The following is a 288,358-nucleotide window of genomic DNA, read 5'->3' on the forward strand; positions in this document are numbered from 1 at the left end:
ATCAGAAGAAGAGGGTTAAATGCATAACAAGAAAATTGTGTCTTACAAGTAATGAATCTTACTCAAGCATAGCGCACAGATAGAAGGACTGCCCATGTCTGACAGATTAGATTGGTTGCGTAAATGAAACTGCTCTTCCCTAATAATATATGCTCTCAAAGGGAAGAATTGAGAAAGGGGTAAGAGAGGGGAGCAAAGGGGAAGGAAAAAAGAAATTCAACATTTGTCCCACGACATAGTGAACATACAAAAGCTGAAACAGGAAGCTGGAAAGTCTCCTGTGTCCCACACAGGCTGTAAGAGTCTCCTGGACGCTCAAACCTACCTGTGAATGACTCTGGCAAACGCAGAGGGGCAAAAAGCATACCCTTCCACCACTACTGACTGCTGTATGGCTGATGGTTGGGCACAAGTTCTAGCTTAGCAGAGTTAATTTCTCATTTGGACTCACACACTTTGTTTAGAATTGGGAGGAACGTGATGGCCTCCAGATGCATCCCCAGAAGCAATTCATGTTCGAGGACATGGGCAGTTCAGGATTTTATTTCAAGTCAAATCAAAGTTAGGCTTCTCCTGTAAATTTAAAAGTGATTCCCTGGAGATTTGGGCCTGTAGAGCCTTCTATGATCCATGGCATTTCTGGGAAATATTGTGTACTCTTGGGCCTAATTATTGACAGATTCGAGCACACAAATAGATCTCTAGTCTTCAAATAAGTTTAAATAAAAATTCTTGGTTTATTGGCCAAAATCATCTTAAAAACTGAGTCTGCAGTGGCTGCAGTATGTGGTTGAAAGCATTTCTTTAACTGCTGCTCTTCCCTTTCAGTGTCGGTCACTCTGCCTCCCCTTGCCAGCACTGAATACAGGTCATTACTAAAGAGAAAGAAAATCTAGTGCTGAGCTTTCTTATATGGAAAGCCAGTATCCTCAAATCCCCTGAGCTGGACCACAGGACACACCAACTACATGACGAGCTCCCCATTGAAAAAGGAGCTTTCCTGAGCCCAGCACACACCATGTGTGGACACTCAGCTTGGGAACAAGAGAGACCTCCCAATTCTCCCCCACCCCTGGGAAACTCTTAAGTTATATACAGAGTTTCTCTGCCTGAGGGAAAGACAGTAAGCACACAGGAACCAGCAGGCCTGAAACCAGCACTAAAGTGGTTTCATGCAGCTGGCATAGTCCTCAGTGAAAGTCACCTCCTACACGACCTTATTTGTCTGTACATCCTCCCGTTGCTACTACGAGGGTAACCATATTCCCTACCTCACATGGGTGTTGCAACAAATGCATCAAAGCTTCAAAGTGCTGTGGTAATCAAGTAAACAAGTCTTAACTACCTTAAAAAGACAGTAACAATTTGTTTTGAAAGATACAAAGCAACCAAAATAATAACACAAATTTTTAGGATTTGGACTGGGAGGGGGTAACTAGTCTTTTTGCAAATATAAGAAAGACAAGCAAGCTGTATTTTTAGCCTGATTAATCAAAACTAACGAGCCCCTAAAACCTTATGTTTCTCTCAATCAGCATACTATCAGCAGTGACACTACACTAGCCTTTCTCCACCAAAGAGCAGCCCAGGGGCCATCTAACAACACTCCAGTGTGGCAGAGCTTCTCCATAAAGTAAGGCTTGCCTGAATTTCCAGACCAGATGGTTGAACTGTGAGACAATCCGTCAGATGGCTCTGAAGTGTTTAATACAATTAAGGATACGCAATCCGGAAATGCCCTGGGCTCAGACAATTTGTCCGCAGATTTCTGTAAAGCACTGTCTCCTTCTGGACAAGCTTAATGATTTCTTGGCCAACAACAAGGGAATCAAGTGCAAGCTGGAGCATAGGAGGTTCCACATTAACATAAGGAAAAACTTTTTCACTGTGAGGGTGACAGAGCACTGGAACAGGCTGCCCACGGAGGCTGTGGAGTCTCCTTCTCTGGAGACATTCAAAACCCACCTGGACACATTCCTGTGTGACCTACTCTAGGTGGTCCTGCTCTGGCAGGGGGTTGGACTAGATGATCTTTTGAGGTCCCTTCCAATCCCTAACATTCTGTGAATCAGCCATTAAGGGAAGCAAACAGAATCCCTTGCTAATGCCTTCTCACCCCTGTAATGGGCAAGACAGGAAAGGAACAGAACATCAACTGTTGACAAACATCATGAAATAGGATCAGTTTCTCAATAGCAAACACTGTGTGCATAGTGCTTTTAATCCAAGCAATGGAAACACTAATTCTCTCTACGCCCCTTAAAGACTTCCAATCATACCTACTGTGAAGATAGGAACACTGAGGCCCATTGATACATAGCTTGTCTCCACCCAGGAGACAGTGGGAGAACAGCACATACTGGGCCTGCCTGCCTTTTCCTCTTTACTCACCCTCTTCTCCCTTTCTTTGCTTTCCACCCTCTTCTCCCTTTCTTTGCTTTCCATCTGCACCACCATCAGCCTAAGGAAGCAGCTCCCAAACTCCTAACAATTTCCCAAGCTCAGGAAGACAGCTTGCCTTTGACACCAGCAGAGACAGAGGACTCCCACTGGAGGGGACAGGCTCACACTTCCCACTTCAGTGAGTGAAGGGAGAGACTTACTGCCTAAAACATACACCCACAGAGACAGGAGGAGAAAAAGAAATGGAAGGAGGAGAGTCAAACCAAGAGGCTGAGCTGCTGCAGCACAAAGATAAAAACTTTGGGTTTACTAATCCATGGGTGAGTTCAAGGTCTCTTGCTTCAAATCCACTCCAGGCAGGAATTTGTCCTCTTCAATCCCCAAATAGTACATGAAGAGCTTGAGAGTGCTTACCAATAATTTGAGGTAAACTGTACATAAAGCATATTACACGTGTTCCAAAGGAAAAAAAAAAAAAAAAAAAAAGGCAGTGAAAATCCAGGATATTCAATTTAAAGAAATCTAACTGTGTTAGATCTGGAAAAAAACAGATAATTGCGTGGCTACAACTAAGACCTGTGAGTGCCTAGAGTCATGAGCTGTGGTTCCATGACTACTTTAAACCAACATAACCACCAGCTGCTGTCAAAAAACAACCCTCTCTCTTCCCCCTTCTGTCACTCCTTCCCATTCACCCCAGCAACTGGGGCTGCATTGAGCTGTATTGGTTTACAAATGCTTGTGCCACCACTGGTAGCAGGACCATAAAAGAAGGGAGAGTGAAAGGCTGGAAGTGATTGTGGTATTGTCATCCCAAATTAAATTAATTTGGCTTTAAAAGATACGTGTGACTTCTTTTCCTACCCCTCACACAGACCTTGCAGCCCACAGGTCTGACTCTTCCTGACAAAAGGGTGCCTGCCACACTTCTTCTGTCAAGCTCCATGGCCTCCTCTCTCATTTGAGCTTCACAGCACATTACATTTCATTTTGACCCTGCAGCTCATGAAAGAGGCTGTTGTGTGGCTGCACAAGTACCATACTTACCACTGCTCAACAACCAGAGGGGAAAAAAACATGTGACTGTGCAGTTGAGAATTGTATTAAGAACCATATTTGTTCCACATGCTCAGATGGACAAATGAAGGCATTACATCTAGCTTCAGCTCCTGCACCACCAAACTCCTGCATGTTTGTTTTCATACATTTCTTTTCTGCTTCAGGTTTTCCTTTGTGATATAACTATGTGTACACAGAATATCCTTTTCCATTGTGCAAGACTCCTGATGTAGCTATTCCTGGTTAAGTGGTTGTGTGCTACACTTGACAGCACATCTAAAATCAAGTGAAAACCTCCTACTAGGTATTCTATTATGTATAATAAATGGAAATTGTACCTGTAAGAATAGAGTGGGGAATCTGTTGCTTGAGTACAAAGAACAAACCGGCTGTACAACGTATTTCAGGGTGGAAGACCCCCATCTGCCTAATGTCTCAGAAGGCCACATCTCAGTTCAGTAAATATATCTTCAACAAAATAGGATTGCCATGCCTGAAAATGTTAGTCAAGGGTACCTTAACAGCCTTTAAACCCAGGGGTTTGTGGCAGATTAAAACTAAAAAGATCACATGCATTACTGCCTTAAATATCATGTTTTATATCTCTCTGCGAATGCTGGGAGGATACAACTCAACTTTCAGTGTCTGGGGTGTTAGGCTTGCTGCTGAATGGTCCCATGCTTCTTGAATCATTGTTGTACTAGGCTGGCAGGCTTAAAGGGGTGAAAAGTGACCTGCTATGACCTTAAACATGAGCAAATTACTCCATTCTTTAGAGCTCTCAAGCAGCGTTAAATTTATAGAGTTTCCATGCAGATGATTTGCAAATGCATTCAATATACCAGAACTTTCTTTAGTGTTACATAGGCAGTTGCACAAAGCTTGGCAGAGCTTGAGGTAAATTTTCCAGTTTCTGCAATACACACTTGCAATCTTCTCACATGACCTGTCTCGCACATTGCTCACAAGTTCCCTGTGCTCCACATTCTCACCTCCCAAGATCTCACCCTGCATGTAATGTCTGCCAAAAAAAAAAACCCTACACACAGCTCCAGGTCCACTCTCAACCTGCTATATTCCCTCTCTCCCCAAGCTCACGAAAAACACCTTCCCTAGGCAGCTGCTTCAAAGAAATTCTTGTCTACAGATGCTTTGATAAACAGCCTGTATTACCAGAAGGATGTATCTATTAGGTAGCGTAACTGGCAATTCCAAGATAGGGTCCCCTGGTACACTCTCATAAAGTTTTCTTACGGCTGTTACTCAGCAAAACTACTGATGAAAGTCAGTGGGACGATGAAGATAAATAGTAAAAGGCAAATAGAGTCTTCATGCATTGTGCCATGGTCTTTCTTTCAAAGACAGATAGCAACCTGCAAAATGCTGAGCTTCATACTATATGTGACCCATATGTGTGACGCTATACATTACCAGCTGCCTGGCCCTGGCTGGAGTGTCAGAAAAAGGCAAGTGGGATTATACAAGGAAAAGACTTATTTGGTCCCTGTGAGTAGTACGGAGGTCTGCAAATGACTTTATCCTGCTCTAAATCTGCAAGGTGTGACACTTTGTCTGACAATGACATCTTCCTTATTTTCTTTTTGATAGCAGCTTTGGACAAATTATCATATGTGCAGTTTTATGTATTCCAGCTCCGATGGTTTCAGATTATGTCCTTTCCTGCACAAGGTCATTTTCAACCCCAGCATGTAATTCAAGTCTCATAATTTCATTGGATAATTGCAGATTAGAACTCCGAAAAGGTCTCACTTTCTTCCCCCTGCTTCTGAGGCGAAAATGAAAACCAGAGGGGAGCACTTGAAGATTTTTCTGATGGGATCACCTACAGTTTTCTCTATTGGTACTGATCATGACTTACAAATTCAGACATAAAGAATTCTTTTTATTGAACAGCATCCCACAAGCCAAATGATTTTTCCATCCAGGACCAGCTCTGAGAGACAGAAAGGATGCTAAACACAAGCAGTCTGGTTTGAAATGTAAGCACCACAAAAGAATGTCCAGATCCTGAATTACACAGCTCAAATAATTTTAAATCATTGGCTCAGATTGCCATAGGCTCAGATTGCATCTAGCATAGATTAGAACAGCATAGTACAAGGCAGGATCTGGTCTTCACAGTGTAAACATGGTACATGACTTGTTCCAATTCACTCCTAGAAGAAAGAAACTCTATGTCCTTCTACTCTGTAGAAGTTGCTACACAACTTACATAAATTGCTCATCCTCCACAAAGTACACCAATTGGATGTACCACAGCGCTCTCTCTAAAACAGGGACTAGTTGAACTCTTGATCGGCGGGAAGAGCTTTGCAAAGCTCAACCTGTCATGTTAATTGAGTAAGAGATTCCACATTTACAATGTAGCATAATTCATGCTGCCAAGAGTACGAAGTGCCTTTGCCTGTCACAGGAGCACCTAGAATTTAGGGTACACCCACAGGGACAAGCAAGGCAGCCACTGTCAGATAAGTTGATCATCTAAAGTCTGACAGCTACATCCACATGTAAGGAGCACTTATGGAAGAAGCTTCCTCAAGGACAAAGCGCGGTGGCCTTCCACAGGTGAGGACTGATACCGTGAATCTGGGACTCCTTGCACAAGGCAGTGCTCACCAGCATGTGTAAAACCAACGATAAGACATTCAAAACGGATGGGAGGGCATACACGCTTGCAAAAACTGTTCCAGCTTCTGAGGCTGTATTAGGGTACTACGTACCAGAACAACACCTGCAGGTCAATCCAGCCTGGGTCACAACACACTGATCTACAGAAAGATATCAGTCTCACCAATACTTCTTTTCCAAGCAATGCTTAAAGAGAACATGAGCTTGGAGCTTCCTTCTGTTGCACCACAAGAAAGCTGCTAAGATGGGAACTGGGAGAATGAGCCTGAAGAAAGCATTTAAGGGAATAATCCTAGGTCAGAGGGATGAGAGAAGGGTTTTCAGGATCTGCCAATTAATCCAAACAATGCTGTGGTCAGGGCCCAAGGGCTTTGGGATTTTCATCTACATAATCTTCACATTTATTAGACTGGTGATTTTCAGGTTTTTTTCTCTTGGCAAAGGTATATTTGTAAAAGAAGAAGTATTCCAACTGAGGTGGAAAAAGTATTCCCTCCCTGCTTCCCCCAAACACACACAGAGGACACTAAATGCACACTGCAGTAGCCAATAACTGGTGTTATCAATATTTTCTAACCTGTCCTCCAGCAGGTCAGGTGGAAAGGGTCACTGGGGTTTCTTTAGCTGAAGTTTGATTGATCAGCTCTTGCTGAACCAAATTGTTTCTGTAAGTGCTTCTGTAAACAAACTAATTAACAAACCCCCTACCAGATTGTATTTAGTTTACGCATTTAGTAGTGGCATCTGCACTAACTAAATCAGACTGGAGCAAGCACATCTACCTCTGGCACATATCTAGCGGAGAAAGCATATCAGACTTCCTTTTGTTCAGTTTTTTTCCCTTTCCCTCAAACCCGGTGACTCTCTATGACAAAGATTTATAGAACTAGCAGTCTAAAGGGGGTCATTGCAGAGCAAGCAAGCGTAAAATGAAAATCTAAGAGGTAACTGGAGATTAGCTTAAACCTAGATTAATGTTATACAATTAGCACTGTAAATTCAGGAGTTCAGAGGAGACAGGAATGTCTCCTATGAACGTCGGAGTGATTTAGAACAAGTGACCATCGGTTCAGCTAGAAACAACAACTTAGACTTGAAATTACCTTGACTTGCTAGTTGCTGCTTTAAACATGAGCTGCAACAATCCACCTTCCGGTCTGCAATTCTCAATTCTCATGAGGAAAGACAGCAGATCTGAGATTTTCAGCAAGATATTTGTAAAAACATCCCTATGCTGGGATTGCTGAGGAACATTCACTGAGGGGAGAAATGAACACCAAAGAACAGAAAGTCTCTTTGCATTGATTTATTCTCCAGTTCACATTCTTAAGCACCGAATTATCCATCTTCCATATAAAATGCTGTATTTATTACTATCTATTTTCCAGACATCCCACAATATATACCAAGAATTCTCTTTATAGAGAACTCTCAGCCCAAGGACAAGTCTAAGGGGATGGGTACAGGCAAAGCCATGCTTCTTTGCCTTTCCTTCTCAGCTTAGTACACAAAGGAAAACTTGGGTCTTTCTACTCTTGCTTCATAGACAGGTTCAAGAACTCCAAATGTTAAATGTGTCTGTGAGGCATAAGAACGATTTAGGACCAACCATGTGCACTCCACACTAATGCAAAAGTATCGTGGACTGGAGATTAAACTAGTGCGTCCGCATTACTTCTGATTCTTTCTCTATTCTCAGAGGACTTTAAAAGTGTATATATTTATTCTGGGAAGACACCAATTTTCATTCACTTGTCCTATAAAACACAATAGCTGAGTCAGTCTTTAAAAACATTTATCTTTTTAGTGTTGTTTCCTTCATACAGTACTTATTTACCATAAATAGGAATAGATCAATTTTTATTTACTTTAAGATGTGATCATTTTTTTTCCAGAACTGTTTGAAAGAGGAATTTCCCAACTGTAATCTCTTGTTCCATATTAATGGGCACCAGTGCCTTCAACCTTGAAGCAATTCTGCTTCAACTGTAGAACTAAACTAAAGGTTAATTAATATTTTTTACAGGAAAACAACAGTCCACCACTGGCCAGACTTATCCCACTGCCAAAATTGCTTCCACCAGAAGAACAGTCAATTAAGCCAAAGGTAAGTGTAATTTTCAGTAAATTTTCACCAAGGGTGGCAGTGGTGGAAAGATCACCAGAACTGGGTCCTCTGTAGGTAAGACACATCTCTTCCTTCCTTTCTGTGATTTTTCTGGAACGCTGATACAGAGCTTTTCCACTGTGCAGAGGAAATGCTAGCAGGAAAAGAGGAACGCCTCAAACACACTCACAACACAATCTCACAATCCAGTAATGTCTTTACTGAAGGACTAAGGACATTTCATAGATAAACTGCTAAATTATTCCCTACTTTTAAGGTAAGGTGTGCTTGATAGCCCAGAAAGTATAAAGCCCCTGTAAGACCTAACAAATATCAGGCAAAAGATAGTCCATGTAATCTATATTTCAATTGTGCTGCTGATAAGGAATGTGGTCTTAACACACTGGATTTCGTGCTTTGGGTCACAGCGGATGACCCAACTCTGTTTCACAGCCTGTAATCTCAGTGAATGGAACAATTCCCTCTTCCTCTCCTCATTCTCAATGGGAATGACTGTAGAGATTTAAAAAAGGAAAACAACCAGTACAACAACAAACAAGGCTTCCTGAAGAGCAGCAAGACATTGACACCTCTTAAACGAAGACATACTAGAAGGCACAGAAAAGGACCATGGACTGCTACAAGCCAGACATTTCAGCACTTCTGAACACCACCGAAAGTGACACCACTTAAATATTTTGCTGATCTGAGATCTAAACAGACTCAGATTCACATATACAAACTCCTCATTGCCTCCTTTCAATCCCACTGGACATTTAAGTCCTGTATTTACCGATATAACTTCCAGACTGATTTGATTATCATTTATTTGGTGCAAGTGCCTCTGCATCCTGACCCTGATCACTTCCTACTTCTGACTACACAGAAATATTGACCCAGTCTTTCCATGGAAGTTGAATCAGTTCCACTCCACATTGCAGAAATTGTGGGCTTGATAATTCCACTGCCCTTCAGCCAGTCCTGGCTGGAGGTTACAAAGGAGTCACTTCGAAATTTACTCACATAATAGCAAAGTAAATTGGGACAAGCATTTCATAACACACTAAATGCACCAGTTACCTAAGTGAATTAAGATGCTTAAGATATCTTCTCTATGCTGCATCTGACTGAGGCATTCTTCAAATGAGTTTTGGTCAGGAGAAGAATTAATAGGCATGCATAAGCTTTGAAAGAGATCTGTCATGTATGAAGAGCAGCTGCTGATATTTATGCCCCACAGAGAGGCACACTTGGAGTTTGGTTACAATAGTCTAACGTTCTGATTTGTGAATTACACTCCAGAACAATTAATCCCCTCATGCAGATGTGATCTAACCTCATCAGTCCCGTTTGAAACTCTCAGTGGTGCTTTTAAAGCTTTTGGGCACATTTGATCATGGAATCAGCTTGACAATTCTGCTTGAGGGGTTTTGTCAAAGCCATTAGAGTGCCGACTGGATACCAGTGTCTGAAGGATGTGGCATCGCCTGCGTTAGCCTTCATTGACTAGCCAAGACTTCAGTGGTAGATGTATCTGCACTACTATAGAGCGAGTTAATTTAAAAGAGACAAGCCTCAAACCAATGCTTTACACAAAGTTTAATCCAAATCCTCAAGATTCAAAACATTTTCATTCATTCTCTTCCCATTCGTTTTCAGCTCTGCATGGTGTGCTACACTTGAGAAAGCCAAAGAAAACAGACAGTATCCTGAGGAAAGCTGTACTCTGTATTTGCACCCCAATCAAAAGCAGGAAAAACAACAAAGGAGACAAACCCAACCACAAAGATGAACTGTGGGCCCAAGCTTACTCAAAAGAAGGGAGGTTCAAGGGTCTGCAGACAGTTTGGTTCTTCAGAAGCAAAGGAGGGACTTGCAAACAGCCAATTACTTACCAGTTTGAAAACCTGGTAATATTTTGTCAGCAAAAGCATACTCTGAAACAGTAGCACCTGCCTAAAAACTGAAGGTGAGATTTCCCAAGCCCAGTGGGCAGGCTTATGGAAACAGCATTGGAAGAGGAGCCGATCACTCAAAACCTGGCCTTCAAACCTTTCCAAAATATGGTTCAGGAAAGCTTTAGAGCAGCAACTTTGGGAGGAGGGCTTCTACCAATCACTAGCATGAGGCTGGGAGCAGAATTGCAGCTTCCCAGCATTCAGGACCGGCCACTTGTGAGATTCTTTTCTGGCTCATTTCTAACAGAAACCAGATCTGAGGAAACGATACTTATCTGGTTTACTATCCTAAAACAAAGCAGTTGTTAGATTTTACCCAGTGAGGCTGCAGCGTACCTATGTACGAGTTGCTATTTTTGTTCACCTCATAAACTGTGACATTCATAACTTGGTCAGAGTGTACACAGGACCTTCAGCAGTTTGGCAGCTGAAGACAACAAAACCAGAGTACACAGAACTGCAATCGCCTGCGCAATCTGTGTTCAGAGTCTTGACCAGCAATGGGAACCAAGGGACTGGATTGCAGAGAAGGGCTTCAATATGACACGTATTCACAAGTGGGGAAGTATACAGAAACCTTCCATCTGAAGATTTTTCATTTCAGTTTGTTCTGTGACATATGGCGGTCCAGTCCAGTAACTGGGAAGATGAATGTATTCTCCTGGGAGAGAAGAGCAGAGCTGCTGAGACACACATCTCATCCACAGAGCAACTGATAAGCCTATATGTAAACAGGACTGTGCAAGTATGTCCATCCAGCCTAACCCTAGAAACAGAGAAGGGAATCAGTAAACTCCCATTCTCATTTGGTGTCCAGGGGCCACCAACCCTACCTGTGGGATGAAACAGCTGGTCCCAGTCACTCCTCCAGAGCAGAAATGTGCTGGGCTGCCCATCCCAGGGTGGTGAGGACAGGCCTCCAAACGCCTGGAGCTCGGAGACAACTCTCCTCAGGCACACAAGGAAATGGGGGCACGATATTCTGAACTAACTGCACAGAAGTAAAATATACATCTGCTGCTGTGACTCTAACCCACAAACCATTGTCTCTAGCAGCAAACATGGCAAAATCAGAAACAGAGCTGGCAACAAAACTGTATTTTCAGTTAATTTACCTTTTCCCAGAAGGAAAAAAAAAAAACCCCACAAAACAAAACATCACCTCACTCCAGTTATCACGTCCAGCACTTAAGCAACAGTTGGCTTTTCACAGTTTATGTACTATTTATTATACATGCATCTTTCCTCCATCTACCTTAAGAGAGCTCCAGAACAAAGATCAATTTATTCCTTGATTAGCACAGAGACTGTCTGCCTTTGGGACTCAGGTGTGTTTCACAGGAAAGAGAGTGTGAGCACTTGAGGCAGGTGCCTAATAGTTGTGACATCTTTCATTTTGCCTTCCCCAGTAACTGAACCCCAGAGCAGACCCACACACTTGTGTCTCGCTTGGGTAGCTGCATCCTCAGTTGAGCCAAGTACTCAAACCTTTGCAAACACACTGTGGCTGAGACAACAGCTTCCCATCCACAGCAGTGCTGACCACACTGGGACACATTCCCACTTCCCTACCTCCCACTGAGTTGCAAAAGGAACTTAGTACCTGTAGCTTTACATCTCCTTGGAAGAAACCATCACAAAAAGTTTATTTAAAACAAGGACTCTGATGTCTATTAAGCAGCTTTGTTCCCTGGGTCTAAAAACAGCAACAGAAAAATGAACCTGTTCCTGTTTTTTTTCAGAGGCAGGGAGTTTTGAGACATCATGTTGCTACATTTTTATTCCATTATAGCCCATTGAAATCTTCTGAGTCTATTTTTACACTGATAATAATAAGACTTTGCATTTGTAGAGCACGCTACAAACAAACACATCCGCCATCCCTTTGGGAGGCTGGGAGGGAAGTGCTGGACAGCTATGGAAACAGGGTTAAGCAGCAGAGTCCGTATCGGAATAAGGATGGGGACCCTGCCTCACACTCATTCCTGAATTGTCTGTTTTCTGAACAATTTTAAAAGCTTGCTTGGAAAAATGTGATCAGTACATTTTTAGCTTGGTTTTCCTTGGAAAGAGGTTCATGTAACCACACTGGTTGCCAACCTGCTCCCAAGTAACTTTCAACTCTGCTAACCGGTTTCAGCCAAATTTGAGAGGATTAACAGCCTCGAAGAAGGTCCTACACTCCTGTACTTTTTGGAAACCAACAACTGAGCAGAGGCCTTCAGGTTAGTGTCTCCAGAGAGGGAGAATGCAGCTGCTCTACACTCTGCTTGGCAGCACATACATGTACATGTATATACATCCACAGACACAAACATACATGTTTAGTGACAGACCATCCAGCACACGCACAGCTATAGGCCAGCTATTTCCTGCCTTGGGGACTTCTACAGAAGACATGTGAGGACAAGAAGCTGGGCGATGGCAGCACACAGCTTTCAACGTGCTGTCCCTACTGGGCAGCTGGCACAGCTGACACGCAGACCAGGGCTGAGGGGCACCGTGCAGCCATGCTGCATCTGCAGGGAGCTCTGCGTAGGTTCAGCATGGTTCAGGGGGGGAAATGCATACCCAGCCAGAGGACAGTGCACGCAGCTTTAATGTCAGAGCACGGTGAGACATGTGCTACAGCTCTCCCAGAGAGGTGAAGCGCTGGGTGATCTCTCTCTGTCCCTCCCCAGCTGGGCTCCAGGAGTGTCTCAGTCTTCAAGGCAAAGGCCAGGCATGGTCAAGTCCTTTTCTGCACTTTGAAGAACACTACATCCTTCGGCTGAGACGCAGGCCTCCTAAATGTTTTTGACAAGGAGGAGATCTTTTTGATAATAACATAAACAGACACAACTTCTTTTTAATCCAGGGCAAGAAAAAAAGACACATTCTAGCTCTTTCTCAAACTCCTTTTACAAACTACATAACTGTCATGGAAACATCCTTCACTTGCAGCTAGGTTAGCTTGGAGCAGGTAACATCTTCGTTTTTCAAAGATGCTAAGGATCACCAGCTACCTTATTATCACAATCAGAAACACTTTATTATAACAAATAGCTACAAATCTGATCTGGATTGGAGAAATAACTCTGAAGCAAACAAATTAACTACTCCTTTCTTGTTTTGGAAAGAAAATCATCAAGCGTTTGAAGACCATGTCTTCTGTTTGGATCCCCTGCATTAAGAAAAGCGCCTAAGATGCACGTTAGCTTCAACAACAACAACAAAAATTAACTGTATAGTGTTCCACAACAGCAGAGCACAATGAGGCAGAGACAGAACCATTAGTCTGGAGTATGACTTGAGAATCGTGAAGGCTTCTCCACAGAAAAGAGCTGATGCTCAAATATGAGTGATGAGCACCACAACATCCATTACACAAGCTAGCCTATGAGCGAATAGAGATGCATGGAATACGATTGCCTTTACATTTCCCTTGAGTGCTATGTCACCTTTCTGAAGAAAAAAAGCCAACTGAATTTTCATAAACACGTCAGTCCCTGACTCCTCTTTAGAGCTGCACAAAATGCTGGTAAAAAGGCAAGAAAGTTTTTTTGCATGTGATAACGGATGTTTGTCCAAAAGAAGAGTATTGAGACTACCACAGTAATTTTGAAAGGTCACCGTATCTGTTGCATGTTTAGACCTCCTTCCTATGGAAAGCAGAGTATCAGAGAAGAGGAAGGGTACACACCAGTATCTCATGCTAGGATGGAGTGGGGATGCAAGCAGTGCACAAGCTCAAATCTGGATACAGCTTTCACAACGCCTTCTCCAGCCTCTGTTACAAATGGTAATTGTTAGTGGAAAAAATCATAGAAGGTTATTTTTGCTGATTTTTATCTAGTTGTAGCTCATGTTGTGTATCCAGTGCTTCAAGGACAAGTGGATCATTCCTGTGTAATTTGAAGAACAATGTCTTTTAAAAGGATTGATTTGGTCAAAACTGCAGAATAACAGGACATTTCCTCAGGCATATCTCAATTAGACAGGACTTAAAACTTCACATGCAGGCCTCAACCACAGGTTGAGATCCTTCAATGCCTAAAATACCCCAAGGACCAGCTCTAAAGACAGCCAAACTCAGCAGGAAGCATTCCCCTCATTTTAATAACATTTTACTCAAAAATCCCTTGCGTTTGTACAAGACAAAGTAATCCATCAGCACTTGTCAATTAAAATGAATACATTAAACTCAGACACCTTTAGGTTACTACAGAGTTTCTTTAAGAAACAAAACTAATGGTACTGAACTTGACAAACAACAAAAAAACCCAGAATGCTCCATTTCATAAAAAGACTGGAGCTGTGCTGCAACTCTTTTCTCACAGAGGTTGACACAGAAAGGCAAGCACGCCAGTTTTGCTGATCTGTACTTCTGCTGAGATAATCCCAGGTGCACTAGGCTGCCCCTGGGACACAGAAAATCAGATGTGAAGAGGACAAAGGCAGGCAAGCCACGACAACCTGTTAAGAGACACACCACATCGGCAGAGAAAACTGTCGCTGCTATTTATTTCATACCACTGCAGCCCAAAGCTGGTAGCTGGTTTGTGCAACAAAGAACTGAATGCTGCAAAACACCATTAAAACTGAATTCAGCAGGGAACTGGATGGCAAGCCAGGCAGAGTTTAGAGAAAGAGAATACTACAGCGTAAGAGAATTTCTACTGATAATTCATGAACCAGCTGTCTGAAGAGTCATTCCTTTGGTTCACTTCTCCTGTTAGCATCTGAATGCAAGATATGGCAATAAGATTATAGGGAATATGCATGAGATTAGCTCACTGCTCTTAACAGGGCGGATGTAAATTCACAGCAACACGGTTGACATCTGCAGACTGACACCAGCTTTACACAAGTTAAACAGATATTTGTTCAGTGGGGCTGTTAAGGCCCATCAGGGAGCTAATCAAGAACAACTAAGTCATTTTTTAATAACAGCTTGGTCCAGACCGAGGGCAAAACTACATCTATTCTTACACCAGCCACTCTGTTTTCTAGCTTGGTGCCTGTCCGGTGTGTAGAGAAAGTCTAGGATGTATTTTTCAAATACTGTTCCTTCTTAACAGCTTTCCTCAGGAAGGGGAAACTTTTCTGCATGCTGCTCCCAATAACCTTCAGCATTCCTCACTACCTTGGGAAAGTCCGTCTTCCAAAACCCTTCTATATGAAAGAAAAACCTAAATGTTACAGCAGCAAAGCAGCTTTTGCAAAGGGCCTGCTGCTTGCTTTCATAGGGCCTTTACTAAACAGCTGCTATCAGCCCTCCACTCTTCTCAGGACTAATTCACTGAACCAGGTGAAAAGAATGCATGCTTGGGAAAATCCTCATTTAGGAAGGGGAGCACACAAGTTTAATCTTACTGCAAATCAGCAGAAATTTTACAGAGCATATACCAACGTGGATCTTCACATGTTTGGCAAACCTTTAAAGGTAAATTGTCCTACCGATTTTTTTTAAAACTTGTGTGGTAAAAATTCACTTTTTCCAGCATTCGAAGTCTGTTAAAACATTTTCCTCATCCTTTCACGCAGTACTTAGGTTCCACCTAGTGGCTTTCAACAGCAATAAACAGAAGACTAGACAGGCATTTTTGCTGCTTAATAAATGCTTATTTTCAAAATCTGCGTGTCTGGTTGCAGAAATATTCACAGAGACTTCTTTAGACATATAATAGACAAAAATTATCTTGCCACCTCCCTAAAAATTCTCTTGGTCCTCGATGGGAATTTTCCAGCTACAGTGATTCTACTTGAAACATCTAAAGAAAAGAGTATTAAATTAAACGAAGCTTATTCCTGTGCAAATGAGACTGAGCGGATGGGCTCGCTAAGAGCGTCAACAGCTCGCAGACAGCAGCTATGTAGTGCTGCTGTGCCTGTTGAATCAAGCAGCTGCTGTGTCCCTCCCCAGCCAGGTCTCAGCCGGGTATCTGCTCACTAGCAGAACTCGGTTGCTACAAACCTGTCATGCCCGGTGAGTTGTGTCTGGCTTAACTGCTGGCATTTCCAGCACCGACTCCCTTCACAGTCAATTGAGAAACAAGCACTTCTAGACCACGATTCAGATGACTTCAGAGGTTTACCTTTCAGGTGAGATGAACTGCATCCTAGAAGTGTCTTATTTGCATTACAAAGAGAAGCTCTTAGAGGGCTCACTGATAGCATGGTACTTCCATCAGGGTGCCTGACTAAGACTCTGTCAGCTACACAGCATTTGAAGCGTAGCCCACCTTGCAGTGAGCTCTAAGCAGGCAGCAAAAGGAATCTGGAAGCAGGGCAACCACAGCAGTTACAGAGTTTGCACTTAAGTTAAAACCCAATAGTGACAGGTAGCCATGCGACCACAGAAAACTTGATTTCAACACTCTCCTGTTCTCAGAGTATGTCTCACCCTCTGTTAGACTGATGAAGGTAGGTTTGTCTTACAGCAGGAAAAGCGTAAGACAGTTCTGCTTCTACCTACTTTAAGGTTATAAAACAAGCTATGCTTATACTTCAGTTCCCTGAGGCATTAGCAGAGATTTACCAACTCTAAAGAGTCCCTATCTTCAAAGGGAAGGGAAAAAAAGGGACCATCAAAGAAATGTGAAACTTCACAAATTTATCAGCTGCCACATTAGAGGTCAAAAGCAGATATTTTAAAGTAATTTTAGTGTCTTACATAAACAACAAGACAGAGTTCACCAGAACTGGTCTAGTTTGTCCACAGAGATCATATCCATTTAAAGAGAAGGTGAAATTTAAAAAAAAAAAAAAAAAAACAAGGAAGTTGACCTAGTTGATGATTTGTAGAGTGTGGCATAGATGAAAGGTCTTTAACTCCTTAATGCAGCTTTTTCTGTCTATTCTCATTTCAATGAGCTTTACTTTCGGTCACACACAGTTTGAGGCTTGCACCCAGCAAATCATGTCTGCTTTTCTAGAATATGACTCCAGCATGCAGCAGAACTGCTCAGATTTATTACTCCATAGCGGTGTCTCTCAATTTCCTCTCCACAGCTTACCTTTTCACCTTCACCTAAACTTTCATGGAGGAGGGCTGCATGTGACAGACTTGCTCTTTTATGCAAAGAAAAGGAGATTATCTTCAGTGGTTTCATAACTTCTCACTCTGTAAAAATTAAAAGAGACATGAAGGCTACACAATACCTGTCTTGCCATTGAGTTCACATCCTAGTCAATCTAGACTTGTGGTTTATTTGCAAGATAATTAAACATGTTTTTCTGTCGCAGTTCTTTCACAAAACCTGAGAAGATTTTGAACACCAAGTTGATTATAATCTCTCCATTTAAACTGACTTTTTTTCCGCCTCCACTTTGCACAAAACCATATGCTGTCCAGCCTTACCTCCCAAAATCTTGACTCGGCTCCCACCACGGGGAGCAACCGCTCCCTCCCTCACAGCCTGGAGGACACTGCTACGCGGCCTGGGGCCCAAAGAACACCGAAGCAAGCCTTGAAGCAACCCTCTAGCAGCCCTCAACTCACTGCAGTGGCAGTTTTACTCTAAATCTGGAGCAGGTGCACCCGCCCTTCGATAAAGCGGGGAAGGGCACCCATGTCTACCCTCAGGCCGAGCCATAGGGGTGAGCGTGCTCGGCGGGGGCGAGGGTTTGGATTCTCACACACAGACACTTGCACCACGGGCAGCTTTTGCTTTGCAAACGGGTGTGGGGGCAATTCCGGGGGCCTGGCTCCGCGCCGGGGGTGTCGCAGGTGAATGGCCCCCAGAGAGCCCCAAGGGGCAGGGGGCCCGCTGGGGCTGTGAGGGGGCCCGCTGGGGCTGTGAGGGGGCCCGGGTGGAGCTCCCGGCACCTCCGCCTCTGCTTGCGCTACCGCGGGCGAACGCCCAGGCGGGAAGGCGGGACGGAGGGGCGAGCAGCAGGAGGCCGGTGCCCGCCTGGGGCCTAGCGGGCTGCCGCGCAGCGCCCTCCCGGGCCTGCCCCGGGGCCACCCGCCGCCCTGCCTGCCTGCCGCGTCGCGTTCGTACGGCAAGAGGGGTGCGGAACCCCGCGGGCGGCGGCAGGCAGCGAGGGCGGGCGGCCCGTGGCGAGGGACAGGAGGCGTCGGCAGGAGTGGAATTGATAGGTGGCTCCATAGCTCAGTGGTTAGAGCACTGGTCTTGTAAACCAGGGGTCGCGAGTTCGATCCTCGCTGGGGCCTTGCGAAGTGAAAGTGTTTTTCAAAACCCTTCACGTTTTGCCTTTTTCCGCGACCTTCGCTCCGCACCCGCGGAGCCGCCTCCGCGGGGGCAGAGGGGAGGGGACGGCGGTCAGGCACGCGGGGTGGAGCGATGCTGCTTTTGCATCCCGAAGGTGGCGGCAAACATCGCGTTGAAACTGCAAAATGATGTCATGCGCTTTAGCTCCCTTTTAGGCCAAGAGTAGGAGCCTTAAGCCAAGCCCCGGCTCCACTACGCACATAAATACACTTCTCTGGAAAAGAACATTAGAGGTTTGGCGCTGCCCCACCTCTGGGCACTGCAGCCCCACGGTTCTCTCCCCATTCTCCTTTCAGCACCCCGCTGCACCTCAGTTTCATAGGGCACCCTACGTACGATGGAGCACCCCTCCAGTTTGGCTCTAAACCCGCGCTGCTCCCAGGCAAGAGAAGAGGCTCAGCCAGGGAGAGCTACAGCCAGTGACCCCATGCCCAGCCCTTACCTTGAGCCAGGAGATCCTCTCCAGCAGCACAGGATGCGCTTGCTCAGCTGTAACTAGGGTTTTTGAGGGTTGCTTGGCTTCTGTTGCTTTGATTTTGTTTGTTTCTTTGTTTTTCAGATTTGCTGAACACTTCCAGCCCTTACTGAATCCTTTGGAACCTGCAGGTGATCCATACCTTGAAAAAATACTGCTTAAAAAAAATGTAATTGTCTGAAAGACAACTAGTCTTAAAATACACTTTTCACTGCATTTCAGTTAAACGACAAAAAATAAGAGAAAGGTGAGGTTATTGACATGTCAATTTCATATTCTTAGATAAAAGATACAAGTCCTGAAAGTTGGAGGCACTTGGATTTATTAGACAGTCATACACAGCCAAATCTTACCAGTGAATGTCCATCAGAGACTCTCATAACTACGTATGTCAGAAAAAGACATCACAGCAGGATTTGCTAAGCAAGTTAATACCAGGAGGCTGGTGCTGTTAAGGTTTAATAGAACATATACAGAGACTGCTAACACTGACATTAACGGAGGCACACCTGGGAGCACCGGCATTACAAGTCAGCTGATTCTCTTTTATTTGGTCTCTAATTAAAACATTTGTTTCACCGTCTTATAAGAAGTGACTTGTTTTTTCTGAGACATCACTGAGCTTCAAAAGCGGTTTCTTAATTTACTCCCCTTCCTCCTCTTCTCCAGTTTTTCCTTAGCTAGCACTGCTTTCTTTGGAAGAAGCTTCTTGGTTCTGCTCAGGTGGGAGCTCTGATTTTTTTGCAAAGGTGGTGCTGGTGTAGTTCTGGAAATGTGTGCAACCTTCTTATCCTGCTTTGGCTTGTGAGATTTAGCCTCAGCTTTGATTTTCTGTCTCTTTTTACCAGATGGAGCTGGTTTCACTGTTGATGCTTTTATTTTGGTGGATGGGTTCTTTTTAGCTTTCTTAGAAAAAACTGTTGGGATAGCTGCAGTAGGGATAGAAGATTTTTTCGGAGGCTTGGTTGTTGAAGGTTCATTGAGCAGCTCAAGGACAGTCTCTGAGGAAAGTAATTAACATGGTTCAGCATCCCTGCTTTCAGGCAAAAGGCTAATTCAGAGATATGACCGATATAAATGCTTATTAGAGCTACAGTTAAAGAACAATAGCTGACATGCTGAAAGAATACACACTACATAAACCTCCTTTCTTCCATCAAAAGAGCTTTGGGTTGCTTGGAAATAAAATTTGTTTAATTTTAGAAATGATGAATGTTTATTTAAGGAAAGTAAGTCCAAACAGAATATGATGAAACCTTTCACCATTCTTTGGCAGGCTTAATATGAATTTTTCACGTTGCACTAGTACCTGGAAATCCCGGACAAGATAACCTCGACTTGCTAAATACTGTTTCTAACTCAGTGAGATGTAACCCCTGCCATAGTTGCAGAGGACATCAGATAGAAAAAGGCCAGGAGAAAGGAAGATGGACTCCCCTAGATTTACAGAGGAAGATTATTTGACTCAAGGAGCTTGTCATGGTGCTCAGAGCTTTCCGGATCAAATCCAATACCTGAATCAAAGCCATCAGTTCCCTTACACTATTTACATTATTTACATTGTCCATTTACAATGGCAACACTTAGAAAAAAAAAAAATCAGATACTGGGATTAAGAAAAGGCATGGCATCTAGTAGGTAACAGAAGTACACATTAAATGTGATAAGCTAACTTCAAGATTGCTCCTGCTCAGTGCTTTAGTTTTTAAGACTGCTAGAGACATGCCTCTAAGATGGTTATATGTTTTGCTTCTCAGTAAAATTAAAGCCTAACAACTTACTTGCATGTGGAACAAATGGTATCCGTTTACTCTTTGTTTTCACTGGAACAGGCTTGTATTTACACTTCCCTGGTGGAGCTCTCCTTGAAAAACAGAAAGCCATATGCAGATATCTCACAGATTGTTAAGGAAGTTTGCCTCTGCTGGAAGAGGCATGAAAGCACTTTAGGCACCTGGAGTGCAATGTAGGTGGAATTTAAGAGCCTAACTCAGGACTGCAAGCCATAAAATCCCCGTCTGAATAGCAATAGCAGCTGGAAGGCTGCAGCTTCTCTTCTACCACCCTTCTGGTCAACCTTCTGCCATCAAGCAATCTGGACTGTCTTCATCCAGCATCGATAGCTGGTTTGTGTGTGAGATGCTGGCCTGCCCCACTGATGAATTCAAGGGTGCTGATTAGGTGTGTTCGGCTGCATGTCTGTGCTGCTGGAGGCACAGCTCAACGCTGCTTCTAGAAGCCTGGCGGATGCATGGGCCGAGCTTTAGACAATCAGTCACTTTGGGCTGCCCTCACCCATACTGGCTCATGCCTCCCCCCTTGAAGTGGAAGAGTCTCATTCCCGCACATAAGGCTTGTCAGCGACAGTGCTTTCCACTCGCTCATGGTGCAGTGTAAGGATCTCTGTACATGCAGCACAATATTCCCACACTGCCCCGTGAAAGTTAGTGTGACCTTCAAAGGGTTCCACTTCTGGCACAACACAGTGCTGCGGCAAGAGGGGTGAGAATGGGAAGGAATGGGTAAGCAAGGAGGAAGAAACAACTGCAAACAAAACGCGTCCACGTTCCTCTCCTGCTGTTCCCTGACAACCTCCCACAGTACAAAAGCACCCATTAAAAAAAAAAGCATATTTTCCCCGAAGTAAAGTTGTCACATGTTAAACGACAGGAAGAGGGGTAACAAGGAAGAGCAGACCTGTGTTCTGTTACCCACCAAGGGAACTGCTGTAGGACAAATAAGAACAGGCTCTTCCAATTTGGCATGCTTGACAGCACAGAGCAAAGCAAAGCATGACCTAAAGCATCACATTTTCTTGTGAGCAGCGTTCTCCTTCAGACAGGGGCAACAGCCAAGTGCTCCCTCCATACCATTTAAATTAAAAAAAAAAATACTAAAGCAGGGCTGTTATATTGCTCCTGGGGCTTTTTGGGTGGTGGTGGTATGGTTCACCCCCCCTCACTCCTCTCTAACTTTTAAAGCATCTTCTAACATCTCTTCTCTCCACACCTGACTGAGGGGATTTGGTGCCAATCCAGGCAGAGGCACACCAGCCACTCCGCTGTCTCCGAGAGCGCTGCCGGAGGGGCAAGCTGAGGTGGACACACAGGGTACTGCTGCCATCAGTTTTCCTGGGAGGTTCCTAGGGAAGGTTAGAGTTGCCATCAGGTAGATGGCAGTGGCCCAGCCAAGGTTTTGAAGCAGGCATTTGTGTGGATTGCTGCCCTGGCCAGCGTGCTTGCCAAAGCGCAGGCAGGAAGCAGCGAGTGTCTGGGCTGGACAGACTGGGACTGCGCCCGTCAGAGGAGCCAGTTATCCCAGCCACTGCTCACAGTGAGATGGAAACAGAAAAATCCTATAAACAGCATTAAAATGCAAATAAGGAAAAAAAAAAAAAAAATCTCTGCTCGTGACACAATCAGGAGGCCAGAATATAACCCAGGATCTGGAGGTGTCAGGACTCTGCTCCAGGGCCAAGCAAGCTTAGCCTCCGGAGGAGCAGTCAGTGCTTTGCACACCCTGGACAAGCTTGCAAAGTGCTTAAGCAAACAGAGAAGGGCAAAGCTGAGCAGAGCAGCATCCAGGCTAAGGTCAAGGGGAACCAGAAAATACAAGAATAAATTCCAAAGAGCCAAGGGAAGTGCCTTGTCCTGCTCTGGAAGTGATGGATATGCAGCTCCAAAAGCACAGGGAAGAGCTGGCTTCTTCCTAGTAAGCCCTTCTGAGCAGTGAAACCACCGCACCTCTGGCAGGGGCTTGCTGCCCCCCGTGGAGTCATGATGGCATGGTGCATTACTGCACACCAGTCTGCAGGCAGGCAGCCTCCTGGAAGGGCTCCCGCAGGCTGCTTGTGGCACAGAAAGCTGCATTTCTCCCTCTACAGTGGGAGAGGAGAGGATTTATCATCCTGATAGTCTTCATGGCATATTAAGGAGCAGCATAGGGACTGCAGGGCTTTTTTTTCTTTTGTGAAATACAGCACGCTCAAACTCCTGATGTTTATGCTAGCTCACAAATTTTAATTTTTATTTTAGTTGAAAATGTTACATTTTGGTCAGCCGCAGTGAATGCAGTTCAAAAGCTTCCTGGCAGACAATAAGCTGTTAAAAGCAGGAATGTCCTCAAGTAGTTACAGCAAGTAAAAGACTCAAGTTCCTATTCCCATCACCTTGGTACAGAGCTTGAGTTAATGCTCTACTTCTGGATTTAACTTCCAAAGAAAACATAACTTGTTTTCTTCATTTTGTTAAGTTTCTGAGATTTCGACAACAGCACAGACACATTAGTACTGTATCTACTTTACAGGGTGATTTGAAATTCATTTAATGCTTTTTAGCATGATCCACAAGCTTGGCAAGGGAAAAAATTATATAAGCGTGCTTATTATTGTAAAAACAGACTTCAGTAGGAATAACTGCTTAATGGGGAAAAAAAACATTTTGCTTGGAAAAACTCAGGTTCAGGCTGCAATTAGGATTTGAACACTGCATGAATCACCAGGTTTCACTCTTCTTCATGAAGAAAACTAAACTGTGGAGTGCAATTTATTTATATGAAAGTGCGTCATGGATATTTGATGTCATGACCCTGAAGGACATGGACTGTCACTTTTAGAACACCACTGGGCTATACTTCAGATATGCAACCAAGGAGACATTATTTTGATCCTTACTGTCCCAGACCTTTAAGGGATCTGAACTCTGTCTATTTCTGGGTGCACAGATATGATGAGTGAGGAATAAATTCACTAAAATGATTAAAGTTGCACCAGATGTACAGTGGGTGAACAAAACTCAAGGACTGGATGTGGAGGTCAGTGAGATTATATATCAGTAGTACTTAGCGTTCTTTCTACTGTGATAGCTGGAGAATGCATGGTGATTATAGAAGAATTTGGCATGGAAAAACATCTTTAATTACTAACCTTGCAGGATCAATAAACTTGTAGAGTGATCCATGTGGTACATACGCACTGGGATAAGAAGTAGACATAAAATACAGCTCACCTAAATGGAAGGGAAAAAAAGAAAACCAGTCTCAGACTTAAGTGCCCAAGCTGAATCCCAGTTCTCCATTTCCCTCTCTTTCCTGGCTCTTCACTAATTCACGTGGTCAGAAAAGAAAACCCCTTCAGTCACTCCCTCAGTCGTGTTTACTTCCAAGAAGTGGGCTTTGGTCTCACCCTGGCCTGTGCAGGTGGACTCCCAGGGACACCAAATGATCTCTTGGTTGCAGCAGGGTTCCACGCGGAACCAGCAGCTCTTGATCAAGCACGGTGCCCGAGCAAGACCTTCATTACCTCATGTCAGTGGTCCTCCAAAAGGTAACTTTCCTCTGTACAAATACATGTTTTTTTAAACTTTTTGTACCAAAGAAGCAGCCAGAAGCTACAAATAGAGGGGAAGACCACACAACAAATATTTAACTGTCTCACAGTTGTACCAAAAAAATCCAACAAGAGCTAAATTGGCTAATCCATGGAAGACAGAAGCTTCTTGTTCCTGTGTGGTTGCTGAGGAGAGCAACTACTCTTCATGCCTCTTCATCAGCACCCACTAGGACAATATTCAGGCAAATTATAGCAGCTTGCAAAAGAGGTAAAACTGTTGTTTCTCAGGTTACATGACACCATCATATTGGTTTCTGAAAGAACCACCAGTAGAAGAGACATTTAACATCCACTCACTCCACATGTTGTTAGAAGAGTTAAAAATTGTACGTATTTCACAACAAAGCCTGCATCTCCCTGCATCTTTGACAGAATATGCTAGCCAGACAATCTAGGATCTTTTCATTACAAGCAAATCTCCTTTCTACTGAATTGTGAAGCATCACAGCTCACTAGAGCACATCTGTGTTCTCAAAAAATTTGCAGCCACTTCTTGTATTACATAGCTCTCTGGCAGGAGGCTGTACAAAAGTGAAGAAAGTATGCACTGGTACTTTCACCTTGGTGAGCGATCTGGTCATCATTAGCATGGCAATAAACCTACGCACCAAGACATTTCCACTAAACTTTAAAATGAGTGGTTTTCCTCATCCCCAGATAAAGCCTTAGTCTATAATCCAAAGTGTGAAGTGTTGCTGTTGTGAGTAAGACTGATGAATTTATACTAATGAAGCGGAGGAAATTCAGATAAACTGTAAGAACTCAAGCGAGTTACAACGAAAGAACAAACTGCAATGATATAGTTTTTTCATTAATGAAACAGCATAAGCGAACAACAATAAAAGGACAGGGAAAGGCTGAAACAAACAGGAGTTCAAACTCCTTAGAGAACCTGGAGCATACGGACTGCACTGTCTCCAGAGCTCTCCATCCAGCTGACCTGTGTTAGCCTCACAGGGCAAGAGACCTCTCCGGATCACATACCAACCCTACCTGCTGTGCTGAGATAGCGACAAACCTGTTTTGCAGTGCCTGCTCTCTAGTAACATGTGAGGAGCAACATAACTTTACATGTTTGCCCTACAGCTGACAGTACAGTTTCCAATAACGGTGTGGTTACCTGCTTCATCCTCAGCAAATGAGATGATGAATTTGCTGTAAGAACTGATCATTCCAGGGAAAGCACAAGTTCTTGTGCTGCCAATGCAGATATTTTGCTTCTTCCACTTACGTGTCTTCTCATCTTCCTGTAAAGCCATAAGTCGACTAGATGAAAAATAAAACCCTGTGTTTTACGTTCCCATTATCAAGATTAGTTCCTGTCAAAATCATGCGTTACTGAAAAAAAAAAAGTCAGTGAGGACCCTGACTGTTGACTTGCTTTAATGGTTGTCTTTTGGAAAAAGACCTGGAGAAAAGCAAACCTATCCTAAGGACTTTAAATTGGAGGAAGTTTAGATTCCAACCAAAATGTTATTATAATAGTCAAACAGACAACTTAATCTAATGCACTGACATCTGAGGTTCTCATTTGCTTCAGCTCAAAAGATTTCAGGATGGTCCAGTATGCTTATTTGCCCAGATAAGGCAAATGTGGATACAGAATGGGAGCTGCAGAGAAAATAATTAGTCTCACCCGTTCATGAAATCCCCAAAAATATAAAGGCCGTTCAAATTAGGCGATTCACATCCTCTGTATACATAACCTCCAGTGACTGACTTCCCCACATTGCGGCCATATGCAAATATTGGAAGAATGTCATCTGTTAAACACAGAAGAACAAAAAAATGAGGAAATTTACATCCAGAGAGCATCAAAAAGCAACGGCTCAATGACACCAATGGGCACAAAAACCACTAGACGGACCAGTACAGTTGAACAAACAGCATAGTTAAATTTCAGTGGGAATTCAGTGATTTGCTCCAGGACAGAACAGAGCCAAGGGCTTTAAGGAGCTCTGTGTGTAGTTGCTTATCAAGGCTTAGTCATGATGAGCTTCCATAACACATAGGACCAAGGTTCCCTACATCAAGCGAGCAATGCAGAAAGGTATCAGCCTGCAGGAAGTATTATCTTACAGGTTTGTGACTGCACCAATCCTTTTTGCAGGGTTTACAAGTTTGAGTATAGTTAGAGAAGGTAGTAAGATCAAATAATTGCAAGTTAACTCAACACCTTCAGAGGTTTGCTGACATTCTCAGCACAGAACATGCATAAGTGTGGTACCTCCATTTTACGTCATGAGACTTTCAAAAGAAAGGCTTTGCCTCTGGAAATGTTAAAATTGAACTCAGTCCTTTCTCAGGTTGAATATCAGGTCACACAAAATTTTAGTTTTGTCCTCACTTTTTTCCCCCTGGATCAAGTAGCTTGTCTTTAATCTTTAATGATGAGAATAAAGATCACAAATGGAATTAATTAGAAATTGTAGATTAACAGCAAAATCTAATTCAGTTTTGTTGTCAATTGTGGATTGGGTCATTAAAAAAACAACCAAACAAAAAAACTTGAGAGCCATATGGGTACCAGCAGCAGAGAAGAAATGTTGATAACACATGCTCTACGCTTGCCTGTTCACACAAATGTTTCAGAAACATCTACACGAGCTTGAGACCAGGTGTTTTCCTCCCACAGCTTAAGGAACATGGTAACGATACCCAGTTCTTCTACCATGCTTTCCAAAGATCTTTACAAAGATCACTATTATCTGCTATTTTTTAAAAGCAGCAAGTGAGTTTGTCCATCACACCTACAGTCAGACCCACAGCACAGCTTTTGGATGTTCTGCTGAAGCCCCCTACTTGCTAGGACACACTGCCTCTTCCAGAAATTCCAGAATTTGTTTCAGGGTCTCAGCATCAGCCTGGTTCACTCTCCTTAGCCATAGCCATGGCTCAGAGCTTCTGAAGAAAACACAATATTGCTTTTCTACTTAAACCCAATCTATTGCCTTCCTGACTTCCCTGGGAAAACTCTGGCTGCAAAAGGCGCAGGCTTTGACCCTAAACACCTTGTCAAATGCAGCATGTGGCAGGGAATTCCCTGAATAAGCAGGGCATCATTTCGTACCAACACTGCAGGGCTGGGGAGAAGGGATTTCTGCTCTTCGGAAGTAAATAATCTCCATTTAACACACAACACAGGATTATTTAGCTTCACTGAAAAAATGGTGCTATAGTCCACTAAATACACAGGTATAATAAAGGAAACTTCTATAAGAAACTTCTTCCTTACCCAAAGAGGAATTGTGGCAAAGCTTTTTGTCGTAGCATTCAAATCCCTCCTTTGCTCTCCAGCCATAGTTCCCCCCTTTAACAATGATGTCGATTTCTTCAAACCTGTTCTGCCCAACATCCCCACAGAATATCCTCCCTCTTCCCTTTTTCGTGACAGGGTCCCCTCGGTCAACCGCACAGCGCCACATATTCCTGACCCCATAAGCGTAAACCTCAGGGCAGGCCTTGGGATCAGACACAAAGGGATTATCAGGAGGGATGCAATAAGGCTTTCCATCAGGGCTTTTTCCATCCACATCAATCCTCAAGACTTTTCCCAACAAAGTACTCCTAAAGAGAACGACAGGAAGAGAGATCAGCATGAGATCCAACTGAAAACACAAAGAAATCTCTTCATCTTCCCCCTTGCCAAAGTTACCTGTCCAAAAGAAATAAACCAGTGGCTGGTATGTCTTGCACCCTGCTCAAGTCACAGAAGACACACTCCCCTCTCTAAACAACTTGAGGTCCCTCAGCTTTCCAAACGTAAAATTGTAATTTTCTAAATACTGCATTGGACAGACTTGCAGATGCACAAGCACTTTCAGGGAGCACTCTTACTGTATTCTTCCACATTGTCTGATTTCCAAACCTTGTATCCTGGTGAACAAGCACAAAGCTTTCACCTGTCCTCCTACTTACTTATTCTGAGCATTCCCAAATTTTCCAAAAGGGTCTCCAGCTTTCCCTCCATCCCCTGTGAATATATACATATAGCCGTCCACACCGAAGAGCAGCTGCCCACCGTTATGATTTGCAGCTGGTTCCTCAAGCTCCAGAAGATTCCTAGAAAAAAAAAAAAAAAATCCAGATGTAGCTACTGGGAAGGACTGAACATTCAGGTAGGCTGCAGAAATACTTCATCACTTCTTTTACAGAAGAAAGCAAGATTTCCCAGCTGTACAGACCTGTCAGCTTTGTCAAATGCGGTGCTGCATTGCATCCTGTTTCCCATGCGCCTGCAGCATAAAACTGCCTGCCTGCTTTCCACCAGAGCTCCTTTTGGTACAGCAGCCCTTGAGGAAACATGTTTCCCATGAGCCATACAGCACTTTGGCTGCTCCATGCGCTACAGTTTGACCTGCACTGCACTAATACCGCTTGTGCTACAGAGCTTCCCCACCACCACGAGCACAGGGGTGTCACAGCTCATCTGAAAACACAACTACAAATATACCATATGTTCATCTGCAGGGAACACGCGCTGCCCTTTAAATTTTGATTGTGGCAGGTGGGTTCTGCTTTCTTATATGAGAAGCAGTTGGTGAATTTGAGGTCTTCAGAAGCATCTTACGGTGATTGTGAAACTCTAGAGAAAATGTCTGCTATTAACAAATTCTTCTCCATAACTAAGAATTAGCTTTTTTTCTTAGCAGGGGGACAGGGCAGGTGCACACATGTCAGATCAAATGAATGTACAGTACTGTAGTGAAGCATCCCTGTTCCCCTACAGTACAAAACACTTCTAGTGCAGATGTTAATGCCACAATAGGCTTAAGGTTATTACTGCTTTTTAGAAGACATGAGCACAAGATGGAGAGAGAAGACAACCTAGAAGCCTAGATCCTCGGTCCTATTTTCAGTTTCATTTCTAATTTGCTGTACGAGCTTGAGCCAGCCTGTCTCTGGTAGCTTCAGAGCAGGCCAGTCACACACCTGGACCAGGGTGACTGGGAATGTACAGGTTGTCCAAGGAGGAAGGACAGGGACAAAGAAAAATAATTTCTCATTGTGGCATACAATAGCATTCAACATGAACTTTACCTTTCCGAGAGTGGATCAGCTTTGTTGACATCAGATGCTGAAACCTTCAATTCACTGATCCTGATCTTTTCCACTCGGTTCTTGTCCACGTATGAGTAATAGATATAAAACTTACCATTATACTTGTACTTGGGGTGGAAAGCCATCCCCAAAAAGCCTCTCTCATCCCCTATCCACGGTGTAGCCAGCACTATACTTTTAATATCCAGAAAGGGCTCCTCCAGCCGGCTGCCATCAGGTAGGTAGACCCAGATCACGCCCACCTGCTCAGCTATGAACATGCGGTGGGTACGGTCATTCGCGTGCACCATGAGCACCGGGTTCCTCAGGCCGTTGGCAACCTCTGTGAGACAGAGCTGGAGGCAGCCTTTGCGGTCCTCCACCACCGAGCCCAGGTGGCGGTTGAGGGCTGTGTTCTTCAGCACATTGGGGAAGCAGTAGTCTTCGTCGTGTAGGTGAAGGAGGTTGCAAAAGTATGTCTTGTTTGTCTCGCAGCATTCTTGGATGTGCTTATCACTCATCAGCAGGCTGATGGCAGAGTGGCAGTTGAAATGAAACTCAGAGCAGTAGTCAAAACAAAGTCCTGGGAGGCTTCTTAGAGGTGTCCGAGGGTTTTCTGCGTCATAGAGATGTGCAGCATATGGAGAACATTCCTACAAAGTAAAAGAAACTAAATATGTGGCTATGTACACACATTCAGGAGAAGCCAAGACACCTTCATGGAAGCAAACTGGTTAATAAAATGAAAAATGAGTAAGGCAGAGAACATAATGAGTCATCTTTGAAGTAGATTAGTAGAAAGTCACTCAGAACATCGCTAAAGGGGATTTAGAGGTCAGCAGTTGTTTCCTTTACCAAAGCAATCAGCTGCACCTAAATTATTCCCAACAGAAGTATGCCTAAGGATGATATGGATTCTCAATTACTAGATGTTTTTAAGGAAGTGGAAGGCAATTTCTTTGTGTGGTCTCTTATCATCTTTGCTTTTAGAAATCCCCTTTAGCTTCCCCTGCTAGATTTTGAACTAGGTACTTTCTAACATGTTCTTAACAGATTCAGAGAAGAATTTGTTAACTGCCTCACTGCAGCAACCCTTTGCACTACAGAGAACGTTAGCCTTTGTACTTCAGACTTCTCCAGACCAGCAGTCCCAAATCTGGACACACCTTTCACATCAGCCAGCATCACTGCCTTTTCCAGATACATTTAAGATTTTACTTTAAGCTACTTAAGCCCATACCTAGGTCTAATCAAGTGTTAGGAAAGAAAGAAAGAAAGAAAAACAGGCACAGGTTCACCCTCATCTTTGACACAGCTCTGGTCCCTCTTTCCAAAGAGAGAGCAAATCTACAACGACAGTCAAAGATACAGAACAGCTAATTAGGATGGAACTAAGCAGTTTTGCAGAGTGGTGATCAGAGTAGGGTAGCAGCCTGACAGAGGTCTGTAAATGTCACGGGTGACATTAAGAAGATGCACAGGGATTACTTCTTCACCCTTTCCCCCAGAAGAAAAATGAGGGAGCATTAGATAAAGCTGGCAGGAGACACATCAAAAAAAAAAAAAAAAAGGAGGTGAAACTCTGCCAGAAGACATTGTAGGTGCTAAAGAGGTACATTGGTTAAACGTACAGGCTAAGTTAAATCTCCGGTCTGACGCTGTACAGCTTCAATCATGTTCTTGCGTGCATAGTATCACTGAAGCAGACTGTAGTTGAGATTTAAAACCATTTCAAGTAAGTAAATATCATCTTATGCAATTCATGTAGCTACTATTGACTTTATGTGTGATCTTCAGCAAAAAAAATAAATACTGCAGGCAAAATTTTCCAAGTGCTATGCATCTAAAAAATCATGTCCCTTCAAATATCATTAAGTTTTTAGCTGTGCAAAATATAGGTTAAATACTGAAAATCAGGCATTGTGTTTGAATTTGTACCTAAATTTAAATTCCTCATCTTGCAAAAATTCTGAGCCAGAATTTCTATAAAATATTTCCATTAAGATCTCACCTCTATTTTAATCAGCATTAACATTGCAGAAGTTAAAACAGAAGGAGCTAAATACTGCAGAAAGATTATTTTACTGGTTCTCATGCCAGCAGCCTGAAACAGTCTATCCAGAGTTTTTATTGGGCACATATGTAGGAAGGTAAGTACATAGACAATCAAAGAATGAAGAACTCCTACATTAGTATTTTTTTTCACCTCATTAAACAAGGCTGCTTCATTAAACGAAATTTATTAAACAAATCTGGGGCAGTTATACAAGCACTGACTTCTTTTTTTTGGTGCAAGTAGCAGCCTTTCCAGGATATTTAATGTGAAGGCTACAGACCCTCATTCCAAACTTTGCTTAGCAAACTGTTTCCTTTGCTCACGTAGGAGCCTGAGGGCTTTGGTCCCTACTGAGAACAGATCTGACTTCTAAGTAGCAGAGCCCCTTCAACTCTTGGGTGGTATAGTGAGTTTCGCACTTTTCATTGCTGCCATTTGATTATAAAGCTGCATGGAACAAGTTGGTTTCTGTTGCTTTCACATCCCCTCCTCTTCCCAGATCAGAAATCACCAGCCTGCAAAGGGGAGCCAAGTGCCCCAGGCCTCTCCTCGCAGCCTGAGCCCAGCCCCAGATGACAGAACCACACCATTTTTCCCATGTTTAAGGTCTTCCCAGAACAAGGAATGAACCATTAGGCCCCATGTGCCATCCCCAAAAGCCAAAGGTTCATGTAAGTGCCTTTCTGTTCTCACCTTCTTGAAGGAGAGCAGCTTTGGTGGAGGCATTCAACAAGACTTGTCTGGCCTGTTCCTCCCTTGACACATACCGAGCCCACTCACCGCTGCTCACCCTCTCTGCTTTCACACTCACACCCCCCTGAATATGTTCAGTTTCTAGTTATATCGTAGTTTTCACAAAATACCATGCTGATCTCAAGTGACTAGGAGACAAGGTGACAGCCTGATAAGGTGTCACCAAGGAAAGGTGGGGGAGAGCAGACAGAGCCTAACCTGTGCTGCGTTTGGAGTCCTGGGAAGCTCCCTCATTCCTGCTAACGTGTGGCTGCAGCTGGCTCACCACTCCGCTGGGCACAAGTCACTTGCAGTCCAAAGCTCCTCTAAAGCAATTGCTTTATTAATACCTTTGAAAACATTTTTCTCTCAATAAGTGAGAACAGAGTCAGCCCCCAGACCAGCAATCTGAGAAGAGAAAACCACCTTCCTCTGAAACAAGGGATATTCTCACCACCTCCGTGCTCCATCAACTCTGTTCTGCCAACAGCCTCCAATATAAGGGTCTTCTACAGTTCATCCTCCTAAATAAGCATAGCCTCTGAGCAGCTGCCATGCTTTTCCAGCCGTTGGGCTTCCCACGCAGTGTTTGCCTGACACTGTAACAACTCCTGAACCACACAGGCCCAGCAAGACACATAAGATGGAGGCCACTCCACAGGATCTACATGAACTCTCAGGATTAGGTGGCCTTGCAAACACTGTTGGTTGTCTGCTTTTATTTCACTCAAGTATGCATGAAACAATACAATTAATCCCACTACTTTATAGAGCAGAAGCTGACAAGATCAAGTTGATACTTTGCTGTTTTCTAATAGTTTCCCTGCAAAAAGAGTGTGCATTCAGAAATCAAGTCAGCTTTCAAATTAAAACTGGCTTAAAAAGTATGTTACTTTCCCTGCACTAGCTCTTATGCGGTGCTAATATCATGGCTTTCAGTCAGCTTGAACAAGGCTTAATTGGCCTTTTTGGTTTTTTAAGCCTCTCCTATAGCAGTTTTCTGAATAAACATCCCCTCAGGCATCAGCCAAACAGCTGTTGTAGCGCATGGAGCAAGGTTCGCATCCAGGGAATTTTTATAGCCATGCGACTTGCACAACGTTACAACGTTCTCCTTAAGACTATTACAGGCAGTTTTCAGAGTTTCATATTTAGTTTTTAAGCTAGAACAACTCAGCTGAGGGTCAGGCTCTAAACCCACAAATGCTTAGAACAAGCACAGCTAGCAAAACCAAACACAGATCTTGCCAGATGCAAACCAAAGCAGCTCTACTAGCAGAGCCAGATCGCTTTAGATGCCTCTTCTAGCCTTTTAGTTTCCAAGAGAAACATGTCTGGTTTAGAGTGACAGCAGGAAACCCATCCCCATCTAATCATCTATCTGTTAAGAAACACACAGCCCTGCTGCCAAGGTAAGGTGCACTCCACGGCATCCTTCCTGGGCTCTGCGGGACCAGCGAGACTGCTGCAGTTGCCAAAACTGGCTTCCTCTGTGTAACGCTCAGCACACCACTCATTACCACACCAGGAAGGCTGAGGGGGAAAAAAAGAAAAAAGTTTGGTTTTTACTGTCTGATGGTTTTGGCAGCAAAGAAGCACCTGACTGAACGAGCTGCTTTGTTATGACCCATCACTACTACTCTGATCACCCCCAAAGATGTGAAGTAATGTTTTGCTAAATTAGATCAGCTACTGATAATTCAGGTTTGTCAATAAGCACCTACACCTCTTTTTTGAAATTTGTTTTGTTCAAAAGACAAAAGCTAATAAATCTATGTTATGTTTTGTCTACCATTGCTTCTGAGACTAATCTTTGTGTCCCAAGTTCCGCAAGAATAATATCAATAAAGGCACTTGTTACAGCAGCAGTTTACCTGAAGTCCTGCCACACACAGCAGAAATAAGCATTTGGGCACAATTACATCCCGATGATATATATGCATCAGTCTTTTTGTGTTTGATATGGCACTAAGAACATGTCATTTCACAGGTAGTGACTACAAACTGTCAGGATCCTGTGGAGCTGGTAGAATGGAGAGGTCATCGTTTTCCATCCCTTCCACATGAGATCATCAGTAACAATTTGATCCAGCAAACTGACATCACTAAAGCAAAACTATTTGGTAGATCTTTTCTCCTCCACTAATTCAACAGCCAAATAATATTTGCCAGAGAACCCAACCTCATTTTCATGGTTGTCACCAACTTGAACAGGAAGAGCAACGCTAACACCATCACAAGCTCCTCCCCAAAGATTTAACAGCAATCTTACTCTAAAAGATGAAAAGAGTAACAGCTTATTACTTGGAAAATCTGTAACAATACTTAAGGATGGTGTGGGGTTGGTTTTTTTTTTTTTCCTACAACAAATGCAAAATTAAATTATGCCCTGCAGAATGAGCAGTCAAAGAAGCAACAGTAATTTTTATAGTGTTTTTTCTACTGCAACATATAAAAAAAAAATCTTCACAACACCAACACTAGTTGTTCTGCTAGGACCTGTAACACTTTTTTTCTGGTTTACCAACTGCAAAATGACAAACAACCCTGATGCTACTTTTTTTCAGCCCTGGTGCTGAAAGGGCGTGTGTCGCCCCCCACTGCAAGGAGATGCCGGAATCTTGCCAACATCCAAAAAGAGTGGAAACATTTTGGTACACAGATAGTATTTTAGAGCTAAGGAAACATTAACTAGAAGATTCTTAGTAAGATCAAGTGTGTCTTTTGGCTGCTTTGTGTTTTGGCATGAAGTAAGTCCAGCTTTGCATGACTAATAGTTATTAAAAAGGCAGGTCAGTTCTGCCCTCTAATTGCAGGGAGGCAGGGGAGCTCAGGAAGAATAGTGCCTTTGGTCTTTTCTCACTGCACAATGCCTGTTTCCGTGACCCAGGTGGACAGTGGGGAGACAGCACTGATGAAAATGCAGTGAATGAAGCCTCAGGACCTTGCAGCAGCTGTGGGAAACTGCTGCCTATTAAATTTTGTTCTACTTTAACAACCACACCATTTGGTGTATCCTCAGCAGGAACACAAAACACATCCTTCATGCAGTCCAGGGATCCAAACGCTTTGCCTGATAATTCCCATATCATTAGATCCTGCAGAATTTGTAACCCAGCACCTAGTAGCTGCAAGCAGAAAACAAACATCGATCTGGAACTCTCTCCTTCGTTATGAGAAAATAATGAAGAGCAGCAGGATTCCCATCACCACCCACGTTAGGCAATGCTTTCATGAATCATTATTGCTAGCAAACGTCACTATATATTGCCAGATACCACAAAGTGATGCCACTTACACAAAGCGCTTTGCAAAATGTATGCTGAGGATTAGGTATCATCACCCTGTCAGCCCACTTTTCCCCTGCTCCCTTGCCTTTTTTCACAGCAACGCAGCTAGCTGTAAGAGGCTATCAGAACCACAACTGACCCCCAAGCCAGCCCAAAGCATAGGATACAGATACTGTTTTTCTGCCCTACCTGACACAGGATATCTTTGATATACTTTCCACACAGCTTATGCCCCCGGGGATCAATATAATCCATGATGTCCCAGTATTTTGCTGCAATGCTGTTGTCTCTCTCCTGGTCACAGCAGCCAAAGGTATCATAGGCAGAGCAGAACTCCAAGTGAAAAGGGGGCTGGAAAGGTGGCCCATAATCCAGACACTGTGGATGTCCCAGCAGACTGCCTATCAGGCACAACAAAGAGAGGCAAAGAAAGACACGTGGGAAAAAAAAAGAGACTGCAGAGCTGCTGCTGGTCCTTCCAGTGCATGGCCAAACATTCGCTTCTTTCAGTGTAGGTTTCTTGAGGTCAGATGTATAGAAATCCTGGACTACTTCGTAGTATGGTTCATTCATCCTCTCTGTTTTATTAATTACCAGGCACAGAGCTCAGCATTCACTTAGGTTTGCTTACATTCTCTCTCCCTTTTTCTCTCTGAAGTTTATTACTTGGCAGGAGAGAAACCCTCCGGGCTGCCTCTTTGGTATTTCACACGTCACATAGCTGAACCCTCCCCTCTGGACATTTCTCATGCCCCTAGAAGCACTCACAAATCTAATCCCTACATTTTAGTTTAAATTGGCTGAGAAATCCTTCACCAAGAAATATGAATAACAAAAATATGAAATGATACCTATATACAGAACCTGATAATCTCTCCCCATTTACAAAACACAAGTGATAATTTTCAATTGCTAACTACCATTTTACTCAGTTTTTAAAATGCACCAAACGCAGGTCTGGTTTCATAAAGACTGAATAGAGGTCATAAAATACAAGCAAATTGAGGCAGCACTTAACCATATGTACAAGTAATTTCAGGACAAAAAGTTTTACAGATACTGCTGTTACCCCCCAACTCCAGGTATACATTCAGGGTTAAAATGAGAAGAAATTCAGAAAGAATAAAAGGAGAAAACACACATTTAAGGCACCAGCACAACCTGAAATCAACCATGTTATTCTGTGGTAACCCTGTACTTGAGCTAATTGATTTTAGTAGGTTTGATCCCAGCTGATATTAAACTGATTTAATGATGCATGAGATTTTTTTGCCCACTTTCCCCCTGTGGTGAAGAATGCATGAGCAAGCCCCCAGTTAATGAAGTACAGCATCAGCTGGGCACACAGGTGCACCACGCTTGTGCACGTTGTACTCAAGGCTGTGTTTCTGGGAACAACCCTTCCCTAACACCACCCTTCCCTAACACCACCCTTCCACAAGCGGACCAAGAGCATTTTGACAATTAAGCTCCTTCATCACTTCACCAAAAATGTTTGCATGTACACACTGCTTCTCACAACGTGCACCCAGAGCGCTCATCACCGCTGCGCTGCATCACCAGGCATGAATCCAAGACCAGCGGCACAGCCGGAGCCTCAGTGATCCAATGAAGAGGAGTAAAGTCACACTTCGCCTTCCAGCTGCAGGAGCAATCAGCCAGCCTGATGCTGTTAGGAAGAGGCTTTAGCATGCACCCGCTCACACTAGACATTTCCATACAACAAAGCTTGTTAGAGAGCAAGGCTTTGTGATCTGTTCTTTGTGATCTATTACTTCTGAAACAGTGAGGAACAAAGAAATTTAAAAAAAAAAAAAAAAGAAGGCAATTATCTCTCTCTCCTCCCCACAAATCCTAGGAGAACCTATTATGGCCAATGCACAGACGTCCTTTGTGCTGTTTCTAGCAGCCTCCTACTTACTGCTTTACCTCTGTGGGACACAGGCAGAGTGGGAAACAGGAAGCTGCAGGGAGAATCTCATGTATAGAGACACTTGCACTCATCCAAAACTCTTCCCCCTCTCCCCATACATCACCACTTACATACAGATAGGTCCTGGGAGTATCTCATGGAGAAGTCAAGGCTCCCAGTCCTAGCTTCTCAATACAACAATTAGTGTAACATGACTGAGAATACTCCATAATTATGGATCTCCTGAATCTTTATTGGGAAAAGGTTGTTTTAAAATACCTCTGGGATTTTAACTTTCACCTGTTTTGCTGTGGCCCTAACTTGTGGCACCATGACTGTCCAGCAGATTGCCAATAATCCTGTCTCTGCTTAGACTTCAATGAACTGGAAACATGCCAATCACAAGATTCAGCACTGTTGTGAGATAAAGCATTTTAAATCCAAGTATTTAAATCTGCTGAAGTATCAGCTTATCTCAGTCACTACTCTCATACATCGCAGACAATCACTGAAATTAAGGCATTACTTTGGTGTCCCCTAGCAATTGTCCGATTTTGAAACCACAACAAAGAGCAAGGATAAGTGAGGATATTTACATACTCTTTATTTGTAACTACAGCCTACGAGTTTCCTACACTTTTAAATTCCTTTAGCATTACTGAGCTCTTTGGGGTAACCAACATTATCCACCCCTTAAGCCCCTCTCTCCCTTTCCTAGGGCCATGCCACTTGCAGAGAGAAACTCAGAATATTTACCTGTGTGCAGAACTGCACTTCCTAGTTACTGGCTATTTCAGATCAGGAGGCAAGAACACTCCTTGCTGCCCCCTGATGATGGCAGAAAAGCTAGGACAGCTTTACTCACAAAAAAAAAAAAAAGACAAAAAAAAAACAACCCAAAACCAAACAAACCCAGAGCACACAATTCAGAGCCAAAGCAGAATATTCCAATCCACTAGGAGTTACCATAGTCAAAAGTAGAACACACAGGCCTGAAAACAGAGTATGTACCGAATAATTGGCACAGGAAATTTCACTCAGAACTTGCGATCCGCAGGTTTGTCTCAGGTTTAATTACTATGGTGTCAGGAAACAGCAAGTTTCTTGCAGGACATGAAAGAGCAGTGCTTGAGATAGTAACATTACAGCTAGGACTGTGCTGCTCTTCTGACTGCAGCACGGTAGTTCTAGCACCAGGTTAAGAACATGAACCCTGGCAGCAGTCCTGCTTCCAGAGGTCATAGGAGAAAGCTGTGAGCACAATGGGTTAACAGATTTTTCAACACATCAAGCTCCTCTTTGGCCTCTCATTCTCCTTACTGCATTCTTCTTACCTCCACCTCAATCTCTGCTGCTTTGTTTCACATTTCTTCCTCAATAAAGAGACAGTTTCTCAGTTACTGCAAGACATACACATCTCCCACAGGCATCCAAGGGGACAGAAGGGAAATCACGTGAGCTCTTGACAAGCAGCAGGGGCTCTAGCATTCAATTTTTATACTATTTGTGTTAGGTCATGTCATAAAATCTCTGAATGCTCACAAAGCAGCACAGAGACAACGGAAGGGGGAAGCCCAAATAATGCCCTGCTGGGATGATGCTCCCAGGCCGATCACAGGAGAGTCACCAGCCCATCAGAGGTCTTTGCAAGTCCAGAGGAGCAGAGGGCTGCAGTGGCAGGCAGGAAGCCAAATTAAGGACTCCAGGGAAGGGACCCCCTGCCTAGTTGCCTCCCATGGCTGTCTCAGGACAGCTTTAGCCCCACTCTCCAGGCATGAAACCCATCAAGATGAATCACTGGGAGCAACAACCTGGATCACCTTTCGGACTAAGGGGGGTTGCTTCCCCAGGGTGTGGGGCACCTCACAGGATGCTGGGGAAGAGCATTTTGAAACTTCACAATCTAAATTAATATAGTCGAAACTCAGCTGAAATCTCCAACAAAATAACTATTACAGGACGAGCCAGCAACATTCTTAGGGAGTCAGAACTAAGCCAGCACACGCATGAGGAACGACAAATAACTGTTTGGTTTGGTTGGTTTTTGATAAAACATACAGTTATGGCAAGTAGCTCACTTAATGTTTAAGACACATTGTCTTAAGGCACATTTCACAAGACTTACATTAACCCACACCAAAATCCCAGATAACACTCAGCTTGTAAAAGCGTAGTTGTACTTATCCATATACTACTATGCTATTAAAGATGTCTTTATTTCATTCCCAGAGGTAGTCCAAGCAGTTCATACACCAGAGTTCTACAGACCTGTCATTAAAACAGAAGTAGTATTTGGAAACCTTTTTGTTGTTGTTTTCAAGCAAACTGGAATGCTGACAACACATTAACATTTGCTTTCCAAACACGGCAACACTGCTTATTTCAACTCATAGGCATGACAAAATCTCTTCCACCATGTAGAGAAGTTTAGTGGTTTTGTGCCTTCGCTCTTTCAAAGCAACACTAGCTTCCCTCTGTAGCCATGCAGCTGCAGCGACCTTTCACTCACTCCTACCAGTGATGTGAAAACAATCCCTGAACTGGACACACAACCCATATGGATGACACGTGGAAAAACTGCCTTTGGATGTGTCTTCCATTTTCCATATATTTCAGGAAATGATCAGTTATAAGCAGCAAGCTATGCAGCCTTCACAGGCTGTGAGTGTGCTTTCAGAGTGCATCGTGTACTGTTTGTTCCTAGGTTAAGACACTGCACCTATTATGAATGCCACTGCTAGTCCTGAATGGATTTTGAACTACATGCCAGCAGTGATTTAAATCACTATCTACACATCTAAACATCAGGAGGATCAACCCTACAATATTGATGCAGAAATTCCACACCATAATACTAAATATTTTTCAAGACTTATTTGAAACCAGTGCTGTTTGCATTTCACACAGAAATACAGGACTAATATTAAAGAAATTCCTCAACCTTATCAGTTGATTTATAGTCATTTTATTATAAAATAAATACAAACCAAAGCATTTTTACAGAAATACATAAAAAAGACTAGTACTGGGTCAATATGGTCTGCCTAGAAGTTTTAGAATAGCACCAAAACAGAAGTGTGTTTCACAGACAGGAAGAGGTACAGCAAGAACCTTAAGGACATCTTCTAATCAAGGTTGTACAGAGGAATCTGAAAGACCTGATATTCTCAGGTAGACAGGACTGTGCTTATTCACAAATTTCTTCAGTATCCGAAACCTTTTCACCTGAGCTTTGCAGCCTTGGTGTGATACATATTTAAAGTACTTGCAATCTAAGCAAAAAAAAAAAAAAAAAAAGTATTGTAAGTTATACCATGATACAAGCAAATACAAAATGGTTTCACTGTTCAAATGACATTCAAACATCTAAGAAAGTTTTCAGTAATGAAAGGTAATAAAAGAATTCAAGACATGCACATTAGACGTAACTGCAGCATTAAATAATCTATCCTCATTTGGTCCAGAAAGCATTCTACATGTATTTAATGTATGCTGTGTCTTGCAAAATATTTTTTCTCTTTTGTTTTTACTTTTCAAATAGAAGGTAAAATTTCCAGAGTGTAAAGCGGCATTGATTTCATATATTAACTTAGTGGGTTGGATAAGGAACACAGAGGCTCCTACTGACACCAATAGGCACAGAAACTTCATCAAAGAAAATTAGAGCTGGAACAATTCTATTAGCCATCTGGAAATAAAAGCTGGGAGACATTTGATAACATAATACTGAGAGCAAAAAAAAAAAACCACAAACACTTTCAATATGAAAACTTGTTTTGGTAGCATTTCAAAGAATGCTATTAAAGAAGTCATGATCTTCACCTTCTTACTAAACTACTGATGGTTTTCACTCAAGACACACCCCCCACCCCAGCTCTTTCCTGCATTACAACACCCCCATGGTCCTTAACTACCAGCTGCTCCCCAGTATTTGCCAAGACACTGCCTAGGCTGGCATCCAGCAAGCGAATTCTCCACAGTCCTCACAATATTCACTCAGGAGAATGTTGTGCATTTTTAAAATTGTGGTTTGAACATTAAACAATAAGATAAATAGTGTTGTGACTGCTCAACAGGGCCAGATAAAACAGAACTGTAAACCAGGATAAGACACATTACACAAAATATGCGCCACTGTCAATTATCAAACCAATTTAAACATTTTTCTCATGTTCAACTTCAAAGACAACTATGTTTCCTAGAAGAAAGAAACTACATTTTTTTCAAGGAGTAGATCAGCTGCATCCCACCTCATTAGGGCTAGAACTAGACATTATTTCTGCTCTAGGTAGTGAAAAGGAAAGAACATTTAGTATTACCCTTTCCCAGTAAGATTCCAGCCACCAGAGCTTTTTCATAGGAAAGGCTTTCATTCTCCTGCCAATTCCTTTTTGCCAAGTAACGGCTAAAATGGAAGGCTGGCCACCAGTCCTTTCTGGAGTTCCACTCTTGCTTGATCCAGTCTAGATGCTTCTCTGAGCTGGAAAAAGGTAAAACAAGTTACAGAAAAGCTTAAATTGGGATGAAGAGATGATTAGGAGGCACTGAATTTTGTAATCAACTTGCTACAAGTCTCATAAATTGCTAGCATAGACACACTGACCTTACACTGCAGACTGAAACACTAATCTAAACAGAAATAACCTTTTTTTTTTATATAATCCCTGGCAACATCAGTGAGGCAGGAGGTGAACTCTAGCAGTGTTATTTAGACTTGGCAATAACACACATTATGGTGTGAAATGAAGCGAGCCTTTGACTTGTGTGCCAGTTTTTGCAATAGTAATAAAGTTTCTCCAAGTTTGTCAACAAATTAGCAGTAAGAAGGGATTGGTTTGGTTTTAGAAAAGGTTTGTGTTTCTCTACGCATACTCAAAGGCTAACTTATCCCAAATACTTATCCCAATAGCTGTTATGCAATAAAGACCTTAAGCCAAGAATTTCAGAAACAGAAACTACCTACAACAGGGAAGTAGTATTCCCATAAATGACCAAGAGCCCAGAGTATAGAAGACAAAGGCTACAAAGGGTCACTCTGTCAATCGCCCAGAGGTGGAGACTCGATACATTTGGGTTTAGCAGGTTGTAGCAGAGATACTTACGTTACAATTTGTTTCACCTGTCTTGCCAAACAGCTCCATGCTTTTGCATTTTGCTTCCAGCCAGCATAATCCAAGGCTGCAAAAATAACTTCTAGCCCCAGTCGACGTTTTCTTCTTTTCTCTTGAAAAAGATGAATGAATTATTTAGATCAGGCTGAACTCATTTGTAAGCAACAAGTGAGATACAGTTCTCCACCCTGCTTCCCCAAATGCTGCTGCTGATCCTGTTACTGGGGGTTCCCCCCACTGCCTTTTGCCTCTTCCAAGAGATAAAGTTAAGGAATACTTCTTGGCTCTAGAGCACAACTCATACTAGAGACACTCTGTCCCTACTTCCATCCTGCTCAAAAACTGCTGGCTCGAGGCACACACAGGACGCTCACGTAGCCCACGCTACCTTGCTTACAATAGTTGCTGTTTCCAAAGCTCACTAACCAGTGCTTCCTATTGGCACTGCTGTTCATGTTCTTCCCATGGGAAGGGAACATAGTGCCTCTGGAACATTTCAAATACTGAGATGCCAGCAAAGAAAATCAAACCTGGGACTGGTATGAATGAAACAGACATTTCACATCAGCAGTTCCGTATCAGCAGAGTTCATAACACAACTTGACCAATCAAGGCAGGTAAGTGTGGGAAAAGTTATGTTTATCAGTATAAATTTCTTCAAAAATCAGATTGTCCTCATTAGCTACGAAAAGTTAGCAAATGTGCTATGCATGAAAAGAAAAAGGGAAGTTTCAGCCAGGAGGTTGGTTTTTTCCCCCTCCCAAAGAAGAAAAGCAGAAGAGAGGAATATCTTGATTGAAGGACATTTCACTAATCTGCTGACTTGCTGCGACACACCGGGTCACAAGAAGACAGATAGCTTGGAATGCAATTGATCAGCATGGAAAAACAGTTTCCAAATTAGAAAACTCTTCTAACAGCTTGATGATAACACTCCCTTGAAGAGGAGGATTTTGTTCTTTGATCAATAACAATGAACTAAAGCATAGATCATCTCAATTCCTCCAAAAGAGACCCCAAAAATGGAATGGAGACCCTGACATTCAGAGCAGAGTACCTCAAAAAACTTAAGTTATTTTTGAGATCCTTGCTGTGCCTTACCACAGTTTGCTTTGATCAGCCTTTAAAATGAGAAAGGCATCTGTTCACAGAAGTTTGTAAATGCCTACTCGCACATCCAACTTAAAGGTTCCTGTGATTGGAAAGTTGGGGTTTGGGTTGTTCTGGGGTTTTTTCTTAATAAACAAAACTACTTCGAAAAGCAGAAAAGAAGGCTGCAGAATAATTTCAGAATACTGTTCTAGATTAATTTAAAGGAAAAGAGCAAAGATATTTGAAGACTTACTTGATTTTTGAAGCATGGTATTAAAATCTATCATTAGTTCATGAGAAGGAACAATATCATGCAAGATCTGAAAAACAGAAATAAAACCACAAAACCCAGATACATTATTTTAATGTGAAAACTTTTGAAGACTTCTACCTGATCAAGAGAAGCACAGGCTTAGAGTTTCGGGTGTTTCAGTCAGGAAAATCAAGCAATCTGGTACCTTAGTGCCTTGATATAAACAATAAATATCTAGGTCCATTTTGCACATCTGTGACACGGATGAAATACCTTGATGGCTGCTGAAAAACACTGCATGTGACAAATACAACACTCTCAAGGAACAGCCCAAATCCATATCCAGTGCCCCCTTTTTAGAGGGCAACGTCATTTCCTTCCTAGGCCTGTTGTAGCTCCCCATCTACTGCTCTGTGCATCGCATCACAGTTTCTGAATCCACCAGACCAGTTCTTTGATTTGTCACTATCTTGTAAGAGACTGTCTAAAGCCACTGCTAAAAAGCACGGAGAAGGTGGAACTTTATACATATGCGCTGCAGTTTAAAAGTCTAAACTTTATGAAGACGTTTTAAAACATCTGCCCTAAAGAAAGCACGTTAGTGCCATCAAGTGGCAAAACAGATTTCAAAACATTGCCTGCAGGAAGCTACCCAGATCAATGAGCAAGGGCAAGGAAAGCAGGTATTTAAAAGCAACTACACAAAAGCTCGAGACAGCAAGGCCTTATCTGCCAACAGCCAGCAGAAATTAACTTCTATTTTAGCTTAAATGCACAGCTCATTGAAAACAAGCAGAGAAACTAATTGCTAGACAGGATCAACATGTGAAAGAGCAATCATCTAATAATTTCTTCAATATTGTAAAGATCAAACTGTAACAGAAATCAATGCATGTTATTTACAAGACCACTGACGCAGACTTCTGGAATGCTGTACACACATTCTCTGAGTTTGTTTACTGTCTTTAAGGAGTTACACAATGTATCTGTTAAAGGCAAAACAAAGACTTGGATTCAAAGACCGAAAAGGATACCGTTTGCTCCACCATTAGCATCCCTCCCACTAACTTTCCTCTAACTTTCTGCTTCCACAAAGAATACATTGGGGTAAATAACGTTACAGGAGTTTATCTGAACCAAACTATCAGACGATCGTGCAACATGAACACAGACTGTGTCTACTATATAATACATACCTTCAGTGCAGATACGAGTGATTTCTTTGATTCACCATGTCTCTTCAGGAACTGATAGAGGTAAACATGAGCATTGGGATTGGCAGGAAACTTTGAGTTGTAGGCATATTCATTTAATACTTGACGGGCTTCATTATGGTCTCCATAGAACTCCAACAACTAAGAGAAGTTAAGTCTGTCATTAGTTTGCCACATATTAGCAATCAAACTCTTACAACTAATTCTAGGCTGCCACAGAACTATCCAATAGCACAGTCTGTGCACTCTTAGGCACATTAGATAAGCCTAAGACTAGCATATTTTATTTTTACTGGTCACTCTCATCACAGAGAGCCAAAAATTCACACATAGAAGCCACTACAAGAGTAAATTCCTTAACACTTACTTAATCATCAAAGAATTACCAACACTTGCTCACTGGAAAGAGACACTGAAACAGCCTGCCATGTCTTTAAAGAGAGAACTTGGCAGCTGTCAGCATCAAGCAAAATTCCGTAAGGTGTGCTTAGAGAAGTTGGAGCTTATCAGTGTTTACAAAAAGTAAACAATTTCAAAGAGATTTTAAGATTAACTTTACCACTTAACTACAAATTCTAAGCAGATATTAAAAAAAAAAACCCAAACAAAACAGAGGGACTGTATGTTTCATGTCTTTAACATTTAGTGCACCCCGCAAAAAAAAGAGAGAAATTGTTTTCAGGAATTTAAACAAAGCAGCTGTGCTCCAATTTCTGTACTAGCACCATGAAAACAAAATGTGCAAGCTGTTTGTCTATTTCTTTTTCTTGGCAATGCACAGATAAAGTCCTTTTTGTATTCTGTGCAGGCTCTGCAATTCTACAAGGAGTAAACTGTGCTCTAAATCAAAGCCAGTGAGATGTGCTGGTTTTAAAATATTTTGTTGTCATCCACACGCACATAAAAAAAGCTGCAGACAGACATCTCAATGAAAATTAGACAGGGAAACACGAAAGGAAGATACTTGTAAAACATGCCCGTACATCCACATAGCATTTCACAAAGAGGTCCCAGACTCCAGGTATTTTAATAATCTCCTTTAAGTTCACCGCTGCCTTCCGAAAGCAACTGTGCATTTCCTGTTCAACAGGCAAGGCTTCAAATCCATCCTGACCTACCAAAACATGAAAAAATGCCACAGAGTTAGCTCTGCTAATCAAAAGGGATCTTGAAGAAGTGGTGCACCTAGGAGATAATCACATTTTGCTATGTAGGGACTCCAGTCAGAGAGCTTTTAAGAGGCCTGTTTCCTCAGTATTGAAAGAAGAAATTTTCACTGCTCTTCATTCAAATTTATTATCAATCAATTTCAACTTATGAGGCATAGCGGGTGAGTATTCCAAGGCAAGATGCTACCAACACAAGGTTCATAAACCAAATTCAATACTTACACTTTCACAGAAAGAAGCAGAGATCCAATGCAACTGATAAGGCACAGCCAGCAGGTATATGCAGAATTAGATGCCACACACAAGCAGCAACTTACATATCTTTTAAGAAAGTGAAATTCAAACACAAATTTGAACACTGGCTTTTGCTCGCTCAAAGTTCTAGCAGGAGTCAAGCACTTATGCACCTATTAAGCCACTGCTGTAAGTGAACACACTCCTTTGACTGTTACTTTAGGTGATGCTGACTGGATAGAAGAAATGTGATTGGAGGGGAGAAAGTTTCGGAGGAACATTTCAGGACATAAGGAGGAACTTCTTTACTCTGAGGCTGGCAGAGCACTGGAACAGGCTGCCCAGAGAGGCTGTGGAGTCTCCTTCTCTGGAGACATTCAAAACTCACCTGGACGCATTCCTGTGTGATCTGCTCTAGGCTAACCTGCTTTAACAGGGGGGTTGGACTAGATGATCTCCAGAGGTCCAACTCCTACCACTCTGTGATTCTGTGATCTGTGACACCAGAAAAGCGCAGGTCAGCGTGCCATTTTGGCACCACCGTCAGTGCTGACACAGAATTACCTACCATCCATACCATCAAATTTTGAAGTCTAGTAAAGGTGTCACTGCGAACCATGGGTGTCTGCACGAGCAAGCAAGTGGAAGTATACAGCTCAATACAAAACCACTTACCATGCTCCAACAGGATGTTCTTCTGCTTACACCAGCTATAGTAGTCCAACAGCGCCCTGTAAGCCCGAATCAGTTTCATTTCTTTATCCTGAATGGCTGTTTGTTCTCCAAACCTCCAGCTTTCTGCCAGGGATAGGTTTTGGTAAGCTTCATCTATTAGTCCGTTGCAAAGGAGATGAAAGGCATGCTCTAAACAAACCTGCAATTCAAATAGTCCATACCACAGTGTTTCACATCATAAATGAAGAGATTCTCAGCAATACAGCAAAATTCTACGCTGATGTGCAGGGAAAGAAGAGACTCATTACTGACATGCATATAAAAATATTGCAAACACAGTTAGTAAACTATTTTCATTAGAAGAGCATTTTACACACATTCTTTTATTCAAACTATCTTTGCAAGGAATTTGGGAGAAAAATGCAGGAATGGGAGAATACAAGTGTCACTGGGGGCAGGGAACGAGCCAAGAACCTAAGTAATTTTTTTCTGTCTGAAGATGTTGGAGAAACATTAGTAATTAAAAGCATATCTGATATACAGAGATGTATCCCTGGGGAGGGAAAGGGCTGAAGCTTTTGAAATCTGTGGGGCAGAAAGTCACACATCAGGTGGTAGATGCTTAGTGGTACTTATCAAGGCAGCAGAAAGCAGTTGTCTCAAACACCTCCTTGCCATTAACAAGAGCTGTACCCATTTAAGATCCAGAAATGACCTGAGGAAATGCAGTTGGATTACATTTGCTGATTTTTCATTTGGCCACTCAACTGCAGAACACCTGAAAGAGGGATGTCCTACCACCCTGTAGTGTTGATTAGGCACTGGATAAAAGTCTAAACCTTCAGTTAGCTCTAGTAAACTCTTGTACAGAACTTGCTGAAGACGTTGAACAAATACAACAGAATGAAAGACACAAGCGTCATCGCAAGTGAGAAACAGTCAAGAGAACCAAAACAATATAGGTTTGAATGAGCCACCACAGGAAACAAAAAAACTACAGCTGGCTGACGCAGGGGTGCACAATATAAGGCCTCCTGTTCTATATTAAATTAGCTACTGGAAAAGCGAGTGCATAACGATGGCAAAACTTAAGTACAACTGTTTAGTCAGGAGCACAGTGGTCAAATTAAGGACTGGAAACAGAACTTGGCAGGTGTTAACGTAATGAGATGTTATTGGGACAAGAAAGAAAAAGAATTTTAACTGTTTCGAACTAAAAGATTAATTAAAGGATCTAAGCACTTCTAAGGACTGAGAAGATGCATCTGTCATCAAATATACAGACCAAATGGGATACGGTTAGGTACAGAATAATCCTTAAAATATCATGCAATTGGCAACTCAGATGTATTACGTTGGATTTTTTTGACACTATTGTCAGTAATACATTTCAAAAGAGAGAGATTCAGAAACTATTACTCAAGTGTTCAGGTAAACATGGAAAATCAAGACTGCAGTAAGTACACTCACCTTCAAATACCTTTTTACCCCTAAAGTTTTCATCTGTTCTATAAAAGAGTTGAATTCTTTCATGCTGCTGTAGGAATGATGGCACAAAATTTCAGTTCCTATCCTCCAAATCATCTGTTAATGGGGAGAAAGAGATTAATCTTAGTACAAAAATGGCAACAGTCGCCATATATACAGTCTTATCAAACTTAGCTACTGTAACATATGAAAAAATGTACATTTGAATTGCAAATAAAAACACTAAGCATTATCTACTGCTATACTAACCTAACATATTCATCTGGTAGTACTTTTACAATCATTCAGTGGGTATTTCATGATTGCTCATTCTAAATGCAGCACTCCAGCAAAGCTTATGAAAACTGCATTTTTAAGAAGGCTCCCCCTCCTGTTATTGAAAAATTATGTTTTTCTTTGATATGATCCCACTGAGACACAAGGCATACATAATTCTTTGAACTTAGTAATAAAGATTATTTCCAATTAGATGTGGCTTCCCATCTACACGCACTTGTTTCAGTCTCCCTACACAATGTAACCAAATACCCCAGCAGGCTAGCCATTTTCAAGTACTCCATTTACTTAACACCTCTGATTCATTTCCTCCTCCTTTTATCTCAGTACCTGCTAGAGTTTTGATAAGTTTTTTGCTGAGTACTGAAGGAGATCATAAAGACCTAAATAGGCCGCTAACTTTCAGATTCTGACTGATGGCATGCCAGTAGCAAACATTTACTGATTTTTCCATTTTAGAAGACTACTCTAAGACGACTTTTCACAGAAACATGATGGAATTAATTTACACCAAGCCAAGTTTTCATCTGTTGTATCAAGGGTCTATAAAAAAAAAAACAACAAACAAACACAAAACCCTGCAAAAAGAGCCTGCAAGAGAACTTTTCAGGAGCACTGAGTACTCTGTCAAGAAAAACATCAGACAGCACTGCAGATTCTCAGCACCCCTGAAAGTGAGATCTCAGCAGAATTCAAGCTCCGGCAAGATTGGTTAAGCCCACAGCAGGAGCATGTCTGTGCAGAGGCAGACTTTTGGTGAGCAACTGGACAGCACGCTTGAGCGCCTTGAGCGCTACCAGTGATGAGGTCTGGTGTACTTTCTGCAGCCTGCCATCCAAGAGTTCCTACATCAGTCTGAATAGTTGCTTAGTTGTTTTTGGAAGCTCCAATGTCTTTTTTTTTCAATAAACTAATTTAGGTTATGAAAGTTGCATAACTTTTCAGGTCTTAACTCTGATACTTTTTCTTGAAATTTCAAAAAAAACAAAATAAAACCTGTGGTTAGCTAATTAAGACAAATGTTGGTCCTGAAGTACTAGAGATGCTTCTTGCAAGTATTTTCAACTGCAAAAGAATTCTGATAAGGGACATTGGCTTACCTCTGATGGACCCACATTTTCTCTAGAGAAGTCTTTCTCTAGTGACTCAACATAGGAGGTCAGAAACTCTGCAGCCCTTTTCCACTGCTTTTGCAGCATGGCATCTTGAATATAACTTAAACACACTTCCTTGCTCTTCTTGAAGTTTAATTTGTGTTCATGGGAAGATGCTAAACAAACAAAACAAACAAAAATCAACCAAGCCCACAACCCTCACAGCCCTTATTCAGACAACGGTGTGCCTACCAGTTCAGCCTCTCTCTCTTACATGATCTTTCTCAGACACCACAGAAAGTGATCTCAAGCCACGCAGTTTTGAAGTTAAATGCACCTACTACTCTGCGGAGAAGCAAGACTATGGCAAAAGCTGGAAATACAAAATGAAATAGCATTTTCCACAAGCAGCACGCAGCTGCAGACACTTGAAACAGTGAAGAGACAATTATTACACACTACTGCCCTACCAGAATTAGAAGACCATGCTGCTTTGATGACTTTGCAGGATATTTTGTTACATTTTGGGGATCACTCTCTTCCCTTACTAATCATCACCTAAGTTTGTGACCCCGCTGTGCTGAAGATTTGCATACACACATATGAACAGGCCATTCTAGTACAAAGGCTAAGCAATTCCCACTATAAACAAAAATAAATGTAGAGAATTATCCTCTTTTGATCAAAAGACTGGAAAGAAGGCACTTACCCTTTTTACACAGATACTGGTTCAACTCCTGCTATAGCACAAAACTGAAACCTCATTTCCGCATCTGTTTAAAGCTCACGGCTATACACCACGGTCTAACATGCCCCTACAACAATGCTCAAGCCAAAAAACCCTTCTGCAAAGGACACGCAGAGCTCACCAAACCACCTCCTACCCAGATGCTGTAGGCAAAGGAATAACTCAAACACTGGCTTGAAGCAGTTTTATTACAGTACATTCTATAAAATTACCTCTAACCAACATACCTATAGGTCTAGTCTTCACACCTATTTCTAACTTCAACGGTTCCAAATACTAAGCAAACAAAAACACAGTGAACACCACTGTGGTGGTTAAACACAAGGACCACGGCTACGGTAGGCAGGTGCTACTAAGGAAGCTGCCCAGAAGTCATCCGACATGGACAGAGCTGATGTAAATTCTTTCACTACAAAGTTAATTTGAAACAACTTCTCTGGACGTTTTGCGGTCACCTGCATGCACGCTTCCGTCAGCAGTCCCCTCCTCTGCCCCTCATGCACCAGGAGCCTACGCGCCGCCTTCAAGCGCCTCGCACGCTGCCGGGCAGGCGGCCCCCCACCCGCCCCAGCCAAGGGGCTCCGGGAACCCCAACGGCCCCCTCAGCGGGAGATCGACGGCCAACCGCGAAGGGAGGGGGCAGGCCGGCCGCACCGGCGCCGGGCACGGCGGGGGCAGCAGAGACCGACGTTCCTCCCGCAGGGCCGGAGGCGGTGAAAGGGGGGCCGCGGAGCACAGGGAGCCGCGGCGGCAGGGAGGGAACGAGCGGGAGCCGCCAGCGCCGCGCCCGCCGCCGGGCAGCTCCGCCCTTACCCGGTTGGCAGAGGGGCGGCGGCAGGAAGGGCAGGTGCAGGGCCGGCAGCAGTGCGCTCCCCGCCTGCGCGGCAGGGCTCTTCATCATCGCCACCGTCGCCACCTCCTCCGCCTCCTCCTCCTCCAGGAAGGTGTCCATGGCGCCGCGGGCCGGCCGCCACGCCCGCACTAACGGCGCCTCACCGCCCGGCTGCAGCGGGCAGCGGCCGTCTTTGTCCCGGGGAGGGACGGGGAGACCTCCGGCCGCTCCCAGCTAACCCAGCCAAGCCCAACGCCGGCACCCGCCCGCTCCGTGACAACAGCGGCCGGGAGGGCTCGGCTGCACCCCGGTTAGCGGCGACGGCTCCGCTCACCCTGGCAAAGGGCCAGGCTCGCGGCGCGCATGCGCCACCGCCGCGGAGCTACCGGGCGGCACATGCGTTCTGAGAGACATGGCGCTACTCTGCCGCCATGATGGAAGAGGGCGGGAGGGAAAGCCAAGGTCTCTTGCGCATGATGGGAGAGGCACTTTTCTCTGTGCGCTTGCGCAGTGGAGGGCCGGGGTCACGTGAGGGACCGGGCCCGCCACTGGCGGGCCCGGCGGCAGCCGTAGGGCGGGTCGGGTCGGGTCGGTTCGGTTCGGTCCGGTCCGGTCCCGTCCCGTCCCGTCCCGATGCCCCGGGATGGAGGCGGCCGCTGCCGCCGAGCCCCCGCCTTCTCCGCAATGGTTTCGGCCTTAGCAAAGGTGCCGTTCGCCCTCGGCTGCGGGGGCAGGGCTGGGCAGCAGGCGGAACAGGCCTCGGGGGAGCCCCTGGCCTGCCCCCCGACCGACGGGCTGGTCGGGTGCTGTCGGGGCCGGCGGTGAACCGAGGGGCAGGCAAAGCTGGGCTGGCTTCCGCGCGAAATAAACGCGAAGTTAATGAAGAATTAATCTGCCTGCAGCTGCCGGAGGGCAGCAGGGCGGAGGAAGGGTGGTGTGAACCCCGAGGTACAGCCGGTGCAGCGGGTAGCAGAGGCGCTGGAAGTTTCCCGGCCCAGGAAGGGCAGCAGGGCTGCCTGCGAGCCGGCTCCTGAGCCTGGGCGGCTGTTGTAGGCGGGGCGAGCTGGCGCCTCTGCCTGGGGCGGCGGGGGAATGAGAAGTGCTGGCAAAGGGTGAAGCAGGAGGGATCAAGGGAGGCATGAGGAGGCTACTGGGTGTGTTCAGTAGTGTGGCAGAGAGCTGATTAATTCTACACGGAGCGCAATCGGAGCGTTACTAGAACCATGACTAACGCGATGCGTACTCTGAAAGTGATAGTTAACTAGATCCTGTTGTCACTGTTCCATTAGCTGTATTGGTACCTTTCTGTGAGTTTGTAATTTGGAACTTTGTGTTCTACAGAACAAAAGGATTCCGAATCAAAATCTTGTGCATCGTAGAGCAATAATATTGCCTGTGCTCCCGTGGCGTACCTGGGTTCTAGAAACCTGCCTCAACCATGGAATCTGGTTTTTACAAATTTGTGCTGAAACTTATTTCTTTAAATCACTTTTGGCAACTGACTTTGTCATGGAGTGTTTTGGTGTGTGTGAAGTCCGAGTAAGAATGTACAGGTTTTTTCAGAACAGCTTTGCCATGTGAGGGTGAGCAAATAATAAACTGGCCCAGATTAAAGGTTCTTGTAACCCAGTATCTGGGTTCAACCATGATCAGTAACAAGTGTCAAGGGAATAGTACAAGGCAGAACAGTTGTTTGTAGCACCTAAACATTTCACCTCAGTATCATGCCTTACTATGACAATTAATAAATTTGTGTGGAGATAACAGAAGTCTCCCTTTACTTTTTTTTTTTTTTTTTTAAATCCTGTATTCTTCCAATATATGACCAGAATTTCAGTTCATAAATATTCTATATTATTAATTGATAGTTAACTTGGTTGACTGACTTGATGATAAACTGCTACATGGCACCACTTCTTTAACAGTGTCATCTTCTTTGTCCTTTAAAACTTTACCTCATGAGTGTCTCATTGATCATTGGTGTTCCCCAAGCGCAGTGTCACTTCCTACAACATTTCTGGTCTTCCGTTAGGTCAGTACCCTAATTTCACTATCCAGCTTACCCCACTTTAAGAAATAAAGTTCTCACCATCGCTGAGAAGCATGGTTATGTTTGACTTGTTATTTTTGTCTCCCTGTGTCATACGTGAGTGAGAGTCTTTGCTGATACTTACGTAAATGTAGCCAGCTGATCTCGTTAGTGGGTATTAGTTGCTTCAGTAGATATTTTAGTGCAGGAGAAATGGGAGAACTGCTTTGTAACTGCAGACAACGTACAAAGGGTTAGCTCCCTCATGTGCAGGAGGACTACTCTCGCAGTTGAATACAGCTGTTTCCAAAATTGGGGTTGAAGGCTGAAATATCTGAAACACCTAAATTGAACTAAGTGAAGTATTTCTCTTTTTATGTCACACATTGGGGAAATCTGGGTATGTTGATAAGTGAGTACATTATTACTATGAAATACTTGAAATTGTAGAGCATTCTGGACAGTTGCAGTGGTAAACTCGTGTATACCTATCGGCTGCAAGCTACTTGTTATTGCACAATAAAGGCAATGACTTATGCAAGAAGTATGTCATCTCGTTTCTCTTCACATCTCCCTTTCTTGCCCTTGTCTTTATGGCCAGAGGCACCGTTACCTTTTATTATGGTCTTTTAATAAAGATAAGCTTGATAACCTTGTACTGATGGGAAATTACCAAACATCTCTGTCTTCACAAGCAATTGGACCTAAAGATCAGGCTGGGCATTAAGCCACAAGAAATGTTAACGGCAAGGGAGAAACGACTTGTCTTTCATGTGTAGTCATCATAAAACGTGACTTGAACATATTTGCTTCCATATTGTAAATTGTGATAAAATTCAGCTCAAAACATTATGAGTTAGGCTTTCTTAGAGCTTTTTATCAGCCAATATCAGCAATGGCAAATAGATATTGCCTCATTTTACAGGATGTGAAATACAAAAATCTCAACAGAATCCCAGGGGGGCTGTCAGCAATGCTGCGTGCTACAGCCACAATACTGCGCTGGGCCTGGAGAACACGTGCGGGCACTGGGTGAATGAACTGTTGCATTCCTGTAGCGGGTGGATATTTCCTTAACCTCAGGATGGACCAGGCTGGAAGAAATGGCGGGATGTCCCAGGTATGTTGGGCAAAGAGGTACCAAAGCCGTTCATTGCAGGAAGATACCTATTTCTGCCTTGATGCTTTTTTGTAATGTGATTAAAATATTAAACTGCTCTAGATGGGAGCTGAAAATGAAATGCTTATTTTTCAGAGATTACGTAGCAGTAACTAAGCTTGAATCTCAGGCCCTGTACAATGGGTCTGTGGAAATGAGAGTACATAGAGCAAAAATCAATGATCATGAGGGTATGATAAGAACACAGCCAGTGCCTCTAATGCAGATAGCAATGGCGATTGCTGACTCTTGTGATACATCATTTAAAAGGGCTCTTAAATAAAACCTCAGCTGTCCAGAGTTGTCTTTTGACATGCACCAAAAAAAGCAGAATCCTTCACCTTGACTTATCAGTTCTGCCAAGTGCCTGTTCATTTTGGGAGCAGCTTCAGCATTTGCCCTTTGGAAAGTGAAAAAAAAAAAAAAAAAAGACAGCAACAAATTAAAAGGCTGGGTGTGCAGCCCTTCATCTGCTTGCGCTTGCCTCGGTGGGGCTACCGGTGAGCGAGTTCGCGTTACCGCAGGGTTAACCTCAGGCTCCCGGAGGTCACCGGGGGAGGTGACACGCTCGGTCCTCTCAAGCGGAGACGTGCACCCCTCGGTGGGGCGGGAGGGAGAGCAGCGAGGTGCGTGTCTGGGTCTGTTGCATCCTTGCCCGGGGGGGTGGGGGTGGGTGCGCGGGGGTAAAGACACCTTTTCGGCCCTGCTGGGCTGCTCCTGTTCCTTCAGCGACCCTCTGCCAGAGCAAACCGCCATCAATAAGCACCAAGACAGGGCAGGACCTTCCCTCTCGCCCCTCCGCGAGGAGGGAGCCCGACCAACACCCGAACTCCTGCCCGGCGCAGGGGGTGTCCCGTCTCCGCGGGGGGCGGGATCGCGATGCCGGCGGGAGGGAGGGTCCGGGCGCTGCCCTCCTCCCCTTGGCGGCGGCGGCGGGGCCGGCCCGGTCCCTCCCCCGCCACATCGCCCTCCCGCCGGCGCTGCTGACGTGTCTGCTCCCTCCCCGCCGCCGGCGCCCGCCAACATGGCCGCAGCCCCGCCGCCGGACCCCCGGCTGCTCCTCGCCTTGCTGCTCCTCCTGCCCCCGCCGCCCTCCCTCCTCCTCCGCGCCGCCGCCGCCGCCACCGGGCCCGACCTGGGCCGCCGCTTCGCCGAGCGCAAGCGCTGCGCCGACCCCGAGTGCAGCAGTGAGTGGGGGGGCGGCGGGGGACCCCGGCCCCGGGGGGGGGACTCCCGGCAGGGGGGGCGGGAGGCGCCTGCCAGGTCCCCGGCTCTCGGCACGGCCCGGAGGCCGCCCCCTGCCCCCGGGCAGTTGTCGGGGGCGCGGGGGGGAAAGATGCAAAGGTCGCCTGGCTCACGGGGGCGCTTCCCAAAGCCGCCCTTGGATCTGGCACGGAAATTAGGGAGAATCAGGGAAATGGAAACGCGGCGCCGACGCGCTTCGTTCCTCTCTTCTAGACCAAGTTTTGGGATCCCTGCAGCTCCTTGGGTTTGGTGTCCCCCTTCCCCTGCAGAACCTTCTTGTAATAAACGCGCTCCCTGGGTGGTGTTTGTGCGCTGAATAATTTCAGGGATGATTCGGAAGGACGCAGATGCCATTTTTCAGCCCGTCTAATTTAATATTAATAATTAGCTTCGTAGCTAATACAATTCTCTCGTGCTTTGTCAAACGCTTGTCTTGATCAGTGAGCTTGCTTTACTTTGTTTGTTTGTGTTTTTTTAAGTAATCTCTTATTTTAGTTATACTTTCACTTAAGTTCTTCTCTCTTGACCCGATCTGGAAAATAGAAAACTGGTGCGTGCGGGGAGGCCTTGTTTTCTGCCAGTTAGCGAAGACCTTTTTCATGAAACTGTTTTATTATTATTAAAGTAATGCTTTTCTTTTTGTTTTCTTTCGACAGTGTTAATGTGCCGAGGGAAGGCAGTGCAGGATTTCAAAGGCCCAGATTGTCGCTTTGTAAATTTTAAGAAGGGAGAAGCTGTGTACGTATATTACAAACTAATAGGAAAATCAACCGAGCTTTGGGCTGGAAGTGTAAGTACTGTAAAGCATTTGTTCTACTTGCTCTTCTTGGCCCTGTCTGTTGCTAATGTTTTTTCCTTCCTTTTGCCTCGTAGGAGAACGCTTAGGCTTTTGAGCAGAGCCACATAACATAATGAATGCTGTTTTGTCTTGAGACAGTGTGAAATGAGATGTGGTTTGATCAAACCTAAGGCATTAAGTGCTGTGAAAAACGGGCAACTCTAATGGATGCTAAAAACTGCTAGAAAACTGCTTTTGTGTTGAAAACCTCCCGTTGCAGCGGCCCGTGAGCCTGCCTGGAAGCTGAGCCCCTAGGGAGGCTTAAGTCTGTGTTTGTGTTTACCCCTGACAGGGTGTCATCCTGCTCTCTGTGTAATCCTGCTAAAAATTGTTCCATGTACATGTTTTAATCACATTTCTCTTCCTAATATTCAGCTGCTGTCTTCCCCTTTTAATCAGAGGGAAAAAAAGCAGTAAACCTAGAAAGAATTCAGGTTAATTCAATTTTTTAAATATCTGTCTCAGCGTTAGTAACACTTTGTAGCAACTTGCAGAGTAGTGGCCTTGTCCGAGTCCTTGTCTTCTCTGGGCGATCAAGAGAGGGTTAGTGGGAAAGGACGGTCCCCACACGTGCGGTTATTTCGTAGAAAACTCCTCTTGGCTTTCACAATAAACACCTTATTTGTCTGACTGGAACAGAGCTGAGATACCCTGAGGAAATGCAATTTTTGTGGACTTGCCTTGAAAACACTGGCAGTCCAGAGGTTGCTTAGGCCTCGTCCCTGTTGCCCCCTCCCCATGCTTCCCCTACATACCATTTTGCGTCCAAATCATTTACTTTAACCTCCTTTCTTACTCTGGTCTTCCACAAGGGATAGAAAATTGCCTGTGACAGGGTCTGGGCTGCTTGAAGCCACCCCTGGGTGTTGACTGTGGGACTAGTGGTTCAGTGAAAAGCAGGATGTATCACTTTCTCTAACCTGTTCAGGCTGGGTGTGGACAGCCAAGCTCTCAGCAGGAGCTGAATCCAATTAGAATGATACAGAAGAGAGCAGAAAACTGCAGCACGTGGTTAAAGAAGAGTTTATAATTGTATCATGCTGGTAATTCCCTTCTGACATGTACTGTACCATAAATAATCTGGTTAATTAGCTGGTACAGGTTTCCAGGGCTGCCAGTTCTTGAGACGCGGAGTAGCAGTGTGGGGCCAATTTTGCATCTTCTAACGAGGTGTAATGCAGGCTGCAAGATCAGACAGCAGGTTTAAGGTAATTGCTGAGTTAATACTCAGTTTAATTATTCACCGATAGGAAGCTCATGCAACAGTTAGGTGTGTCTCCAAGTTAAAAGGATGTTTGCTTTAACAAGTAAAAGCTGAAGCTGGCAGATCTAAAAGAATTGCAAAGCTCCATTTTATTTGTTGTAATTTTTTAATTGTGTTACACAATTTTCTATGTTCTTCTTAGGGCAGCGATGACAGCATCGTTCCTTTCAGTTGGTGGCTATAACCTTTATTTCTTTTTTTCCCCGATTTGATTGACTGCTGCTGCAATTAACTGTAATACTGCAACAACCAGCGTGCAAATGCTGCAGCGGGGTCGGAGGCACCTACCCTTGCATGTTGAGGAGGGCACTGGCATGTCTGACCCTGACTTGCAGATAGCGCTGGGGTCTCCCTCGTGCAACATGACTTCCTATGCCAGGTTTGGCTGGGCTGGTTGATTTATGCAGAGCAGCCGTGCCTGCTGGGTGCAGTCGCGGAGCTAGGGGGAGGCTGCTGCTTCCTAATTAAAACCAGGCTACCTAGGGAGGTCTGCGATCAAACGAATTCCACTGGAAGGCACACTACCTTCTGCCACAGCCCTTTTGGCATCTCGTGGTCTGACTTTGTGTGCTCGTGTGCATCATTTGATCCCACGCATCTACCCTACTGCCTTTTTCCGTTCCCCAAAGTTTTAGGGGAAAGTATTTACTGGGGCATAACAGAAACTAGGAAATCGAGGGATAACTAGTATTCTGATCTTCAGATGGCGGCAGAGGTTAGGGGTATATGAGAAGCTTCAACAACTGCAGCCCAGGGCTTACTTCAAACAAGTTGTAAAAACAGACTCTAGTTCTGAAATTGATTGTGAGAAGCCGTGAGAAGTGCAATAGTATTTCTGACCCAAAGGGAGATGATCTGATAATAAAAGGAGCCTTTCACCAAGGTTGAAAAATCTGTAGCAGTAGGGTCTGGGCTTTGTTTGCCTTTGCTTTTCTAATTCACTCTGCCCTTTTCAAGCCATTGTTGATGTTCTTTTGCCCTGTGCCAGCAAACATGCTGTATTTTAACAAAACTGATCCTTTATCTTACGATTCCAGCCTCGTATACCTCATTGCTTGCAGAACTCCCCCCATTGAGCTCAGTGAGTATTTTGCACGTGAGAACATTTTGGGACCCAGCTATAAAGTATACTCTGTACATTATACGGCATGCGGGTTGTAGCAGAGCTGTCTAAACCTCAGTAATGAAGCAAAGTCAAATGCTTGGACAATATTCTATGACCATTATTTAATAGTGATTTTATGTTATGGATTTCATGAATATGTCAGTTCCAGGAAAATACTTGATTTTTTCCCAAAGCTGAAAGGTGGAGCACACCTGGTACTCCCATTGCTCAGTGCGCTGTGTCCTGCTCTGAAACCAGTCTCCTCTTCAGCATCTGCCTCACGTCGTTTACACCATCAAGTTGTTATGCAGACTTTCCTCCTAAGCATTTCTCCTGCACTCTGCCCTCATCTTTAGCAGGGTCTAGAACTCCAAAACTACTTCAGATAATTCCAAGAAAACCCTGCTTTTTAGCAAAACATTTCAGCAAAGACACTTTAAATCCTTGCTGCAGAAGATTGTTATTCTGTCCCATGGCAAATGGCTGAACTTTATTCCTTTGATTCAAGGTTGAGAAAACTATTTCTGGCCTCCCATTGCAAGAAATGGACTTAGCTGCAGAATGTGTCTTTTTCGGGTGGTTGTTTTGGGGATTTTTTGTTTTGTTTTCAAATCTTATACATAGGGTAATAAAAAGGAAGAGAGGAGGGGTAAATATAAGGTAAGATGGGAAGACTAGAGTATGTCTGCAGGATCCTGAGGATGAGGGAATTTTTTCCTGTTGTTTCTGTGTTTTCTTAACGCCAGTGTTCAGCAAGGGTGGACCAAATCAACTCTTTTTGACCAGTGTTCTGCAGTTTTAGGTGCTGTGATACCTGTGCTTTAGGGATGTGGGCTTTAAGATTAAAACCATTTGAACATCTTCTTTCACAGCTGTCTGTTTGCTGTTACTGAGGTAGGTGCTGTGAGGGTCTGGCTTATTGGTCAGTGGTGGTCAGTGAATCTTCCGTAGCTGGCTGTCACACGTGGGCACTGGTGGGGAGAGATGCTGCACACGCAGCTACATGTTTCATCCACCCACGCCATTTTAGCTGGGAAGGGAGTGGAAATGAAGGATGCACTTTTTTCTCCCTTATTTACTTGGCACTCATAATGCCTTTCCTCTACCATGTCTATAGAGAATGAAGAATGTTTCCTTTATTTGCACAATGAGGCATTTTTCCCCGTACAATAGAGGGCTTGTAGGGAGAGGAGCAGATGAAATTTTGGGCATGCAGATCCCATATGGCACATAAACCACGTAAGTGGCAAACTGGGTCACTGCAGAGGACTTGTATGGTCAGCAGCTTGGATTACACTAAATGAGTTTCAAATTGTGATGCCTAATTATAATGGTAGACACAGAGATGAGTCTGTAAGGAGGCTACTTTGAAGCTTTGGCTTTTGTTTTCAGAAAGATAATTTAAAAATGGAATAGAAGTTTGTAGAGAGAAACAGCCCAATTTAGAATAAAACTGTAGTATACCGCACAAGGACAAGCTTTTGAATTGACTTGTCTAGTTTAATTTCCCATTTGCAGTAATTCCCAATCATAAACCTGCACATGTTATCTCTTTTCCACAAGAGTATCTCTATGTGCTTACAAAAGGCGGGGAGGCAGTAGATTTATTTTTTTATGTATGTGTGACTAGTTTCAGAGATACCAAATACAGAAGGTAAGATTTGAATGAGAAATAGTTAAAGGAAGCCCTATAATGTATCAGTGTTTACTTTGCTGGCATAACAAAACAAACAAAAAAAGTATGAGTACATATTATTTACTGGATACAATTTTGCCTTTTTTTAATGCCATTGTAAATACAGAAAATTTCAGCCCAGGTTAACCTATTTCAGTGACAGTGTAACAATACATGTATCTCTATATCCCAGTTGTTCTGACAAAACTGGTTTCCTTTTTAATTTGAACTTTAACTGAGTGATCTTCCCAAACAAACTCTTCAAGAAAATTGGCAATTGTCATCTTCCCTCTAGAACAAAACATTGAGGAAATGAACAACGCTTTTCTTTTCCCCCAGATATTTTGGTTGTCTAGGAACTCTGTACCTTTCTAGGTGTGTCCACCAGGCTCCAAGTGTCTGGATTATCTAATCTGCATAGTGATAGCATGCTATTAATATTGGCTTCTTGACAGCTGTTGTCAGAACTCTCAAGTGAGAGCCTTATTGTGTAGATCTTATCTGGTGAGTGATAAGAGATTCTTGTCTTCCACTGTTTGCCTTGGCTTAGCACCTTGACTTGCTTGAAAATAGCCACCTGCAAGTGATTTTTGCTTGTGTTAGTCACTGAAGAGCGACAATGCAGAGCGAATGTCTTTTCCACAGATTTTAAAATAATTACCTCGGATATAATTCTGCATTTTCCTAAAATTAAGTTGTTTTGTTTTTTTTCCTTAAGCTACAAAGTGAGTGTATTTCAGGCTATAATATTGTGCGTGGATAAGATGTAGTCAAAGATCCTCTTTTGCTTACTACTCTAGAAAATACCTAAGGCATATGTGGTGCCAGCGAGGGCGCACGATAGCAGTTGAATCACATGAGCCAGAATGCCTGGGCTTCACTCCCAGCTCTCCTAATAATTTGTTAGAAGTCAGGCTTTAAAACACGAGCAGTAAAACTTAGCAACTTCACAAGGGTGGTGTGAAATAAAACCTCAATGAAAACTCTCGCACAAAGAAGGTATTGCTAATCGTTTTCTTTTATTTGCGGTGTTAAACTTCATTTAGAAATACTTGAGAGTGAGTTTTGATGTGTTTGTTACTAGTGTCTGTAATTAGGATTTTAACATAGTCCCATGACTTCAAAAGCTTCCTTAATGCTTTTTGTTTGCCTGTGTTTGTTTTCTGGCAGGTTGGAAGTGATTTTGGATATTTTCCAAAGGATTTACTTGAAATAAATCATAATTATTCCAATGAGGAGCTAGAATTACCAACAGATGTAAGTCTTATTTGTTATTTTTTAATTGGGCTTCTTACTATTGCTTACCTCGGCATTCAATAAAATCTCTGAGGAGGAGAATGGGAGTGTCAGTGATGCTTAGTTACCGTTTGTTAGTAAGCAGCTGCATTTGTGCAGAGACGCCTGTGTGTCAGGGGGTGGAACTTTTGTGCAGCTGTGTACATGGATGGGTGTGTAGGCATCAGCCCAACATCTGGGCATAGATATTTGTTTTCTTGAATATTCTGGTTGTCTTCTAACAAAATCTGTTTGGATTGAGCCCTAGAAATGCTGCTGGCTGGCTTGCACGTAGGCTGCTTGGAATGTATTCAGAATTGTTTCTTTTCCCAAACTTTTGAAGTACTATCAGAAACAAACAAAACCTGGTAGGCTTAGCCCTTTGATTCGAGATTTGGTCCTTCAACCCTTACAGACGTAAGCAGCTTTCACGCACTAATAGCGAGTTGCTCCAGGGTTGGGGGAAGAAGGCCGGTTTGTGGATGCAGCTTCAGACCCTTATGAAATTGTGTTCGGTGGCTTGCACTGCTGTTTAATTTGTTTCTCAGAAATTGTGTGACAGGCAGCTCCTGCTTGGAGGACTTGGTCATTTGAGGACAGACCAACTAAAAGAGATTGTGACAAACAAGCTTAGCAACGTTTGTTTTCTTCTCCTCGCTGGCATTCAGTGATGGACTTGTTCTTAATTCAGGATATATGTGAAGAGTCAAGTATGATACTCTCGACTCCATTGCTGACTTCCAGTAGGAGGCCTGTGACAGTTAAGCCATAAGCTTTTTGTTTAGGTTTTTCGGAGTCCATGGGCAAAACTTGCACTGATTTCCAAGACAGTTTTGGTTAAGGACTCCAGGAGTTAATTCTGCACGATTAATATAATTTGCTTTGCTGCTGCATCTCTCTCTAACCAACCAAATGGATTTGGTCTCATTACTGTAATAAAGAAAATAGTGTTTGTGACTACATGCTGTTTTTCATTTCAGGAAACGGACTTTGTTTGCTTTGATGGCGGAAGGGATGATTTTGATAATTATAATGTGGATGAGCTTTTGAAGTCATTGCAAGAGACGATAGCAAATGAAGGGGAAGCTGAATCAAGTGATCCAGGAACAAAACCAGCTGAAGGAACTGAAAGGGCTGAGGAGACTGAACAGGTTCCTACAGTAAAATCCCTTGATGCTTTGGAGACAGGCAATCTTGAGCTAAGCACAGAAGAAGATGAGGAAGCCCTCGCCATCACAGAGGAAGCAGACAGTTCTCTTACAGAAGGAACTGAAAACACTGGGGAAGACTCCAGTGTCAATAGTCACAAAGAAAACACTCAGGGAGATCAAATTGCACATGAGCACTTGAAAGGAATGCTACATGGGAAACTAAAAGGGCTAGAAAGTGAAAATACCAAAAACGCTAGTATTCCTCAGGGTGAAACCAGTCAACTTGACCAAGAGAATGAAGAAGTCAATGCCTATACGCTTTTAAACAGAGAGCTCTCTGTGAACTTGAAAACAAAATTTGGCTCAACTGCTGATGCTGTTGTGTCAGATGATGAAGTGACTCGTCTTGTTACATCGCTGGAAGATGATTTTAATGAAGATTTGAGTGTTGATGCTCATGATGCAGAGGAGGAACCAGACTTTGCAGATCAGTCTGAAGAAATCCCGTTGCTGTCTTTTATGACAGAGGAAGAAATTACATCCCCAGCGGATCTAGAAGATGATGCAAATGATGACTTTGAGTCACAAAATCATGAACCTGATGAAGATGCAAAGGGTGCTACAGAGCTAAATAACCAAAGAGACAATGAGGAAGAACCCGATTCAGATCCATTTATTCTTAATGATGCCTTCAGTCAGAGCAAGAAGTTGAGTGACAGTGTAAATGTGGATGGGTCCGAATCTAAACAAACAAAAGAGAAGCAGGATGAGGTGATGCTGGTTAGTAAAAGAGAAGCACCAGCAACAACTCAACCTGAGGGTCTCTCCAAAGAACTCCTTAGAAAGGAACTTGTAGGTACAGGTGATCTGGGTTCAAAAGAAAAAGCAAACCAAACTGAACAGTTTGAAGAGCAGCTCATGGTTGATGGAACTGAGTCTCGTACTGAAGAGCTGAAGAGTACAGCTGTGCCTGATCCTCATGTTTTGCCTAGTCCAGGAGATGATCTGGAGTCCAAATCATTTGTTAAAAGCAAGCAAGATGCTTTAAAACCATCTGTTGGTGATATCAACAAAAGTTCAGAAAGAGTGCCATTTGCTCAAATAGAGAAAGATGAGAAAAAGTTTGAGGATGACACCTTGGAAGAGGAGGTCCTGAAAAGTGACTTAAAGCACAAAAAGTTATGGGAAGAAACAAAGGAGAAAGGAAGAGCTGAGAACAAGCCTTCTGTTGATGTTCCAGCCAAACCAGTGGAAGAGGTAAAAAATGCATCTGAAAGTGACTTAGGAGATACTGACTTCTTGAAAGAGAAACTGGAGCATGGAGTGCCCACTCTGGAGAAAGAACTTCTAAGACATGAAGAAGATTTGGAACAAACAGGGGAGACGGATCCTGAAAATCAAAAAACCACCTCTCTTAACAAAGAACCTGAAATAAAAAGGGGAACCATGAAAGACGCCCCTGCAAGGGAGGAAGACCCAAGCCATAGAGGAGCTGTCAAGCAACCTAGGCCATGGGAAAATAAGACTGACTATTTGGAGGCAGATGTGAAAGAAGAGTTTTCAAGAAATCTTGGTAAGATGACAGTATTTGAAGAAAGCATCAAGAAAAGTTCCCCTGAAGAAAAATCAAAAAGCACTACACAGAATACTGATACAGAGAATCTTACTCAGCAAAGAACTGCTCGTACTGAGGATGCAGATTCAGACAGAGATCTTGGCACAAATTTAGCTAAAGAAAGAACACTGAGACCGGAATTGCAATCTGAAGAGCCAGATGCTGAAGACGACCCCGGCCTGAAACAAGTAGAGGAAGAGCTACTGGAAGACGAGAATGCTGCAAGTGCAAAGCTGTCGCAAGGAAGGGCTGCAAATGTACAGGGTGATACACCAAATACTAAAAGTACAAGCCCTGAATTAGAAGTACTAGGTGAAGCTGTTTCAGGATCCGCAAGCCCTACTTATGAAACGGGAGAGGAAACAAACACATTTCCTAAGGAGGCTGAGAAAAAGTTTGGCATGCAAGGTGCTGGCGAGACTGGGAACAAAGAGGTTGACATACCAGTGACTGGAGATGCTAAATTGGATGAGATGGAACATGTCGTAGAAGATGATGATGAGTTTTTTGAAGCTGAGGAACCATCAGCTGTGGAAGAACATAATTTCCAGTCTCCTGACACAGAAGACAATTACTTTAACCAAAGGAAAGATCATCTCCCAGAGGGCCTTTCACAAAAAGGCTCAAGAGAGGGGCAAAATTTAGAGCATACAAGAAATGACCACCAGCAGTCTGTGCATTTCCCCAGCCCTGCTGACAGCTCAGCAGCCACGAATGACACTGTAACAGACTTCAGTGAGTCTGTGAAGCGGCTCACAATAATGAGAGGTTTTCTTGATGAAAAGCGTCTAATGCGCCTACGGAAGTACCTTGGGCTTCAGCACGTGGTTAGGATAGAAGCTATGTTTCACGACATGAAGGTAGAGATGGAGCTTGCTCGGAAGGCAAGCCATGACAACGAAGATAGAGAAAAAGCTTTGGACCAGATACTTGAGTTTTCAGAATCGAGCATTATGGATGTTGTAGGAAAAATTCTGGATTCCAGAGTGGCAGAAAATAAAGAGGAGGTGGTGAAAGAGATGGATTTGTATGATGAGGAGAGTGCACTGATGGATGATATTCAAGAACTAATATATTCTTTAAGGAGTAAATATTCATCTGCTAGTGAGAGTGTCCCACTTGCATCTGTTCCAGAACAGGAAGACGATCAGCTGCACATTCAAGGTAGGATGCTAAACCAGTTAATAAATAGACGAAACGGAAGTAAAACCCTGTCCCAGACAACACTATGTAACCCAGAGAAGCTTTAAGAAGAGGGCGAGGGAGCAGAATTGAAAGAGGTCCTGTGGAATCTGCTGGGATTTTGCTTAATGCATGTTTTTGGCATGGTGATGGGTGGCCCAGGGACAAATCCTGAGAGAAGATGTGGAGATCAGCATGTCTGTTCTTATGGGCCAGGTTCTGCGTAAGGTAAGTGGGATCCGTGCGTGGATATGGCTAGAAGGAGCCATTCGCGTCACGCTTATACCTCCTCCTCTCAAGAAATAGGGATTCACATATACTCATGTGCTGAATTTTCTGGAGGGTTTAGAGTGGTCTTTTTTTTTTTTTTTTTCTCTGAACTAGCTAACACCTAATTATGGGAGACACAGTGATTAATGCAAAGTTCAGGCACTAAATCCATGCACCTAAAATCTCAGGTATCCCTATCATCATGTTTTTGCCCTCATTCATAAAAGAGTGTGTAAGTAGAAATACTGAACAAGTAGATCTTTTTGATAGGGGAAGAACCACCAGAAGAGTCTGCTACAAACTTGCTGGTTTTTCTAAGTAATGTGCAAGGTGGTAAGATACTGTCTCAGCAAGGCTCTTCTATGGTAGTACATGTTAAGTGTGTGATTTCTGGTAAAGTCACGAAGGATGAAAATGTTTCACCTCGTGATGTTTCATTGCAAGGTCAGTGGTTGATCCCTTGCATAAATTCCATGTCAACATTTAATTGGATGTTACTGTAAGTTGATTGAGAATATATTGGAAGCAATACACAAGCCGAAGTGTTTAAAAAGTGTCAAGAAATGCAGTATTTCACTGGGGACAGCTGTGGGTAAGAAATTAACATTATCTCAGTGCTTAATTCATGTCTCCCTGTCTGTCACAGATGGTGCAAAAGAGGCTGAATATGACAGATTTTCCGTCAGAAACCCAAATGCCATTGATGAGAGCAATCAGGAATTTCAGCAACTCGAAGATAAGAGGCCGGAACAGCCTGTTGAGAAGGAGAGGGCTGTCAACATTCCACCTGGGCATGAAGAAGCCAACTTCTCAGATAATAGGGAAGCCGAAGAATGGTACGATAGTGAAAGAGGATCGCTACTGGAAGAGACTTCCTTTGGGTCAGTTGATTCAGGACAGAGTGCCAGGGAAGATACTGCTGCAGGTAACCTTTTGGAATTGGGTTATTTTGTTCTTTTGCTCTTAAAGAGGAGCATGGTTGAATGGTTTCTAGGCAAATGCCAGGATTTTTCACTAATATTTTCACTGTATGTTGCTGTAATCCTAATGGCTTTCACTAATCCGGGACAGTCCCTCTAGTGCCAGTGTTGTCTCGCTAGCACCCAGCTCAGCAGAGCGGGTTTTTTACTGCCTTTTTGCATTATAGGAATGAGAAGAGTTCTGCTAAGTGTCAGTCAGAGCTCTGTGCTTGGGCTGGCAAACTGTCTCAGGATGGTAGTGGATAAAGAGCAGAAATCACTGGAAGCCCACCATCAGCCCAGGTTTCTAACCATTAGGCTGTAGAATCATGCACTCTCTCTCCTCGCTCTTAACCCGTGACTCTGGGCTGTATTATTTTCCAGGAAAGATGGAATGTAGCTTCCCTCAGGCAGTTCAATAATTTCTGGCTAAGGTGTTTGTTGGGGTAGAAATGTTTGACTCTGTTCCGCTGGGCCTTCTCCCTCTGGAGCAAGTGTGCTGACCTATGCTGGCTCGTCATCATGCCAGGGAAGCATCCTATGACCATCATCTTCCCCAGCTCTGTTTTTGGCATGAAACTACCTTTGAGTCTGTTCTCGGTGCTAAGCTCAGCTTTGCTGTTCTGCATTCACTTCTGATTATGCTTAATAAATCCGTCTGCACTGACCATTTAGAAAAAAATTCAGACACATCTTGCTTAGCTTTTGTACGCTACTGAGGTACCATGCCATCCCCATGGAGAAGCACTTTTGAGCAGCTTCTAAGCTCTGAGGGAAACTCTAGGTTGAATGCAAGGATACCTAATAAGTTTTAAATGGCTGGTGGATTACTTGTGTGGTTAAGCAGTCGGATGTTCAGTTGTACTTTAGACCATCTTCCATTCCTTCCTTCATGGTAGTTAAATGCTGTTTGCCAGGAATTTCTATGGGAACTGCTAGAAGTGCTGAGAAGAAACAGGGCAGATGCTTGTAGAACCGCTGGTCACAGCTGTTCCACAACAGGCTGGGCAGTGGTTATTTGATCTGTTAACCTGAATTCATGACAACAGGAGGAGGGAGAGAAGGCAGGCTTCAGATCAGGGTAGAAGTAAAGATGGTTTAAAGCTTATGCCTTACTAACAGTGATGTACAGTTATGAGAAGGTGTAGGTTTATTGATTAGGAGTGGAAGAGTGTGTTCTTTTTTTGATGCTGCTGACTTGCTGAAGGGGCTGTGTGCGCTTGGCCCGAGGCAGGCTCCGCGAAGTGACTTTCTGTACCTCTGCCCCTCTCTGCGGTACCTTTTCTAAAACAGCCTGTGCAATATCGCTCTCCTTCCTAAGGACTTCTTGCCTCTTTCCTCGGTGCCCTGGAGAACCGGGGGCCGTAATCTGAAACCTTGCCCAAGGCGGCGAGGAAACCGCGGGGGTGGGGGCAAAAGCGGGTTCCGCGTTGCCGCCCTCCCCTGTCAGCAGGCCCTGCTGGCGACGGCGGCCGCTCCGTGAGGTAACGCCTCTCTCCCTCTCCCTGCAGAGGCCGAGCAGGGCGCCGGGCAGCCGGCAGGACGCGGGGCGGAGGCAGGCGCCGCCTCACGGGGAGCCCTCGGCGAAGCGGCCCAGCAGCTGCGCCGGGTGAGTGGCGGACATGGCGGCCGCGCATGCGGGCGGCGGCGGCGCGCGGAGATGACGCGCGCGCGGGGCGGTGGGAAGGAGGAGCGGCGGGTGGGGGGCGTGTGTGTCACTCAGGGCTGACGTGTGCCTGGAAGTTGCCTCGCGCCGCCATGGACCCCGCGGGCGGCGGCGCGCGCCTCGCGGAGCCCCCGGCGCGGCGGCTGCTGCAGGTGCGCGAGGGGAGGGCGGGAGGCGGGAGGCGCGGGGGGCGGGGGCTGTCAGGGCGGGGGGTGTCAGGGCGGAGCGGCGCCGCCGGCCCGAACCGGGGGACGCGGCGCCCCAAGCGAGGGACAGCCCCTGCCCGCCGCTCCGCTCCCCGGGGGAGACGGGCTGGGGCGGATGCCGCTGCGCGCCCCCGAGGGGGTCGCCCCTGCGGGACGCCCGCCCCGCTCCCTTCGTGAAGGGGCTGTTTTCCCCCCGCCGCCGCCCCCCGCCCGGTGGGGCAATCCCGCGGGAGCGGGGGCGTCTGCTGGCGGCGGCGGCGGCAGCAGCAGCAGCGGGCAGGGATCGCTGCCCGGCCTCTCGCCGCACCCGGGTGCCTGCGAAGGCACCGGCTCGCCCCGAGGCTGGGCTTTGCGGCGGGGGCTGTGCGCGCCCTCCTGTAATGTCACGCTTCTGTCCGTGGCGGCCGGGGAGAAGGCGGCGGTTTCTGCGTGGCTGGTACGGGTTATTTGCCGAGCGCCATGTCTGTATCAGCCCTGCAAACTGTACCAGGTGTTCGCACCTTTTTCAGGCTGTCGGTGCTCTCTGGCCTTCAGGGTGTCCTATGACGAGACACATGACATAGGACCCTGTGACCCGAGTGACAGTGGGGAACAGATCTGAGCTGCTCTCGCTGGATTGTTATGAACATCTGGCTGTAAAGCTGCTCCTTTTCTATATTTTTCCATCCTTAAAGCGTTATTTGGAAACGGATCAAGTAACTGCTGGTGCTGTGTAACGCAAAACAGGTGTATCGGCTTATTTTGGTGTAGCTGTTCTTTGCCAGCAGATTGTTTCTGTCAGGTGTCTTCCAATTTCTCGGGCTTTTGAGTTGAAATGCAAGTGTCAGGCCGCTTTGTGGTTTTCTTCATTTTCGGTTTTCGGTTTACAGCAAAACTGCAAGAAAGCTCTAGATGGTTCTCTGGTTTTATGAGAGGAATAAAAGCATTTGGCAGACTGCACATTTTGCCTGAGTGTTTAAAGAAAACCTATTCATAGTTGTCAATACTGTCGGTTTTCAGTTGGTTGCTGCTCTGCCTGAGGAAATTCGTCCTGGGCCTGATTTCCATGGACTTCCATGGGAGCCTGTTATTATCACTGCCTTAGTGGGAATTGCCACGCTTGCTATAATTTTCTGGAGAACCTGCCTTTCAGTGAGTATACTTCATGCTTGCAAGCCTGCTGATATTTCACTTACAGAGCAGTCTTTTGTATGGTTAAACTGTTTCAGCATTCCCAGGGTCAAAGCAATAGGTAGTCTTTTTGCATTTTCACTTTTTCTGTTTAGAGCATTAATGTGAACTAAATGCTGGGCCTACTAGGCAAAGTAGGTTGCAATTTTATTCAAGCTAAGAAGTGTTCCCTTTAAGCTATTAATTGAAAGTTTCTTAGTAAGAGGGAGTTTTGAAAGCAAAATAGGGGAGTATGATGTAAATGAAGAAGGCCAAGGAAAAGGTCCGTGTATCTTTGAAATGAGGAGCCTTCCAACATGCTTGAGCCTGTTGCTGACTTTCTCCAAAACAAGCAGTTAATCCTGCCCCCTTCATATTGTCCAGCTGCTTGCAGGCACTGTGTTTAGAAACCTAAAAACCTGATCTTAATCCTCACTGGAGAGCCCCTTTTCCACTTTTCTCCTCGTGCTGCCTTTGTCCTTCTCTTTCCTACATGGATAATTTTCTAGGCAAGAAAAATGCCGTCACTGGCTCTCAAGTATAGCAGTGCATCTCCTTGGGAACTGGTAGATGAAAATCAAGTAGGGCAGTTTGTTTTACAGCTGTCCAGTTCAGTGATGATATGCTTGACAAGAATGAATTAAAACTGAATATTATCTGTAACAATATTGGTAGGTTTTCCCATGCTTAGTTTTGATATTGAATACACTAGGGCTGTTTCAAATGTTTAATGTGTTAATAAAACAGCAAAAAAAAAAGAAAGCTGCTGAAATTCTTCTTTAATGGTGTTAATTTCAAAATGAGCAACTGTCATGTAAACATACATTGCTTTGAAAGGGTCAGAACTGGATGCAAGTGGGTTTTGTGTTTGCAAGTTCAGGACGGCTGTTGGACGCCAAACAGTTTCGTTTTGTTTGTTGCAAATTGCACGTGGGCAGTTCCTGCCACCCTGTTGGTGACCGGGTAAACAGACGTGTGCTAAGGCTCTAGGACAGGGCATCAGCCTAGGAGCTTTTATTAGAAAACAGCCTAAGCTTGTTTGTAGTGTTATTCAACACTCTCGTTGGCAGTGATGGATGTGTTTTCCATATGCTTTTTTAATCTGCATGTAAGTGGTGACTTTTTTCTATAGGGAAAATTAATTAAAATTTCTCACCTCTTCTTATGGCTAATTCTTTTTTGTTTTGTCTTCTGTAGGTGAAGAGTAGAATATATCAAGGTAAGTTTCTCTGTGTTTTCAGTGTACTTGATGCTTAGGCACGTAAAAGTTTTGAAGATTGTTTCAGAGGACCAAGCATTCATCTCCACTTCCTTTCAAGGAGAATGCTAAGTCTGAGGTTACGGTGTAAGTTAGGCCAGTAGATGATACTTACTTGACTCTGAGGCTTTCTGTTTTGCTTTTGATAATGCTTTGGTTAGGAGAAACAATGCAGCTTGCACCTGCGAAGTAAAGGGCAAGGAAAAGCTCTACCTTGTTCAACGTCAGTGTGAGCTGTTGGTTTGTTGGTGTGGTGGTAGTGGGACAGAGTTTGTTTTGGTTTTCTGACTGGCAGGAGATCTGCTTTTGCTTGTTGCTTCTCACAGAAGGCGGTAGCTAGTTCCTCTTGCCTTTTTGGGTTGAGGGGAGCCTGCAACTGACTGCAGTGCTGTTGCAAAGAGACCTTCTACGTGTAGACCGAAGTAGGCAGATATTCCTGTGGCGAGCATGTGGCTTTTTACAAGACTGTTTCTCTGGCTTCAAGTATGTAAAAGTAAAGTGTACTGAATGGAAAAGAAACAGAGTTCAAAGTAGGTTGGTTGCTGAAATTCATAATGGAATATAAAACAAAACTATGAAAGAATTGTCTTCACGTGAACTCTGCCTCGTTCTTCACAAACCATACTACGTACCACTCATTCCTCTTTAGTTCCATTGTAGCTGTACTGCGGCTTCCTTCTATACAACTAATGCAGAATTGATGAGCTGAAAAAATCCATCTTAGATCTGTAAGGTGATTTCTATACTGCAAAACCAATTATTGTTATTGGAGGGAGAAAAACGTTGGTATTGGTGGTGTAGAAATTACTTAGCAACCCACCCTAAAAAAATGAGGAATGTAAGTCTAGTCCGCCCCCCCCCCAATATCCCCCCCAATATATATTCTATACAATACTGTATAGAAACTGCTAAAGCTAAGAACAAGTAGATATTCTTCAAACATGATAAAGGTCATGTTGTTATTGAAGTCTTTATCCAAAATAGAGGAATATTAACAGTGACAAAATGCTTTAGAAGACAGATTGCTTTTTGGGTCCCAAAGATAAAATCTGTTACTGCCCTTCGTGACAGTAGTTGAATTGGGAGACCAAGCTAATGCAGGGATTCCTGCCCCCCTTAAACTGCTGCTGGGCTATCGTGTACCTCAGCAGTCGCTCGTTGGCTCTCCTCTCCCCAGAGCAGGAAGGGCCGGGGACCCTGTGGCCCAGAAGCCCTCGTGGGTGGGGAAGGAGGAGTAGCAGTTGCCGCTGCAGCCTGTGGGATGCGGTTGGGACAACCAGTGCTTCCTGTTTGTGCTGCAGGATTTGCTGGGAGGCAAATGGGGCTTGGGGGTTCAAATACGGGGTGGTTTAGGACTTGAAAAAGAATGACGACTGGATGTTCTTTAATTTGCAATAAAATAATTTAAGTATGTTAACGATTTTCATTGAATCCTAAGGGCTGGTTGGTGACTCGTTTAGCTTCAGAAACAGATGCATGCCTGAAGAACTGTTACTCAGGCACAGGCCTTTTGAGGTCTGTTGAAAGCGGGGCAGTTCCTGAGGCTTACTGCTGCTGTCTGTGAGCAGAGAGTCTCTTTTTCTGTTCCCAGTAGGTCTTTCAGAGCTTTCAGCCACTTTTCTTTGCTGACCAAACATTTGGTTTCAATATAGGAGAAGGAGGTGGTTGTTAGGGAAGGTATTGCATCTCCCTGGGTGTCACAGCAGCAGTCTGAGACGGCTCTGACATCCTCGCTGCCAGTTCTTCCCTTGCATGTACCTCATCTGCGTGTAGCCAGCACCTTACTCTGCTCCGCTGTGCGTTCTGTGACCAGCTTCTGTGAAATGGATGCGAGAGCTCTGTGCTCTGTGTCGGTGTTCGGTGCTTTGCTGTCTTGTTTTCAGTCCTATCTTGAAGTGAAAGCTGGAGATGCTTAGACTCCTGCAGAAAGGGCTGACTGCTGAGGAATTGATTTATGCTTTAGCCCTTACTTGAAAGTGTTCCCTAAAGCAGTAGTAATGATAGCTCTGAATTCACACACACACGCCCCCCAGGATATGAAGTACAGTAACTGTAAGGTTGTTTTTTTTTCTTCCTAGTGACTGAAAAGCAACTTGCTGAAAAGATTAAAAACCTTCTGCAAGAAAAAACAGAAATCTTAGAAAAGATATCAGAATATGATCAAAAGGTATTGTTCTAGGTTTTTGTCCTTCACTTCCTAATTTTCTGTTATTTGTTTAATGTCACAGTCAACGCAACAGCTAATACATCCTAATTTTCTGTTCTTACTGAATATTGTGTTGACAATCTCCTCAGTTCTGTGTGGTTGTTTCTGTGCTTAGATAAAGGAAGCAAAGGAATCTGTGAAGGTGGCCCAAGAACAAAAAGACATTCTCTCTGATGAAACTGCAGGGCTTAAAGTAAGAAACAGTTAACTATCTCCATACTGAAAGCAAAAATATCACTAAAATAACTTGCTTTAGTTGGTCTGTTGTTTGTTTGTTTGGTTTTTTTTTAGGACACTGTCAAAGAACTGGAAGCAGCAAATCGTCAGCTGGATGACAAAGTAAAAAACCTGCACACAATGCTTGAAACGGAGAGAAAAAAGAATGAGAAGAAACAGAACAAGGTAAGAGCAGTCACACTTGTCTTCTATCGTCCTTAATGTGCCCTAAAAGCTGGTCACAACCTGGTGGATAAATAGATAGAGGTACAGCAAACAAGATGAACCACCTCAAAAAGAGAACTAAAATGAAATTTTGGGTTGGTCCCAAGCTCAAGGGGAAGAATCTGTTGATTGTTTGGTTTTGTGGTGTGTATTTTTGGGATTTTGTTGGGGTTTGTTTGGGTTGGGTTGGTTTTTTTTTTTTGTAGTAAGATCTTGAAGGACTAGTGTGCTTATGCGCTTTCACACACAATCCGTTGTATTCAGGTCACGGGCTAGTCTAATACTTCCTAGGTGGAGCCAGGAAGTTCCTTTACAGTATGAGCTGAAGGTTTCAGGTTGTAAGTTAAGTTTTCTTGTACTTGGAGGAAACATCTAGTTCTATGGTAGGTCTGAAGATCTCTAAGCTGCCCCTTATTCTTGTTGTCCAGAGGTATTTGTTTTCTTTTTCCTTCTTTGTTTCTTCTTTTTAAAGCCTGACTTCCTGTAGTAGTGGTAAGCTCCAAGAGGTTCTTTGGTCTTGTTTTGGTCAAAGGTTGCTGCTAATGACAGCAGCACGTGTTACTTTGGTTCCAGACTGTGACGGTGTACAGGGAACTTTCCCAGCCACAAACAGGCAGAGTCACAGAGGGAAGGAAGTTGGTTGTAATGTGCTGTACGTTTCTATTCCTTACTGTGCTGATAAGGCAGTGCAATGGTGCTGCTAGTCTAAGCTGCTTTAAATGGAAATTTGTTGGTATTTTGACTTTCCTTTTACGCTTCCAGATTGCACAGGCAGAATAATTACTCGGGCTAATACAAAGTCACTGCTTGTCTTTTTCTTATATAGATCTCTGAAACCCAGAAGTCCTTGGAGAAACTTGAAGAGGCTATCAGTGTGCATTCCATAGAGCTTTCAGAGGTAATGCATTATCTGCACCCTCTCAACAGCCACAAGTTCTTATACCAGGAAAATTCATACCTAGGCTGTACTAGAAAATGCTAGCTTGGTAGATTCCAGGTTGTTTGTGCATATATACCTTTTTCTTTTCCATTTCACCAGTAATATGTAGCTCTTGCTCTATTACAGTTTGACTTTGTCTTTTTGACCCTTTTGTTTCCTATGTAGGTGCAGATAGCCCTTAATGAAGCTAAACTAAGTGAAGAAAAGGTGAAATCTGAGCTTCATCATGTGCAGGAAGAGAATGCTAGGCTGAAAAAAAGCAAGGAACAAGTAAGTTATGCCCAGGCCAGGCAACTTTTCTCTCTCTTTTGAATGAAATATTGGGGCTTTATCCCCAGTTTTCTTGAGTATAACTTCAGGGTCTTTCCGTTTTCGTAACATGTCAGAATTCCACGTTTCATGTTATCAGATAAAATTTAAAGCCCTTATCAGATAAAATTTGAAGCCCTTGCGTCTGCCTGCACAGGCTTTTTGTGCAGGTGAGCCACATGTCTTCAGTATGAAGTCTTTGCCAGTTCCAGTCATTCAGTTTTTGTCAGCACCTTCACAGGGAGTCTGTGCTGATGTGGTGGTCACTGTGTGCTTGGGAGATTGCTTGGAAGACTTGGGATCAGGACTGAAGGATGTCGTGGTAAAGAATTGCCAAAAAGCAATTCTGAAGCTAAGCTAAATGGGGAGGACCTTTAGCCCTGAAATGTTATGACAGTTCTTCTACAAGAATTGTAAATATCTATCTGCTTTCTTTCTCCCTATATGAGGTAGATGGCCTTTTGAGGAATGTGGTTTGATGACCTCTGGACTGCAATTAATTCCTTATATTTTGAAGTGTGTGAGCAGTTTGGTTCTGATGTTGGGGTATTAGCTGAGAAAATGTCTGATTTGTGAAATCACCTAATAATATGAACTGCAGAAAGATTCCCAGCATCCAGTTCTACCAATGGGCTAGTGATCAGTGTGATAACTGTGAAGTTTACCCTTTATCTGTGACCTGTGGTGATCAGTTATCACCAGAGCCGGCAGTAAAACAGACTTTAATTGCATACACCCTGTACTAAAATCAAAACAAGTAATCATCTCGCCTTGGTGCTTCATACAGCTGCTAAAAGAAGCTGAAGGTTGGAGTGAGAGGCACACTGAGCTCAGCGAGCAGATCAAGCTGTATCAGAAATCGCAGAAGGACATAGAAGAAGCACTTGCCTACAAGGAAAATGAAATTGAAGTAGGTTCTTCATAACAAGCTTGCTTTAAACGTTACACATCACACAATACTTTGGAATACTTTACAAAATGCGGAATGATTCTTCTTCAGTGAACCTCTTGATTTCATTACTAGGTTTTAACTAACTGCATTATGCAGCTGAAGCAGCTCGACATGGATTCGGCGTCTGAGGCCAAGAAGGATGGCGAAGGGCGGGAGTGGAGCACAGGGGACGACCTGGCCAATGGAGAGTTGCCAGGTACCGTGCTCCTGCCTGCGGGCCGCAGGGTGTGCGGTGGTGTGTTCGTGTCCTGTCCTCTGGGGAACGGGGGCAGTCCGTGCATGTAGCTGCCTGTGGGTTAGGAGACTGCCAGCTTTAATCCTGAAACGCAAAATATCTCCTATCTGAAGGGAGAAACGATTGAAAATGCCAAGAATTGCCTTTAGATTACCTTTTCGGTGTATCCTAGGTGTAATGACACAGTTTTAAAGGTTGCTTATAAAGGCTGGTAATTAAGAACTTTCTGAAAGCTGAGAATCTCAGCTTTGTTGTTATGCTGCATTTATCTTTAATGAGTTTTTAATGAGTATTGTGCTTACCTCCGGATTAGGTAATCACATCTTTTAAACCTGAAAGTCCAAAACAAATGTTTTCAAGACTGATCAGGCAGTTTGTCATTCCTGATCTTGCACATATGTTTGCTACATCTCTGGTTTTGAAGACCTATTTTTTTTTTTTTTTTCCCCTTCTTCCTGGGAAGTGGTAAATTCCCACTTCTTGATTTTTTCAGACACTATGTCCAGTAACAGGTACTGCATTCACATTAATATTAGAGTGGTGGCTAGAATAAGTGAGGAGGAGGAATCTTCTGAATGTCTTTTGGAATAAATTTAATAGTTTTGTTGTGCTGGTCATGGAATTGCTATTGTGCTCTGTTCCCCACCTCCCCCTCTTCTATTTCTTTTTTTTTTTTTTTTTTTACCATCAAAGGAGACCTTTCCCAGATTAGAGTGTGGGGAGTGTTATTTTTAACAGCTGTAGAGTTCAGGGAATTTGGGTTAAGAAACAGTGAAAACAAAACCTATTTTTCTCTTCTAGATAATGAGAGTGAGAAGATGAAGACTCAGATTAAGCAGATGATGGATGTCTCCAGGGTAGGTTGCACAAGATATCTAATAAATGCAGTCACATTACTGCTATGCCTAAGATCATAAACTTTCTGCTCCTCTTTTCAGGTAAAAACTATGTTATCCATAGTTGAAGAAGACAGAAATCTTCTGCAATCAAAACTGAGCGATGAAGTAACAGCAAGACATGAGCTGGAAGGTAGGCTTAGCAAAAGAACTGCTTAGGATGAAATGCTGTTTGTGGTTTAAAAAGAAACAGAGCATTTAAGTGGCTTAACAGTTCTTATTGCAACTTCCTTCAACTTCCTCACCTACCTTTGCTTCTCCAACAGAGCAAATAAAAAAGTTAGAACATGATTCCTGTTCGCTCCAGTCAGCCAAAGCTCGACTAGAAAATGAATGCAAAACACTGCAGCAGAAAGTGGAGATTCTGGGTGAACTTTACCAGCAGAAGGAGATGGCACTCCAGAAGTAAGCCTTTCGCTGCTCTCCCGCTACAGAGCACATTATATCGTAGCGCTATCCGCGTGCTCTTTGCTCAGAAGGATCAAATAACCTGACGTTGTACTTGGGATGAAAGATGGTGACTGCTGTTTCAGTATGGCTGAAGCTAGTCACCCTTTGTACTTTTTCCACCATTCCAGAGATTCTAAAAAGCCTGTCGCTGTGCACACACAATATTGCCTTCTACTATTAAAAAAGAAACCAACCCAAAAACCAACCAACAAAGAACTTTGGGAGAGGGGAGATGGGTGATGGATCTGCAAATTCTGTGGTTGCTCTGTCACGTTGTCCAGAAATGTCGGGTAGAATGTAGTAGCTGTTAAGATTTGCTTCAGTTACTCTGACCTCAGTTCAGTGAGTCTAATTCTCATGATATAGAAACTTAATATTTTAGCCTCGTGGGCTTTTCGCATTCTCAAAGGGCTAAATGAAGGCTGGGTTCCTAGTGGCAGCTGAGATGAATGAATTGCTGGCAGTGAAGAACTAGTTGTGTATCTGTGTTCAATCCTCATTCACTTCTTTACTTACTGTAATACCATCTCTGTTTTGTGGCGAAAATTTGAGATAAGATTCAGGGACGTTTTCAGCTAAATTGCAGAGGCAAGCTGAAACTGTGGTGGAGAAGCAACTGAAAGTTCTGCAGTTCAGGTGTGTAGGCTGGGGGAAGCCCAGGGCTGGAACAAGCTACAGAATTGAGGCTCTGCAGCACCTCAGTAGTGAAACTGCCTGACCTCACAAATTTAGGGTCCAGGTGTAGTAAGCGCGTAATGGAGAGGTGAAGGGCGGCCCACCTTTCAAGGAAAACTTCCTTTTGACCTCTCTGGGGGATTTCTGTTCCTTCCAAAACTTGTAGGAAGTTGGGCTGCCTGTTACTACTTCTTGATTAGCATGAAGGTCTTCCTGCATTTTTTGATCTGGAAAACTGTTTCCACATGTAGCCAAAGTGGATAATGTTGAACTGGCTATTAGCAATAGTTAAGTTACTACTAGTTTAATGGTTGCAGTTTTCTGGGATAGCTCTTGTAAGTTAGGAACATGTTATGGACCTCTTAAACACTTCCAGAAAAAACGTCAAAAATGAAAAATTTAGAGAACCATGAGGTGATAAAAAGACCTCGGAAATGGGTCATATAATAAATTGGTGTGGAGAACACGGAGAAGAAAGCTCTTTCCACATGGTTTGTTATTATTGAATGTGTTCATCACCTGGGCCTTAAATTCCCCCTTTGTCATTACATGTTAATTTCTTAATTTCCCTTGGTTCGATGTCAGTTCTGCGTGTCTCCCTGTGTGTCCCTCTGTAAAGTGGGATCACTGTCTGCAGGGTTGGGAAGTAACTGGCAGGATCTGAAGAGATGAACTGCCTGTGGTTGTTAGACCCTGACAAAACTTTAGATGCTGACAGAACTTTCCAGTCAACTCCACATCCTTCATTTTCAGGTTTCATACACGAGGGGTTTGTCGGTTGGTTTCAAAGACAGCATTTCTGTCTCTCTCTTTTCTTTTTTTTTTTTAAATTTCTTTATTCTCTGTTATGTTCTCATGCATTGTTACAGCTTCCGATATCACTGTTGGTAGCAGGGGTATGCCTTGATTTCTGAGTTGTAGCAGAGGTAGGACGGTGGAATAGATGGTGCTTTTTCTTTTTTTTTTTTTGTATGCAGAAAACTAACACAGGAAGAGTATGAGCGTCAGGAGAAGGAGCAGAAACTGTCTGCTGCAGACGAGAAAGCCGTGCTGGCCATCGAGGAAGTGAAAGTTTACAAGTAACTTCAGTTTCTGAAGACTCTTCTTTCCCATTCTTTCAACTATTGAAGCAAATTCATTTAAACCTCTTTTTTCCTTTCATGCAGGCAAAGGATCCAAGATATGGAAGAAGAATTGCAAAAAACAGAGAGATCTTACAAAAACCAGGTAAACTTCTTGCTTGCTGGTTATTATGTCACTTACTGCATCATTCCAATGCTCTGTAATGAGTTATCAGAAGTACTAGTCGTTGGACAAAATAAACTAAAGCGCTGCTTTTCTTCTCAGATTGCTGCTCATGAGAAAAAGGCACATGACAATTGGGTAAGAATGTTCTGCCTTTTCTGATGCAAACAGTTTGTATTTGACCTCAGGTTGGTGCAGTTAATGCAGTTGGCAAAACTTTCCCTAACAGCTTATTGCCCGCTCTGCTGAGAGAGCCCTGGCTGAAGAAAAAAGAGAAGCAGCCAACCTGAGACAAAAGTAAGAACAGCACGGCCTGTTTCTGTCGCTCTTTAAACGTGCTGCATGTGGCTTGGGAAAGAAGGAGCTCAAAAACTGCGAGGTGCTCCCTTCACTCACTTGCTCAGGGTGTGCAGGGCATGTTTGAGTTGCGAATGTTAAACTACCCTTAAACTGGTTTGAGGGTAAAAATAAGATTTCTTGGTGAAAGCTGCAACATTTTACAAGGCAGTGTGCTTTGTTACTTTATGGTAAATATAACTCACAGGTATTATTTGAATAATAAAAAACCCTTTATTTTTTAAAATTAGATTAATAGAAGTAAACCAAAAAATCGTCATGGTTCAAAGACCATTAATTGTAAAGCCAACTCCAGGCAGACCTGATCGCCAAATCCCGCCACGACGAGGTAAATGCTGCTGTTTCTCCCAAGACTTTGGTCTTTGAGTCAGTATGTCCTAAGAAAATGAGGCTGTGATAAGTTGTAGAAAAGTAAATCAGAGGTTTTTCTTCTTTGGTGTAGGGCCCTTAAGCAGAGATGGCTCTTTTGGGCCATCGCCTGTGAGCGGAGGAAATCCATCGCCCACACAGATGATAGACGTTCCTCCTCGGCCCCTTTCTGCTCCTCGAAGGGAAGGCTCAAGAGGTGAATTTGGTAAGCAGTGAGGCTTCCCTTTGGTGGTAACGGTCTCTTGCGCTGCAAACCTGAGGGCACTAAGGTCTGATCTTCGTTCTAGGGATAGTGTTAAGTATTGGTACCTGCTTTATTAATACACAGATGAGTGGGTGGTTGTCTTAGGTTTTAAATAGAAATAGCTCAGGCACATGTTGATTAGGATCTCTGGGGTTCTTGTTTCCCTTCAGGTTCAGTGGTAGATGGCCCCCCTGTTCCACGAAGGCCCCCAGAGTTACCTGGAAGGATGTCTGTTCCTGGTAAGTTACGGGGCCTGCAACTAACTGCAACTTACACAGTTTGTCTTTCACTTCAGAGCTGTAATTTAAAACCCACGTTCCCCCCCCGACGTGTGGTAAGACGTGTTCGTGGCTCTCTTTACAGATCTTGGGCCTGCTGTAGCATCCCTGATGAGTAGTGGGCCAAGAACCTCCTCCCCTTCCACAGCAATGGATGGAGTGGTAAGCTGAAACACCCCGACCTTTGGGAAGCGTTGCTAATATGTGATGCCCTGTACTTCCTGCTGCACCTTTAACTGTATCATGTTCTGTCTTGTCTATACCCTGCCATTATCCTTATTTGCTGTCCAAAAAAAAAAAAAGCAACCCTCTCCCAAAGAATCTGAAGCCCCCTGTGTAACTACTGAGTCACCTTCATCTATTGAACCAGCTACAGTGAGTATTCAGAGGCTGAATGTGGTGGTACTCGGCTTTGGAGAGGAATAACAGGCTTGGTGTTCTGAACTGCTACGTAACGAACTGCTCTGCAACACTAACCAAGGGCTTGTACCCCTGTCTCAAAAGGTTTCTCTAACGATGAACAGTTGCTGTCTGGTTTTTATGGAATTGAGGAAATGAGACCTTTGCTGTTAAGGGCTGCAGACAAACACTTTGCAGTGCCTACGCCACTAACCCTAAGCAGCTGACGTCCCTGTGGTACTGAAGCACTGCTCCATATGTGGTTCCAGGTGCCAGGCCCTTTGCCAAGGGGGTGTCCACTGAGGATACTTCAAAAGGGGTTGAACTTTTCTTTAGTGCACCCTTAGCCAAAGAAAAATCCATTGTCTGAGAAGGTACAGTGAGCACTCGCTGCTGGGTAGCGCAGGCAGTGTCTGGGTGAAGGGACAATGATGGTGCAGTAACTTTTTCCCCATTTCCTGCTTGGTTAATGCGTTCTGGGGTTTTCCTCTCTTCCACCTCTTGGCCTTTGGGAGTGGTGGTGGTGTTCGGCCGTGCCAGTACTACTCTGAAGCAGAGATAACACACTGAAGTAAAACCTAATCTTGCACAGGCTAATGCTAGTCCCAAAGGCCCACCTTCTTTCCCCGGGACACCGATCATGACCTCCCCCGTGATGGGACCTCCGCCTCCACCGCCTGTTCGCTACGGACCGCCGCCGGCACCTCTCCGTGGGCACTTTGGGCCTCGACCTCTTCCTATGCCCCTAGGTACAGTTGCGTTGCCGTGTGCTGAAACTGGGCTTTCCCTGCCGTGCCTCGCGGGAGCCTGCTGCAGAGCTGAGGTCTGCCCTGCTCGGTGGGCTCCCACAGGGCGGTTTTTTCAAGCCTCCTTAGTGCCAAGGTATTATGGAGGTGGTTTTTCCTCTTTTAGTCTAAAATGGAAACCAGCAGCTGCAAGTCACTAGACTGTAATTCATGGCCTCTGAAGTCTGCACGTGACAGTGACTGACCCCAGAGCTGCTCCAGAAAAATGAAGAAATGAAGGACAAGGCAGGAGCTTCACCGTTCAGGTTAAAGCAAGGTTTCGTTTAACTCCATGTTTTCCTTTCCTTCCAGTTCGTGGTGCTCCCTTGCCACCTCCAGCTGCAAGAGATTTCTTACCTGGCCCACCCTTAGGAATGAGGGATCTGCCTCCTGGCCCACTGCCGCCTCCTCCAGACCCCAGGGGCTATGGACGTGGGCACCCTCCTTTCCGGCCCCTAGGTCCTCCTGGCCCAAGAGATTACCCGCCAGGCCCCCGGCTCCCCCCACCCGGTTCAAGGGACTATACACCTTCTCCTAACAGAGACTTGCCTCCGTCGGGCCCGAGGGACTACCCCGGGGGGCCACCGCTGCCACCGCCGGGCTCCAAGGACCACACACAGCCTCCAGTGCAGAAACCCTGACCGCAGCCTCCAGTCAGCAGCTCGGTGGAATGGACTCCGGCGCATCTAGGAGATGGCCCTTGGAAGCAGTTTGTCTCATTTCAGTATATTTCAGCTTTTGCGGGATTAATTTTTATCCAATTGCTACAGACATCTTATGTGCATTTATGATCACCTTAAACTCATCCATCCTCTTGGGCTGCAAGAACCTTTTTGTGATGGACTTGAACCTTCTCTAAACGTGCAATAGAAAGGAAGTACCTGTGTGGCTAGTTTTAATTAAATGTAGCCTCTGTAACCAGTTGGTGAATGAACTAATTTCGTGAAAAATGTAAATCAAATCATTTCCTGTGGAAATAATTTTTAAGTAAAATGCTATCCTACCTGCCTTCTCCATCACATCATTCAGCTGCAGTTATTGTAGGCCAGGGGTTTACATGAGGACTGTGAGGTGGTGTTTTTTGTTTTGTTGGTTTGTTTGTTTGTTTTTTTTAAAAAAAAGGTGTCTGGTCAGAGATCAGAAGCACAAATGACACTGTATTCAAAGGAAAGTGATAATAAAAAGCAAAATTCCTTTTGCTAAACCCTGAAGGCTTTGTTTCAGTGCCATTTTTTGTTCAGAAAGGACAGGGGTTCAGTAACTTACCCCGAGAAGGTATAGCCCTGGCCCAGTTCAAGAACTGAAGCAAGGCAGGCTCAGGGCTGCTGCTGCTGCCAGATTAACAGCTGCGTTACTAAACTAGCCTGGTACATTACAGGCCTGCTTTGTGCCACAGGGGCGATGGGGGACAGAGCCCCCCTCAGCTGAGGGGCAGCACAGGGCTGGAAACCTGGGTGAAGGCTGCAGCTCCAAGTTGTGTAGTTAGTTTGGAAACAGAGGTGAACTCCCCAGGATGCTGGAAACAAAGAAATTTTGTCATCACGTTCTGCTTTCAAGCCTGGCTTGCAGCATTAAGCAAGGTGTGAGAGCTGAGCTTTAGTCTTGCTTAGTATTTAAGACTGATTCAGCTTCCATAGCAGCAAGGATGTATTTTATAGCCTTTTTCACTTGTATTAAGAAAAAAAAAAAAAAAGGTTTTGTGTGAAGGGGAGCAGGTGGATGTAGACAGACCGTATTACCTGGTGTTGCTTGAAATCAGTTTGCATACACAGACCTGCGGGTCGCTTTAGAAACAGGCCCTACACGTGTCGGTGTTCCGGGCAGTCCCAGTGCACAGCAGAGTACGTAGGGTTAGGCACAGCCAGCTGCTCGCTTCTCTAGCCACAAGGGTTTTTCAAAAGTGCTCTGTACAAAAGTACATCTTAGGGAGGAAAAAAAAGGGAAAACCACTAGGAATAATGAAAAACCCCTCCTGAAAGGCTGTTACAGCTTTACTGCCAGAGCACATGCAGCCATTAAACTTGCCATCTAGGTGCTGCAGGCTTACGGTATGGTATTAAGCGTTAGATTTAAGACAAAGAACAAGATCGAACATCACTGAAGCATAAAACAAGAGCTTGTGCTGTGAGGAAGAGTCATCCTTTCAGCAAAAGTTCACAGAAAAACCACAAAGGATAGAAGCAACTTTAAAAATGGTATTTCACACTCTACAGACATTAATTCACAATTAGTTAAATACAAAGCTCTACTTGTGTATTTAACAAAAATACTTCAAAGTTGACATTTCATGTAACCGGAGTTAATACAGGCATGGACAAGCTAGGAGGGATCAAGGCAAGCAGCTGAAACACTGGTTTGTAGTTCAAGTGCCAGTGGCTACCGACACACAACCGCTGAGCATCCGCGCCTCACAGTCGGGCTCTCTCCCTCCCCACCTCCGAGCTCAGTGACCCTCGGTGTCTCCGCCTTTGCCCGCCCCAGCCAGCCTTGGCGACTGGAAGCCAGGTGGGTTGGTTTCTTCCCCCTGGGAGCGCTGGGCCGTGGGTCACAGGGGACAGGCGCAGGTGACAGCAGCGCTTTCACCCGGCCAGGAGCGATGCCAGCAGAGCTGGACAGAGCCCCAGACCCGACCCCGGCGAGGCAGACGGGCTGGATGCCCCGCAGCCCCTGGGGACAGGGAGACCCCAGCCGGCCGGGGACCACGGGCCGGTAACGCAGCTCTTGCCCAAGCTCGGATTTACCTGCAGCCACAGACTAAGGCTCTGCTCCGTCCTTTTGCAGATCTGGTTCAGAGGATGGTTTTTATTTGTTTAAGAATGTCTGTATCTTCCTTGTGCCTGGTATCCAGAACGCTCATTCAGAGGTATTTCCGTAACTCCTAGGGCTCTCTTTCCAGGGCTTGATATTCAATGTGTCAGATGTAATACTACTGGGGTATTGTAAAGACCCGTAAACAGGAAAATTCAATTGCACTTCCAGTAGTGGAATTTGAGGAAGTGTTGCTGACTTTTGTCATAACACCTAAATAATGTCATCCCCAGTTATACCAGAATAGAGGGAAGGCAAGAAGATTAGAACATTCAAAAATAGCTTTTTATCCTAATCAATACGGTAAAGCCAAAAGTGCTGAACACCTGCCTGTGGACAGACAAATATTGTGAGGAAAAGTAACATCCCTTCCATTAAAGCCTAACGTAACACCTTGGGGTTACATGACAGGAGAGGGGAACTGGTAATACATCTGCATCCGGACTGTTTAAAACAAACCTAATATTTGACTATTTTGGGAGCTGGGTCTTTCGTTAGCATAGCAGAGTATTTAGGCACTAGTTAGATACGCAAGAAGTATATCAAACCTTAAAGTACTGTATTAAATATCCACACAAATATATGAAAGATTTGACTGGGTTCTACTTCTGTCCCTTTATTAGGTCAAAAGGTGAATGCAGAGTGTGTCATAATAAGCCAATGTCCTGCAGCTTATTACACACCAAATCAAAAATATAGAAAATAAATGATAATCCTATCTACTTACATAAAAAGGTAATTTTTAGAGTAAGTTTCCAGACTTGTACAAAATATGCAGAAAACTGCACACAATTGGTTTCTGTAAGAACAGCAGTTTCTTGTTAAAGGGTGGGTCAACCTGCTAGCCGGATCTGCTTTACCAAAAGCTCTGGGAAATTGATGCTTGAACGCTGAGGGGCCTGTCCTGCTGCCACCGAAATGGTGAGACACCCACTGCCACGAGGGTGAAGCCCTGGAGAAAGCCTCTCTCCACCCCCACCCACCTTCACAAATCACTATGGCAACACACAGAAAAATTAGCTCTACTGGGGAGCAACAGTGAGTTAACGGATTGTAACACGTATCCGAAACTCAGAGTAGGAGTGGATCAGGCAAGGCTGTTACAAACCCTAGTTCCATGTTCTCATCTGCGGTTGTCCTCCTCCTGGCCCACCCAAAGCAGAGCAGCCGACGGAGGGGCTCTGCTGTGGCCACCCCGCCTCACCCACCATCCTCTGCTCTCTCACTAAATCACTTGCAGTACCCTGAGCTCCTTCCCACCCCACCTCATCCTTCTGCTGGTCTTCTGCCACCCAGCCCGCTACGGAGGACTCCACAATGCAGATGAGAGGAACTACAATAGCACAGCAGGTGTAAACAGTGAGTAGGCCTGCCCCGTCTTTATTGCTACAGGTTTGGCAGAGGGGCCGTCTCCATCCTTGGGTGGAGTTTGAGGCAAAAGGAGAGTAACGGTTAAGATACGTGATGAACAGCAAAATTAGGAAAAGCAGTCAACATATTTCAGGGCTCTCAGAAAAACCTGTATCTGGAAGGTACTGAAAAAATCTTGCACGTGAATGGTGGGCTTGCCCCTGACCCTGAAGCAGTGCCGTGCAGTGTGGGATGGTCCCGTCTGACCTACTGGCATCAATACAGTCGTTTTCCCGCCCCTCGAAGGCTAAGGCTACTACACACAGCTACCGTGACTCGTGGTTCAGTTCACAGAAGTCTCACAACTCGGGTCATTCCTTGTGCAATGTTTGATGGAGGTGAAGGTAAAGTGGTTTCTTGGTCAACAGTTGCAATTTCTTCCTTTTAAAGTCAGTGGGTTTTTTGTACCTGTAACCACAAGAGAGTAAGTTAACCCACGTGCTAATGGCTGTGTAGGAAGATGAAAATGTACTAGAAAGCTTGTCCTGTACAGGTCTTATTACCGTAATCTTTTAAATACATCTGACAAGACTTGCTGGAAGCAACAATAATGAGTAATTTACAGGAAGAAACTCAAACCAGTATTTTCTCTGGATTATTATTTTATCAAAACAAAGATTTCAATTTTTAAATGAACGTAAGGGTTTTTTAAGGAGAATTCCCAGCATAATACTGGGGGCTGCAGGAGATGCCGTACCAGTTACTCCGTACTTCAGAAGCACTCCAGCCAGCACAGACTAAGCACTCTTCTAGAGGTGCCCAGAATTGCAAGGTTCACCCTCTGCCTGAAAAACCCCTCAAAACCCTCACTCAGACGTTCAGCCACACAGCAAGGGTAGGGCGCTCATCATAACCACCACAGCATAACCGGCTCATCTATCTCTTTGTACACTTAGAGCAAGGAAAAACCACAACCACCCAACAATGCTTTGAAATTGCAAATTGGTATCCCATGACTCAAACTAGATTTCCTTCACAAAACTTCTGTACCAAGAGACTGTGCGAGTTGATTTTTTTTTTTTTTTAAATATAGCTGGATCTGTCACTCAAGCTAAGGTCAAAACTAAAATCTCCCATACAGGATTTGTTAACTGCATACAAAGTTTAGTTACAAACACCAGCACTTAATTCAGAAATAGTCTTGGTTTTGAGAAGGGTCTCTAGCAATCTTATTTGCCTGAAAGCATTTTATCTTCCCTTCTTTATTAAAACCAGACTATTCCTTATGGAAGTCGATCTAATGAGTCCAAGAAACCTTCCTTGATGCAACAAGCCACACACTGTAACTGAAGCCTAGTTCACTTCCTCTGTTATTGGCATCTGTAATGGCAAGTCACTTACAGTTCTATAACAATTGCCCCAGGTTTAATTTCATCCATCTCCATGAAAGCAAAGCACTTGGTGCTAGTAAACCTTTTCTTAGGCTTGTAGTGTTTGAATTCAAAGAAAATAGCTGCACCTAGAGTGAAAAATGGTTTAACAGAAAAGTTAGCAATATGGCCAATGGTTACCCGAAAACTTATCTGCCATTAAGATGCTCTACACACATCAGAGGGAATTATCTCCAACATTTCTGTTATTTACTCAAAAGCTACACCGTGTTCTAACAATGCTCACCACACTCACCAAAGCTTGTACTTTTCACTCCGACGCTCATACCCAGGTAACAGTTTGTCCAACGACAAGAAGGTGATAAAGCAGCTCAATACCTGTGTAGTAGAGCAGCTGCAGCATTTTTACCTCTCTGCATTCCTCCCGTGTCTCCAAGTCACCACAGCGACCAATTTGAAAGAGCCAGGAGGCAAAGGTCTATTTTCATCCCTGTCTGGATCTCGAGCCCTGCAGCAGCAGCTCGGGGGCAGCCTAGTGCCTACAGTCACACAGCTCCTGGGCCCTGCTTCAGGTCTGACACTACGTACCTTTTGTTAGTTTTTCAATGTGTTTCTGAATCTCGATGTCCACATTGAAATGGACATACGTGTCCTCCTTCCTCAAAGCCACAGGAGTATCTTGCACAGGAGTCAGATCTATCCCATTCAAATCTGCAGGAAAGAAACAGCATACGAATGGCAGAAGCTTCTCAGACTTTAAGAGATCTATGAATCACTCCTAATACTGCCACAAAAGGTTAATGCACACCTGGATTTTCCCCCTAAACTTAAAAAAGAAAAACAAAAAGAGGGGCAATCATGCCCCTCCACAGTCAGTGAATTTTCTTTTTGATTGCAACATGAAAGCAGGTAAAATTCTGACAATATTTAAAAATTGGAAAATCTGGAATTATCCCTCTTTTTATTTTGAAAAGCACATTTCCTTCTGCGATTCCATTCCCTCCACAAGCAGGACTCCAGCAGGGCTGAAGCTGAACCGGCAGAACAGGCTACACCCCAAGGGCTGCTCCCCACCAGGGTCTGCAGGGCACAGCTGGCAGGGCTTGTACAAGCTGTACGTGCCCTGCTTTGCTGCCTGCACTCAACGTCTGTTGCTCCCCTCGGTTCTTCCCCAGGCAGAGGCACGGTGGGGCCATGGGCTGGGCTGGGCTGCAGCTCTCTGCGCCGGCCGCTGGTTGCACTGCTCAGGCACAGCCACCGCAGATGATACTGTTTCTCACCACCCTCTGCTGTTTTCATAAGTACGTTTGTCCTTGTCCCCCTCTCGTCAGGGATCCCTTTCCCCCAGGTGGAGCAAAGTTGCCACCGACTGGCCCAGGTTACAAGGAGGGAGCATGTGCTTTGTGCCCGGGTACGAGCTGAGACCGGGGCCCTGGAGCACCACCGCGGCACTTCATCCAGGAGCGGGGCTGGGACCACCAATGTTGTGTCAGGCACAAACCTCTCTCTAAACCTGCAGAAGAGCAGCCTGGTATAGAACCAAGGAAAACAGCTACTAAGTGTTCCCAGACTCCTAATAGGGATGAAAAGGACTTCTCAGAGTTACTTTTCCTCACCAAAAATCGTGAGAAAAAGTACAAAAAGTCACATTAGCAGACTAGGTAACAGCCTGCCCACACACACACACTTTTTACTGTATTTTCTACATCATTATTTGGCAGCCACCATGTTTAGGAGCTTGCAAATAGGCTCCACATGTTAACAGATAGCCTTGTTGGGTAAGTAAGCCTAGCAATATACAGTCTCCCTGGGCTCCAGAAAGGAAATGAGAGCAAGTTCTGAAGGCAAGCAGTTTTAACAATACGTAATACGTTAAGACAGACAAACACTTCAGTAGCAAGGAACAAGGAATGTTTGCTTTACAAGTTCTGATAAGTTCCAGGATCCAATGTTAGAACCCCATTAGCGCTGGTATTTTCCTGTTGGCCAAGAGAAACTCAGCATGAAAGAATTACATTTGATTAAATTTAATCCACATCCATCCAGCTAGCCCCACCACTGAAGTCACCCATCCCTCAGCTTTCTGGCATCCTAGGGGCAAAGAAAGATCCACAACTGACTAGCGAAACGGAGCCCAAGGAATAGTTACACCATCTAAAAACAAGGCTGCAAACCTAAGGCAACACCATAAACAAAGAAATACCGCATGTTTCCAAGACTGAAAACAAAAAGAGGCAGTTGTGTTGGCTGGGGAAGGAAAGAGCCATGCTCCAGCTTCCACCCCAACCAGGTGAGCTCCTCAGAAGTCCAGAGAGAAGTGGAAGGTTTCACCGTTGGAAAAAGCCATCGCAGGAAGCGGGATTAGATAAAGCTCTCTATGTATTTTGGCAGGTGACACTTGAGAACATCACTGGGATTCAAGGGATGTTCAATGCAGCGACTCTTACTTCTGCCAAAGAACTTGTCCAGTGGAGGAAGCACCTGATCACACATCTAACAAGTACTTTACCTCTATGTTTGGTAGCCAATAGCACATCTAAAGAGGACACATACAAGGTTGCTATCACAACTAAAAATAACTACAGGCTGTTGGCTCAGCTACAAATTTTTATATGATAAACAAAAACCCCATATACCTCAAAAGATTGTAAAGATAAGCAGAAGTCAAGCCGGGCAGGTAAGGGTAAGCAATTCTGACTACAGGGGCTTCCCGCTAAGAAATGCAAACTGAGGAAGAAGCAGATGCTCCCACTAGAAAGAGTCTGAATACCAAAAATCTTAGACTCAAGCAAAAAACATCAACCATGTTGTCATCTGAGACAGTGAGAAATCCAAATGTTGCCCTTCCTGGACCGACAAGAGAGAGATTCTTCCAGATTAACAGAGGCTCTCAGAGGGGAAGGCTGCTAGCTCACCAGGCTTTGGCTGAAATATTTCACTGCCAAGGCTAAAACATTTTATATTTTATCTCACTTGCAAGCTTTGCTTCCCAGCTTCATACTCATTCCTCTAAACCTTAAGCCTTGGTAAGACAATCTCTGTTTTACTAAAAAAAAAAAAAAAAAAAATTAGTTTAATGACAGGGCAAGAGCAGGCTGTGGTTCACCACCTCCAGAAAGCCCAGAGACCAGTATGTGCTGGGGAGTACAAGCAGTCCAAACAGATCTGTACTTAAGTGTCAGCTGAAGAAGCTGGCATAGAGAAGTACAGCCTGCCAAGTCACTGACACTCAGCTCCCAGCAGGGGGAAGGCACCCCGGAGTGCACAGGTAAGTGTGCCTCCTGCAGTGATTCACCTCCCAGTACCTCTCAAATACAGAATTTTTCCACCCTTGATTAAAGCAGAAGCCTTAAGTCCACAACAGAAAATGCAAGTAGCAAGTATTTTTCCCAGCAGGTTGAAAAAAAAAAAAAAAAAAAAAAAAAAAAAAATCAATGGAGCTTTCAGAAAACACACTCTCCAAACTAGAAATGAGGAGCCAGGAACAGAAATCATTACCCTTTACACTGACTGTGATGTAAGGATCAATGCACTGCCCAGCATCTTTCAGACCAATTTTCTCTATGTTGATGGTGAGTAATGTCATCCCGGGTTCAGATGGCAATCTGGGTAATAAAGTACCTGGAAAGAGTAAAGCATATTATTAACTCTTTGTGTCATCTTACAGCAGAGGCCTTGCTTATCCCACCATCTCTCTTGGAAGATGCTGCTCTCTTCGGTGGGTTCAAAGCCCAAGGATTCATATCCCGATACTACACACCACTATGGGAAAGTCTTTGTGCACAGACACACAACATCATTTGACAGATTTCAAAACCCACACCAAAAAAACCTCAGGACTGCCTCAAATCAAATGATTTCATAAAAAACTAATGCCGTAACAACAGAGAGGAGCTTTGTTTAAAGTGTTCTTTCTTGCTGTCATGCAGAATAACTCACTCATGGAACTCACTTTATATCATATTTAAGGATTAAATTGGGAAGACTGGATTCAATCTGCAGTTGCAGGAAGTTCAGATACTTAATAATGAGTCCCACCCCATTGAACATGACTTGGCTTCATGTTGAACATTTAGACTGGGAGAATAAGGAGGAAAATGGCATTGTTGCAAATCCCACTGGACATAAGGGAACCAGAAGAGAGAGTCTTAATCATCCATGTTCTACTGGCTTCTATTTAAAGGGGGCGGGAAGTGTTTGCATCCCCCAAGTTCACTTCTGCCTTAAGGAAAGAGTTCCCAGCTCTGCATCAAAACTTCGTGGTCACTGTAAATGAATCCTCACAGTGCTGAGGAAGACAGTGCAGCTGGCAATAAATCCAAACTGTTCAAATTCACTAGAAGCTATGAGGTTCTGTCATCAACAATGCAGTAGGTCTCTTCGTGCTGATTTTAGCAATAACTGGCAGGCCTCAAGCCTCTCTCCAGCATTAGATGAATAAGCACCAAGACAGAAAATGTTTAGATTCATGAGCAAGTTTGATTTAAAGCTTTGGTTTTCTAATTTAAAAAAAAAAAAGTTAGCCCAAGGCTTGAGATATAAATAAAATAATAGTTTCCTTTGTCGAGTCCAATATGGGTTTTCCTTAATACTTTTTTTTCCCCTCTTGATCTGCTTGAGGATCTGGAGAACCAAGGATTATTTGTCCTGTTAAAGAGACTGGCTTTGCAAGAGGGGACCATGTATTCTGCTCTTAGAACTAAAGCCACAGCTTCAGTGAGATTTCATGAGCATTCCCACACCCAGTGATCTTTCAGGATCACCAGCAAGATTTAAATTCACATCTATGATGCAGTATGTTTCTGTGTTTGCTGTCTCGGAGGTCATGAGTCTGCTAGCAGCTAGGGTACCACATCTGCAGGCACTTTACAACATATCACGGCAGAATTCAACCCACCATTCTGAAGCAGTGGGGCAGGCTTCTGACTGTAGTACGAGAAATGTTAGAAAGCAAACGTATTAGAGAGCACTCATTTCTGCAAAGCAGCCTACACGCTCTAGTTACTCTTGCTGTCTCTCTTGAACAAATGTTCAACGACAGAGTTCTTATTTCAATCTAAATGACAGCAGAAGCAAGCCCATCTTCTCTTTGGCATAAAACTTTGCTCTGCCACTTTTCAGCCACCTCCCAAATCAGCATGCCTGCCAAGAGCAACTGTAATCTTCGCTTTTCCTATCAATCGCTCAAAGGCACTAAGTGATGGGATACTTAACAGAAAAAACACCTGAAAGATGTGTCAGACTGGCATTTATTCTAAATTAGTGGCTTCAGAAAAATTATTCTGTTCTTGAAAAATGCTTTCCAGAACGTGGTGAAATAGGAGAGTTGCAATGAACAGAAAAGTCAGGCTCACTTCCAGCAGGTAAGAGAACAGTAGGACAGACGGTCTCCAAGGAACACCGTTTCCTTTCTGCCTCAGCTGGAGGGACAGCCAAGCCAGCAGTGGGGTGAAGCAGCTGACTGTAACCTGTCTCATGTGAGCCACAGCCACCCAAGTAGGCCTTTCGCAGAAGCCTCTGTAGTCATTTGACACAGGAGCCATTAGCTGACAGTAACCTCTTTATGGGAGGGCTTCTTTGCTAGGGCTGGGCATCGCACTGCCAGTCTGCCACCATGGCTGAGGCCCATTGGCCTTCAGCAGGCTCACACTGAGGCCTTTCATGAGAAAACTGCCAGCCGTTTTGGACACAACCACAGGGCGTCATTGCCAGAGGGGGAAGGGAGCATCTGCAAATGAAGTAAGTGTCCTCCTCCAAGCACACGATACACAAAGGTGAGCCAACCCAACAGCTCGCTGCCACCAAGACACAGGCGTTCAGTCTCTCCGTTCCCAAACCCCGATTCAGAGAAAGGGGAAAAACTGATCAGTCTCCTGCTGGGTTCACAAATGGAAATGGTTCATAGAAGAATCCATTGCCAGCACAGCACTGGAATAAAGAAGTAAACCAGGAGAAAGGCAGGAAACCTTTGCCGTTAGAGGCAGCAAGCCATTGGCCAGTTCAGCTCCATACAGCACAGAAGTTCAACTACATAAGTACTGTAGTGTGTAAGATTTCCCATAAAATGTGTATTCCACTAACGAAAATCTAGCTACCCCTACCTTTGGCTACACTGCAAGTCAGAGTGTTCTTATTAGCACAGTAGGACTTCTAGATATCTATGTATAAGGTGCTTCACCAAACATGACCTTCCCTTTTTATGGTACTGAAGGCAAATGAAGATCAACACATAGATGCCATGATTGCTACCAAAGATAGTATTCTGAGGGCTGAAACTAAGAGCTGAATGCAGAACACCACAGCTACATGAATATGTCCAAAGAAATAACTGTATATACTAAAAGGGTATCATACCTTCATTGGCTCCTGGGTTAGATGAATGGTGCAATGTGATAACGATGAAGCCATGCATGTAGAAGACAAGACCATGATTAGTTAGACAATACAGTTATGCACTACGGATTAAGGTATATAGAAGCAAAGAGTGCAACACAGTTCTATCAATCCAATATGGAAAGTCCACTTTACTTGTCAGGCTCACCCCAGAAGGCTGCAAATTGCTTTTGTTTCAGCCTCATCACCCAGAGAAGGCAACAGACCAACCTTCAATCAGGTAAGAAACACCACACTAATTTACATTCAGTGAGGAAACAAGATCTGTGTTCAAGCAGTACAAAACCGCCTTAGGGGTTTAGATTGTAGCAATGGGCAAGTTTATCTTGATGCAAAAAGATATCAGAAAATTCAGATATACAGTTTATTAAGTTGATGACAACGTAAAATATCAGTAAGTTCAGGAGTTGCTCACCTCCTCTTAAAAGCATGGTTTTACTGAGGAATAATTCTATAAGAAAATATATGCCCCAAACTTCTCCTTTTCCAGTTTGCCTACCCTACTTCTTTGAAAATTATTTAACTGTAAACTCAATCTGTCCATCATCATCTTAGATTGCTTTCTCAAGCACACCCACAGCTTCTATGTCCACGTTATGCATACAGCTCTAATGGGTTGCACAGAGGTAACTGTGGGCACTGTGCTAATTGTCACAGCCCCAGGGATTCACCACCACACCAAGAGCTACTCAAGGTCTCTCTGCTGTACTTTGGACAGACAGAATACATCTTCACAAATGGATTTATCATGGTGAATAACAAGTGTCAAGATAGCAAATGCAGCAATAAAATATCACAATATATTATAGCCTATTTGTGAGCTTAGCACAAAAAAACCCTGTAGACTGTGCCTATCTTCATCAGTATAGCCTGCAGGGATCAGATTCAGTAGCATGCATTGGCTCAAATCTAAGGACAGAGACATATTTTCTCCAGGCATAAGTAATGCAACACCCCAGCTCTTTCGACCATAATTCCACTACTACTTTCCCTTCCTGAAACAGGAAGTTTGCCAGCCTGCTCTGAAATGAGAAACTTATTTCTTCTGCAAAGAAACTACACCAGGAACTAAAAGAACCTCAGGTGGAACATCCTACTCCTTTACCTGGCAAATGGTCAAAAGCTGAAGTTACAGGAAGACCTCCTCTAGAATCTGCAGGTATATCCAGTTCTACAAGTGCTTTCACACGGACAAGGGCTTAAGCTGTCAAAACCAAAGCTGCCCCCTCTTTATCCACTCGGAGCTTGGCTTTAGTCGAAGCCACTGTCTCACCAGATGATGCAACACAAAAATAACCAGCAACAACTTACCGTATCTCTAGCAGGATGTGATGCTCCTTGCAGGAGAAACATTGCCACAATTTACATTTGAATGTGTTTGAAACACTTCACAAAGTATAGTTAAGAAAGCGCATGGAATAAAAATACTGAGTTTGAACAAGGAATAAAGGCTAATTATAGGCAGATGGTACCACCCTCACATGTTATACATACAATTATTATGCAACAAGATACTCTTTGCTGAGGAAAAAAAAAATCCACTGGCCACCTTTGTGGTTCTCCAACACAGCATTAGCATTTACATTAGCCTGTTGCTCCTCACCCAAACTTTTCAAACCACAGGTGGAGAAAGGGGCTTCTCAGAGACAGAACTTAGACATGCTAAGTAGGCTGGCATGGCAAGGCTTGTGCCCCTACCTGGAACTCTAGCAGGAAAAGAGTCTGGAGACCCTGCTCCAGCACCTCCTTCCTCATCATCCTCCTCAAACTCCAAGTGTTCCTCTTCTCCAGGCGCCAAAATCTTCCTGTAAAACATGAGAAAGTAGAATGAGACCAAAGATCATTCAGCACCTGGCTTTCAACTCACAAGTCAGCATCTGAGTATAGAGCAGAGGCAACATGCTTTCACGTCATTTCATACTTCTTATTAACTATCACTTGCACCTATAGAGGCCGACAGACATTGCAAGAGCTCAGCCCAATAGAAAGCACAGTCTAAAAATGAGAGACAACACGGCAATTTCAGAGAGATGAAGGGATGTACCAAGGCTCGATTTTACCAAAAGTATGGGCTTGATTTTTAGTGATACCTAGACAAACAGAATTCAAAAGTTCTTTTATTAACCAGTTTACCCAAAGCAGTACAGCAAGTAGGTGGGTATAGAAATTCTAGTGTTTCAGATGTGCACCAGGTCCCAGGCTACGCTCCCTTTCAGGTACGCATCTGTACATGAAGTGACCCAGTTCTCTCTTACCTGAGTGGGACAGGCTGAACATCGAAGGGGAACTCCTTATTGTAAGTGAGGATATTCTTTAAGACTGCAGAGAAGGGGAAAAAAAAAAAAATAATCCATATCCATAAACAAACACTAATTCTACTGCTTTGCACAGCCATATCCATTCTCATAGCATCTTCACACACACATAAATAATATTTTAAAAATAATCAGACCATACAAAAAACCCACCACCCTTCCCTTGTATTTTAAACACCAGTGCCATCCTGATCAGAGCTATATCACTGTAACGCTCAGGCAGGCTAACCACAACTCCAGTACATGATCATCACCACCACAGGGAAGATCAACCAGGCAATAGCCAAAAGCATCATGAGAAAAAACTACAGGCCCAGGGTACATACCTAGGGGTACTGGTAGCAATCTTTGGTGGTTATTGAAAGGAGGGTGGTGCTGTTACTGGCATCAGCTCCAGGTTGAAGTCTCCAAAACTGACACACTTAAGCACACATGTAGGCTGCACATTCAGCCAGCCACCTTGGGAATCCAGGCATGCTGGTAACATAGTTTAGTTGAGATTTCCTACTTCATGCATGTGTTTTGGTGGTTTTGGCTTGGGGTTTTTGGTTGGTTTTTTTTTGTTTGGTTGTTTGTTTTGGTGGCAGTGGTGGCCTTTTTGTTTGTTCTTTTTTTTTTTTTCCTGCCCTCAGATGTCTGGACAGACAGGCAAAATTCAGAAAATACAGTGCAACATCTGAGCATCAAGCCACAGAAACACCAACCATACTCTCCAGCATTCAGTGGAGAATGGCTTTGCCATTTGTATTGGAAATTTACTGAAGTTTTAGCAATCACAACTTTAGCTGTTATTTCCAAAAGCATTCATGAGTAAAAGCAAAACTTCCAGAAGCATGTGAAAGAAATAAGCATTTCATGATGGCTAAGGAGCCTAAAAATTTACAAGAGAACGCCTGCAGGGACAGGCTCTCTCCTACCAGACAAGGAGTATCCCAGACTAGGTAGGGAGAGAGGAGGCAGTAAAATTGAGTCCTCTCACTGAGTCTCACTTTGCAATAAGCCCTCTCAGAGCACGGGAAATCACCCCGTAGGACTGCTGAACGGTAACAAAACCATTTTAAAACAATGTTAAGATTACACAACTACCCAGAGATACTTAAACACCAGTTATGCTTCAGGAACCAATGCCAGACCCCTCTGCCTCTGCACGCTACAACTCAGCCAGCATAGGAGAGCTTCCCTGTATGCCTGCGTATTCACATCACGTGGCGTGGGCTCCATCAATAACTTACCAGACACCATCTGAACGCTACAGTGAATAAAGAATCTCCAAGGGAAACTATAAAGAACTATAAAGTCTTTCCAGTCTTTGCTCACACTGATTTTTTTTTTTTCCTGATTTCTGTATCACCATCCAAGAGATCAGGTACTGCCTGGTACCAGCTGGACACGATACAGAAATACATCGAAAGCTTTAAGTTGCCTTCAGTCAGAGATGTGAGAGACAAAACTGATGCTAAGTCTCTCTTTCTCCCAAGACTTCTGCTGAGAGAACAGTAACTCTGATCTCAATATGGTAGCAAAGAATCACAGTCACTCCCCAACATAAAAGCAGCTGATTAATAGCATTCATCTTCCAGTGCAGTTGAAGTTCAGGAAAAGAAGGGGATTTTTGTCACACTCAGAATTTCCCAGCAGTTGGAAAGCTACATCATACCAGAGACAAAGTGAAACTTCCCCAGGCAGAAAAATCTCAGTAAATCGTATCTTTTACAGATCACAGGCACGTTATACAGAAGCAATAGAAGTTACAGTAGTTCTCCTCCCATCTTCCAAATGCTGGCAAGCACTAGATTCCTCTCTCTTCCCAGTAACCAGTTTCTTTCACTATATGAATGAACATCTCCCGAAAAAAAAAACTTTTTAGTAATAATACATTTCAGTCATCACTAGAGGGCAGAAAATACTCCACTGATAAGGTTACATGAAAGAGGCAGTTTTACAGCCCTAAAAATCTTGATGCTGCCTGGAGGCAGAGCTGAGCATACACCCTCCTGCCACAGAGCCGCAGCCACGCACAGGGGCGCTGGTACCAGACCTGCCCACAGCAGTACGCTGCTTTCAGACATCCTGGCCGGCGCTGGTAACAAAGGTGATGCTGAATGTTTAGCTCAGAAACACTTCTGGAAACACCATCTAGAATCTCTTGCCTTTTGCCAAGGAAAGCTGTGGATCAAGTTTTTAAAAGGCCTTCAACTCTGTCTCATCGCCAACAGCAAATAATTTTGCAAAGTGGTGATAGGGCAATTTAATAAAGTGTTCCTTTAAACATCATCAGGATAAGGAGTGGATCTACAGCACTCAGCCTGGTAAAATACTTATTCACAGTCAATAAGAAAAGGCAAAGCAATAAAACAGCAATGCAACAATCATCCTTTGAGGAAAAGGAAAATCCTCTTTACATCTATCACAAGTGCAAGTTTCAGCTGATTTAAATAAAAATAACCAGGTCACAGGAAAAAAAAAAGGCATTAGATTAAAATGAACAGGAATCTCTGTTGCAATACTGTGTAAGACACCCACCCAAGCTTTGAGAGGTTGGTTTGGGCTTTTTTGGGTTTTGTTTTGTTTTTAAAAACACACATCACCTCTGGGAGAAAGAGCACTTCCCCTCTGTAATGCTGCTGCTGAGAACACGATTCACAAAGTTCTCCATGTGTGTAACTTACGGGCAGATCCCATCATCATGGCCTCTATTTATGTTGCTTTTCCTACAGAAATCTTTTTTGAAATACTGTTCTGCAGGCTCTCGTGTAGAAGCTGCCTTTTCTTTTGTGACGTTGGACAATACCACATTGATTCTATCAGCAGCTGGCTCTCTCTTGAAAGATTTCAAAAGAAATCATCATCAACGTGAGCTGTAAGACTAGTACACACTCACTTGGTAAAGACCACTGTCCATTTAGATTTTTAGTGACAGCCTGTGATACCTGTACTGATTTGGGGTTGGGGGGGGTGGGGGGTGGGGGGTGTGTGTTTGGTTTTTGTTTGGTTGTTTTGTTTTTTGTTTTTAACTAGACAACACGAAGTAATTCAGATACCAGGCTTCTCAGTACAACCCAGTATCTACTTCTCTTATAACACTTATACACTTGAGTTTGAAACTAGTCACCTTGTGGCTAGAATTATCACACACAAACACAGGCACACAGGATGTCCCAGCCTATCCATTTGTAATGTGTATTATAACACTGGTATAAGCTTTCACAAGGAAAGGATTTGTGAGATCCAGTGGGTTAGCAATGATTTCACACAGTGTAGTCTCAAAAGAACTATTTGTATGTATGGTCCCTCCTGTAGCATTACTCTAGCACAAAAAATTTGGTGACAAATCCTGTAAACAAGCAAAACTATCCAACTGCTTCACTTTCCAAGCAGTATGAAACACAGGCTTAAGCAGGAAAAGTTAGAACTTGACCATACAAGATTAAAAAAAAAAAAAAAGCACTAAATCTAAGGGCCCTGGTTGTTATAACACCACCCAAACCAAATTTCTCAGCCATTTTGACAGCTTCAGGCAGGAAGCTAATTAAAAGAAGCCAAATTGTGTGAATAGCTGGTTTTGTTCCACTCTTAACACAATGGCTTGACCTAACAAAGGAATCGCTTATTTGCATTGCCAGCTCTGATTTTTTTTTTTTAGCTTTTTCTGGTGAAACGCAAGAGAAAATTGACCACACACAAATTAAAATACTTCATGGTATATTTTATGAAATGGCTGGTGTTGGCCCGATTAAGATTTATTCTATTCAAGATATACTTAAAAACCACAAAACAAAGACACAATTCAGAGAGAAAGAGGCCAGAACAATCCAAGTCAGACAGCAGCATTAAGAACATCAATGTTCAACTGTTGTTGCAGGAGCACCCATTCTCCTCCAAGGAAAATAACTCAGTGTCTTTGAAAACTGATGGCTGCACACTCTTCCTCAGTTTTAATATAGTTGCTTGTTGTATGAGGCGTGGGCTGAATGAAGTTCACACTGTTGAACAGGTTTTTTGACAGCTAAAAATCAATTCTCTGATGGAGGGCAAGATAAGCAACAGGACTGTTGCACTGTAATTGAAACTTTGGCTTTTAAGAAAAGGAGGTATTTCAAGGGAAGCTTTATGTCTTGGCAGAATGTAAATTCTGACTAAACCCTTCAACAGTCACTTCTTTTGATTCGTAGAACAGTTTGATCAATTAAAAAATTAGTCCTCTCCGTCTTCCACAATTCAGTCACTCACAGGGCATTTGCACAATGGAGTCTAAAAACCACAGTCATTAAATCATTACAACATTTTAAATACTTCATAAAGAAAGCGCAGGAGTATCTATACAAAATAATCCCAAATCAGAGGATGCAGAGGCCAGACATGCAATATGTAGAAAGACCTAATACTTCCAACACATAGTTAAACCCTTTCCTGAGTTATGGTCCGCATAGACCTAGCAGTCTTGTAACTTCACTTTCCATTTTCAGGGAACGGTTTAAAAGCATTTCGACTCTATGTTCTGCTAGAGACATCAGGAAGCTCAGTTTGATGCCCTGCTTCTTGACAAGCTTCCCTGTAGGATCCTGTGCTGGTTACTCAGAGAATGGTAGCGCAGAGAAGCTCAGCTTAATCATGAAGTGGAAACACTTGCCTGCCCGTCATGTTTATCACCAGCCTCCCCCTTAATGATACAATTGTGACATGAGTGAAATAAAACCAGCTTTTGCCAGTGTGAAAGAAGCTCTTCCACATCTCCACCAAGAATTGCAGAAACGTTAGCACTCAGGATAATATTGCTCAGACATAGAAGCTCTGATCATAAGGATGCTTTGAGAATAAAACAGCCAGTGTTACAGGAAGGAAAATGTAACAGATAAATAGTTACTTCCTACACGAAAAAGCTATTTCTGGATTGACATACCAAGAACTGACACAGAATCAGTTGGGAAAAAACAACATCACACTAACCCCTTCAAAGACTGACTCACATCCTCACTTTGACTTTTAACTTTGTTAGTCCGGTAGCATTACAGTGGTAGGTGACAGGTGCTTGGCTACCATGAACACAAGTCAAATATTTTCAGAAGAAAAAATAATTTCACACTGCAAGGAGGAAGACCACAGTGTTGAAATTCAGTTCAAACAAGAAATATGCAGGGAGATTTTCCAGCTGATTATATACTGTACTACTGATAGCTTAAATTACTATTTTGTGCAAAAATTTGCAGCACCCAAAGAATTACTTATGTGAGAACAAAGATAAATACATCATCTGAAACAATAGGACTACTATACTTTAAAATTACCCACATTACATTCCTTAATAGGAATTTAAGGTTTTGTATACATGGTAACAGATATTTGGAAGAACTACCTAAAACCAGCATTACTGCCAAACCACGCTGTGGTCAGTCAGTATTCATGCCGCTGTCATATTTTCCACGGTAATGATAAGTGTCACTCAAAATACAAAGACACTACTTACTTGGTTCCAACTTCTTCAGATCCTCAAGCTTAAATTCATCCTGTGATTGGGTGGACTAGGACATTACAAAGAAAGAGTTAGATCTTAGTATGCACCTTCCTCTCAGACAGAGCTACCATATCTTATAATGAGCTTGCAAGGTGCTTCCTTTGTTCAAGCGTACCAGGTTACTTCAAAGCTACATTGTAGAAAACCCCAAACAAAACCTCCCCAACAGAGGCTACGTTGACGGGTGAGGCGGAAACTACATTATTTCTCATTTACTGAGAACAAATTTATCCCATGTTCCAAGCTCTAAAGCAAGATAAATATTTGCTCTTTCATACTTACTACACACAGGAGCATTAAGACAGAGGGACTTGTTTTAATCCTTCCCCAATCAAGTTGTTCTGAAGCAAGATCAGTTGTAAGACTGAACTACAAAGCGATGCTCCAACAGGAGCATTCACAGCTCAAGACACACGTCCAACATTGTAACACTGTCAGAAATTAAAGTGTACAGGGTGAGCTTGACAAAACCCTCAGCTAAGAGCTCACTGCAAATGGAAGAGCGATTCCCATCTCTCCTTTCTCCAACTCTGGTGATGGAGTTTCCTCATCTGTCTGCAGCACATGTCTGCGTCTCAGCAAGCCTATCTGACTTACTAACTCAACACAAAAGTTTTTCAATTTTTATTCTGAGGTAGTTCACTGTTAGCCTGGTCTGAGATGACAAGTGGCAGAGCTGGCATAAAAATGGTGTAAATAAGAGGACCGACATTGGACATCCTCTTTTAGGCAGAGGATCAAGTCTTACCTATTGTGTCATTGCACCCTTGGCATCTAAGAGTGTTCATTGTTTTCAACATTTCTTTAAGGCCCAATGGGCTTTTTTCCTGATTTGCCTAAGTGTCAACAAGCACCTTCTGCAAGACTACAGAAGGATAGTAAGGCAGCTATACCCATACCGTTAGGAGAACGGGTAAAGATGATCGCACTCACTAACTGCTTTAATCTCTGCTAAGAAGCCATCATAAAACACTCCCCAGAGTGAAGTGGATGAGAAGTTCTAGTACCCTCACATGAGGTTATAAAATCCGTGAGTTACTGCTGAGGAGCCAACAGCAAGGAAGGCTGTTTCTGCAAGACATCCTCCCTTCAGCTTGGCAGGCGATGACATTGCTGCATCTTCGGCTGTTGCTCTGACCCATGAAGCTGCCCCACAATGGAACACGCCTGCCCTCGTCACAAAGTCACAGCAATTCGGAACAGGTGCAACGCTGTTCGAACAGCGTAGTTCAAATCATAGATCAAAACAGAAAGACTGGTAGAGCTAACCAAATAATTCTTCAAACACTGCAAAGCCTTGAGACTGGTCAGCCCCCACCTTGCTAGTCCAGCTCCAGCACTCTGCCTAAATTGTCACTGTATCACAGCCTCTCAGACAACTGAAGGCAGCACAATGGAGCTGCTGCACCTTGTACAGCAACATGAAGCATTCAGGAGTGCAGCTGTAACTTCAGGCAAAATTTTACTGTCACTACTCTGTTGGTAAAGAGGCAATCCAGTCACCCAAACTTCACTTCACTTGATTCAACCCTCCCCCATCCACACTCTTTTGGAAATTTCTGTCATGTCCCTTTTGTTTTGGGGATAAGATTGTGCTGAGAGAAAAAGAAATTCACTTCCATGACATCTACTTTCAGTGCAGAAAAAAGCCCAGAGTAGCTTCTAAATCACTGTTTTCACACATTTGCCTACAGCACTGCCAGTTTATGACTGCTACAAAGTCATTTCTATTCTACACACGCATTCTTCCTCATGCTGTATTATGTTTTGTGAAGTGGCTGAATTAGCGCAAGGGTCACTCCGGGGATCTTTTTACCATTGCACACAGGTTAAGATTACAAACTAATTATTTCTGAATGAGGAAAATGAGGCAAAGAATCAAAGACACAAAACCCATGGTTATATTCCTGCATAAACCCTAATACATGCTCATATAAGCACTTAAAAGGTTTTTCAGGTAACCACCTGGGGCATCATGTTGACAACTTGGAAAGTTCAAGTTTTCAAGGGTTTGTTCACTCTCCTTTCAGAAGTTTTGGCTATATCTGAAGACACTAAGCTAGCTGTAAAAAGCTCTACAGTTACCTATTGCTAAAGTATGAAGTCACATGGGAAAAAGAGCTATACCTGTAAAGCTGCACTTCTCAGTTCCAAGCATGTTGCAATTTTAGCTATGGTTTTCTGAAAGAAAAAAAAAAATCACTTAATTTAGTACTGAAACTGTATTCTTCCATATTCACATTTTTTAAAAACATAAATACAAACAATTGCTTTTTCTTGCAAAGGCTTCAGATCTATTATTCAGTACCAGATCATTCAGCATCAAAAGCTTTTTTTATACACAAACAAGATTTTCTGCAAGTGCAATAGATGAAACAGACATCTGCCACTTAAGTCCCCTCCCATAGCTCACCAACACCAATGGGGGTCATTCACTCTGCAGAAACTGTAATACTGCCTGCCACATCATAAATTGTTTACATGCTCAACTGCTCTGAAGTGATAGGGGAGAGAAAACAAACAAACAAAAAACCCAGCCCCCAAACCAACCAGAGAACTTGAGTTTGCCCTCTAAGGAGTCATGCCTACAGTTCCTCTACTGGGTTTACAATCTCAGCAGACCAGGTCAACCCTCCTCAGAAGTTACAGAAGCCCAGTATCTCCACTCTAAAAAAAAAAAACACAGTCCGCTTTTGTGGGTTTTGGTGGGAGAGGAAGTATAAAGGCAGATTATTTTTCTAACTTTCTATTTTTGTAATTTCAAGACATTCAGACTGAGTGAAGCATGAAGTATATTCTTTGATTCAAACTTGTCAGCTAAAATATCTAAAATACCCCTGAGCAGAACTGTGAAGTACTTTCACATTTTCATTTTAAAATGTAGAAGAGAGAAGGGCTTAAAAATAGCCCATTGCTGGCAGTTTTACTTTGAAGACAGTTCTACTTAAGCTTTTATGTCTCACAAAATAAGAAGCTCCAGCAACATTCACACTTGTTTCTATTACTACCAGCTGAAAGGAGGAGTTAAGACTTCCATAACTGACATCAAGTGGACATAACTGCACAGTATATTTTAGCTCACCTGACCATCATGAGTTTGTTCATTAACTGAAAGGTTTTAGTGAAGAAAAACTAAGACTCTCTGCAGAGATAAGGGCCAAATATAATCCAAAAAGTTCTGTGGAACATTTATAGGGCAAGAAAAACAGCAACAATGAAACTACAAAGAAAAGCAGCTTATTTTTAAAGTAAGTTTTTCCCCCAGAAGGAAGATTAAAGCTGAAATATGCACCTGTAACTCATTCTCTCCTTTTAAACCAGGCAGTATAAAAACAGCTCCCCCCCCTCCCCAAGCTGGATGCAAGGGGAGGAAAACATTTCCTAGAGCACAACTCTAGCATCAAAGAACTTCAAGATTATGGGCATCTGGCAAGTTAGGTGGTATCAAACAAAAGCCAAAACATCCCTTCAAAAGAGGTTACATTTTAGGGCTCCAAAAGGTTTGTAGTAGCAGATAAAAAAACTAGGCACGCCTTCACAACTACCTTCCCCAGTCATCTGCCCCAATTCGCCTGCAAAGGGATGCCACAACTCCTCAATCACCTCCTGGGCCACCACTAGTTTCAATAGGCTGATCTGAAAGCTAAGTGGCTCCAGGTTCAGTTCACCTACACCACACTGAAAGTTGAGAGTTCAGGAATTGAATCATAAGCAGATCAGACATCAATACCTCAAGGGCAGAGCCAGCAGCTGGAGCGCGTAAAAGCCTCAGATACCTGATTTTCATCTGCCACCACAGACTCAAAGCCATTTCTCCCCAACTGGTATCTCCTCTTGTCTTAAACACTCTTTTACAGCACAGCATTAGCCCAGACTCACAGTTTATATTACTGTCCATTGTATGGAAGTCTCAAAAAAATTCAGTTACTTTGAGCTCCTTCCAGAAAAGCAGTGAGTGATGCATATTAGCACAGGACACACATCGTTTTCTCCTCTGCCTAGGACACAGCATGTGTGCAGCGTGCTGTTTGGGAATTTTAATATAGAGCAATATGACCGTATGCTTGCATGCAACATGGCAGAGTAAAAATATTACAGCTCTATTTCTGCGAAGGTTCATTTTGTAGCCTAGGGTCAGTCTACAAATTTGTATCTCTCCGAAATAAAATTCTGCTACGTAACAGAGCTCCATAGCTGGATCTCCAGCATAACCTGGGGAAACACAGATTTTTGAAAAAGGAAGGAGTACATACAGTCCTGGATTGATTTTGACACATTCAGACCCACACTCCACACAAGTGTTATGGATTTACATGTTCAGGCTAGATGGGAGGAAACCAGGTAGTACTACAGAAACAGATTCTCAGCCCTAGCCTGAGAACGCACTCCATCAGTCTAATCAGCTGCAGTGTAACAACAGGAATTGCTTCTTGTATTTGACAAGATCTGGAAAGGCACACTTGCAAAGGTAGAATCTTAAAGAGGAAGGTGTGAAGTAATGGATAAAGGAAATAAATCCAGAGGTTCCCTAGGGAAGGGAGGGGAAATCTCTGAGGTTCGACTACTGCTCTAACATTTGCAAAAACCCAGCTGTTCTGATGGTTTGGGTGTTGACGGCTGAGCAAAAAGCATGCCCGTTCTGTGTTAGATCAAAACCCCTCTGACTGCACCACAGAAAGAGGGCTACAAGTTTGCAGGGTGCCAGCACACGGTCTCCATGCCCCACTACAGAATCAAAACAAGTAAACAGGTTTTCACATGGCTCTTCCCCTCCTGGTCTCACATGCAGAGCATTAAGCCACACCGTAAATGAGGTCTCAAGAAGCCCTGCTCAAGCCCCATCTCCCTTGTCCATTCACCGACAAGCTCAGCAACACCCCTGTTCCCTATCCTGCAGATTCGTAACCGTGTATTCTCAGAATTGCCTGAACTAGGTACTTCCTAACAGGACAAACAGCAATACAAAATTTGTGACCTCTGGCTCCTGGGGCTGAAGGGCAATAACTGTTCTAGAAACAGATTAATTGAAGAGAGTTTGGGAGTCTTAAAATAGTAAAGAATAGGTTTTATATGGAATCCATTGAAATATGGCAAGCTCCCAGCAGGCATTATTCATAACTATTTTTTTAAGGGACCACACCCAACCCAAAAGTTAAAAATGCAGCTAAACACTGCTATCATTTTCAGCTGCAACTATCCCATGCAAATACTCCTTTTGCAGCAGGGAAAACATTCTGCATCTCATTAGAAAGACTGAAGCCGTGATTAACTTTGTTAGTTTAATATAGTTAAGATTCAGTTTTATATAAAGTTGTGATTAAAAAGAGAAAAAGTCAGTCGATCTCGTAGTCAAGGTTTTTTCAGTGCAGTTGTGTGAGTAATGACTGTGCTAACTGTAATGCAGTCAAAGATGTTTGCATAAATACAGAGCCAGAGCAGAGTTTGGCTTTAAAGAGAGGTCTAGGCTGTTAGGAGACCAGTAGTTTAATGAATCATGCTAAGACTGTTCAACAGTGCTCTTATTTCACCAAGTTACCGTTGCTTAAAAAAGCATGATTTTCTAATACTGAAGAAAACTCAGCCTAGCACAAACCCAGTTACACTAGAAGCAACAACTGTGGTTAGAAGAGGGCTTTAAAGGTCAAATTCGTTGCATAGAGAACACTGTGATAGTAACTATAGCTGGAGGCAATCTGACAACCGTGGCCATATTTAACTGGAATAATTCATGAAGCAAAACAGTGATCATGAATGAAGATAGGATTTTTTTAGAGAATGGAGGTAAAATAAAGAACAGCAGGATGCAGGTGTTAAGACTGAGGCAAATCCACCAGTTACTGTATCTGATAATATCCCATATATGCAGCTTCTGGGTGATGAAACCGTTGCACAGCCTCCTTAAAGCTGTTGCAGGGTGACTAGTTTTAAACACAACAAACTGTTGTTTACCATAGTTATCTGCAGAGAAATTCTTCAACAAAATTCACAATCACTAATGGAAGATTCCAGCACTGTCAATTACCCAAGTCAAGACAGAGCCTTCCCTAAGGACTAAAACTCCAGAATTATGTCCAGCAGCAGATATAAGACAACAGCCCCCCAGAAGCTGAAAACCCAGGAATGAACAGCAAATTCTGGAGCCTAGCCTGCTCTGTCAAGGGAAGCAGGACACAGTGTTTCAAAACAGACTCTTCAGATCAAGAGCAAAAAGGCAAGATATGAATATTTAAAAGTCTGAATTCTTACTATAAACAACACATTTATTATAAGATGAATGATAACTGGCTCATGGTATGCCTAGGAAAGAAATTGGTGGTATCTGTCAAGTGTTGTTACATTAACAGATTATATGATTACATTAACAAGTAACACACCATCAATTATGGTGTGTCCATATCTGCACTGTAACACCACCTGTGATGCACCAAATAAACCCAAACATGGTAAAAGTTTATAGAGGCAGATGGGGATGAGGATTTGAACTGGGCCTTGTCCTTTCCCTGAAGCTGTAAAGCTAGTAGTTTTCCCTTGGTACAGAGGAATCAATGCTGAAATCCATCTTCCCCACAGACTAGGTCAAGTAAGAAACAATGACAGCCTCACAGGAGTTCTCAGAAGTAGGTATGGTCCTTTGGAAAACAACTAACTGCAAATATAGGCAAAGACTGGAATGAGGGTAGATCAAGCAGCTGGAAATCATTAGCTTCACAGCCTTGCCTTCTCCAGTCTACAAAATTCTGTGCACAGCCTTGGCCCATAATATCAGATAAGCAAACCCTGAAGTTTACACACTCTTCTACATTCAGAAAAATAAAAGAGGTGGCTCCTGTATGACATACAGAACCTCAGAAAGACAAGATAGTAGGGAAAGAGACTTTCCAGAACCAGGAGGAAATAGCATGCTGGTGGATTGACTGTCAGGAACTCCGTTGAGCAAAAGTAGCTGATTTGGTATGCGCGTTTTTTTTGAAGGGTAGCGAGAGAGAAGATACACTTCTATTTAACCACACTGCTTGAAAACCCAGAAGTGTGCTAAACTCTACTCCTACATGCCAGAATGATACTAGAGACTATAGTTATCGGTCATGATCACTAGATATGCAATCACATGATCACACTGGCTGAGCTCCTGCAGAAATAGGGAAGACCAGAACAGCAAGGAGCTTTAACATCAAACTAAAAGACTCTGCTGGACAGTTTTAAGTGCTTCTTTCAAAGCAATCGCAAGATTCTTATTTTTGTTGTGAATAGCATTCCTCATGGTAGAGGAGGGAAAAAGTACGTTCTCTCAACAAGATGTTGGGGATGTTTGGCTGTGCATGTGGCTAACAAAACAGGCACCACCATGTGATAACCAGGCTCAAAGTTTCAGTGATCAGCCCGTTACTGACCTGCAAAGAAAAAGCAAGTGATATAAATGTCAACCTCTTTTGGAAGTTATATAGCTTTAGAAACAGGTGTCACTCTACAAGGATTCAAAACGGCCACTCCTTATTTTTTCTTCTCAGAAGACTGTCACCTTAAGACACGACTGCAGTTGCGCATCTAACATCTGAGGTCAGTTATCTCTGCTTCCTGAGCCCCCCAGGCCTTCCCTCATGGCTGACCTCACTCACTTCCACAATCTGGTCCAAGGTCCTTTCCAGAAGATTCAGGGAACATCTGGAAGCAAAGCCCTTTGTGGTTCTGGTTCACATACTCACAGGAGATGATGCCTCCTCACAGGAGCAAGAGTAACAGCTTCATGAAGTAACCATATTTTCAAAAGTATTCACAGAGGGGAAATACACAGTAAAGATGACTATAGCTGAGAATGACGAAGAAAGCTACCAGCAAGGGACAGAGAGCACAAACAATCAGAGTAAATAGGTGTCCAACATTAACATGGCTCCCAAGCTTTCAGTTCAGGAAAGGTGGACCAAATCCTTCTCCAAGGTTATGACTCTGTTTAAGACAATCATGAGCCTTATCTTTTCTTTGCAGAAGGTAAACAGCCCATGGAAGACCAGCTCTTTGCTTTTCTATTGGTACGTGTTGAGGAACCAGTTACAAACCTCTGTCAGACTCTATGTAAAGGTGTTTTTTCTTGTAATGAGTTTCTTTGAACATATCAAGTTCATCCCCAGTTCCTGTAGCCAGGACCTGTTTTCAAGACCAACATTTCAAAAGACAGCTCCCCTTACTCTAGCACCCTATTACCATAGGTGAGATTCTGGGCTAACAAATGTCAATTTTCAGGCAATGCCATTGCTCAAACAAGTGATCTTATGACTTGGAAACCTGGAAATACAGGGGTTCTCTAATTTGGTATTTCCAAGAAAAACATGCCTTTATACAAGACACAAAAATTTAGCAGGGTCTCATCTCTCAAAAGATTTTATTTTTGCTGAAAATACTTAAGTGTACGAGACCTCAGCTAGCATTTTCCTCCTAAATCCTGACAAAGAATTGTATTAATACAATGCTGAGACAAGAAACAGCCTTTTCAGCTGAGGGGAGGGAGGAAGGAGTAAAGTAATTTCAATATTTTGAAATATTATAAACAAATAACATTCTAAGATACTACTAGGGAGTACTGTGCCAGGACCCTTCCCAGTCAGGTGTTACATGTTAAGCTAACATCCTCCTCACACACTCTTGACATCTGTAGTCCAAGACATTTTGTATTCAGACTTCACAACATAAATTGTGCTAACGTTGTATAAGCAAGTTATCAAAAGGTCACCCCAAACACAAGAAACACCCAGGTTATGAAGGACTCTGGCCAGCACGCGTGACATTCAATATTACACGGCAGAGTATCTGTCACATCTAATGACAGCAACTGTTTTAGCCATGCCGGGCTCGGTTTCTGTTTGCATATACTGAGGGAGGAAAAAAGGTCCTGTTCAGCTCTGGTCTGTGAGATAAAAAAAAAACAAACATAATACACATCAACACATACAAGTCAAGTTCCCCAACTAAGCAAACAGCAATACTCACCTTTTGATCTTCTGTGAACTCCGAATTGTTGTGCTGAGACTGTGCCTCTTTTTGTAGATGCCTTGCTAATCTGGATGGGGGGGGGGAAGAAAATTGTAGAGTGGGAACACAACACAAACCCGCGCACACCCCAGTCTCCAGAAGGTGCATCAGCCAAAAGGTCCACAGACTGCTCCTCCAAATAGTCTTTGGTTTGTTGTTTGGGTTTTTTTTTTAACAAAAATTTCTGTAACTATGGTAGGCCACACTTAAACCCAGAGGACGGACAAAGTACGCAAATACACTAAGCAGGAAAGACTACCTATATACTGTATCATGAAGGGAGACAGGTAAGAAGGTCTTTCTAGCCCATAGCCCCTTTTATAAGCACTGACCTTTTTTCCTCTCCCCATCCTCTTATTTTATAACCACCAACCACAACCCCTGTGAAGGTCCAATGTGCAACAAGGCCACATGCACTTCACAGGGGAGTCTGAGGCAAGTCGGACTGCCAGGAGGCGTGGGTGCGGGCACCCTCAGCGAGGACCACATGCTCTCCCAGTGCTGGAAGCCAGGCGCAGGGCAGCTTGGCCCAGGCCGTGGGGTGTAACGGCTTACATTTGCGCCTGCCAGCATCGCATGCAGAACAGAGACCCCATGCCATGTCATCACAAAGACAGGAGTACCAAGGGCTTTGGAAAGTAACAGTAAGCAGCAGCTCCAGAAAGCGAAAGGAAGCTAGAGAGGGAAGCCATGGGAAGAGTTACAGTTTCCGTCCAGGGAGGAAGGAGAACATTAAACAAGCAAAACCTCTGGGCAATCATTACCATTCCCTGTAAATAATTTTATTTTAAAAAGCAGAGAGGAAGGGGGTTGAGGGGAAACCCAGGGACAGCAGCAGTACTTGGGGCATCGCAACATGCTTCCGTCTAGAACCTCACAAGTTTGCGTTGTTAAAGGGATTCAGCTTCTCACCACCATTGCAGCAGGGATTAGCCTGGTTTTGGGTAGGGGTGTGTGTGAGTGCGTTTTAAAACACATACACCAAGATGCATACACTGAAACAGATTACCGTCAAAGCCTGTGTCACAAACAAAAACCAGAGCTGAATTATTTCTTTGCTTTTCCTAAAAATAAGCTCTCTTAAAAGGACACAAAGATTGAGGCCACTGTTGTTTTTCACTAGCACCAGTGAAAACACAACCAAACAGGACAAGGTAAATGCAGAACTCAGTGGCGTTGTCTCCCTTCATAAAGGGGGAAAGACAAAAAGCGCAAACACCCTTGAACCCAAATGTACACTACTTCCCTACCACCCCACCGATGTGATATACAGGACATAGAGAAAGGGCATTTAAAAGCAATGATTTAAGAAAACACATCACCATAGCAGCAATATGCAACCCACAACAGGCAACATCACAGTATTGACATTTCTGCAAGCATCAGTAGCACAACTCTCTTTCCATTTGTCACTAATACAAAAAAAACCCGCCACCCTAATCCAAATAAATGCATCTGTCATCCCACTTGAAGCTTGTTCAAAGTTGGATCAGACCAAGTTCTGCAGATGGGGACATTCAACAGGGAAGGCGCTGCCGACAGCTCCGTAGGGCTTCCACGTGAGTAAGCGCCTGAATGAACAAGGGCCAATCTTTGCACCAAGCTTCCTGCACTTCCAGGAATAACACAAAGGCCTGAGCAGATATAGGTCCCCCTGGACACAGGAGGCAAATGGTTGTATTTTACATCAGCAGCCATCAGATCCATGGACTGAACTCACTTAAATTCAGGAAAATCTTTCTTGGTGTCAGCAAGCTTGCCATAACCAACTTCTCCCCAGCCTCCCCGTGTTATCAGTGCAGCCAACCTTAGCAGCATCTGGCCAACTACAGCAACACGCTTGTTCATCCCACCTCAGGTTACCATTTGAGAAGGTAACAGCACAAAGCCATGCCGTTATGTCTCTCCAGAGCTACAGGCAGGTATCTTGCCCCGTGCTTCTTATTTGCAACTCCTACCCTATATACTGAAATTGTTATTAATTTACCTGCTACATCTACAAGAAGCAGATAAGCATGCTGAAAAGGCTCTGCTCCTCCCTAGGAAATATGTCCCTGTAATCCTTTGATCTTCTCGCCCCTTTATTCTCCCTCCTGGAACCACAGAGTTCATCTACTGACAACTATTCTATTCAGCAGAAACCCACTGATAAGGCTTGTAACAGCAGCTTACAATACCACTACCCAGGAAGAGTTTTCTTACAAAGATATCACACTGCTCCAAAGTCAGAACAAAGCAAGGGTGCAGGGATCACCCCAGTTCTCATCAGACACAAGTGATACCAGGAGGAAGGGAGTAAAAGTTATACTTTGCCTCTCAAACTGAACATTTAGTGATCCTACTTCTCAATGAAGCAAGCTCAGAATGAGAAGCCTGAAGACTTTTCATTCTGAAGAACCATCATTACATGAAGTTGACTGCTGAGACTGCCAAGACACTTTAAAACATGAGGATCCCACTGGATTCCTCATAGACATCCACATAAGGGCAGTTATTCAAAATATCTTCTTTTACTTTCTGATGATTGTTTCCTCCTTCTAAGATACAGATCTGGAAGAGAAGTTCTTTTCATCCCTGTGCCAAGGTTTGTAGTAACAGCTTGCCCTGCTCTAAAGACCATCAGCAAACTGCAAATAACCAAACCAAAACTCACCTATCTGGTGAACAAATGAAATTATGAGATTATAGCATCTCATGACTACGCTGTAAGTGGCCAGCAGCCCAGTTACTCTGAATGGCAACTGAACTGGTAGCCACCCCAGTTACAACCCATAACTTGAATAGTCCTGAATAGCCCTGGAAGATCTCTGAGAGCATCTCTTCAGCTGACTTTCCCTTTGGGAACAAGCGCTAACCCTCTGAACTTCTTCCAGAAAATTTACAATAACAAACTTAGCCTCCCATACTCAGATCACAAGGAAAGAACTTTCATCTCCATGGTGAACAGAGTAGTAGAAGAGAGCATCTGACTGAAGCAACTAGGTGTGTTTCTAAGGATACCATCGACTGTGCCCTACAGTGCCAATACTCCTCTGATCCCAAAGGATACATGGATGGTGCATTCCCATCCAGCACAAGCTAATCTGACCAGGGCTGCCAGGTTCCCCCTTCCACCCCAGTTTCATCAAGGGTGAAACACACAAGTCTACGATGGACGAATTTTCACCCTGATGGGTTGTTTTGGGTTTTTTTTGTTTGGGTAAGGCTGATATGTCGGCAGCCCATTTGCCTCGGCCAGGTCCCGCCTGCCCCACGAGCATGGTACCCGGGGGACCGGGAGATGGGATGGGGGCACTTCGGACCAACCGCCTGGGGGGCCCTGCGGTTCCACGCCAGCCGGCTGCCACCCTCGCAAAAGGACGGGCCAGCTCCCGCCTCACCCCCCGGCGAGGGTGGCAGCGCCCGGCCGAGCACCCGCCACCGACCGGCGGTCTCGGCGGGGGCGGCTCCCAGAGGGTTCAGGCGACACCACCACCCCCCCTCCCGCCTCGCCGCAGGGGACGCCCCGACCCACGGCCCCGCACCCCATACAACGGCAGGGGATCCGCCGGCGGGGCGTGAGGGGCCGCGGCCTAGGCCCGGCGGGGACCCCCCTCGTCTTCCCGCCCCGCCTGGGGGCCGCGCCCTCCCCCCCGGCCCCCTCACACGGGGCTCTGGGTCCGTGCCGGGGACCGGCGGGGCAGCGGCGGGAGCCGCCCGCCCCCGCACTCACATCTGGTACTCGTCGATCGCCTCCACCAGCTGCCCCCAGGAGTCGAAGTCCGTGCCCTTCCTGAAGCTGGCGCCCCAGCGCTGCAGGAGGCTCCGGGCCGCCTCCGACATAGCCCCAGCACTAGGGCACCATGCTCACCCCGGGCCGGGGCACCGCGCCGGGCAGCCGCAGCCGCTCCCGCCAGCCCCGCGCCCGCCGCCGGCCCGGCCCAGCCCAGCCCAGCCCAGCCCAGCCCGACCGCCGCCGCGACAACCAAACGCTGCGAGCGCCGCCCAGCGAAGTAGGCTGCGCCGGCCGCGCCCGCCCGCGCCATCGCTACCGAGGCGGCGACTTCCGCCTCGGTATGTGTCATGGCGGCGGTCACGTGGCTCCGGAGGGAGCCCGCCCTCCCAGCTGGGCTCGGTGACGGCGTCCGGGCGGGGACCGCTCCGCTCCGCCCCTCCGCTCCCGGCCGTGCCGCCGCGGTGGGCCCCCCCGCCCAGGTAAGCAGCGCCGCCCCTGTGCAGCGTCGCAGGCGGGTCACCCCTCTGGAAGGGCCGGTGCCGCCGCCTCCTCCCGCCTCTGTTTGTGGCTTGGAGGGTTCCCTACTGGGGAAGGGCTGCGGGGCCTGGCCGTGCTCCCGTCGGCTGTCCCGGGGGGAGGCCCCAGCCGCGGGGCTGGCGCCGGCGGCCTGGAGACACCCGGCGAGAGTAGGGAGGAATAACCGGCGGGATCGGTGCGGTCGGCACGCCGTACCGCCCGGGAGGATGTCATCGGCTCTCCGCTGGCGCTGCCTGCGGGGGCGGGGGTGTGACGCACCGCCGGGGGTCGGGGCAGGACCGGGCGGAAGTGGCGGCGGGTTATGTTACCGGGAGGGTCGCGGCGCCTGTGAGGGCCGTCTGTGCCTGGGTCGCTGGTGTCGGCGGGGCTCGGGGAGTCGGGCCGCACCGCACCGCACCTGCTACTGCTGGGACAAGGCGCCACACGGCGGGGCGGGCGTCGGTCGGTGCGCGCCCGCGGCGGGGCGGCGGCGCGGGCCTGAGGCGGGCGGCGGCGGGCGGGCTCCCGCCGAGCACACCGCCCCGCGCTGTGTGGGTACGGAAGGCCTCTCGTTAAGTGCTTGTCCCCTGGCTTGGATGCGACTGAGCGGCGTGACGGCACCTCTCCGCTGTGCAGACCGCTGCGCAGGTGGGTGACGATGTCGCGATAGGTGCTGACGTGATCAGCAAGTCACCTGCTCGGTCGGGAAGACCTGGGCGGTGGCAGGGCGTCGCTGCTTGGCAGGTGTGGGTTTGTTTTTTTTTTTTCAGCAAAGCTGCGAAGTGTTTCATAACGATGAACTTAGAGATTCGGGAAGGGTCGGAGGGTGGTGCAGGCCTCGGGGGTTCTCTGGTGCGACGTCCTGCTGTCGGGGCGAGTCCGCTCTGAGGTCAGAGCTGGTGGCGCAGGGCTTCAGCCGGTCAGGTCTTGAACGCCTTTGAAGGTAGAGACCATGCAAGCTTTTTGGGCAACTTGTTCCTCAGTTCCACCGTCCTCACGGTGAAGAATTTTCTCCTTTTATGCAGTGCAGACCCCCCTTGTTTCAACGTGTGCCCGTTAGGTTTCCTCCTTCCATCGTGCACGGCTGTTGAAAGTTCACTGGAGTGCTTACGTTAGGTGTGTTTGCTGAAATTGAGGTCGAAGAAAGAGGGTGGTCTGTTTTAGTTGTGTTCTACCAAACTTCCAGGTCTGTTACGTGTATGTAAATAAACTACGTTTTCAGCAAGGGTTGCCGTATAGTTGCAGTTTCATCTATACTAATGGTGCCACAATAAAAGCTACTAGTCGATTGACCAGACGCGATACGGTGACCTCGGTGAATTGAGCTACACCTGCAAATGACATGGGAAATACTCTGCCTTATGCAGGAGATAACAAACATGGGGGTTTTCAGTAAGAAAGTACACAGTAATACAGAGTGAAACAGGTTATGCCTTTTTCCCCAACTTAAAATAGTTGCCTCAGAAAGCATGTTTATTTCGAGAGTGAAATTCTCAAAGTAAGCACAATGATGATGAAGACAAGGTGTGTGGAAGCTTAGTGTTTCAAATGGAAGAAAATCTAATTTCTTCTGTGTAATTATATACAACTTTGCAAATCTATTTCTTTCCTAATTGTTTACATTTGGAATGTATTTTTGTGAGCTGAGGAGTGTGACATGTAAGCATCTCAGTTGTATCTGTTCCTGCAGTTCATCATTTCCATGCTTTAGGTTTGGCGTAAACGACACTACAGAAAGAAGATGACCCACTGGTTTCATCGCAACCCTTTGAAGGCTACAGCTCCCGTTTCCTTTAATTTTTATGGGGTAGCTACCACTCCGGCTGCAACAAAGGTTTGCAAGTAAGTGTACTCGTGGTTAACTTTGCTCTGTCTCTCACAGTTTGGAGAACATCCTTAAAAGTAATGGTTGCTCTTCAGTTTTTGTTCTGAAGATGACTAGAATTGTGTAGGGTGGGAGACAGTAAGACACTGATAACACTGAACATTTAGTTACAAAGAATGAATTATCCAGTTTTCAAGTCTCTGAGTGTATAGCGAGGCCTATTATAATAATGCAGAGGCAAAAGACTAAACATTTCATTGTCTTGCTGATGACTGTGCCTTCTTGTTCAGAAGATTACTTAAAATCATTTCCATAAGTGAATAAGGCATGAATGTTCCCTTGTAGATAGGAATATAATGCAAAGAGGTCTCAGCTTATTTTGCAGATCTATTTATATGTCTTCATATGCTCATCCCATTCTAATGTTAAAGAATGTTCCTGCTTGTTACTTCCCTTCACTCTCTCCGACCTCAACCTCTTGGTAGATAAAGGCATAGTTATTTTAGTTTGTGTTAGAGCAATAGATTGATAGTGAGTACTGATTATCCATTGCTGCCTGTCCAAAATGTATTGTACTAAAGAGTCAGTCGTCTGTATACAGAGGAGAAAGGAAGATTTTTCTGTATTTATTGGTGTCTTCCTCATAAAGTACTTTTCCTTGCCTTCAGATAGCTAAATTGAATGCTTAGCATCGCTTTCTTTGGTGATATACATGTGTGAGTACTTCCTTAAGAGTACATTTTTGGGTAGAATTTCTTAGGTTTCTTTTTTTTGCCCCCCTCCGTATAGTGATTTGAGGTTGTCTCGAACACGACTATTGGAGCTGTTTACAGACTCGAGTTGTAATCCAGAGATGATGAAGAATGCAACTGACTTGTACTTCTCACTCTTGCAAGGTAGGAGCATTTATTAGCAAGAGGTGTATCGTTTGAGTTTTAATGACGCTTCTCAGAATGCGTGTGATGCTAGTCTTCTGTAAAGAAGCTTTGCACTTCTCAGGAAGGAGAGTATCTTCATGGGTGCTGTGCTTGATACCAGCCGTGGGTACTCATCAGGCCCTTCCTACAAGTTGCAGTGTCCTTTGTGACACTGCCAGTCGTAAGTGTTGGCAGTCCTGTCCTCTTGCTTTTAACCTCATTCTGCTTCCTGCTGGAGGAGAAATTGTTTATTCATAGACTCACAGAATAGTTTGAGTTGGAAGAGACCTTTAAAGGTCCCCTGCAGTGATCAGGGACATCTTTAGCTGGATCAAGTTGCTCAGACCCTGTCCAACCTGACCTTGAATGTTTCCAGGGATCAGGCTTGTACCAGCTCTCTGGGCAGCCTGTTCCAGTGTTTCACCACCCTCATTTCAGATTGTGGTGAATTGCTCCTTAAGGATAAATTTAGTCTATTATTTACTTGTCAGGAGTCGCTCTTCGGTGTAATCTTCTGGTTTGTCTAACGCTAGAGAATAGACCTGTTGCAAGTTTACCCTTCTGCTTCTGCTTGTCTTAGGTGTATGATTAGGTGCTCATTAGCGTAGTATCTACATTTTCAGTAGGTGGTCACCTGTGATGACGCGTACCCTTAAAGCCTTCCTCCTGCCAATATTCTGATAACTCTCTTAGAGTCAGGTGCTCAGACAAGTTTCTTAGGACTGAGTTTTCAGGAATCAGCTGATTCATGGAAACTGCACTCTGTGGGAAGTGAAGCAGCTCACGTTGGTTTAGCTCCCTCAGTCCCTGGGAGGGTGTAAGTTAATGCAACATTCTAGATAAAGGTAACAGTCCCTGTTGCTGCAGACAAGATTTCGAGAGTTTCTTCAGGAAACCATTGTGCTCGGTCACTGAAATCTTCTGTGTAGAAGTATTTTTATAAACACATGACAGCATGTAGATCTATAACCCAAATAGCTGCTGTTGCAAGTCTTGAGTTCTTGAAGTCTGTAAGACCTGATCAGACCAAGGCCTTTCTTACTCCTCCCTGAAAAATTCCTTGGGCCTGCATATGTTAGGATTTGAACATCCCATAGCATGAACTTCATCCCACTGACTGTTGCAGTCATGGCTGCTGGACATAAAGAACCAATTTTCTGTAGCCCTGAAGACAAAAGAGGTGATGACTAGGTGAGTCCATGCTTACAAGCCCTTTTCTCTCCTGGTTGACCAGGCAGCTTTTCCTGGAATTTCCCACTACAGTGGCAGGGACAGTCACTCACCTCGAGCAGCTTCAGCCATCCTGTACCTGGGTCAGTCCAACTCCCAACTGGTCACCATATGGGACACGGAGAGATCTGCAAGGTTTTCCTTGAGCAGTCAAGGCTCACAGGATTGAGCTGGTAACCTGCTGGGCAAGGAGTTCCTTGTAGTAGCCAGTTTGGGGTTTTGCATGTCTGTTGTCAAGATATTGAGGAATAAAAGTGTCAGGAAGTAACAGGTTTTTGGGTGGCACAGCAAGAATATTGCTTTATCTGTATTCTTATTGATCTCTTTCTGTTTCTTACTTTGAGATTGCCTGTTGATACATCTTTTTATTCTGTAGGTTTTATCCTTTCACTGGATGACTCTTCCCAAGAATGCAAGTTGAGATACATTCAGAATTTCAAGTGGACAGACACATTACAAGGACAAGTTCCAAGGTACGTGTGCTTTTATGATTACAGGGTACACCGCTGTTTTCTTCTGGTCTGTTACAAATATGCATGTATGCCAGCACAGGTGTGAAGGAAAACTTAGAAGTGTAGCAAAATGTTGAACACCAGGTAGTTTCCAAAAACTTATTGCTTTGCATTTTTGTTAATTGCTGTGCTGTATTAGGTGTTCTGAAGCACGTGTTGCCTTTATGTAAAGGCACAATAACACATGGTAATGGTAGAAGGATCCATTGTGTCTTATTTGATATACAAACTATACCTGCAGTTGGCTAGAGCAGTACAAAGAACCACCTTGAGAGTATTGGTGAATTGAATATGGTAAATAGATTACTACAGTTTAAAGTGGCACTATTGTCTGACCAGCGTCCTCTGAGTTTTTTGAAGTACAAATGTTGCTGAAGCTCTGATTTTGTTCTTGTCCTCCGAAGCTCTTTGTGCATGTACCCCAGGTACAAACAAACAGAGCTGCTGTTTTAAGTAGGAATATATATCTGTAACCTTCTGGATTACTCAGTTGTCTCTTGCTGTTGTAGGTAATTGTGTTGTATAACTGCGCTTACAAATTTGTCAAGCTTTATCTAGAAGAAATGCTTGGCTTCCTCAATGCTTTTATTCCCCTTGGAAGACAATCTGTTGATTAGGACACTCTCCTAATTTTCTCACAGTCATACACAGTTGTACTTGTGCCAACATTATTCTTCCCACTCCCACACTATTCTTTTTAAAGTTTACTATTCCTAAGCTATACTGAGCTTGTGATTGCAAGTTCACTTTTTTCAAATACCATGTTTTTAGCTTCTGAAATTTCTGATTTGCACATGCTGTTTAACTGCAGTAACTTACGTGTTTGCAATAACGTTCATTTGAGGAAGATGTAATAGACTCTGACTTATTCACATAGCAGCTACCACTTTAAAGTAGACATTCCAGAGCAAGGCTTTCCACAAAATGTGCAATTTAAAAAAAAAAAAAAAAAAAAAGGTGATGGAAAAATGTCAGCCACGCCCAAAGCTAAATGAATCTCAAGTTACTGTTTTAAAATAAAAGTTCTCAAATGGGAAGGGTAGGCATCTGAATGTGGGAAGTTATAATTATGAGCTCTTAAAGGGAATAAGTAAAAATTGAAGTCTCTTTTAGGCAGTTCAGCAAGTAGGAGGTTCTGAATTGGAAATTGTTTGTTTCTTAAATGAAAAATATTTTATGGAGAGAAATGTCAACTTATGCTATGTGAACTATTGGCAGAGAGAGCTTGTCAGAACAAAACAGAAAGCATTGAGTTGTTTGGGGGGTGTTTGTCTGTCTTTCTTTAGTGCCCAGCAGGATGCAGTGTTTGAACTGGTTTCCATGGGATTTAATGTAGCTCTGTGGTACACAAAATACGCATCAAGACTTGCTGGAAAAGAAGAGTAAGTGTTTTTCTTTTCTTAGTAGTTCCATTACAGCAACATTCCACCAAAAAAAATGAGCAGGTTATGAGTTTTGACTGCTGTAGTGCCTGTCCAGCTGAGACGGTAGGAGTTCAGGGAAGCAGTTGGCCTTCATTCGTGTGCTGTAATGCTCAAGTGCACTTCAGTCCCTTCTTGAATGCGTGAACAAAGTGTACTAGTACCTTGTGACTGTAGTCTAGAGAAAGTGTCAGTTGTGAATAAACCCTTCATCAGCCCTGCTCTAAATGTCCAGGTGCAAAATTGGGATTCTCAAAATCACAGCTCTGCTGACTTTTAGCCCTATAGATTTCTAAAGCTTTGGCTTTTAACACTGAGGTTATCTTTTACGTGAAAGTCATTACAAGGTCTTTTATTTCTCTTTTCAAGTGAGTCCTGTTTGATTATTTAATGATTGGGCACTCCAAGAAACTTCTTTACTGTGGGGGCAGCACAGCAGTGGGACAGGTTACTTAGAGAGTTAGTGGACTCTCCATTCTTGAAGGATTCAAGATTTATCTAGAAGATGAATTAATCTAGAGAACTGATCTACTGTTGTCAGTAATCCTGCTACAAAGCAGGAGGTGGGACTAAATGACACCTAGAGGTCCTTTCAAACTAAAATTTCCTTGATTCGTTCTATATTCTTAGTATAACAGAAGATGAAGCAAAAGACGTTCACAGAAGCCTGAAGGTAGCAGCTGGGATCTTTAAACACTTGAAGGTAGAAAAACTGTTTTTGCTGTCTGTCTTTAAGTTGTCTCCAAGTACTTGACTTCTTGTCTTGGAAAAGCCTTTGCTTTTGTGACGAGGTTACAGAATAAACAAGTCCCTCAGACTAACTGAATGATACAGGAAAAAGAAGGGTGTTAACATGTTCTGCAACTCAGTGCCTGCTATTCTTTCCTGATGACAGTGGAAGAGTAATCTGTCTGCCTGCCCAGCAGCACAGGCAACGGCGCAGCCAGCCGTCTTGGGACCTTCACTCAGCATCCCATTCGTTTAGGAAAAAGGGATTTGCTTTGCATTGGTAGCAGTGTTATTAAGTCTGAACTAACTTTGGGACTTGCTTTGTACTTAGGAAAGTCACATTCCAAAACTGATTACACCTGTAGAAAAGGGAAGAGATTTAGAAGCTCGACTTATAGACTCTTACATCGTCCAGTGCCAAGCTGAAGCTCAAGAAGGTATCTTCAAATACGCGTTTGGGGATGGGAAATGACAGTCTTTGTGGGTTGCTTTGATGTCTCGTGAAGTCTGCTTGGTAGCAATGCCTTTTTCTTCTCCCAAAGTACTGTGGCTTAGTGGGGTGGGTTTCTTTTAAAGAAACTCAAGTTACAGTTATAGAAGGCAAATGCCAAAAATTAGTCTGATACTCCAAATGTAACCACTTTTGAAGAACTTGTGTGTGACATTTCTCCCCTCTTCTTTTTTCCTCTCATGCAGTCTGTTCACCAACATGCTTGTCTAACGTAAATTCCCAGTTCCTTTACTTTAAAATATTTGCAGCTTCTGTTTACTAGCTAGTCTTCAGACTAACCTTCCTTTGGCTTTTCTATTAATTTGGAATCATTCTATCCAAGAAACAATCAGTCTTTATTCTGCAGTTTGCTTGACTACACAATACTTGTTTTCCCCCCTCATGCAGGGGTTTTAAAATGCTAAATGCCTCTGCTGATTTGATGTGACCTTTTCAATTAAACTCTAATACTGTGGTGTGGAATTTTTCTTTTTTCAGTGACAATTGCTCGGGCTATTGAGCTGAAACACAATCCAGGTCTAATAGCTGCTCTTGCTTATGAAACAGCTAACTTCTACCAAAAAGCTGGTAAGTGTCTTGTTTTGTATCCTTAGTGACCTGATTTATGCATTCTTACCAGCAGACACACTTCACCCGCCTGTCAATTGCGATATTGACACTGTTTCTCAGTGGATATGCTTTGTATATTTAGCTTCTATTTAGCACATTTAAGACTTCAGTTATCAGTGTAAGAGAGACATTTTTATAAGGCCTTTTGGTTTTGTGGTTTTTTTTTTCTGTAGATAGTGGTAGGAAATGTTAGTGAGGGGAGACAGAAGAGAGAGTAATGTCTTGAGAATATGTAATAGAAGCAAGCAAATGGCTTGATGTAAATGGGGTGTGTTTCAACTGGCTCTGGGCAGCAGATTATGATGCTGACCATAAAATGTGTAGTGGGTTAATTATTTACATCCTTTCAGGTGAGTAAGCTGCTCTGTGGGCTTACTGAGGCAAGTGAGAGAAGTGCAAAAATATAGGAGTCAATATAGGAGATGGAATATTGTAACATATGTAGGCTTTTCTGGGTCACTGCTTGAAATTAAATTAGTTTTGAAATGCTGCTTAAAAGTACTTAGGAGAATTAGCCTTCCAAACTTAGTGGACAGCAGTTTCAGGTATTGTAGGGACACCTGCATGACAGCTCAATAAACTGCATATTTTTGTTGTTTTTTTTTTTTTCCTCTCATAGTTTCTCTGTGCCTTTGCAGGAGTAATTGATGTCACTTGTTTCTGGCTACTTTATGGTTAAGATCTATTGTTAAGTTTAAGAATTCTGGACTCTGAGTGTGTGTGTGTGATTTTTCTTTTTGGAAGTGTCCTAAAGAATAACTTTACCTATGTGTTCATAGATCAAACATTATCCAGTTTGGATCCAACCTATGCAGGTAAATGGAGGAAGTACTTAAACTTGAAGAGCTGTTTCTATATGGCCTATGTAAGTACTGCAGTTGACCACAGTCGAAGCTTTTAATGTTGTCTAAGGGCTGGATAGCGAATGGGGGGATAAGTATTGCCTTGACTTCTTTCCATGCTGTGAAGAGAGACTGTGCAGTGTCAGTGGCATTTTAAGTGTTTTTGTTGAGCCACGTGAAATTACTGCAGTGTGGAATTTATTGTGATCGTGTATCGTTAAGCGAAGCAATTCAGGTTGAGCATAACCCTTGTCTTCCGTTATCTGTGTCAAAATCTGATTCTAGGCATAATTCAGAGCTAACAATCTTTTTGAAGGCCCTGAATGAAACTGCATCAAGTAATGTTAGGTACCACTCCAAGTGCTGTCCATTTTTATGTGATTGGTCTCTTAGCAAGTGCAGTGGCACTTGGGATCATCAGCTGCTCAATTTGCTGTTTATTTCTTGTAGCCTGCCACAGCCTGTAATCTGTCTCTTTCCTGCTGTGACAAAGGCCCAAACTAAGCAGTTAACACAGTTGTCTTTGTCTTAACTGTTAAACCTGCAGCTAAAAGCTCCTTGCCTTATTAGCAAGTTTGAGAGGTGAGGGAAGGTCAGAGCTGTGGTACTTTTTCTTTTTTTTTTTTTTAATTTGTGTAATATGGGCAATAGTAGATTCAGGTAACACTTGCTATACTGTGAGAACAGACATTAAAGGAAGGTGTGCAAGGTAGTCATTAGTTCATGGGATTGTTCCTTTACCTGTGGTATTTAGTATTTAAACCCAACAACTCCTGATAATAGAAAAGAGGTGATTCAGTTCTCACTGGAATACAGTACTGTCTTCAAGCATAAGTGTGAAGGAATAGGACTTTTGGGGGCAGGGGGGGAGTTGCTTGGACTATGACAAAATATCTGAAGCAGCAGAACACCTCATCTCTTCTGGAATCAGTGAAGTTTGTTGCAGATTCAGCTTTTGAGTGTTCAGGTAGTTTTAGTTATTAGAGTCTTTGCTTTGTAAATTTGACTGAGGTTCATCCTCTTTCTGTGATGAGGCTTGTTGCTGCACATGAACACAGCGAGGGAGAGAGGTTTGAACTAGACCTTATACTGGTGCTTTTGGTAAAACAGCCTTCATGAACCTCAGAGTTACTCTTAGCTAGACTTGAGACAGCTTGCTTCATAGCCACCTCACAGACAGTGTGTTGAACTGCATTGTTCAGGGAATGCTGCTTTGACTTGCATTCCCAAATTGTCAGCTGTCTGCAGGGAATGGCAGCCCCAAAGGGATGCAACTCTGATGTAAGGAGGAGCAGAAGTGAATTGGTGCAGGACGTGCCCAATCATGTCGGTAATGATTTTGTCCTCTCCCACCAGGCATACTGTTACCATGGCCAAACTTTACTGGCAAGCGATAAGTGTGGGGAAGCAATCAGATCTCTGCAGGAGTCAGAAAAATGTAAGTGTGACTGAGACTGGATTACAGGGTCTGATGATGACATGCCTGTTTTAATTGGCTGTATCATGTTTATTTGGTCTCCCATAAACTTAGGATTTTATCTGTCACTGGATGAGATTCCAGCACACTTTTGAATAGAGACAGTATATTCTTGTTTGTCTTACCAAAGGCTGTCTTTCATAACAGTGCTGCAGAAAATTTCATCTTCACTTCTCTGCATGTTAAAAGACTGGCTTTGAACTGCCTGCAATACAGTGTAAAAATCAATTGCCTGGTCATTACATTTTCTGGTCTGTATGTTAAGTTCCTGCAGCCCTTTCTGCTTTGGAGGTTGCTTGGTCTTACATTAAATAGTAAATCTAGACCCTGTTCATTTATTTGTTTTTAAACAGGTTTCAGTAACTTACTTTCTATTCATTGGAAAGTCAGATGAAGGGAAGTTTGTGGTAGTTCAGGGTCTTCTGCCCATCCATCTCTCTTCAAAGCTGTTGCTACCCCGATGGACTGCATTGCATAGCTTTACCACGGTGTATTAAAAAAATGCTCAAATTATCAAATTGGAAACTTTTAGGGTTTTTTAAATAAATAAAAAGAATTTATTAAGAACAAACTAAGTTGGAGTACTTGCAGTAAAACAAATACTGTGTTTTTTACTGTGCCTGATATTCAGAGAATAGTGCTTCTGTTCTCACTCCATATTAAGTGTTTTTTATTTTGGGGCATCAACTCTGCATGGACACCTTCATATCCTCTGTTTTCCCTACCACGTGGCACAGTTCTTGGGCTTATCATTGCATTTTGCTCCACACATAAGAATGCTTTCCTGCATCTTCTTACCCAAAAAGCTATCTTTTTTTTTTTTTTTTTTTTTTCCTAGTCACTTTTTGGATGCAGTAAATTTTGGCTGGAAGTGCTGCCTTTGAGCTAGTTAATTTTTGTTTCTAAGAAGCAAGAAGCCTGAATGGATTCTGGTATCTCCTAAAACTGAGGCAGTGTAGATCCGAACTGTGATTTAATAGTCATGTAAATGATTTTTATTACATTTCTTTCTTGCAAAGTTTTTGCGAAGGCTGAGGCATTGTGTAAAGAATATGGAGAAACCAAAGGGCCTGGGACTACTGCCAAACCTTCTGGACATCTATTCTTTAGGAAATTAGGAAGTTTGATTAAGAACACACTAGAAAAATGCCAGAGAGAGAATGGATTCATGTAAGTAATTTGTGGTTGGTACAGTACTCTATATGAACTGTTATTACCTCATTTGTCTTTATTTCAAGATGGGATGGTAAATTTCACTCTCCAATTCTTGTATTCCTTTAGGGCATGTAACTTAAAGATAAATTCGCAATTTTGTCATTTTCTCTCAGCAGATTTGCTATGGGTCTGTGCTATCACTCTCTCTGTGTTCTGTGCCAGTTCAGCAGGGTAGGTAGGACTGGCATGCTGGAGAGATTAAGCAGTTTTCTTCCTTCATTCCTCAGCCACTTTGTTTCTTTACCATCTGCACAAGAGAAAGTCCTGCAGAGGTTGCTGTATTGCTCTAATACCCTCTTCCCAGCTGCTGGGATCTAGTAGGCAAAAGAGGACAGAGGGGAAATGGAGAAGACTGGTAGCTGATTCTGCTTTGCTAGCAGGGAAGTCAAAACACAGCCCTGCCTTCAGGAGAATATGCTTACGGTGCTAGGAGTGTTACCAGTCTAAGTATAATTAGTATTGTGAAAAGGGCTTTCTGCTAGTTAATGCCCCTTCCAAAAGGAGTTTGGAAGCAGTTTAAAATAGCAAGATTAGTTTGGCTTTAGAATTCCTTTGCTCATTTATTTTTCCCCTCCCATCCTCGTAGGATTTTGTATTCCACAATAGGTTTGTTATTTCCTTTTTTATGAAATTTAAAGACCTGCGTAATAGGGGAATTGACTAAATAAGAACGATTGTCAAGTACATCAAGCTGAACTGCAAATGGGAAAAGAAATTCTCTGCTCTGCTTTGGTTCCCATAGCCATTGTCATAGCTTACAACAGCAGCATACAGGAGATTCAATAAGTCCATATCCCTCTAGAAACAAACTTTGAAAGAGAAACCAGATAACCAGTGTCTGTTTTGGGTGATGTGCCTGCCACAGAGCTCTGCTGCAGCACGGGAAATAAGGTGGCACATGTCAGTATTTGTCAGTTTTCACCTCTTTGGTTTGCCAAGGGTGGGTTTATACCCTCATTCAGGCTTCGTGTTGCAGCAAGTCTTTGTGGGTGTTGCAGTGTCATTGCTGTTATGCACTGTGGCACAGTAAGACTGATTTAGGAGAAGAACTGTCCTCTTCGTCTTTCTTGAGCAGCCTTTTAAATCCTCTTGGATTTTGAAGGTCCTTTTGGACAAAAGGTGCTCCTCTCATTGAAGCTCTGGGAATAATGGTCAGGAAGTAGGAAAACACGCACCTAGCTATTAGGGGATGAACAATACTAAGAAGGAATCACTTTTGTTCTTGTGAATCTTGCTGACAGAATGCTTGTTGGATGTGAAATGGAAGAGAGCAGCATTGATTGCTACTGTAAAAACCCAGATCGTTTTTCTTCAGAATTGCAAACGACTCGCAGAGATAGTGCATTGTGTTTTAAATATATTGCTGTATTCTATTACAGCTATTTTCAGAAGGTGCCAGCAGAAGCTCCCCAGCTGGAACTGAAAGCGAACTATGGCTTAGTAGAGCCTGTCCCTTTTGAATTTCCTGCCTTGAACGCACACTGGACTCCTGAAACACTTGCAGCATTTGATCTCACCAAGAGGCCGAAGGATGACACTGTAAGATAATCTTATGTCCTGTTCTTTCCCATTAGCTTTATTCTGTCTGTAGTACAGACTTACTGTTTTGCTTTTCTGTAATGTGCCCCAGCTCAGTGCAGGATGTAGACACAAGGCTACTGCCCGAGCTCGTGTTTCTGCTGTGCCGGGAGGCAAGTCAGTTAACCTCACTGCCACCCTGTCAGCATCTGGAAATGAGGAGTAATTTTTTTTCTAAGTCCTGAATAGGAGGGAATTCTTTAGTGTGTATAAGATGCTGAAATGTTACAGGAGTGAATGCAGCAGAAAGATTCTTTCTTTAGATGAGGATTCATTTAGGGATGCTGAAATAGAGAATATTGGGCTTTTCCCCCTTGCTTGAGGCTTTCTCAAAGCCTTCAGGCTTGAAAAGAGAGGGAACTAGAATGTGTAAAGTTAGCCATGCAAAAATACTGTAGAGACACAGTGGTTTGTACTTGTGGTATTTAGGTTTTTTTTCTTGTTTGCAGGCTAAACCAAAACCAGATGAAGAAGTAAAACCTTTGAAGGAACCAGATATAAAGCCTCAAAAAGACAGTGGATGCCAGATTTCTTAAGTGCCATAAGTGTTTTGAATTCACTTTGAAACTGCATTAATTGGACTCTGGGGCTTTAGTTCTAATCTCCCTTCTTCTCATTCTTCTTTTTTAATTTAGAAGACTAATTTAATTTACTTTTGTTTAGTATGTGTCTATCTTGCTTAAGAGTGTCATGGATTTCTAGGAGTTTATTTATATCTGACTTATTTTTGGGTTTAGTGGGGTATCATAGAATGAGTGGGCTTACATGTTCCTATTGTGCCTCTAGAGAGTTGCTTTTTGTGGGTTTAATTTCTACCCACAAATAGCAAAGGGAGTATCATGATTGTAACACTTGAGGATTTTTCCATTAAATTATGTGCTATATAATGTCAAATTCTGCGAACAAAAGTTTGCATAAACGGTTATATTTATTCAGGTTTTGTCATTCAGGCTTAACACCATCGTGTTCCGATTCACTTAATTGTAATGAGCAAAAAAAATCCGGGTTTCATTTGTAACACCTCTATGGTATTTCACAGGACTTTCACAGAAGTTGGAAAACCTTAAGTTCTGCATAACTGGAGCACAATTTATATTATTCTGAAACGATTAGCCTCTGTTCCTTCTTTTATAGATTAGGGTTCTTGTGCCAGAATTTGTAGTAAGGGACTTTAGCTTGTCTGTCTTTAAATTAAAATCCTTTCATATCAAAGTGTATGTGAAGGTGATGCAGCAAGTAATATGAAAGTGCTTAAAAAGTAATGCATCATGGTGTCATTCATTCAGAGAGAATCCTGAAAGATTTGGTAAATTTGAAAGCTGCAGACAGTTAAAATCTCCTGGCAGTAGCTGAATTGTAACTAAGATGCTGTGTTTCCATCTGGGTGGTGTCTGTGAGAAGCTGTTAGTAGAACAGGGAGGAAAGATGAGCTGAAGAGCTGATGGCACAACTGGGAAACCATGCTCTAGATTTTCTTTATGCCATGTGTAAACAGGGCTCTTTCTCAGCTTTTGTAGTGTTGTGCTGAAATCAGCTCCTTGTGACAAGAACTTGCCGAAAGCCAAGCCCAGTCCAGACTGAGAAAAAAAGTATTTTGTAGAACTTGCTTCTTCGATTTCTGCCTACTGTGGAAAATGTGATAACATTCTTTAGTGCTGAGCACTGCAAAACACCTGTGTCAGCAAAAACATAGCTTCCTGATTTGCTGCCAGTGCAAAAGCATATGATGCATGTGTTGAAGTGAGGGCCTTGCAATCTCTGGGTACCAGTTGCTGCACTTCACTTTCCCTGAGAAATACACTGAACAGCCTGAAAATGTTCCCATTTCAACAAAACATGATGGTATATGCAGGAATCATGACGTACACTGTAAACACATTCCTCACGTTGTACTGTTTGTATCGCTTCATCTTCCACTGTGGGTTAATTCAGTGCTTCTGTTTGAAACCTTTCGTGGGGCTTAGAGTAACTTCGCTTAGAGTGCAGGTGTGTAGCTCCTTGAAGGCCTGTGGAACAAAAGCTGTTGAGGAGATGAATAGGAAACTCAAGACTCTTCCTGAGATACTGGACCAAACTATGGAATTCCTTGCTGCAAAAGGCAAAGAGGCTGTTAATGCTGATTGTCATGGGTGAGTCAAATGCAGAACTCGTTACTTCCAGGTTTTCTTTCAGCCAGTTCTGCACACAAAAAGAAAAGTGTAAAAGCAGCTGAATTGCTTTGGAAGAGACTTCTGTTCTGCAAGGGCTTAGGTGGGTAGAAGATAATGAATATCAAGAATTTATATCTAAAATTGGTCCATTTCTTCTGATGCTGCACAGGCGGCTGGTGTGTTTTATTAAGAGTTACTCAGAGCTGTTCATAACTTGATCAGCTGACTGTTTAGGCTTCTTGCATTGTTAAAAGACCAGCTTAGGTTTTGCCAGAACGGAGTGTGAAGCTACTTTGCTTATACAGATCTCAATTCTAAAAACTTACTACAGCTGCAGTCATCCACATTTGCTTAGCCTGCCCCCTTTAAGGATCAAGATGCAGTTAACTAGATTTCATAATCATGGTTTTTTTAGTTGCTCATTGGTTTTCAGTTGCCTCTGTGTGTTACTATGTACACATCTCAACCCAATTAATTTTCTTTCTGTGCAGACTAGATTCCGTTTTCCCTCCGCCCCTCATCTGCTACGCACTGTGGCACAGACAGACCCTTGTTTGCTAATGCATGTGTAGGTCCTGGGATTCATTTCCAATGAGGCTTTTGCCCATGGGTGTATTTCAATATATGAATATCTTAAAAGAAAATTAACAGATCGTGACTAAATCATTCCCAAACAACTTCTTAGGAAAGATTATTTTATGGACTTGCAATTCTTTAGATGCTTTCTCAAACCAAGTGGTTTGTTTGAATCAAGTTCACTGTAAATAGTTTGGGGCATAACCAAGTGGATTGTGTCAGATTATGGCATTACTTAAGCCGAGCTGTGTAACCTCTCATGCTGTAGCTGTTTCACTAAATATGATGTAGTAGTTTAAAAATAGACTAATGGAACAAACTAATTCACTTAACATGTGTTGCTTTTCCAGACAAGCTTTGTTTACTTGTAGTTAAAATCCTATGGCAAACATTAGGTAGTTTTGCCCGAAAGTAGGAAACTGAAGCCTGTTTAGTTTGTAAAGTATAGAGCTGTGAGTCAACGAGCAGGTTTCTCTTTTGGTTTTGTTGGATAGTAGCAAGAATTATTGTAAATAGTATGTAGGTTAACTGTCCAGTATGCTTAAGAATATGGGTGAATTGGCTGGGAGTTACAGTTAATCTGGAAGCGTAGCAGCCACATTCCTTCTGTTATGATTTCCTTTAGTAATTTTTAAGAATGAGGTATTTTAAATGGTGACTTTTTAATACTCTAATGCTGCAAGAGCCTGTTTTTGTGGCCTCTCTCTTGTTTTAGAGGCTCTCATGGCTAAACCTGCAAATCTTGTTGGTGTAAATAGTCTTTTAAAATTTGTGCCCAGTCTGAACTAGGACAAAACTGCAGCTAAACAAAATACGGAGTGCTGGGCCCTCTATTTTGTGCTTTTAAAAATGCAGCGATTGTCTTTTAACCTACTATAAACCAAACCATTAAGCTCTTTGTAAGATTTCTATTTAAATACCTTCATCCATGTATTTAAATACACTTCCTCCATGTTTTGTGTTCCTGGGTTTACAGTAGTTAATCTCCATCCAGCATGTGACACTCCTACAACTGAGGGACTAAATTTGGCCCTTGGATGCTGATGTCTGCCTCCCACTGGATTCGGTAGAGGAAGTTTTGCCTGTCAGCCTAAGGATGACGTTTGGTCACTTAAGTGTTCAGCATGGCCATGTGGTGCATCTGTAGTGATGGTAGTGGTCCATACTATGAGCAAGAAAACAGATCCCTGTATCGGTGTAGAATATAGCCACCTTCGCACTTTAGAAATTTCTGATCTTGCAATTTCGGTACAATACAATATGGCTGTAAATATTCCTTCCTGTCATTTTAATTTTATTGCACTGATTTCAGTACTGTGCTGTTGGTAAGATTTTTATGGGAAGCATTACTAAATGTATGTTTAATTGTCTGTGTATAAAACAAACTCATGAAGCATATCTCTAGTATTGGGGAAACATGAGAGAGGAGGCAGTAGTTCATCTGCCTTCCATGTCAGTTCAGAGAAATGAGAAGTTTCTGTCTGTTGGCTGGGGGATGATACATTTATCCCATCCTTGCGTCTAATATCTAAACTGAAGTTTCAGCATTAACATAAATCCCGTTCATGCCTATTAATTATCCCTAAAAAAAAAATCCGTCTCTAAAGATCATTGCCGAATTATCATAGCAGCATAAGCTGCTTTTTTTTTTTTCCTTTTTTTTTTTTTTTTTCCCCTAACTGGCCCAGTTGAATGAAGAATAAAGCACAGTGAATATGACTGGCATGGAAAAGCCCCTGCAGTGGGTACCTGTCTCGAGATGTTGAGTGCAGCTTAAACGCCTTTCCACAATGACCATTGGTTTCACTCAGATCTTTCCCTGCTGGTGATGCTCTCAAATACAACAAAAGTGTCATGGTAACTGGGGGGGCCCTTGATTAGCTTTCTATGTAGGAAGGCCCAGCTGCTTTGGTGTTGGTGCCTTTATGGATTACAACCTTCTTGAAGCCATCTTGTACTCTGAATAATCAAACTTCAATGGAATCAGCTCTGATAAGATTGACCGAGCAGCCTTACTTTGTGAAGACAGTCACCATGCGATCTTAAGCTTCATACTTTGAAAATTTGTATATAACCACAAGTTTCAGAATACCATTTAAAATAAACAATCTTAATGTATCTGGGTTTGTTTCATCATTTAACATTTTGATTATAGTTGCAAGAAGAAAGGTCTATCTTGAATGTTTCTGCAATTTAATGCAAATATAATAACTAGAGAGAATACTTTATTCTTGCAGTGTGCCCAAAGGAGGACTTAAGTGAGCAAGGTACTTGCGTGACTTGAATGCATATGAAAGTAGTAGCTACAATGAAGCGCTTCAGGTCATAGGACAAGAAGAGAGGAGACAGAATTTCCAAACTACTGTTTAAATAAATAAATAAATAAAAGTCATTAGATATGATTTTGTATGTCTATACAAAATCCTAGTGCTTGCAAAGGTCTGGGACACTCTAGGATATTCTTTATGCTACGTGAAGGGGTCATTTGGAAAGTGCAGATTGCTGGCCACTTCTCCACGGTGCCAGCAGGTGGCAAGTAGGTTTGTAGGAAACAAGTTTTTCCATTTTCAGGGGCATGGTTGGCTATTTCAAGTTTCAGTGTAAATGCACACTAATGCCTTTTAGCCTCTCAGGCTTTAGCACAGTTTTTAGAAGAAAAAAAATATTCTCTATCAGACTCTGGTGCCTACTTCCTTCTGAAATAAATCTTTTTCCTTCAACAAGGTGCATTGAAAAAAACCTACAGAAAAGGTGTTTTCATTCATGCGTGTTGTGACATCAGTAAAACTATCTATGACATTCTATAGTAATTTTCCTCCTTCCTAGTGATTTAAAGGATTTCCATTTCTATGTAGTCCTTAGAATAAGAATTGTCTGTCTGAAACTATCTTCTACTTAATTTTGGTAATATCAAATAATGTTAAAGGAATGTGAAGACTGGACTGTTTTGAGTGTAGCACTGGGAATTTGACAATGTCATGGATATCACCTTTAAGACAAACCTCCCTCTCCAATTTAGAAACGATGTTTTTTTCTGTTTACAGGGTGGGGTTTTTTGGTCTGACATCAGGTTCATCCATTCAACCAGAGAGCCAACCAAACACGTCATTACATTGGGAGAGTGTTCGTAATTTTAGCACGTAGCTGCTGGAATGGATTTTTCTTTTTCTTTCCTCCATGAAGAAAGTAATCTTTTCAGCAACAGCCTCTGCTGAAATGGATGAACCGTGGAACAGATTTCCAAGTCACAGAAAGATGCTGGTTTGCCTTGGAAACTCCTGAAGACCCATGACTTCCATCATGCTGGTTTGAAAACAGCTGATGAGTTACTTGGAACACTTTTCTTCAGACTCCAGAAAGCTGAGTAGCTCCTTGAATGTGAAAGACCTGCCTGTCTGACTGTGTACCTTGCAGGCTGCTTTTCATGCCATCACTTCAAAGTGATGGAGAAAAACCCCTAGATATCCATGCTTTATTGCTTTTCTTATTTTCTTGCACACTTGAGTGAAGTGAAATAACCACCAATGATGCTTATAGCTAACATAGTTGGGATGAAGTGGATGGGTAGACAGTTCAAACCATAAACCTGCCTTTTCAGCTTATATATAGATGTTTACACATTGCTTGCTTCTGTTTATATTTGGAAACTGTTGAAGCCATAACAAATAGAGATTTGGCTTTAGGAAAGTGAAAAGAGAATGTGGTGGACACCTGAGTGGCAAGTCCTATATTTACATTTTGAAAGCTATTGAAAACAAGTAAGGCTCAATGTTGTTATCCTGGGCTGGATGTTGTAGGAAAAGTTCACAGGATTTTTTCTCTAAATGGTGACTTCAGATCTGATCAAAGCTGATGGGAAGCCTAAATAAATCGTTGGTCTCATGGTTTTGTGACTAGCACATTCATGTCTGGGCTGATGATTTTTCTCAGATTTCTAACTCAATCACAAATCTTGTACCACAGTACTTTTTCCTGAGATTGATGCAAGTTGGCATTCTAGCACTTTTTGCAATGTGCATGGTGTGGGAACTCCTCTGACAGCACAGACTTACTTTCTTAAGTTATTTGACTTTTTAAAAACGTGGCAAACCTTACAGTATTCCCCTAGTTCTCACAGGCAGCTGGTGTATAATTTCAACACAAAAAAAAGAGATTATCTGTTGTGCAGCTCTACTTTCCGCTATGTTGGACATGCCTAGTAGTTAGAATTTTAGAAAAGTCAGATTAAGTTTTCTGTCAGTGAAGAAACAGCTTGAAGAAGCACAGGGATATCAAATTTGGTCTCCTGTTGGTTGCTTAATAAGCAGGTCACGTAAAGGCCCCGTTATGAGCATACGGTAGCTCTGAAGCTCAGATGAAGACTACTGCTGCAGCATGTGGGATCTTCAGGCAACTGAATTCCAGTTAGGGCAGAGCTACTGGTGTACTGACAGAGGTCAAAGCAATTCAGTGGGATTGACTGGTGGAGATCCATTGCTGCAGCTGGGGTGACCTGAGGAGTGTTGGGAGCTTATGAGATATGCCTGTGCTTTTGAGAGCTATGGAGACGGTGTTCTTGTGTGGAGTCAGCCTGGAAAGGTCGGCTCTGCTTGTCCTCTGCTGCGGTGGGGAGCATCTGTTCAGTGTCGGTTGGCTTACATGGAAACCATGAACCATTTGGGTATGAAGTTATCATTTTGGTCTGTGTTTCTGTAGCATATCATGATCTGAGTGTGGTGCCGTCTGTCTGGGAGGTTTGGGGCAGAGAAGATCATTTTGGGTAGGCAGCGAGTTACTTGTATCTTTTTGCTGTCGATACATAAGTGGGTGCAGGATGTCAGTTCCCAGAATAGTCGTTGCTGGCTCCCGTTTTCCTGGAAGGTCAGTTCATGATCGCGTTTCTTCATGCTGCACCCATCAGGGTTTCTTCTGTCCAGCCATCTACTCCCCATCACTGAGGTGTCCACTGAGCTTATCGGGGGAGTGTCCAGGACTCCAGCTAAGGAGGCATCCTTCTTTCTCAGTATCTTTACCAGGTCATCTTTGTGGTGGCTCCTGTTAATCTTTTAAGTTCCTCTCATAAAATAGGATTTCAATTCCCCTGATCACCCTGAGTCCTTATTTGCATATTCAAATTCCTGTTTCCTGATTCTTGATTAGGCTTGTCTCTAATACCGTAGATGAAGCCTCACTAGTACAGCATGTTAAGACTTCCCTGTCTGAACCAGACGTGCATCTCCTGGTGTCTCCAAGAATCCATCTGTCTGTCAGAACCACGTGGTAGCCTCTTAATCATTTTGCTTCGTGCCTCCAATTGTTCTGTGTCTTTCCCAAAGAATGACTCACCTTCAGTTTACAGTGTCAATTTTGATAGCCCCTAGATGTAAGATTGCATTTGCTCTGTCAAATTGCCATAAAAATCTTAAGGTCAGGTACCTTCTCCTCTGTCATTTTCTCTGCTGTCAGTACTTCCTGCTCTAACACCGACGTTTTGCTGCTGAAGCAGAACCGATCCATTTCTAAAACATAAGAGCAGATTTGAGGCTGGTGTTTCCATACTATTGCTTTTCAAAATTTAACTATGTTTTGTGGCTTCTGCTATTGCAAATGTCTTGTTATTACTTCACCATGTAAACTACAGCCATGAATCAGCTGTGATGGAGCCTCTATGCTCAAGGTAACTAGAAACACTGGGACAACTATCATCTTTAAGAGCTCCTAACAGAAGATACAGAAATTAGTTACCTTTTATCTAATGAATGTTTTACTGGTTTGTCTTCAGGAACATGGAGATGGTGGAGAGAGCTCTGAGAAAAAAATATGTGGAATCTTTAAGCCACCTTGGAGTATGTTGAAGGGTCAGTTAAGAATACAGTGGGTTTTTCCCAAAGTGCTTTTGCAAGTATTAATGAAGTTTCAGAAGGAGACCCAAAAAGTGTCTCAACTACTAAATACTGAATGTTGCCGCTTCAACAGATCTCTGATTGAAGTAATTTATGGACTATGAATCAATTGTTATCAGGCCATGGCATAACACATCTCCCTTTGCCCAGCACAGCAAGATTTTAATGTTCAGTAGCGAAAAAAGCAACACAATCATTGAAGAGAAAAGGGAGTTTTGTGAGGAAAAACGTGGCCTCTGTAGCATCTACCACTTTATTTAAGCCAAGGAGATAGTTGGAGCTTCTGTCATCTGGTTCGCATTGAAGCTCTTATTTTCTCACGCATGAGTCTTGGTTCTGACATTATCTGATCACTTCTGAATATGGAAAACTTACTGCTTGGGACATTACAGTAGAATTCAATATCCTGATACATCTAAATCAGCCTGCAAAGTCCTCTTTTGTTCTGGGCAGCTGCAGGTTTTTTGTTTTGTTCATAAGAGTAACAGAATGCAAAAAAATAAGAACTTTATCTGGCTGAAAACATGTAAAATTTACCTTTTAAAATATTCAGCAAACAAGTGGTTGAACACTAATAATTATGATTTTATTGATCCTTGCTCTCCAGATTCCATATTTTTTTTTCAAACTAAAATGTTGGTCAGTATTTGTAAGAAGGTAAATTGGCTTTATAGATCAATCAAGCTAATAAAAGAAGAATATACTTATCCTAGTTGATATGCTGCTTCAGTAATCTCCTTATGAGTTTCAGAGTATTGTCCTAAGCTACTCTTCGTTGCACTTTTTCCACTACTTGTACGCATGAAGTAAGAAGAGCATCTGGAAGAGTTGCTTATGGAAAGTACTACGCAAGACAAGTTTTCTGGACACAATACTTTTGAAGACATGTCTAAATTATGCTTTCTCCAGACTTCAGGCCTGGGTGGTTTCTGGCTAGCTAAACAAAATAAACAAAATTCTCCAGTGGCTGGGTTGTCAACTGAAAATGCAAATTAGTGCTACTCTGTGGCATGTGCTAACCTTTTTTTTTCTTAAAAAAAAAAAAAAAAAAAATGGTTAGACTGATTGCAGTGGTTTAGAGCATGAGGATTTTTTACAAGAGTAATATTCCCCCCAAAAAGCTGTTTTATTTCTCAACTAGTGAAACCCAAATTTCAGAAATGCAATCACTGAAAGCAGATGTTTCATTCATCTACATGCAAATCACCACTCTAAACCATGCTTGAGTCTCACAAGGAAGATTGGAAGTGACACAACTTCCAATCAAAACTGGGAGCTGAGCCTATTTCTGCACAACGAGTGCCGTAAGTGATTGAAAGCCATGAATTTTCCATCACTTTCTCCAGTGGCTGCCGAGTCTCTCGTTGCTTTGGCATTTCTGTTTCTTCCTAATTTCAGAACTGGAGAGTTGAATTCTTCACCTTTCAACTCCTGCTGTATAAACCAATGGTCACCATCAATAAATGTTCCAGCTAAGATGGCACACTCCACAGGCCTGTCTGCACTGCTGGATGAAATATGGGAACTTGAATTATTTCCATTACACAGAACTGTTGTCTTAGGATAATTCTGTTACATGTTAAGTCCTGGGATTTGATAAAGTAATGCTGTGGTCAAAGCAGTAGAATTTATGCCTGTTAGTCATTCTCTCATCTGTTTTCTTTGTTTGGTTGGTTTTGTCTGCTTGTTTGTTTTAAATTTGACTCCTCTTTGGAATTGTATGCCCACCGGAGAGACAACTTACAGCTGCACTGTTCCTTGTTCACATTCTGAATTACATCTTTAAGTGAGGGCTCTGATTTTTTTTCATTCAGCTAGTGCCAATGCTGATAACGCTGTCTAGGGGAGACTCCTGCTTGTAGCATGATAAAGCTTTGGGGAGGAACAACCATTTCCATCATCAGTTTTGATGTTTTGCTGCAAGGCAGAAAATGCCTACACGGACCCTTTGCTTGCAGACCTGCTCTCACTGGCTTTCTCCTGAAGCGTAACAGAGGTGGCTTGTGATCAGGCATTTCTGTCTGCACAATATACACAGGAGGCTCCGTTTGCACCCTATTCAGCTTTTGTCAGGCTGCCTGTCTTTGCCACGTCTGGTTTGTACCTGGTGATAGCCACGTTGGCAAGTTGGGGGTAAAGGTGAGATCGGGAGGGAATCTTTCGGAGAAGGGCACCTGCTGTGAACCTGCTCTGTCAGCTCAGTTGGGTTCCACTTGTTGAAAAATCAAATGGAGTTGTTTGCTTTACCTCTTTTTGGAAAGCATTTGAAAGGAGCTTTTTCTCTTCCTCTGGCATTGTCTCTGGTCTGCTGTGGCAGCAGTTCTGTATGTGCCTCCAAAAGAGGCGGCTGAGCTATGATCCGTCTGCCTCACTCCTGTGCTCCAGCAGCTGTAATTGGGGATCAAGTCCTGTTTTGCCAGGTGCTACACAAATATGAATTAAAAGATGGTCTTTACCAGCAAGAACCTACTTTTAGTTCACAAGAGATGACAGCAGGTTGTGCTCATGCCTCCATGTGAGCTGGCAAGGACAAAGCAGCTGTGAAACAGAGAGCTGAGTCTTCAGTACCATGTGGTTTCCCCCAAGTTCAAAACCCTCATGACTTATCTGGCTTTGGACTTGGGCAATGCTTTGCAGCTTAAGGGATGATAGATCATTTCTGGCACCTTTCCCAGTGCACACCCTCCTACCCCGCCTACTGTAAGACAGATATTTTCTAGTTGTTGACAAAAAAAGAAAGAAAAAGAAAGTCTGGATCCCAGTCTATGTCCTTGTTAACCATTTAAAATGTCTCTTCTGGAGAACAGCTAGCTGATTTTTCATCGAACCTGCAGACATGACATTATAACAAGTCTGCGCTAAATGCTTTGACAAAAACCGTGCATGCTCTGAAATGAAATCTTATTTACTGTGGTGTTATTAAAGTGCTAAATAAACAGACAAACTCAGAAAGGCTGTTAGGATGTGGGCGGGTGAATAAATGAGCTTTGATGCTAATGTCAGTCAATGCTAATTCCTATCCTTTGAAGAAAGTGTGATAAACACAGCTGCCAGAAGTGTGATCTGAAATTGCTCTAATTAAATTAAATTTTCACTGGAATGAAAGCAGCTGAGCACCTTGCTTTGTTTCCTTTTTAGCTGGACTAATTCAGAGAATAATGACTTTCCAATTCTTTTATGACCAAGTAGGGAGGGTAAGGTTTGTTAAATATATATGTAAGGATCTCATTATGCACAAAACTTTTGTATAAAATTCTGTTTTCATATTCCTTTTATTGTATCTGTTACTCAGCACTTGCAACTTAACTTAGAATCTGAGATCTTCAAGGGGGATTTATCTGTGCTGGCCACTAAACACTTTCTTCATCGTAATATGGGGAGATTTTATAAGTCTCTTGTGTTTGTCTGTTAAGTTTATGCGTTAATAGTAAAAGACAGACAAGGGTGTTTCAATGGTTCTGAACTGCTGATCGTGGACTGGGGATGAGAATAAGAACTAGAAGTCACTGCAAAGACAGACATCAAGGGAGAAAAGATAAGAAACTGAAGACAGATGATCTTTGGATAATCCCTCATTTTTTGTCTCTTCCTTCTTTCAAAAACCACCTCACTCCTTTTTGTAGACAGATTGAAATATCTGTCACTCCAAGCCTTGAAATTTTACTTTGTAAGTGAAATGTTAATTGCACTCTGATCTGGGTGGCTTCTTGTTTTCAGGAGAGCTGAAAATGAAGCAAGGTGATAAATTATTTCAGGGTTTTTTTGTTTTTAAGACCACTATTTTCTGAAGAAATCTAATTAGTTACAGAGAACAGCATAGCCAGAACTAAATAACTGATATAAACGTATATATGTATGTTTGATTGTGAGTGCTATTGATTTTAACTTAATTAACTGAGATCTGTGTCAGAATTTAACGTCGTAAAATTAAAATACGAATTGATATATCTCTGGATTTTATATCTCGAAATATATTATTAATTTACAAAGATACCATCTATCAGTGCCATCTATCAATTTCCAAAATGTGTTAATTATGGCAAATCGAGCTGATGAAATTCCATTCGTTACAGCATCTCTTCCACGCCTGAACACTAGATGGCACTGAAAGACAGGAGCTGCAGCGTGGAAATCCAGATATTTTAAATTTCTTGAGGTTAGTGTACTTCAGAGGAGGATCACTGAAGCATAAATTATATCGGGTAGGTATATTCGGGGGGGGGGGGGGGGAGAAGGTTTCACAGGAATCACAGAAGCTATGTTACATGACTCAGTAGTTGCTTGACCTATAGAAAAAATCAGCAAAATTAGAGATGAAGTGGCTGAATATGATATTAAGCAACCTAGCCTGGCAGCAAAGTCCCTCTGCAGCTGGAAGGACTGGAGCTTTCCCTCTTCCACTTGCTCATGCTGCTTCAGAGAAAAGAAATCTATAAAATTCATATGCTCTTTCCCATTCACTGTTGTGCTCCTTAAACGCAGCCACAGTGCCATACTAGATGGAGTTAAAAACAACAACTTCCACAGCATTTCATGCTCTGATCCTACCCCTGTCTGACTAAACACAAACTCCTGGGCTGATACAGGAAGCACGCCACTGGCATTTAGGATGAGGGCTGAGTCTGAACTATTATAACAGACCTATAACAAAAACCATGTCAAGTGAACCCCAGAGGAAGAACAAGGAGGAAGGGAGGGGATCAGTGTCTGACTCAGGCTGCAAACTCTGACTCTCAAACCATCGAGAGCCTGACCTGAGTTGTTTCACATGCTTCAGAGCAAATTTTAGAGAGCCAGTTACCCTTGTGACGGGATGAAAGTGTAATGGCTTGTCATGTGCAACGGATCACTGCAGATTATCCAATGTTTTATTCCGATTTTAAAAATTACAAAGACGTACTTTTATTCCAACTGCAAAAGCAAGCACTCAAAGGTTAGAAAACTCTGTGTGTGAGTAACAACGCAACTGTATTTCAGCCTATTCTGTGCATTAAATGAGGCAGAGGTCCTTTGGGACAAAATAGTGTGTAATCATGTAATTAAAAACTGAAGCATATGCACAAGACGGCATGATTACAGCAGCAGCAAGCTTTTCCTAGCATTTCAGCACTGCATTTACCCATCTAGGTAATGTTGTTCTGTATGTTTAATTTTATATACAATATTAAGATTTCTTTAAAAGTTCAAGGACAGTGCATCGCACACACGGGGATGCTGCCGGCCCTGCTGCAGGGACCAGAGAAGGGGTCTGTGTTACAGCCTGGGTTGAAACCGTACGGTGGCCACCGTGGCCTACGCTGAGCCCCGGGCAGGCCTGGCTGCTGGAGCCGTGGGTGAGGCTGAGGAGCCAGCCTGGGCCCTCATGGCACTTCTCTCCTCCCTGCTGTTCATGGCCTTTCCACCATGTTCCCTGTCTCACCGTGGTGCCAGAGACCCTCTGTGACCACCTCAAGTTACAGGGTGGCTGCTGAGGCAGCCAGGTTTAGTTTCTTTACGTAATTCCTCCAGAAAAAAAAAAAAAAACACAACAGATTTTTCACTGGTAGCATTACGCTCATTTTCTTTTCCTTGCTGTAATTTTCTTGTACAGAAGAGAATAGTTTCAACTCCAGATATGACTCTCCATCTGTTAGCTCTCTTTTTAAAAGTGTGTTTATTAGGTTGACGTTCTTTGGAGAGTTTTAGAAAGCCTCCATTCATAGCACTTCCCCGACACAGCCTCAGCCCGTTCACGGGGCCTGAGCCCAGGGGGAGGACGGGGACGGGGACGGGGACAGGGATAGGGATAGGGATAGGGATAGGGACAGACCCTCAGGCGAACTCTTCCCGCCACGCTCAAGATGGCGGCAGGCAGGCACCGCGCCGGTCCGAGCGCCGCGCTCAAGATGGCGCCTCATCCCGCCCCCGTCCCCCCTTTTCCCCGCCCTCCCGGCGGTGACTTCCGGAGGGAGAGGGCGTCCGTCCCATGGTAACTGCGCCACGGTGGAGACGCCGCTGCCGCGGGGGCTGCTCGCTTCCTGCTGCCACCCGGGCCACAACAACGGGCAGCCGCCTCCGGGGCCCCGCCGCCGGCAGCCGCCAGGTACGCGCCGCCGGGCGGGCCAGCGGCTTTCCCCGCCCGCCCCCAGTCGTGAGGTGAGAGGAGCCCGCCGGGGGCGGGCGGGCCCTGCGGGGCGGTCTCTCCGCGCCGCCGCCGCTGAGGTGTGCGGCCCCCGCGGCGGGAGGGCGGTACCGGCTGCGTCAGCCGCAGCCGGCTCCGGCGGGCACCCGGCAGCCCGGCGCGGGCGACGGCGGGGCCCCTCAGCGGGCGGCGAGCAGCCCTCCCGCCTCTTGTCCGCCGGGCTTGTCACCGGGACGGCTCCTCCTGCCTCCAACCCCTCAGGGCTGGCGAGGGCCCCCCGGGCCCCCCGCCCCGTCTCCGTGCGGGAGGTGGCTCCCTGCCTCCCGCCTGCGCTTTCGAGTAGGTCGGGCCGGCGGCCCGGGGGAGGCGGCGGTGGTCCCGTGCTCCGCCGGCGGCTGTGGCGGGGGCAGGGAGGGGGTAATCCCCTCGCCCGGGGGTAACGGTCCTGAGGGCGGGCCCGCCGCCGGCGGGGCGCGCCCCGGAGACCCGTAGCCGCGGGATAGCGGCGTCTCCTCAGCCGCCGGGGGAGAGCTCCTCTTGGGGCGGAGGTGTGCAGGCGGTCGTGGTTGCCCTCTTAGCCGCCTGGCAGCTAGCAATGCCCTTGTGTCCTCTGAGCCTTATCTTAAAACATTATGTAAAAATGAGGGGATGTTTTGCCTTCGCTTCTGATTTTTTGTGTTTATTTTGGTGGGAGCTGGGGCCTTTTTTTCGTTTTGGAAGGTGTTCAGGCATCTAACTTTTATTTTCATTCATTACGGACTGAAATACGATCAGCCTTTCGTGTGCGTTTGGTCTTTGTTCAGACGTACGCTGCTTGTAGTTGCCTAGTTTGGTTGTTAGGAGCAAAGCCTCTGTGAGAACATAAGGTCTAGAGGCAGTGGTTTCTAAAGGGAACTCCTCTGGCACCCTTTGTCTTGGGAAATACACGGGAAAGATACGGTAACTCCCGACTTGTGTCTGCACGACCAGTGTTCTGATAAGGTGCTTAAGCATTGCTCCCAATGGTGGTGGCAAACGCTGGAGATGTACTGGAGAGGCCATTAAGGAAGAAATCTGTCCAGAAATAATAGGTAGTGCACCAGCCTCCTGTTTCTGGATTAAGTAGTTACCGTGTTACCAGGATGGCATCTGTAGCTATTGCAACTAGCTGTCACTGTGCACTGCTTACAGAACGGGTTAGCTCCTGCCTGAAGGACTGCTCACTGGGTGGGTTTTTTCCCCATCTTTCCCCTAATAGGGGAGGAGAGGGTGTTAGAAGTCTAACTGAGAACACTTCTGTGAGGGAAGGTGATAGGCCACTCCGTCTGTCTTATTAGCCTCTGGAAAAGATTGAAAAATACGATTTTGCGGAATAGTTGATAGTTTGTGTTGTGTGTCAGGAAATGAGAGCCAGCTCTCTTCAGGAGAGGGATGAAGATCTGTGGTTACTCAAATTGTGTCTGTAGCGTGTATATATTTCAAATGAACAAAAACTGTCAGATCAGAATTGCAAGTAGCCGGTTATAAAATATCTGACTTAGACAAAACTGTAAAATAGTAACAAACACTTAGAATAAGGCAACTGAATTGTGAGTGGGCTTATAAGTGTGCTGAGCTTTAAAAGCATTGACTGGTGGAATTGCAGGGGAATAAAGGTGCGAGAAAGCAGTTGGGACAGATAGGGACTGGGAAGATGTGATTTCTTAACTGGGAAAGGGATAAGAGCCTGAAGCAAACAGCCTGCAGTGATGAAGGTGGAAGAGAGCTAGTGTGAAACAGCCAAGGGCGGGGCACAATCTTTTTGGAGTGGGGAAATGTGTATTAGGAAGATATAAATACTTAAAACATTAACATGTCCAATAGTTAAGTTTGTAATCACTACATTGTTGACTTTAACAAATAATAATGCTTGTAAACATTCACAATATGTTATAATATTTGCAACATTCCCAGGTTATGTTTATTTTATATATATATTTAGGAATAAAATGGTTGAGCTACACCATGATTATAGTATAAGGTATTTTAGAAGTCATTAAATAGAAAGGAAAATCAAATTCTGCAGAAAGATTTATTTCCTCCTTTACAGCGAAGTGAGTAATATCCTGTAGTAATATAATAGCCTAGTTTGAGGACACAGTTATTTTGAGATTAGAAGCTTAAATGTGTACGTCAGTTAAAAGCAGATAAATGTTGAAACTGGGACCTGGTACTGCAGTGATGCAAAATATGGAAGACTGCATTAGGATTTGGGACTTTGTAACATAACTCAGGAGGGTTTTTTTTCCTTTAAAGGGGCATTGTCTATACGTAGGGAATAAAATGCAAAGATTGGATTTTCCTTTTTAACCTGCTTTTGAACTCATTGTAGTGGAGTTAAGGTTGTTTGCAGGTTGTGTAATGCAATAAATAAAGCTGCAGTGGTGGCTTTGCCTTCATGGAACCTGGGAGAGAGCATTTTTGGTGGCTGGGCTTTCCTGTACATAGAGCAGTACCTTTGCTTCGCTTTGATTGCCTTCCCTTGCTCAGTAATGTGTAAGAGGCATGACTTCAGGATGAAGCATGTTTTTTTGTTGTGTTGTTTTGTTTTGTTTTTTAGCAAACAGGCTTACAACATTACTGAGAAAGTAGGGGTTTCCCTTCAAATGTTTGGGGTTTTTTTCTTGGTCTTTCTTTACAAATCTGCTACCATTGCAGATTCCCAGCTCTGTTGGAGAATGCCATGTGAAGCTATTTTTGACTGATCGGAGAATTACTGTAGCAGGAAAGAAAGACATTGATGGGGGAGAGCAGTCCCAAGGGGCCTTCAGAAGAAAGAGATGGAATTCAGATTAGTAGCCTCCAAAAAAATCTTGCCATAGAAGAGGTGAAAAATAAGACTATAAAAGAACAAAGGTAAAAAGAACATGTGAAAACACTTAGTTCTCATAATGTTGCCCTTTCCCATGAGGAGGCTTTTCAGATGGCTTTCATAGTAATGTTTCTCATATGTTGACCATAGATTCGAGCAGTAAGCTTTACTTTTCCTCCAAGCCTTTAACAGAGATGATTGATTTATTAGCTTTGATGGAAGTATAGAATTACTTTCAAACTTTGAAATACATAATAAGCACCTCAGATAATTAGCAAGCCTACAACTATCTCTCTTTAAAGTGATCAATGGTATTAATTTGCTTTGGTAACCATGGCTATTTTCTTGTTCAGCGACCATATGGTATTTCTGAGTTTAGTGTGATTTCCTGTGAGCAGTTTTTACAAAGTCAGCTGGGCTTTGGTGTGAAGTGCAGCAAAAATTAAACACTATGGGAAGGTGTGAAAATGTTCTTATATTAAAAAAAAAAAAAAAGGCAGGTTGCTTTTCTGCCCCAAGAAAGCAGGTTGCTTTCACTTTGGTGTAAGAGTGGATTGTAGCCTCTAAATCATACATCCAGTGAGACTGCAGGGGTAAAATAGTCAAAACTTGTAACTATTGCTTGTTTGACACTGAAGTTTTAAATGCAAATAACTATTGACAGATCAACACTTTGTTGTAAACAAAATACTTTCTACCTTTACTGTAAAAATGAGACCCCTATTACAGGAACTTACCTTTTTAAGGGGATCTCTTCTTCAGGAGTGATACACTAATGCTGTTGTCTCGTGTCTTGGCATTAATAGAAGAGCAACGTGAAATTTCCGTCTGAATTCTGATTTTTGAGGCTCATAGCAGTCCAAGTGTGAATTTTGTCACATAGTTTTTGGAACACCAAATCCAACAAGTCAAGAGCTTTTGAGAAATGTTCTGGGCATCAAGGAGCACAGTCCAGCTGAGTTGTTGAAAGCTAGAGTACCAGAGAGGATTCCTTGGTGGGGAAGCTTGAGCTGTGTGTGAAGCAATATTATAAAGGTGAAAGGTGTGGGGTTTTTTTTAAGCTGACCTTTACTCTCTGCTTATTAATAGCAGTCTAAATTGCTCCACAGGAGATTCTCCAGCATTCAATATTAAGAGAAATAAATCTGGCTGGGAGAGTTGTGGGGAAGGAGAACCGGTGTCAGATGGTGAACCAGGAAGGGAAAGATCTAAAAGTGTAAGCAATAAGGTTAGGTAAGTGGGGCAAACAAAAGCAAGGAGAGAGGTGTTGGGAAGTGGAGTGGGGTGAAGCCAGGGGTCACAGGAGACTAAAGGTTGCTAGTGGTGATGTAGAATAGCATAGACCTTGCAAGAATAAAGTTTTCTGGAGAAGGAAGGTGACATTGAGGAGAGACAGAGGGAGGAACTGGTTGATATATAGGCAGGAAAGTATCACTTGTAATTAAGTAGAAATACATCTGAAAGGAGTGACAAGAACCAGAAGAACTACTAGTGACTACAAGGTGCATGGTCTTGGAGTGTGTAGATGGAGATGAGAATAGAGGCTCGTGGAGCCCATCCCTGTGAGGGGAAGCCCAAGTGCTGAGGTGAGGAATGGGGAGACCTGTGGTACAGAGATGGCTTAAGGCATGTGGCCCAAAATGAGAGGAGCTGTAGGGGTACCCTCAAGAGGGACATGGTAGGGTGCCATGCTAGATGTCCTCAGTGGTGCAGAGCCAGAGTGGTGTTCAGTGTGCTCAGCTTGCAGAAGCTGTGATTGAAACACTCTTTCTGCCCTCCCAGTTCTTATTCCTCCTCCCATCTTTATGGGAGAAGTGCAAAACTTGCTTTCTGATGGGTTGGTATAGTCAACATATGACTAGAAATAGTGTCAGCTATCTACATTCAGGTCTCTGAAGAAAGGTTTTGCTGTGTATCTTTAGCATTGTGGGTTTTGTAGAAACAGACAAATGCATCGTGATGAAAACATTCTTGTGCTGTCTATAGTACAAAACTCTTGTGCTATGTAGCACAAATTAATAAAAATTAGGCCATAACTATTAGCAGATGACTGCTGTGTTTTAGTCTTGTGTAGTCTTTGTTAATGAACTTGACGTGCAGCTGAAATGGGAAGGAGATAGCTCTGGCTTTAATAGCAGGAAGTGTTTCCCTTGTCATCTGAAAATGCTTATGTTCCTGGGTAAAGCATGCATGCTCAGCAATAGAGCTTTCTTGTGCAGAGCCATACTGTTTAGAAATTAAACTATTATTATAGTTTATTATTAACTCCACCCCCCCACTAGAGCTTTAAGTCTTTATGCTTTGTCTTTATGTAACCAAGGTTGGTCAAGGGCTGTAAACAGCCTTGGCTCAGACTTCCTGGTATTTCTCTATGCCATTGCAATCCTTGCATGTGATAAGACACACCTGTTAGAGCTGTACGAAGGAGTAAATCTCAAATGCAGTAAGGTTTATTGCCACAGCTGATACTGTGCTTGTGGCTTGCATTTACTGTTTTCCCAGGTGTTCGAAGACACTATCAATGAGCATTGTTTCAGGTTTGAATGTTTAGGTACAGCATTATCAAGTTCCTGTGATGCTGTCTGATCAAGTATGCTTTAAAAATGTTTTGGACATAAAATGACTAACTTAAGAAATTGGTTCTTTCAATGCACATCGCTTTAAGACTTCTTTAACAATGTCCTGTTTGATTGTGTGTGTAACATAAGAATTTTTCTGTGTTTTCGCTTAGGGAAGATGCATTTGCCATTGCAGCTCGAATGCAGCCTTTTGTGAAGTGCTTGTCTGTGATTAAATATTTATACACAGGATGGAGCATCAGTAGTGAGATTTGAGAAGACACATCATGTAAATACAAAATCCATTGTACCTGGAATGTGAGTGGAATGATACAGCTCAGATTACACTTGTTCTTCAGGGTAATGCTGAAATTAAAGCTGTGGTTTTCGATGGGAGTTGGTTTTGGTTGGTTGTTTTTTTTGTGAGGCCTCATTTGTGACCTGAGTTTTGCACATTGCTATTAGTTGCCAGACATGGTGGAGGCTTGATACCTGTAGATTTGGACTAAAGATGCTTCTTAAAATACTGTTTTAGGAATTTTCTCGCCTTTCTGTTTGCCGACAATTGTTGCTATGCTCAGCAATACAGCTGATAGGATCCATTTCTAAAGGTAAAAATATTTGATATGAAACACCCTTGGGCAGCAGTTCTTGAAGTTGCATAAAACTGGGTGATGTGGAGGTATCTTTGGGTGTGAGGAAGGAAGAGGGGGATTTTGAGAACTAAGTAACTAAAGATTACTGCAGTTATGATGTTTCGGGCTTAGAAAATTAGAGTACTATGCCACTTAGTTAAAATATTTTCTTTAATACCTATGCAGTTCAAAATAATTATATAAAGCTGAAGGGAATTTTTGCCTTTTGGAATAAACTTTACCCAAGTCTTAAACATATGTTCTCACTTATTGTTGGTAGCTTATTTAATACCATAAAAAACTACAGCAGGTATTGCAAGAATTCAGTAACCTAATCTTAACCCTTTGAAGTTAAATTGTGTGAAATGTATGTCATACTGATACCTTCGTAAAAACAAAATCATTATTGAAAATAAGATCATGAATACAATTTAGAACTCACTTCTGTGACAGTAAAGTGTAAGATCCTGATTAGTCCTGGAAATTTTTTGGGCCCTAATTAGTCATCATCAGTCATAAGTCGTCATTAGTGTTTTCTTTGACGGTGAAACTTTATGAAATTAAATCGTTGATACAAATCATGCTTTTTCAAGAGTGGTATTTGTTAATATATCATTGTGCAATAATATTTAGACATTAAGACAGCTGAAGAAAGTATTAGGGTGACCGTGAACTGTAACTGACTTTATGTGTAACTGCTCAACTGTTGCATCAGTAAACTGTTTTTCTCTGCTTAATCTGCTGTCAAGCAAAGCTAGTTTAAGATCCACTGCAAACTTGGTACTTTGACAACTTGTTCTCTGTTTAAAAAATGGTAGAGATGACATTAGTGGGAAAACAATTACTTGCTTTGTAAGTAGTGCTGTTGAGTTATGACTAAGTATATTGATTTGCCTCGCCAACACAAACTCCAGACAGATTTTTTTTTTTTTCCTTGGCCTTTCCATGAGAAGGTCACATGGTTGGTTGTTACTGCCTTGGTTGTGGTTGAGTTCTACAAATGAAACTGCTTTCTGGGGAATTGAGAGGTTTTAAAATTATTTTTTAAAATAGATTTTGATCACTGATGTGTGACGATGGATGGATTGAGGGGGGCTTGTCCCTCTTCTTAGCTCTTCAAAATCTGTTACTTCGCAGAGCTCTTTAAGTTCTCTTTGTCATGGCTTTGCCAATAACATACGCAATCAAGAAGTTATTGACTTTCAGAAATATCAGTTTCTAATCTTCTTTACTATCTAGGCAGGAGCATCTAGCAGCTGTTCGCGTGTGCCAAACACGTTTTTGTTTTTTCTTAAACTGGCATCTTTTCCTCTAACCCCCAAAGGTGATTTGAATATGCTGTTTAGAGTTCCCTCTGTAATTAGAACTTGTGCTGCTAAATCTGTAAAACCCACAAACTGAAGCTGTAATAATGGGATTGAGACACTGAGGCTTCTTCCTACTTCTGAGGTCCAACAGTAATTAGCAGAGCTCCCGCTTGTCTACCCTACCTTTCAGTATTGCCCTCTCTGTTTCAGCGAAGGGTCCGATGGTCACTGCCTTAGTGTCAGAGGTTCCACGTTAAAATTCTGTAAACTGGTAATAGTTGATCTGAATGATATGCCAAAATGATTATACTGCTTTTACTGCTTTGCCCTTCAAGGCTTAATGCTAGTTCTTGTCAACTCTGTTAAGAGGATGTTCTGTGGTATCTTGTTTGCCTTTGCTGGAAACTTGTATTCATATTTGTGTTATGAATTTTCTCTGTTGTATTACAGCTCTAAGCAGAATGACTGGGGCAGAGTAGAAAATGGAAATACAGTAAGTGAAAAGATTAAACAAAGTAAATATTTTCTTAATTCTTAATAAGATGTAGTTATCTCTTATGCTTGAACTGCTTCTGGATAGTCTTCCAAGATTTACTATTTAGTGTAATAAAATAATAAGTTATTAATGGCCAAAATAAGCACTCGTGGTTATTGCATGCAGGTGGGGGTGGTAGGAACTGATACAGCAATTTTGTTTCACTGCTTAAATTTTTCTTTCTCACAGTTACCTTCTTTCAGTGAATTTAGACTTGTATAGACTAGCTTCCTGAGAGCCTATCTACAAATAACAGTGTCAAGTAGTTTTAATTATAGATGTGGCTGCCATGTGCAGCAGCTGTGCTCTTACTGTGGGTAATATTCTAGCTGAGGGTGACAGCACTTGTTGGGAAATAAAAATCAGATCTTTCTAATACAGTATGCAAGCCCAGTAACATGGTCTTGCTTTCTGCTTATGTGTTCATAGCAGAAGACTATACAATTTGTGAAGCCAGCAGAAAACTGCTTGCTTAGGTTAGCTTTCTGGTTAGCAAAGCTGAATGAGCTCAACACATGGTCAGATGTGCACCAGCATGATTGGTACAACTCAACCAGAACAGGAGGCAAGTTAGCACTAAGATGTTTGGTGATCAGTTAGATCATTTCCATCTGTAACATAAGACTTTGTTTTCCCAGTTTACCAAACTGGACTATTGATAATTTGAATGTGAGATGCTGCTGGGTGTTTACTAAATTAGAGTGCAGACAACTAATAACAGCTGAATGGTGAAAATATTCTAAGAAATCAATTGGTTGCAATCTTTTTTGGAAAAGGTTGGATGAATCTTTTTTCAGAAAAATATTTAAGATTTCTGGTTTCATGCTTTCATTAAAGTGTGGATTTCTTCTGTAAATTTGGTTAAGAGCACATAGTCTGAGAGTACTGATGCTAAGGTGGTTATGTTAAACAATTTTAGAATAAAGATTAAAAGGCTCTTCCTCTGTATCTGTTCAGGCGTGTTTGATACTAAGGGCATCTTTTTATGCTTGCTGCAATTAAGGTAATACACTTCTAGAATAGTTTATGTGTGATGATAAGAAGAATAAGAGGGTTGCCCTGCTACTGGGTAAAGAAATGTAACGTGATGCTGAGAAAAATGGATGTTTAGTGCACTTGTTGCTGTGAATTTGAATTTGAAAAAGCTGCGGTTATACCTGACCCCAGAAACAGAAGTGTAGGAACTTTCACTAGATAAAGAAAATTATGAGGAACACTTACAAAAGTGCTAATTTGAAAAGCAGGTGAAATTCAAACAAAGTTTTTTTGCTTCACCTGGTTCCTTGTCTTAGAACTGTTATCAGTTTCCATGTAGACAAATGAAGTTCTTTAAAAGGGGGAGAAACAAAGCCAATACCTGTATGTAAGAGAGGCGGGTGGAAAAGAACCACTAGAGAACTGGAGCCACTTGCAAAAACATTGCAACAAATATGAACTATTTGGTAAGCTCTTCAAGTAATAACTACAAGGGTGTTAAATAAACAGAAATGGGGATTTTCTCAAAATTCACAAGCAGTCAAATCTTTCATGACATAGTAGCCAGTCTTGTTTGGGAGGAACAATTATGCTTTTAGTTTAATGAGCTATTCTAATGATTTTGTCTGTGTGAAAAGCAAGGAAATGTTTCTCTAAATACCATAAAGTTGGTGGAAAAACCTTTAATAGTTTTGTGGATCACTGTCAGACCAGAGGATGTCTAGACTGAATGGTCTCTGCAGGGTTCTGTCACTAATTTCAGCTTAAGTGAAATGTTAAGGCTATGCCGTATTAGCAGCAGATGGTACCAAGCTAGGAATTGCTACAAGTGTGTGGAAAACATGGTTAGGGTTCAGAATGATTTTAAGAAAGTGGAGAAGCAGTCTGGGGAAGAATATGCCTTTTTGGATAAGGACAAGACTAAAGATCCTCCGTTTATTGATCATCTCTGTGCAAGTAGGCAATGGGGGAGTAGAATGAGTTTTCTGCAAAGGATCTGGGGATGTTGCAGTTAACAAACCAGGTGTGGTTCTGTTAACATAGATGTTGCAAACAAGTCAGATGTACTGTGATACATAAGCAGGATAATTTTCCATAAATCATGTCAGTCCTTTGTTCTAGGCATAGGCTCTTCACCTCAGGAGAGGCTGAAGTACTTTGAGAGTATAGACAAAACTGAAGAGAATAAAGTCTTGAAAATGTAATTATTTTATTCACAGAAAGATTTAGAACTGTTTCCCTTAAAGAACAGAAGACTACAGGGAGAAGGAAGAGTTGTCTTCAGGTGAGATATAAAGAAGAGGAGGAAAGCGTTTTTCACTCTAGCCACTCTGATGACAGAACCACTGGTAATGTGCTTAAACTGCAGCAAAGATGGTGTAAACGGACACTAGAAAAAAAATGTGAACCACTGGAACAGATTGCTTGGGAAGACTGTGGTATTTCCATTTTTAGAGTGCCTTATAAGGCACAGATTAACTCTGTCTAGACCGTGCTTCCCCCCCCAGTCCTGAGAGGCAGTATCAGCTGATTTATTGAACTGCTTTCCAACCATTATTTTATGGTATTAGAAAATCCTAGAAGGGGTTCTAGAAATCAGGGGTATACAAATTAAAAAGGTATCAAAGTGGTTAATAGCATTGGGCTCATGTTAATCACTTCCTCATTTTGTGCTAATGGGTCTTGCTGTCGAAATTGCACGTCTGTACTCCCTCGTTTCCACTCCCTGCTCTTCAAAGAAAAGTAATATTGCATTGGGGGAGAGGGGGGAAATACTTTTATACATCTTCTGGCTCACTTCCATTTCATGACTGTAAATATCTTCCAGTTGATACACTAGGTGTATATGGGTGGCTACAAACTTCCAGAATCATCTTTCTTCCCCAGCTTCCTATAAATCACTTTGGGGACAAGGGAGAAATTAGACTCTTCAAACCTCATGGTAAGTTTGATATCAGATTCTGAGATTTCAGACTGCTTTGCTCATTACTCAGAGTTAGAATTAAGATGTGAAATAAAACATTCCCTCATTAGCAGATACCAGCCTTTATCTTGCATGCCCTTTTTCATAAACCTGGCAATTAAGATGCATGAGTAAGAGGCAGTGCAGTCTGGTGGCAGAAACTTGGGCCTAGGAGACAGAACTGTCAGCATCTTAATCTTAGATACGTTGAATTATGATTTGCTGAAGGGCATTTTTAATTCCTGGCCCTGTTTTCCACACACAGAGTGTAATGCTGTAAGGATTACTTTTTGTCTGTAGCTACAGAGATAAACTCTCACATGTTATCTCTTTCTGCATTAGAAGTTAGTATGTAGCCCAGGGTTTTCATTCATGGATCTTTAGGTTGTGTTTGACTACTGCTACAGTCTCTTCAGGTTAAAAACCAACCATTTAAAATTTTGGTAGGTTAAAAATACCTATCACAGTAGAATTTGCTGTGGTATTTTCCTAGTCTTTGTATATGGAAAATGCAGCCTCTTGTTTTCTTTGCCTTTTTTTCTTCCCTACTGCTGTTGAAGATAGCTCCTTTCTCAAAGACTTGATGTATGGTATAGTTGTTTGGCACTGTTCATGATTCAGGGTACAGAAAGCTTGCAGAATTTAAGCTTTATTGGAATCACAGTTCCCTTTACTACCTAGCTTTTCTAAGTGAGGAGGCTGCATCAGTATAAACTGTTTTGACTTTTAGTATTGTTATAGCAATACATCTGTCCTAAGGATTTTTTTAAGTTTCTTAAGAGACGAGGGACCATGCTAGTATGATGTCATTCTGGTTCAACAAACTAGCAGTGTTGAACAGAGAAGGTGTGTGGGGTGTTTAGGGCAATGAAATACCTTTTTTAAAGATGGTAGCATCAGACTGAAATCCCTGCGGGCTTCTTTCCGCAGGTGCAGGTTTTAAGCTAGGCCTCCACTGACGTTTACATTTACATTTATTATTACAGTGTTACCCTACAGGGTTTATAGCTCCTTCAGTGAATTCTTTGTGGAAGAACTGGCATAATTTTTTTTAAAAGGTTATGTTGAATTCTCGTTTCCACAGCACAAGTTGCCATGGATATGTCAGGTTCTTAATGTTTGTTTACAGAGGAATGAGGTAGAGAAGGTTCATGCTAGCTATTTTCAAATGAATGTTCTGCATCCAAATGCTGCTGTTCTCATTGGGAGTTAACTGGCCAGTGAATGTAAATTCTACTGTCTGCTTTCAAAAAGGATTAAGTTCACTTAGAAATGTATTAATGCAGAGATGTTCATGTATGCATCTTTACTTTCCACTAGCTTGTCGGTTGTTCAGGTTGCTTTTTTCCCTCTGCAGTAAAATGAGCCTGCTAATTTTGTGTGCCCTGCAGTACCTTGGAGTCCTGTCGATCAGCATTTAAATAGGTAGACAATGTACATCCATTATTGCAGTGCCCAGGAGCTGAGGAATGCAGCATTGCCTCTGCAAAACCTGCTGTATTTTGAGCATTGTCATGAAGCAAGGAAAGGTCCTAGACTTTGTGGTCTGGGAAAAGGGGATGGTGAATTTTGTCTGGCTAAGAGCTGGCATAACAAGGAAATCAAACCATGAAACTCCTGCATGCATAGATCGAATGCCCAGGAGAGACAACTTACATAATACAACGGTTGAAATAAGTTTCTGGTCAGTTCTCTGCCTTCTAAACCACCTGCTTTGCTCCTTCCTAACTAATCGATTGCTTTTCTCCTCTTCCAAGATAAGGATCACAAAGATGAATGTGTTTATATAACCTCTCAAATCTTAGTTCAGAAATATGGACTGCTGAGTTTCAAGCCCATGCAAACTACCTGCACAGCACAACAGACTCGGCTGTGAAGAAACCACTAGAAAAAGTATACGATTAAAATGGAAGTCAACATTAACTTGCTCCTTTCCCAGGTCACAGTAGGAGAGGTATGAGCAGGCATGTTTGAAAGCTGAAGAAAATGAACTCTGTCTTTGTCATAGTGAAGATACAAGTAGACTAAGTACTGCCCATGTCTCATTCCAAGCTGTGCAGTCCTTAAGGACAAGGTGAACAACTGCTGGAGGATACATGGTCAGGTTTTTTTTTGGTCAAGTAAGCCAAAAGAGAAGGCAAAAGTCAAGAGGCAACATAGTGGAAAAGAGTAGAAAAGTGAGTGTACTCATGTGGGAAGTAAAAGATGAGTAAGGAAAAAACCACCTGTTAAAGAAGCAGTTTCATAGAAGACAGATGACCACTTTTAATGGGGTGCAAGAAGCAATTAGCAGTTTTCTTGGTAAAATTCAGCCATGCTGAGAGAAACTTAATTCTGGGTCTCCCCAGCCACAATGCCCCTTCCACTTTGTGAGCAAAGGCAGGTTTCTTGAGTGGGGAGAAGCCTGGACATGATCTTCTATCTGAAGATCTTCTATCTGTGTAGCGCAGTGCTGTGTACCAATTGCTTCCTGTGCTAGCTCTACTGTCAACCTTGTTTTAAAGTCATCTCATGTGTAAAGTTTGTTAAAGGTATTTTGACAAAAGTGTGTGATAGCCTTTATACCTTGTGTGTTCCACAAACCTGAAACATCTCTATAGAGGAGTGTCTTGTGTGTTTTAAAATGTGTAAATAAAATATCCTCAGTGTGCTAATTTTAGTGCAGTACATCTGAATGGAGTTTCCAGAGGTAACAAGATGTTCTGTGGGTTTGGTATCCATAGCAATACCCTGAGAGGTGTCTTTGTGAAGTGATAGGTACAGATAGATGTGTTCTAAACTATGCCTGTTTAATAGAAGAGCTCTTTCATTGCTTTTATAGATGTAGTGCAAAATATCTCAAGTGATTCATGCACGATAAATACCTCTTAGCAGCCACCGCCATGACACATCTTCACTTTCCATTCAGAATCTGAAACACATATTCTGTACTTTCTGCACCTGTTTGGAGATACGGCTTAGTTGGGTCCTCCTTCGTAGCCAAATATCCAGTCATGAGTGTGTGTCAGGGAGGGAAACTTTATCTTGCAGAACAGCAAGGCAAGCCATAGTCCAGTTTTCTTTGACACAAGTTCGACTTTTTTGGGAAGAAAGTGAGCGTAGATTTGAAGAGGCTAGTATCGTGTGTCTAGCATTAAATGAAGTTGTGAGACTTGTCACTGGAATCAATGAGAAACACAGATTTCTAGTGTCAGGTTCTGAGGCCTGGTAAGGTATGGCTCGCCTTGCTGGCTCTAATACAGCCCATATACCACAAATGTGCAAATTCAGCAGGATGTTATAAAATGACAGTGCTTGGGGATGGATGCCTTTTGCAATCTGTGCGTATTTCATGACATTAGGTGTTGTCTAATAATACCAAACTGTCTCTGCTGGTAATCACCAGCGACCAAGCACTCTTGGGTTAGTCTGCTTTTGTGGCAGTTCAAAACTACTTTTCAGGTAGATTTCTAGGTAAAAGCCACCTTGTATTTTTTTTCTAATCATCCCATATGTCTGTTTTCCATGCTGGGAAATTGTGCTGTAGACAGAAAAGCCACTTGGGCTGGTGACAGGTGAAGAAAACCCAAAGTGCTATATACATCTGCTGGATTACCTCATTTTCCATAAATCCTCTTGGCCTGACCCAACAGTTAACTTCCAAAGCTAATGCTGCCAGCCATCAAGATCCTAAATATTCACAGAGCAATCTCTATTAAATGTTTTCAGGTTAACCCTTAATGCACAGTGAAGAAATGCCTCAGATGCAGTGTCACAGGGGCATTGGGTACTAAGAATGTTGTTCTCTCGTTGCGAAAGGGGTGACTACTTCTGTGAGAGTGTTGATGTGAAGGAAGATGAGCAGTCACGTTGTTGTTAAGCTATACTTGCTTCCAGATTATGCATTAAAAGTGAGAATGCTCAATCTATGGAAATTGTTAAGTTCTGCTTCACTGAGGAAGACAATATTTTTCCTTTTTTTCCTCAGTGTGTTCACATAAAAGATTCCCTCTGATGCAAGAAATTGAAGCTTGTTCTATGAGGCATAAAAATCAGTCTTAATATTCTGAATTTATGAAACTTAATTCTTTGGTGGTGTTTCTCCATAATCTCTTTTTGATGTGATTATTTTCCTTTGAGAGAGGAGTGAATGTGGACTACTGTTTAGTAGATTTGCTTTTGAGAAGTTTGTCCCAAACCATAGGTTTGTGTGCAGATGGGATGTGGGAGTCTCCTGAGAGCTCATGATTGACGCTTCTATGCTGCTTCGTGCAAACAGTACTTGATAGCGGGAACTTCTCTCCAACCGCGTTTTTGGCAGAGAGTTGTTGTGCTTGAACTCCGGGGGTATTGCTTGTTTGATCCACATGCTCTTTATGAATCTTATGTGCTGAATGCCCGAGATTAAATTGAGACATGTAGGTATGCTCAGTTTAATAAATGAAGGCATTCTTGCATCTTTGAAATTTCAAGACAGGACCTCTTTGCTGGCTGGAGCTATGTATGTGACTGTTCTGTAAGGCTGCCAGGTTTTGAGAAAATTCGTACTGAGAAATGGTGGTTTTATACTTAGTTTCTTGAAGGGTGTGGTTGAATTCGTACTGCTCAGTCTTCTCTCTCTTACATAGTTATTTCTTTTATGTGGATAAACATTATGTCTTGATTCTTTCCTAAAGTGGTGAAGAGTAGGTGTGTGGATTTACAAAAGAAAGAGGAATAAGAGATTCTTCTTGCCATACTTTTTCATTCACATTTAAATAGTTGAACTATTTAACCATGTTGCCTGTTGCTTTTAGAGATAGTTTAGCCGAAACTTTGAGAAAGAATTGTTTGCTTCTGGTGCTCTTGATGTGATGTCCATCATCTATAAACCTCAAAGTTGTGACCAGACAGAGACCTAAGGTCTTGGATGCCTTTTATGTTGGGTTGTTTTTTTTGTGAAACATAAGTGTGCTGGTCTAAAGTATCCCTTTTTTCCTGTGTTATTTCTCCTCCTCTTGGGATTAACAGGAAAACATTTATCAGCTATTTAGTACTAGAATTCTATCTTCTAATTTCTGTAAAAGGAGCATCTTAGATTCATTTAATTGCTGTAAGCATGTGATGTTTTTGTGAAACACTGAGGTAAGCACGTAAAAAGTTACTCTCTTCAGAGTCTTGATATGCTAGAAAGAAGGATTTCTACACAGAGTTCTAGGTACTTTTGAAAGCGTGGCAAGAATGTCAGTGTTTGTAAGTAAACTTTGCAGTTTCAAATAAAGTGGCAATGTGTTTAGAATTGGTGTTATAAAGGCTGCTTCCTGGGTGAACAGTGTTCCATAACCTTTAATTTCTTGCTATACATCAGTTTTTACATATTTTAGGGAATAAGCATTTGATTTTTAAATGACTGAATCTCAACTTTTCTTTTTGGGTTGGCATTTGTGTGCTTGGTATCACCTCTCAAACAGGTTATTTGCTCCGTTTTACGCGTTCCTAGCTAAATAGCATGGACGTACATGTTAGGGATGAGTACTGGCAAGTCTCTGCTAGGGATTTCTTGAGTATGTACAACTCTGGAAGCACACAGATGGCTTGCTTGCTCTCCTGTCCTAGGAACGGACACTACATAGACACCAGCATTCTTGCGGACAGAAACTGTTAACTTTTGAGTTATAATGGACTTGAAGAGAATGCTGTGAAGTGCAAATATATGTTATTAGAGTAGTGTATATATTATAATGGCTCATTTAGCAAAAGCCTCTGGCTTGCCTCAACCCTACATAGCTGTTGTTAAACTTTTATTTCTTTTCCCTGATATTTTAGACTTTTTAGCAGCTGTCATTAATTGTGCAGTTGAACAGTTTGAGTGCTAGTTGGAAACAGGTGGTGCATGCTCTAAATATCTTCAGATACAGACGATGGTCAACAATGTCACTGAAATTGTAGATATTCGTGTCAGCCTAGTTGATTTTGTTTTAGAAAAACTTTGATATTCTCTGCTGTGGAGAAGTATGTACAAAGCATTCTAAAATGAATTTAGGAGTAAAATGTTTGTGAAGCATCAAGTCATCAGAGATTGCTAAGCCTGTACAAAACCAGCATAGAATTTGCTGGCTTAATTGTAGAGGGTATGGATTAAACCGGCAGCAGAATGTCACGATTCTTAGATGAAAGACAGCTTTGTATGAAACATTTCGTTTAGTATTCTATGATTCCCACCCAGAATATTCCTATGTTTGCTGAATGTGGCATGTGTGTTAACTGAGAGATAAACTTGCATAACACAGTGAAGTCTTTTGCGAGCAAACACTTTGGGAAGGCTTAAACTTGAGGCAGGATCTCTTATTGTATACCTTATTTGGATAGTAAAAACATCCAGTTTGCAATAGCTTATCCCATGGTGTAGCATTAGTTTTGGTCTTAGGTCTGTTTGCAAATTGAACCTTGTAAACTTGCAGCTAGAAGTGCATAGTTTCAGGTGCACTGTAGTTGAAGGCTTTAGAGAAGAAGAATCAAATTCAGACAATTAATTTGGCCTCCTTAATTACATCTGTGGCTGAAACACTCTTAAAATTAAATCTTTTTAAAGTATTATTCATATCTCTGGACAATGTTGTACTGCTAATCTATTCAGTTGGGTAAAAGAGGGTTGATTCAAACCTTTCTCTTAAGCAAAATCCCTAGACCATTAAGCTAGCTAAAATCCATTTAGACATTTGGTTTTCATTAGTGTTGTAACTGAAACAAAAACATTTTAATGACTGATCCCAGAGTATTTTGAAGTTTGTGCAACTTTGCTGGGAAGGTATTTAAACTGTAGTATCAGTTGCAAGTTGGCCATAGGCCAGTTTTTCGAAGCTGTTTCAAAGCAAGATGTTGAGTTTCCAGCGCATTATGAAACAGGAAAACTTTGAGAGGGGAAGCAGTGGAAGGTAGTTACAGTAAAATTTGCACTGGTGAAATGAAATTATCTGCTAAAAGGAGATGGTGACAATATTCATGCTGTACTGCAGTTTGCTGCTTTGGTAAAGAGCTGTTTCAGTTATTTGAGAAGAGATACAATTTTGAGCTTTAATACTTCTGTTAATAAAGTGTCAACTACCCAAGGAATCAGTGTGCTTTTTAGATGAGTTTTTAGTGTCTTAAAATTGCACAAAATGGGATCCTGCTTCTAAGGGAAGGAACATACGTGTTGCTTACAAGATTTGATTTTAAAAATACTTTTGGGAAAAATGTTGGTTTTGGGAGAGGATGGCAGTGAAATCTGATAAAAATTAGTGTGTGGACTTGGTCTTTGACAAATAAAAGATAAGCTTTATTTTTTATATATATATATTTATTTCGGACAAGTAAAATCCATAGCTTTACATTCATGGGAGAAGCTAGAAACTGTTAAAGTGCTGTAAGATGAGGGTTACTTATGTGTCATGCTGTAGTCACAATAGTGTCTCGTGGAAAACCTGCTGAAGTTGTTGAAACATTCTGGGTGATCAGGGGTCAGTTGGGGAGCCAGGGACTGAATATTCAGGGCTTATCGTGTCCAGACTGGATTCTTGTGGTTGCTGCTTGCCCTGGGCACAAAGAGTGCCAATAGTGGTGTTTACCAGAGTAATCTTAGGTTTTGGTGGGGTGTTTTTATTTTATTTTTTCCTTATAGGTGATTTGCAGTTAAGTGACAATTAGAAAAGTACCAGATTGTTTCGTTTAGGCTATTAGAAATTGATAGTGGTTTGAGCTAGGGCAAGGTAGTGCTTCTAGCAAAAAAATAAATACTGCTTAGATGGAATTACTGAACTGTCTGTCTGAACAGGTGTGGATTTTGATGGGTTCGTCTTACTAAAGTGATTTAGCTGTAATTGATGTGAAAGTGTTCTTACAGAAATCCATCTGTCTTAAGGAAGAAACAGTGGGCTAAGAATTACTGAAAGTCTAGGTAGCTTCTGGGAGTTTCATCCTGATTTTGCAATTGATGTTTATACTTCACTTAATATATTCACCTTTTAGGAGGAATGTTCTTATGTAGAATGTGTATAGCCAAGCTGAACATAAGTAAATTAATGTTGTATCTTTTCCAACTGTCATGTTGTTGCGTGTCTGTTACTTCACTTTATCTCATGAACATATATACTTTTTTTCACTGGCTTTCTAAGGATTTTGTAACTTCCTTTAAGTTTTGAACAGAAATACAGCATTTTACAACATAAATTTTGCCCAAAGTAGTGAAGTGGTCCTTTTTTTTTTTTTTTTTTTTCCTGCAGACTGTGTTCAGTGCATGTTGTGGAAGTTTTATTTGAATGCCTGGATTAAAGGTTTTTACAAACATGAAATAATGCAAAGCTGCTGCTCTTCTGGGAAGAGTCTGAAAGGCAGTATGCCCTTCCTGTTCTCCCATATTCTGTCTCTGGGATGTTTCTTTTGTGGTTTCACTGTTGGGATGTTCTAGCTGAATTGTCCCATCTACTAAAGCTTATGGGGAATACCTGCAATTCTGAGACTGAGTTAAAGGGATGTCCCGTTTCTCACATGTGTGCAGGTGCTGAAAACATTGTGTACTTATACCTTAATTTTCTGTGAATGTAAATAATGGAATAGATGCAGATGCATGTTTACTTTGATACCTTTAGCTACAGGTTAGAAATCCAATAATATATTCACATTTATTTAAGTTCTTTTTGCTAGGCCATGTAATAGTTATCTGATCACAACATCTTAATAAAGATTTTTACTGTCTCCTGTGGTTAAACGAAAGGTATCTTGCCTGAGCTGAAGATTTTTGGTGGTACTAGTTGTGTGTTGTTCAACACATAAGAATTTGAATACTGAAGAACTGCATAGTTTGTCATAAGTGGGTGTAACTTCATTTTATGATCATGAAATGCTAGAAACTCGTATCATTGATACTGTGCTTTGAAACTGCTTCAGCCAGATTTAATTATTTTAATATCTTCCCCCATTCTAATAGTCATTAGAGGTTTTTAAAAATATATTTTAAATTATTAATTTTAGAACTTAATTTCTTGAGAGTATTTAGTTGAGACTTACTACCGTTTGGTAGCACCATAATCTTGATACTGGAAGTGAATATTAACTTCATGCTGGTACTAACACGAAAAGAAACATCAGATCTAGCCTAGGGCATGAAAAGGCTTATTAATAAGAGGAGAGCTGTCCAGTACCCCTTTGCTGTGCCAATTTATTCACTACTTTGTTTTAATATTCCGGTAGTTTCAGTAGAGGTGAGATAGAGATGGCAGAGGACTGAGCATTAATAGTAGTGAGCAGACTGAAAGAAGTTCTTGTTTGAACAATGCCTGTCAGAATGCTATGTATGTACAGGAGGAACAATGCTCTTGCAAGTGTAGAGGAGCAGAATAAGCAGGAAGAAAGAGTGCACCGTTAAAAAGATGGAGAAAAAGCAAGTTTAGGAAGAATGAAGAAAGTATATGGAATGTCTGGGGAGAAGCAGTAAGAGAAAATAAGACCTGTCCTCGATAGATAGAGGCACTTAAACATAGAAATGGCTGTGTTGAATTTGACTGTAATGTGGCTGCTTACTGTGTGATCACTGCTGTCAACTACTGCCAGAAGCTTCAGGGTCTGTGGAAAGAGCTGTGCTAGATAGTTGGGAGAATCTGTTTGCTGGGGCAGCCTCAACCTAATAGTTTAGGAGAGAGCTCATCATGGGTAAGTTTAGCTAGTTAAATGGTTAAGGACTTAGTCAGTGCTAGTCATCCAGGCTCCCTTTAGAATAAATGGAGAAACTGGCACTTTTAAAATGTAGCTTTCAAAGACAGTTTTAAGACAAATGTTTCGGCAAGCAGTTAAATGCTTCCTGTTCTGGGGGTGAAGTTGCATGCAGCAGCTAAGCCAGTGCGCTAGCCTTGTCTCTGCACCAGCTCTGGCATGTGTCAGGTCCACCTTTGAGATAGCTTGTCTTGCCAACCAGGGAGAAATATAAACTAGTATGAGGGGGTCTGGGCGAGGATGTTCCTCTGCGATCTTTGTCAATTGAGGCAGCTCAGTTCAGAGGCTGAAGAGCACCAGGGCTGGTGGGGCAAGGATGGGGCTGGAATCTTATTTTAAGCAATCTTACCACCTTAGAGAGGGTGAGGTTTGTGGTTTGAGCCAGAGACATGAAAAGCTTAACATCTTAAACATCAGATTATCTCTCATCCAATAGTCTTTCTGTCGGCATTAATAGTATGAGCATCTAAATGTTCTTGTCAACCATGAAAATCTGCAGTGCATGAAATCTTGCTGTATTCCATGTTAAGCGTCATGTGGCAGTGAATTCTAAAGGCTGATTTCAAAGATATCAAGGTGCCAAATTTATTTTTTTTATTGAATGTTCTCTTATCATGAGCAGACAATTTGCTTTACTTCTGTTGTAATTCTCTCCACTGTTGCGCTGCAACTGGGAACGATATTCTTTCTAATGAGACTCCTGAGCATGGAGCTCCAGTAAGAGCAAAACCATCTGGCTGTAATAAGGCTTTGCACTCCTTCTGCTCTGTGATTTCCACGTGCCAAGTGCTTGGTGGCTTCATCCAGCTGTGTCTTGCTCATAGGACATGAGGTGTGGGGATGAAAAGGAAGGTGCTGTATGCAAACACATGAGATGCAGGCAGCTGAGGGGGAAACAATGTAAGGTGGGAATACAAAATGCAAGTCCCATGGATGTGTGAGGCTTCTTAACTCTGAGATAATGAAGACAGAAATTCCCAATTCTGGCTAACTTCCCTGTGTGGTTGTTCTCCATAGTTCTTAGTATGGTGCACTCCTTTTCTTTGTAAGATAAATAATTTCTTCCATGTCTTTTGATAAAGATGGGGATTTTTTTCCCCTTGCCTTCTGGGAAAGCATTATAGTCAGAATGACAAGAGTATTGTTTTACGAGGGAGAGTGAGGCTGGAGGTTAGCTGGAAATTGTGTGATTGGGAATCAGTTTCTTCATGCTGACAGAGAAGTAAAATCAGGGGCTTCGAGAAAGATGTTGCAACACTGACAAGATCTTTCCTTTGAGAGAAGGACCTGAGGAATCAGTCAAGAACAACAGAGAAGGGGTCTCAGGTGGCAGTTGTATTTAAGATGCATTTTACCAGTACAGTAATTGGCTCTTTAAATAAGAGCTGATCAAATGAGCCATTAGTATCTCTAAAACCTGGAAGGAGAAGTTGAATGAATTAGATTTAAAAGGCAATTAAGTAAATGAGGATTCTTTTTACTGAATCTTTTTCATTAGTTTCATTATTTTCTTTTAATGATTGTCTTACCTGATCAGATGACTGGTACAAAATGGGTAGAACAATTGAATGATTTAAAATACAGTGCAGACTTAAGTCACCTACTGCAGAGGTGAAAACTTAATGAATGTCCTTGAGTGGGATGGAAGTTGGGTAGAAGCTATGGAGAATGAGGTACCGCAGTAGGGGAGGGTATGCCTTTAAGATTGTGTCAATGCCTAACTTAAACATTGATCATGTTTTGGAAGCAAAATAATTCCAGTGTATGATTCATGGAATTGTTGATTTGGTGGGTTTTTTCCTTCTGTTTCCTTCGTTGCTTGGATAAGTAATGACGTCTGGAGGTGACTGTAGGAACACTTACTTGAAATTTCAAGTTAAACCTTTTTTTCATTTGATGAAAGGAAAAATACAGCTGTCTGGGTGAAGATACTGGCATGGTTTCTCTATAGGAATGGAAAAATGTATGGAGTTTTTCAGTGACAGAATGCGGAGTAAAACTTGGAAATGAAACTCACATGTATGTGCTTTCCTGCTTCCCATGTTCAGATTACCCAGTTAACATCTTTAAAGGGATAGTGACTGAATAGCAGGCTAGAAATATTTACCTTCTACATTTCCAAGCAAAGCAATACAATAGTACCTAAAGATTAGAGAAATCTTTTTCTCTCGCTGGTCTCGCAGCTTACGGCACTCGGCAGCTCTTTGAGTAGCAGGTTTTGGTTTGTGGCTTTCTTGCTGTTTGAATCCCAGTCCAGTGAAAGGGTAAGAGGCAGCGGGCACCAATTAAAATAGAAGAAATTCCATTTAAACGTAAGAAAAAAATCCCTTTTACTGTGAGGATGATTAACTACTGGAACAGATTGCCTAGAGAGACTGACTGTACCCATCTGTGTTGATAAACTATGTGTTCTTTGTGTATACCATGGCAGTTTTAATCATTTAATTGCAAAGCAGTACTATGGTAGGGGAAACAGTGTCCAACACTAACCACTTACACAAATTTACTTGCTTTATAGTAATGCAAAAATTGCAGTTCTTGGAAATATAAGTTGGATTATAAGAGGCATAGTTTGTTTGAAAATGAGAAAAGTTGGCTATGTGGTTGTAGAATTGATGTTGTAGAGGTAGGGGCTCTGCCATATGTGAGACTTAGCTTAAAAATATATTACAGACTCCAAATGTGAAACTTCACTTAAACAGTAGAAAAAAAACTTTCATGGTCATGAACTTATGGCTCAACTTCTAGGGAAAATGTTCCCTGTAGAGTTGTCCCTCTTGAGGCAGTCATACGCTTTTCTCTGCAGAATCAGCTATTTTGTTGGGTTTGAAGCTTGATAAATCCGTTATCTTGTGGATTGATTCAGTGCAATCATTCCTATGTTTCAGTCACAGGAATGTACATACCTACAGTTGTGTATAGAGCAGTGTATAATATTGTAGCTAGTTTCTGCAAGAAAAATGACTTCATGATCTACAGAAAGCAGCAATGCCTTTTCTAATTGTAAATAAGTATGCTTCAGTACCATTGCTAATGGTTCCTCGTAACTTGATAAATGAGTGTGTAATTTCTGTACTGATTTACATGGAATTTCTTTTACTGTAGGTGGAACCTGTCGAAAACCATGCAAACCAAACTGACCTGTCTCTAAAATCCTCAAGAAAAAGGACTTCTGGCTCATCTTCTGGAGCAAGGAGATTTAGTTTTCTTTTTCTTATTGAACATTCACTTTCAACATGATTAACCTGAGACATTAAGCAGAGATTAAGTTAAAATTTCTTAAGCATTCTTGGTCCATGGAAAGTAGAGCAAATCATCAGACTGTGAAATAGCTATCGGTCTGCCTTGAAGTTTTAAGCTGGGAGTGGGAGTGCTGGAATGCCAGATTTCTGTCTCCACCCTAACATTTCTGTTGCTTTTCCAGACTTTGTACTGCACTTTTTCAAAGAAAGGTCATGAGTAGGAACGTAGTCCTCTGCTGTTCCTGAGTGCTCAAAAGTCCTCTACGAGGGGAGAGTGAGTGGAGTGATAAACTACTTTCGTTCTTTCCATTACCTCATCCTTCCACCCGTATGTTTTTTCAGCATAAGCCAATGTTGCAGACACTACTCCTTTTGCCTCCTCTTACAGTGACCTGATGGGCAAACTGCATGTTTTAAAGGTTTAGTGCAAGAGGCCTTGGTTTTGCTCGTGCTGTGCTGTGAAATGAAAGTGTGCACTTAGTGTTGCTGCTCAGCTTAACAACTGCGGAAGAAAGTGGTATTTGTATTAGTCTTTTAATTTCTCACATCCGTCTTTTCATCGCTTGTTATGGGGCGGGGGGAGGATGTCAAACTGCCTCCCTACTTGCATTTACTTTCTACCCCATCCACCTTTGCTGCAGTCCATAAGAGCATGTCCTGCCTGGGGAATCGAGCAGAGTTCCTCAAATGCGCTTCAGCTCTGTGAGATACTTAGTGGCAACAGCTGCTTCCATCTGCGTACATGCACAGGAAGGGACCTTCAGCTGCACAGGCAGCGTGCTCTTTTTGTTGTGCCATGCATAATGCTAGCACATGTTCTCAGTTTGCAAATCTACCGAATATGGCCTATTTTTTCTGAAGCTCATTGAGTAAAATATAACTGAAAAAGAGTGTATGTATTTGTATTTTCAAAGCAAACAAAACCAAAAAACCACCCTGAATCTTGTTGTGGTAATTTGAAGACCTGACCTATTTGGTCATCTATCAAAATTGCTTTCTGTTGTAAAAGGTATATTATTTTTCTTCACGTGTATTACATTCTACAAGTAAAGTATTGCCTTCTGTCTAGGTCTTCAGAGAAGGAGCCAGAGCTTTTGGCGTGTACTCCCAGTTCTGACAGTGTACCTAGAATCTATTTGCAACTGGCTGACATCTCAGGCGAAGTTTCAATTCACTGGCTGTGCACCTCAGTCCACAAAATGTATTTTCAATGCAAATGTACCTGTTTGGGTATTGAGATACGGACAGTATAAGTTCAGAATTGAAGATTTGTTCATTAAAAAACCCCAAAACAACAAAGTGAAAAGTGATAAAGACAAGTGAATTTCCCCTTTTTCTTCTAAAAATCTGGATCTTGTGTAATAGCTGCAATTCCTTTTTGCCAGAATAGTGGTCAGTTGCCCTACTGCTTGTTAGCTACTGTTTTGCAACATCAGCTGACTTGAAGCCCAGCAGCCAATTCTTTTCTTTGATACTGTGATAAAACACTTGTTTCAAACACTTGTTTCACTTGTGCTTGCAGACTGAAAGGAAATAAGGGGCTAAGTCCCACTTCTGCACAGGACAAACAGGATAAAATTAATACACTGTCAGCTTAGCTTTTGTGGAGAGGAGTTTTGACTTGGAAATCTTTTGAAGGAGTCATTGAGCATGAAGGAAGAGTTTATTAGGAATAATCAATGTTCAAGGCAATCCAGGCAATGTAATATATATATGGCACAGAGCAGTGTCTTCCCTTGATTGTCTGCAAAAGCTTGGAGTTTGAAAGTAGAAAATTAGCAGACAGAAGAAAGAAGCTGAGATGTTGGCACACATCATCTATCAACAAAAGTTGTATCAGGTATGACATGAGCTGGAGGAGGGACATTAGACACACACTTCTGAATTCGAACAGGATGAGTTCAGGTGCGGTACTACTTAAGGTCAGGTAGAGAGAAGACAAACTGGATTTGCAGTACCATGCAGTCTGTGCTGAAAGATTAGGAACCATGGCATAACTAATGTTTCAAACCATTCTAATTATGCTGAGGTATTTGGAGCCAACAGCTAAGTTCTGCTGCTTGCAAAGAGATGTTTGAATATGGGCATAAATAATGTTAACTGAAAAAAATTAGAAGCAGACCTGCTCAAATATTTGGTCAGTCTGTTGTGTTTCTTGTAGAGTACAGATTTTTTAAAAAGTCTGTGTTTTATTCAAATGCTGTTTGAAGTACTGACTTTCCCCTTCTGCAGTTCTGTATGTTTCAGTGATCAGTATAGACACGTCTCCCTTTGAAGTGGTCTATACTTAATTACCTTGTTGAAATTCCAAGCAGAGCTCCACTTAGAAATTTACACTGAGATTCCTTCCTGCCCTTGTGAGGCTAATCGGTTCAGACTGTTTATTTTCAATCCAGATACTACAACTGCTTTTTAACTCTTTTCCAAACTTTAAGAAAAATTGGATTTTGTAGAAAATATAATTTAGAAAGTGTTAAGTGGCATGATATTCTGATGTGAATAATAGGAAACTTTGTTCTGATCTCTCTTAAGTATCCTTTGCGGAGATGTGATCTTGGCCCATCAGCACAGATAGTTTGTACTAGTTAATTTTCCACCTCAAGTAAAGAACATGCAAAGAGATCATATTCCTGACATAAATCATGTTTTAAGAGTATTAGAAATCTGCCATTGGGTTGCACACAAATATTTACCTTTTGATTATTCAAATTTTACAGATTTGATTACACCTTAGGTACCGAGTAAGATACTTTATATTCATGTAGTAGGAAAGATCAGCATGATGTTTACAGTTCCTCAAACTGCTTATTCATGTAGCTTTCTGCACCCAGCCCAAAATGTGTAGTAGAGGCCTTGATTGGAATATGCTTGGGAGTCTTCTGACCTAGTGGTAATCTTCAAGGTATGCTGAAGTAACTTCAGGCCATTCTTGAAGGCAAGTCTGCTCCCTTCGCATCACTCCTGAGGATTCTAGTGAGTAAAAGCTTTTTGCTGTGGAGAAATGAGATTTCTATTTAAAAAAAAAAAAAAAATCATGATGGTTTACTGCGATGGAAATAGGCTCCTGTGTGCCTAGAAATTCTTGACTTGTTGAGACAGTCACTTCTGAAATTAAGCCATCTATTCAATTTACATGAGCAGTGAAAAAGCTGTCTGATAACTTTTTTCTTAGTGGATACTATCTGAATGTGACTATCAACTATCATGTTAGAGAACTTAATTTCTTACTCCTAATCTCTAAGCTGTATAGTTACTTTTTGAACCATTCTGCGTGCAGTATATTTAGTGTTTTGGCATCTTAGAAGTTCTTGAGCTTTGTTTTCAGGTTAAAAAGCCATTTAAAATTTCCCTTATTTTTAATACTCAGGATTATAAATACTTAAATAGCTACTTGTTGATAATCACTCTGTTTTGTTGGTAAATGTCTAAACTGAAATACAGAGGGTAGATGCTGTGCTCTTTAATTTTGTTTTTTATGAGACTGAAATATTAAATCCATACCAGTTACCCTTTGGAGAAAATGAGAACATGACGATAATTACTACTAATCTTGTTATGTAAAAATTGCATCTTGGTCTAAAAGTCCCAAGTTAAACATAGTTCTGAGAAGAAGTCATCATCCAGGAAATATAGAAGTTAGATTTTTTTTTTTTTAGTTGTGAGAGTTACCAGTGAAGCAGCACCAAAGGAAAAAAACCTGTGTTAACTTGTTTGATAGAAGGATTTGCAGAGAAATTTTAAGGACTTGTGCAGATACTGGGCTAGTAGGAGTTGGACTCCCTGGATAACAGTAAGATGAAGTTAACGCTTGTAGCTCTGTGATTGGCTTGAAAATAGTAAAAAAGTATGGGACTTCTCTGTTGAGACTCCGTTGACATGACTGGTTTGGTTGAATAACCAGCAAAGTATGTGAAAAGAATGATTACAACCCTAAACTCTCCTCCTTTCAGAGAAAAGTTAGGCCATTTCTAGGCACCCAGGTAGTAACTCCTCAAATACAATTCAAGTCTACAAAAAACCCTGTAAGAAAGCTAATGGATGCCTCCAGATGCTACCAGCCATAAGGCTTTCAGGAAAGGTAAATGTCTGTTTCTACCTTACACTGCGGTGATGGCAGTCCCAGTAGCTCCAGGACAGATACCTGCTTTTCATAGTCTAAAAACTTTTTGTTTGTTTTTAAAGATTGACAGGTGAGGAAATTGATGTGACTGTCGCTTCCAGGTAATGGGAATTATCCTTGCATCTTACCCCTTTAAGTGACTTCTCCAATACAGTGGTTTTCTTTTGTAAGCTACATGACATATGAAGCAGACAAGCAGTTGGTTATCCCTGCTGTCATCGATATCACTAGCCAGTGTACATCTGTCCCATTAGTTAACTCGTAAAGCGATATCCAGATTAAGAACGTCGGTACTGAACGGTTGTCAGAAGTTGAAGGTAGCTGAAAGCAGCAATGTTCTGCAGGCAGGCAAGCTGCTGTTGTCAGCCTGTTCAGATGGCAAATTCAATTCATGTTGCAGATGATGGAGAGAACGTGTTACAAATGGAAGAATGGGGCCAGGAGCTGCTGTTAGGAGTGGGCTGAAATGAATGAGTTGATTCCGAGGCAGGACATGCAGCTTTCCTAGCTGGGTGGGGTAGCAGTACAGGGGAAGTGCCAGATAACTTTGTTAGTACATTTTTTGGGACAAAGTATGTAGATAACTGGTAACTTGACTTATCAAAATTAACACGTGCCCATGTTTCTCTGTTCTGAGAGTTTATTAAAAGCCATGTTTCTGCCCCGCTTCCCCAAACAATGAGTTTTATGAGGGGAAGGGGAGGGAGAATCTGCCCTGAAAAGGAATTTCTAAAACTTCTCTTAAGCTTTTCCTGTGCAAAAAGCATAATCAGTCAAGAGCAGACAAAAGTTCACTCCAACACAAACAAGATGCTGAACTTGGATGCAGAATGTTGCATGTGACAGCAGTCTTTACAAAACATGCATGCAAACAGTGAATCAGCAGTGCCGAGATAGCAGACAACAGCAGTGTCATGAGATTTCTTAAAACTTCATGTCATACAATAATATTTATGTCTTGGAATGTCTCTCTGCTTTAAGGCTACTTCTAATGTGTGAAAAACATGCACAGGTTTGCACATGTAAATGGTCAGTAAGTTTGCCATGTTAACCCTTCTCAGGGTAGTGAATTTCCATGTTCAGCAGTTGAGACTAACAACCTTGTTCCATATTCAGACTTAGCTTTCCATTTTGGAAGCTAAGTATATGCATATTTGCATGTATCTCTGTGCTACCTCCGTCTCCTGATGTGCTGGATTTGTTTGGCATTTAACTTTTCAAGTAAAACAGACAGAACTGGCTAAAGCCTTTTAATTTTTCTGCTTGCTTGGAATCCATTTTAGATTGCCTGGGATGTGGGAATGGAAGTCAAATATTGCAAAACATTCTTCCAAGCTGTGACAGTGAATGCCTGCTGATCTTAAGTCTCCAACGACCTTCCACAATCGTTCCACAAATACAGTGATTTCTCTCAAATTGGTAACAAAGTTAAGTCAACTTCTTACCTGTGACAGGCTGCTTTGGGGATTTTTGCTTCTTTTTGGCTTTTCCTTTTAGGGAGGGAAGCAAGTTTTGGGTGTTTTATTTGTGTTATTCCCAGCCCATATCTTGGCCAGATCTTTGGGTTCCAACGTGATGATGGTGTGATGGTGGTGTTCGGTCTGTCTGCTCTCCTGTGTTACTCTGGTTCCTAGGCCGTTACTCTGGTTCCTAGGCCGATTTACCCTCTTCAAGTCCTTTCATTTTCTTTTCAGAACACTTGTCCAAAAGGCCGGAAAGAAAGGATTTACTTTCAAATGCGTAATACTTTGAAATGCACGCTTCCAGCAATGCTGGGTGTTTGACTGAGCCCTTCACATTAAGGGCAAGTTGAGGTCCTGCTTTGTCATGTGTATTTTTGGTTTTATTTGTCTGATCTCTGACTGGTTCTTGTGGCCGTGTTGAGAGGCTATCCTGTAGCTGGCCTACCAATTCTGGTTTGTCTCCTGCTAGCCTCCCATCACAAATTCACTGCAGATGTCTGAGCTGCTGGCTGGCAAGCCACGTTTTTGACGCTGAAGAGTGATATCCAGCTTGATGCCTGTTTTGTTCTGCATAGATAGTAATGTGGGGATCTTCATTGCACTAGGTGCTCGGAATATGAGATACTTGTGTACAAGTAGTGGCAGCAGTTGGGCTAATACTCTCTAAGTGCCTAAACATAGTGTAGAGAAGACATGCCTGTAGCTAAAACCCTATGGTTCCTTCTTTGACAAGAATCTGTTTGCAGCATTGCCTCCATTCTGTTCTGTTGATATTTAGGATTTTTCATGTATTGAAACAGCAGTGCTCAACTCGACTACGGAACTCTCATTGTTTGGATTGTTTCTACCTGCCTGAGACTATTGCTTTAAAAAATATTTTAAAAAGGAACATTTTCTATGGCACTTAAAGGCAATGTTCTGTTTGATTGTCACAAATAATTAAGGTAACTTGCTTATATTATCGGTAATAATATTGGTATATAAGTTTTGATATTTATTTCTTCAGTGGTGAATACACTTTTATAAAGATATTTTAGAACTGTATACTGAAAAACTGCTAAGGGCTTATCTGCTTCATTTTTTCCTAACTTTGCTGTTGGAAATGCAAATGTGCAGATACCCCAATTGCATTCCAGCACAGCCTACTAGCAGGCAAGAGGATTTCCGCTTCAGCGCTGCAGTTCATTAAAGACTTGTAAACAGAAATGCTGCAAAAGTGTACTGTGGGCATGTGACGAGAGATTTCTGATAACCTTAAGGCTGCCTCCCAAATGATCTTATTAATTCTGTGAGTAATCCGGGGAAAATCAGTAGGGTTTCTTTGACTTTTGCCCTCCGACATTGCAGTTTTTACAGCTTGGAGCAGCTATTAGTAACAATAGCTCTTGAAGTGTAATTTAAAAAACCCCAGGAAATGTGTTCCTGTTTTTCTTTCTGATGCAGTTACAACTGACAACTCCTCTTCCTTTAGCCCCTAATTCAGTGTGCCGCTGTTCCTGGAAACCTGTTTGGAATGTTATAATGAAGTTTTTCACTTGCCTGAAGTACATCAAATGTAACACTTGAGCCTGGTTTCCAGCAGAGACTTCATTCGGCCTGCAGTCAGCTGTTTCTCATGAGTCACACTGTTGGCTGGGTAAGGAAGGACAGGGTTGCTTTGTGCAGGCTCTGGGAAGTTCATGGTTTTAATTCTACTGTATTGGGAAGGCTGCTGTTACAGTTATCAGCTCATCCGTGTTCAAGGTAACTAATCCAGGACCAGAAAGTGACATCTTTTCTAGCTGTTAGTGACAATGAAAGCACTGATTAAAATTTAGATTGTAGGAAATCTGGACATAGGAAGTGTTGTGTTTTGTGGTAAATGAATGGAAGAGAAGTGCAATAAGTATTTGTATCTTTTCTTGTGAACATGTTCTCTTTTGTTATCTAGCTTGAAGTTTATTTTTTTTTCAGTTTCCCTTTGAGAATTATTTTCAGTATCACTAAAATCTTCTGTTGAAGAGTAACACAGAGCTATTTCAAATTTCTTTTCTCCTTATGCAGCACCTTTCAGAGTGGCATCGTCCTGCCTAGAACTGGGCTACCTCTTTCCAGGTCCCTTTTCTCCTTCTGTTCCATTTTGCCTCCACTCTCCAGAGTTGGCTTCGTACAGTCTGCATTGGAGAGGGCAAGACTCCTGAGAATGTCAGACATTAACTGTTTTGAAAGGCCTATATCTGTGGCCTGTTGTCTGGCTGTTACTTACAATATATCCAGAAATGTTAACTATATATATGTGTGTGTGTTTATGTGTGTGTATATATATAAAAATAAACATTTCCCATTTTAAGACTGTTCCTTACTATGCAAATTAACCTTGGCTGTTCTTTAAAACTATTGCTTTTTGAAACTGCTTTGCCAGCTTAAGGTCAGCATGCTTACCTTGCTATTCAGTGTCAGTAACATATTTCTTTGACGCATATCCACATAACTTTGATACTATTACAGTTTTCCGGTTTAGCCGGCTGCCTTGTCTCTCTGCTTTTAAAGTCAGATTTGGTTAAAGTATACCCTTTTAAACCAGATAAATGGGAAAGTACATAATTTGATACAGCAAAGATTCTTAGAAAGTTTGATCCAGTCTTCACTAGTATTTAATCTTTGGTTGCTGCAGTTAGGAGATTATGAAAAGTTCAGATTTTTTAAACTCTTTAAAATTTTCTGATAATTATTAGTTTTGAAGCCAGCAGCTGTGTAACTTGATTCCTCAAACAGGTAGGTAATATTATCGTAATTAAACTTACCTTTGGAAATCTTTTCAGTTGTTCAGTATCTCTCTTAAGCCTAATAATACCAAAATCACATTATAACCCTGAAAATCATAATATTCATAATAGCTGGTTAGTATTTTCATTATCATTTCAAATCCAGTAGTGCTATTGGGAAGCATGTTTTTTCTCTGGATAGCTTTGATAAGAAAAGCTACCTTCTATAGCTGCTCATGAACTAGATAAATTCAGAGGCCCCTCCACAAGAAAGACATTGAGGTGCTGGAGCAGGCCCAGAGCAGGGCAACGAAGCTGGTGAAGGGCCTGGAGAACAGGTCTTATGAGGAGCAGCTGAGGGAACTGGGGTTGTTTAGTCTGGAGAAGGGGAGGCTGAGGGGAGACCTTATTGGTCTCCACAACTACCTGAAAGGGGGTTGTAGTGAGGTGAGGGTCGATCTCTTCCAAGTAACAAGCGAGAGGACAAGAGGAAATGGCCTCAAGTTGCAACAGAGGAGGTTTAGATTGAACATTAGGAGAAAATTCTTTACTGAAAGAGGGATTGAAGACTGGAATAGGCTGCCCAGGGAAGTGGTGGCGTCACCATCCCTGGAGGTGTTCAGAAAATGTGTAGATGTGGCACTTTGGGACATGGTTTAGTGGGCATGGTGGTGTTGGGTTGGACTTGATTATGTTAGAGGTCTTTTCCAACCTAATGATTCTATGATTTTTTTTTTTCCTGACTGAAAGATGGCAATAATGTCTTAATTTCTGGTTTCAGGCAAAGGGAAATACAAGTTAACCAATGTGTTGTGTTTACACCGCAGGACCAGGCCATAGTAAACACATCACTCTATTACATATAGTATGGCTGTTGATGGTGTTTAGGCTTGTTCTCCTTTTTGCTTCTCATTTTTTCTGGTTAAAAGAATGTAAGGCTAATCTTATAAAATAGTTACTTCAACATGTTTCTACCAATATTTAAGAATTTCCAAGCTATAGTTGGTAACATACAACACACCTTGCCTTACCTGCTTTGTGAACCAGATTCATGATACTTGCAGAGTTTAGATAATCAGAGGAGACAGAGCATTTAAAATGTTTCATGTTTATCAGTCATTTTGAAATCTAGTACTCTTCAACTGATCACAGATCCCATTGCAGGTGGGTTGGGTAATGTGCCTTTATCCCTTCAGTAAGCCTATAGGGCAGGCTTCTGACTATTCAGCTGAGTTTTAGATGGTAGAGGTAAAGAATTGTTCTTTTTAAAATTTTTTTCCTTATGGCTTCTAAAGCTGCTTTTATAAATATAAAAAAAAGTGTAAGAAAAGTAGATGCCTACACTTTGTCAGTATCTGCTGTTATTTTTAAAGTTCTGTTTTCAAGGATTTAAAGTTCTAGCACTGGTTTTCAGTATTTTCTTTTATAAAGATAGGGGCTTTGGGGATAAATAGCTAGTGTTTGTTTAGTGGTCTTTTGATAGTTTAAAGTAGTTGACTGACTTGATCTGGAAGTGGTGAAATGTAGCTGTGTTGTAACTTACCAGTTGAGTAAGAATCATTTAGAAAGGATTTTCTGAAATATTTTCTTGATAAAGTCAATCTGTAAAAACAAAATAATTTTAATGACAACTTTGAATATTACAGCTTCTTACCAATATCATGAACAACATTTCTGATTTTGTCTTCCAACTGTTTCCCTTGGGAGGATAGATAACTTTTGAAATAATCTTAGCCTAAATTGGAGAACTTGAGAGATGTCTCATCGATGAGCTTTATGGTGCCTGACTCTAAAGTGTTGCAGAAGGTGCAAATGCGATGCAGGTCACTGCAATGATTAGAAAGTGAAACTGGTTAATGGAGTCTGTAGAATCTGTATGCCCACAGAAACTTCTTGGTTATGTGTTAAAACTGTCCTGCACATCTAAACTTCTTGCAATGATAAATAGTGTTTGTGCAGATAAGTATTCTACACAGTAAGACTGACTGCAGGCCACATGGAGAGATTTCTCCTTTTCCTATCTAGACTGCTGCTTCTAGAAATTAATTTTCTGAGGTTTTGGTTCTGATGATTTAGAAGACTTTGTGATTAGGAAAATTCAAGAACAGAGGACATAAATATGAAAATAGAAGCAGGAGATGAGAAAGAAGCAAAGGTCCATATAAAAGAAAGAGATATGGTGCTGTATCTGTAGCATAAGGAGACGTGATTATTGATAGGCTGGCAGAGCTGTGCGAAATGGGTTTGGTAGTAACAACCATACCTTTGAAGTATTTTTTTCTGGCTTTGTGGAAATTGTGACTTGTTCATAATTATTTTGCTGCCTTAGACTGAAAAGCAGATTTTAACAGCCTCTGCTTTCTTTCCTCTCTTCTGATTTGCTGGTCTAGTATCCTGAGTTGGATACTGAGCAACTGTATCTCCCCACTGTGCAGAAAACTGATTTTATTTTAAGTTTCATTATATTCCTCTGTCAATTACTACATACACACTTGTACAGATTCTTAAGGAATTCTGGAATATGTGGGGGAGGATGATCTCATTTAGATTCTTATCCCCAAGTTTTCAGCAGCCATAAGGGGGGAAGGGAAATCCAACTTTATCAGATGGAATATACACACAAAGAAATGTTTGCTTTGATAACAAAAGAGGCTCAGTGCTCAAAAAGATTTTCTGGAAGGATTTTCTTCTCGTTAGAGTGCGTAATTTGACAACTTCAAAATAAAGAGTATCATATAGTGATACTTTCAATCACAGCTTCAGCTAAGATTGCATGATCAATGGCTTTAGCAGGTTTTAATTAGCCTTCTGTCTGTTCTATTGCAACAGAAGGAATAAATGCCTTAGCAACAGATTTCTGTTAAGCAGGAGAATTTAACTCTGTGTGTGCTTACAAAAAGAAGAATAGGAAAACTGCTTTTGTCTCAGATAACGCCATAGTATCTTCTATGTTTACATCTCTTTTAAATTTACTGTAGCTTGACTTGTTAGCCTATGGGTTTGATTTAATAAATAAATAGGATATGGAGCATTTCTTTTGTAGATGACTCTGCTGAATGCATGTGATGCCAGCAAAGACCAAGCTGGTTTCCCCCTTTGGTAGCAGTGGCTAAGCTGTCCTTGTGGAGACTCCAAAATATTCATTAGCCATAAAACTGGCACTTATTTTCCTTTTTCATGTTGTTTAATGCTTGCATTTTGTTTATCTTTCCTTAGGTTTTTTTTTGATTAAGCTTTTACTTTTTCTGAATCCTTATCTATAATGACAGTTTAATTTTTTGGAAGATAAATTGAAGTGATGTATGCAGTAAAATAACTTTTCAGCAGCTTAGTGCTAAATGTTTTCAGATATAGATGCGAGGTAATCACATCTACATTTTTATGAAAAACGTAAGTCTACAGTTCTCTAAGGAATGTTTATAATACCTTTAGTGTTTATCATTGTACATGAGGAAGGTATACATAATCCCTCTGTGTTAGAAAGACCCTTCAATTTAAATTTATTAAAGATTACTTTACCCTGTCATGAACAAAGTGTCCCCTAAATCCAGTTCCCTCCCATGAAAGCGTGAGAATTTCTCCACTACTTGGGGTCTGTGCAAATCATCTGCACTACAAAAGAACCCCAGCTCCTTCCATTTTAGGAATCTGGGAAGGGTAAATATTTAGAAGTGCTGGCATAACAATAGCAGAAGTAGAAGGAAATTAAAGTTTGGGATCCAGTGCTGAGACACATTTGGCTTAAACTGTGGGTGGAAAAAAGAAAAGCTTTTTAGTAAATTGGTGAAAGGTCACGATTTTCACTTTTGGATTAAGGAATAAGAATAAACCACCCAATTTCACAGACAAGAAGTCTCAGTTTTGAAAAGGTAGCCTCTTTAGTTCTTATTCAGGATTTTGCTTTTTCTGTCAGACCGGAGTATGTTGTTGAGTTACTTTCCGACAGGTCATAAGAACTAATATTTCACTGAGCAAAGACTAGCACTGTGAAGTGAACAAGTCTTTTTATGGAAGACTGCTGCTGGTGTGAGAACTTTTGAATGTAAAGTTTAGAGGCTGTAGGTTGAACGAAGATATGAGGTAGAGTGAAAATAAGACCACAGCATAGAAATTTATTTCATTATAGAAACTCTTGTGTTTAGGTTGCAAAGTATTTTGCGCTATAAAAGATTTTTTTGTAGAATCACTTAGAGAATTTCCAGCATCTGTTGTTTGCAACAGCTGTAAGATACTGAGCAGAAAGAGTTGTCTGTCCTCAGAACAGCAAGAAAAATGTATTCTTTATCTTGATAAATTCAGTTTGGGTTGAGTAACTCTTTGGATATTAAAACCAGTTTTCCTGGTGTATTTCACTTATCTTTGAGATTTTTGGCACTATATTCAAATACGTTCAAAATATCTGTGTTCTAAAGGCTGCAGTCTGTTTCTGCCAAAATTTGCCGTGTGACTTATGAGCCTATATAAAGACCGTTATAGTAACTTAAGCTGATACTTGGCTTGTGTTTATGCAAGACAGCTCCAAATAGTCCTTTAACTTAATTTTTGAACAGTGCTACATTTCTCAGAAAGAGACCATATAGAGTTGGCTGGAGAAAGGGAACTGTACTTTTGCAAAGAATTTCAGTGTTTTGAAATTTGATTTTTTTTTTTGTGATCCAATTTAAAAGTTAAACAATTCTGCATTTCTTTGTAGAAGGAAATAGAGTTTATCTCCAGGGCGTTTATCTCCACAGGTAGGAGACCCTGCTGGGTTGCTTATCTGATGCCTCAGGGCTCTTAGCTCTCACTCAGCATGCTCCAAGTTGTATGGGTCATTAGAAAAGGCAGGTTTCCACTTAGCTCTGTTGGAAAATTGTCAAACTTTACCATCACCATCATAGTTTTAATAGTATTTTTTCGTTACCCTTCATATAATTTTGATTTTTATGGTTTCCAGATGGTAGATAATTCAGTGCAGCCCCTGACAGAGTTTGTTGAATTTCAGATCACCTAGTCTTAAAGGCTAGCAGAAGTTGCTCTTCAGATTTAGATGCCAGTTGCTGCAAGGGAAGCTAGACACACAGAACTTTGGAACCATACTGAAATAATTCAAATTATTAGTATTAGTGAAATATAGTGTAATAATATTTGGAGAGTAATTTAGACCACTTCAGGACTTCAATGCCTGAATTTTCTTGTGAATTTCTTGGTATTTTGGTTACCTTCTTATATGGATAGTTATTATCTTGAAGTTTCATTTGCAGGATGACAAGGACTTCAGGATTTAAGTGCCTGTCCCCTCTTGGCTTAATCTTATTGAGAGTACTCTGCAAATTCTAGAAAGTGAAACAATTCAAAGAAATTCTTATTTTAATAAGGTCATTTGTTCAACCTAGACATCTGAAGAGCTAAACCCAGTGCCAGGAGGTAATTGAACAATGTGGTCTTACTCTGTACCACAATGATACAGAAACTGGCACAGCAGAGAAGAGGTTCCTTGCCTGCCTTGTTCAGAAGCAGATGTGCCCTGCACAAAGGTGATATTGAATCTCACAGTTGATTAATCAAGCACTTTTTCCAGCCTTTTGCATCGTTGTCTGTTACTGGATATCTCTAGTTACTGAATGAGATGTATTAGTTGTTAAAACAAAACCCCTTAAAATATTAAACAGAAAAAAAATACAAAAGGAACTGAATTTGTAAACTGAGTATCACCATGAAATCTGCACTCTATAGTAGTTTAGTCTCTTAATTCCAAATTATGTCAGTCTACTTCAGATTCAGGGTCTAGATGACAACTGTTGCATTTTGTCATAGTTCCAGGGAACTCATGACCGGAATCAGTGGGATTCAAGTATCTTTGCACAATAGCTTTCTACTGGTAAAATAAATCATAACAGAGCACGTTTTAAATCTATTTAAGGCTTGTAGGACTATGAGAACTTTAGTAGGTTCCTGTTCAATACTCATGAACATGGCTCAGTTGTGACAGGTGACAGTCATTTTAGTGTAAGATTTACCATGACTGTTTTGTGGGGGGGTTCCATTTCTTCCCCAGTAATTTAGCTATAGCACCACTTTACCGGTCAGTTCCTTATGAACCAGCAGAGTTGAAGATGTTTATTTTACCCTATTTAAAAATAGCAATTTCAAAATGCTTTTAGCTAGGATAGAGCATCATTGCGTCTAGAAGTCCTCGAAGTGACATCTGACAAAGTAGATCAGAATTTAGGAGGGACAACAGTGAAGAAGGCGCTCATTGCGTGGGGGAGGAGTGAAGAGCTTGGTCTAAGCAAATGTAACACTCCAGTCCCCTTGCAGTCCAAGCAGCAAGACATACTGGTGTGTTGTAGATCAGAGACTGTGCCCACTGCTGTTTCTACCATTGCCCCAGTGTCCACGTTCCACTGCAACAGCAATAAGGTGTCTCCAAATGCCTTGTAATGCTTTGACATAATTGCTGGGCAACTGTGTGATAACTCCAAGAAAAGGAAGACTTGAATTTTATGCTGAAATCCATCTGAAGGATTTCAAGCTCAGGTTTCTTATGAAGTAGTGGACTCAACTACTTAGCTGTTTACTAGACTGGGATCAAGGGCATCCCTTGTACAGCTAGGAATGCAAAACTTACAGGACCAGAGCGAGGGAGAGCGCAAGCAAGGCAAACAGGACTGTAATCCAGTGATGAGGTCACTTACCTGGGAGGGGGGAAACAAGCTGTGCTTCGAGGACTGTATATATATTTTACATGAAACAGTACACAGCGTTTATTAGCAGTATTGAAAGCTTAAATAGAATTAAGCATAGCCTTCGAAGTGGTGGATTGAGCAGTTTCTGTCTGAGGTCCTTTGTAAATAACTGAGCAAAGCTTTAAAATGACAGTAATAAATACAGAATGAAAGTAACATTTCTGTGCCTGTGGGGTTGCTTGGTTTTTTTCCAGATTCTTGATATTTGCAAAATTGATTCATTTCATAACAGGGTGAAAACTTCTGTTTAATCCTATTTTAAGCCTCTGTTTAGTCTTATTTGAAATGTGCTGATGAAACTACAGTTTTGTACTTGTCAGAGAAATTATTCTCAATTTGTGTTACACTTTTAAGAGAAATGAGCATATTGAAAATCAATAGATATTCTACATCCATGTCTCTGGGTACAAAATGTTGATGCAACAGTGGTGCATGCCAGCACTTGTGTGTTTCATAGTTTATAACTTTGAAGTGAAGAAAATGCAAATGTATTGTACGTCAGTGCATGACTAAATTAGGGTATTAAAACAGGTTCTTTATTATGTTTGCGTCTAATTTTGATGCTTTAAAAAACTCACTTGTTATTAGCTAAATTTACAATGGCAGTTTTAGGTTTCTAGGAAGCTCTTGTGACCTCTGTAAAGAGGTAATTCAGTGAACCTGTCACTAATAATTTCATTCTGCAGCTAATAGTAATGGGTTTAATCCAGAAATTATAGGCTGGGCCTCCCTTCCCTGAGGGAAGTATTTCTTTCTATCTTTAAATATAAGGGGGGTAAGTGTAGTAAATTTAACAGGACCTGGCTGTTTTATTTTTGAAGTCATGAGGCTTTTGCTAAGTACTATACAGAATTCAGTAATACACAGCACCGTTTTTCTTGAATTACCTCCATCTGAAGGCCCACACATGTTTCACCCATGCCATTTTAATGGAATACAGCTTTCGTTGCTGTCACCCATGTGTTTACCTGCAGCCTTGCAAACTAGCTCATGATGGCTGGTATCTTTTAGACATGTTCTGTGTACAAGAAGCCTGACCATTTCAGGAACGCACTGATTGATAATCTGAAGAGTATGGATGCTTCTGCTCAGTGTTTACAGTAGCCACACAAGTAGGGTAGTAATGCAGCACTTGTGAAGAAAGTCATAGAAGATAATGACATTGTTGAACTGTTGGCTTGGTTAGCTCTGAAAGGAAAAGCACAGTCATTCAACAAGAAAGCAAGAAACCTGGGAAAATCTCTTCAGTGGCTTTACCAATTGTGCCCAACTATGTTTTAGTATTGAATTAGAATGCTAATCACCAAGTTCTCCATCTTGTCCTAATGAAAGAAATTCCTGTATGCAAGGGACTGGAATTTCAGTTTGTAAGCATTTCAAACATGGCCCTTTGTTTCTGATTTCTTATTTTGTGAGAATTCGAAGCTAGTTCAGCAATAACTTTTTTTTTCCGTAAAACTTAACTTGTCTTGCTTATGCTTATCCCTTCAATTTGCTTTTTAGTTATATTCTGTCCTATGTGCTTTTGTTAAGCAGAATTTTTAAAAAGTTTCTATTTCGTGCTAAGTATCAACTCTAAAGCTATTTCTTTTACAGTGTACACTACAATACACACATTATATGCATACATAGTTCTAAGTGGACCTGAATTATTAGGGTCACTGAAAGAAGCACATCTCCCAACTCCTGCTGGTTCTTGTCTGTTACGGTTGCCATCCTTATGCCAGCAAATGTGCTTGTGCAGGTATGTGGTGAGCTGAATTTGGAAAATTTATTGGAATTGAAACTAATCTATGAGGAGGAAGTGTGTGAGTGAGTGTCTTAGCACATGTTTGTGTGACAGGCACTTGCCTCTTAAAATTAGTGCCTAGCTGTGAAATTCCTTGTCCTCTGACCTCAGGCCGAGCATACCAGGTTCCCTTCTCTCCCTTCTTCCCTGCCCCCTTCCCCTTGAAATGCGCAGCTTACTCTCACCCTTGGCTTACATGCCAGTAACCAAGGAGCTCCGGGTCACCTGTTTCCACTAGCCATGCACAAATACGGCTGGTCCTGCCCGACATCTTGCACTTGGTTGTACCAGAAGGGTGGGAAGAACTTCACTGGTGGATATTGCAGTCTTTTCTAAAGCCTAGCAATACCTTTGTATTCATTTGGCTTTGAGTACTATGACCAGATCCATGTGATATCTTTTTGTTCACTGAGATAAAAAAATAATGTAGTGGATATGTGATGGAAGCATGAAGAACAAGTCATCCAAAATTGATTGGGATGCTTTCCTCAAGGTTAGATTATTTTTTCTTCTTGTCTTTCTCTCTAAAGCAAACTCTTTGGGAAAGATTTTTTTTTTTTTTTTTTTTTTGCTGGTAAGTTTATACATAAGTTGTTTTGGAAAGGACTTATGCAAAGATTACTATCTTCTGACAAATGGAGCAATCTTTCTGTGGCTGCTCATTTGCTTTTAATAGCTGATTGGGCTGTGAGTTCTTGTTGGGAAGGTCAGTATCTTATGCATGTGTTGCTCATATGAAAATAGTATCTGGATGATGACTAGTTAAATACTGTAGACTAAACAAGGCTGTTCTGTTAAATAAGATTTTAAATTGTAAAAAGAATATTCAGGTTTTAATATCTGAACACTTCTATTAAGGCTCAATGGCTTGGTAGTAAACTGATTTCTTAGCTTTATTAAAATTAGCAGTGCCCGTGCCCTGGAACAGGTACACGGTCCAATTAAGTGAGCTGAAAGGGAGGGAGTTGCAAAGGGACCAAACTTTCCTTCTAGCCACAGAACGGCTGTGCAGCTGCTGCTGCCGCAGGGCTGCCAGAAGTCTTCGGCAGCTGCTGTGTGCCTCTCTCTGTGTCTGATACGGGGGTGGCTTTAGTGGTGCTGACTTAGTACAGCTGTGGTACTGCTGGCATACACCCAGTCACTCTTCTTTGCCAGGATATAAAAAAAATATCTCCGTGGTTGTAGTCTGTAATGACCAAAAGTGAATAGTGTTCTTTCAGTTCCCATACCCTGGTTTCCTGTGCAGAAGACTGGTATCAGTTCTGCTGCTTCAGAGTCTTGGAGTGCTTCATGATCCTCAGTTCCTGGGTATGGAAAGAAACTCTACTACTAAATACATTTCAGCACCCGGTCCTCTTCACATTCCTTGTGAAGAGATTTAAGCTGGTACTACAATTCGTGTAACCAGTAGAGAACCAAATCCTATTCTGACGAATCTCCTAGAAACAAAGCATGTGTAGTACATACAAGCCTGTAGTAATTGAAAAAACAATATTGTCTGAATTGGCTACATACAACACAGAGACTGTAGTAGAATTAATCTAATTGAAGTTTGATCTTGAATTTGATCTTTAAATAGTTATCGAACTGTACTTACTGAATGTAAATCTCAAGAGGTACCATCAGGCTTGAAAAGCCTTCAAGTGTATAATCTTAGACATTTGGTCACTACTGGACACCTTTAGTATAAAAATTTAGTTTAAATGGACTCATACAGAGAAATAATATGTCTGGGTTTGTAATACAACTGTAATGGAATTTCTGTGTACCCTGTGCTTTTCAGAAGGATTTTTTGATTTAAGAATTGATCAGGAAGTTATACGGTTGCAGATTTGTGCTGACAAGAATATAGCTCGGAACTGTGTGGCTCCAGGGAACCTGTGCGCTGCAGAAAGTGCCAAATCAGGGTTTTGAGAAGATACACCTCGATATCTTGGGCATAATATAAAAGGAATAGAGATAGCATTAAAAAAACCCAACACGTAGAGGAATGTTGCATAGATGTATCAGAGTTTAGACTTGTTTCAACGTTTTTGACTTAGAGTAGCAGGTAAAACAGACATATATCAAACTAACTTTAATGAACAGCTTTGGAAATAATGTGACTCGTGTATGAGGGGTAGTAACTGTAGTTTAGTGTAAACAGTGTGAAATCAGATGGTCCCAGAGAAATCTGAAATCTCCTTCTAAAGCTATGGAGGTTGGTGTTCTGAAAGGTCTGGTTCTTGATTTATCTGAATGTATGAGAAATTCCTAGGCTCACATCTGTTTGCTAAGAGACAGCTAGAAAAGATTGACTTCCCATTGCAGGAGCTGTGTTTGGGTAACCCTCTGGCAGGCAAGCAGCCTGGTGAACAAACATTGAGTTTGTGCTCAAATAGCGTTTTCTCTTGCCTGGTCTGTCAGGCCTTCATTAGTGTGTCAGTAAAGCTCACATCAAATAAAATTTCCTCTATGGGCTCTAGCAATGCTTGTTTGCTCCAAACACTCAGATCTTTTTTTTTTTTTTTTTCTTTTTCTGAAGAAAAAACCATTAGCTTTGGTGCTTATTTCACTTTCCTAATGAGGAAAGGTGAAGGTGTGATGTGGGTTGTGCACAAAAGTGGGGAGTTCTTTCATGCGTTATTTGAAGGTTTGGGAGTTAATTTTGAAAATCCTTTAGAAAAATTAGTAACTAAGAAGCTGGTGGGGGTTTTCTCTCCTGTTACTTTTACTAAGCCGTGGGGAGCAGCATACTAAATTGAAGGTTAAACTTGCAGTAGGTAGGACTACCTTGTCACCTAATTTGCTCTTAGATGAATAGCAGGAACCTTGTACTTTCTTTGCTGTTCAAGGGAACGAAATGAACAGCAAAATGAATAATTTTCTGATATCTGCAACATAAATATTTATTTTGCATGTAACTGTTTATATTGCATACAAATTATATGGCAATACTTAAGCAGTTGCAATAAATATTGCTGTTACATTTTTAGTTTCCCTGGAATTAAGTGCCAAACAATAGTCCCTGGCTTAAAAGTAATTGATACCTTAGTGTTTTAAAAAAATCCCTTACATTTCAAGACTTCGCTGTTTCCTGAACTAAGAATGTCAATCTGAAAAAATAACTTTTCTTTGCTTCTCTTGCTGAAACAGAAATAGTGGTAGTTGTGTTTTCTGGACTGTTGCTGTGTGAATTTGTCTAAATGAGGGGAGAAATGCAGTTCTCTATTTCTTTGATTATAGACAAGTTAATCTTGATATGGTAGTTACTGTAACAATATTGGTAAAGTGCATTTCTCCTGTCATCTGGAAAAAAAATTGTGCTACAATAGTTGCTTTCACTGTAACATCAGGATGGTGGTTGTAAGTTAAATACTGGTGTTATACAAGTGGTGGAATTATTGCTTTTTATGTCACTTGTTTATCTTACGTTCAGATAAAGCATTCTGTTAGTTTTTCCCTCTTGGCAGTCTGGATTATTTTACAAGTGACATTGTACATGTGTGCACTTACATAAGATACACTTAAGTTTAGTTAGTTCATAGTGGAAAAGGTACACCTGTGAGAAAGGAATGTGAATGAGAAAATGTAACTGTATAAACATGTTTATGCAGCTGTATTTTAATGTAACTTTTTATTGGAGCACTCTGTTTAGAGAATAAAATAGGTACAACTGAAGACAAGCCATTAAAAATTCCTTCAACACGTTGTGAGCTGTAGATGTATCTAAAGTATAGATCTTTAGTTCTGCTTCCAGATTTATTTGTACTTCTAACAAATTTTCTTCATATTAGTATCTGAAAACTATTTGAGATGCTAATAACACTGTCTTACAAACTTTCCATATTCAGGCATTTTTGGAGAGTATTAAATCTGACTTTTTTCTGTTTTTCATGGTTAATACACAACTTTTTTGTTTCAGTAATGTAAATAATTGCTTCCAATGTGGGGAATTTTATAGAACTTCCAGGTTTTCAAGACTTTGTGGGATGTGGGACTTCAGTTACTGTGGAGCCTCAGATACGCATTTCAATTCAGAGGACATGTGATTTGGAAACATGGAAAACAAGTTTATCTCTTAGATCTTCACTGAAAAATCATGAAATCGCTGTTAGTATTTCTGCTCTTTAAGTAAATAAAACAAGGCAGCTTTAAATTTCATTAAACTCAACCTTCACATTACCTGGTTTAAAACCTTCAGGATCTCAATGGAAAAAGTTGGAGAAATGCTGTTGGAGTGTCTTGTTTCAGGGCGGGGGGGAGGGAATACTGGAAAAATGTCACTATCGTGCTTTGAGAGCTTTTTAAAAAAATCAATAAAGGAAATAATTCAGAATCCTGCTGTATTTGTTTACAATATCATACTGAACTGACTCTTTAATTACACTAGGGACTGAGAGTACATTGTTCTAGGCAGTTCACGGACAATGAAAGACCCTCTCTGCCCTCAGAAATTTCTATGCTTTGCCTTTCAGTGTTATTTAAGAAAATGTGACCTTAAATGTCCAGTTTCCAGAATATTAAAAGAATATGTAGGTATCTGTTTTATTGAATGTAGTGTGTAGAATTTAAATTTCCCAATTGCAAGCCAGAAGTACTTTGTTTATCTAAAAAAACCCAAATAGAGCATGATCAGCAATCGTGCCTTAATGTCTCCCCTGTCACTAGCACTGGAGAAGACTGCTGTGCAAGCCTTAAAGATTTTTTCAGCCTCAATACTCAATTTTCAGTCTGTCTTGAGGATATCAATTATGGAAGATTTTGTGATGAAGTCTGGATGAGTTGAAACTGGAGAAGGACAGCCAATGTATGTCACATCATCTATTGATCAGACAGGGTTTTGTCCTCATGGAGCAAGCAGTCTGACTATGGAAGGCTCAATACTTAAGGCTTCAGCCACAGCTATATGATGATATTGAATCAGTTTTGTTTATGTTACAACCTATATTTATATGAAGGTTTGTCTCCTCCATGCCCTGGGCAAAAGAAAAAAATGTATAGAAGAATACCAATGTAACAGATTTGAGTTTTTACATTTAATACCTTGTATTTCGTTCACTTTCTCTTCTTCATCCTGTATCTCAAAGCAAGCCATAGGTTTAAGTACAGGTTTTTCATTGTTGGGTGCTCTTGTTTTTATCTTTTACAATATTCTCTTTCATTTCTGGGTGGGTAACACAGGTTGTGCATTAACTCCACTGTCTATTGGAAGCTCCCAAATACCAGTTTTGAGAGTTTCCATCTTAGGGGTGATGCCTGCTGAACACAGCTGTTCTGTTTTCGGGCTCAGCTCAGATCTGGGAGCAGACGACTTCACCTTTATGTGGCTGCAGTCTCAGATAAGTCAGTTTGTGTCTTTGCCTCTTATTTCTGGAGCCAGGAGCAGCACCTGTGAGCACCATGTAGGCACTTGGGTGTATCTGCAAAATTGTCAGGTGTGACACAAGCAGTGGCAGTCTAGATCCAGTAACCTCAGATGGATCAAGCTCACTCAGTCCAAGTACCTTTCTCAATACTGTGATCCTGACACGTCCCAGGTACAGCTAGAATCTGGAAGATCCCAATATGTGCCCTGTGTGCCTTGAATAGTTAAAGTAGCTGCCACTATCTCAGTATTACCTCAAGTGTTGCACAAAAATACACTTTGGTATGAAAAGTAGTAAATAAATGGTTGGTCCCTAACATATTTCTCCCACTGCCTTGTTTGTTTTAAACAGCGTTTGGTAAATTGCCTACTGCAAGTACTGTGCTATAGCATCTAAGATGCAATAGAGAATGTTGCGTCCGAGAAGGACACAATATTCTCAGTTAGGAAATTCTGTAGGTGGATAGGAATTGTAATAATTCAGTGTGGCTATAATGAAATACTGGCAGAGTACGTGTGCCATGTACAGAACTCATTCTGTCATTTTAACTTCTAATTTGCTCTTCTATTCCATATTCCCTTTTTCTCCCCCATTCATTAGCAATTCAGCAGAATTTCTACAGCATCTCTGGTGCCCTCTGGCCTTCAAGGATTTCAAAAGCATCTGTGCTTTTTCCCTGAGCACTTGTGTAGTCCTTCAGTCAATTTGTCCCCAGAGCACCCAAAAATGCCACCAGCTCTCCTATTAATGTCCAACACTGTCAAAGTCCTTCAGCTTCTTCTGAACCTCTCTCTCTTTAATAGACATCACTATGACAAGAAGAATCTGTGAGCAGTGTCATGTTAAGTTGAGAGGGGCATGTGAAGGCATCCAGCCAAGAAAGGTACGGAGAGTAGCTGCACCGGCACACTGAAAGGGCAGTAGCTTGGCAGCAGCTCTTGCTTATGGGCAGCCAAAGCTAGCAAAGTGGCTGGCACTTGATGGCATTGCCTGGTGTCTTCAGTTCAGGAAAGGCTATGAAAGGATCATGGGCAAGAACTGCAACTCTTGATATCTTGTTTGAAGAGGGAGAATGGTCAGGCTTCATACGTTACAACACAGTATGTCAGCTGTACTCTGTAAATATAAATACAAACTTCAGGTTTTTAGGCTTATCTTCTTGTATATGATACAAACTATAATTCATTTGAATCTCTAGTATAGTTATTATCATAACAATATTTATATATTCCCCTAGGGATTGTATATAGAATTCTGGGAACTGTGTTAGTATATTTACTACTACTTGATTTTATTTAAGCAAACTATGAAAAATATTATTTTAAAATTCAGTAAAAAAAAAAAGGCAGCTTGTCATGATAAGTTATGATACAAGATGGTTTGCCTGTTTTTCTAAGTTTGAAGGATTTTAATTTGATCAGAACGTGCAAAGTACTTTTGTTTGCCCCCTAGCAGCATGTCTGTCTTCAAGGGCTTGAAGTTCAAATCACAGATTTTTAAGTAATCTGTGAAATCTGAAAATAATAATTAATCTTCAAGATGGTATAAGAGTCAAATTTTATTCTGCTTTATTTTCTCTTTAATGCATAGTGAAGCTTTGAGAGTTTGACAATTTCTATCATAAATAAAACACATGTAAAATGTATGGATAGATCCGTAGGTAGGTGGAACTTCCTGGTGAATCAAGGGTTGTATTGACTTAAACCAAGGCTGAATTAGTAGAGCAGTTGTCCTGCAGATTCTCTGCATATATGCATTTCCAGGTGGTGGATAGAGCAGTGTGTTACTCATCTATTTTCTCGAGGCTTCCACAGATCGAATTCGACAGCTCTGATCTGCCTTGAATCGGTCTAAATTCTTCCATCCTTTTCTACCTTCCCCCAATTTTCCTGTACCTGCGCTCCATATGCTGCAGAGCTCAGCTGTGTTTCCTCATCTGTTACAAATGAAGAAGCCATCATTTGTCGTCTGCTGCTGGAGATGAACGGTGGGATAAGTAGCAATGTTAAAAGTTGAACATAGTGTAGAAGGGGATGTTAAAGGGTGTGCGATGGAGATGTCAAAACCAGGAGTGTGCGGGGGGACATTGGACAGTTAAGGCTCTAGGGGGGAGAGCGTAGTGTGAGGGGAAGATTCTTCAGCACTCACAGTGCTGTTTGCTTTTCAGATACTGTGAAGGCAATAATTGACTATGAGTCTATAATTCAAATATGATACAGTATTTAAATGCAATTTGCACAGGGATCATTTTATTAAGCATGACCTGTGAACATACATTATATGTCCATTTTACTGTCGTCTGTGGGAACAAAGTGTCTGCAGTAAGTTGATGTCCTAAGATACAATAAGTCTTGTGCAGTACATGCAACATAAGAGCTTTAATGGGTTGTAATCCTTTAGTGTTTTATAGTACTTTTCCTCCTAGATGTCAAAGCAGTGAGCAAATAACTAGGTGCTTTTTGTCACATCTTTGAGGTGGTTAGCAAAGTAATACAGTATCTGCAGTGAACTGATATACAGTAATATTTACATGTTTAAGACGTATAGATAGGTTTTTCAAAAATACATAAGTGTTTTGTGACTTTGGAAAAATAACTGAGATTATTCTTGTGATGCTTCTGGGTGTATATTATGCTTTTCAGATATTCAGAAAGTGAATGTATGATATTGTAGTCCTGCTTCCATTTTGAATTATGGCTTAGTTGTCTGCTTTGTAGTATTACTATTTCTTCTAATAAATACATGTGAGTTTCTTGTATAAGAACTGTCCTGGATCATTAGCACCAAATGGCTCTACATTGGATGGAAAGTAGGTTTTCTGTTAGAGAATTCATTAATGTTAGAAAAATTATGTTCTAGATAATAGAATTCTGATGGTGTGCAGGAGGTGGAGATAGGGCAGCTGATGCCAGTGAAATTTTCCAATTGAAGGTAAGTGAAAGGCAAGGAACAATGGGGTTTTTTTTAAAAAAAAAAAAAAAGTTTTTCCTTAGAGGTGGGGAAGCAGCACAGTCTCTCACCAGCTGTTAAAGACCAAATCCAATGAGCAGGAAGAGATGCTTCGTGTAAATACTTGGACCAGAGTTAGGACCAGTGTTTCCTTTGGTAAGATTTTTTGCTTTGCAAAGAGTAAAGATGCTTGTAGATGAAATATTCCTTTTGCTGCAACTGGTTCAACTTGACCCTGAAATCAGAGCTCCTGTATGTCAGCAGAGGAGAAGGAGAGTTCACTTAAAAAAAAGCAGCTCCAGGTGAATGGTGATCTGCTTCGGAGTGGCAGGGGACTGATTTGTAAAATCTGCCCCAGAAGGATGCCAGTCCTAAGGTTTGCATCTGTAATACCCAGAGCTGAGGAAGAACCAGGAGTCACCTCCCAAAACATGAGGCTTGTGAGCATGTAAGGTTTAGAAGTTAGGTAGAGCATACCTGGTAGAGCAGGCTCAGACCAGCTTGTAGCATTTCCTATAGTAGTATTTTAAAAAGTTCCTCATAATACAGCTCTGCAAATTGGGTGAGTGCAGTGTTCCCCGCCTTAACACTGAGCTCTTCCTAAACCTGACCTGCTGCTTCATTCTTGAGCTCCTAGAACTCAGGCTTGAAATATCCCCAGAATTTGGCAATCTCTATTTTTTTCATCTTGACTTGTGACCAGGCTGTCTTCTCTGCTCATGGAGTTTTCTGCTTTTTGCATTAATAGTCTTTAATAATTCACTCTGTGTTTATACATTCTTTGTAAAAAATATATGAGGAGCATGTGGAGATGTTTGCTTCTGGACTACCAGGTCCTCAGGTGTGAAGGAAGCTCAAGAAAAGGCATTTTTAGGTACAAATATCATAAAATCTACGGGGGGAAAGCCCTGTTAGTCAGAGTCATTTTTCTGTTGTTGGAGAGGTCAGAGGTGCGTAGCCGCGCAGAGCTACTTTGTCAGGAATACCTGACAGACAGCCCGCCCCTGAAGCAAGAGCCGGGGGCTGCGGGACGGGACGTTGCCGGGATCCAGCGAGGGCTGAAGCGAGGCTGAACCATTCCGAATGACCCCTGGTGCTCTTTCCCGCGTCCTGCCGCCCTCGGCTCTGTCCCCTTCCAGGAGGCGGGTGCCCGGGCAGCGCCCCAGCCCTCCGCGGGCAGCGCCCCAGCCCTCCGCGGGCAGCGCCCCAGCCCTCCGCGGGCAGCGCCCCAGCCCTCCGCGGGCAGCGCCCCAGCCCTCCGCGGGCAGCCCCCGCGTGGGGCCGGCAGAGGCGCCCGGCGCCCCCCGGTCGCAGGTCTCGCCGCTCCCGCGGGCAGGTGAAGCTGCGGAGCGCGGCTCTCGCCTCCGCATCAGCTGTAACCGGACCAGATCAAAGCGGGCTGGAAGGGAGGGCGGGGAGCGGCCCCGGCAGCGGGGAGGAGCCGGCGGGTCCCTGCCAGCTCCCTGACCTGCCGCGGGGAGGGGCGGCCCCGGCCCCGGCCCCGTCTCCGTCTCCCAGCGGCGGCGGCTCGGCTCAGCTCAGCTCGGCTCGGGGCCATCGCTGGGGCGAGCGGCGAAGCGGGCCGGGCTCCCGGGTGGCTGCGGGGAGAGCGGGCGGCGCGGGGGGATACCTGGATCAGGAGCGGGCCGCTCTCTCCTCACGGCTAATCTGCTCCGGCTTGGGTCTGGTAAGTGTTAAGAAGTGTGTTGTGTTGGATTGCTCCAAATCTGGGCGTGCGTTCCCGTAGCGTATCTTGGGTTACAGCTCAAACAACTCGGGCTTTCAGAAACCGTTGGCATGTAGGTTTAACTAAGACTATTGTGTACCTTCAGTTTATTTACACTAGAACGCAAGTAGACTCCTGGGCTTGTGAAAGACTACGTCTGGGTAGAAAGGCTGGAGAGCTTAGAATAGGACCCTGCCAGCACTCAAGAGCCTGGTAAGAAAGAAAACCAACCCCCCGACTCGAGAAACAGATGCACTGTTATAAAAGCAGTACATAAGGTTTATCAACTTGGCCTTTGGAGCGCAACTTGGCAAATGGGAGACAAAACCAACATACGCTTGGGAAATGAAGCAGGGGGAAAAAAAAGTCAGTTATCACATGTTTAGCTTTCAGAGAAAATTATTGTTGGGCTGCTAGTGTAAAACCGCTTTGCTATGTCTTGTAGCTGAATGTGAAGAATGTTCTGTGTTTATCAAATAGGCGTGACTGCAGAGGTATACCTGCCTGATGTGCCCTGGCATTCTCAGGCTTGCTTAATATACACTAGTTGTAAAATTATTGGTGCTTCTATTAAAATATGGAGAAAAAACGCTGGTTTTAGTAAGATTCTTTAAAGACGTTCAAATATAGCTTTTACATTTAGACAGAAAACAAAAAATTTTATTTTAAACAGATGGTTGAGAGGTTTTTTAGCCTCTTATGTAACGGTAATGTAGTCAGGATGATGGTAGGCATGGCTGGAGCTGTATTTTAGAGTATTGCTTTTGTGTCCCTTTACAGCTGTAATAATTTAAATGTTAATCCCACAGCATGATGAAGTAAAAACCTGTGGAAACTTTCAATGTTACTCCTTTTGCATCTAGAAAGAGACATATTTTGTTTTCCCCCCGTGCCCTACGTAAGCAGGATTAGAGCTATTTTGGATCAGAATATTTGCAGTTACAAAAACTTAAATGTCTTACTGACTTTCCATTAACCTATGAAAGTTGTGTAAATGAGATTTAGTGTGATGATAGTGTTGCAGTTGTAAGCAGTCTTTGGGGTTTTTTAAAAAGCTTTCTGTGCCTTTAAACTGTGCTGAGGTATACCTGCTTTCCAGAACTATGCACATTTTTTCTGGAAGTAGTACATTTTTTTCCAATCATTTCTTGTATCTGTATCTCTTTCCAAACCTAAGATTTTTCAGATTTTCTTCCTTTTTTTTTTTTTTACATTTCCCCTACAAATATATGCTTACTTTTTTTTTTTTTTTAAAAAATAAAATTTTAGGATCATACAAAATTTCTGGAAGAGAATTTTCAGGGCTCCTTGTTGTTGTTTGTATCTATAGTTGAATTATATTTATTATTATTTATTATATCAGTGAATTCTGACTTTAAAAAGACTATATAGTTAGAGCACTGCAATCGATTTCTTTAGTCAAAGCCCTGAAAATGATTTCTGGAAATGGTCTGCTGTTGTTTTACTGTTTGTGCCAGGAGAAGTAACTTTAGCTTAAAAGCAAAGCAAAAATCTATTGCTGAAGTTCTGAGGAATACTGTTTTTCCCACCCGCTGCAGTCCTTCCCAGCTCCCTCACCCCACAGCTGTCGCTGGTGGGCCAGTTTCTGTGCCAGCTTGGCAACACTGGTTCAGTAGTGCCTGTCTGGAGCATGAGCTGTGGTCCTGGCTCTGTGACATCTGGAAACTCCCTGTCCCAGGAATTGCAATTGCCGAGCCAGCCTGCGACGCAGGAAATGAACTCATGGTGTCTCAGGTTCGGGACGGGACAGCTTTTCAACCTCCCAGGCTGCGGAGAGGGATGGAAGGGCTAGCTGGCTCTTGAAATGCTTGGTACAAAATGGAGGAGAGGAAATTTCCCTTCTGCAAACCTCTTCTGCTTCATAACCATCTTCTAACTCCTACTGCATGGTAAAAGCACTTAGATTGCTGAAAATCTGCTCGTTAATAGGGTGACATTAGTTGAGAAAATGGGTATTTATAGACACTGCAGAAAATAAACTGACTGGCATTTCTCAAAACTGGGAGCTACATTGTATCAATCCTCAAAGTGAAACGGTTGCATTAATAATTATATCAGGTAAACTTGTGTGCTGATGAAGTAAGAATTAGAGAACCTTCTTAAAGGTGAAATACATATATTTAAAATGTACTTTAAATACCTGAAAAAGAAGTGTAAAGGACAGGAAAGGCTTGTTCCAGTAAGCATCTTTATTTTGTATAGTGAAAGCTTTTCAGGGGAGACCTAGTGGTTAACAGCTGAAATGGAAAAGCAAGAAACAGGGTATTGAGAGAAACCAAGCACTACATATGAACTCATAGAAGTAAGAGCTAGAGAATTTGAAAAATGTCCAGCTGAGAGCCAAAATGGAGATCAGCAACCATAAAACATTTCAAAGCGTTTGACTTGCTAAAGACCATTGCAAAGATAGATAACTAGACATCTCCCATAAAACCCAGTATCAAACACCAGGCACCACCTGTTACTCCTGCAAGCTGAGAAAAAGCAAAGATGCAAAGAATTTTGGTGATGTGAAGGAGGAGAAAACCCTCCTTAAAAGTGGCTGTGCACTGGCTGGCACAGCAAACGAAGTCTGGAGAGGATTTAACTGAGTTTGCAGATTGAGACTGTGTAACCCATTTGCCACATTGAAAACTTTAGTGTCTTAAGTGGCTGCAAGGCCATTATAATATTTCATCTGGAAGGAGACTTAATAGGGTAGCACTGGTATTGTTAAATGTTGCTTATTTCAAGAATGCACTACTTTTAGAATCCAACTGGTTTAGATCAACTTTTGACATGAAAAGACATCTTTGTTACTTCAGACATCATGTTCATCTTAGAACTGTGATGCTTTGTTGCTGACAGGTCTGCAAGTTCCAGAAAATGTGGACTGGTTCAGCTGGCGGAGTGGCGCAATGCTAACTACAGCTGAGAGGCTTTAGATAACTTTTAAATGAAATTTGAGTTTTGTCCTACCTTAAATGAAAAATGTAAAGTCTTATAACCAGCTTAGTTTTGTTTTAGTGCAAGATACAGATTTTGGGGATTTTATTATTTTATTTTTCTTAACATGGTTAAAACAACCCTCCACACTTAGCTGTTCTCTGTCATCTTCTAAAGATCTGTAAATTACCTGTACTAATATACTAGGTTATACTAAATTTCCACTACATCATTCCCTCTTGAATTTGCACTTCTGTCACTCTCAATTGCAGGCATTATGAGTCCAGATGGGATTTGTTGAACCAGTGCTTTTTAAGTTGTTTGTTGTTTTTTTTTTTTTTAAAAAAAAAAAAAGAAACTTTAAAGCAAAGAAAAATTCTTTCGGTTGCAGCCAAAGGAACAGGTGAACTTAATCCAAGTCTAAAAAGACCATGCTAGTTAGGGAATGTCAAATCCTACATAGTTTCAGTGTGGTACAGCATTACTTTATTTCCTGAAGGGCCTGCAGTGCAGATGGCAGATGTCTGTTGGGTAAGATGTGTTCATTGTTAGCTCCACAAATAATAGAGGGATTACTCCATAAAACTGTCACTAAGTAACATTGCCTCTACAGGCCGTGGTACTTTCCAGATACGACGCTCTTCCAAGCTGTTCTTTGGCCAAGCATGGCCAAAGTCGTTTCTTAGCAGTTACTGCTATCAAGCGTGCAGTAATTAAAGATAATTCTAGTTTTCTTTCCTTAGCAGGCCAGCTGGCATAACTTCTAAATAGGTGTTCATATTTAAAATACCTCGTGACCAGCTGAAGTTGTGGATTCTCAAGTGTGATGTGTTAAACATATTGGTTTTTCTATTTTATTTCATGTCCTATATTAAAACCTGTATTATCTGCAGCCTCATCGTTGGGAATACCTGTCCGCTGCTTCAGAGCCTTCAGATGTAAATTGGTGTAAGTCTGAAAACCCCACTCTACTGAAGAATGCCAAATCCTAAAGCAGTCTGAGGAATGCAGCAAAAATAAACCTCGGCATTGAAAAAATTCAGAATTCTCAAAGACTACATTTTCAAAGATTCTTATTTTAGATTTTTTTTTTCATGATGAACAGGTTCTTTGGTTTCCCATATCCATGTGATATTAAAATATTACTGTGCTTTTACTTGTTGTATTTCAACTGGCTTATTTGTGCATCCTCTAAAGGAGAGTTTCTCAGTGGTTTCCTTGGGCCATTATTACATCTTCCAGTAAGTTCCCAGTCACTGCAGTTGTGTCAGAGGAGACAAAATACAGCAGAGAAATAAGAATATCATCTAAGAATATATTTTGGTGTGACAGCTACACATGAAGATTTGCTGTCAGTGGAGTTGCAGTTGCTTGTGTAGAGCGTGACGCAAATGAAGTACCATAGTGTGTAATTTTTAATACCCTCAAAATGAGTGAAACAAAACTTAGATAATGTTAGACTTGTCAAGTGACATCAACAGCCTTACATTTGTTTAAAAAAAGAAAAGCTACCAAACCAAATGAAAATGTACAGCCCAACTCGTATTCTAGAGAATTGGTTTGGGTCCCAATTCTTCTTAGCTGTGACAGAATAAAATGCTTAATCAGATGGCTACCTTAAGCATGCAAAGTAGTCTTACTTTAATGTGGCATTGAAAGAGCTTCAAGGTAAGCAGGTGCTTCCTTTGCCTTGCTCAAAGACTCCGTGAAAATGGACGGATCTCAATAGTTTCTCAAGGCTTAGGACCAGCTTGATCTGTTAAAATTTTTATAGCTTGAAATAGTTCATGAATAGCGTGTCCAACAGGAGAACAAAGGCAGAATTACACATTGTGGTACTGATGATGATGATCTTTGGCTTTGCTTTGAATTTACTGGTTTCTAAAGAGCCTTTCTGAATATTGTGTTTAAACTGAAAGGCATGCAGGTAGATATTACATCTGTTGAAAATAAAGCATTTTACCTTTTATGATACTAAATGGAGGCTGCTGGGCTGTCTGGAACAAAAGTTATAATTCCCACGCCAGTGTTCACGAGTGGCACAGATACACCAAAGGTCCCAAGCCTGCATGTCTGTGCTGGTATTGCCCAGCTTCTGCGGGTGAGAGTTAGCTTGCACCTCTGTTTGGCACATGTGTGCCTTGCATGTAAATACACAGTTTCCTTTATGAAGTGACTTGAAGCAGCTACTAAAAATTATGTCGTGTTACCTTGGTTGCTGCACGCTACAGATGTCCTGGGTTTAAAGTGAAAGAATGGTGTTTGTATTCTTGAAGGGCTAGGTATTTATAGTGTCTCCATACCTTGTTGTCAGTTACAGTGGCAGTCTGTGGGACAGTGGCTTTGATCAGTGTTCAGCAGTTTCAAGCGATGATGCGGATGTGTCTAACTAACTTAGAAACAGAAATGTAACCACATCACCATGCAGCCTCTCTCTTACATGAGTGAATGTGAAAATAAGCAGCCAGAAATTCCTAAAACGCTGCCAGATGCCCTCGAGAGGAGCTTTCTCTGCTGTGATGTCCAGCTCTCACTCTCTCCACTTCAGCAGGCTCTGAAGCTGCCTACTGGGCGAGAGAAAAACAGACCGTTCAAACACAGCAGTATTTCACATAACTAATATGTCTCTTCAGACTGAAACAAAGTTTAGCCAGCCACTTGAATTTACTCTCTGTGCTCAGTGAAAAGTGCTCCACGGGCTTGACTTGCCTGCACCAGGGGAGGGGGTACCCGGCAGGAATGTGTGGAATTGGAGGCTGGAAAAAATATGCTTGTCGAGCAGCATATTCTCCTGTTTTGAGCGGTTATCTAAATGAAAGTGATTTCCCAAGGCATCTGGCTCTGCACATGATCTAGAACTAATAGCAAAGGATTAATTTTTGTTTCAGAAGTGCAGGATTTAGCTATGTCTGGGGGAGATGCTGTGCAGGGGGCTGCTGGGGGTAACATTCCACTCTGCAAAGCACTTTCTGCTCAGAATTAGCATTCAGGCAATTAAATAGCTCAGCTGGCTGGGCAGGCTTAGCTCTCTGAGCACTCAGCAAAGGTATCGGGGAAGAAAAGGAGTTAGAAACTTCCTTCCTTATCTGTCTTAATCTGTATGTTGTGTCTTTCTGCAAAGTTGAGTGTCTGTAATGCAAGCCTTGCAATTTGGACTTGGACTGTTTTGATTAAATTCAGTATTAAAAAGGCAACGTTCAGCTAGCCAAAGCGGTTGTAATTAACAGAATCTGTTTTTTAAGCAAGTGTTGATTTATTCTAAATGGTACATAATTAGTGTTCTTCCTTCCTCCCCCCCTGTAACTTGGTAAAGAAATTTTTATCTAAGTGCAATGTTTGACCTTTCGTGTTATTATCTAAATAATAATCTCCAACTTATTTTCAAATGTTATTAAAAGACGATTATAGTTAACACGGGGGAAATTGGCTGTTGTGAGCACCTCAGACAAGCTTTGATTTTGAGCCAAGTTCCTCAGTCACCTTTCCAGTGCTAATAGTTTTCACTTACATTTTGCTTGAAAAAGACAAGACTTTAGAAGAAGATCTTTCATATCCTTTATTTACAGTACAGTGTATTTCTTAACTGCATGTGGAATATATGTCACTCATAAGCATGAACTTCTCAATCAGTAGTAATCGAATCCTGGGGTTGTATTTTTTTTAAACTTGGGAAAAACATGTGGTTGTACTCTCTTTTTAGTATTTGTAACAGTTCATTTTGAGCTTCTGCTAAAAACCCAGTCTACCATCCATAAATTTTGACAGATGTCTGCCTAAGTGGCTTCATTTATTTAAATAAGGCATTTAGAATAATTTCTTCAAAAATACAAATATGCCTCATTTTCAGTAGAAATTTGGGATAGGAAAGGAGGTTACTGAAATCAGCACATTAATGATTATTGAACAAGCTTTACTCTGTGGTCCTGTCTCCTGCTGGCTTTCAAAGCACACAGGGAAGTTGCAGTGCAAGGTGTGGATGGTTACACAGTTTATATCAAAATCTGTTTTCATAAATAGTGGCTTTTACTTAGTCTTGTGCAAAATTATCTTGTTCCTGTGCATCTCAACCATTGCTTGTTAGTTGTGACCCAGAGACTGTCAAATGTCTGTTCATTTGACTTACATTTTGGTTTAATCCCTGAGCGTTTATGTAACTTTATTCTTAACTTCTTGTTGAACAAATGAAAGTCTTTCAAAACATTCCTGGCAGTGTGTGTGTGTGTGACTCCTTTCTATTGCCCTGTGTTGTGAAAAATGAAGATGAGAGAGGAGCTTTGCTCATTTTAATCTAAAGTTATTTCTGAGCATCTGAAAACACCACAGCTCTGTAAACTTTCCTTTATTTGTTTCTTCAGGAACATTGCGTATCCATCGAGAACTTGGAGCATGGCGATGAGCAACGTCAGTGACTCTGTAGTTCTGAGCAATGGCAGTATCTTGTCAAATGCTACTGGCCCAGGTATTGTTGCAGCTAATGACGGAGAAGTTGCAGTCCAACAACTCCCATCCAAGGAAACACCAAGGACAAAAGCGAGTCCAAATGGCTGCCTGCAACTTAATGGTACAATCAAACCGTCCTTTCTGCCTTTAGACAACCAAAGAACTCAGCAGGTGTTGTCGCAGTGCTGCCACCCTTGTCCATACCATCATTCTTTAAGTAGCCATAATAACAAGCAAGAATGTCATTCAGTGGTTGGCAGCTCAGCACCATCTCCTATGACTTCGTGCTGCATGCAGCCTCACACTGAGTATTCAGCATCTATTTGCCAAAACCACACCCCCATATATCAGCCTGCCTGCTGTCTTCAGCCCTCCCCGTCCTTCTGCCTTCACCATCAGTGGCCTGACCATTTTCAGCATCAACCTGTGCAGCAACATATAGCCGGGATAAGGTAAGCAGGTTGCATTATTTAATTCTCAGTATGGGTAATCTTTTCCATTACTACTTCATTTACTTACAAAAGCAGAGAATCTAAAAGGTTGATGAACCAAATTTCTTTACAAGTTAATCTTTGATACATTACCGGCTTGCTTTTTTTCAGAAGAAACCAGGTCAGGAAACTAGTTTTGCTGGGCTACATGAATATTCCTGAAGTTATTTAGATCTTTCTGGGGGGAAAAAAGGCTGTTTTTTCTTCTTGGATATTGTTTGGAAGCTCATTAACTTTTACAAGACCCAGTGTACACATATATTTTGTGAAACAAACCAATACAGAGAGAGCTCAAAAAACACTGAAAGAACTGGTATGTCTGCATAGTCTAATCAAAACCCAGATTTCGTCAAAAAAGATGCATTGAAAAATACTTTCTATTAAAAACAATTCTAATCATAAGTGTACTGGGTGGGTTTTCTTTGTCAGGTCCGTGTGTTCAGTTAGTTGCCCCTATGTCTTTTCAGCATTGTGTATCTGCTAAACTTCAAAGTTGTGCTTGGGTTGAGAAATTTTGGATTGTTCCAGGTTTTAATCCTTTCTGTCTTCCACTTCATATAAACTTGCCTCTTTATATTTGTTAGCTTTGGAGTTCCAGGGACAGTAGTCGCAGCTACAAGGAGCAACAATTGCAAGGAAAATCTTCTACAGCCTGCTGGTCCTGGAAAAATCAGTTAGTCCAAGAGGCAATTTCTAAAAAAACAAATTCCCCCTTGCAGACGCTTCTAAGCTTTTGTGCAAGGTTATTTTTTCTGAGTTGCAATTGAGCCAAACTAGATGAATTTTCACTGGGGAAATAAAAGCTACTCTTCTCCCTGTTGTCCAACATCTGCATCCTTGCTCAAAAACTTGGAGCTACAAGTATTTCTCAGTCAGTTATAATGATTCTGTCTTGATGAAATGTATGAACTAACTTTAAACTTCTGAGAATATCAGACTGGGACAAATACGTGATGTGGAAAAAGTCAAAGTGAATAAAGCTTTTTTCTCCTTAAGGTGAAAGCAGGTGAAAATAGGGATAATAATACAAAGTGCAAATCAGTTTTCCTTTGCCAATTACTACTCTTACAAATGGAAATAAGCTTTGTTGTTGGAACTGCTTACAATCAGATGTGTTTTTTCCACCCCGTATTTGTTTGAATGTTAAGTAAAGATGAAAACTTTTCTATGATTTTGTTTGCAAAGGTATGCAGGAGGTTGAGCCGTTGCAGGATCAGTCAGTCATACTTTTCCAACTGTCAGGATGGGTGCACTAATTTCACTGTTTTTCTCCTTGCTCAGCAGGACTGTTAAACTTCATCTATGTTCCATAGTCTTGAGGAAGGGAACAAATGTGATCCAGAATCTTGGTTTCTGTTCGTAGTCTAGAAAAAAGAACAGTGAAAAGCTGTTCCAGATATGTTAAAATAATGTTTTCCATAACTCTTCACAAATACAAAGGCTTTGAACTGTTCTGGTTGGGATCTTGAGGCAAGATGCTTTTTTTTGTCTTGCACTTCCTCACCATGCTGTACATCTGTACACAAATGTACATAGATTGTAAATAATGATTTACTGTAGATGTTTGTCTTACTGTTAGCAGTCAAAGTAAGGATACAGTCTGATCTTTAAAGCATCTGTACTTACTTATGCAACTATATGCGTTAGCATAGTCTACATAGCCCTAGCAAGTGGTTACTGTTTCATTTCTGGACTTGCTTCTAGCTAAGGCGACTGAATTTTCTCAGCAAGATGATACTTGCAATATGCCTTAGGGTCAGCAAATCAAATGAGTCCATCTTCTAAAAGCCACCTGGCTTCTGGTTGCTGTTACCTGTTCCTTGCGCTCTAAACATGGTAAATAGGGCTCCGGTCCCAAGCCACGTAGGGGAAACTGGACTTCTTGTATGCATTCTAACTCCTTAAACTGGCCATGGCTGCATTAATGGACAATGCATACGTTTGACTGTATCACTTGTGGTGTTAGCATGGAACCAAAGACTACGTTTTTTTCCTCTGAATAGTCTACAAGGTGTGTCTAAATGTAATAGTCTCCTGTTGCATTGTGAATCTAGTTTATCATACTGAAAGGCCGTTGTCAATGAAGACATGTTGGTAGAGAGTAAAAATAGGGAGAAACTGGATGCAGCCTTGGATGGATGTATGCTCAGGAAGAAGCGAACTGTCTCATTTGTAGTTTGCAGTGCTAAAGGGGATAGGTGATAAATGTGTATTCGTTTTTTACATGCTCAGATAATTTTCTGTACCCAGAAGAGTAACACGTAGGTGTGTGATGTTTTTACATGATCTTTGTTCCACACTATAATTTTATTACATTTTGAGCCTATAATCTGCACAACGTCTTTTTCTCCAGATATTTTTCTTACAAGGCTAGTTGGTAATCATCCAGCTTTATAACATGTGCATGTTTTAACAGGGTTATTTAAAATGCAGGTTCTCATACCATACTTTAATTAAATTCAGTGTGTAGTCAAACTAGTTTTCATTTGGTTCTTTGTAATTTTAAAAAATGCATTCAAATATTGATATAATTTTAAGACAGGGTGGGGGGGAAGATCTGATTAGATAGAGGGGGTAGAACACTTTTTAGAAACTGTATCGCTAATGCTTACAGCTCTGGGCAGGTAACCAATTGTTTCTGCACGACAGGTTTTGTCAGGTTTTGAAGCCCAAGGCTTAACGTTCGTCAGTGACCTAATATTAAAGGAATGTGGCTCTGGTATATCAGTGCAGATTGGAGTTTATAAAGAAGACAGATTGAAATAATGCCACACTTGTCCTATCCTTAAAGCTGGCTGGATCTGGAATTTTGTAGGGTGTTCAGCTTTGAAGTTTAAACTAAATTACATGGAAATGTCATTTATACACCATAACTTGAATGTCGGGGCAACTGGTAATTTTTTTAGATTGGTGAAAAAAGGCTTGTGGCATAAAAGAAAATATTTTTAGTGCTTGCTTTACAATGTGATTGTGGCAAAAGGTTCTATTGTAAAAGTAGGTAAAATAGATCAACTGTTGGTCTTGATTCTGGTGATTTTTTTTTTTTAGGTATTTTTCTGAGGTTGGAAGATCTTGAGCAAAGTTGTTTTGTGTTATTTTGTGCACATATTTAAGATGTAGTTCATTCAACTGTGCTCATACTTCTTTCTTTAGTGAGCATAATACCTTGACCTCACAAACACTTCCTGGAAAATTCCAGTAGTCTCTCCATATCAGAATGCAATTGTCCAGGGACTTGATTTGCTTTCTGACGAATGGTTTTGAAACTTACCTGTTTGGAGCATGATATGATTAGTTCTTTTCAGGTACTGTTGGAAGATCTTTTTCCACCCTGCCCCTTTGGAGGATTCATGTTGAAGTAACCCTTTCTGTCTGAATGCGCTTATGTATCGCAGGAAACCTGTGGGGCTTAACTACCTACCTTCCAGTGGCTCTGTTGCCCCTCTTTTGCTGCCATCTGCTTCTGTAATCACCAGCAACCTTCCCTAAGTAGAGAGTAGAAATGATGAAGACAAACCAAGTAAGGCTGTTAATCTGAAGTGGAAGCAGCATGAAGACTGATGCTTGACAACTGGAAGCACTAAGTTGGGAGTCACTAGGGAAAACTATGCAGCCCAGCAGCATGTTTAGTGAGATGAAAGAAGGATAAAATAAATAATGAAGGATTGCGTATTCTAGCAGAACTAAACACTACAGTAAAGAAATGTAAAACCAGAAAACTCCTAAAATCATTCCTGGTGTTTTTCAAAATCTATTATTTATGTAGGAATGCATGTGTGTAAAAAGGAACAGAAAAGGAAGAAGAATGTGCAGAGGTCATTCAGTAAGTCATCTCAGGGCTGTGGGAAGCGTGGGGTAATAGTGCGGTGCATCGCTGGTGTCTCTGGTACCAAACTGAATTGCTTCTCTCAGACTTGTATGTGAACTTTTTAATGGGAAAACAACAGTTAGAAGCTACCTGCATCCTTGCTAATCTTGATGCCAACTCCTTTTCTAAATCGTATCACCAGAGATTCCAAAATGTATGTCTACAGACGCGGAGACAAAAGGTAGGGGAGAAGAGGTCAGGGAGCTGCGAAAGAACCAGTGGTACTGCTGACAAGGAAACTGCTCCAAACTGCCAGTGTGTGTAGTGCTTGTACTTCTGCAATATTGAGCCAACAAATTCATACAAGTACTCTTTGCTTGGAGGAGACCTGCTCTATATCACCTACCATTATTTACATTTCAAGACCGCACCGTTAATGCTTTTGGCTAAAGCAGGTAAGTAAAGAACTGTTCTGAAAAGCATTTCAGTTATCTCTGGTAAAAAAAAAAAAAGACAGGATAAAAGGACATGTGGGATGAGCTGTCCATGAACATGCAGTCATCTCAAGCTATGAAAATGAAATCAGTTTAAAGCCTCACAGAATCTTTAGTTTGGCTAAAATTTAAGACTTCAGGATATATGTAAATTGCTCCTCGTCCCCCACCAGCCTAGTTTGGAAGTTTTAGCTCCCAAAGCTTAGTTAGTTTGAATTGCTGTGTTCAAAGTTTTTGCTTGCTAGCCCAATTTATATTCGAAGGAAGGCAAAAACCATGGTACTTCAGTGTCAGGAAACTGGTAAAGCGTTAATATCTTCAGACTTAATGTACATCTTCCTTTCAGTTAGATTTAAGCCTTCTTTTGGACTGTTTTGGCATTGCAGATTTATGTGACTGTTCTGGGATTCTGAGTTCTGCTGTATCTCAGAGTTCTGTGCCACACACTATTTAAACAGTATTGCAGATACACTTGAATACTTACACTTTTAATTAATACTTTTAAAAGGAGACCTATAAAAATGAAAAAGCTGTGAAGTGAGGGTAGAATGTTATAGCTGCCTCTTACCCATTTTATATTTTACTTGTAGTTACTTGGCATAAAGATTAGAACCAGAAAGAAATAAAAAGCTCTTGTTTTTTCAAAAAGCAAGGGAATGTTTGCCAAATACCAATCTTAATAACGAGACTTTGTTATGAAACAGCTCCCTGCTTGATTCCGGGAAAAGGATAGTGGTTATCTAGTACATTCTGCATGGCTTGCAGATCTGATTGTACGTATACGTGTATATACAATATTTTCAAATATTCTCATTTCGGCAACATTTAACTGTTCACAAGAACCTCCATGGCGGTTTTCAAACAAAGTATTTTCCACCTGTTAAGATATTTTCCATTTTGGAAATACTTCTGCTGTATTTGATGCTATGAAAGATAGTTTTGTTTTCACTTTTTTATATGAAATGTGTACTAATGTCTTTTGTACAAAATATATATGCATATATTGTGTTATAAATTAATAAGAGACTCTGTTCCCATAGGAAGACTAAAAATAGGTATCTTTAAAAAAAAAAAAAATCCTTTAGGTCAGATTTTTGAAGGTTGTTTCTGAAACTTTTTATCAACCTTTAGCAACTAAAAGGCAAAAGCTGTTACCATCATTTCATTCAGCGTTGAGAATGTTGCAAATATCTTGATTTGTGCTGTAGATCAGAAGTTCCTGAGTGGTGGTAGTTTGTATGGAAACAATATGAATTCTGGTGCTGTTCTCATTTAAGCCATTTTTTTCTATGCTAAAAAAGGGATTCTTTATCCAATGGTTTCTCAGATTGAAGAGGCTGGAGGCACATGGGAACCACAAACTAGATGCTCGCTTTCATGTTGCAGCATTAACAGCCCAGTGGCATACTTGAGGATTTTAATGTAGTTGAGGAAAGGAAAGGGAATGTGTAGCAGTGTCATGCATCCTTCTCAGTCAGAGTCCAAATGTGGATGTCTCTGTTGTGCACGTGTGGAGAAAGAGCTCTCCGTGTGACCGAAAAAATGAACTGTGGTTCTTCTGTCTTGGAAATAGTTTTTCATGACAGTCAATAATTTGAGCTGTGTTTTCTCATTCTTGCTCATTTTACTAATTTTTACTTTGACTTACATTTTCCCTGAGTGTGATACCTTAAGAGGTTTATTCTGATTCTATTAATTAATTTACTGTTCCTGTGATAATTATTGTGCATTGTCGGTTATGCAAACAACATGTTGCGCTTTCTGTTAGCCTTGCACAGAGCTGGAGGCAAAGGACTGACGTGCAGAGACCAGGATACAAATAAAATATACCATTTATAATTCAGTAGCTGACCAAATTAAAAATAACATGCCTAGAAAAATATTAAGTGCACTAATTTTTGCACTCTTTTGATTGTATTAAGCAAGCACTAGTATTTGTCTAGACTTCAGATTGCTTTGAAGCAAGCATTTTTGCAATAGAAAAAAGGGACTTGGAAGGTTCCTGCTCTGGTCCAAGTGCAGCCAAGTACCAGCCTGGCTGTAGTTTGACCTTTAGTCTCTGCCACTTACAACTCCAGGTTCTGCATGTGCTTGAAGATGAATTTCCCATGCCGTGTATCCCTCACCTTTCCTTGAACAACAGAAGAGCTAGTACTTAACTAGTAATCTGCTGGGCCTTTGAACTGCAGTCTTCAGAAGACCTAAAGCTGATAATTTGAGGGAAATGGTAAAAAATATGGGTCCTTTCTTTTGTGCTAAATTGACTGGAAAACCAGCGTCAGCTGTGTTCATTGTTGAAAAGGACTAAACGGCATGTTTTTTGAGATGGCTTTTTAAACTGAGCATTTACCTACACGTATTTAGAAAAAAAGCGTGTGGCAGAACAGCCAAAACAATGGCAGTTTGTTGGAATGTTTTGACTGTGTAGTTGTTCTCATGCACTTTTAATTTAATAGTAGGTTGTGATAAGGTTCAAAGGTGAAACAAGACAATGCTAGACAACAAAGAGCAAAAGTCTGAACTAAACATGACCAGTGATCTGATTTTCATCACTCTTCAAGAGATGGGATTTGAAAGTTTTGAGTATTCCTACTTAAAAGTTTTCAGTCTTCCTTATGGTGGGGGGAAGGTGCAGAATGAGGAACATAGGCTTTGGAAAGCGATTTGTAAATTGCCATAATTGTCTGTGTCTCTAGCTCCTTCCAAAATCACTTGTCCTTCCTCTTTGATATTTGTGTTGTTTTATCTCCTAGTAAGTAATAATTTATGTGCATGCTTTTAAGTAGTCAGTGGTGCTTGAACAGTAAAACAAAACAAAAAACCGCAAACACAATGTAAGAAAGAAATACAGAGGGCGCCTGAGCAAACTTGGCATTAATTTTGCTACACTGAGATTGCTATGACATTATCTGCTTAATAAAGAAGTCTCTAAAAGCCTTGACTATCAATGCAAAATAGAAATGAGATGGTACCACCAACAGATCATTACCAATAAGAGAAGTTACAGGTAGAAATCCTGACCATATTTCAGAAAGCCTGGCCACTCTATTTGGAAATGAGTTGTTTGTTTGGTGGGGTTTTTTTTAATAAAGTTGTAAATAGATGGATGTATTAGACTAGAAAAGCTTACATGCATCACTTCTCCCACTTTTCCAGTATTTTCTGTGATGTTAATAGGACAAAACTCTTGCATTACATTTCCAGTTTGTAGGATGTTTAGTTTGCTCAGTCAAATGGATCGACTTTTGCTGACTTTTTACTGAACAGTTTTGATTATATTAAATCTGTTTCATAGTCTGTTTAATCTTGCAGTGCTTTTCTGAGGTCTTAGCTACTATACTGAAAACCTTTTAATGTTCAGTAAATAATCCCTTTTTTGCTTGCTTCTTACTGAGCAAAGAAAACATATCTAATCTCAGGAGATACAGTAGGTGATGTCACATTATATATGTAGAGTTCTGTGTCAGCATAAGCTAAAGAGCCTTCTTTGTGTAATTGCTTACTAAATCCTTTTAAATCTTTTAATTGTGTTGAATATACACTTGTTTTGTATCATTTAAAAATTATGACATTGTAAGTGGCTAAATTCACAGACATCAGAACAGCAGCTCAACACCAAAATGTGTGTTTGAAGTTAAATACTTTGCTCAATTTACAATAAAATTGCTTAAGTAACAGTATTTTTATTTGCTGCAGGAGATTAAATATGTAGAAGGATAAAATCTAGTGTTTGTTCCCACAGTCAGTCTAATAATTTGAAGAAATTTTAAGGGCTTGCAGTCTGTCTTCAAAAAAAGCTGTCTGGTCGAAGTAGGTTTTCTGAGAGCAAAAATTAATTTCCTAGTGACTTAGGTTCACAAATTGTTAAATCTGCACAGGAAGGGAGACTGAAACATGTACCAGTTGAAGCGTGATATATGACAGTCTGAAGTCTCCCTACTCCACAGTCAAACTTATGTATGCTTAATGTCAATCGTTAATGCCTGTAAGAACACAGGTTCCAGTCTTTGTAGAGAAATACTTTCATAAAAATAGGTGCTCTTGTACATCTCATTCATTCTCTTTGGTATCATCGGATGGAGTTTTTCTTGTGTGTATGTTGTGATTTCTTGGGTGATGTTAATTTCCTGTCTGTCAGAAATACAAGATGTGACCATGACCTTACGTTGCTCCATTCAACTGGGAAGTGTAATAAAAACAGCTTTGAAATAAAATATTTTTAAGGAAGGAACTTTTTGCCAGTAAAAATGCTGAAAACTACTCTAGTCATCATTTAAATCCCAGAACATATCTATTAATTTCACTGTAATTACTGAGAAAAGAAAAAAGACTAATGGTTTTAGACTTGTGAAGGATCTTGAAATAATATTAGTCTGCTCCAAATTAGCTGTTGGCTTGTTTTCAAATAATGATTCATGGTGGTATTTTACTAAGCCTTTTTTATTATCTTGAATAGTTCAGAACTTTTGTTTAACTTGCCAAGCAGTGCTATATGTGGTCCTGCCTTACTGCTTCAGAAGTTAAAAGAATATATATATAGCTTCAATTAAACTTTTTGAAGAATATGCTTTAAATTATGTATAAACTTTGCTATATAAAGCTGGGACAATCCAATTTAAATATGTTTGATGGCGATTTTCTTATCAGCAGTTTGGGAACTGTGTTTAAAGGTGGCTACACTTGTTGGAGAAAAGTTTAGGGAAAACAATGTAAGAAAAATTTGTAGTGTGTGTATTCTTTGGCTCCTTCATACAGAGTCAGATTTTCCAACAGAGAAAGTGATTCACTTCCTATTTGAGACAAGTGAACTAGGTAGAAGCTTTAAGGAAAAGACCCAGCTTTCCTAGGAGTTGTTAATATTTAATCAGTTGTTGAAGATGAAAGAAGGAAGGCATTAGAAGTCAGTATTGCAAAAATGACGTTCTAAGATCCTGAAACTGAAAACTGTAAATCCTGGCCTCCTGCATGTATACTATCCCTATGGAGCAGCCAGGAAAAGGTGGGGGTGGGGAGGAGGGCAGGGCGGAACCAAACCCTGGAGGTGTTTATAGGAGCATTTCAATTTGAAGCAATCAGTATGGTATACATTTATAGAAGTTTTAATTTTAGCATATAATGAATGATATTGGGATACTAAACTTGCCAAAATAACTTCCAAGTGAAAATACATATGTATAGGATGAAAACACATATGTATAGGATGTAAGTATGATTACATTGACTTTTTACCATTTCTGTTGACTTGATGGAAACATATTTTCCTTTTGTATGCTGGCATGAGCAGGAATTTTGTGATTGGGAGAAGTCAAAGCTACCTGTTACTTTTTCAAAGTAGGTTAATAAAGTTTAATATTGATTTCATAGCAGAAAGAAAGTGAGCAAAACCTTGGCCTAGTTAAGTATATAGGGTTTGCCACTGACATTGAAGGAATCTGGTTTTACGCAGTGTGCATGCTGTAGGTCAGTAAAGCATATACTTTTATGTTAAATTTAAATCAGAGCAAAAATCACTCAGGCAACAATTTTATTATTGTTGACACCTTCCTTACAATTGCTTTCCTTGCAGAAAGGCAATGGTATTTACTCATACTTGCTGAAAACATAGAGCAGATCCTCAGTTGGAACTGAAGAGGTAGGTAAACACAAGAAGAGCAGACAAGAACCTTTATAAAGCTTGATATCTCAACTATAAAAATATGAATTGACATCTATAATACATTTGCCAAATAGCATTGACTTTTGGTCTCTCTACCACAAAGACTTTATTTTGCTTAATTTTATGCATAAGAATAAATAACAGCAGAAATCATTCATAAATATAAGGTTAAGCAAAGCTGCAATATTGAGATTTCACACTTTAATGGGATGAAATAACAGTTATTTTCATCTCATTTCACCCTGATGATCTAGAGTTAAAAAAAATAAAGTCCTTTTGGATTGTGACATTTTATATGGGAGACAACAGGAAAATTATTTGCATTTTTCTTGCTTTCAATAAGACCTTAAGAAAAGCAACTTACCAGAAAACTGAATTCTCTTTGTCATCTTTACAACATCTTTCTGCTGTGGATTGTCTTATTCTTCCTTGATAGATGTAAATAAGTAAAGCTAAGCACAAACAAATACAATAAACACTACATGTTTAAAAAACATCTAGAGAGAGTACATGATGAGAATCAAGGAAAACTCTACACATCATAGCAAAAAATTAAATTGGGAGGCTTGTAGAAATTTTTTTGGCAACTTAATCTATTGGATTTGTTGTCTGAGTGATCATAGTGATTGTTAAAATGATAAAGCATGTAGGTGTTATACCTGATATAGCAGCAAAAGTGAACTTGATGTTTAAGAGTGATTCAAATTATTCTCCTGGGTTAATGACATTCTGAAAACACAAGGATTTTCTTCCTCTGCTGGTATTTAGTTTGTATTGTATGTTCTAATGGAAGGTGTACAATAAGATGCGTATCTCATTCTGTCCTGGAGGGATTTAGCTTATCCTTGAGTGTAATAACGACAAAAAGCCATGTTTTATCGCTTCTTGTAACCAGATCTACCAACAAAGGGAATGGCTTCCCTCTGGCAAAGTAAAGCATTGAGGTTAAACACCTCATAATCCTTGGACAGGGGCGTCTTTATGTTGATTTTTTTTTCCCCAGTAAGTATAGCTATTTATTGTAACTTAACATTTTTGACTCAAGTGAATTTTTAAGTGAAAGGCAAGAGTGCAAAATTAGGGGTTTTTTGCTATTTGCATTTTTAATTATTTTAATTTTTGGTATGGCTGTGTTTAGACACTTGTGGTATACAAGGTGCTTCAGAAAGAAGATACAGTTTGTGTCCTAAAGAGCACACTACATCACAAATATGCTGTGTGTTTTTATGGATGTGATGTTATTTGTATCGAGAGAAATAATAAATCAGTTTTGTGAATACCTGCATGAGGAAAGTAGGATTAAGATTATGTGAAAGTCTGTGTTGGCCATACTGCCAGAAACTGAAGGTGTTGCAGAGCTACTGCAATGTCTACAATTTTCACTTATTCTGGATCCCATTCTGCTGGAGCAGTTGTCAGGAGTGCTTCTGCTTCTGTGTTAGCTGCAGTACTGTTAGTGATCATTCACAGCCCTGTAACAATTTATGGTAAATAGCTGTAAGCTGTACATTTATTTTCAGAATTTGCACAGCTCAGGGTCAAAATGAAGGACACCAGCCACCTGACTGGTTAGTTTTCACTGAATGATTGTTTGGAAAATTGGGGTTTTCCTAATATGTCGATTTCCCATCAGTGATTATTTCTGTGCTACACTTGTGCCTGGGTTTGAGCCCTGAAATCATGGTTGGCTGTCACTGTTCATATTCAGACGTCACTGAGCATGGATCTCAGCTGGATTTGCTAAGGGATGGCATTTATCAGCAGTCAGTACTTTTACATCTGAGACTGTTCCTGCAATGAATTAGGAAAATCGCGTGAGAGTGTCGATCTGCTTGAGGGTAGAGAGGCTCTGCAGAGGGATCTGGACAGGCTGAATCAATGGGCTGAGGTCAACTGTATGAAGTTTAACAAGGCCAAGTGCTGGATCCTGCACTCGGTCACAACAACTCCATGCAGCACTACAGGCTTGGGGATGAGTGGCTGGGAAGGTGCCTGGCAGAAAAGGACCTGGGGGTGCTGGTCAACGGCCAGTGGAACATGAGCCAGCAGTGTGCCCAGGTGGCTAAGAAGGCCAACAGCATCCTGGCCTGTATCAGAAGTGGTGTGGCCAGCAGGAGTAGGGAAGTGATCATGCCCCTGTACTCAGCACTGGTGAGACCACACCTTGAGTACTGTGTCCAGTTTTTGGCGCCACAGTATAGGAAAGATGTTGAGATCCTGGAGCGGGTCCAGAGAAGGGCAATAAAGCTGGTGAGGGGTCTGGAAAATGTGTCTTATGAGTAGCGGCTGAGGGAACTGGGATTGTTTAGCCTAGTGAAGAGGAGGCTGAGAGCAACCTTATTGCTCTCTACAACTACCTAAAAGGAAGTTGTAGTGAGGCTGGTGTTGGTCTCTTCTCCCAAGTAGCTAATGGCAGGACAAGAGGTAATAGCCTCAAGCTGTGCCAGGGGAGACTTAGATTAGATATTAGGAAAAATTTCTTTACTAAAAGAGTGGTTAGACATTGGAACAGGCTGCCCAGGGAGGTGGTGGAGTCACCATCCCTGGAGGTGTTGAGAAGACCTATATATGTGGTGCTTAGGGACATGGTTTAGTGGTGGGCTTGGTAGTGTTACGATAATGGTTGGACCTGATGATCTTAAAGGTCTTTTCCAACCAAAATGATTCTATGATTCTAAGTGGTTGCAAAAACTGGCATGTGTCTTCTTGAGATGCTTCTAGTCTAGTCAGCTGGGAGTTCATAATAAACTGCTTGATGTCAGGCAGTGGTGTGAAGAGCAGCAGTGCTTCCTCGATTAGTGCTGGTTCCAGCTGGGAGATGGTACCTTTTAACCAATGCTGGAAGCTGGCTCAGCTGCAGCAAAGCATCAGAATCAGCTGGATCTTGCTACTGGGAGCACAGCTTTCTGCTTCCCTTAGCTGCTGTCTTCCAGGAATGAAACAGGAGAAGCACCTGTACTGACAGTTTCAGATTTATCCATGATGCTCTTGTTTCCTTACACCTTAGAATAGGGCACAACAATCCCAGGCAGTGCTTCTGTGCTGCCTGATGTCAGGGTGGTAGCCCTACAGGCATTAATTTTACCGCAAAGTCTAACTGGTTTGTTGTTCCTCCAAGGAAAAGCCCTTCTGCGTCTGAGCTCCAGTCTCTACATCTGCACACTGTGAAACAGAAATTAATTGCATCTAAGTGGTGTGAAATAAATCAGAAAGCAGTTTAGCCAGGGTAATATCCAGCATTATAATAGGAATTTAAAATGTTGTAGTAAGTTATTGTTTGGATAAGTTAGTACAAACCTGTGTTTCGGAGTATACTGATGGTTTTTAACTGACTTTTAAAATCAAAAATTACTATCAGTGTAGGCAGGAATGTTCCTGTTCAAAATCGTATTAGTGTCTCTTACAACCTTTTAGGTTATTGAAAGCTGCTAACACTTTCTTTTAAATGATCGTTGCTCCACAACAGGTAGAAAACTTTCTTCAAAATATGCTTCAAAACACAGCCTGTTTTCCTAATTTTCTATTTCATGGCTACCTGCTGCAGGGTTTCTTGCACCCACTCAGGAAGCAGCTAGCATTCATTCCTTGTGGTGTGAGGCAGAGGGGGCTACTTCAATTGATACCTTTCTCACAACTGAGATTTGTGAAGAAAGACTGCAGAAGAATGTTGTGGAATATCTAGATACGTTTATTGTCCTCTGACACTTCCATGTTTGTATTCCCCTGAAACGCATTAGATTAATGAAACAAATTACTGCAAACACAAGTAAGCCATCTGTAACTTTGTTATTGTGTTAAATTAATTTGGGATGGTCTCATGCTGAGGAACATGTTTATACTACATTGTTTTGTGTCATGTAATGTCCAGGTGTCATCAAGGTTATAGAACTAGATTTAATAACACTTAGGATTTCCAAAAGCTTGCTTTTCATTGTGGTTCTTGCAATTAGGACTGAACTCCCCTCTCTGTTATACCCATGGCAATCTATTAACTTTCATGAGAAAACTCATTCAATGTTCTAACTGAAAGGGAACTTGGGCTTCACTGAGAACCTGAAGGCAGCGCATGACTGAGTGGCACAGCGTGTTCCACTTCAGGAAGCTAGACCCCTGGTCGTCATTTTTCTCGGGCTGAAAAACAGATAAAACAATAGTATTTTTTTTATATGTGTGAACTGCCCCTATTCAGGTTGGTTTGTACTCAAAGGCACAAATGTTTTCTTTTACCTCACTGTTCAAATTATTGGTAGAAACGCTGAGGTTAAAGTGTTTATTTATGCTGGAGCGGTGAATATTAGAGCTGTAGTAATCTAGTCCAAACTGGTGCCCTGATCCATCCTCCTGATACTCTTTGTTATTTCCTACAGTAAACTTTCAGATATTACAGCCACACTTGTTAAAAAGACCACTCCTCCTTTTCACCATGTTGCACAGACAGATGCTGGTCTACCAAATGCATTTCATGTTGAGAAACATCTGTGGTGTTCAACCAATCTTGTTTCTCTCTTCTTTATGTCGTTCCTAATTGTATGACGCTCAGTCTAAACTTGCCATTGGGAAAGGACAGGATGAAGCAAAGCATCTGTTGAATTGGGGCTGAGACTTGCACTAAATGGTGGTAGAACAGAGCCCATCCTTCCCCCTTCCCTTCTCCCCTCTTGGTGCATAGTATGTATTAGATTTTAATCAGTGTCTGTAACTTATGTAATAACTTGGTTGTGCTAGTCCTGTCACAAATAACTGTGATTGTCACTTTCCGCTGTCAAACTTGTGAGAACTAGGTTCAGAGGTAATTTAATATACAGATCAACTTGGCTTTTGTCCGAGCAAAATAATGGAATTCACTGTTTCTTTCTCACGAAAATTGATGAGGACTTTTTTGTCTAGACTTTTTTTTTGGAGGTTAGTGGTGTTATTTAAACTGGCTAAATGAAAGTATAGTACTTCAAAAATTAGATACAGCAGCATTAAGTGGGAAAGATCTGGGTTTGCCATGCATCTGTATTTTAGAGCATAACTAAAGAATTTTTTGGGCATAGTTTTCAGGGATAACTTTTCCTGTTGACCAATATGATAGAGTCATCACAACAGCTGCAAGGGATTGGTTACACTGCTGGAATTCACCAGGGTGTACACAGGTTTTTTTAATGCATGCTTTTTGAAACAAACCAGTTTGATAGCAGGTGTGACCTTTAACCCTCCCTGACTTTGAAGAATTTAATCATCATCATTTGTTCAGCACTGAATATATTTTGCAGGTGGAGGAAACAGAGGGAAATGTAGTTTGGTTTTGATGGGAAAGGGGGAAGATTAGGAGTGGCTGTGTTGGTATTTTTACCCCTTTCGTGTAAACCAAAGTAGGTGAAGTTAATTTTTGGAAGTTCTATCTAAAACAAATTTCACGTTCTCTTGAGAAAATCTATTTTGCCATGTAGTTACAGAGACTTAATTGAAAGACAGAGTAAAGCTTGGAGAGAGAGATTTAAAACTTGCCCATCTACTAAGATTTTGCCTGCAGAAGGGGCTGGGAGAGCTTTGGAAAGAGTGAATATACAAGATACGTTGAGAAGGTGCCTGTGTGTCCCCAGAGTGTTAGCAATTACACACTGGTCCTTCCCAACAGATGTTTGTCTTGCCTTGCCTGAGGTCTTGAGGACCTCAGATGAGGTTCTGTACCTCACTGCCCAAGCAAACCCTTGTATTTGGTGGGGGGTGCGTAGTGATGTGAACGTGGCTGGCTGGATGAGTCAACTAAGCCTCTGTGAGTCATGGGGATCAGGGTAACAATCATAAAGCATGGTGTATGATGATGTGGATAGCGGTGCTGCAGCCTGTGCAGAGGAGAACATTGCTCTGTGGGAGTTAACTCTCAACTAAAGCACCTGCTTGAATTTTCAACCTTGTGGATTAACTTTGTTGTAAAAGTAGGCGCTAAAATTGACAAAGTCCAAGGATATGGAAGGCAGTTTTATCTGCCAATATAAACTGGAATTGTCATATAAACCTTTATACAAGGCAGCATAGTTACAAAACTTGTAGTAGTTGTTGTCCTTGGATGGCTGTTGGTTGTGCCAAATAGTTGCATGGTATTGTTGTTCATGGTAGGGTCCATTATAACACTGATGAAAACAGGAGTCGCTTTCACAAATGGCTGAGCATGTTTGTAAATTTGAATTTTTACAAATAAAAGCTAGAAAATCATGTTTGAATCACCGTATTAACAGTAAATATGTCTGTATATATTTCTCTCTAATCTGTAAACCCAAGTATGCTGCAGTTACAAAAATCTGTTACACCTGACTGTAGCTTTGTCCCCTTTTTCACAGAGGCCAGAAGCGTATCTTCAGTTTGCACTCTGTGTTGGTGCTGAATTAGTCCATGAAAGGGCTTGTCTGTTTAAGCATTTCTCTTCGTTTCTCTTCATGTTACTACTAACTTCAGATTCAAGTTTAGTGAGTTCTGACTTCATTACCTAGTTTCTTATTGTCCAGTCTTGCCTTAGTTGAGAAAAGTTGTTTTTGTGGTTGAGGCTGTAGATAGGATGGTGCGCAGACCCCTGAGCCTGCCACAACTTCTTTTCAGCCTCAGACAACTTACTGTTGCAAAGTCAGTTCAGAACTCCATTTATTTGGGTTTCTGTGTATCTTGGCTGCTGACAAGTCTGTTCTTTGGTGGTACCCAAAGTTTTTGGCATCAGTTGTGAAATTGAGTATGTTCAGTACCTTTGAAAGTTGGATTTGTGCATCTTGGACTACAGTTGAAGGTTGGTGTCATTTCATAAATTTAATCTTAATTTTTGTCTGGATTGAAATGAAAATCCTTGTCTGTACATTTCCTTGAGTTACTGCAACTGCAGATTGGTTATTGTCCTTTTTTCCTCCTTTTCTGCAGCTTCCTCATGGCTGCAAGGAGCAATTTTTACTACTATGTACTACCTACGGGCGTGTCCCAGTTGGCAGCTCTACTGCTTCGTTGGCTTGGAGCATTTCCAGACAGCAGTGAATTACAGAAATAAGAGTTGTATAAAAGCAAATTTCTTTCTTAACAACGGTTAAATTAAAATGGATTTATATTTCTTGAGGAAGTAAATATAATAGCTGTATATTTCTTGATGGAATGTTCCATCATGGTTATATTTATGTGCTGTATTGCTTGAGACACACTATGAATGAAGATGAAGAGTAAAAGAGGGCTTAGCATTAGTATTTATCTTTGCTAGATCAACTTGTTCTTCCATCTTCCCTACAGAGGAAAGGGGTAACAGGAATGGTCACATTTGTGTTACTCTACGCTGTCAATAACATTTTCATCACCCTTTTGCTATCACATTAGTTACTGGTGCTTTGAATATATATCTGAAGTGGCCTGTGCCTGCGTTAAGGGCTGGTTTGCATTGGATTGTACTTTTCGTTTGATATAACAGAGCATTGTGTTTCAGAGGCTCAGTTTTATGTGGATTATTTTGCTCAGAGTTAGAAATTGATGCCGTCCAAGCAGCACTCATACCTAGTGTGGGCATGGTTGCAGTTACCTTCAGATGATTATGCCAGAACAATTTGGTTCCCCTGGACTAGAATTTAATCTCAGTGTGTTGAATCTTATGCTTCAAAGAACAGCAAATCTCATTTGTGAGCACTGAATTAAGCTTCAAACTTTTGTGAAAATTTCTGAAGAGTCTGAAGTTTGAACTGTTTATCCTCTGGTTTGCTATCTCCTCATCAAAGTAATATTGTTTATATTGGGTTTTTAATAAATAACAAAAATTTGCATCAAAAAGTTATTTTGTGTAGATACCTTTTGTCATTCTGTTTCCTATATTATGGCAAGACAGAATTTATGGCCAAAATAATTTTTGGTAATGGAATTACGAAGGAAAATGAAGAAGGTTTGTGAATTGCAGTGTCAGAACATGATGTTTTAGTTGACTGTTCCATCACATGCGAGCTTTGTCATGATTTTCAGTGGTACTGAATTTTTATCATGTTTGTTTATTTGGTCTCTTGTTGAAAACTGGAATAGCCTGTGGAATAGTAACCCCAAAAATCAGCTGCATAAAATTCCACTTTTGAAAACCCAGCTGTCTTTGCAGCAGTAATTATTCTCCAAATTACTTGTTTGCAAAGACTAAATCAAATATGATTGTATGCCATTTAAAATAATTCATATTCTAAAATGTCTGATTTTTAGAATTTATTTGCTTATCCATGTATGGGAAGAACTAAACAAACTGACATGTGCATGTATATTTCATAGAGTTTCAGTTACTCTCTTTTTTTCCCCTCTTCCAGGTCAGCCAGACCATTCAAGTTACCAAAAAGGTAAGGTCTAATACTGTCATGTGTGAGGTTTGCAGGATCATAAAGGCAGTAGATGAGGTGATGATAAAGCTGTTATTCCCCACACAATGCAAGAGTAAGGAATGTTCAAGGAAAACAGTAGGCAATCAAATTAAAGCAGATTTTTAAAAGAAAAAAGTATTTCTTTATGCAGTGGGTAGTGAATTTCTGAAGCTGCCGTAGGAGATTGTGGAGGCAGATAGCATTAGCAAGTTCAAACAAGGTTTAGAAGAATTGATCTACAATGGGTCCCTAAATAAACACTGAAAGAAGGAGCCAGGGATAAGCTCTTTAACATCCCTAATCACACATCTGTGAATGCTGGGGGAGCAGGAAGGGGACAGACCACAGAAGGTAGCCAAACTCACATGCTTTATTTATGGAGAGACAAGTAGTCTCTCCATAAATACTGGGCCAGCATTTTAAAATTATGCAGATTTCAATGTTCCTTGTTTTCAAATATTTTGTGGCACTTTTTATTACAATCCGTGCCATTCTCTTTGTGTGTATGTGCACTGTCTGCACAAGCATAAAAACTCTGTGACTCAGTACCTTTTTGATTCTGAGAAGCAGCTTGGTTGTATCATTAATAATGGTAAAAAAACCTGACACAAAAGTTCAGAGAACTTCATTGTAATGATCGTTCCTTCTTCCTAAAACTAGAAACCCCATGCCATCACAAACACTAGTTTTGGACTGCGTATGCCCTGAAGAATGGCACGGACGTGGAAAACAACAGGGCAGCTTGTCTAAAATGGTTTGTGCATCAGTAATAGCAACAAGAAATCATCTCAAGTGAAAATACACCTTCAGGCTTTGCTTTCAGTAAAGAACAGGCCTGTTCGTTAAATATCTGTTTTGAGTTACATACATCTGTTTGTTAATATGAATTCAGCCCCACAAATGTCTATTGCTTATAGTGACCTCGTTATGATACGGAAGCTATATATGGTATATTTCTGTCTCTTTATATGAGGCTGGGTAGTGGTTTAACCTAAGCATGTCTGCATGTGGGTGCTGAATTGAAAAGTTTAACACTATCCATGTGTTATGCTGTAGCTTAAAATGGGAAAGAAAAGTAAACACTATCTTTTTTACCCTCTCCTTTTGAAGAAAGCATCTGAGGTCTTAGATCACCTTGGGGCAAATTGCTTGAAACCAGTCTTTCAGTGGTGCTAAATGGGTGAGATAAATAAACATAGATTGAGTTACTTACTGTATCTATCTCCTAAGCTTTTTTAATTATTTAAAACGGGGGGGGGGGGGGGGGGGACGACACGGACGGGGACGGGGGGGGGGACGGGGGACGGGACACGGATGACACAGCAAACCCAAACCTTTTTCAGGTGTGTGAAAAACATCAGGAGGAAAGAAATTAATGAAAACTTTATGCATTTCATGGTACAAAGCAGCTTAAAGCAGTGTTACTATTCTAACAGCTAGATTGAAAGCAGGGAGTGAAATGGCATTAAAAAAAGACATTTCAGTGGGTGTCGTAGTTGTTGAGAATTCATCACGCAGTGCTTGAATAGTTTGGAGAAAAAAAAGGTAATGTATCTGTCGGTGTAGCTGTATGTCCAGCTCATTGCACAACTGTAGTTTTAATTAGGCATCAAAAAGCAGGAGGTGTTACCCTGATTTAGAAAAGTACTAAAGGGTGTACTTAGCACTAAGGATGTCCTTTCTGAATGCAATTCCTTGACTGAGGAATTGGTTTAAGTGTTTTTCTCTTGGACTTGGACATTTTCAGGCAAGTGGTCATTTACACAAAATCTAAGACAGGGCAGTGGCTTACTTTTCCCAGAGAAAACAAAAAGTAACTAAACTTGATTTATGGCTTTTTAACGGGTGAAAAATAAAATAAGTGCCACCTGTTTAGCCACTTGTGGAGGGTGGGAATTGAGGCTGGCTGTAGGCAACTTGGTTGGAGCCAGAGCCCTCAGCAGCACCAAATGATGCTCAGACAAATTAAAATATAACACGGTTAGTCCTTTTTGTTATTCTAGCCCAGGTCAGCTTTGCTTATCTGAATTTCAGTATGTGATACAAGAAACAGGACGAATTTGCAGGAGTAAACAAGCACTTAATGTTTTCTGTATGTGGCTTATTAACGGGTTAAACACTCCAGCTAGGACATAGTTTCTTTTACAGCTAGCGACTGAAGAATTTAACCAATTTAAGAGCTGCTCAGCTGAGAATACAAGTGTAGAGACAGCATGTCAAAGTGGTAAATCTGGCACTAGTGATGAATAGGAAAATTAATCTTCTGGGTATATTTTTTATGACTTCAGAGCAAATGTCTGTAATAGCTAGTCCATCTAGCTTGGTGTTTATGAAAACATTCAGTCCTATAAATAGAAAAATTCTATTAGGTCATTTACTTCACTTCTACTTTGTACAATTGCTCATTTGGCAAGCTGCCCCTTTGTGATTCACTTCAGCAAAAACTTACACTTCAGATTGCTTTTCAGGCTTTTGCTAATTAACCTCTTGTGTGAGAATGTAAGAATTATTCCATGTTTACCTCATCGGAAATTGAGGTACACCCAGTGCTTTGGAATTTCTTGCTCCTTAAACCTGTACTTAGACCCCTAGACCGTACCTGTTTCCACATGGTATGGAAAGCCAGCAATAAGCTTGCTTGCTGCTGTTGATTTTAGTTAGAAAACTGGGAAGCTGTTGCTGGAGTGAGGAGCTGGGCATTAGCTCCCTTCTTAGCAATGGGACAGAAAATTTCTGTAGAGCTGATAATTGAATTGTGATTAGATAAAGGGTTGCTCTGAAACTGAAAAAGAACCGTAATCTTTTAAAACGGTAGGAATAAGTAAAGGAGCGCTCTGCTATAAACTTTCACTTTACGCTGCGTGTATGTTGGGGAGGAAATAAGAGTATAGATCTTCTTGATCAATATTTAGTGTGTACAGAGACTATCAATATAGAATGATTCATAGCCTATAATTATTTTTCTAATGCCTTTTAAACTTTATGGGACTTTCTGTGTTCTCTTTGCTCCCAAGATTAGACAATATTGCCTTTGAAACATAAATTCTATTAATTCAAGTCTTTACTGTAAGAAAAATTATTAAGAAATTAAGATTTCTGGCTTTCATTTTGTTTTCTGGTACTTTTCTGTCAATCTAACAAAAATAAAAATGTTTTATGAAAATAATGAAAATTAGCTTTGCCTATAAAAATTCTTGCACTCTTAAAATTTAGAATGAACTAGGAGTTAAAATCCAAGGATATGTGTTATACTAAAAGGCTAAACAATTAATGCGGATTAGTTCATGTATCATGTTGCAACTCCCTTGCACCTTTGAATTTACAACAGATTTTATGGATCATTACTATATAGGTTTGAGTATTTTTTTTTTTAATGACTGTTTTAAATATAAAGGAAGTGTTTTCTTTTGGGTTCTACATTAAAATTGATTTTTTCTCTCTGTGATATTTTTCTTTAAAAAGCTTAAGCTTTCCAAGAAGAAACTGTGCTGTTTTCTATCAAATTTTTAACAAAGCATCTATTTTTCTAGTGGTCCCCAAGTATGGATAGTATCTGTGCCAAAAGTTAAGGAAAAAGTATTTATATTTTAAAAAATCATGTTTAGTCTTCAACAACAGTTTTCACTTCACTTTTTTCTTGCTTTTCTGTACATAAAAACACTTTATGTAAATTATTTGTAGGGCAGTTTTAAATACTGAACATGTACTAACAACAGAAATATCTATTTTGGTAGCCCATAGTTAATCACCTGTGTAGTAGCACAAAGAAAATCTAAGATAAAGCCTGCATTTTTGTCAGAATCCTGGAGGAAAAAATAATCTGCTATGAAAAGCTTTTTTATGTAAGAATAGAAAGTTTCCGTAGGGAGATTTGATAGAAAGTGGGGGTCTGTTTGTTTGTTTTCTTGCTTTAAAACAAACAAAAAAAGTGTAGAAATAAACTGTTTCTATCCATTTGTGACAGCTAGCTTCATGTCCTGTAAGTATAACAAAGAAAACGGGTCAGTATTTCAGCATGATTCTTCAGAGAAGTATGGATTAATTTTGTGTATAACTTTTATTTCTGTAACCTTTTTCTGTGCTTCTCTCCTGTAGCTATGCTGCACTGATAGCCGACTGGCCTGTGGTGGTCCTGGGCATGTGTACTGTGTTAATAGTGGTGTGTGCGCTGGTTGGAATATTAGTTCCAGATCTTCCAGATTTCTCTGATCCATTGCTGGTAGGTAAATATAATCAATTGTACTGTCAAATAACTATTTTTGGTTTGCTGGTGTTTTTTCAGTGATACCAGTAAACAGCAGATGCAAGTACAGTAATTGATACATTTTTTTTAATTGAGATCTGCCCAGAAGAAAAACTAACTCATAATATGCCTGGAAAAGTTCCCTGTACTATGAATCTGTTTGGGAATCAGTTTCCAGAGAGATTTAATTGGTAGTAAGCTTGTAGAAGCAAGTTCTGTCTCATGAATCCACAAAAGAAATGAGTTATTAAAGAGCCTTGTAATTCCTCTAAAAAAGTATTAAATCTTGACATTGGAGCAGCTAATGGTGATACAAAGATGGAGTTGCCATCAGGGAGTGTTATCCACTAGTTTAAACTCCTTCTGCATTTTGCTATTGAAAGGTCCTATGTCCTTCAACAGAACTGCTGTAGACTGAATAATGTAAATTCATCCCAGTTTTAGATGCACAGTGTGGTACATACATTCTAAATCAGGTTTCAAAGAGTGATGGTCAGGATCTGTTAAAGGAAAGGGGATTCCACGTACCTTCTGGGGATGAAATTATATCCATATTGAAAGACTGAAAGTAATTTTTGTCAGATTCTGTTAAATACTGTGCTCATTGCTTAGTTTTCATGAGCTGTCTTATGAGTAGCTTTCAGGACTTTTCTTGAAAACATAGTATTTAATTGTTATCCTCAAATAAAAACATACTGCTCCTGTAAGTTATTGTTATTTATATTGAAGTAGCGTGTATCTGTACCTGTCCGTATGTAATGCGTATTTCTTGGAAAGCCAAGTTATTAAAATTGTTTCAAAGTCACTTTCAAACTTATTTGAAGATTTGCCTTATTCTTGGAGAAACAAAGAAGATACACTTGAGTGGTTTTTAATCTTATTTAATCAGTAGAGAGTGATAATTGAGATGCAGAAGAGGTCTTTGTAGAAAGCTCTTGCTTTGAATAAGTGTTGAACGTTTAATAGACTAAATCATCATCGCTTCTCAGGGAGAGAAGTAGTACGTGCAAGAATTCTTAATCCCTTGTCACTCTCTACAGTTGGTCATTATGTTGTCTGACCTGTCATAAAGCATTTTACCTTTAAAAGCAGATGCCTGGAGTAGCTATGCTTCATAATGAAAACTATCCATCACTTTGATCATGTTTCCACTTTCCTGTTTGAGCTAAAGAATGAAAAGTATTAATGGAATTTTGTGATGCTCTTCTCCTAGGGTTTTGAACCAAGAGGGACAGCCATAGGGCAGAGATTGGTCACATGGAACAATATGGTGAAAAATACAGGGTACAAAGCAACACTTGCAAACTATCCTTTCAAATATGCAGATGAGCAAGCTAAAAGGTAAGAATTTGTATTAAAAATGCATTTTATTTTGTTGGGGTTGCTTTTGTATGTATGTAGTGCTTGCTGCAGTACCCTTCAAAGTTTATGTGTGTGTGTGTGTATGTGTATATATATATGTGTGTATATATATGTATATACACTGCCACTGATTTCATTTAATATTGAATCTCGTCATTTATGATTCTCAAGGCCTTTCTCAAGGAACTAGGTATTTCCCATAGCAAGCTCTTTAAAAAAGTGTGTAATTTTAGTTTTCTCTTTGAATTATATACATTTTCAGTACTGGACTCAATGTAATTTCTTTTGAAGTCTCTAATTTAAACAAAAAAAATCAGTGAATGTTTCAGATCTTGTATACTAAAGTCACATTAGTAAAACTATATTTTCTCCTCTGTAAGAGCTACTAAGATGTGTGACTTGTTTGGATGTTCCTTCTTTTAACAGTTTCCTTGCTAAGATAAGGTAAAACTATTTATTTTGTTTTAGTCATCAAGATGAGAGATGGTCAGATGATCACTATGAAAGAGAGAAGAGGCAAGCAGACTGGAACTTCCACAAGGATACCTTTTTCTGCGATATTCCAAGTAAGTGGAGAAATGATGTGAGGAAGGCTGAAAACTTCTGCCAGTTGAATAATTTCTATGCACTTCTATATATTCCATGCCTTATTAGGAAAATACTTTTTGCTTAGTATTTTCATGATAATCACCTTCTTTCTGTGTGCAGAAGTCTTTGAAGAAATTGGGCTGAAAAGTTGTGTTCTATTGGTTCTTCCTAGGAAGCAACTGTATTTACTTAAAGTGCTTCCCTTAAGTGGTTGTGTTTCCTGTAAAGATTTTATTAGTTATTAGTAATGCTGATCACTGTAAAAGCAGTGTTTTGTGTATGATCATAGAGGTAGCACTTCATTCACACTAGGGAAGAAGTTGTGTTTTATCTGTGCTGTTAACTTAACTCTAGAAAACCTAAATCAAAATACTTCTCCTGTATATGTCCTTAGAGACATCCTCGGGTCCTTTCGTGTACAAATTTAGGGATTGGGGGAGGGAGGGGGGAACAATCACAAAAATACCTACACACACATGGAAAACGCAAAACAAAACACACCCCCTTAAAGAAAAAAAAAATAGTACTGAAGGCTTATGAAACTGTCTTAAGTTAAACCAGAGGACGAAAAAAGACGGAGTTGCCTTTAATGACTTTTTACAAGGCAAACCGCAAAACTTTGATAAGTGCTGTCCTGGCAGAGAGCGTGCATTAGCAGATGTAGATCTTGCCTTTATTCATATAATGACCTGGGCTCTTTTGCAGCTACTTTGATATGTGAGGGCCGATAACAGAGCACAGAAATAATTTGTTTATATTACTTGATCTGAGAGAGCAATGACCAGTAAAAATGGAGGTGAAAGATTTATGATTCCCCACCACCACCACCACCCCCCTCGATTACGGTACAGTCTGACATTTAAGTGAGAAGATGTGAGCAAGGCCGTAATTTCTGCTCCTATGAGTGGAACCAAATTATACTGAGCGTATCTTGTGTAAGGAAGAGGAAATGTACTTGAAACTCTACTGAGCATTAACTGCAACTTGAAGCAGAATTAACTGCTCTTATCCTGCTTGCTGTTTCTGCATAGTCTCACTCTCTTTCTTTCCACTACTGTTTCTGCATAGTCTCAGTTGTGGCAGTCATGAAGGAGTTGCGCTGCTATGGGAAAGTTTGCCAGTCCGTTATGTAAAGAAAACAGTTGATTTCCTCTTGACCCGTTTTTGTCATTCCTGGTATCTTTCTTTGTCTGCTCCAGGATCTGCAGACTTCAGTTTCTTTGGTACTAAAGCATGGTCAGAGATCATAAAGCGCTACGCCCAAGTATATTACAGTCTTCTGAAAGGCAAAAATTCTGCACATTTACAGCAGTGGGAAAAATTGAGCCTTTTGGTTTTTGGAATATTGTAATGAACATGATAAAGTTTCTTAACCCAAAGTACCTTATTGTGTTATGCAGTACTGTATATTTGTGTTTCTATATATGTTTCCCTTCTTAGCTATGCGTAAAGATTTCACTGCCACTAAGTAATTATTTCCTCTCCTAAAAGCCATCTTCAAATAAATGATTTAATTTCTAATTTAAGCTGCATGTGTCTCAACTGTAGAATTCTGAAAAATGGCCTCAAGGATATCAGAACCATTTCCACTGCAGTCATTTGCTTCTAAAGCAAAAACATTCTTGTAGAAACAGCTTTATAATTATTATTTATATTCCTGAGTGACTTACTAAATCAGCCTTTGATTACTATTATCTGTGTGCTGCCATTATGCTGTGCCAAGAATTTCATAGTTTGCTGATTAGATCTTTTGATATTTATTTGTTTGTCATATTTCAGAAGATAGTTTGCTTGAATAGAAGTCTGTAGAGCTTCTAAGTGGTATATTGTATTGAAGATGCCATATTTACTATAAGCACTTTAAGGAAGCTGAAACTTTCATGTGGACTGAGGCTTACAGATAAATAGCTCATCTTGAAAGGAGGTGGATTCCCATGACCTGACAAAGATTTCATCTGTGTCATTTGAGGGGTGGGATTTTGCTTCAGTCTTTGATACCAGACACACCCAAACAATCTATAAAACCCCCCTCCTGTAATTTCAGGTGATCGCTATTCACGAGTGGTGTTTACGTCAACAGAAGGAGAGAATTTATGGAATTTGAATGCAATTAAGTCAATGTGTAATGTAGATAACTTGAGGGTAAGTAAAGATGGCATTAAATTGTTTAACTTGCAGATATGAAGCATGTATTTGAAACTTTGTTTTGCTGCCCATTGCCATCCAGTAGCATGTGAAATGACTTCACATTGTTCACATCCTTTTTTGAATGGTCAGTCAGCATGCAGATGAAGTTAAAAATACAACTTTCAATTTGTAAATAGGATTATATAGAGGAATTTATTTGGTTTTGCTACTAATACCATCCAGAATGGGGTGGAGGAGGGTTGCTTCAGAAGTTTTTTTGTAGAAAGGACTATCTTAATTTTTGTTCTGTGTTTCCTCTTAGAGTTAATGGATTTTTGACCTTGTTTCCCAGCAAATAATTCATTTTTCTTGTTTTTTCACCTTCGGGTGAATTAGCTGTATCCTCATAGCATATGCAGTTTTCTCTGACATCCAGTGGGTCACTCGGACTTTTTTTAAATTTTTTTTTTGGTCAAAAGACAATAGGTTGGCAGATGGACATGTAAGGAACATAGGTACAGTAGCTAGAAATATAGCCCAATTAATTAGATGTGGGTAGTGATCCTTTCAGAGTAATACTAATTTTCTCTTTAAAATCAAGAAAATGGAAGAAGACATTTTGGCTGTGTCCATCTGGCCCCCATTGTAATTTTTCTTGGCTTTCCTTATACTCAGTACCTTGTAGAGTGAAAATAACTGTCTTGGTTTGAAAGACAGGTGTCTGTGGAGGAAGGCAGGAGCCTCCCTTGAAATGGAAAGTGCAACCCCCTTCCCTCCAAATTATTATAATTTTGAAATTAACGGGCGTTCAGGCAAAGATATGGGGAATAGGAATAACAGTTCTTTACTAATATGTGTGTATATATATATATATATATATATAACACAAGGCAGGGAAAAAACAAACAACCCACTGGTTTACACTGACAGAGTCAGGAATACAACCTGACACCCTGTTAGGGTGGCAGTAGCAGTCCGATAAGATGCTGGCTGCAGTCCTCCTGAAGTGATGGGTGTAGTTCTGTGGAAGCAGCGATCAGGTAAAAGAGTCTGGTCTTCCTCCGAAGGTCCAGTGGTAGGTAGGTAGCTCTTGTCCTCTGGAACTCCAGTGGGGGGAAAAGCTCCTCTGGGAATCCAGTGGAAGAAAGGCTGCTAGGGTGTTCAAAATCTCCGTTTTTATCTGGCGTGGACTGCTTGACTCCTTCCCCCCACCCCCCCGGGCGGAGCATCTCACAATGGGATGGGGAGTCGTGAGGCAGTTCCTTGATGGGCCATTAACAGGAGAGAGTCCAGGAGCGAGTTATCGATGGGTCAGGCGATAAGGCATTGTTGTGCCCATTAACAGGAGATAGTCCAGAGGGGGGAGGCAGGGAGCACCGCCCCACCTGGTCTCAACAGCTCCTGAAGATGGTAATAGAATTTTTTTTTTTTTTCCTTTTGGCACATTTTACACTGTAACCCAGGACAATAACCATTGTAATAGCCAGCTTCAGAGGCTACCATAGCTTCTTTTACAAGTGTTAGAAGATAATTGAGCGCTCTGATTGAAATCGATGCCTGGTTTTAACTGATAGAAGTTAACTGACAGAGGCTAAAATAAAATAAGCGTTCAGATGGTACATTTGTAAAATATAAGCTTGTCACTTGTTGGAGTGAACCCCTTTGAACTACTGAGTAACCGTAATTTTTTCTGTACTGGTGATTTTGTATGGAAATATAGCAATATGTTTTTCTTCTGTTAATAATGATCTGTTTGTTTCCCTTTTTTTCTCCTCCAAAACAAAAATAATCATAAACAGTTAAACTCCTATTATACCACATTTATTTCCGAGGAATATTTTCATTATTAGATTTGTTTATCATTGCCTTTTAGACAACTGTATTTAGCAAATTCACAAACCGTTTTCCCTAACAGCTGCTATTTGCTTGCTTAAAATGTTGAGCTGTAGTGGAACTGCCATCTCCCTTGGCAGTCTGCTGACAGGCATTTTGTACTGGTTGGCCTCTGTTGGTGTAAGTGGTTTTTGTCCTCATATGCTCATGAAATGTTCCCTATTTCCCCATCAGATTATTGCACTGACAGGATGGCTCATATGATTACCCTTTATCTCTTTCGATGAGAATGAGCCAGGTGAGCAAAGTGCAGTGTTTAAACTAACCCAGTTCGTTTTTGAACAAACTGAGCTAGGGAGTAATCATATTGCCAGTTCAGTCAGGAGATACAGTGGAGAATAACCTTTTACAAGGGTAAAAATTGAGAGTTAGGGAGGAGATGCTAATCTGTGGATTGAACTGTAGAAGTTTATTCACATAGACAGCTGATGCAGGTAAATCCCAGGTAGTACAGATAATTGCAAAGCAATGCAGTCTGAAGAATAAAAAAAAAAAAGTTCCATATAACAAAATACACTTAGTTACCTCTGAAGAATAGTCTTTGTAATGGTTGCATTACTCCTGAGGAAATTTTTTTTCTCCTTATATACGCACTTCAATAATAATGTATTATTTCAAATACTGCTTTACTTTGAGGGAATGATGAAACTAATTCAAAAAAGCAGCACTACACATCTTGTATCCATAAAAATAACTCTTCCTTTGAAATAAGAACATTGCAGAAAATTAAGTGTTGGCTACTTCAGCTACACCCACAGTTGTGTAGATTTTATAGAGAATATTGTTGCAGATAATGTTTTTTATGGATCTTTTTTGTAATTTAGCTATTTACTTAAGAATATAATAATTGAACGTCTCAGCTGAACAGAAAGACAGTGCATGGTGATAGCAGCATTGATTTTTAGCTGGTTAGTCGACAAAATTGATGTGGTTAGGTTTTGCAATTATTGCTGGTCTGTGTATGTAAATTTATAATAAAAAGTAGATACTCAGGGCTCATAAAGGGCTGAAGCTTTTTTCATTATTTTTTTTTAAAAATGCTTGTTACTTACAAATGACATGTTTAAATGATTTTAACTTTCTAACAATTTCTAAGCACTTCTAACACTTTTTAGAACTTGAAGTGCTGCGCTATGCCCCACCTCTGAATGCCAAGTTCTGCTAGCAGCCAGTCCCTAAAGAGAGTGCTGACTTGCACTGCAGCTATCGAAAGAAATGGTTGACTTCAGTGACCTTCTGGTCTGACAGACTCTCTTCTGGCTGTAGTTGTTTTTGTTGTTGAATTCATGCTTGTTTAGGGCCACAATTCTGTTGAAATAAGTGGCAAAGCTTTCTGTATTCAGAGACAGGAAAATCAGACGCTGTTTTCTGGAAATGCAAACCTTAGAATTTATGTATTTTACTGATGATAAGCAGGATTTCAGCACCAACTAATATCTGCTTTAGTATGAACTAACAATATATCCCCTATGTGTTAATTGTATTCCCCTCTGCTTGTAACTACTTTAACTGTATGTTTTACTCGTGCTTAGGGGCTCCATCCTGCAGCTGCTCAGCATATGGTAGTCCTGTAATCTTCATGGAAACTTTATATACAAAATCGCTATAGGAGGTATTCTAATTTTTCACTGCTTGGATAAGAGCAGGCCTTTTTTTCACCTGCTAATTGTAGAATGTTTTCCCTATAAACAGTTATTTTATAAACTTCAAATACTGTAAATGATCTCCTCAGACTGCTTCTCCAAAACCGTGTATTTGTAATTCTCTGTCACTGTGTAGATCCGTTAGGGCAGATCTGCCCACAGGTACAGCATGTGCGCAGGTTGCACAGCTTAGTTTCCTTACTTGTTCCAAAATAAATGAAAATGTTGCCAGTGGCAGACCAAGTCTGGCAGCTACAAAACGGCCTCTTCAGTTCCTTTGGATCACCAACAAAGCCCAATGCTACAATATATCAACATTTTACATAGTATTTTAATGAGCTATCCCGAGCTAAATTTTGTATTTTAATTTCTAATTTCCAGCTGGCAGCTCATGTTACTTTAACGTTGGCAACAGTTACTTTACCAGTGAATGTTTATGGCCTGCAGCAAGTGTTGAAGAACAGCATATAAACCTCATTGTCCCATCTTGAACTTGAATACATAGAGAAGACAATACAATCCTTTCCTCCCTATTTGCCTATTATGTCCTCGTAGGATTAACCTGGAGATGTGCCACAAAAAACATAGATATGCTATTCCAGTGCTTCCTTTTATTTAGTAGGTTGTCCAGTTTTTCCTGAGTTTGCATGTGTGAGTGTTTTTATCTGGAAACAATCAAATGTGAATTATCCTGTTTTTTTGGAATGCCCGTGTGTTATTGTTCAGAAACTGGCTGACCATATTAAGTCCGTATTAAAGCTTTTATAACTGCCATGAGAATCCCTAATTGCAGTTTTATCTGCATTGCTAATAATAGACCCGTGCAATTTTGCTAAAAAAAGAAAAAAGTCAAAGTGGCATATTTCAGATCACCTAAATTTAAAACATACGTGGATGATGGTTTCAGAGCCCAGTCCTGTAAACTCTTAAGCACATGCCTTTATTAATGTGACTGCATTAATATGTGTTCATTGTATGTAACTTGATTAAGACCGAAATTTTACATATACCTAACTGTTTGAGTGATTAATTCTAATTTGTCATTTATGACAAGGCAGAAGTTCTGGCTTTTAAGACTTGTATTCCCTGTGGCCTATCAAAAATTGAGTTTTCCCAACTGGCAAAAATTTTCCTGATCTAACATTGTTGCATAAGATGTTCGGTTCTGTTTTCTAGATACTTTCAATTTTGCCTGGAAGTGCCTTATGGTCATTTAGCTAAGTTATGCTCTTACTGGCTTCAACTAAATCTGGAATATTCTTGAAGTGGAAGAAGAGTATCCACATAAGGGATTAACATTCATTTAGTTAAGGAGAGTCCTTAACCAAAATATTAAAATTGCCATCATTTTTGTAAAACTCTGGTAGGAGTTCCTAGGCTTTGGGCAGTCCCTTGAGCTGACAACAGCAGTCTTCCCCCATGAGCCAGCTGTGGGCCCTTGCTGCACTTGCCACTGGTGCCTGCTTGTCCCTATGACTTCTCTGGCCTTGCTGCTGCTGCATCTTCTTCCACGCCACTCCTGAGTCAACTCTTGGGACTTTGTCCCACAGTGGGTGCAGCATTCAGAGGCATGACCATTGTCTCTGTGCAGCAGGGCTTATTTTGGAGTACTTCATGCCACAGAGGAATTATCTTGTGCTTGTGCCTTGGAAGTCCTGCATGACCTAGGGGCACACAGTGCCTGGGTGGCAGGCTGACCTGGTTGGGTGAAATGTCTGTCAGCTGTACAAGAGCTAAAGAACACTTGTAAAGTGAGGGTTGTAGGAGAGAGAACAGGTGATGGAAGTCGTTGTAAAGCTGTCACATCTTTTTTTTTCTGGATGGTAAATCCTCTCCTAGGAACTTCAGTATGTGATTCCAAGCAGAATGAAACTTCGTTGATGTATGACTGATTGTTTATTTTCATGAGCATAGCATGAGATAATAGAAGAGTGTTAACAGTCCTCAGTCTGGAGGAAAAAAACAAAACAAAACAAAACAACCTCAGTGCATCTCCAGGCAATAGAATTACAGTATTTTTAATGCTTCTGTCAATTTTATGCCACTGTGACAAGTCAGTGTGCTGAGTTACTGCTGGTTAGTCTGCTGCATGTAAGAGGATACTGATCAAAAACAGTGTGTGTGGAAATAAGATCTTAAAATGTTAACACAAAAGAACTGTAAGCTGAATTTTCATCACTTTGGGATTGATTTTTTTTGTGTGTGTGTGGATGAATTTTTCTAATAATTCAGTCTATTACTTTAAATTGGATTTTTTGCCCTGTCTGTCTTTATACAGATCAGATCCCATTCCCAGTTTGGTGATCTTTGCCAGAGAGCCACTGCTGCTTCGTGCTGTCCCAGCTGGACACTGGGCAACTATATTGCTATTCTAAACAACAGGTCATCATGTCAAAAAATTGTAGAACGGGACGTCTCGCACACCCTAAAGCTGCTTCGCACATGTGCCAAATACTACTACAATGGAACCCTGGGGCCGGACTGCTGGGATATGAATGCCAAAAGGAAGGACCAACTCAAGTGTACGAATGTGCCTCGCAAATGTACCAAGTACAACGCTGTTTACCAGATCCTTCACTATCTAGTGGACAAGGATTTTCTAAGCCCAAAGACAGCTGACTATGTCTTACCAGCTTTAAAATACAGCATGCTCTTCTCTCCGACTGAGAAAGGGGAAAGCATGATGGGTATTTACCTAGATAACTTTGAGAACTGGAACGCTTCTGACGGTGTAACCACCGTCACAGGGATTGAGTTTGGAATAAAACATAGGTTGTTTCAAGATTACCTGTTGATGGATACTGTGTATCCTGCCATAGCCATTGTAATTGTTTTATTAGTTATGTGTGTATACACAAAGTCCATGTTTATCACGCTGATGACTATGTTTGCAATAATTAGTTCCTTGATTATTTCTTATTTTCTCTATCGGGTAGTATTTAATTTTGAGTTCTTTCCATTCATGAATCTCACGGCATTGATTATTCTTGTTGGGATTGGAGCAGATGATGCTTTTGTCTTATGTGATGTTTGGAACTACACAAAATTTGATAAACCTCATGCTGGAACTTCTGAGACAGTGAGCATCACGTTGCAGCACGCTGCTCTTTCCATGTTTGTCACAAGTTTTACTACCGCTGCTGCCTTCTATGCTAATTATGTCAGCAATATCACAGCAATCAGGTGTTTTGGTGTTTATGCTGGCACTGCTATTTTGGTGAATTATGTTTTGATGGTTACGTGGCTACCTGCTGTAGTTGTATTACATGAACGATATCTTCTCAGTATTTTCAGTTGCTTTAAGAAACCTCAGCAGAGAGTATACAACCACAAAAACTGCTGGACAGTGTTGTGCCAAATGTTCCACAAGATTATTTTTGCAATCTCAGAAGCATCCAGGATATTTTTTGAAAAAGTTTTGCCATGCATTGTTATCAAATTTCGATATATTTGGCTTTTCTGGTTCCTTGCCTTAACAATTGGTGGAGCATATATCGTGTGTGTAAACCCAAAGATGAAATTGCCGTCACTGGAGCTCTCCGAGTTTCAGGTATTTAGGTCTTCTCACCCATTTGAACGATATGATGCAGAATACAAAAAGCTATTTATGTTTGAACGTGTCCACCATGGAGAAGAGCTCCACATGCCGATTACGGTAATCTGGGGTGTCACACCTGAGGATAATGGTGACCCTTTAAACCCTAAAAGTAAAGGAAAGCTGCAGCTAGATAGCAGTTTTAATATTGCTAGCCCAGCTTCACAGGTTTGGATTTTACGTTTCTGTCAGAAGTTAAGAAATCAAACATTTTATTATCAGACTGAAGAACAAGACTTCACAAGCTGCTTCATTGAAACATTTAAGCAGTGGATGGAAAACCAAGACTGCGATGAGCCATCTCTTTACCCCTGCTGCAGCCACTGGAGCTTTCCATACAAACAAGAAGTTTTTGAATTATGTATCAAGAGAGCTATAATGGAGCTAGAAAGAAGCACAGGGTATCATTTAGATAGTAAAACCCCAGGGCCTCGCTTTGACCTAAATGACACCATCAGGGCAGTGGTGTTGGAGTTCCAAAGCACCTACCTCTTCACGCTGGCTTATGAAAAAATGCATCAGTTCTACAAAGAGGTGGACTCATGGATTTCAAGTGAGCTTAGTTCTGCTCCTGAAGGTCTTAGCAATGGTTGGTTTGTGAGTAACCTTGAGTTTTATGATCTTCAGGACAGTCTTTCTGATGGTACTCTGATTGCCATGGGTCTTTCAGTTGCCGTTGCGTTTAGTGTAATGCTTCTTACAACTTGGAATATAATTATAAGCCTTTATGCAATAGTTTCAATAGCTGGAACTATTTTCGTCACTGTGGGTTCTCTGGTTCTTCTTGGATGGGAGCTAAATGTGTTAGAATCTGTCACTATTTCGGTGGCTGTTGGCTTGTCTGTAGACTTTGCTGTTCACTATGGGGTGGCTTATCGCCTAGCTCCTGACCCTGACCGAGAAGGAAAAGTCATTTTTTCTTTAAGCCGTATGGGTTCTGCTATTGCAATGGCTGCATTGACTACGTTTGTAGCTGGAGCAATGATGATGCCCTCTACAGTGTTGGCATACACGCAGCTTGGCACTTTTATGATGCTTATAATGTGCATTAGTTGGGCATTTGCAACATTCTTCTTCCAGTGCATGTGCCGATGCCTTGGACCCCAGGGCACTTGTGGCCAGATCCCACTACCAAAAAAATTGCGATGTAATGCCTTCTCTCAGACCTTTTCAGGAGCCCAAGGAGGCAGAGGTCAAAATAAATCGCATCCTGGTAGCAAATACCAGCTGGACTCCAGAAGTCAAAAACCAGAAATGGAGCATGAGCACTATGAGCTCGAGCCTCTGGCATCACAGACGGGTATCTGTAACCCTGCGGAGAAAGTGACTTACGAAGAAACTCCTATCTGCTCGGAGCTCTTCAGCAGCAGGCCCCAAAACACATGTATGCCTTTGCATTCAGCCTATAATAGTGAAGTGAGTAAAAGCATAAAAAATGTTGCTAGTTCAGCTGTGCTACAGACATCTGTTGACCAACACACCATATGCCCGATTTTCTCTCAGAACAGGCAGTGTAGCTGTCCTGATGCATATAAGCAAGTGGCAGTGAAGTGGAATCCACACTCATGTCATCAGTTAAGTGACACCTTCTGTTACCAGTGTTCTCCTTCACCGGGAACCGTACAGATCCAAAGCTCTGTAGCTCCTATAAGTGCTTTACAGCAAGCTGCCGAAGGTTACGTGCATCCGGTCCAGCATGTCCTCCACTGCAGTTGCCTTCAAGGAAGGCTCAAAAGAACGATGACGCAGAACTCTCTGCCTAAAAATTTCTTCCTCCAGTCCGTGCAACAGTTTCAGGCACATCAAAGAATAAATAGGATGGATTCACATGCTCATCAAAACCCAGAGGAAAGCGTAAGAACTGTTCCAAAGGTGATGAGCTCCTCACAGTTTCTCTGCCGAAACGCAGGACCTCTGATAGTGCGTTGCTCTGAATGTGAGAACAGTGTATCAAATAACCAAAAGGGATTCTGTCAGCAGACGGGCAAGTGTGATGAAAAGGGTGGTACAGAAGCGAATGGGGTTGAAAGCAAGAAAGCCTCTCTGTCAAAGCACAAAAAGAAAGCTGAGAGCAAGCTAGATCAGCGTTCTTTGCAGAATGACCGGGTTTTGAAGGCTGACCAAAATGATAAAAAACATCTGCTGAATAGGTCAGTGAGAGAGGCTCGCTACGAGGGTTGCCATGAAAATTCCCACTGTTGTAGCAAGGCTATCGCAGTGAAGTGCAATTCTGTTGACTGTCAAATGCCAAACATCGAAGCCAATGTGCCTCCTATGTTAATGCGTCCAGAACTTTCCAATGAAAGTTTGTTAATAAAAACACTATAATAAATCTTTAATTTGGCAATTCTGTGTCTTTCTTTTAAAAGTAAGTTTAAAATGCTAAAAAGGAAAGTCCTGAATAAATATGAATTATAATTTGCATTTTGGAATGAGAAGTGTATTTTATAGAATAGTAACATTTATACATTTCATAAAGCCATTACATGTAGTAAAACCTGACGTTGTCCAGAATGTTTTTGGGTTGTTTTTTTTGCTGTAACTCATAAGGTGTATTATGCTTAATTTAGTTTTTGTCCCAGGGGATTAGAGCTTGAGTCCTCCTTATAAACCATCTCAAGGAGTAAAGCATTACAACAAAACTCTCCCTTTTCTGAAGCCAGGGCTTGTGAGATGGGTAACGTTTGGAGTGGGCTGAGATTGCCACATTTTCCAAGTACCTCATTTACCTTTATTCTCCCGCTGCCTTGGCAGGCTTGCGCGCACCTCGGAAGAGCGGCAGGGCAGTAACTGTGTTTGTTCAGGATTGTCTGAAAGACCAGCTCTGCAGGGTAGCCTGTTTGGGGAGTGTTTTTAACTATTTAGCCTAACAAAATCTAAAGAAAAGGTCTTGGAGGTCAACAGCACTTGTACCACCATTGTTGCATATCTGTGTATATAGTGTAGTAAAAAGTTTTAAACTGCCCTTCCTGGCAGTTACTCTGTAGACTTCACCATTTAATACCAGAGAAAACAGGTGGAAACAATAATATGTGAACATGACTTACTTCTCAGAAAAGCATAATTCATGTGTATGACACATGTATGTGTATAAAATCAGGAGTTACAAAATTTGGCACGAAGTGCCTTGCGGTACTGAACTTTTTCCCACAAAGTATGGAAATTAGAAGTAAATCTGCTATGGAGAAAGGCATAGTTAATGTACATGTTCTAGACTTACTGTCAATAGTATCAGATTAAGTCAATTCAAAAGGCTCAAGTACACAAAGTAAAATACTGTGCTCTGAGTTTTCTTACCCAGAGCAGTTCCAAGATGTAGTTACAAATACTGAACTAAACCACGTAACCAAGACATTGGATTTCAGACATTGGATTTGTGCAACTACAGGGTTTAATCAAATAACAGTTATGGTTTGGTCATGGGAATACTTGCTGGTCTCATCATTCAGGGAGAGGGGATATGAGAGCTAGAACTGTGTAGTATGTCATTATTGCTATGCACCTTAATGACAAATCTCTTTTCATATAATCGTTCGGTTATGCTGATTATGTTGATTTACTATACACAGATAACAGAGGATAGATTTCATGGACTGATGTGGTATCGTGTACTTGGTGTGTTATGAATCACTGGAGGAAAAGCCTGGCTTTTTCTGTTCTAGTGTTCATGTTGAGGGATGTAGAAGATCAGTATCATGCAACAGACCACTTTGGTTTGTCTGGCAGTAGTGATCTTAGTGCTTATACATCCCAGGGACTGGAACAGAATAAGAGGTTGAAATTTACAGAAAAAGCTGAAATATTTTTGCATGGTTTAAGAACAGTAGCATTTTTTCTTAGCTACAAAATAAAACTCAACTTTTGGTTCTTTTAAAACTCATAACTCCATTTAGAGCCAGCTTCTTTCTAAATGTTTGTAATGAGAGCAATCCAAGGATTTTCTGTGCACCGTAGAGGCTATTGATTATAAAGAGCTAAGACTTGCAGTGCCAGCATTCTACAGAAATTAAAAGGGCTAAGAAGTAAACTGGGCTGTTGCTGTTGCGCAGCTTTCTTCCTGACCGCTGCACCTGCTTGAGCGCGGTTTCTGTGAGGGATGTGTGTAACACGCTAAGCAATAAATGGTTCCTGAAATAAAAACATTATGATAGTTTAATTGACCTGCAGTCAGACCTTGCCAAAGCAGTGCGTAATGCTTATGTAGTGCCTGTCACATCACAGCCTTCACAGCTGCGCCTTTGAGACATGGGCCTTAGGGGAGGTCCCCAGCTAATGCATCTACAGAACATAGGACGTTTTGAGCTGGGGAGCTCCAAATTGAGGGGTTTTTCTAAGCCCGCTTTCCACAACTGCATTCTGTACAAGGAAACCCCTTCCGACTACTCTACTTTAATAACTGCTTTTATAATGGTGAGGTAAGTGATAAAGACTAACGTTGCATTTTTGTTAAGATTCGTATATTCTTAAAGGCTGATACAGTAAAAAAACGGGGCAGATAAGGAGTTGTGACGTAAGGTACTCTTAGATTAAAATGAGCTGATGTACTTGGCTAGTGAATGGTATCACTGTTGTATTTGCCTTTTGTGACTTTGCCGTTGCCTCCCTGCTAACTTGTTTATTCTTTCCAAATCGCTCACCTGGACAAGGAGCAATCATTGAAATAGATAAGTTTAATATTTATGTATGTAGCACCACGTGTGTGTGTGTGTGTGTGCAGCATCTGTGTCAATTCATGCATAGACTCTCAAATCTAAGCCAGTACAACTCCTGGAGGGAACAGGAGTTTGTTCCAGTGACAGTTGAAGGTTGATGAGGCTATGCATTACTCTATCCCCAGAAAATTCCTGAGAAAAAACTTAAATATTAATAAATAAGTTTTTACAGGCTGCTAGGAGCAAGCAAGGAGAGGTGGGATCCTGTTCCACGGACTGTTACATCCTACTGAGACACCTCTCTGATAGTTGCCAATGATTGCCGAGTCCCAGGGGAAGCTGATGAGCCTCGAATGCTCTAATTTCCATTAACTGATTTGTGCTCTCACTCAGGTCCTCCCTTGCGCTGGGATCGCATAGTGACTCTGGGTGTGTGCAGCCACGCTGGCTAAGTGTGGTGCTTCTCCTGCAGGCTGCCCACGTCGGGTAAGGGCCCTGCCACTGACGCTGGCTAGCACTCCCTCCGTGAAGTGCCAAGGTCCTGGCTTTAGAAGATGTAGAGCTTAATTTCTATGGATAATCCAGGCTGGGGCATTTACCAAATTGAGCAGGGCATTTAGTAATTGTTCTGGCAGTGCAGTGATGACACGTGTAGCTTGGGACGTGACGGACGAGCTTTCTGTCTTTTCAAAGCCTAGGAAAGACTATGTCACTTGTATGTGCTGTGAGTCTTCAAAGTGACATCTCTTTGATTATCCAAAGGAGGAAAGAGAGACTTTATGTGGGAAGACAATGATCTGTTTGTTGCTCTGAAGTTGCTAGTACGCTTTCTTCAGGAATAAAGAATACAATCCAGAATCTTCCTGGGAGTGGGACTTGAACCTGAGACCAACTCTCGCAAATTCACCTCACCTGGGGAAAAAAATTGTTTTTAACGTATTAGATAGTGATTAGTTTAACAAAAAATGATACAATAATTTAGAATAAGTCCTTAAAAAAGTTACACCAGGCTCAATATATAAGCACTTGGAATGCAGCTACCTCATACAAAGCATTGATGGATGGGTAGGTAGCTGATACAGTAACATAAAGGGGTTTTTAAAGTTGCTGTTTCATTGTTTGTGTTTTTGAAGAAATCCACCTTTTTTACAATCACCTGCAATCACTTGAATTTGATCTTTTTTATCTAATGTGGGAGAATTGCTTTGAAATGCTTTGGATTAGGAACACCTCTAATTTTTCCGGGTGGAGCCCTGGCAGTCAGTCCAAGAGACTGCTAAAAATACAGGTTGACAAATGACAAAAATTTTAGCACTGTAAGAAATGTCAAATGTGATCAAAATTGAATATATTTTATTTATATAAAGAAAGTTATACGACTTAATATAGGTAGCATATGGGTGATTCAGGCTAAAATCACACTGACTTCATTGAATTGGACCTTAAATTTTTTCCACATGCTGGTAAGCTATATTAAATTTTACTTCTGCCAATAATACCTGAAGTGCCTGTACATCCAGCATTTGATTTACGGTGGTGAGTTGGGACACCATACTGCTAAGCATTGCATATTCCCACAGTGTGAAACAACACTTGCCTTTGCAAAAAAAACCCAGTCTATGTAAGTAAGAGAGGTTGCAAGAAAGGAACTCTGAGTTCATAAGAGATCTCCGCAGAGTCCTGGATTTGGGTCCAGCGTTGCTATCGCAGAACTACCCTCACCTTAACGTTTTTATCCTTTGACTGTTTATTCTGTACATCGTCATCAGTCATTCCACCTCTGTATATCTCACAGGTTCACTCACTTCACCAGAATAAGGTCTCTGAGGTCTGGAGAGCCTGTAAAATAGATCATGCACAGCTTAGAGAGGCTGCAGTGTTTACATACTACCATGCTGTAACTTCTGAATACTAAGTAGTCTTACACATTGAGGAGACTGACTTTTCTGTTTCCCTTTACTTGGCAGCTTGTATTTGGGGTGTTTTTTCTAAGGTCTCCACATTAGAAAGTTGCAGAGACTTAGGTGCTCCTGGAGACACATAATTTTCACTTGATTCCTGAAACGTATTAAAGGTAATAGGTCCCACTTGGGTTTGGACTCCATTTTTTTAGGTTTTGATAAATGTCACTTTACCTGCAAATGTATAGACATACTCCAGAGAAGCAGCTGGTTGTTGCTTTTATTTAAATTCTCTTAGTTAAAAATGTGTGTTGAGTCTCGTTCCCAAACCATTAAAGTTAATTAAAACCGATGATGATTTGTCGTCTTAAAAGCAGCAGGGATTACGTGTGTTCTCTTGCTGCGGGCAGGCCACAATGATGGTAGTGTTAGAAGTTGAACTCTTCCAGCAATGAGTTTTTAGAGCAGATGAATGCCTTTGCTTTGAGGCCTAAACAAACTTTCTTAAACCCTTATAAAGCCTTCACCTTGTCCATAGGTTTCTCTTAATGGCAATTCTAGCACATTTCTCCCTGGCTTAGGAAAGGAGCAGTTTATTCATAATTGACTCTTTAGTAATGCTGACTATATTACAGTGCCCTGATCCTCAGAAAACGATGACTAAAATATAAACTGAGTAATGTCAGACCCTTAAAAATTTGACCTAAGCCATGTCTTCTGCATATAATAGTAGATGTCATAGTTTAAACCTTAAGATGGATGATGTACTAAGATTATTACTGAATTTATGTATATTTGAAGACATTTACAGGACAAATGAATGACAAGTGAGAATAGCTTGGCTTGGGATGACTAATGAGGTGACACCTCTGGTTGTCTGCCCTCACCCAACCTTAGCAGCAGGTTTCCTGAAATTACCTCGCTGTAACGGCAGCGTTCAGGGCAATAGCTGCATCAGCCACCTCTTCTCCCCTTCTCTCACTGGTGAAAATCTTCATTTTGTAATAAGAAAACCTGTGTGTGGCAAGCTGGGACAATAATGCAACTCTCACTTTAATGGTATAAATCAAAAGTAAGTTAATTGGAGTTACTGGAGCTGTGCTGGTATAAGGAAGAGGGGTATCAAAACCGCTGAATTCTTGGCTCTCATAAAAATTCCTAGTACATTTCAGTGTTTGGCCCTAGATCTGTTTTCTAAGAGATGTTTATATGCAAAAGCAGAACCCATGGATGTCCTTAGAGTTTGGGTAAAAATGAACAGAAATAGGCAACTGAAGGCACATGAACTCTATACTGAAAAGATTCACAGCACAGGAAGATGGGTTTAGCAGTGCTTTGAGTGGAGACTTCTGTCTGTGCCATCCTGCAGTACAAGGTTAGATACTCCTCTTTACTTTTTCTCACAAAAATAGTCTGTTTAAATGTATTTATCTATGTTTTTAAAATTTATGTTTTCAGTATCTATTTTTATAACCTATAACAGTATTGTCCCAAATATTTTCCAAGTGATCTGATGTGTCATGGCTGAACATCAAACCTTTTTCCTAATATATGCTCTTTTCAGTCTGACAAAGCTTGAACTCGTGGCTGTCATAGCAGCAAAGCTGTCCAAGACCCTTATTTACCCTTTCTCTATTCTTTGTTCTTAGGGTTCTGTCTCATCTGACTCTAAAATATTGGGTTTTTCTTAGATTCTCTAACAGTTTGATTTCTTTCCTGGCATAGTACTGAATCTGTTAAGTACCAATTGTAGCTCATTTTGACATTAGTATTTACTAAAGGTAACCAATCTTCCCCCTATTTCATGTATTTGTAAAACTGCATGTCGCAGGCCTTCCTCTGCTTTTGTTGATTCCCATTTTTCTTGAGTTTTTGAAATACAACTTGTGTAGTCGTGTAGCATAATCTCTTTGATCCTTTCTTATTAGAGAATATTTATTTACATCTGGGAAGTCAGCTTTTTAACAGTTCACAGCAATATTACACTACTAAATAGGGCAGAAATAGAGTGCTGTGTTATGCTGACACTAGTTTGAATACTTCTAGCAGTAAGTAGTTACATGATTTGGAGGTGTTTTATTTGGCATAGCAGTGAAAGAGTATAATATTCACAAAGATGGGCTTTATGAGTTTTGTAACATAAATGACAGATGATGACTTACTCTCATCTTCTTTTGTGTAGTATTATCTTCACATAAAGAAACTTAAAAGAAGTAATTCAGGAAGTATTGAGCAAAACAACATAAAGTTGAAAAATGCTAGGATTAGAGTGGCTAGCCATGAGGTAAGCTCTCAAACTTTCTCAATTCTGTAAGGACTCTTTAAACCACTCAGCTTAATCTGTCCCAGGTGAACAGCATGCTGTTATCAAACAAGAATTCAAGAAACTCTCCTCTGACACCTCTAGACAGTATCACTTTCCAGAGAAGTTTGAACATGTGAAATAATTTTAACAGCACTGGGGAAAGATATCTTTCCAAAACAAGGTGTCATAATGAAGACTATCACTCAAGTGTTACTCTATCTGGCATTTTCATCATTTGCAGCTGAGAAGCAATATGGGACTTGAACGAAGGTATTTTAGCTGCACGATACTCAAGCCCTATCCACAAGAATTTGAGACGGCTCAGTAGGTGCACTGGATAACTTTGGTATATAACCTTCAATTAGACTAGTTAAGACAGAGTGGGAGAGGGAGAGAGATGACCCCAAATCCTTAATTGTGTTGAAATGCTCTTGTACACGATAGGAGTAAATGTCTTGAAAATGTGTGTAAACCACAATATTTGAGACTACAGTATCTTTTCTGATCTCAGAGTGATAAGCAAACAATAGTATGTAAAAAGTGATTGATGTTTAATTAGGGAATTGTAAATTATGGAATAGATAAAATACAGTTAGGGAACTGTAAATCTATGCATTTAAAATCAATGGTATTTAAAAAGTCTGCGTTCCATGAACCTGCAATAAATGTTTGTACTTATTCAAGATGACCAGTAACTCGGTACATCCAAATAGTTTTTAGTACTGTAACTTGGATGTACTCCACTTTGCACCTACTGCACAGGTTCACAGGCACATCAGTGCAATGAATGTGGCCGTCGTCAGTCGGGACTTTGGATGGAGCCTGAAGTGCCTCCTGGTCGAGCAGTTCAGAATTGAGACCACCGGTAACAGCAGGATGCGAGTATGCCTGTTCGTCCTTTGCCGGATCCTGGCTTGTTACGGGCAGTGGAGGAGGGAGGCTGAGATCCATACGTCTGTTTGTCCCCTGCGTACAGAAGCTGGTAACTTTGACCAGCCTAGATGTTTTGGAATTCAAAAGGTGAATGAAGTCCTTGTGATGCTGTGTACATGTAGCTGAAACTGTGTGTATGTGCTTGGATTCTTTGGTGTTCCAAAGACATACTTGGATTTTTATAGCTAAGAAGTTACTGACATTCAAACTGATTATCTGATTTCCACTTCAGCCTGCTTAAGTGTAAAAAGTGGCCTGGTCTGCTTCTGGTTTGGCACTCTAAAAGAAATACTATGCTCTTATGTTTAAATGCATGTTTATTTTAAATATATAAAATTTAGAATAATATGCCCCAGTCTTAAACTTACATTATTATAAACTGATATTTAATGTTATCATTCCTTCAGTATTTTTATAAATGGTCCAGCACTATAGGGACATACAGACTCTGTTTTCATTTACCAGTTTTAATACTTCATGATTGTGTTTCACGATGCCTTTAAAATAATAAGTTCGAAATGCTAGGCCTGGACACATAGATGATTCAAAGTACCTACAGCTAGCTTTAAAACTGCTGAAACAACTGGGGAAAACAAACAAACAAACAAACAACAAAACACTTGACCTATAATAGTACAACAAAAGCCCAATATACTTCATGGCTAGCGAGTCTGCACGCACATGCCTCGCATCTAGTTTGCCCTTTTCACAATCCTCCTTTCAGGACTCCCTCCACCTGTGTTCTGTCTTCAAGTATTTCTTTCCAGCTCATCTCTGTTTTCCTTGCAGTGTCTCAACGTGAATCCTGAGGGACAAGAGCTGGTTATCATACTGCATGGGGCCAGCCAGTTTGGAGGGGCTGCAATTACACCATTGTGTGCCTGCTTTTTAAGGGAATGTTCCCAGACACAGAACTTGAATACGACGCGCTATTATATCTCGCCTAGTTCTCTATCCAGGAGGGAGTGATTGATCTCAAGCAGCAGAGCAGGTGCGATGGCCTGTGCAGCAGGCAGGGGGGCACTGGGCCGTGCAGTCCCTGAGGATTAGTCTCCAGTCATAAGAACTCTCAGCAATTTATCTTTCTGATACGATGTCTAAATTTGCCTTTTGTCCATTGTCATTGTGCCACTCTGTAAGTTATTCCCCCTCCTTTGGGTAACTGAGAGCGGGTCCCTCCTGGTGCTTGCGTTCTTCAAATCCTTGCAGTCGCTGCTGCACGCAGAGAGGCCCTGCTGAGGAAGGAGCCCCCGCTGCTTGTGTACAGCCTTGTTGGAGCCCCTTGTCAGTGGAGGAGAGCTGGCGCGATTCATTTAAGTGGCCTTGCCCCAAAGATAGCTATTGGTTTTGTTGTAACCTCCTCTGCCACCTGGGGACTGGGAACAGCGCAAGGGTGGCACGAGCTTCTGAGGTGGACTGTAAATCTAAGGGCTGTGGATTTAAACCTGTTTTGTCTTCTGACTACCCACGAGCTCGGAAATCATCCTAACGTTTGCTGTCTCACTCCTGTCTTTTGATACACTTTACCCTGAAAAGCCCAATTGATGTGAAACCCTACTGGAGTCTTCAGCTTTCACACTTGCTCTGGTTTCACATTGTTGTATTTTTAAGATCAGGAGAGCAAAGATTCATGTCAGATGTTCTTGCTGATAGTGTCTTCCCCCTTCCCTCCACCCAAGTCCATGCTATCTGGAAATGGGTCCACCCTTCCTTAGGAAACACAGACAGCAGGGAAGCCACAGCCTCTTCATGTTTTTACGTTTAGGTGTGCCTGACTGAATGTAGACTTCCTCAAAGCTATCGCAGCTTTCAGATTGGTTTGTTTTTTCTTCAGGGGATCTGAAGTCGTGTCTCTGTGTGTTGAACTAGATGCAACTCTTGTTTGTAACCTCTCCTACAGTGGGAGGGAAAATGGGGAAGACAAACTGGAACTCTGTCAAAAAACCCATTCCCAATCTCTTCCATCCCTTCTCTATAGGGCAGTGGCTGATCAGTAATTGATGATCTGAACTGAGAATTTGGCTCCCAGCTATGAAGTTTTGCCATATACTGAATTAGTTCAGTAAAGAGAGATCTGAGCGCTCCAGCTTGCCTGGGCATGGATGCAGCAGACAATAAATACACCAGAACCTAGAGCTGACCGCTGCCACTAAGAAAAAGCATGTGTATCCTGGGCTGTAGTGTCCTGGCTGAAATCCCTCTGTTCTCACTGCAGAAACCCTCCAAATTAAATGTGGGACAGGAAGCTACTGACTGAGATGTACTCCCACTGTTGTCTTCAGACATCCAATCCAGGTGTAACCTTCTGGAAGCACCTGTGTCTCTTTGCAGTGACTGTCCAGAGAGCCCAAGGTCCTAATTTAGAAGCAATGAATTGTACCTAACTTGGAACATCATCCTCTGAAGGTTTCCAGAGGTTGCAAGGTCTTTTTGACTAACAATGCAGTATAATGTCTTTCTTTCCTGTTAACTAACGTGCAAGCAGATTGCAACCTGAAACTGGAATAACATGGGAAAGTTAGATGAACACAGGTGGAATATTTCTTTCCTCTTTGAGGTGGCAAGCTTGGCAAAGGGGCTGCTTCGCTTCCATTTGACCAGGCAAGGAAAGGTTGACAGCCTTACCTGAGATACTTGCCCTGCTCCCTTAGCCACCAAAAGAATGGAGCTGGGACAGCACAAGCTCTGGGCTGTCTTATTTACCCTGCCTTTGGAACTCAAGCTGCCACGTGTATCTCTGTGCTGTGCTGTGGTCTGCAATAAGAAGTGAAGCCATAAGCCAATGTTGACTTCTGTTGGAAGTCATCCTATACAATAGTCTTTAGTAGTTGCCTTTTAGGGACAGAGCACCTCCGCTTCCAGGTAACTGGTTGCCTATTTCATGATGGGGTAGAATCGGTGGTTACGGTAGTCCGTGGCCCCAGTGATCTGAGCCCAGCTCTTGTCTCTTGTCTTCCCCATGCTGGTGTTTCCAATTTAGTTCATCATCTTGCCAACAGTCCACCATCAGCTATGTGCTTGAGAAAGCTTAATTCAGTTTAGTCTATTGTTCCTTTTGTGTGTTTGTGTAGGTTTTAACAGGAAAAGGGGTTTAGTGGGGTTTAGTCTATGTCAGCACCCAGGACACCTGGTAATACTACTTTGTGTGCAATATGCATATTAATAGTAAAGTTATAAGTCTTACGTGCTTCTTGTAAACTAAAATACTGTATTTCCAGTTCAGAGTCTTCCAGTACGTAAATATAGAGGCTAGGATATACAGGTGATCTACTCTTATTCTTACAGGTCAGCAGTTTTCTTGCACACCTCTGTACTTACACACAGGAGCCATCATTTGATTTAGGTTTTGAACAAACCCTCTCTCACCCTGGAATTTACAGTCATCCTTTCTTGTAAGAAGAAATGAAGTGAGTAATTTCCAATGGGAAACAGTTTTTCTGGTAAAGTTGTATGATCATATGCATATATGTAAGTGTGTATAAAAATATAAAATAAATAAGCAGATATAACCCCAGATTTCTTTAAAGGTTAGATCTGGAAATAAAGCTTGAGGCTGTTAAAGAAAATTTTAAAAATCTTCTTCTAACAGTGTTTACTCACAGTGTTTAGGCCAGCTGAAGCTTTGAGATACGTCAGCATACTTTACTTGAGGAAGCTCAGGTTTACATTAGCTTCTGAAAATGTAATCTTTCACTTCCAGCTTTCTAAGAAAGTTGGCCTTTCCTCCCTTACACAGCAGCTGGCCACATTATGCCAACTCATTCATCACCTCCGGATCGTGTTACTGTGATTTATCTAAAGTTGGGTTTGAAGACGATGCACAGATTTTGGCAGGGACAGCATGTGATTGCTTGCCTGCCTTCTCCATGCTTCAGGCCACAGTGGGCGTCCAAAGCCTGCTCTCTGCTCCTTCCCATTTAGTTTCAATACCAATTTAAGGCACTGATCTAGTTTTCAAATCAATAAATGGATCAAGCTTCAGCCACATTAGAAGATGAATATTAATCTGTGTATGACTGCGGCTGCTGCATTCTTGTAGGACCAGACACATAGCCCAGACATACCCATTCTCTTGATGATTGACACAGAAAAACCTCTCAAAAGCTATTAGATGAATCTAGAATCAGAACTCCATGAGGATACATTTCAGAGCTTCCTTAAAAAGCCTTTTTATACTTGGGTACTTAAATTGTGAACTTCATTCTTGTGTCTCTAAGTCTTCTCCTGCCCTTTCTCTGCTAAAATATCTACCCCAATGAATGTTGACCTTCAAGAGGGAAGACTGCCAGGCATTACATGGTATCTGCTTCATTTCTGCGATATTACAGTTAGGGTAACAGTGAAAAGAATGCCAAAATAAGGCAGAAAGTTTGGTTGTCCAGCATTTTTAGTTCTGTATTGCTTCTGCAGCCTTTTGTGGATGTTCCAGGATTTACAGGTAAATAGAAAGTCAACTCTGGAAGGCAAGGATATTACTAGAGAGGGCTAGATGCAGGAATTAGGGAGAGCCAGGTAATCGATATACATATTGGCCACTCCTGATTTAGAATTTGCACAGCTCCAGGAGAAGGCACCATCTCACAAATTACATCTCCACTGTGATTGTATAATTATTCTTATTAAAAAGTATGTATGAAACAAAAAGACAAGTCTAATTCTCAGATTATGGGTTAAATCTACAGCACTGGCAGCCAGATAAATCCTTCTGCCTGGTAAATAAAGCAGACAGAACTAGCTACTCCAAGGTGTTTTTAACATTGACTGAACAAGGAATAAAAGGGACATAGGTAGAGACAGACTAGCTGAAACAGAGTTGTACATGTGCCTCTGAGAGTGTGTATTACTGTCGTGCTGACAGTGAAGTGGACTTTAATGTGTTAAGAGTCGAGTTTGGAAGAACTGCCAGACTTAACGAAGGCAGTTTGACCTTGCAGGACCAGGGATTAGAATAACCAGAATTAAATAGTATGTGCAGAACTGTAATATGGGTCCTCGGTGGATATACAGACAATATGCTGTGAAGTAACTGGAGCACCTTAACAGACACTCATTAATGTGTCGGCATGAATTGCAGCAAACAGCCATATGTGGCTCATCTGCCAGCATTTCAAGAGGAAAGCCAGAATTCCTTTATTACCTTGGTGTGGATTGCTACCCTGACTATTTTTTGTACTGCTATAGGAATTTTTGAGGCAAGTGAGTTGTCTGGTTGAGTGTTTTCTTTCCAGTGCTTCCAGTTGTGGCTGTTTCGAAAAAGGTTTAAATGCTCATTGTGTTCCCGTTGTAATCACATCGAAGTGTTGTGTGTGAGGGTGGGGAAGCTATTTTTTCTTGACCTCAGCTGGTGATCAGTTTATCCCCTTGAAGCATGACAGTTGATATCTTTGGACATTTTTCATTAGCTGGTGTAATATTAGATACTATTCTTATTCGTACAAATGTCTAATCCAGCTTTTGTTCTCTGAGTTGGCTCTGCCAGAGGATATCCGAGCTGAAAAGAGATGAAGAACAAGGAAGACAGTGTACTGATGCGGTGTGACTGATGTTACTGGGAATGCGAACAGTAATTGCAGGTTTTTCCTGCCCTAGTTTCCTCTTCCTGTTGGTACTGAAGTTAACGAGGATTTGAAATAATTCTTCAATATTATGTTTGTATAATAATTATTGATATTATGAACAATGAAGGCTTTAAACATCCATGATACTGACATGCCATCAGGAAATTTTAAGTGTTGTTGCTGGGAGGGTCACACAAAATACAGTGCAGATAGTATTCGTTCAAGTGAGGCAGGAAGTCAAAACCTGCCCTGAGCCTTTATAGTTCAAGAATTTGTTCTAAATTTTGCCAAGAGAGCAACTTGTCTAAGAAAGAAGTTTCTGGAGTAAATCAAAGTCCTTGTTGCCCTTAGGGCCTCACTTGACATGTTCTTCTCAGATATCAGCTGCATGAGAGATGAAAATAAGTGTGTCTTTCTGACTGACTGCTGTTCTACCTTGTCTTTCCAGCAGCCTGGAGAGAATTAACAGAATCACAGGCCTGGAATGAGCATGGAATTGTCAGAAAGCTCAATATTTGGGAGGCCTGAGCTTTAAGTGAAAAACCTCAGAACACGGCTGAGCTAGAAAAGTCTTGAGGAAAACACAAATACAAGAAATTCAGCCTTTTAAAGAAATAAACCATATTTATCAGCCCTGGAAATTACTGTCTTTAGCTGTGTCTGGCCATGGATTGGCAGGAGCAAGTGCTAGTTTTGTTCTGCTTGCCATTCAGCATGGGACACTAGGCAGGAATAAGAAGCAGTGAGTCCTGGACTCCTGTAAATGCTGTCTTTAAGAAGAGAAGCTAGAGAGAGAATAAGAAATAAACAATCATGTTATGCTGTTTGTCTTCAAACTGACGCTGATACCTGAATCCAGAGACTCAGCCCTCCAGGATAATTGTTTGTTTAAACTGTTATTACTACGATTTTATTCAAGTGCAGTTTGGAAAAATCTTGAAATGTCAGAAATGTGTTGTAAGACTCAGGGTGTTATTTTAGGGCTTGTGAAGTAATGATGGTAGAAAAACGATCTCTAAAAATATTTTTATTTTGAAGGCCTTTGCATATAGCATAAACACCTTATTAATTCAAATATTTCACCAGTACAGAAACTGTCCAGGTTTCTCTTTGGCTGCTTGACATTTTCTCTTTCTCTCTAAATCTTTCTGGTTTGCCACTGAAAAAGAGAAAGGAGAGGAAAAGTGATAAAGGAAATCAACCAAACAAAAAAGACAAGAAAACTGAAGCTTCTTTAATCCAGGGTTTCATTTTTTTAGGAAGATGATTCTCAGAATAAGAGTTTTGCTGGAAATTAATGTTTTAAATGTTTCCTGAAATGAAAGAAAGCCTCAATCTGATAAGGATAGCTTGTTCTCTTTAAGAACTTTGATCTCTTTCCTGCCCCTGGCCTTTGCGCAGCTTTGTCTCCCCTTTGTATAAATCACAGGCTGGTCTTTTCACTCCAATTTGGGAAGAATGTCAGGTATGCCTGTGTCAAATTGCCCACAGAACCTTCACGGCTTTAAGGCGCACACTGACATTAAGTTGTCTCTGTGTAACAGTGTCCAAGGTATCTGGTTTATCTCTGTCACCTCAAGGTAAAGTCATCTTCTAGCTAACTTTTTCAGGTAACTTGATTAAAATCAGTATCTGCCCAGACTTCTCAGCTCTGCCATGGCAACACGAGTCCCTGCAAACAGAGACCACCGATGAAATCCAGTTCCAGTGAAGTCTGAATTCCTGTTAATTTTAGCACCATAGGACTTGAAGAAATATGCCTTTCTTTCTCCCATATTGCTGAACTTTCTGTGTGGAGATGCCCAGATCTCGAGAATCCTTCATCTTCTTTTTATTTAGGAAAAGTTACATCTTGCAAGTGCTGGCATCCCCACAGCCTATCAGTGCTTTAAAAAATCAGAGATCACTCTGGGGTTTCAGTGAGTTTATTTGGGTGGTTTTGATTCTCATCAAGGCGTCCATACAGTGTTGTGCCAATTTCCCTTGCTGTATACCTTAATTTCTGTTTGCAGTTTCCTTCTCTTCTAATCTCAAAGAAATCTATCCCAGTAATACTTACTTCTGCTTCTTTGCTTATTTCTACGTTTCACACAAAAACCGTTTATGATTTTTTGCTTAGCAAAACTGCTTGGAAATTAGGGGCATTATAAGAATAATTGCAGTGCAATGGCTTTTTTTTTTTTTTTTTTTTTTTAATCTAAACCAAACCTCTGTCCCTATGAAGCAAAAGCTTTTACAAGTTGAAAAGAGGCAGGTCATCGAGACCGTACACAGAAACTGCTATCACAGAAAATTGCTTGTATTCCCCACTGAGGTGTTCAGTCTGTCCACTCAGTCCTTGGGCAAAAACTGAGTTCAGTGGCTAAGGTGAACAAAAATTAAACTGTTTGCTTATTCTTTCAAAATATCTTGGATGGTCCAAGAGGTGGTTAAAGCAAGAAACATAAGGACTGTGATTCTGGCCCAGACCCTGGCTTTTCCAATGACTCGTACTGTTTAGTTTCTCTGCACTCTCAAGTCTGTTCAGTGGGGAGGAAAATGCTGATAATTCAGAGAATGGAGGAAAGTTTACAAAGTACTCTGAAACTGCAGACTGCTGTTATATAGCACAAATTATCAACAGTTCACACAGACATTCCTAGTCTGCTCCTGAAAGGGACTACCTAGTTACTGAAGCCAACCCACCAAGAATCCCAACTGCAGAATCTCGTCGTCTCCTAACACAGATGGGATGATATGGCCATGAACAAATGCAGAGGGAATGTGCAGAGATGTGACCAGAACTTCATCTTGTCATTGCACAGTTGTGGTTCCAGAGCCAGCAGGACCAAGACTGGGTCTTGACTGTGTCTTTGGATTTTCTTCTGTTGGAGCATAGATTCAAAACAATAGGATGAGTTTTGGAGTGGTTTTTTTGGGGGGGGTTGGTTTTGGTTTTTTTTTTTTCTGTATGAATTCTTTAATTATTCCCCAAAATTCTGTAGTTGATTCCATTTCACACCTCGCACCTTACAGCTCTTCAAGATCTCTATATGGTGTTGTCATACTTGGAGATACACATTAGCTCAGATTCATCCCATATGTCAGAAATTGCTTGGAAATGAGACAGGAAACAATTGGCTGGAGTGTGACTTCTTCCATGTGAAACTAATGCTGTATAAAAAGAAATTATAGATGCTGAAAAACTTCCATGACTCAACTGGCCTCCCAAGGTACTGGCACTTAACCGCCCTGTGAATCCACTTTGTCCTAGGTCAGTTGTATATATGCTTAGCTTTTGCAAACAGTTCTGGTTTATAGCACTTACAAATGGAGTGGAAGTCACAGAAGCCACTCGTGTATAATCTAAAGCCAAATATGGTACACAAATCTCAAAGAATTTTGCCTTTAAAGTGTCCTTGATCGATTACCCAGTTCTTCCTGTTCCAATAATAGCTTCTCCGATTCTTGCTCTGAAAAATGAAATCACATTATGAAATTACATTAGGGTGCATTGAGAGAGTACCAGTTATCTGATCTGACATTTTATATATTGATTGAAATGCCAAGAGACAAGGAAGTCATGATTTATAACAGCACAATGAAAAACTGAGAAACAGATGAGGTAAGGTCACAAAACATGAACAGTAAATGGGAGCTGAGCGTATTCAGCTCCTGCAAAGCCTGAGCCTGACAGGACTGCTCCGTGATGGTAAGGAAGGATATGAGGGGTTCTTACTCCCCAAACCAAGTTTGTTTTGCTTAGCTGTTTTATTTTTTCTATGTAGACTTACCAACCTATATGAAACAAAAAACCACTGACAGTAGGACTAGATAGTAATATCTAATCCAGAACTTACAGATTTCAAAAAAAAAAACCCCAACAAAACTTCTGAAAGGTAAAGCAACAGAGATGTCCCAAGGTAATTACCTAGCAGGTTGGTGGGGGAGCCAGGACAGCCCCCAGCACTCACAAACCCCAGTCCAGGAGTCTGTAATTTTGTCCGAATTGCCTCTAATCATGAGAGCAAGGAAGGGTGATGTCAGGATTGTGTTGTCGCCCACAGTTTGAAATAGCTGGGCAAGTTACATTTAACTTGAACTGGTTTGTGTGGCATGTTTGGCTTTGTCAGCCTGCCAACCTTGGCCACTAGGGAAGAGCACAGAGTATCTTTTAGGGGAGGCTTTTTTTAAAAACAAGATTTTCGCTTTAATTGCTATTTACACGTTCCACCCTTTGCCCTTTTTCAGCTGCAGGGAGATCTTGTTCTATTTTAAAAGCTAGGGCAGGAACTTGAGGCTAGAGACTGCAGCCAAATCAAACAGGAATCTCACCAACCTAATAGAGGGTTGACTGATAATAAAGGCTATCTTCCCAAGCCTTTAAAGCTCTCTCTTTCCAAAGACACTCCCTTATCTGAAGCCTCTGGCTTCCCATGAGAGGGTATAAACATCTTCCTATGCGGCAGGGTACCCTTTGACATTAGCAGGAAAGTACAACTCAAGATAAGTTGAAGAGGCTTTTATGTCTAATCTCAGTAAGCATTCGGAGACTGTGAATGTCTTTTTATCCTGAGTTGTTGAGGTTTGTTTTGTTTTTTTGGCTGGGAACACATTTTGCTTGGAGTTTTATTACATCCCTCATGGCTCTTTTTTTTGTCAGCTGAGCTGTCAGTGCAGTACTTGTTTGGTCAAGACTTGTGTGTTTACTTGGCATCTTCAGTATATAAAACTATCACTGTTTGCTTGGACTCCATGCAGCCAATTCTCCTGATATTTTAAAGCTCTGACTAATGTGGCTTGAGGGTAAATGTTTTCTGACTTTAACATTGTACCTTGCTCACAGGAGCAAGTTTTGATGACTTTTTGCGTTGGCAGAAGTTTCAATTTTTGTCAATTCACTGCTATTCCTCGTTTGAGTTTTTTTTAAAGAGGTGGCAAAGTTTTTATTCTTTTTTTCATAGCTGTTGGAATCCTGTCAATGAACAGCTCATAGAAAGCCCAGCTCGCTTTCATACAAATGCATTCGTATGTCCTTGTAATTGCTGAAGGCAAGACCCCTGCACTCCCCCTTTAATAATAATCCCCTCTTCCAGGAGTGGTGGGCTCCAATGTGCTCTCTGGGCCCTGTTCACTGATCCTTGTTTTGTGTCCCTCTCCATCCCTTGCATCCCAACCACCCTTCTCCTGGCTAACGCAGAGCAAATGAGATCTCATTCAGAGCCTGGCATAAGAGGCCCTAACGTGCTTAAGGACGGAGGCTGAAGGATGTGAGGTGCTTTGTGCCAGCCCAGGGCCGTACACTTTGCTTCTGCTGCGTTCCAGACTGTCTGGCTGGGAAGATACTGGAATTGACCTTTCCCTCCCAGCAGCAGTGCTGAAGGCCTCTCTCTTCTGCTTGCTGGAGGCCAATTAGAGAGAAAACAAAGACATTTCAGCATAAGATTTACCCCTGTGGCTTAGCAGCAGTGGTGAGCATCAGTAGAGGCTTTACTCAAAGGCTGTCTTGAACCTCCTCCTTCCATCCCATGTATGAAGACTGGGAGGCCCTCACGTGTGCCCGGTAACCACCACAGGCCCTCCACACTGGGTGTTCCCTCATGTTGCAGCCACCCTTCAACCACCTTCATTTCTTTCAAAAGGAAAATGTCCCTTGAGGCTCATGATGTGAACTTGTTTTTAGGTAAAGCACATGTATTCAACTACCATCATTAACCTCCCATTTTAAAACCTCCATTTTCAGATCAGGTCCCTACAGGCTAATTTTTCTGTTTGCAGGAATGTGTGAGTGATGCACAGATGCTCTGTCGGGATAATCTACCTATTCATTAAATTTGATTAGATAGCATTTGCACTCTGCCATCTAAGAGTGCACCACTTTCTGATATAATTAGTGTTCCTCCAATTAGGATAAATGGCTGTTTCACTACTTTTAAGTGGGTCATTAAAGTGCCATTCTCCTCTCGTGCCTCTGGAGCTGACAACGGTACCTGCACATTCCTTTTTGCAAAGTCAAATCTAATTTCAGGCTAACAGAGAAGGTAATGTACCAGGGCAGATGTTGCTTGCGACTCCTGCTGAGAGCAGTTCCTGGGTAGCTGATTTTCCTGTGTCCTTGATACTCTGATTTACTGACGAAAGAGAAGTACCTATTTGCCAAGGCACCTTTTGAAGAAGTTCCTGGAGGCATCAAAAAATGGGAATTCTTTAAAATACATATTGATAAGCTTCTATAACCACATGAATTCATATTATGACTGTGGAATTGTGGGGTTGTCACAGGGAAAACACAGAGTTCTGCCTTATCAATAGCAATCCTTGCATCTTTTGATTTCTCATCCTCACGTTCATCCACAAGGATGTCTTCTCTCCAGGGGTCATGCTTTTTGCATGTAACCTGGGTGTAGCAGCCCCTTCTGTTTCTCAAAGAGGCCTTGCAATTCCTGAATCATTAGATACTGCAATGCTATAAACACCATTTTCTCAGAATTGGAGGGCAGATTTCTGGCCCACATCAGAAAATTGTGACTCATATTTTGGGAAGGGATAGAGACATCTCTTTTGTGAGGGAGATTTGAGAGCAGTGAGTCACCATGGTGGTCCCTTTCTGCAACTTTGCCTTTTTAGATGTGGAATTTATAGATAGCTGCATATTTTAAAAATGCTTAAGGCCACATCTGCGGGAGAATAATCTCGATCATTTTGGATGCTGTATGTCAGAATGGATTTGGATGCTGTATGGTCCAGGGCTGAGATCATCTGATTCTACCCATCAAGATCTTACATGGTTTTAAAAATTTCTCAGGAAGGGCTAAACTTTTGAAAAACAAAGATTATACTTCTTGCTATGGGATTAAATCTACTCAAGATGTAGTAAAAATGCCGCCTTTTTTTTTTTTTTTTTTTTTAACTAAGAAATTTATGGAACTCCCTGGGTATCTTTCTATTGACGAAGCTGGATCAGATCTTAGAGTGCTTAAAACATAAAAAGCCCATTTGTTTTTTTCAACATTTTTTGCATCTCTAGTTTTCTCTGATTTTCAAGCCCTTTTGTTTTCTTCTGCCTTGTGGTCCCTGGTTCTTCTTTTACCATAACGTAACTGTGTAAAACTTCTCCTCCCCAGTTCATCCAGCTTGCAGCCATCTAGATATTTCTCAGGCTCTCATCTCAGATGACTCATCAAAGCAAAACCACCCATTAATCAATCAGCATCTGACCAATTAGGTTTATTTCTAGTAAGTGTATTAGTACTGAAGAAAAAAATCATTCAAAGAGGTTTTTCACATCCTCCTCAAAGTCAGTGGATATAGGGCAGGCAAGCTGCAACCATTATCCCCTTCAACGACTTCTCAGCGGGTAGATTGAAACATGCAGAGTAGTCACAAAAGACAAGTGGGAGCTAGGCAGGAGGGATTAGATCTTGAGGAATTTTATTTAATTAACCTTACTGCTAAAGCAATCACATCTCATTTCTCAGGCTCTTAGCCTCCCAGGTTATGTTTTCTCTATCAAACTGTGAAGTAACACACAGAATTATATGGTAATTCTTCTTGGTATCTTTGATTAAAAAAAAAAAATCAATAATTCTGAAGTGACCTGAAAGTATAAATAGATTGAGTATGGATATATTTACTGCTGCATAAACAGTTATCAGTCTGTCAAAAATCCGTGCAGCTGGATCTCTGTGGGAGGCAAGCCTGAGTCTCACACCTTGAGCCCCTCATGACAAAGGTTTGCATTGATCCCAGATGCTAATTTGAAAACTGAGGTTTGCTACATCTCTAGCCTTTGCAGGAAGTCAGAATAAATCCAACAGCCTCTGTTTAAAATCTCTGCTTGTTTTGCTGTGGATGATGTTTTGGTGGTGTAGCAACTTTTAGTGAAGATTCTGTCTTCAGATACATGTCCCAGGAGAACAGAAAGGTATTTTGCAAAGCCAAATTTCAGTGACTAAGGCATCAAGCACATTGTGATGGCTCATCAGGCATTATTAATGCATGTATCCTGGAGCTCTAAAGATGAGGGTCTGGCCAAAGGTTCATGGGTTCAGGCAGGATGTGCTGCTTTGTCATGCCAATGAAATACAGTCAACAGGATATAGGGAGATCTCCAACCTGAGTGTAAGGGCTACCAAAGGGTCACTGAAAGAAAAGCTGCTGCTTCTATATGCGAAGTTGAAGCTGTACCCCTTCAGAGCGTCTCCTGCTAAGCTTCTTCCTTCAAAGGGGTAAAGCCGAGGTCAGAGAGCACTAAGGTATTAAGTTAAAAACTGTATTCTGAGGTCATCTGAGAAGCAGCAGAATCTACAGCACAGCAGAAGGAAGGGTGAGGCTTTGCTGAGAAAAGCTGCTGTTGTGCTTCTGCAAGATGTGGATTTTATGACCTATTGCTGTGCTCATGGTTGTGAAGTATGGGCCAGTTTCTTGATAAACGGCCTGCTCCCATGGGAAAACAGACATAGGAGAAATACCACCTTTCTTTGAAAACTGAGAAGGCAGAAGAGCCCAGCCATAGTGGTTACTTGCAGCTACCTACTTTGTAAAATACTTTTTTGTAGATATTCCTGATAGGTCCCTAAGTTATAGTGCCAGGCCTCTTTCCTAAGGGCTTGCAAATACTTACGTGCAAACCTCAGGTGAGTCATGGGATCCTTCCTAAAATTTGGACTCTGCAAGGAGCTCGTGGAGAGTAACTGAGTGGTAGAAATTATTGTTTACTAAGAACAGCGTCCCTGGTGCAGCTCCCTGAAGTCAGCCGGTGGTGTCTGAGGATGTTGCCTGTTGAATGAGAAGGATAAAGCTGGTAAAGTGGCCACTGCCACCTCATTCTATTGCTTAAAATTTAAGTACCATAAGTCTGGCAACCATCACAGTATCAGCAGAATGGACTGTCCCAGGCCACCTCTGCTAAAAATGTGCCTCTCTGGTGCCTTTGGCAGCTGCCAGCAAGTATGTTGGAGCTGTGTAGAAAACTGCAGCACCTTATATGTTCTTCTTAATCAGGCTTCGTATGACTGGGCTGCCCTCTTATCTTCTGACGTTTTAGGACCATAACACGTATGCTGACATAGTGGAGCTGTGCAGGGGATACATGGCTTTGTAGCTATGTGCTTTATAGCGCCATAACACGAATAAGATAGTTTGGTTCTGTCCCTTCAGCTAACACCAAATTATGTTATAACTCATCCTCAGACAGGCTAACGTTTTCTGTATAGGCTGGCCCTTCCTCCTTGCAGGGCACAGTACAGGTAGCGGAGCAGCAGATGAGTCCCCAGCGTGTGCACTGCGGCTGGCCCACTGCAGCCTGGCCTGCCTCTCTCTTCAGGGTTGGGCTGTTGGCTGACTGGGTCGGTCTTCCCCAAATTATTTACTACAGCTACTCTCAAGCATTTTATAGGCCTTCCTCTTTATCTCTTAGCTTGCAGGTAGCTTATTCCTCTCTCATGAGGTGCACAGTACGCGTTCTGACGGCACACATGTCCTGGTGTGGAAGTAGTCATGGTGCCAAATCCTCTAAATATTGTAAAATTCCAAGCCCCGGTCCAAGTCTCCTAAAATAGCATGTCTGAGCAAACTTCCTGGGGCTTTTTAAACAGGCTTCTGATGTGTGTGCTGGGGTATGAATGGAGCTGCGGATTTCTGAAGTGTCAAGGGGGCGAATGTGTGTGTACCCAAATGAGAATATTATGAATGAGTCTCTTCAGAGAAGAACACTGATGAAAAGGACACTGTTAGCAAAAACGACCACAGAAGTATGAGCAAATACTTGAAAGGAAGAACACCCAGGGGGAGTGGGTTCCCACTTTCTAGTGAACTACATTATTTTATTTTCAGAAGTCATGCTAAATAGGAAAGATTTTCCCGTTTTAGCAAAAAAAACTCCTGAAATAAAGTCTGTCCTCAGTGAAACAACTTCTGGGTGTGAAGACAAGCCCAGTGTACTTCCGTGGCCGCAGGACAAGCCTATGGATTCCTCTCTTAAGAGGGAAGTACGTTAAAATAGTTAAGCCCTTATCTGTCTTCTGCATTTATACTGCTCCATCAGCATGGTGTTTAAATGTCTCAATTTTAATGTATTTACAATTACAGCACCCTTAGGATAGAGGGCTTGTGCTAGTCCTCCAAAAAAGACGAAGAAGCGAGGCATGAAGATTCTTTGCACAAGATTCCTCAAAAGCTGAATTTGTCTCCTTTATTTGAGGCTATTGGCTTCTCATACCATTGTTAACCTTTCATTTAGTCCCTGCATCTACAATATGAATAGACGGTGAGTTGGCAGGGACAGTGCCCTCTGTAGTGATGCACCTCTTCTTTCTTCATACTGAAACTTATAGCTTCAGATATGATTTTCTTGCAGCCATTGTTGTCGGTAGTTCTTCTGTTTCTCTGGGTTTTTCAGCTCTTTCAAATCAGACTACAGATCTTTCGCAACCTGTCTTTTCTTTCATGAAGTGATTTGTTTCCATATTCAGCCAGAACCTGGGCTAGCTACACAAAAATGGAATACAGGGCAGAAAACTGAATGCGCTTTTCTAAAGCCTGGCTCAAGTTTTAGGATCAAAAAAGAAGAAATTCCTTCATTATTTAAACTAACCAAGCTCTGTCATTCCCAGCTCAAGTCTGTTCTCCTTCAAGTCACATTCCAAATTACTCCCGATAAAGAATTGTAAAGACAGAACTGAGTGAAATACCACTAGCTTTGTATTAACCAACAGCCTACATTTTCCTTTGGCTGGACACATCCCTGAAGAGTATGGAGGGGTTTTTGTAAAGGTGCTGTGTGGTTTGGATTTCTCCCTGTTCCACACAAGCTTATATTTCCCCTTGTGCCATAAGGTCTGTCAGGGGCAGCACTGGCTGCTACAGCTGAAGGCTGAGCTGGCATCTTCTTAAAAAGTTGTGCCTCTGGCAAGAAGAATGCAGTCTAGACTTCAGAGACACGAGGAAAGGCTGTGATTAATCTGTGAGTTTACCTAGGTAAATGGTTTGTAGATCTCTCCTAACTTGTATTTAAGCGCGCATACATTCTTGCCATGCAGCGTATGTGTCAGCAGCACAGGACGGTCCTTTATTGGGTAGGTGCAAATCCATTTGCAACAAAAGATGGTCCAGGGATGTCTGACAATGTGGAACTAGAGAGGTTACAGAAAGGAGTCACGAAGCAGTTAAAAGTTTGAAATTAAAGATGCTGGCACTGAGAATTGCAAGATGCTTCCAACAGGAGCAGTTGGAATGCATTCACTTTGCAGCTTGAAGGCTGTTCTCCCCCGGAAAAGAGTGAGAAATTCAAGGCCTGCTTTTCAGGAGTGTTGAACGTTGGTCAGGAGGGCTGCAGGTGCTGACACTTACAACAAAACAAGTGATTCACCTTCACATTTCTCACCATTCCAAAGGGAAGGCTGAGTGCGTGGGGCTGGGTTTTTTTTTTCTGATGAGCGGTTGTGGGATTAAATTCCAGAACATCAGATCTTTGGAAAAAGGAGGTTATAGTTGGGATATATTTGTTCATTTCTTGCACTTCCTACCATTAATTGTCTCAACTTTTTTTTTTTTTTATTCTTATTCACATTAAATTCTTAGGCTTCATTGTTTTGAAGCAGCATATCCAAACGGCTCGTTCCAAAGCTTTTTCCTGACCATTGATGAAATTTTAGTATCTTAGAGTTTTGAAAAGAGAGTTCATGTGCTTAAAAATACTTTGCCTTCTCCCTATTCTCCCTACTCTGTTGCTGGCATTCCCACAGGTGCATCTTCACCTGGACTAGGCCATATGTCCTCCATTGTTTTTCCTATTGTTCTTAACTTGTAAGCCCTCATCAGAAATATCATCCCATGTGGCTACCCGAGAAGTGTTAGCAACTCCCAGTGAAATGCCCAGTGAATTTATGCTCCTATCCTGAATAGGCTCAGATTATCCCAAAATCACTGGCACTCAAGTTGGCAACTCTCAATGAATCTTCAGTTACCTTCTCCCTGTAAAACTAGTTCTGCCCCGCACAGGCAAACTGGTGGCACATGAAGTGGATACCTTACACTGTTAATTAGTTCTGCAGATAAATGGAAGACTTTAGTTTCCAAGGTAATAAAAATGCATGTTGTAAAACTCCTACAAAACAGAGCAAACAGACCTAATAGCTTATCCTTTGTCAATCCGGAGTTCTCTTCCCAGTGTTGCCCATGACAAAAGGTGTGTAACTTCCTTCTCTCTGCCTCAATTCCTCCATCATTAAAAAGAAGATAATAAAACACACCTATCTCTATAAAGCACTTCTAGTTTCACTATTACAAGGCACCATGTGTAGCAAATATCTATGTTTTGGTATTGCATCAAATCACAATGCTGAAATTACATTGCCAATTCAATTTTTAGGAACAGCGTCAAGAGACTTCATGGCTTCAAGTACCTTGGGTGGCAACGTGAAAAGGTTACACAGCCTGGTATGTGTAATCCTGACACAAAAAAAACCCTGCCACATCAAACTGTTGTTTTGTATGAGGATTCTGTTTGTTCTGCTCCTTCCATCACCGCTCTCCATGCAGGCTTGAGGCAGTCTGATAATGCTGTTCTTATACTGTGGAAGCTTGGATACAGGTGATAAATCCAGTGCAATAACTGCTCATAAATCCATTTTTGCAAGAGGCTGGTGAACTGGTAAAGATAAAAGATACTCTAAACAGCAGTGTAGTATTTGGGACATGCTAAATAAAGAGTGAAGCCTTCTTTGATACTTACTGATGTTTACATACCATGCAATTATTATCATTGAAAATACCAACTTCCTTTCTTTGAACATAATGTCTAAACAGGAAAAAGCTAACCTTCCTGTTTGGAGAATTGTTAGTTTCAGAAGAAATATATTTTTCTCTCTTACTCGCAGTTTTCAAAGATTTTATTTTTAATACAAATGGAAAAGACAAACAATAGGCTATCTAAAAGGAAGGAAAACTGCATGTCTGAAACAAACAGAGTCTGCTATGAATAGACAGTCTTTGCGCTATGAAATAACTCATGTCATACCTATATACTGACTTTTGCATATTGGGAAAGGAAATGTAGACTTATTTTTGGCACCCACTACACTGTATATACACAATACAGACAGCAGAATTAAGGTTAGAAAGGGAAGAGAAGCCTCCTGTCAATCTGTACAAACACCAAGAAGGAATCACGCAGGAGCTGGATTGGCCCAACAATAATGCCTCAATGTGATGCAAGGCTGAATCTAAAACTTCTAGTACCTGCTTGGCATCCAGTGTTCTCTGTGGTTCAAGTCAGTGCTCACAGTGGCCTTCTGGGTAAATCTTGGCTTCTAAACTTTGCTTTTACAGCTTAGTTGAAGGAAATACTGATGGAGCAGCACCTGCATTTCTGTTCCAGGTATATGGAATCTTTGATGACTGCCAGGAGCTGCACAGTGAGAATGAAGACCAAGATGCTCAGCCTGTCATTGTGAGGGAAACAAAAAGCAGGTTACTAAAAGTTTTGTATGAAAAAGTGCTTGTACCCAAAAGCAGAACAAGATGTTTGGCATCCCAAAGGTGTTTGTTACCTTCTCAGAGACTGATAAGCATCCTGATGGAATAACCACAAGAAAAGGCCTTGTAAGGACTACTGATGTAAATTTGTCTGTATGAGAAGTCTTCATATTGTCACTTCTCCTTCAGGTTATTTCATTGCAGTCAAGGCTGTAGTTTTGCTGATCCTGTGTATTGGCATCAACTTAAAAAGCTTGCAAGAACAAAAGAGGGTGTGTGTGATGTAAGACCACTGCCCAGAGTGGGCTGGGAAGCTGGAAAGGCCAGCCTGTCTTTTCTTCACCATCTTCCTAAAACTTTTCCTTATTCAAGGCCTGACTAATTTAGATGTACTTCACAGATAAGCAGAAGTCCTGAAATACTTGGATTATTTCTTAAAGCTTTGGCTCTTGTGTTCATGGACCGCATGAATATCCACCTTCTTATGACCATGGAGGCAGTGTAGAAATGTGATCATACAGGGACAAATACCAGACACTTATAATTGTTTTCTAATCTTTTGGGGTTTTTACACCAGTCTTCTGATGTTGGAAGCCTTACTTTACAGAATTGCAAGCTTGCTGTTGGCAGTACTGTGTAGTGGAAAGAAGCCTTATATACATATGCTAGTGCTAGTCCTATATTAAGTTAAATCTGCTTACTGTGCTAGGGCATTATGTTTGATCATGTTTGCAGAGTCAGACCCTAAATATGTATCTTGTTCCTTGTCTGTCTTTGCTTTCTTTAAGTTCTCACTTCTCATGGAACCCAAGTTCCCTTTCGATGGCAAGATGCTTAGACCACCATGTGTACCCCTCCTAACTTTGCTGCTTTCCCAGAGATTCGCGTGAGCTGCTTCTGCTCCACTTGCAGCGCCTTCACCACTCATTCTACTCCTGCCACTCAGTTGTGCATTGCTCTTCCTCTGTAAGTATTTTGCCAGGTATGGGCCTTGCTTTGTGATTTAACTGGACTGCTGCTATTCACAGTTCCAGCAAGAACAGAACATGTTAAAGCCATTGTAAAATAATCAGGAGCACGTGAAATTGAGAAGGTAGGATCCAATAATCTGAAACGCAGATGGTCTCTAGCAGTGAGAAGTAGGAGACCTGTCATGCTGAAAAGACCCAGAAGGCAACAAATGAGCTGCGTTAACGATGTGACACAAGAAAATGAAAGGCAGAATGATTCTGAGAAACATATGTAGGAGTCACCAACTTGAGATGGAACTCTCTGCAATCTTATCTATACTAGTAGATCTATTGGGGTGGGAGAAATGATGGATACTAACTGTAAATTAACAAGGTGATAGATCTACCAGCATGTTGAACGGTCTCTCTGAGGAGGGATTAGCAATTTGGATTATCAAATGTAATTGGACAATGCTTTGCTGAGGCTAGTGTGCATGTCAGATGAGAGAGGGAGGAGAAGCCTGATTTCACTGTATGTGAAATAATAATCATGTAAAATGTGAAATAATATGTGGCCATATCATTTTTGGCTTCTGTTTCCCTCCACAGGAATATGTTTCTAGGATCTGGGTTATGGTCCTGAGTGCCTTGATTTCGAGTAGGAGCCCACGCAATCTTTGGACTCTGAAAGCCTGGCTAGCTATTGCTGTTGAACAACGCTGTCTGCTTGACCAGTTAATGTTTATAATCTCTGTTGCAATGGTGAGGGTAGGCTTTATTATTAAATATCTGAGCTGATACCGTGTGGCACTGAGTCACTGTCCTCTGAATATTCCCTGCGCTGCTACTGCAAATAAATTCACCAGCTTCCGTCTTAATAGCTTGCTTTAGAGCCAGTGCCACACTTCACACCCTATTCTGGACACTCTCCAACAAGTTAATGTCTTTCACTGAGGAAGGTGAGTAAAACTGATGAGAGTATCCTTAACTAAGGAGCCATAAAATTCTAATAGAGCAGTAATGTTCCCAGTGAGCCTGAAGGGAATCTGATCAATAGTTATGAGGTTGAGGATCAATTTATGGCCTTAATTCATCAAGCATAGTCATTCTCCATTTTTGTACAGGATGCTTTTGTGGTTCCTGCTGAGCAGAGCAGTATAAAGTCTGCACAAGCCCTTTCTCAACAATTCCCCAGGCTTTGTCATTTAAGAGTAGGTGACTCTACAGAGGTGGTGATCAGGGATGTTTGAAGTCAATTTGTCATTGTATAGGACAGGCTGTACCAGCTGCATTTGTCCTCAGAGTCTCAGGCTTGGAATGATTTCATACTGAGTAAAAAAGAAAGTTATTTTGGATCTCTCTTTAAAATTTGACACAGCAGTTATTTGTATACCTGCAAACTACTCCACAATCAGGAATGGTTCCATAGCATGTTCTCTAAAAATCCTTTTACCACCTTTTGTAGACTCCTTGCATAGAATTTGCAAGGGGCAGATGGGGGATGGGCTACTTCTATGTTTCTAAGATGTCTCTGTGGTAGAAAGTTTTCCCAGCTGCTCCTGATAAGAGCTTTGATCTGTTTAATTTTCTAAAACGGTACATAAGCATGGAGGCAGACAATGAAATTTCACCCAAAGTTTTTATTAAAACCTTTATGTAAAAAGTCAGGCCCTTCCAAAGGCTGAAGTAAATGCAAGTTTTATGTAGCCACCTCCCATGAAGCAGACAGAAGCCTTTCAAACACAATGGAAAAACCTTGGTTAAAGGCATCGTGGTGTAATCTCTGTACCTACTTGTCGTCCTTGCATACATACGTTAGCAGAAGCAAGTTTTAAGCATCTGAAGTGATAAGAGTGTCTTGCAAGTATACAAAAAGGTCCTAACTGGAGAAAGCTCTCAATTAACTAACACTTGGCCAAAAATGTTTTGTGAGATTCATTCAAATATAATTCCTTAAGTATGCTTTTAAAATTCCTATCTCTTACACCATGTACGGATCCATAGGCTAACAGCTTAGGCCTGCACATGATCTTCTTTAGATTCATTCCTGTTTGGTTATCTGTCAAATTTTCTTACGGGCAGTACTCCCTGGTATAACCTCTGACTTTAAAGGATGCCTATAAATATTTGCACTGGTTGGGGAAAAAAAAAAAAAAAAAGAAAAAAAAAAAAAAAAGGAAAACGAAAACGCTTGGACAGTTCCAGAGAAACGTAAGAAATGCAGAGAGTTGAAATGCAGGTGGTGGCTTTTCTGACAGTTCACGGGGGCTCTGGGAAGCCAGGGCTGCTGGTTCTTTTCCAGCCCGCCCTCTGCAGCAGCGTTTTTCCCCGACGCCAGCAGCGGCAGCGGACGGGAGCCAGGAGACGCTGAGGCAGCCCCAGCTGTTACCTGAGCCAACAGCGACACCCAGGGCTCCGTCAGCACGGGAGATCCCTTCTTTAATCTGCTCCCCCATGGAAAATTTTCCAAGGTTTAGCCCTTTTCTGTTCCTGAATGACTACACTGATTGAGAAGGAAGGAATGTTTTACTGCAGTAATTTTATCAATAGAAATCCTGTATATTGGTGCCCTGAGAGTAAATCAGATCAGCCACGGGCACGTGTATATTCAAACAACTGCATTCACATGAAGTGGACTGTACTTTCTAATCTCTGTCAAAATAGTTAAGAAGGTATTGTTTGCAGCTAAGGTCAAGACAGACAGCTCATAAAACCTCCCACTCCTGCTTTCTCACTACAGTGAAAAACTCACTGAGGCCATACTGGAATTATTTTGGCAAGCTTTTGTTGAATACAGGTATATAGGGAGATGAACAGTACACTCAAGGAGTGTGTCACCATTGAAGTAACAGCTGCAGGTTCCGTAACAGTGAACACCGAGTCAGACTTTTATTAAAATGACCCTGAACAACCCCCTGAAGACACACACCTGAACAAACAGTGGCAAAATGCTTAGAGAGGTAAGAGAGTCCCAGGCATTAATGACTCTAGAAAAATATTTCAATAGAAGCAGAAAACACCTTAGAATTGATCAGGACACAGGATGTACAGAGAAAAACCCAAACTACACACCAGTTGTCTGTACTTTCCACTCCCAGAATGTGAAAGCTGTCTGGCAGTCACTGGGCTGTTGGCCACGTCACTGGTGCACAGCCTGCACGACTGCTGAGGGAGCTTCTTGTTTGCTTTTCAAGCCCAGGCTTGCTTCAGTTCTGAAGGGGATCCCTGTTCCTGCCTGCAGGGCACAAGGCACCTCAACTGAGAAAGCACCAGGCCAAGACAGCAGCAAAGGAAGTAGACCGATGAGTATAGTTTTACCACAAGGAAGAGAAGTTGTGGAGGGGAAGGGGATGAATGAAGTTCAAAGTTTGTATGTTCAGTTGAGAAGCTGAGGCTAATTGAGTAGAAAACAAATCAATAAAATCTGTGTTACACCAATTTAAAGTACAAAGGTGCAAAGCACCGATTCTACTTTGAAACAGAGCATGAAAAGTTATGGAGTTCAGAAAGCACAGGGGTAAGTAAACCATGAACCGACGGTCAGGCTAGGCCATACATGAAATGATACTTTGTCACTCCCGTACAGTATCATGGGCTCTTTTGAAAGAAACAACCATGGACATCCTTCTCTAACTAAAACAGACCTGTTAAGTAACTAGTTCTCTGAAATTCAGGACTAAAGCATCTGAAGCTGAGTACCCAAAATGTGAAGCACCTGTGATTAATTCTTCTGAAAATCTGTGTCATAGTCCATAAAATAATTGCACTTTCATATATTTGCTGGTTGCTTTCAAGCTGTCTCCATGTTTCATAGGATTTATATCGAAACAGTTATCTTTCTACCTGCTTTTTCAAGGAAAGATGAAGCAAACTTCTGTCTATTCCTGCCATGGCACAGCTTGAAAAGGGATATTTAGAAAGCCAGCAAGCCATACACATCAATGCGAGACTGTTGCTACAGTCTGCAGCTCTATACCACTGTCTTTCCTTTGCACTTTTTTTTCCTTCAGAATTTGGCAAGAAATGTTATTTAAAAACCAGTCTACATCTTGATAATCTTCAGGCCACCGCAAATATCGACTCCTTTGTAAAAAATTTCGAATTGGTTTGTGTTTCATCAGTTGATATTGAGAAAGTGACCCAACCACTACCATAATGAGGACATCTTTCAGATCACAGAAGTACCTGCTCTGGGCAAAATTAAAGGCTTCCACACACCACCCATCTTTGAGAAACCGCCTGGTCACAATGCAAATTGTTTTCCTGCTGTTCCAAATGGCATTGCGAATATTGTTGATATGTTCTTCACCAGGCAAGAAATCTCTTTCCTCAAAGCACAAAGTAAAGCTATTTTTATCAAAATACTGTGAATCCAGGCGCTTTAGCAAAGAATTCTGGACCCATTCAAAGTCATTTTTGCTGTAGCACAAATACGCATCGTATCTGTATTCACTTTTATCTGCTACTTGTGGATGGCAGTCTATCAATTTTTTGGTGATACTTTTATACCAGACAAAACAAATCCCCCGACAGCGAGTAAAAATGATGACTGCCATCAGAAACATTAAAAGGGTGACGGAGGTGAAGATGAATACTGAGAACCTGACTGTCTGCTGGAGTTCATCTTCGTCGCAACCATCGTGTAGCAGAGATGACAGTGGTACCCCTGCAAATGCAGGTGGGTATACACAGTACCTGTCAGATTGTGAGCCGGCTAGGGTTACATTTGTTTCATTTAGCCACACTAGTAGGCTCTTTAAAGTACAATCACAGATGTACTTATTATGTGTTATATCCAGAATACTCAAAGTCATAAAGACTTCAGGCTCAGGGGAAAAAAGCTGGTTTCCAGATAAGTTTAGATTTGTTAGGCTTTGTGGAAAAAGCCCAGGAGAAAGATGGGACAGTAGGTTGGAAGCTAGATTAAGTCTTTTTAGAGATGTTAGACCTCTAAAAATCTCCTGTGGAAGAGCACTAAGGTAGTTGTTATTCAGATGTAGAACCTGAAGTTTGGACAGTGCCCTAAACACATCCAAACATAAATCTCTCTCCCACACAAGCTGTAACATATTTTCACCTAGATCCATATAGATTAACTGACTGTTTTCTATAACACCATCACTTTTCACACAGTAAGAGAAGCGATTCTGTTTTAAGAAGATATACTGCACATCTGGAACTTGGAAGAGAATATACAGGTCACCCAGGTTTGCCAACCAATTTCTTTCTAATTCAAGGTGTGTTGCTTTTATTGCTGTGCCAGCTACAGACATTAGCTTATTGTCGCCTAAAAAGGCAGAGGTCAGATGTGGAAAGGAAGGGAGTTTTTTAATGGCATTGTCTCGGAGGTCAATTATTTTCAGACTTACTAAGTTACTGAATGATTTTTCACCAATCATCCCGATATGATTTTGCTGTAAATCAATATACATGACACTGTGTAGACCCTCAAAAGTATAATCGTACAACTCACCTAAAAGATTACGTGAGAGATTGAGAATTTTTAGGTTTCCCAAGCCAAAAAATGCTTGCTTTTGGATTTGATTTATCTTGTTTTTGAAAAGGTTCAGCAATTCCAGATTATGAAGGCTTTGAAAGATGAAAGAATTGAGAGAGAAAATGTAACCACTTGAAATATCAAGCAAACGAAGATCACTTCTTGATAGTCCTGCAAACGTATCATTATCTGGATTTTTTAAGTTATGAAAGCCAAATCCTGAACCCATCGTATGAGAGCTAAATAGTAACGAACCAATTTGAGTTCCTTTAATGGCTGTACAGAAATATTGGACTTTCTCTGTGCTCCAGCCATTGTCACTAAGGTCTAGTGAGTCAAACGTAATATTTCTGAAAGGATTTGGGCATTTGGCCCAGGCCATTTCATTTGTCTTGTACAAATTATTAGAACTGAGGCTAAAAAATAAAAAGTGTTTTCCTTGGAAGCTGGTAAGATTGCTTTCACACAGGGTGGATATCTTGTTGAATTTCAGATTCACCGTTTTCAAGACTCTAAGATTATAAAATAAGGGATGAGGCTGAAGTTTTGTGATTTCATTCCCTGAAAGATCCAAGTCTTCTAATGAGCTCAAATCTTGAAAGTAACGTTCCTCCAAGATGGAATCTCCAAGGTAGTTCTGAAACAGATGGAGTACAGTCAGACTTGACAAGCCCACAAAAGCATCAAGATCCAGTTGAAGAATCCTATTGAATCCCAAGTCTAAGACACGAAGGTTTGGCAGGTTCCTGAAAGCTTCTTTTCCTATGGTAACAGGATAGACATACTGTGTTCCGATTTCCAGCAGCAGCAAGTGCTCCAGCAGGGGAAACGAAGTTGCAGTCACTTGTCTGATATAGTTGAAAGTTAGCAAAAGCTTCACTGTGTCCTTTGGCACAAGTGGAATATCTGTGAGGTTGCAGAAATAATATAAGGAGACTTGGGCTTCGGAATAACAGCTTCTAAATGCACATATATCACTAGCTAGTGATAATCCAAAGACAAGTACTAGCTGTTGATGTAACATCACGAATCTATGTGAAAAAAGTGAAAATAATAAGTATTAATTCTGTAGTTGGCTGTCTATGCAGTAAGTTGTAGAGCATGTTTTTAACAGTTGTAGAAAAAAAGACTAATGTCACATTAAAAATTACCAGTGATTTTATCCTTTCTCTGAAGTCTAACAGGCATCATCTGATAGGCTGCCTGGTCAACAGATGGGTCCCAAAGAGATGCGAGCACCTCCTGTGACCTGAAAAGAAACCCTCTTTTATGTACCTTAAAGGTGGCACCAAAACCCCACTAGGTAAGCATGAAAATCTTGGCCTGGCTATTTAATTTGAGTCATGATAATGGACCAGAACTGATAATGCTGGTGTATTAGCTTAATTCCTTGATCAGTTATCCAAACCAGTTTAAACAGTTTGGGTTACTAAAGTCCAATGCAGTCATCCAGTCATCTCAACAGAGCAGGCCAACCCTGCTCCTTCCCTGAGCGTGCTCCTTCTGTGGGCAATCATGCTGTTTGGAATTCAGATTGCTGACACACAGAAGTGCCTAACAGCCATGAATTTTTAAAAGGGGGACTTCTTGTGGGGCTCCTTGAGCCTCAGATTAACCCTGCAATACGAAATCGTTCTTGAAAGGGTTGTAAAATAGTTTTGAAAGTATTAGCAGGAACAAGTCTAACAGTGAAGGAAAAGAAAAAACATGGTAGCCTGAAACTGTGCTGCAAGATTTCACAGTTTATGAAAAACTACATTTCCTGAACTGTATATTCCTAAGTTATACAAAAAGGTGCATAACATAATTTCTGCAGCCACTGATGAATCCATTTATTAATTTATTCCCACACTGGATTTTCCTTGCATTAATGCGATCTGTCTGCCTGTCTCTCTCTGAGACAAAAACCTCTTCAAAGCAAGGAAGGTCTTTTTTATTGAGCGTGGTAAAGAACACAGCAAATTATTAGCCCTAAAGCGGTTGTTTGTGTACTGTAGTTTTAAAAAAACAACTCCTAAGACTGCAACCATCTGCCTCTGCTTTTAAAAAAGCATGTATTGAAATGAAATGACAACCCAATGGAAGAATTTTTGTGACCTCCAGCACAATCTGCTTAAAAATTGCTAAGTGTAAATCCTTGTGGAACCAAACCCCCAATGGCCATGTAATGTCTGTAAAGTAAATCTACTTCAGTGGAAAAATGTTGGGCTTTGAGCCAGTAATTAAAAAAGAGGTAAATCCTGCTAATTAGTATTATGGTTTGAGCACACTACTTCTTTAAAGCACAAGTACAAAATTCTATGCAGAATACTGCACTTGAACTAAAATCATCTTATGCTTGTTGCCATCATACGAAGTGATTTTTGTGAAATGAAAAAGTATGTCAGTAGAAACCACTATGATATTCGCATTGCAAATACCAAGTGAAAGAGCTAGCCATTTTTTAGAGGCTATCTGCTAAATAGGAAGTACAAGGATATTAAACCAAATCGCACGACTGACAATCTGACTGTACCTAACATTTTTGACGACGTCCTCAAAGTCACCTGATCATACTAAAACCTTAGTAAAAACTTGTAACAACTGCGACTACTAGGGTGAGTCTGCAAATTGCCACCTTAGAGGCTCAAACACCAAGTGGGAAACACACATACCTTGCAACTCACAACACTAATCTTCATTTTTTAAAGGCAATTTCATGGTTTTAGGACTAGATCTGATTCTTGAAAGTAAAAGAGATAATGAATATAGGATAGAGTGCTGAATTCTGAAGTCCTGGCATTCCAATTACATTCACATTTTGTCTCACTAAGGAATTTAGGATGTGATACAAAGAAAAGCAAACTGCATGCAGTGCGTATCAAAATTCTGTTAAGAGATTTTAACTGCATCATGGGGAATAATTCTTAGTACTAGAAAATAACTGTTTTCTGCCCCCTTTTTTGACTTGGCATGCACTGTTAAAATGGAACATTATAAAAAGTAAACTAGATAATGTTTGCCTTTCTGACTACAAAATGTTGTAGGTTATTAAAAAAGACATAACTAAACATAGAGCAGGTCATTCAAGATCTTGTTAATTTTTTACTTTTTTTTTTGCTTGAACCATGAAAACAAAGCACCAAGTTTCCCTTTTATTATTTGTTAACTATTACAGTGGTTCTTGTTGACACCATAATATGTTTAGCACAAATAGTTTTAAATTACATTTATCTTTCAGAATGTTGCATTTCCATTTGTTGTATTTGCCCAAATGCAATGGCTGGCTTTTAAAGTTTGGGCAAAATCACAGCATCACCAAAAGCAGTGTCAAATAGAATTACTTTCGAAGTAAAAATTTAAGACATGTGGATCAACTTATCACAAGAAAAAGCTCAAAATGTTTACAGTGGAAGAATTAGAAAGCATTGTTTTTAAATTGAAAATGTAGTTTTATTTTTATTATTAGAAAACAAGAAAATGGTAAAATATCTCAAGCCACCTTTGCTTTACACTCGTCTGCTTTTCCACATTCTTGGAAGTTAAAAAAGTCTCTAACCATCTCTTAACAGTTGTTACACTACACCTACGCTCTGGTTTAGTGACAAGGAAGATTTCATCTGTAAACTCTCTGCCTCCTAATTTTTTTCTGCAGAAGTCACTACCTTTTCCCCCAAATCTTGGCCCTCCATGAGCAGGAGGAGGATGCTAGCAGTAAGTAATGCCTCTTACTGCTCTCATGAGGACAGCAAAGACGTTTAATTTAACAGAATCCCTCCATGTAACATTTTATACAACCCTTCACCACTGTACATTAACACCTAAAACCTTTTGGGAAGAATATTCTTCCCACAAAATGATGATCATCCCATTCAGTTACGTGCCTGTGCAGGGACGTAGAGACGAAGGGGTTTTTCATTCGTTATTGAACACTGGAGCACTGAAGTCTAGAGAACCAGAGCTCAGTATGTGGGATTTTGTTTCTTTCTACTGCGTTGATGTCAGAAGGGGTAAGCGGTAAAGGGAAGGGGAAAAATAGGAGGGGGAGGAAAAATGCAGCAACAGAATGGAAAGTCCTAAGCAGAGTATGTTTCTGAGCAATGGAAAGAACTTTTACAATGCGGGGTGGATAGTCTACCTAGCTCTACAGGCAGCAAGCGAGTGCGTACAGAATACAAATACTGTAGCTCTGGTCCCAGCCTCCTCAGGAAGTGAGCATCTGGATCAGGGAAGGCTGATGCCAATCCTTGAGTTGTCTGGAACTGACCTACACTATTGCACTAACTTTTTTTAAAAGTCAGTTAACTTGGTTTTAATTCACCTAGAAACCTTCACTAGCACAGCAAAAAAAGGAAGGGAACTGACAGTACCTGAGAGTGGTTGTTGTAGTAGTGCTGTCCATCTCAGCACAGCTGTGACCACCTTAGGACATTCACAGAGGCTGTCAGTAAGCAGGCCTGAAATATAGCTGAAGAGAAGAACTAAGACTGTCTCCTCTTTGATGTACACAAGCCAGGAAAGCAGCTAGAGGTAACAAATCTCCCATGGAGAGTTCAAAAGCACATGCTATTCCCCTTTCCACACACCCAACAAAAAGGCACTGGAGTCCACATTAATAAAGAGCAGGTTACACACCCTATTTCTGTCCTTGCTGATGGCTGAGAGAATTTGTTTGCTATTTAAGAGTGATCTGCAAGGACAAAAAATTTGGTCTCAGAAGTGATTTTGTGCAGCATTCAGTAGCATGCTTACTCTCTTCAGCAGCCTCCAATGCTTCCGCCCCATAACCCTGGGTCAAATATGAACCAGCATACGCCAGTGGACGTGAACAGGCATGTAGTGTATGGGCTTCTGAAAATGAGCAGGGGGCCTACATCATTCTCAATTGCCAGCCATATGTTTTGGGGAACCGAGCAGCAGAGGCACTGGCTATCTGGACGGCCTCTACAGAAGATCAGTCGGACATAACCACAGAATCACAGAATGGTTTGGGTTGGAAGGCACCTTAGAGATCACCTAGTTCCAACCCCCCTGCCATGGGCAGGGACACCTTCCACCAGACCAGGTTGCTCCAAGCCCCATCCAACCTGGCCTTGAACACTGCCAGGGAGGGGGCAGCCACAGCTGCTCTGAGCAACCTGGTCCAGTGCCTCACCACCCTCACAGTGAAGAACTTCTTCCTTGCATCTGATCTAAATCTACCCTCTTTCGGTTTAAAGCCATTACCCTTCATCTTATCACCACATTCCCTGAATAATCATCAAAAAGATTAAAAATCTTTTCAATAACCTATTGCAGTGACCATGATACCCTCCTATGGAGATTTTTCCTAGATGACAACTCAGTCAGCCAGAGGAATTGTGTGTCCACCACAAGCACAGACTGATTGAAATAATTCCACAAAGATGAAGTCCTGTGACCAAGAATACCTATCATTTAGGTATTTGGGATGTGGTTGGTGGATAAAAAGGTAAAGACAGAGGTAAAGCTGGTAAATTTTTTATTATCTGCACCAAAAAAAAAAAAAAAAAAGAAGTAAATTTTTTGCTCATGCTAATTTCCACAAAAACATCCAGGCCATTTTCTGTAGGTCAATAAATCTCAGATAAGCAGGGTCTATATATAATAAAGGTAGCAGTATCTTTTGATGAGTGTGTGAGAATCTCATCTCTAATTGCCACAAGCCTGCTTTAGGATTAAGGATTAAGGGATAAACATTAATCCTACTGCCAAGTTGGAAGGCTCTTTTTCCCTTTAGCTCCACAGCTAAGGAGGGTCTTACTGTTTGGTCAGCAAGATGTGAGAGCTCACTTGGAGCCTGCATGAGGGCTGCTGTTACCCTGATATCTGTGAAACACCACTAAGTTGTCACAGGTAGCGCAAAAGCTCCCCAGAGAAAGGGAAGAAAGAAAGATAGGATTAAATAACTTCAGGGTGTATTTCTTGCCTGTAAAATCAATGCATAGAATATAGTCCTCTTTTCTCCCCTCTATACCCAAAAACATTAGGGAATTGAGAGTCATTCCTACTTCTTGGAGAAAGTGCAGAACAAGTAAAATATCCCTGTCTAATACCCTAATATCATTAATCTTTTCTTCACTCATGGCAACAATTACGGGCATCTTTCCTAGAGGCTGGTGATACACACTGACTGTGAAGGACTATTTGTATTTGGTGCTTGGTAACATTTCTCAGGGGAAAAAAAAAACAACCTTTAAAGAGCACCCTTTTTCTTTTAAGCTAACAGAAAGCCTACTGACAAGGAGTTTGTAATATTTACCTAGGCCATAAAAAAGATCTTGAAAGACATACCACAAACAGTAAGCCTTTGTTCTTAGACTGGCCACATAAAGGCCAGCTTCTATTGTGAAAGCATGTATTGCTGCTGTTACCTGATTAGATCAAATCTACTTACTGAAACAAAAAGCTCCAAGCTTTTGCCCAGGCTCTGAGCCATCATAATATATGCATTTGTGCTCATAAACAGCTGTGCTGTGTAAACACACTTTTCTTCATGGGGCCCCTCTAGCCAATTACAATCTAAAAAAGAAACAATTTCATTCATCAGATGATTAATGAATGTGCCCCTTCCCACCCGCTCAGCCTCTCCCTTAAGTTGCTAGGATGTTTAAATCAAATACAGCATTTGCTAACTTAAAATCAGGAAGTATGTTATAAAGCAAGTGAGTACTGTGACAGTTCCTATCATTGATGGGGAAAAACTAAGGCAGTAAGGCATTTAATGACCTGACAGAGCAGAAGGACCATAAAAAACAGCCACTGGTTTGGGTAATCAGAAGCTACCTATGGGATGTAATGATCTAGGTCCTGTTCATCACCTAGATTTACTTGTATTTATTTGTTTTGATATCCCCTCAGATTATATGATGAGATTCAGACACACAAAGACAGTGTGATTCCTCTATTCTTACTATATTGTAACAGTTCTTTAAAAGAAAGCAGTCTCTAGAAGGATGGAAGTATAGACTAAAACATGCTCTGGGCTATTTGTCTGGGGAACAGGAGTAAACTGGATAGGCACAGGGTGGGTGCTGTAGCCCCAGATTCCAGCCCCTGGCCCCAGCTCAGATATTTTCAGCCGCTAGCGCTGTTTTGAGTGTCTCCCTCCTGTGCAGAGCCAGGCTGCTCTTTTCCCTGCCTGAGCAGCCAGCTGGGCTGGTGTTCCAGTGAAGTGCCCCAGTGCTGGGTGCTGGTCCCCATCTGCCAGCCCCGGGCAGCCCAGGCTCCTCTGCCCCTGTGTCTGACAGGGAATGATGGAGGCAGAGAGCCTCAGCTAGGCTTGAGAAGAGGGCCAACAAGGTTTCTCATGCTTTGACAGGTCCTAAGGAAATTAACTTCTTGAGGCTTCAGTGAGGACAGTGAAGATTCCTGAGGGTTTTTTTTTCAACTCATGCTACGTTGTTTCCCACCAGAGATGCTCCTTCAAAGCTACACAAACCACCCATGGGTGGTCACAGTCACCACTCAGGTATTCTTGCCTCACACTCCGAATCCATGTTGACTTTCTTTTTCTCTGAAAACTGTCATGCGATCACTGCCCGGCCTAGCCTAGAAGCCACTTCCTTCCAGTTAGTTTTCCTTACCTCTTGGCTGTCATTTTGGACTGTGTTTTTCACAAAGTGGATTTAGCCCAGGGACGAAATGTCCTTTTTTATGCTCGTGGAATAACTAGAAGCAGCTGGGATTAAAACTCTCACCTGGGAAAGACCGAAGTGATAATAGGAAGGGGCTCTCAAGAATGACAGCAGAGTTTTTTAACTTACAGGAGGCCAGCTTTCACAGATGGGATGGAAATTCTTGAGGAAGCAGGAGTAAGTGGAGAAGCAGCATTCAAACTGTAACTCCTAGGGCCACAGGCAGAGCTCTGTACAGCCTTACTTGCAAAACTAACCTTTTTATAAAGCTTATCAGCACTGTCATGCCAGTGAAATAGTGGTCAGGCATAAAAGAGCAGTAATGGCTCAGTAGCTGAAGTCAGCAAAGATGACTAAATGGCAAGCCAGATGGGAAATGGCATGGTTGCCACACCTGCACTCCTGGGACCCAATCTGGGCATGTTATTTATTAAGGAACTGTTAAAAGAGTATGGAGACAGGTGCCTAAATATGCAGAGCCAAAAGGAAAAACTGGTAACAGAGATGTTTGCTTTTGCAAGTATGTTTTTTGCACATATTTTTTAAAAAACAATCAAAAGGTAACAAGCTGCAAATGTCCAGTGACAAAAGGACCAGAACTATAATACAAAAGAGAGACAGACAGACAATCTGCCAAGTATTTAAGTGAAGCTAGAAACCTGCTCCACTCTTTCCTGGACTGGAGGTGTTGAAAGGACATCTTCTGAATTTCTTTGAAATAGGCTTTAGATCAAAATAAATTTGAGTTAGCTCTTAATTTGTCAGTGGAGGAGAAAAATGTGAAAATCACACTCATAAGTATAGCTGACAACTTTGTACTGTAGAACCTGTTGTGCAAAGGACACCTAACAAGTGAAGAAGATAGAAGAGTAGCTAGTGGCCTTTCTGAAGCAGTTCCTGCGTGAGGCTGTTGCTGAGTTAGCTATTTCATTGACTCACAGTATGGTAGTAAAATCCTAGGGCTTGCCTGCATATATATCCCAGGTCAAGTGCTTATCTGCTGTTTATCCTTATACAAGATGGTCCCAACCCACCCAAGAAGAACAGCTGTCACACAAGCTAACCTGCATGAAAGGCATTTAGAGTGGAAGCAGGAGACTGAATTACACACTCCATGCAGTGCATGTAGAAAGATATGCACCTGAGCTCTGAATCCATAAAAGACCTGCAGACTGACACCGAGGGACTGCCCAAACAGAAATCCCCATGCAGATTATATTTCAAATTCTGTCCCCACCCAGCTCTTTCTGGAGAGAAAGCTATCAATGTCTTCATTTAGCACATTAATCTATCACGTAAAACAGCTACACTCAATTCTGTTTTCTGCACAATGCAATACCAAACCCTTTTATCTCACCTATGTGGAAGCATTTGTTATTTTGGATTGGAGGCACTCCACTCCTCTTCTGTTACAGCTTTTCCAACTGCCTGAATAATCTTCAAGATTTACTATATGAAAGCCGTGTTTCACCCTAATGAGGAGTTGGGGGATGCTTTGCATGGGGGCCAAGGGAGGGGAGGGAGGAGATCTGCTCTGGGTAGTTTCCATATTCTGACTACATGTTCAACCCTGAAACCATCCTTAGAGAACATCTTGGAGGCCCTTCTTGCGCTCCCCTCTAGTTCCTGCCTCTTATCATCTCAATCAACTTCTAGAAGTTCTTGCACAATGACACAGCTTCAAAAGGAAGCGGTAGAGTGCCAAAAAGAGCCAGCCACCAATTAGGAGGAAGGCATATCTCATTTGCCCTCAGGCATACGATGGAATTAAATGAACTCTCCCATGACCTGGGTGAATGCTCCTAGCCGTAATCCACTGAATTAAAGGTGTACAGTAAGAGTTCGCTGCTCCATTTTAAAACAAAGCAGCAGCCACTGCTGTGTTTTGGGCTGGGTCTGAGCTAGAAGCACCAAAACACCCGTGCAAGGTAGCTAGATTAGATGCTGACTACTTAGCCCCCTTAGCCTCAGGCATTGCTGGGTATCTGCAAAACCAAAATGTTTCATGCTCGAATACTGAAGCGAGGGGTGGGGAACCACGGTGACGCCCAGTAAGATCCATCTTCCAAGACCAGGTGCAGGTAAGGCTGTGCCTCATCTAGTCCTACCTCGGGTACCTTTGTGCCTGTTAGGAACTTGGTACCCCACGTATCTATTTTTTTTTCCCCATGAAATGTGTGTAATAATCCTTGTCTGCCTTGGGGAAATAATAAAATAAAGAATGCTACATAACATACAGAGTTGAAAAACGCGAAGTGCAACCCCGGTGCCAAAAAGTTCTCCTAGGGGTGGAGAACACGTCTTATTTCTTAGCGGCTCCAAGTGGAAAGGCAGAGAGGGGAACGGGAAGGAGAAGCTCGACACTCGGCCAACTGTGGGCTGCCAAGGGCCTGCCCAAGGCTGCCACTCCCTTCTCCCCTGCTGTCCTGTCTCCCGGCTCCCCGCCCGCAGCCGGCCCAGCCCGGCGACCCGGCGACGCCCCTTGGGACCCGCCGCAGCGGGACCCCGCGGCCCGCAGGCCGCCTCCCGCGGCCCGCCCTCACCTCCGCCGACCCAGCCCGGCCCGCGGGGCTGAGGCCTCCCCGCCCCCGGGTCGGAGCGGCCGCGAAGAGAAACCCGGGCGGCGGCGGGTCACCCTGCTCGCTCCCCCCGCCCTGAGCTGGGGAGTCGTCTTCAAAAACCCGACCTGTTTGACCCGGTGAGGTGCCGAGCGGTGTCAGGCGGGCTGCCTCAGAGGGGCCGGCTTTCGCGGCCGCCGAGACACGAACCGCGCTTCAGTGGCTTCCTTGTGGAACGCAGCGGGAAATGGAGGCCCGCGGCACGCCGAGGTGGGGTGCTGCAGGGGCAAAGGGTGGAGGAAGGCGGTGGTTACGTAGATACGGAATGGAAAAAAAAAAAAAAAAAAAATGGTGGAGACAGCCGTGAAGAAACACGGGCAGGTAAGTTCCCCAGCAGGGTGGAAATCCTCCCTGGCGTTCTAAGACCAGCCGCTAGATGCAGAGAAGGGGTCGGGCAGCGGGAGGTCAGGCTGAGGGGCGCGTCAGGGCGCAGGAGCCAGCTTTTACGGGCTTTGCTCCATGTGAGCTTTTTAATCTGTAGAAGGTGATCACGCCGACCTATCTCAGTCTAAGCAACGTAAAAATTGGTGTTTGCTGGCTGCTTGGTGCTTGACCTGTTTCTTCTGGTATTTTGCAGGTGGAAAGAGCTGGCTCATCTCTTGCCCCTTACCCCCAGTGTGGCTGACGCTCTGATGTGCACTTAACCTGACCCAAGCTAACTGTAGGCGGCTGATCCGCTGCTCACTTTCTTACCCTATTTATAATGGTCATTATAGTCCATTTTCTACATTACCTTATACCAAGTAGAATACTGAGGCTTACTAAAGAAGTTAAGATTGAAGGATAGATCTGTAGCTGAAGTAATTTATTTGCCTATTACTGTAATTCTTAAAGAGGAACCCAAGAATGAAAAGGGGGGGTAAAAGGTCAGGGTAATTTTTATTTTAAAAAAATACAGTAATTTAAGTTTTCATTTTGCATTTAAATACAATTTCTGGAAATTGGTGCTGTTTGAAAAAGTGGCCACTTCTGAGCTAACTCTTGAGCACACTGCTGCCTGGCCATATCCGCAGCAGTGAGCTGGGGACTTAGTGACATTGCATGGGAGACATAGGCACCTAAAGCAGTGGATCTACAGTATACATCATGTTAACCAAAGCATGACCTAATCTGGACAGCTGGAAATGCAGAACTGAGGGTCGCGTCTTAAGATTCACCTATTAAATGAAATGAGGCTCCACTCTGTTGAGGTTGCACAACTCACAGCCTTGTGGAATTAAATGCCTAAGGCAGATCTTGCTTTCAACTCCCAGCAAGTTGTAGGCCCTTCTGTCCCTCAATGGTCAGATCACTCCTTATGGAGCCTTTCTCTTCTTAATGGGATCTGAACTCTGCTTCTGTCCCTGATGTCCCCTGACATCCCACCAGACCATGAGGATATCTAGATAGGAAATTCTCACTCTTTCCTGTTTGAGCTGTTCTGCTTTATGTGGAACCAGTTGGGTGAGAGATGACACCAAAGTGCCTGTCTTTGTGCTAATCTGGGTTGTGTACCTTTAATTACTGATACTTATGTCACTCCTGTATTACGTACAAGCGATTGCATATATATGTATTTTAATGGTATTAATGCATCTCTCTGGTTGCCTGTGATAGATTCTGCTTATATTAAATCAGGTGAGAGATTACAACACACTCACGCACTGAAACAGTAGTTCTAAGGCCACTGAAAACAGGACCTTTGTGTCTGGAGAGAAGTAATTTTGCTAAATTTGGAATACTGTGTTTAAATGAAACACAGGGAATTGGACAAAGCCTAATAAACCAGTTTAAGAAAAGTCCTACAGAATTCTGTCAGGTCACGTGGGATATTAGAGAAGCTCTTGCCAAGTTACGGTTGAAAATCCAACCTGGAACTTTTTTTAGTTCGGGGCATTGGCTTTTGATTTATCACTGAACAATACTCAAACACTATTGTTACAACTGCAGGCTTGCTTCTGGATTAAATAGTTTTGATTCAGTTATTAAAAATGTCCAAGTTTAAAATGTGTAAATCACAGGAGTCTGTAAAAGATGCCAGTATATTCAGCTACTGCGCCTGCGTAACTCAGAGAGAAACGAAACAGCTAAGTTGTCTGTTAATGCAGCCGTATTTTCTGTAGCACTGCGCTGACATCTTTCAGTGCCTGATTGCACAGAGGCAGTAATGTAATGCCAAATGGTGCAGAGGAGCATGTTATATTTTGATGACAAGAGGCACCCCTACACAACCATATCACATTGTTCTGTCGCTTGCAAGAAATGATGGAAATTAAAACAAAAGTTGTCTTTCTGCCAAGGTGTCTGTGTTAAGCAGGTGTGTTTCTTGCTCCTCCGTTGCTTTATGCAAGTCATAGACAGAGCAACCTGGACACCTAGCAGGCACTATAAGGGATTAGGAAGGAGGGAAAAAGAAAAGATGTCCTCTCCACTATACACATGAAAACAGTGAAAATTAGGAACAATTGCTTACAGAATTTTACTGTGTCCTAGCTTTATGCAGCTTCTTGAAATTAAGCACTGAGACCTAATGTAAAGCATATTACTAATTTCAAGAAAATACCATATATGAATGTTCATTCATAAAAGGTCAGTAAATGCTTTAACAGATTTTGTAACAAATAGTAATTTGTCTCATATTTTGATAAAGACTGCAACAGGTTAATAGGCTGTTTATTGCCATGGTTTATCACCAGCTATGATGTCTTCTACTGATGCACTTGTAATATTTCTAGTGTATCCCGCTCCATTTTAAACACTCTAATAAACTACATTAATAATGTGCAATCTTTATAAGCCCCCTTAAAATGCATCTAGGATATAATCTTTATTGAAATAAGACCCAAACAGGTGCTCTTTCTTGTATTTAATGGAGTGGATTTAATACTGAAAAAATGTGCTTCCAGCCAAAGAACAGGCCCTTGCGTGTGCTGGTTGTGCAAACAACATTTGCCAGCTGTAATGAACTCGGACTATGAAATTCTAATAGCCACTGAAGGTTATCTATGGTGAATTAATAATACCTTCTAAATTAAGGTCTATAACTGCACTGTAGTGATTAATGCTTTAAACTACTGATTTCTTACATGTAAGACACTTACCAAATGCATATCTTATTGTACCTCTTGGCTCACCTATAATGTACAATCGGCAGGTGAAATACATGATCATTTCCCACAGGTTTATTCTAAAGCAGGCTTCCACCTACACAAGATCACCGTTGAAATAAGGTCATTATTTCTGGAGACACGCATTTTCATATCTTGCATAGATAATAACATTAAATTCCTCTATCTTATGAGTCTCGGTTAGAATTATCATATTAAATACCAAAAACTATTTTATTTTTTTCCCACCTGGATTTTACACCAAACATAGGAAAATCTGTGATCTTTTTAATAAACATCCAGCTCTTAAAAAAAAAAAAGCCAGTGTGGGTTGTGTTAAGTGTTTGGGGAATTATTAAAGTGATTTAGAAAGCTTTTATCAAAGCGGTGAACTCAACAGTTTGTCCACAGAATGGGTAGAATAAGCAAAGATAAATTTCTGCATGTACAATGATAATTATTCTCCCTTTATGCATATACAAGGATCCAAAATGAGCCTCTGCAAGTGAATTTTTTCCTGGTTTAGGTAGCAACGATTTTGATCTGAATGTGCTTCTGTGAGCTTCATTCTTAGTGAGACTGAAGACTTTGGAGAGGCAGGTTTTTGCATTTATATGCCTTTATAGCCTCGGCTACCACTGAGTTCAATTATAAATATGACTCTGTTAATTTGAGCAAAGAAGAGAAAAGCAAGATCAGTAAAGTCTAACTGAGCAAAGTTTGATCAATTGACAAAAGTGTTCTATCCGTCTTGACATAAGGATAATTCAACATATTACATTTTAGCTTGAATGTGTTAATTTTAACACATGTTGAAACCAAAGTTTCATCTGTTGAAATTAGCATGGTCAGATCTTGGCAAAAAAGCTCAGAGCTGTGCTTACCCTGCTTTGGATCCTTAAAAATAAGGTAAAAATCTGCAAAAGGGTAGTGTCTGAGGAACTGATTCAGCCTGCTCTGCTTCTCTCCAAGGTCTGAGTAGGTTGTAGGAGAAAAATGTGCTCCCCCACTTAAAATATATATATACATATATATATATATATATATATATAAAAATACAGCCCTGGATTGTCTGACCTCCACAGCTGTAGAGGGTAAATCCCTTTTTCAGGCCCTGCTGCCAGGCCAGCCAGACACAGCAGCAGCAACTTCCCTGGAGGCCACTCAGAGTAGAAGGAGACCTTTGTTCAGGCAGTGCCCACCGGCCAGGCAGCTGTTCCCTGTATTCCACAAAGAAAAGCTGACCGGAGCTGAAACCTGGTTGTATATTAACCTAAATACCTTTCAGATGTTGAGACTGTAGTAAAATGACCTGTGACAGCTTTCATGTTACTGAATTGTCCGGCATTTGTGTGTGAGGGTACATACGCACGCACGCACGCACTCATGCAAGCTCAGGTCTCTGCCCACAGAAACCCTGGGAATCACACAGCGCACACCGTATCAGGTAAGACAGGAGAGAGCCCCAAGAAGTAATTCCTGCAGTGTTAGCAAAAAGGGAAGATGAAGGTAAAACAAAATCTGCTGGTAACACCAAAAGAAATGTCCCGTGAAATTGAAAATTGTACATGCTGACAATATGCCAAGGTTCTGCATGCAACTGGGATTTAAAAGTCAGCACCTCCACGACAGCCTCATGACTCCTGCTGCACTCAAGACATCTGTCAGTTCACAACAGCAGATTCAGCTGGGATGGCTGGATTGCTCCATTCTGACCGCTTCTCCAAATGTGAAAATGACAGATGAATTGCAACATGTCATGTTTTGACACTCAAAAACCACAAAGGGTGAGGAGAGTGTAAAAACAGCACAGCACTTCTTGCAGTCCCAGGAACATTACCCTTTTAAGGATCTCTAAAGTGGTTTATTAGCAAAGCATGTAATGTCCTACAGAAAAACTCCTTAACATTTTTTCACGTGGAAAGATACCTCCAGTTATCAGAATAATAATTCGAAGTCTTGATCCTAGATCACATTTTAAGCCAGAATCAGGAGGAAGTAATCTACCCAGATGCAAGAGGCGGGACTGCTGGGTGGCCATGGGAGTTCCCAGGCTGGCTGGCTGGCAGCCTCTCCGCTGCTGCTGCTGCCTCTGGCACCTACGTCCAGGGCAGGAGAGGCCCCAGAGCAGTGCAGATAGCAGGACCCACCCCAGAGCTATGCCAGAGGCCGTGCTTCCTGGCAGCACCCTGCCACGGCAGCCCTCTCTGGAGAGGTGACCAGCCACTCAGCACCCTGCCCCACATTGACGGGGGACTCACCTACCAGGACAGAAAAATCGAGCAGTTGTGCTGCATTTCATTCCACCTCACTCGGTGCTCGGTTTAGCCAAGCTCCAACCAGTGTTGCCTGCACTCCTGCTTTTATGCCAACAGCAGCTGCTGGCCAGGAGTAACTGGAGAAAGCCCTTGGAGTGGGATGTCACATGTTCTGACTTCATCCATGCTTGAGAGTCCAACTTTTCCAACATGAACTGTGTTTCACTTCTGTATGGCCTCTTCCTGTATTTTCCCTACCCGTTTTTGACTTGACAGAAGCTTCTGCTCATTTTGTGCTATCAGCACAAGCCCTAAAACACTGCTCTTATCTATGCCTGTTCCTGCCATGGAAAGTGCTGCCTAAGGAGAAGAGAGATGCTGCAAAGGCTAAGCTGTGACGCACTGCCTGTGAAGCAACTATCACCTCACAAATCACATTTGCCTGAAAATAGCACGCTTGCCATTTTCAGTAACCTCACAGATTGCTGATATTTTTCATTCATTTTGCACATTTGAGAGAGTCACTTTTGCTACTGGTTTTCCTGGCCAATGCACCAGTATTTCTACTGACAGAGCTGTATGGGTCAAGGCCCAGTACAGATGGGCTGCAACAGCATACACTTGTGTCTGTTTTGCACTAGTGTGTATGCTGCAAATCCAGAAACAGCCTTCAGCAGTGAACAGCAGAATCAGTTCTCTATGACCATGCCAAGGGGTTAAGAAGTTGCTCAAGTAGAGCTTTCCCGGTTATCATGAATTTGTGATTTTGATTTCTTTTTTGCATTTCCTACCTTCTTAGAATTACATAGAAACAGTTGTGTTTAGCATCTGCACATGTGAATCCATCTACATTTGGAATTTAAAATCTATCGCAATGTGCTTGGCATCAGTTTTGCTGTAAGCTTTCAGCATATACTTACTGCTCTCCACAGTCACTCTTCACTTCTTTCTCTGTGGCCCCACTAATTAAAGCCTTTGTTAATTTTCCTTTTAAGGTCCAAACTCTCTTCACTCTGTAAAAGAGAAAAATACTAATCAAATGTCAAAGGTCTTCAAACTGTTGTATTTGTGTTGCAGCCTGTGGTGATGACACAGGAGTCTCTCTGACCAGCAGCACAGGTATGTGCCAGTATGTAATTGCATGCCAGAGGCTGTTTCTTTCCAGCAAAAGCACTTACGAACACATCTTGCATCAAGTGTTGAGATTTCAGTCCAATCACGGGCTAATATTTTTCTGGTTTACATGCTGTTTTTTCCTTGCAGGTTCCTAATTCTGAACATGAGATTTGTCTGCCCAGTTGTGAATTTCCTATTCTTCAAGTGCATGACTAATCTGAACAGAAAAATGAATGCACAGGGACAACACAACAACGAGGCTACTCCTAAGCTTAATTTTTTGATTAAGGTTTTTTAAATTTGTTTAGTTTTCAATGGTACTTGCTTTGGAGCTGATGTGAGTTGAACATACTCACTACCTCATGCAGCTGGGCCTGGAGAACATGCTGATACAATGATCTGATAGCGCTGAACGCTGGTGATGCAAAAACCTAAGAGGACAAACCAAGGAAAAGAAATTACAAAGCACTGCCACAGGGGGAGTCCCATTCTGCCACGGACTGTAAATACACCAGATTCAGTGGGGTCTTAGGTGCCCAGTGTACCTGAGCAAGCAGGAGCAGTAACGTGGGCAGCACAAGACGGCACAGGGGGCAGAGCACTGCTCCCTCCCCGTTGCATGCAAAGGAATTGACCTTCCAGTTCTTGTGTCATCCACAGATGTGGCTACGGGATGTGCAGACGTTGTGTGCTGCAAACATGAGTGCTCTCAGAGACCCGAGGCCCACTGTCATTTCTTGCTTATTATTTGGGAAAAAAGTCCCCTTTGTACTTGCTGCTTGTTCAGCCTTGGACCACAGAAGTAAAGTGCATGGTGTTCAGTCTTCTTTTGAGCTAATTAAATTATAATTTAATTTCTTGAGAAGGATACCCACTACCTTTCCTTCTGAAGAAGCCCAAAAATCTAAATTTATCTTTGGTGTTGTTTTTTTTTTAATAAATTATTTATAGTTTTTAAATTACATAGTGACAAAAAGCATTTACAAGATGAAAGAGACTGGCAGGTTGTTGTTCTTGCCAGTGCTGCAGACAAACTAAGGCAATGCCCTTTGTGCTGGAAACCAACAGGCAGACCTGGGAGGATGAAATCACATTTTAAAACTGAATTTGGAAGGCAGAAAATCCTCTCAAGAAAATCTGTCTGCATTAACAGATGAAAGTAATTTCTTCCTTTGTTAGATATTCTAGAGCAGGCAGATATTTGATTTACATCTACTGTCTCCTAGTGACATAAA

At 41.7% G+C, this 288,358-nt stretch overlaps 7 protein-coding genes and 1 non-coding gene across 10 annotated transcripts; 4 read left to right on the top strand and 4 right to left on the bottom strand.

Moving 5' to 3' along the window:
- The first annotated feature begins 18,261 nt into the window (after window positions 1-18,261).
- Window positions 18,262-18,334, top strand: TRNAT-UGU (transfer RNA threonine (anticodon UGU)). The gene has a single exon. It is a non-coding gene; the product is annotated as a tRNA-Thr (tRNA).
- Window positions 18,335-19,491: 1,157 nt separating this feature from the next.
- HHIPL2 (HHIP like 2) lies at window positions 19,492-35,947 on the bottom strand. The gene is made up of 9 exons (XM_009960594.2): window positions 35,564-35,947; window positions 29,297-29,949; window positions 28,175-28,318; window positions 27,492-27,823; window positions 25,893-26,019; window positions 25,377-25,522; window positions 23,792-23,873; window positions 20,649-20,731; window positions 19,492-19,868 (listed from the first exon to the last, which is right to left on the bottom strand). Exons 1-9 carry the CDS (start codon window positions 35,945-35,947, stop codon window positions 19,492-19,494), a joined length of 2,328 nt encoding a protein of 775 aa, XP_009958896.2.
- A 4,339-nt stretch (window positions 35,948-40,286) lies between these two features.
- TAF1A (TATA-box binding protein associated factor, RNA polymerase I subunit A) lies at window positions 40,287-51,592 on the bottom strand. The gene is made up of 10 exons (XM_086460637.1): window positions 51,454-51,592; window positions 49,899-50,068; window positions 48,505-48,618; window positions 47,035-47,233; window positions 45,940-46,070; window positions 44,939-45,097; window positions 43,743-43,809; window positions 42,389-42,509; window positions 41,606-41,766; window positions 40,287-40,558 (listed from the first exon to the last, which is right to left on the bottom strand). The coding sequence occupies exons 1-10, from the start codon at window positions 51,590-51,592 to the stop codon at window positions 40,416-40,418; spliced, it is 1,404 nt and encodes a 467-aa protein (XP_086316763.1). The 3' UTR covers window positions 40,287-40,415.
- Window positions 51,593-55,684: 4,092 nt separating this feature from the next.
- Window positions 55,685-83,510, top strand: MIA3 (MIA SH3 domain ER export factor 3). Its single transcript, XM_086461890.1, has 29 exons — window positions 55,685-55,847; window positions 56,562-56,695; window positions 61,958-62,044; window positions 63,043-65,992; window positions 66,927-67,205; window positions 68,751-68,848; window positions 70,111-70,242; window positions 71,458-71,479; window positions 73,597-73,685; window positions 73,840-73,917; window positions 74,016-74,126; window positions 74,992-75,063; window positions 75,271-75,375; window positions 76,202-76,324; window positions 76,439-76,562; window positions 77,403-77,458; window positions 77,540-77,630; window positions 77,764-77,902; window positions 79,600-79,701; window positions 79,789-79,849; window positions 79,970-80,005; window positions 80,097-80,164; window positions 80,455-80,552; window positions 80,667-80,798; window positions 81,008-81,076; window positions 81,201-81,274; window positions 81,419-81,490; window positions 82,107-82,263; window positions 82,612-83,510. Exons 1-29 carry the CDS (start codon window positions 55,685-55,687, stop codon window positions 82,938-82,940), a joined length of 6,051 nt encoding a protein of 2,016 aa, XP_086318016.1. The 3' UTR covers window positions 82,941-83,510.
- Window positions 83,511-85,662: 2,152 nt separating this feature from the next.
- AIDA (axin interactor, dorsalization associated) lies at window positions 85,663-114,914 on the bottom strand. 2 transcript variants are annotated; one of them, XM_086460638.1, is made up of 11 exons: window positions 114,805-114,914; window positions 111,051-111,120; window positions 104,196-104,249; window positions 102,021-102,075; window positions 96,497-96,560; window positions 95,940-96,046; window positions 94,203-94,214; window positions 91,347-91,469; window positions 88,437-88,559; window positions 87,859-87,976; window positions 85,663-86,925 (listed from the first exon to the last, which is right to left on the bottom strand). In XM_086460638.1, the coding sequence occupies exons 1-11, from the start codon at window positions 114,912-114,914 to the stop codon at window positions 86,829-86,831; spliced, it is 933 nt and encodes a 310-aa protein (XP_086316764.1). In that variant the 3' UTR covers window positions 85,663-86,828. The 2 variants fall into 2 exon arrangements, with proteins under 2 accessions (XP_086316764.1, XP_086316765.1); XM_086460639.1 differs by lacking the exon at window positions 94,203-94,214.
- A 1,026-nt stretch (window positions 114,915-115,940) lies between these two features.
- On the top strand, window positions 115,941-133,033 carry BROX (BRO1 domain and CAAX motif containing). Of its 2 annotated transcripts, XM_086461891.1 has the most exons (13): window positions 115,941-115,971; window positions 117,035-117,165; window positions 117,938-118,044; window positions 119,672-119,768; window positions 121,094-121,189; window positions 121,859-121,931; window positions 122,289-122,394; window positions 122,946-123,035; window positions 123,857-123,942; window positions 125,276-125,357; window positions 126,416-126,566; window positions 127,991-128,150; window positions 128,639-133,033. In XM_086461891.1, exons 2-13 carry the CDS (start codon window positions 117,065-117,067, stop codon window positions 128,723-128,725), a joined length of 1,236 nt encoding a protein of 411 aa, XP_086318017.1. In that variant the 5' UTR covers window positions 115,941-115,971; window positions 117,035-117,064; the 3' UTR covers window positions 128,726-133,033. The 2 variants fall into 2 exon arrangements, with proteins under 2 accessions (XP_086318017.1, XP_009947625.1); XM_009949323.2 differs by lacking the exons at window positions 115,941-115,971; window positions 121,094-121,189 and having other exon boundaries at window positions 116,938-117,165.
- A 9,729-nt stretch (window positions 133,034-142,762) lies between these two features.
- DISP1 (dispatched RND transporter family member 1) lies at window positions 142,763-237,499 on the top strand. The gene is made up of 9 exons (XM_086460640.1): window positions 142,763-142,879; window positions 179,138-179,145; window positions 200,837-201,373; window positions 219,659-219,688; window positions 223,805-223,928; window positions 225,166-225,293; window positions 225,783-225,880; window positions 227,947-228,044; window positions 233,844-237,499. Exons 1-9 carry the CDS (start codon window positions 142,763-142,765, stop codon window positions 237,486-237,488), a joined length of 4,785 nt encoding a protein of 1,594 aa, XP_086316766.1. The 3' UTR covers window positions 237,489-237,499.
- A 31,353-nt stretch (window positions 237,500-268,852) lies between these two features.
- On the bottom strand, window positions 268,853-271,435 carry TLR5 (toll like receptor 5). Its single transcript, XM_009950947.2, has one exon. It carries the CDS (start codon window positions 271,433-271,435, stop codon window positions 268,853-268,855), a length of 2,583 nt encoding a protein of 860 aa, XP_009949249.2.
- Window positions 271,436-288,358: the final 16,923 nt, after the last annotated feature.

Source organism: Leptosomus discolor, chromosome 2 (genome assembly GCF_034619465.1).
Source record: "Leptosomus discolor isolate bLepDis1 chromosome 2, bLepDis1.hap2, whole genome shotgun sequence".
NCBI classification, from domain to species: domain Eukaryota; kingdom Metazoa; phylum Chordata; class Aves; order Leptosomiformes; family Leptosomidae; genus Leptosomus; species Leptosomus discolor.

Bases quoted from the DNA above. Each gene is read 5' to 3' on its own strand.
- HHIPL2 (XM_009960594.2), bottom strand. From the start codon at position 35,947: ATGAATGAACCATACTACGAAGTAGTCCAGGATTTCTATACATCTGAC. The intron at 23,874-25,376 runs GTAACCACACCG...CCTTCCATTTAG, and splicing joins ATTTGCTGAGGATGAAGCAG to GTGAGCTGTATTTTATGTCT. The intron at 19,869-20,648 runs GTAAGTTGTTAG...TACTTTCCTCAG, and splicing joins ACCATTTGTTCCACATGCAA to AGACTGTCCTTGAGCTGCTC.
- TAF1A (XM_086460637.1), bottom strand. From the start codon at position 51,592: ATGGACACCTTCCTGGAGGAGGAGGAGGCGGAGGAGGTGGCGACGGTG. The intron at 48,619-49,898 runs GTAAGCCAATGT...CCCCATTAACAG, and splicing joins AAAATGTGGGTCCATCAGAG to ATGATTTGGAGGATAGGAAC. The intron at 41,767-42,388 runs GTAAGTATCTCT...ACCTTTTTCCAG, and splicing joins CAGGTGAAACAAATTGTAAC to CTCAGAGAAGCATCTAGACT.
- MIA3 (XM_086461890.1), top strand. From the start codon at position 55,685: ATGGCCGCAGCCCCGCCGCCGGACCCCCGGCTGCTCCTCGCCTTGCTG. The intron at 76,325-76,438 runs GTAGGTTCTTCA...TTTCATTACTAG, and splicing joins ACAAGGAAAATGAAATTGAA to GTTTTAACTAACTGCATTAT. The intron at 76,563-77,402 runs GTACCGTGCTCC...TTTCTCTTCTAG, and splicing joins GGCCAATGGAGAGTTGCCAG to ATAATGAGAGTGAGAAGATG.
- AIDA (XM_086460638.1), bottom strand. From the start codon at position 114,914: ATGTCGGAGGCGGCCCGGAGCCTCCTGCAGCGCTGGGGCGCCAGCTTC. The intron at 104,250-111,050 runs GTGAGTATTGCT...TTTTTCTTTCAG, and splicing joins AGTTCACAGAAGATCAAAAG to AAAACCATAGCTAAAATTGC. The intron at 87,977-88,436 runs GTACGTAGTGTC...TTTTCACTCTAG, and splicing joins CATTGAAAAACTAACAAAAG to GTGCAGCTATTTTCTTTGAA.
- BROX (XM_086461891.1), top strand. From the start codon at position 117,065: ATGACCCACTGGTTTCATCGCAACCCTTTGAAGGCTACAGCTCCCGTT. The intron at 123,943-125,275 runs GTAAGTACTGCA...CTCTCCCACCAG, and splicing joins GCTGTTTCTATATGGCCTAT to GCATACTGTTACCATGGCCA. The intron at 126,567-127,990 runs GTAAGTAATTTG...ATTCTATTACAG, and splicing joins CAGAGAGAGAATGGATTCAT to CTATTTTCAGAAGGTGCCAG.
- DISP1 (XM_086460640.1), top strand. From the start codon at position 142,763: ATGGTAACTGCGCCACGGTGGAGACGCCGCTGCCGCGGGGGCTGCTCG. The intron at 223,929-225,165 runs GTAGGTAAATAT...CTCTTCTCCTAG, and splicing joins ATTTCTCTGATCCATTGCTG to GGTTTTGAACCAAGAGGGAC. The intron at 225,881-227,946 runs GTAAGTGGAGAA...CTGTAATTTCAG, and splicing joins CTTTTTCTGCGATATTCCAA to GTGATCGCTATTCACGAGTG.
- TLR5 (XM_009950947.2), bottom strand. From the start codon at position 271,435: ATGTTACATCAACAGCTAGTACTTGTCTTTGGATTATCACTAGCTAGT.